Raw genomic sequence first — 288,358 nt, 5'->3', positions numbered from 1 at the left:
ATTATTAATATCAAAAGAAGTAGGATGCCTCTAATTTTTACCACAGAGTGTTGTCACCTGAAAAGGACCTTCTCCAGTCTTCCAGTCGTCTATGCTGCTGGCAGGAGTGGCAGTGTGGGATAACTTCCGTGTGCAGTAAACGTGAGTGGAAATGTTTCCCTGCTTAACATGCCATGTGCCATAAATCTCCACACGGGTAGCATAAGGCATGAGATCTCTGACGTTTCTCTCTTGTCTCCCTGTGCTGGAGAGGAGCCCTGACATTAATTCCAAGTTCACAGTTCCCCTGTGTGGCTGCAAAGGCTCTGCCTGTGCTGCAGCTGGAGAAGGGCAGTGCTGCTCGGCCACCAGCAGCCAGCCCTGGGGCAACTGCTGTGAGATGAGCAGGGCTGTGTGTCACTCCCAGGAACCCTCAGCACACTGTCCTAGCCTTCCACAGCTCACTCAAATGGGCTATTTCAAGTGCTATCACAGTTCCTACCTTTTGGTACCTCCCTTAGAGCAGTGGCTGTCGTCTTTTCTGATCCATGGGCTCTCTCAGGTGCTTTCCAAAGAAGCTCCTGCCTGTGAACTGCTTTTCTTGGTTATTCGAGCAGGTGTTTCAGGTCTAGGCCAATGATCTGCAGAGGTTTACAAATCCTGCATGGCTTTAGAGATACTGTAGAAAGTCTCATCCTTAGTTTCCCATGGATCTAGTCCATCAAACTCCAGCTGGGGATCAGCACTATTAACTTCTATTCAAACAGTAACCATGCAATGTTGTATGGGGAGAGGCAACAATTGATAAACCATCGCACAGCTCTGATACTGTTAATGCATCTAATCTATTGTTAATAAACCTGTGAGATGCTGACCAAATTTATTTAGCATTCACACCCATGGGAATCAGAAATTCCTTGCACCTCTCAGCACTTTGCACTGTCAGGACCTTCTAACATCAGGCTGTGGCTTTCTGTCTTTAAACTTCACTGAAACAGATATTCCGTGCTACATATTTTCAATTACTACAGAGGATTAAAAATCTAGGTCTGGTATGTGAGTCATGGAGTTCAAAGTAGGTCCAGGACTGAAATTTCTCTAACACTTAGGAGCATTTTGGCTCAATCTCGTCAGGCCTGAAATTCCATTACTTTACCCTCATGTGCAAATAATCACTGCAATAGTTTCAGTCATTGCTAACACAGATATTACCTGAATAAAATGGTTCATTTGTTTTAAAGACCTAAATCAACACTCAATCCATATATTTTAAAAACTATAAAAAATATTGAAGGACATGTTACATGGCGTGAAATCTGTTTTGGGGAGGTCGCTGCTCCAGAGGTTTTTGAAGTCACCAGAACCCTTTAACTGAGTTCTCCCTGTATGAATCATGCAGGCACCTCTCACTCCTCTCTCCCCCCTCACCTGTGCAGACAGCTCTGCCCTCTGCAGCAGGTGACAGAGCGATCCTGTGCACCCAAATGCTGACAGCATGGCAAGGAGGGCTCTTTCACTGGGGTGAAATAACCACAGAGATATAAATGGTGCTTTAAATCCCCCAATCCCTAAATCATATGTTTCCATCATGTGAACATATACAATAATCATCTTCATGGTGTGTGTGTGGGGGGGTTTAGTGTGAAGTCAGGAGTCTGGGAGCAGTTTTAATGAAGGTTCATCCGAGGTAAAGCAGTAAGCTAAAGGCCACATGTTGCTTTTATTGCGATTTTCCCCCTTGCTTGGTGCTTGGAGCCAACAGTTCCCTGGGAGCCCTTCGTGCCTGCACATAGGCACAGGCTGCACAGACACACACCAGGCAGGAGCGGCTTCCCTGCCTATTCCCTTTAATATTCTGTCTGTGCTGGCATGCTCTTGTCTTGCTTCATAAAACCTGTTGAAAGGCAGTCAATTCATTAATCTTTTGCCAAGAGACGTTAAATGCCAAACAGGGAAAGACGATAATGACTTGACAGTTCATAAGAAAGGGCCTGATCCTGCAAGGTGCTGGGAGTGGGAGCCAGTGAGGAGAAGAGGGGGCTTGGCATGCTGCAGGATGCATCCCTTGCACATTTGCTCTCTCCCTCTGCCCTGGTTTGGTACACATCTTTCAAAGGGAAGCCAGGAAGGTGCAAGGGTGTGATGGATGATGCTGTCCTGTGAGGAGATCTCTGCATCATGAGCAGTCTGACACGTCCCCCAGCAGCCTGCACTGGCAGGGTTAGCAGGGCTGATGCTTCAAAGTGCACAGGGGACATCTCAGTGTGCTGCTAACATGAAGGCGGCTCTTCTCTGCTCCTGAGGCTCACCAAGAGAGTCCTGGCAGTGGGGAATGCAAACCATCTGCAGTGAGCAATCACCTGCACTGCCTGGTCCAGCTTTAACCTGCCTGACCCAGGGCTGCAGGCAGTGCTGGGAGCAGTGCAGCTCAGCCTCTGCACCCCTGTCTCCCCTTCCATGAGTCTTCACTCTGCATCCAAGAGTCAACACGAGCACTGGGAAGGGAGCAGGAAGGAGAACTGCCAGCTCCAGGCAACTGGGCAGTCTGAGTCAGGCTGAAAAAGGCAATGGGTTTCACTGCAAGCACGTCAAAGCTTTTTTTAACTTTACTTTTAGGTCCTGAGGTTTTAGAGCTCAGATTTTTGTGCCTGTTTCAGGGTCGTGAGGGAGGTTATAAATGTTTAAAGAAACAAGGAGAAAAAGAGTTCTTCACAGGGTTTAATGACTCAAGGAGCTGGAGCTTTACTAATGAAACTGCAATTATCACTGGACTTGCATTAAGCTAATCTTGAGTGGGAATTGCTGAGGTCAACCACAGTTTCCAAAAGGTCCCACAGGTTCCAGGGCAGTCAGCGATGCTGAAGTGATGCACTGAAAATCAAGCACACTTGGCCTCCTTGGTGTACGGTAGAAGTGGATCAATACTGAATTAGAGGTGGATAAACTGCATTTAACTATATTTAACAATACCACTGATAGCACTTACACTTATTAGGTACCAATTACGCCTCAGTTTCACGGCAGCTCACCTCCCCCTCCTATCTGCAGCATGTGACTGCTCCAGCCAGAGTCTGCAGCAGAGCTGACAGAGTTCTGTCCCTCAGCTGATGAAATCAGAGCCTAGGTTTGCAGAAGTTTTTTCCCTGAGTCATTCATCAGTTTTAAATCCCCCCAAACAAAGTCAAGCTGGTGTGTACCATTCTTTCTGATTTAAAGTGCCCTTTTTAACTTAGTACTTAAGCATCCTCTCCAGTTTGAAGACAGAAGAAAAAGGTTCATAGAAAAACTGGTTTGGTGGCGTTGTTACCTGGTGTTGGTGACAGGCTTCAGAAGGAAAAATCAGTTCTCTGTGATGGGGTCTATGAACAGAGTTCCTTCACACTTCTGCAAGATGATTTCCTTGAACACACATGATGTACGAGGCACCCTATGGCCCATATTTCTGGGTATATTAAGACTGCCAGTCTCCACTGCAAACAAGATTGGTCTTCGCTGGTTTTGTGGATATGCCTCTAAACTGATTGAATTTTTTTAATTGGGTGTCCTTTCTATCCTCACTGAAGGCAGTCCAGTTTAGCTATCAAACTCCTCTGCTCTGAACACTCCTCAGTCAGAGGTTATCCACACACTGAGCCTTGCAAGCTCATTGCTGCTCGTGGCTTTCCATAAAGCGGGTCAGAACTGTCAGTAGGAGAGGATAACCCTAATTTCAAATGCTAATGTAATTATATTAATGATGAATTAGTAATGATACTGATGGAACCACCCTCTAGGATCTCCACTGCTTCCCACAGTTGGTGTGCTGGGTGGAAGAGGGTGGGTGATAGCATTGCTGAAGCTCATGGCGTGTCCTGGCTGTCTGCAGCTGCTTTTAGCACAGGAAAGGAAGGAAAGCGTGCCTATAGCAGCCTGTCCTCATTGGCCTCTAATCCATGCAAACCCTATTGAAATATAAGCCAGAGTGGACAGCAGCAGCCATGTCTGGGCTGTGTGGAAGGTGCCAGCAGCTCTGTGGCCGGAGCTGCAGTGGCTGCTCTGTGCAGGTGGAAGGTGAGATTTTCATGCAGCCCTGCCCAGCCTCCCCTCCCTGAACAAGCCATACCACCCCTGACGGGCGGCTGCTGGCCTGAGGAGGACTGGGGGTGGAGAGTGCCTGTCACTGCTGGGGGACTTCTGATCTTCAGTCCTTGGGCACATGATCCTTGCAAGTCTTTCCAAAGGCCTTGGAAAAGCAAAAGGAGAACAACTTGAACAGCTCAGAGAAAGAGGGGGAGAAGATGGGAGGCATCTTCTTTGGCTCTGCTTGCTCTCATTGGTAGAAGCAGGCAGGGGTTCAGTGCTCAGATGTCTCGAGATCATGATTCTTCTCAAAAAGTACTTGATTTACAGTATGTAACTCAGGAGACAGGGTCTGAGGGAGTGCCAAATGACCCAAAGGCAGGCCATCTCCTTGACTTGTACATGAAGAGCCTGTTCCTCCTCTGCAGGATGCTCTGCCAGCCCAGATCTCTTCCACTGTCTCCCCTTGCAGGAAAGGCTTTCCTTCCAGGTCTCAGTGCCCAGAAGCAGAAGAGAGGCTTTGTGGCAGGAGGCTGGTGGTGCTTCTGGAGCCCAGCTCTAAGAAAGGCAGAAAGAATCTCAGGTTGTAGAGGAGAGAACAGGCTTTTTGCTGTTCCTTTAATCTTGCTCCTGAACTTTAGTCACAGCTGGGGTCTGTCCCCACCATCCCCAGGGTTCAACCAGCCATGGGTGCACCTTCAGCCAAGGCTTTGGGCAAGCCAGTGGTTCCCCTCTGCCCCCATTGATCATGTTCTCATGGTCAAATCCATTGAAGCCGCAAAGCAGACAGGTTCCCTTGCCCAGGTCTGCACGGAGGCGCTGCCGGTGTCTTTTGCCTCGCATTATTGGCAAGCGTGGTGTGGGGAGGGTGGCTGTGGGGGATGCACTGGGCTGCTGCCAGGAGGGATGTAACAGCACAGAGCAGCCTGGGTTTCCTGGATACACCCTGTCTTGCAGCTATCTGCAGCTCCGGAGTGTTTGGATCAGCCTCTCCTGGAGCGCTGCGAGCGCAGAGCCTCAGCCCGGCCTCTTTCTGGCAGACTTGTTTATCTGGGTGTTACATTGCTGGAGGCCAAGGCTTAGTTTCTGTTGTACTTGTGCCAGGGTACACAACCCTGGCAGCTCTCGGCACATGGGAGGAGTGTCATTTTATCCCAAGTGTCCCTCAGGAATTGATAACTGTTTAACAGAACATCAGGGGGAGAGGATGGAGTGACTGGAGGAGTCGCAGCACAGGGAGGGGGAATGTACCACAAGAGCAGGAAGAAAAAGCTGGACTTAAAGTATATGAATAATAAACTTGGGTGCTTCCAATCTTTATTTTTATGATTTGGTGGTGGTGTGGTGGTTAGCTCCAAACTAGGATTAGTGAATCCCCTGTAGCCATTCTGCTTTGACTAGATCTGGCAAAGATTATATTAGAGAGAAAGGGAGTGGAGAGATGGAGGAAGAGAAAGCATCACTTATCAGCATGCTTATACAGATAGGAGCTAAAAGGTGTAACCTGATAAGACATCTTTCATTTCAGGCAATGCAAGCCCTGTACAGTCCCTCTGGGTCTCTTAAAGAGAGGCTCTTTGGAGCCTCCCAAAAGCACATTGAGCTATGGAAAGTGTCAGGAGCCTAATTATGCAGCAGGCTGAAGGAGCCAGGGCACCTGGCTGAAAACAAGGATAAGTTCTGTCCCTGGAGCAGCTCTGGAAGCTTTGCACAGCAGGATGAAAACCCCCAGGTCTCCTCTCGCCCTGCCCTGAGCCTGCACATCTGCGGTGCAGTGCAGGTAATTCTGAGCTTGGGCAGCCGCAGGAGGATGCAGGTCTCAGGACATTTCTAAGCGTTCTTCAGTGCAGAAGAGTCACACCAACTGTACAAGAGGCAGATCAGCTGTGACAGGATCGTTTGTAAAATTTAATGTGAAAATGATGGCCGTTTCATATCCCCCTGTACTGAAATCAGCCCACCCTGCCTTGGCTGATGGGGATGCAGGCTTTTGGAAGAGCACTATTTGTTGCATCGTGCAATTTTCAAATATGACCAAGCAGCAAGGCATAGAGTGAAAACAAGGAGATAAATATTTTTAAAGTTCAGTTTTGGTGATGGCAGTGAAAGGTGGAAAAAGTTCAGGGAAACCTACAGACTCCTCTGCACCCAGTTCACATCTGTTCACAATTCACTGCAACCTGCCAAACAATTAAAAACAACAACCTGTTTTATTAGCTGTCACATCCCATAAAATATTTCAGGGCCCTTCATCAGCAGCTGACATCCTGTCAATAATAGCTCTCTGGGTTAAAAAAAAAAATGTTCACAATGTTATTTCAGTGTCTGGCTCTCAGAGGTTTATCTCCAGTGCCCATCACAAGAGCATTCAAGCACTAAATGCAAGGTTAACAACTTTACAATTAAGGATGTGAAAGATATATAGATGCTGATTTTCATCCCACCCTGAGTTTGAGAAATTCAGGTCTGGGAGCCTGAATTGCACCATGGCTGGTCCTCCAAGAAGAGGTGCATGGGCTGAGCTTTGGGCAGGCAAATGGCTGGCCCTGACTAGGTACAGCTATGAGATAATTCCTGCATGATGAGTAGGAGACCTGGCTTTCCTCAACCTTGTAACAGTTTGTGGATCCAACCATGCATTTTATGAAGGTTTCATGGGAAAAATATGCTCATGATACTCAGATGCTGCCCCTGCCTTTGCTTGTGGCACTGCTGACACCACACTCATGAACTCGCTAGACACTGCACTGTCCTTGTTCTGCCCTGGCAGTCCCTCTCCTGCTGCCAGTGCTCCCCTCCAGGAACTGCAAAATGTTCAAGGCATCCAATCTGAAACAGATTGATCCCTTCAGCACAATCCTAAGTCTGCCAAGGCTGCCAAATTCTGCCTTTTTTACTTCCCACAGGAACAGGAGACTTCCCACAAAGTTTCCTTTATAAAATGTGCTTTCCAGAGTTTTAAAAAACTGCATTCACCTACATTTGAGAATATGATGTCCAGGGCCTAAAAAAAGGCAGTCAGTATGGAAATCAGCACTTTGAAAACATACCAGATCTGGTTTTTAGAACTGAAGACGTGAGTGGCCGTGTTCTGAAAATTATTTTGTACTTTTTCATGTAAGAGAAGGAGGTTTACATTTTTAAACGCAAAGCCAGATGCAATCTAAAACCAAATACTTTCCATGTTCTGCATACTACATGGCCAGAGTGACAAGCCCTGTCCCATGGAGTTCACAGTTTAAAGAGACCAAAGAGAGATGAAAGATCACGTCCAAGAACAAACAGGAACTTGGTGGCCCAGTCTGTGACTGCAGCCCAGGCCCTTTGATTCAGAACTGCTGGTCCATTCATTCCATCCATCTCTCCTGTCATGTTCTCTAATTTTCCACCCAGGCTGTATTTTTCGGGAGGTAACGTTACACTCAGTACTGTTGTTTCATTGCGCAGGTACTTCATATCTGACAAAAGATAATCTGTGATTAAATCAGCTGGGATCGAACAAAGCAAAATGAGGAGGAAATCAGATATCAAAATCCTGTTAAACACCTCCTAAGCACCAGAAGGTGATGGCTGCACCTCTCATCTCACAGGGCTTGCAGCGAGTCCATGGGCCACTGCAACTGCCCATGAGCCATGAATGGGACCTGTGGCAGCATATACATTTCAGGATGAAAACTGAGCTAATCTCAGTTTCATATACCTGTTTTCAGAGATATTTTCAGCATTGGTACAGCATGGTTACCTAGTGTGGGGAAATCTGTGGGTCACATTCTGCCTGGTGCTGCCAGCACACAGTCAGCACTGCCATCGGGTGTAGCTGCATGGGCATAACCAAAGGCAGATTTTAGATCTTAATGGCTTGTATTAGTTTTGTTCTAGATGGACTTTTGTCTAGGTTTTAAATTATATTATTCCTGGCGTTATCCCAAGTGAAATATGGTGTTTTGACCCTATTTTCTCCTCCCAGGGATCATGACTTGCTCTCAGCAAATGGCAGTTCCTTGGTCACTTCTCATCATGACTCGGTTTCTTCCAGAGAAGCTACTGGACTTCAGAAAGCAATTTCCATGCCAGGAATGCCAGGGCCTGTTTGACACAGCAGTGAGTGGCTTAATGCTCAGACCTCTGTGCCTTCATCCTGTTCCAAACCTCCTGCTATACCTGCAGATACAGCCATAGTCACCCTCAGGGTGGCACAGCACATGGCACACAGTGCTTTAATAGCAGGATGGAGGTGGAATGACACTGTTTTCCTCTCTGTAGCAGGAGTATCTAATTAAGAGCACAATTTTCTGCTGATGCACATTCAGGGGCTTGCAGTTGCATGCAGTTACTCACAGGCCTGGAAAGAGCCACAGTAACAGGCATGGTGAGAAAAAGACGGATGTAAACAAAAGAAATTCCCGGTAATGGGGTGGTTCTTCAGGAAAAAAAAAAGGTAATAAAAAAGAACAAAAAAAGAAAAATGCTTTGGCTGTAGGTGTTTGCAAAATCCTTCACTGAATGATCACAAACACAGATTCCTTGGTGTAACCTCACTGATCCTAGAGGAGCCCATGTGGTATTGACCCACCAGTCCTACAGGCAATTTCAAAAGAGCCTCAAGGAAGTTTCAACGGGATGTGAAAATTTTTCCTTTGGAAATCGCAGCGTGGATGGTACATCCTCTGTTGCCTGGTGCTCAGCCTCAGCATTTCTATTTAAAAAACATTCAGCAGTGGGAATAGCATGGGTAAACCTTGGGCAACTCTTTGAAACTCTAGGCCCTTGGTGATCTTAGCAGGTGAGCTGGGATAAATGGAGCAGCTCCGAGGGGCTTGAGGCACTCACTCTTTAGGCAGCACTCGGGGCTGCTGGGGCAGGGGTGGGAGGCAGGGAGTGTGCTTTGATATAATGATATAACGTCCCCTCTCAAACCTCAGGGAGCCCCGTCTCCTAATATTATTCTTTCTTCATTCTCAATTCAAACCAAAAGTGAAAACAGAAAGAAAACAACTCTCTTTTCTCTCCTCACTCGCCTCTTCCCCCCACTCCCCTCCTGCTGCTGCGCTGGCAATGGGAGGGAAGGGAAAAGGGGTGAGAGCCACTTAGATCAGTTTCATGCACAGGAGAAGCAAGACAGGAATTATTTTTCTTGTTAGCCTTTTTGTAAGAAGACAGACAACCCTTTCAGCCCAAATACAATATTGTAATTGCTCATATTCAACTGACAGAGGTTCCCAGATGAGCTCCACTGAGGCGTCATTTACTAATCTGTCATGTTCTATAGCACCCGGCACAGAGCGCTGTAAAAGTGTCTTCTTCTCTTTAAGTTATTTATATAGTTGGCTGAAAGCGCTTTGCTTGTACAAACTAGAAACTATTAGATTAGACCAGCGGAGACAGCCAGAGGCAATCTTTTTAACAAAGTGAGTGGGATTCAAAGTAGGGTTGGAAAGCAAATATTATTTCACTGGAAGTCTATTAGAGGTAGTTCCCTGGATAACAAATAAGTGCTTTGTTAGCTTAGCGTGAAGAAATGCACCGGTCAGGTTGGCAGCAGCTGGGTCTAATGGCAAACTGTGTGATAGCAGATGATAATTCTGTGATCAGTGCAACACGTAAGCCAGTTTTGCTCTCCCTTCCTTCACAGCCTGCCACATCCCTGGGTTTACTTGTTTAAAGTGCATGTCAGAACTTAGCAGCTGGGAATAACGCCGTTTGTTTTAAAACTTCTCATCGTGGCACACGCATGCACACACAGAAAGAAAAGGTATGGAAATCCAGCCTATCAGAAAGCAAATATTGTTCTCACCAGGGCAGGCTAAAAGGTTGTGCCTGTTGGAGTGCTTTAATAAAAGTGGAATCTCGGCTCAAACCAAGTTTTAGACATAGAGCTCATCACAACAAACAGAAAACCAGACTCTCCAAGTATTAGGTGAGATTGAAGCATATTCATAAAAATACGCAAAACAGGTCATAATCACTATTAGCTGCTAATTCTGGAAAGTTACCAGTTTCATTCAGCCCCTGAGACAGCTGCTTTCAGCAATGGATAATGTGATTTTTCTTTGGTAGAGCATAAAATGTCCCTGCGCTGTAAATCCATATCAGAGTGATTCCTAAAAGCAGAAACATGTCTGTATAACACCTTGGGATCTATTTCTCTCTATGAGAGGTGCTCCATACATGTAACATTAATATTTATTATTATTTAATAATAATAAATTTATTATTAATATTTATTATTAATAACCACTTGCCTCCTTGGAAATTCCTTGTTTGTAGCTTCCATTCTGAGGGTTCAAAAATCAAAAATTATCCAGTTTCCTGTGTAGAAGGTGGATAAAAGTCAGACAACCCAAGGGATGGCTAAAATGCTGATGGGTAGATGATGAATTTTTACAAAGCAAAAGCCTGGTTGTTCCTGACTGTGGTCTGGATTGCTAGAGACACCAGAGGGCTTCCCAAAAGATCATTGCTCACCTCCACTCCTTGTATCCACATACAAGACTGGCTCCAGGCTGGAAGCAACGGGAATGCTGGGCTACCCAAAAGAGTAGCAGAGAAACCATGGCCCAATGTCCTGCTCATCTGCACCCGGAAAAACTGGATTTCCTCCTGGGAAATGCATAACACAGACTGTTAAAGGGGATAGGAGGTTGTTGTCTGCTCCTGGATCAATTGGTCTTGGCAGTGGGCACTGCAGTGTGTCCCTTTTCTAGAGAACAGTAGGGCCACCCAGGGCTAGGCATGGTCTTTACCCAACAAATCCATTTTCAAAATCTGACCATCATCAGTAAGTCTATCCCAGGGGCTGATTCACCCCCAGGGTGAAGGTGAACCCCCTCCCTGCACCCTCTCTACCTCCATACAACCTTCCCCAACCCAGTGAGCTGCAGCAGCACTAATTAAAAAATCCTTGTTTGCTCCACAGCTTCCCTTTGGCTCCCTGTGGGCTCCCTATGTTGGATTCTTGGGACTGACAACACAAATCTGTGCTGGAAACATTTAAGTTGCCAACTCTGCAGTAGGAGAACAGGTAATGTGAATGTATTGAAGTTTAGGCTTCAAGTTCATGCAGGCAAGCTCTTTAACAGATAAATCTCCATTCAGCTTGTCTTAAAAAGCCAGATGAAAAATGTGCTTTTACCAACACCCTCCAGTGTCTCACTAAGGCTATTTGCTCACCGTCCAAAACTCCTGAAAGTTGATAATTAGCTGGACCCTGTCCCAAGGCAGCCACACTTACTCAGAGGAGTAAGTGCAGAACTTGCCCAGCCTGCTCCCGCTCCAGCACCGCTACATGCATTTTTTTTGGAGAATCATTTTACTTTCCTAGCTCTGCTTTAAAACTTCGAGGAAGTTTGCCCTTTTGCCCTCCTCCCCATATTCCAAAGCCAGAGGGGAAAAAGAGTTTGACAGAAGCTCTTGAAGAGGACATTTGCTTTTTGTGTTCTGGGGAAGAGGAGAGAAAGAGAAGGAGTGAGGGGCTTTGTAGAGGCAAGATGCAGTGGGAAGTCCAAGAGTTACCTACAAGCTGTGAGGGTGAAAACCACCATCCTCCCATTATTACTCCTAAATGAGTTAAAAACCTAGGGATTCCCAGGGACACACCTGGGTTTTACCTTGCCAAAGGAGTGGGAAGAAACAAGGTCCCCTCCCAAGCCCGAATCACTCCTACGCAGTGGCAGAGCCCCAGTTCCTGTGTCTGCCAAAGATCCCAAGTGTGCTTCCCTTCCCGTCACATTCACCTCTAATAGCACTGCTCCTCAGTAATGATGGGTTGGCCATTCTGTCGCTGGCAGCAGGCAGCCAAACTGCTCTTCCCTTTGATCATCCCTTTCCACTCTGCCCTCAGGGCCATATTTTCCTAGGGGAGAAGGGGGCGAGGGTGCAGCCATGTCACCAACTCCCTCTGGAACAAGTCAGGCGAGTCTTTTATCTGCAGGGAGGTTTCGTTCTACTTAGGAGGATTAAGGCTCCCCCAGTTTGACTCGCAGTTCTCGCCTGCTGATAAAAATGCCTTTCAGTGGTTCAGCACACCTGGCTCAATGCACTGATGGAGCTGCTTAATTGTATCCCTCCTAAAAGGATCCAATGGGTGCTGGCAAACCCATAGCAAATCGAAGTGACTTGGGAGAGCATGGGGACACACTGGTGAAAGTCCCTCTTCCTTTTCCTCCTCTATTCAGGGAGATTTTCTTCTCCACAAAGTGTCAAATTCCATCTTTTACTTCCGTAAGAAGGTGACAATGTCAGCAAAGTTCTTAACAGGCAATGAAAGATCAGGGGCCAGAGAAGGGAATTTGTTCTTAGACTTGTCTGCAGTGATAAGGAGTCACCGTGTGTGACTGGGTTTTTGCAATCGCTTTTGCTCCTACTTTGGCTCCTTTACAGGTTATCGGTGGATCTGTTCTACAGGAAGAGCTCCAGACAATGCAGGTGATCTGCAGGGACAAGGAAAGAAGGAAATGCCCAGGGGACAAACATGTGCCCTGGAAAGCTAAATACCTGCTGGACCAATCCTCAGCTGTATTTCCACAGCAGTAAATGTAGGTACATTTAGGCTGGTGGGATTTACTCCTCTACTTTTTTCAGTTCAGAGTACAGCAAAGGTTTCCTTTTTCTGACTATGCATCAGGGGGTCAACCCCCAACTCCCTGATCGGAGACCAGAATGGGAGTTCAAAGACATTTGTCCAGGCTGGCAAAAGAAATTTTGTCATGTTGAATGTTTTAAAAAATTTTCACTAGTTAGTTTGGTTTTGTTTCTTTATCAGCAGCTCTTTGCCTTCCTAGAGCTGGCTTTCTCTCTTTAGATCAGTCACAGGCAGGCTGTAATGGTCTTAATGCAGCTCTGATCTATACAAGCCAGCAGCCGAGTCCATGATATATTGCAATCTTTATTGCCCTGCTACTACCATTGTCTCAAGTGCTTCTCCAGATCGATGGTGAAATTCCTCTGCTTTAGTGGCCATAAGCTGGGAGGGCACTCACTCAGCAGATGTGTCATGAGCTGAACTGTCACAGGTCGGGCTTAGGGATGCTCAGCCTACAAAACATCACACGAATCCACTCTGCAAAACTCTCAGCAAGAGAAGAGTAGAACAAATTCCTGCTAATGTCACAACCCCCACATTCATGGATTACATCAGGAATTAGTTCTTCTAAGTGGATCTGGATCCACCCCCCATCTTCAGGTTGTCATAACTATAATCTGAAAAAATTATGGAACAAACAAAATTCAGATATACAGCGAGAGCTAGGTCTGTTTGGGACAATGAAGACTTCAGGGAGAAGCAGAGGATGTTTGCAGAAAAATGAGTGTAGGTGTTAGACTTCAGGATCTTTGTGTCAAGGCTCTGAGATTAGGGGTTCTGAAAAATCCCATTGTGCCATGTGGTGTGAGACTTTAAGCCTGAAACTCTGTTAAGTGCTCTTGCGTCTAACATCTCCTCCATACAAATACAACCCTCTCTAGCTGCTCCTCCCCAAATCCCAAATCTGAGTTCACTCATTTCCTTTCTTACCTAATTCTCACCTATGCAGGGAATTCTACTGCAGATCGGTTCCAGCCATTGCTTAGCTCCGTTGCACCATACCCTTAGTTCAGTCCCATTCCCTGCCTTCTCCCGCGTTACTTTACACCTCTTCCCAAGCTTGAAAACAGTTGCAATAGGAGCTTCTTTATCATCCTAAATTCATGGGGAAGAGAACAATTACTGGCATTATCTCCTCACCCCTAACCAGCATCGGCAGTGCAAGGATGCAAGTGGAGTGAGAACAGAAGACATTGATCCAATGTCCCTAGAGGAGAAGGAACACAGAGCATTAGCTGCCCTTCATTCCCTTCAGCCTCAGAAAAAATATCATCTAGGCTCTTGAGGGGATCCTTTTCCTGAAAAATGTAGTGAAACAGAATCTCAATTTTCCACTGAGAAAATTTAAACAGTAAAAAAAAGTCTGTAATTCCCAACAACTACAGCCATGGCTACACAAGAGTGGATGTATCGAGGCTCTATCAAGTTTTAGCATGGCCTGTGTATTGCTCATCCTTTAAAAATGTGTTTCTGCTCTGGAAACAATTCTGGCTCAGATTTCCAGCCTAGAAAACAGCATTCCAGAATCCAGGGAAGGCAGCAACTGCTCAGCAAAGAGATGCCAAAAGAGGTTTGGGCAGCCTAAGGTGTAAAAGGAGGGAATTAATAACTGCTAATATAAAATTATTAATTTAAAATGTCTTTTTTTTTTGAAGGAAAGAATTAAAATTTCAAAGGAAAAAACTGAGGGCACAAACACAAAACTAATGCAAGGAATTTGTTCAACAGAAATATGAGGATGTCAGGCCTATCAAGATGGGTCCCATGGAGGACCTGGGATAGAGACCCTTAAGAATGGTAAAAAAGTAATCTTGTCTTTATGTTATTTGCCTCTTTAAAGCCGTGCTCCTTGTGCACCATGGGGTACCAGGAGAAGCAGGCCTGAGAAAGGTCTGGAAAGATGCAGAAGGGACTGGTAGACTGGAAAAACAGTCTCCTGTAGGAACCAGTCTAAGTACCAGGGTATGTGAGAGACCACAGTGGATTGAATGACGTTGTGCGTGTTGGGAGAGCTTCAATTACTTAATTAAGGAAACGATGATACTGAGATCGGTTTGAAGAGAAAAGCTCTCTCCTTTGGATTCATTTCACTTTATATCTTTTTGGTGAAAGATGGAAATAAAAACGGAAGCAGACATGAAATTTAATAATATTATTGCTAGGAACTCAAATGGAAAAAATACTGGGGATGAATTAAAGCTGAGGCATAAAATGCTAAAAAAGGAAAGAGAAAAATGGTCAGGCAGAATGTAAATAATTCATTTTTTTCCAGCAGTGGAAGAGTATTAAAAAACAAGGTACGGTTATTACAGCAGGCAACTGGGAGTTGGGACTCCTGAATTTTATTTCTTTTCCTTAACATATGTTACTCCATAAGTCAGTCCTTCCATGCTCCAGTGTACCCAATACTTCTTCACATGACAGTGATGTAGTTGGACTTAATTTGCTGATGCCCTGTAGGTGTAAATTGTTATGAATTGGCAGAAATCACTTGAGATTTAAGGATGAAGTTATCTTTCCATTAGGAGCTTGGCTACCAAAACAAACTCTCCTATGAACTCCCCCAAACAAAATGCAGCTCCCACCGAAATTTCCCATTTCATCTTTCACTCCAGGTGGAATTTTCCCTTGCGAAGTGATACTTCTAATTGAATATCTCCTTCCAACTCCCCAGCGTGAGCGTAGCTTCTGGGTAAGGAGTGTGAATTGCCTCTCTCATGCTCATAAAGTTGAATCAAAGCTTCAGTTAAGTCAATTATTGTTATTCTTTCCCTTGCAGGCCTCAATATCATCTCACATCTGAAGACTGGGGGCAATCTCAGAGGTGCCGATGAGATGCTCTGTCTACTCAGCCCTTCCAAACAGTCCTGCTGCTGATTCCTGACATTTGGACAAAGAGGATTAGGGCTTTGCTGCTTTTCTGGGCAACTCTGGCACCTGCCAGAAGGTGCTGACGGTGGTCTACACACAATCCCTGCAGGTGTAGTAAGTGCCTCACCTTGGAGAAGGAAATGTTTCATCTAGATGAGCCCAGAAAGCTGCATATATTTAAAACATTGCATTTGCCATTGCTCTATGAATTGCTATCCTATGGGCATTTCATTTACCCTCTGGCAGGTTTAATTTTTAGGAGTGATGTCCTTTTCCAGCAGAGAATTTATGTCAATAAAACCTGTAAAAGCACACTCAGCTACATGTTGAAGTCAGTGCAACTAGATATGCAAGTAAAATACTCCAGAGCAAAGGCTTCCAGATTATTTATATCCCCTGTAGACTGATGTGGTACTGATGTTGCTCCTGCAGATCAGAGAAACCAGATGGGTATTTGGTTGTCTGTGATTGTGTAGATAATCAGTTACCAAAAACGACAGCACATTCACATAGAGAGAAGTGGTCTGTGGCTCCTCTGTTTTGACAAGCTCAGTTGCTGCATCTGGATTTGAATTGCTAAAATCAGCACAACTGTTATTGTTGAAAGCCACAGACCATGGTTTATGTCAATGACAGAGAAACCTCAGAAAGTTTGGAGGTTTCCCGTCAGCACCCAAAAGTTTGGGTATTTCTCCAGCTTTAGCCAAACAATTGAAATACTGCTGTTTGAAAAAGTTCAAGTGGTAAACTCTGGGGCACAAGTTGCTTCACAAGATTTCTGAACTGCGTGATTTCAGTCTGAGGTTGCAAGATCACCCCTTTGCTTGCTATCTCTTCGTTACCTCCATTAATTACTTTCATGAATATTATTGCATCATCTAATTCCATTATGTTAATGAGGGTGCACCGTGGCAGGTTCCATCCAATCCTACAAAGCTCTCAAGAAGGGCTTCCAATCTAGATGAATACAACATCTTAAAAGCAGGAAATGAAGTAACATCTCTTCAATCCCATAGGGAGATGACAGAACTTGTCTGAGATCATGACTGAGATTCGTGACAGAGCCAGGGACTGCAGCAGATCTTCTGAGATGCCAGCCAGCACATTATTGATAAAACTCTTCATTTCCTCTTTCTGCTAATGAAGAGGCATTGGTATGGATGCTGAGAGTCAGTTACCAGAAGAAATAATTATTTGAGAGATTCTAAAACTTCAAAACAAATCCTGTTTTAGTTTTGAACAATAGGCTAAGGTAATTTTCAGATTGGTATGAATGGGGTTGACTATGCCTGATCGAGAATAGCAAACATCAGCAAAGCACCAGCAATTAACCAAATTGTTAACAACTGCTCTGCTGGGGAGAGTCTGGGGCAACTGTGCAGGCAGGGGAAGAAGGTGGTTCACTGTAAATCTTACTGAACATTTCAGTGCTGAGTCTGATAAATGGTTTCTGAAGGGTTTTTGTGAAGGATCTGGGACTCTGAGGAGAGAGAACATTTCTCAGCCCAGATGCTTTGGGCCAGAGTATCCTACCTGCAGCACCAGATGTTGAAGCAGAAATACAGAGGGGAGGTGTGGTTCTAATAGAGAAATACAAAATCCAGCCCCACTGGCATGGTCTCTGAAAGCATTATTTTTCAATATTCAGCTGGGAATAAGGTACTTCAATTTCTGACTGTGTGAGAAAGAAAGAAGAGTCTCAGACACCCATTTTCAAACACTAAGTGTGGGAATCACAAGGTCTGTGCCTGCAGATCATTATCCAAATCTGCACTGAGGTCTTTAACTCCTGCATACAGAACATGGGTACTCTGAGTGCTCAGCTGAGCACCCTCCTGAAAATACATCCTAGATATCCCTGTGTGAACTGCTGGGTCAGTTTTGGGGAATTTGAAACAAACAAATATACTTTTTTATTTTTGTGGGTTAAAATATGCATCGTGTTAGTCCTTATAGACACAGACTCCAATGCTGGCACAAGCAATTTTTTTTATGCCCTCCTCTAAGCAAGCTCTTTCTTTTCAGTGACTCTGCTCTCAAACTGATGAAACTTAGCAATAACAGAAATCTGAATCTGTGGGTTTTAACAACTCTTGTCCCTTATATTTCCATATGAAACTTCTACTCTTGCACGAACTCTTTTATTTTCTAGTTTAAATAAGTCAAATTAATTTTAAAAAGATTCTGAAATAAAAATGGAGCTCGAATATCCTTATGGATAGCTCACAGGTACAGCAGCAGAAGTTTAATTCTGCAATTACAGATTATAATTTTTCCTTAGTAAGGATATAAACCACACACTCACATCTCTCTGTAGTGATCAGAGAAAACTCCAGGTACTTATTACATAAAAAAAAAAAAAAATCCACAAAAAACTCCACTTCTTTCTAATATTTCAATAGAAAGAGGACTACAAAGTAGTGTTTTTTTCCTGTATAAAATGAGGTTTTTTGTCAAGCACCAGTTTTATTGCAAATGTTGGAATCAAGTTCTACATATAGATATAATTGATAATTGCAGACAATTTATCTTGTTTCTTACAGCCCTTTTCTGCAGCCCCAAATACCTAGGAAAATCTCAGGACACTGCATTTGTTTTTCTCTTGACTTGATTAAATTTACTAATCTGGATTTAGAACAATTTAGGCACAATTTTCTCTACTTCAGTAATAATTATTAAAAGAAAAAATTGCCTTGCCTGATGGCTACGTGTGTGTACATAAATATATGATTGTAATTATAAAGAATTATTCATGTTTCTTTGTATTTGCTATATACTTTAACTTCAGGTAAGTGTTTATGGTCCATTAAAATGGAGCAATTCCAAAATTTCCTAAGCATGATGAGAGGTACCATAAATATGTGTACGCCATTGCCAATTACTACACGAATAACAATATCCTGAATGCCATATGCCTTCATTAAAAGGTGAGCTTGGGAATATTCTCAGTTTCTGCTTTCTCTGCGTTTCTTGAGCAGACTCCAGCCTCATGGTAGTCAGCAGCAGCAAGCAGTGGGGAGCTGCAGTTTTAATAACAAATTGTGACTGGTTGCTCCTGGCTGCAAAGCAGCTCCCAGTGCAGCTCAGGGCCCTTGAGGTTGTGAGAGAGAACTGAAGGATTCCATTTAATAGATGGCCTTTGGAGGCAGATGCATCAAAGCCTAAGCAGACCCTTTGCTGTGGGAGATACTACTCTCAGCTGAAACTGGGGACAGGATTCTCTCATTTGCTCAAACCTATCCATTTACAGCAGACAATATCTTCATTAACAGCTGAGAGTGGGAGGAGGGCAAGGAGGCAAAAAGAAAAAAGTCACTGTTAAAATTTTAAAGTGCATTATAACTATTTCTCAGAGTTGAACTTGCTGTAGAATCACAGAATAGTTTGGGTTGGGAGGTACCTCAAAGACCATTATCTCCCACCCCCTCCCATGGGCAGGGACACCTCCCACTATCCCAGGTGGCTCCAAGCCCTGTTCAACCTGGCCCTGGACACTTCCAGGGATGGGACAGCCACAGCTTCTGGGCACCCTGTGCCAGGGCCTGCCCACCCTCCCAGGGAACAATTTCTTCCTCAAATTTAATCTAAACCTATTCCCTTTCAGCCTGGAGCCATTCCTCCTTGTCCTATCACTACAGTTCCTGATGGAGACACAGCTTTGGCTCAATGACACCAGCACTCCCCAAGCCTTGAACAGCAGTTTTACTGCTAATCACATACACTTAGTTATTATGTCAATGTAAATTATCATCATACATTATTTATACAAGAAGAGATTTTCCAAAGTGCCAAGGACACCCAAGCACCCAACTCCCTTCAAAAGTCAGTGTGGGAATGAGGTTCATGGACCCATCTGTACCTCCAGTACCCACAAACCCTTCGATGCATCTGATGGGCTCGGTGTGTTTATTGAATTATCTGTAAGATTTATTTCTGAGGCATTTGCTTTGATTTTCAGATTCTGGGTCCCAGACAAACAAATTCTCTATTCAGTTCAACCAGGCACTCCAACATATTTTGTTTGCATTAGCCCTGCTCTGTTGCATTAGTAATGTCCCATCATATCATATTAGCAGTCTGCTTTGCTAATACAGGAGAAGTCATTCACACAGTACAAAGTCTACTTGTGTTAGCACTTGTTTTCCCTGTGTTTCATTATAGACAGAGCTCTGGGGGCAGCAGGGGAGGGGTAATTTCTTCAATACCTCATGTTAGGTCTAATGGGGTAATAGGAGGACATTTTGTTTCACTTAAATTTGGACAGGAAAAATCTAAGCACTTTGTTTTCTTCTTTTTGTCTTTCCAAACAGAAAGAGATTGTTAAATTGATTTTATTTAACTGAAAGGAGTTCCTCTGGCTGAGATTTTTGAATGTGGGCATTTCAACTCCTTTTGCTTTTGAAAAAAAAACCCAAACAAAAAACAAACAAAAAAAACCAAAACCAAAACAAAACAAAAAACAACAAAAGAAAACAAAAAAAAAAAAAAAGAAAAAGGAGAAACCATTTTTATAGGACACCAAAAGGTTTTTTCCTCTCCTTATTCCAACATCATTCCCACCCTGTTCACTGCTTAGTCCACATAACTATAACTAACTGCAATGAGAGGAAGACTCCTTGCTCCTTTGGAAATAAAGCCACCATTTTTTATATGTTTACAGAAAATTGAATCCAGCATAAATCAACACAGAGACTGAGCTTCAAACTGCTTTTTTGCACCAGTTCTCATGTGGGGTCTAAGGGTTCTCTTTTATTGTGTATGCCAGACAAGGTCCAGAACAAAACTGAGTTTATTTTCTACTTTGTTCCCTGAACCACTGGGTCGGTTGGACAGGTCTGTGAACCAAGGGTGAAAGCATTTTATTCCTATTGAGCTATTCTGCTACAGGACACCAAGTGGGAAAATAGTTATTTACCTATTACTCATGTTATATTAAGTTAATCAGTTTAATTAAGGCCAATCCGGCATCACTGAGCTCTTACATACACTAAAACCTGAGGTAGGAGGAAGGGAAAATGGGTTTATATGTTGTGACAAAAGGGAAAATAGTCTTATCTGGGGAACTGTGTCTCACCTGTTACTCAAACAGCAGGATGAGGACCCTTCCTCCTTGTCCATGACTACAAACAATATTCCTGCTTGCCCAGGGAACATTAACAAGCCTGGTACATGATGAAGTTTGATATCTCATGGTTTAGACACTTGTCATGTCTTCCAGAGCAAAGACTCCTGTGATACACAGTGTGGCTTTTTTTTTTGGTTTTTATGTTTTAACAGGCTAATGGGGTAGAGAGGAACACCAGGCCCACTGCTGTGGCACGTGTGACATGTGCTCTGTGCAAGCCTCTGCTCACAGAGAGACTTCTCCCTCGTTGCAGGGCAAAGACATCCCAAATGGATCCTGGCAGGATTTCACAACTGCAAACCTATCATAGGTGTGTGGCGATAAAAAGTGTTTGAGAAATGTTTCAGGAGTTATTAGAGCTCTTAGAACCCACTCTGTATCTCTCCTGACTCGTTTTAGTGCCTCAGGTGGCACATACAGCTGCTAATGATCAGTGTTATTTACTGCATGATACTGCCTGAAATAAAGTTGTGAATCAGGGCTTGACAGAATAACACAGAGCAGAAATGTGGCACTTCTCCAAGGCTGTCCAAAAGCATGAGCAGCTCAAGAGAGTCAAACACTGCATTCTGAGCTCTCTCAAAAATTTGGCCATAAAAATTGAACAAGATTGAAAAAAGGAACACCTTTAAAATCCTGGCCCTATGACCAGGTATGCACTAACTGGAGGGAAAAATTGGTAACAAAAGCATTTTACAAATGTTTTTTTCTGGAAAGGTTTTTAGGGTATTCACCAATTTGATGACTCATAAATTGTCAAGACTAGAAATGTACTAAAATGTTTTGAAGGAGTGATTTACCAGCTCTCTAATGGAACAAAACATTTAGGATGTGAGACTTTTCAAGTCCAGCTTGGATCTGGCACAGAAGTGAAAATTACCCAGCTCACACCAAGACAGAAGATTTCAGTGCATCCATCTTGCAAGAAAAAAATTGAGGCAATTAGTAAAAGCAATTTTGATATCTGGTGCTGTCTGTCCTACTGCCAGACTAGACAATCTTAGCTGAAAAAAATAGCTTTTCTGAAAAGTACAATTTTTCCCCAGAATAACTTCTTAAGAGCTACCTCTTACAGTGTTGCCTCTTTTTCACTCTTTCCACCCATGTATCCTGCAGAAGAATCTTCTTTTAATGCACAGTAGAGAAGATGTTTCATTTGCTATAAATTATCCCTCAAATATTTGGCTTTACATTCTCACACATGGTCTCAATTAATATTGACAGCTACAGCAGACCCCTTCCTTGAGACCTCCTGTTGGAAAATCTGTGGTAGTGGACTCTTGTATGGATCTCAGCACCCAGATAAGATATTGCACAGAGGGGTGGGAGGCAAAGGTTGCAATCTGTCCCTCACCTGTTTGGTTCTGCCTCCTGCTATTCTCCTCGAAGCTCCTGCCTCCTTGCATTTTCATATGATTTTTGAATTATTTTATCAAGGCGGAGTAAAAATAATTTAAAAATAAATCCCTGTCCCAAAATATAGATTATGAACTAGATAATTCTCTAACTTTGAAGCCAATAAGAAGGAAATCAATAGAATTATTAAAGTTAAAACTGGAATTAGTGAAATCAAAATCTCCATTGACTTCTAGGGAGTGAAATTTTACCCTCCAGAATATTATATAACCACCTAACCAAGCCATTTAGTGTCAGCCACGCAACAGCTCTCCAGATCTTGAAGTGTGATGAACACTAAGACATGAAGAATTCTGACAAAGTGATACTAAAATGTTTTAACATGTCAGCCTAATATCACTGACCTTGTGAAGGAGACACAAGCATGAGAAGGGGGCTGTGTGTGGTGTTGGAGAGGCTCTGGTTTGCACGGTGGCTCTATTTGCTGATGTCAGAGAGCCTTCAGTGTGATACAGCATTAATATTGTCTCATGTCAGGCAATGCAAATACAGAAAATTACAAGCAGAGTGAGCATGTACTGAAGACGAGCTCTGTGACATCCATTATGTAGAAACAAAATCATCTTACCTCATGAAAGATGGCAGCTTGGAGGGGTAAATTTAATGACTGGGATTCTGATCTCGTACTGGGTTAAACCAAAAGAGACTCCATGTCAGTTAATGGAAACACACTGCAGCTGAGCAAAAGAGGGTCAGGTTTACTGCTGCATCCAGCCTCGCTTCTGTAGGAGCTGTCAGCTACTAAACGTGGCTGTTCTTTAGTGTCTCATTTTTTACAGTCATCACGATTGTTATTAGAAAACCTCCAGCAATACCAAGTTGAGCTATAAATTAAAAATAGGCCAGCGGTACCTTTAAATGTGCCACGAGCTTTGTTTTTGGCACAGGAGCCTCTGAGCAGAGGCTTGCAGCTCAATTCAGACAGTTAGCAGGGTGCTGACAGCAACATGTTGGTACAAGACTGTACTTCTCTCTTTGGTTTTGTTTTAATTAAAGCCGCATTTATTTTTTAAAGCAGGTCATAAAGCTAACCTACTCTGACAACACTGAATTACATTATAAAATCGTTCCTTATAATAATTATAAATCTCTGCTAAAGCAAATTGAAATGAAATTAAAGTACCGGCATACGTTGCCTTTCTTCCTGATAGGAGGAATTCATCTGATCAAAATCACCGCCGACTGCTCAGAGTTTGCAGCGAGGACAGATCCAGAAAGGAATCAGCCTCCAGCTTCCTGCTGCTCTGAACCAGTTAAAGTGTCAGAGTTTAGCTCCAAAATATGCCCTCAGAACCCCTCACAAGTCACTTGGCTGTACCACACCACACGACACAACCACAACAGGTTTTATTGGTGCTTTTTCCACCAGCTTCAGATGAACCCTCTCCTTCCACACTTCCAGCAGAAATGGGAAATCTTGGTGTCACAAGTGTCACAATTTAATTTTAAGAGAGGCGGTTTAAAGAAGAAGGGAAAAAAATTATATATATGTATATATATATATTAAAAAAAATAAACCAGAAATTTTGAATGCAGCAGGCTGATTTCAGAAGGTTTATGGTCTGGGGTGACATTACTTATATGGCACGTATGGAAACTATGGGGTGGAATTTCCCTGAAAACAGTCCTTCCCACAAGATTTCTGGCACTTTGGATTCTCTACACAGCTCGAAATCCTGTGAGGACAATCTGTCTCATTGTACTTGAGTCCTCCTTGGTTGAGTTGGAAACCAGGGGCCAGATCCTTAATTTATGAAAACAGGAAGAATTCTGTTGAAAGAAATAGAGAAGAACCAAGGGATATTCTCAGTCCAAAATATAATAACGAGAAAGGTTTCTAAATCCTTCAGGACCTCAAAAAGTACAGACTGAATTCCTTCACAGAAGTGAGTGGGATGAGAAGAAGTGTATTTTCTTTGCCTCTCCTGATGGCCTGCCCAGAAAAACACATTTTTCTGTTAAGAAATTTGCAGTCAGGGGAAGCCCCTCGGTCTCCTGCAGTGAGGTACCTCTGTATTTTGGCCCTTCATTTCTCAGCACCCCTCAGAACTGGGAACCTGAATTAGCTGCCAACTTCAGAATGCACTGAGTCAAGAATTTCAGGATGAGAGGGAACACAGTGTCCTAGAGTTTGCAAGTAAGATGCATTTATGTGGGTCACATGCTGTAGGGAATCTCAAGGGATGTCACAGCATGAAAAGTCTGGAGAATGTGTCAAGGTGGCCAGGCACTGAGGTGATTCCAGAAGTGCACTGAGCACTAAAAGGAAAAAGTATTTTATAAGGTGGAGTTCAACTTCAGAGTACTTGAAGTGAAATAATCTCTACAGTGATTAGCAAGCATCAGTTCAGCCAGTGGGAAGTTGAGAATTGCACTTGCTCTAGGTGCATAGATGACGTGTAGGAAGATGGTGGTGGTGATGGCAGAGGCAAATGAGTCCCATGGAAGGTTTTCCAAGGCTTCCTCTGTGTGTCCCTCCACTCTACAGCACCTGAAGATTTTTTTCTGGTTGAAGCACGTTTGCAACTCCAGAAGTGTTACCTGTTAGTGGCAGCCCAGTAGCTTAATTTATTTTCCCCAGACTCTGGATTGGGACTGTGTCAAGCTGGCTCTGTGTAAGTTTCCAGAAAGAAACCTTAGCAACCTGCAAAGCATGCTGCTGGAATAACCTAGCAGGGAGGTTATGGGAGCATTCATTAATTGCTGCATTGCTTGGCAGGCTGGACTGGTTACCAGTTTGTTTCCAGTTGCAGTGAAATCCAAATTCCCAGTTTGGATCTCCCTAAATGAGGCCCAGCATGGTTTGGATGCTGCAGCTCCTTTCATCTCTGCAGATGCTGAGATCAACTGCAATCTTGCATCTGAGTGATCTGAACTCTGTGTGTGCAGGTGGGGTTGGCGTGTACCTTTGTGGAGGAAGGCATTTCCTAATCAGGACCTTCAGCTTAAGCAACACCTTGCTTTCCCTAATGATTTGGCAAAGTTAATCTGTATTGCCCTTCAAAGCATCCAGCAAGGCTGGCTATCCACTCAGATTCCTCCTGAGAAATCTGCCTTGGGAAGTGGAAGCCTCCAGCGAGGATAGGGATGGGTGAGAAGGAAATCATTCACATCTGATATGGGATGATGTTTTTTACTGATTTGCAAATGCTCCCAGGTGTCATGATAGAGAAGAGAGAAAAATATGCAGATACATCAAAATCACTTCCAGGATGTGGAGTAACTATTGCTACTTAGATTACAATTTCCCAAAAGTCTGATTTCTTCACAAGGGGTGTAGCAGGAAATCAGAGAGATACTAAGAAAAATAAGTCCTAAAATTGTGAGGGATAAGGAACTGTAGGTGATATCCAGGAACTCTGTGGTCTATGAGTGATCACAGGAGCTTTGGCTTCTAATTCCACTGACTTCCACTTTGCTGTGGTGTTTACCTGAGACAGCCCATGAGTGTCTAAACTGGCAGAACAGGCAGAAGAAGACTTCCAAAGTATTCCTGATATTGAGCAAGTCGCTTCACTGCCCTCTTTTTGCTGCTTTTTTCTATCATACTGTCCTTAAGCCTGAAATCTTCTTGCTTTCAAGATCTCTGTCTAAACCTTTCAGGGCAAGAGCAGTGTCTATTTGCTTGTCCATACAAGCGCAAGCACAGCAGGCCTGCAAGTGCTATTACAGAATACCTGGTAATAATGGGTAAAAGGATGAAGTCATCCTGAGCTCTTGTCCCATTTACTTACCACCTGTGGAAGTTTCTGTATTTCCATCTCTGAGAGCACAGCAGATTTCCTGGGTCCCTCTGGACCCCAATTTGGAAAGCTCTGCCTTTATCCCCCCACCTATGTTGGTTTTGATAAAACAGGCTCCTGCCAAAGCTATCAGAGGAATATTTCTCCTCTGTGTCCTGCAAGTGCCCAGGAAGCTGGGCATGACATTCAAAGCCAAGGACCGGAGCAGAGTTCAGCAGAGCAGATTTTAGTAACCTAGGTTACTCTCAAATCCAAAATCTGCAAAAATAACCCCAAAAATACGTCGAGTCTGGCTTACATGTGTGTCCAGAGTATCTATGTTTAACTTGACTACTCAGTGGTTTTGCGGCATTCATGAATACACAGAAGTGGTGTTTGTCCCAAAAGTCAGACAATGGTTATTTCCTGAGCAGTGATTATATATCTGCTGTTGCAACTGCTGAGAAGGGTGACTCTAAAGCACAGCAAAGAATGCTCTGTGAATCAGCACTGAAGGAAATCCCTTTACGAAAAAGAAGAGCTCCTTGGAGGGCTGCTGCAGTGTAGTGTGATCGGACAGGATTGAGATTTGGGTTTGCATTCATAAGCGCATGTGGTAAATTCTTAGCCATTGCAATAAAGAGGTACCTGAGGATGAAGATGGCTATTGATTATTCAAACTGGCTGGGCCTGGAGGACCACATTTCCATGAAGGTGTTCATGTCAATACACACATGCATTTGTCAGGCACCTGCTGTAGAAGGGGTTTCCACATCTCAGCACTCACATGTACACTTTCCACTATTGCACAGGCAGTTGAGGTGTCTATGTGAACAGGGCAACTTAGAAATTTCAACATCTAAACATCCTGAAGATCCATTAACCAAAGAATTCAACTTCACGAACCAGCTTCAAATAAGTACTTGCCCAACATGGTCTATTTTTTAAACATCTCAGTTTGTTTGAGAACCAAGAGGAGCTGAAACTCAGCAGCTGAAGCAAAGACAACCTGGTAACTCAGAATTAGGGATTCCTTTACAGCATGAGTGTATAAAAATGGTCCTTTCAAGGTTTTATCCTCATGTCAGAAATGTTTAGAAGATGACTCACTGCAATAGTTCATCTTCTTAACTCTCCAATGCAAACTTTTAGTGTATTGGATCTGAGAAGTTGCTGAGGTTAAAGGGTGCAGTAACACTGAGTGGGCCATAACCAGTAAGGTAACTGCTAGAAAAGCACAGATTCTTACTTTAGACCCAAACACTTGAGGAAGAAAATGGTGTTATTTTTACTATTTATTAACTCTTAAAGTACATATTAAAAGCTGTAATTTTATTCTATAGACTACACTGAGTACTTTATCCCATGGATTACTCATCTGATTTCTACATTTTTGGTCCCTGACAATGTGTGTATTTATATGATTGCTACCAATGAAACAATAATTCTAATGGCAGTACTGGCAATAAACACGTTCAGGAAGAATCCTTCAGTCTGAAGAGATTGCTTATTCACTTTCCTGATCTGCACTGCTTTACACATGTATACAGAAATATCCCTGCCTATATATACACACATATATATTAACACAAATCCAGCTACCAGCTCCATTTTCCAGTTACTTCCCACAATTATTTTATTTAGGAAGCTCTGATGAAACACTTTTGAAAACCCAGCTCCATTGCTTTTAGCATTTTAGCTGCAAAGCAATTATTCAGCCTGTCAGGGCAATCATCATAAATATTGCTGTCCACGGTTTTTCCACAAGCCAATAGTAACTGGTTGGGTCAGTTCAGCTCAATTCAATGACCTTCCAAGAAAGAGTTGCATTTGTATTCCATTCCCAAGCTACAGAGCAGCGTGCATGTTAAAATGGGCCATTCTTAAGGCTTTGACCTCCTTCCCATGATTTCTGAGTCATAACCACTGACACCAGCAAATCTGAGCTCTGCATCCCATATATTTGCAGGTGTATTCTCTTTTTTCTTGCAGAAGCTTGAAGCATGTGAGTTGCTTTATGATTTCAAGGATCTGTCTGGACAACAGGTACAGAAGCATGTGCCTCAACATCCAGACCCACCCATATTCATCCTGAATATTTTGCATGTATGACTTAAATATTCTGTAATTGACATACACCCACATCCCTCTGATCAGTAAACTGAGGCCCAGGACAGTGACACTGCAAGATCAGTCAGGGAGTTAGTGGTGAAAACCAGAATAAAACTCCAGAGTCAGCTGCTAACCACATAAGCTACCCCTGCTGCTGGCCTACAAAGTAAAAATAATGGTTTGGAGTCCTCGAGTTTTCATTATTAGCTTTTTGGATGAGTTTTGCCTAAGGGGAATGAGCTATTCTCTGCTGTTGTATGAGAGTGTTTCACTTCAGCTGAGTTATGTGTCACTTTATGGTAGGGTTGTCTTCATTTTTTTCTCTGCTGTGCTCAGGGAGACCATTGTGAACATCTTGTTTGACAAATTCTGCACCACCCACATAACCACTCTGAGGGAGACTTAGCAGAGTCAGACACTCAGCTGGGCCCACTTATCTTTGGTGGATCTCATGTCCTCGTTGCTAATTGGGATCTGCCAGGTCCCATGGCCAGAGCAGAGTGTGGGGTTTGGATCTCAGCGCTTGGTGATTTGCTTTGCTGTTTTGTCCTTGTGGCTTTGGGCAAGTCACTGAACGTGATTGAGAGCGTGTTCCTTTATGGGCATGTTAGTTCCTAACAAAAATTTCAGCCAATGCAAAAAGTATTTGCAGTATTTATGCCTTATTTATACAGGGAGGAGATATTACATTAAAACAAAGCAAGGTTTTACCCAAACACAAATATTTCTTTTTTTTTTAGTTTCCTGAAATCTGGAAAATAAATCATCCCTAAATCCAAACTGCAGCTTCTCCAAGAAAATGCAGAAAAGAAATTTCTATTTCAGCAGCTACTTTTTTCTTTTCTTTTCTTTTAGAAAAGGAGAAGAACTTTCATGGGAGTTTTCAAGCAGCAGTGAAAGCGCAGAGAAATGCCTGGTTTGTAACCTGCGCTGTCTTGGTCCAGCTGCTTCAGTCTCAAATGTCAACAAATAATGGTGACTTTCAAAAATCTGTAGGTTGTGTTTTAGATGATATTTAGTTAAGCGATATTTCTCCTGTACAGAATAGCCTTGATTACATTATCTAGCAGAATTAAACCAGATGGCAATGAAGTAATTATTTATCTTCCTCGTGAATTTTAATACATGGGGAAGTGAGGGCACAAGAAGCTTGGTTTAAACTTGGCATAATATGGTCACTGGGAGCTATGAAGTCTTTCCTCAATCAGCTCTGCTCCTGCACCTGATCCTGACCTGAAGGCATTGCTCCTGCTCTAACCTTCTCCTCCTGGAGCTAAATCATCTTATTTCTACTTCCTCTTCTCAGCATGTTCCTGATTTGCTTCCTTAGGCCTGGCACAGCATCATTACGCACCATCTAGTGAGCTGGCACTGCAGCACAGGGCAGGAAGCACAGGTACATCCCTCCATGGTGCAACAAGACCGGACTGACGAGGATGAGCCATGGCAAAGACAGAAAATTACAGACCAGCTCACTGCAGTCCATAGTTGAAGCGCTGCCAAATGGTGAGAAGTTTACCAGTGCTCCCTGCAGTGGGCAGAATATGGATGTGCTTCTGATGGAAATCCAGCCCATCCCCATTTTGGATGTTCAGTGTTTTCTTGATTGTTTCAACTGTTTTACAGTTGTTTCTCAGCTGATAACAGGCTTGCGTGACAGTTTTCCACTCTGAATTCAATGACCAAGAACTGCTGCTTGTGTTTGTACCATTTGTGGCCATACAGAGCAACTGTTCATCCCCACAAAGGGATTGCCAGGACCTGGGATGTGCCATCAATGCTGGAAGCTGCTCCTGGAGGCAGAGAGGGACAGTGTGGCAGGCCAAAACCAAGCTCTGAACCTTTCACAATTCAGCATACTTAGCAGCCTGCGTGGATGCTGAATTTCATTATCTCTTCAAATTGCTGCAGATTTGTTCAAAGGAGCCTTCCCTTGCTGGTAGGGCCACACGACAAGAACGAGCACGCTCGGGTCTGACAGTGACGTTCGCTCCCTTCGGAGCACCAGAAACCAGCCAAGCGGGGCTGTGTGCCAGGCTCTGAGATAGGCCAGCCCCAGTGCTCCTGCAGGCACCTGCCAACCATGAGCCATCCCCTTCTGCCCCCCCTCCAGGCGAAACTCTGATTCAGCATCTTAAACAAAACCGCAAAACCTGCTTGTCAGTCTGGGAGCTCTCCCGTCTCTCTCTTCCCTCCACCACAAGACTCTACTTGCAGCCGTGCTGCTGCCCAGGGGCTGGAGGCAGGAGCAGGGTATGTTCAGTAACAGCCTCACACTGGCTGCTGTTTGAGAAACTGCTGGGCTTTGGCTTGCTCAGGGAACGCAGTTGTTGCTCCCCAGGCTTGGCAAAGCTGTCTGGACTTGTACTCCCAAGGAGTGCTTTTCAGCAGGTCCTGGGTTCTGTCACCTGGACACAACTGCGCTGGGGGAGTTTGAAGCTTTTCAGAAGCAGAAGTCTGGTGGTTTGCTCCAACCCCGGCTTTTTTCTCTTGTGATTTAGTTATATTTTATTTTTTCTTGGTGGCTTGAAGTGTCAGTGAAGTAGAAACACAGTAAAAGGATAATCCTGAACAAGGTTATTGCTCCAAGCAGAGATGCTGGAGCCTTCCCAACACCAGGTTTGCTTTGGCCCCCAAAGCAGCCTCTCTTCAGGCAGGGAGGAGGGCTGAGGGACAATTTTTTAGCTGACTGGAGTTGGCCAGATTTCTTCTTCAACCTGATACAGCCTTTGCTGTCATTCTTCTACTTGCCTGAGTCATCCTAGTCCTCACTTGCAACCCCCTCTTTTGGAGTCCTTGTTTTTGTGTTTGATGAGGCTCACATATCAGAGACAGCTTTCTTTACTCCCTGGACCCTGTTGGATTTCTTTCTGCATTTTTACTTATTTCCTACAGCACAGAGTTGGAGTGCTAGCACAGCCTTCATCCTTATAATTCAGCTGCCCTTTTTATCCTCTTCTTCCTTGACAAGTCCTTTTATTTCCTATTGTAACCCAATCTTTTTTGTCCTGTTCTCTGTAGTTAGTCAAATAGATCCATCCAAACTATTAAAAGCAGCCTTTTCAGAGTAGAAGTATTCAAGTTTTTATCTGTTCCTGAAACACGAGTGCAGTCAGACAGACTTTTCAGTGAGAAGGGCAAATACAGTAGCTTTGGATATCAAAAGATAGGCAGAACGAACTGTCATCCTACCTAATAAAATGAAAAATCCTGGGAAACACTGTGTTTAGAAAGTGGAGATGATGAAACACCTCCCCTTCCCCTTGCTATCTAAACTAGCCCCAGAATAAGCATTGACCCACAGCCTGGAATTGGAGTCCTTTGCTTGTCTGGGTGGCTGAAGCAGTTGAAAAAAAAACCCTCCCAACATCCCTGATTTTGCAATTTGATCAGAACTGTGCCATTGCTGCCTCTCTCCCCCCATCATTAGGCTACATCTAAAGGCATGAATTTTGCACTTAAAGATTTGTAAACCTGATTTTTGCCCTGTAGTGAACACATTTTGATAAGGCCCCAAGATTATTCCTATAAATGAGGAGAAATGGCATATCTGGAAAGAGAAGTCATTAAAACTGGAAAGAGAAGTTGGTAGAGTAATGAGAAGGTAGTGGTTATATTTAGAAAGCTTTCCATTAGGTTGAATAGAAGGGATTAGTCCTCACAGTTCTAGACAATGTAAGGCTTGTAGAGGTCTGCAAGAACTAGACTGTGATTTTCAGAGGTTTGAAGGGCTGTGGAAGAAAAACTCCAGGCTTTGAACAGTCAGTGAAAGTGAGATTAATAGAAGAGAAAGCACTGTTACCCTGAGAAAGCAGAGCATAGAGATGAATAAAGCAACTCCAGTCTAACAAGCCAATTTGCATTAAATCTGGCCTCCTCTACAGATTTGGGATATGTCAATACCAGGACATGAAAATTTGATTCCCTCAATGGTTTGGGACAGTCACTAATTTTTAGACAACTGCTTCTGGATCTTTTCCTCAATAGCAGCTCCAAAGTGATCCTGGAGCTGGGTGGCTCCTTTCCTTTCCTGACCTTAATCTAAACAGATTAATGAGCCTGCATGTGGTAGAACTTGCTCCCCAGTGCTTGCAGATACGAAGAGGGAAAGGTAACAGGCCCATTTGTATCCAGCCTCTAGCTAGAAGCTCAAAGCTGGAAATCTGAGCTCGAAGCTACATCAGCCTCAAGATAGAAATTCTTGAGTTTTGAGCAGCCTTGTAAGTAGATGCCTCTCCTATCCTTCATACTTTACAGTTTTATACCAGCTGTCATATTCATGCTTAGCTGAATATAGAAATTGGGAATCCCCTTACATGTTATGTCTCTCCACACACAGAAACGGTGGTGGGTGACCACTGGAGTCCCCTTGGAGAGAGGCAGAGCTTCATCACTGCTCTATCATCTCAGGTGGACTGACAGAAGTCTTGGTAAGCTTTCCTGGAGAACTTGAATTTAAATTTAATGCTAAATTAAATGATAATTAAGTGTGTAATGCCCCCAAAGGTCTTGTTTCAGGCTCCTGGAAGATGTGGTCACCTGCTTCATGCTCTGATCAGCAACTTGCAAGGAAGGTGAGATACTTTTTCTCTTCAAACAAATGAAATTCTTTATTCGAGTTAACATTTATCCTTCTCAGGGCATCCTTGGGTATGGCCTCCCTTGCTTCTGCTTTAATCTCTCCCTCTAAACAGTCTCTGTCTCCAGAAGGAATTTTCTCTGTGTTGGTTTCTATCAAGGAGTTGTACCTTGTCTAGCAGTTTTCTAGTTCAGGTTCTGTATATTTTTTCTCATAATGAGTGCCATGGAGCTCCCACCATAGACAAAATGCAAAATAATTTATAAAGTTTCTGGTGCTTCAGTACTCAAAGCTGCGCCTAGAATCCTTGATTTGGCCAGGGACATGGGTGTTAAATCTCAGCCTAAAAATAATGCACTCAAGAGCTCAGCTGGAATATCCTTTCATGAGACCATCTGTCATAGCTGAGCTCGGAGCACTCTGGTACATTGCTGATCTGTCTCAGCGTGCTGTTGTTTTCGTCTCCCCACTGGTGAGGCACATTCTTCTCGTTCTCTTAATTTGTTTCTCTCGGAGCGTTTTTATTCAGCAGTTGTCACCAAGTCAGTGTGACACAGAGCAGGAGGGAGGAGAGGGACAAGTTGTGCCTGACCCACTCAGTGTCTGCACTGCTGGGGCTGCCCAGCGTGGCTGTGGCCCATTCCTGTGCCCATCCTGCTGCTGTTTCTGTACTCCCACTGCAGCCCCTGCTGTCTGCCTGCTTGGAGATGAATCAAATCATGACAATGCCTGTTGACAGTGGCTGAAATTTTGTTCCCTTTTCCATTGCTGGTGACTACTGGAGCCCTTCCAGCCCTGTTAGTGAGCAGTTTCATCCAGGGGGTTGCATTTTCCCAAAGCCCTGCTGATCCTTGAACAGCCCTCACTGCAGAACACTGCTGGTATGGAGCTACTTGGAATGGGTTGTACATAAACACACATTTCAGCACCCCTGCATTCACCATTCCATTCTTCCTTTCAAATCCTCCTGTCCTTCCCCCCCTCCCTTCTCTGCTCCCTGTATGTCTTGTTATACCTTGTTTCTACATGCCTAAGTCATGCTTTAAATAACAGCTGTCTGATTCTTTGCTTCTTCTCATATCCAGCTAATTATTTTCAATTTATTGATTTTCCACATGGAGATTAATGGGTTATTCAGCTCTCAAAGCCTATATCCACACAGCTGTGAGCTAATGCATGGGTAGGGGAAGGGGTAGAGGGGTATGTGTTTATGTGGCTGATCACCTTTCTGATGAACTTGTGTACCAAACCAAAGGGATTTTTCTCTTCCTTACTCATTATAAAAAGCTTCGAAATCTTACCAAAGAATAATCACATTTCACAGGGAGTAAAAAGTAATAAATAAAAACCTGACAAGTCTGCAGTAAGAAAATTGTTAACATGTGTTTTTCCTGTATCTTTAATTGCACTGGCTAATGTATTCTGGGTGTGAAAGAGCCAGGCACAGTGGCAAAGTACTACAGCCTAGATGTGGGGTGAGAAGCTTCCCCAGGACCCCTCCTCTGGTTCCACACCTCTGTCACAGCTATTTCTGCTTCTTTGTGTGGCTGCATCAGCCTGTGGGGTGCAAGCACACCCTTTTCTTGTTTTTTTCTAACCAAAATAATATCAGTGATCCAGTGTACAGCGCAGCAGCTGCACCACGCATTCAGGGTAGGCACAGGCAGCAATGAATTCACTGCTGATGGAAAAGTATCATGGAAGCTTAACCTCTGTGTATGGAGCAGTGACTCTGATCTTACTGGTTTATCTGACCAGCGAAAAGCCATGGAATTATGCTAATATAAGGCTGTGGATTTGAGCCTCATTTATAATTAATTAGTAATTTGAGGAGTGGGAAACTTTTAAAAAGGTTTTGTTAACTCCTCTATTGGCAGTTTTCACACCATTTTTATGTTGTCCAAGTCAGGTGCGAGTGTGACCAGGCTCAATTTGTAAGACAGTAATTGCCAAGGGACTTGGGGGAGAAGTGGCAATAAATGGCTAAGAAATGCAATCAGCAGTTAAAGAAAAATAAACAGAAACATTGGCAAAGTGATTATTATTTTTGCAAGTCTGGGCTCAATATTTCCTGCTTTCCTGAGCCTATCAAAATGGTAGCCCAGATTCTCTGCCTCATTAGGATCCCTGGCTTGTTGGGCCCTGAGCTGCACACTTATAGTTGATAGCTGAACGTTGCAGATTTCACTATTTTCAAGGCACATTCAGAACTCTTCAAAAATCAACCCACTTATGTATGGTTTGAGATGTTCAGCTTAAAAAAAAAAAAAAAATTGCCTCAGTGAAGTCCTTTTTAAACCTCTGACCTTGACTTTTATTCTTATTCCAGTAACACCGAGGCAAAAAATACTTCTGGACCTGACCTTCCTCTTGCCAAGGCTGGATGGATCAGTTGGGTTCTGGGAAAGGATTTCCTCCTTAATCTGCTACGGCTTTCTTGTGGCCACTGCTCTGAGAGGCCTATGTGTATTAAAAGTGGCATGTCCCTGTTAGAACCACTGGGGAGATTTGACTGGAATAAGCTAGAAACAGGGATAAGAATGCTGGTTTAAAGCCAAGATTTAGGAATGAGGGGCTTAAACACAGGAGATTTGAGGCAGAGCACGGAGTAGTTCGGACGAGGGAAACATGGCTGAAGAGCAAGACAGAGCTAGACACGGGTGCTGACTTTTATATTAACCAGTTCAAAAAGGGGATGGTGGCACAGCTGAAATGTGTCAAAATAATATTCATTTTTTCCCAGTTAATTCCCAACACAAATTAACCTCAGTCATTTTCCTCTTCCCTCCTTAGACACACTCTATTTGTCAAGCCATGTTGCCTTCCCAGCCATCTGGGATAAATTTAGCCTGCCCAAGAAAAAAGTGCAACATGGCAGCCCTTGGATGAAGGAGCAGGCAAATCTCTTGCTGACTGCAGCCTCTTGTAGGTCATTGCAGCACACGTGCGTCCCTCTCCTCTTATGACTTTTGTTGAAAATGGCTCAAGGTACAAAAAACTGAAGCTTCCTGTTGGGCTAGGAATGGATCAGTGTGGGTAAGGTAGCGTGGGCAGGAAGGCATGCGAGCATCTGGTTTGAATAGCTCCACACATGTAAGATCAGCCAACTTTCTCTAGGTTTCACGGGTTTTGGGTTTTTATCCCAGAGCAGTGGTGGACCCCACCCTTCCCTGCACCTCCCAGGAAGATTGTGGGGAGCTCATGGACAGGGGGTCAGCCCCTTCAATTGCAGGGGCTACTGATGTTAGAAATAAACCCGAAAAGTTCGGATGTGCTCCGGAAGGTCAAGTGTCTCCTGTGACACTCGGGAGGCAGGAGGACCTGGTGCCTTGATGTGCTTCTGATGGGAAAGCAACATGTGAGAAGACAGGCAACCGAGCAGCCTGCAGGATACACATTCCTAAATGTCACTTAGCCATACAACCTGCGAGGGCGGAAGCGTGGGCAGATGCAGAAATAATATTTTCATTGAAAATTCTCTACCTCTAAAATATTCCTGTCAGGTTCCTTCCAAGGAGGGCTGGAGCAAGGAAGGAGGGGGGCTGAGGTGGGGATGTGTGGCAGTGGATACAAGTTTGTGATTCCTCAAGCCTCTCCATTTTGAGAGCATTGACTCAATCCCCTTTCTTCTCCCCCTCCTTGAGAAAAGGATCATGCTAAATATTGCTGGAGCCGGAGGCAGTTTGGGAAGTGAAATAAACACCTGACTGTTAAATGCTAAATGTTTACTCAACCAAAAAATAAAAATAGTTCTGGTTTCCTCCACGACACTCTAGAAGTTACGTTCACCAGTGCACATGAGCTGGAGGTTTGCAAAGGGGGAGTCTTGGAGGTTGAAAACTCTTTGGAGTGGAGAAATTTGGAGGCAGTAAGACAGGACCTCCCTCTGTCCTGTGAGAGCTCTTCTGCCATGGAGAAAATGCTGCAGCTGTTTTGCCTGGTGCAACTTAAAAATAAACTCCCTCCTCCTTTCCTCGTATCATTTCATGGGTGCCATCCAAACCCTAGATGTCAAGTGCAAAGGGTCAGAGTCCAAGGGGTGGGCACAGACCCCTCTGTGGGATCTGATGAACAGGAGGGAGATGTGCCTTGATGCCTCAGAGGAAATCTCCAGGAGTTTGGAGCTGCAGTCACAGCAGCCTCTGGGTGCTCAGGAACTGCAAGTGCAAATGGTGCAAATGGCAAACCCTTCAGCTGGGCAGTGAGGATGTGCCTGCGTGTGGATCATCCCAAGACAGCAGAGCAAAAATTATGGTGCAGACAGTGACATTAGGAATTCTCACTGGAATGTTCTTTCCTGTAGCTCTCCCCATCGAGTTGCAGACATCACATTGCAACGGGTGCAAAATTATTCTGCTTACACTTCACCTCCAAAATCCGAGATGGAAAATGCTATGTATTACCAGAGATATTTATTGGGCTTGATTATATATGACACATGCATTTGCAATATGTTTCCTTCAGTCAGGTCATCCATAGATGGACTAGGAAATAGCATTTAACACGCATGAAATAGAGCAGATTCCTTCCCTGAACGATGACTACTTGCTGATTCCCAAAGCTTGCCAACTTGTAAAGTAGCCCAGAAGGGCTATATATGAACTAAGCCATCCTTCAGTAGCTACCGCACTGTCTTATGCAGACATTCCCTTTCAGGTAGCAAAATAGATTATGACAACTGGAGAAAAGGACACCCATTTCACACATATTCAGATGGGGGAGGAAAATAGGGCGATCAATGGGAGTCCAAACCAGCATCTCTATTCAAGCCAACACCAATTTCTTGCTGAAAGAAGTCCCCATCTTTCCCTTTCTTAACTGAGAGGAAGCAAATTCATGGGGTCCTAAATGATTTAGGACTCCCACATAAGTAAGCTGAATTGGAATTGCAAGACTCCCAAACTTGAATTTGGTCCTGAGAACAATTTCTTTGGAAGCCCAAAGAGCAAAACACCCAACCTGAGCTGAGGTAAAGGTGGATTAGCATGGAATTACTGTTGCTAAAATGAAATTTGCTACAGTTAACCAGAAAGTGTTAGGATAAAAAAAATTATAGAACAATTTGGGCAAAGAAAAACTAGAGCCACCTGTTTAAAGTTAGCCTTAACCTATTCCCTCTGCCTTCCCTTTTGCTTTCTCTCTCTTTCAAATTTTCCCAGTATCTCCTCTTTCCATAGAAGCAAATCTTCCCCAGGGAAAGTCAATTCTGAAGGCAATTTTCCAAAAACCATTTGGCAGAATTGGCCGGTGCTTCAACTGCAAACATGAAAAGGCATTTATTCCACTAACTCAAATGTAGTTTGGAAGAGACATTACTGAACTTGTTTTAGGAATATACTTTGACTGCATCAGTTTTATTGCTTCTTGTATAAATGTCAAAGTCAATTTGCCTTAAAGCAGAAAAAAAGTACATGGTAATGTATATATTACATACAAAAAATGGGGGGGGGGGGGGAAAGTGTTGTCTCCATGGTAAACTCAAGCCTATTCCATGTTAATTGTGCTCATCAGACGCACTCAGTACCTCATCAGTGGTGAGAAGAAGGAGTGGGTGTGATCCTGTTATTGAAGACTGTGTGTGTAGTATTGTTGTAAACTGGCCAGCTAATAAAAGATCCTGAATTTCTATTAATTCTTATATTTTGGTTGCTTAATTTTGTGACCTAAAACTTTCTTGTTCATCCCTTAAAAGGGTTGCTTTCTTGTTGTGAAAAGAACTTGTGCACCATCAGCAGCATTTAGGCTTGCACTGTTAGCACATCAGCTAACACACATCACATTTGAGATCCAGGACACCCAGCAGCAAAGGATTTTTTTCTTGGAAAGGGGGGAAGAAAAGAGCAAGTCTTCCAAATTCCTATTTCAATCAGCACTCATTGCCAAATTTTCTAGTGAGAAGCGAATTGGCTATTTCAGAACACTTTGTCTCAGCAAAACTATAGTTGGAATTTCTTGGGGGCTAAGGAAAAAAACACATCTTTAATCCAAGAATTGTCCCCCTGCTGAATTTCAAAGACTTGCTGCAGACAATGTGGGATACAGAGCTTCCAGGAGAAAAAGATTGGATTTTCTTTTATAGTAAACAAAAGGTATTAAGCCACCTAAATTATCTGCTTTCTGCCCTTCTATTGTACAACATGATTTGCAGTAATTTTCGGTATTAGAATGGGCTACATATTAGGTGCTGCCATTCTTAAAATATTACTGGGAACACATTGGATTTTGCAGTGTTTTCATTTGCATTTTAAGGTCTGATCCTGCAAAACCGTAACTTTCCTCACACGAGGAGCTGCAGTGGCATCAGCAGTGCTTCTTATCTACATAATGTCTCGCACAATTATTTTCAGGATCAGGACATAAGGCTGAAAATGCAATTACTTTGTGAGTTACAAAAAAGAAAATGCTCTTTGGAATGATAGGTGAGATTCTCTGCTGGAGTAAATGATAAAGGACCCATTGAATTCAACGGAGCTATCCTGATTCACACCCGCTGATATGGCCCATTAATTTTAGTGTATGAAAATGAATCTCTGCTCTAAAAACACCAATTAGTAATAAGCTTTGAGAAAGGAGAAAAAAAAATCAATTTAAATTCATTTTGTGTAATGCACATTTTCTGATGCTATTTTAGTTAAATTATTATTATGCATAATAATGGCAGGGCAATAGGTGCTGTCACCTTAGGAATTTGCAGCTGTGATGTGTAGTATAAAAGTTAGTGATAGGGAAATTTCAGAAAAGCCCATCAATTGAGTACAATTGTCGTCATTATGATTTGGATTAGGGTAGTGTGAACACATAAAAAGACATTGCACCAGCTCAAAATAATTTACAGTCTAACTAGAAAAATAGAGCAGAGAAGAAGGAGGGAAACTGAGGCTACAGAGCTTCCATGAGTGACTGAGCTTGGAGTCAACCTCCTGCCTCCTGCCTGATGGCCAGGTGTGCTATTCAGCACACCAGGCTGATCCTCAGGAAAGTTGTTTTTTTTTGAAGGGCATGTGCAAAAGTGAATATGTACTTTGGCACCAAGCCAGTTTCAGCATTCAAATTCCCTGGAGATAGGCATGCGAGCAGGATCCTGTGTGAACACCCAGCTCTGCAGGCATTGAAACACCAGTTGGTGCATGGGGTGATTTGCATGCTCATTTTGCTTCTATTCAGCACTCATCCCACATGCATTTGTGCAAAGAAGATCACACTCCTGCGCCGGAAAGTTAAGTGTTGTCTCTGTGTATTGCCATTCAGCGTTGGTTTTTTCATGAACAATAAAAGCCTTTTGGGATAAGTGGCTCTCAAAAGAGGATTCAAGACCGGTTTCCTCATATTCCAAGCAATCCTGCCATACTAATGAATCGTAGTCATAGCTGGATTACTCACTGTTACTCATAATATAAGAGTTGAAATTAAAGGGAAAAAAAAAAGTTTTGGTTCATGCAGTGGATTATTGAGGGGTGAAATTCACGTCTGAAAGTACCAGTTGGTTTAGAAAGTGGTTTAAATCCCAGAGGACAGACACAGCAGTGACCACTAGACATTATTTTTGCTAGCTGCAGATGAGTAGAAGTGGGGAGGATGTGCTGAGGGGATCAACACTCCCAGCTTGCCTTGTTCATACTGACTTTCCTCTGCCATGTGCAAGCCAGCACTGGGCACAGGACCATCATTTCACCCTGGTACAGCTGAATAAGGCCACAGGTTGGAGTTTGCCCCAGCCCCTGTGGTTATGACAGCCAAAGCCCACCACAGCATTCCAGGAAATTTAAAGCTGTAGATATTTCAATATTGAGGGGTATTTTTTGTAAGTAAGGCAATAAAAGCAAATCACACGAGTGTATCCACTCTGCCTTCTCATGGAGCTTTTCCAGGGGCTGCTTTGGAAACCTACTGCTCTGTGTCTGTGAGTGTATTGACTTAGCAGAGTTAAATCCATTTAGCACTCCTTGGGATGACGTTAAAGTCATATCACAACAACCAAGAGTTCAGGGTCCAAAGCACAGTTAGCTGCTTTGTACAACCTGGGGGTGCTCAGACCCTCCAGATATGAACCCTAAGATGTGGAAAATTGTTATTCTGATGCCATGAAGATTTTTGCCTTTTCTTTTATACCCCTGTTATACCTTTTTACAGCATCTGTATTCCTAGTGCTTTTTGCCTACATTCTTGGACTTGTTTGTTAAGCTAAGAGACTAAACATTTTAGAAGCTTTGTAGCTAGGGATCAGTGTGCCCCAGAGCCCAAGGTCCTCTCCAGAACATATTCTGTAAACCAAGATAGAACCATCCAGGGGAAGGTTCCTTGGGGAGGGGGGGCTCACTTGAGCCTCTCATTGGGGAATCTTTGATAGATATGCTAATTAGAAAAGCCTATAATGTTATACCCAATGTTGGGGGGGGACACACACACGGGAGGAGAGAGACACAGAGACACAGGGAGAGACTCGGTGGGGTACATCTTGATGCACATGACCTGGACATGTACACCTAAGGATCCTTAAGAATAAATACCAAGGTAAAATCCCTTTCCCCCTTCTAACCGTGTATGCCTCTTAAGACCAGGAAAAGGCATCAATTCCATCTAATCTTCAGCAGCTGCGAGATCAACAGCAGCAGTTCACAGAGCCAAGTCATCCTCAGAACAAGAACTGCCTTCCTCCTCTCCCACCAGCCCCTGTTAGTAGTTTCACCTTGTTCTGCAGTTATAAAGTTGTTTCTCAATGGCAGAGACAGAAAAAACACCCACCCTCAACATTTCTTCCTCTAAGAAACCTATTGACAGGCAGATCCTGTGGATTCCTCCTAGTACAGCTATCTTTGAACTGAGGACTTCTTAGTGAAGTTGGGAAGTTTCCTGGGGTTTTACTGTTTTTTTTCCTAATTGATTGTGGAATTTTTAAACAAGGTTGGTGCCTCTGATCTTTTTCTCAGCAGCTGCAGAATCTGTTTCTCCCCCCACAACTTGTTCCACAGAAACCAGGTATTGGAAAAATTAAAGGGGGAAGGACAGCAGCACCATTTGCAGAGCCAACTCAATTCAAACAAGGATCATCTCTATTGCTTTGTGAAGCAATCAAATATCCAAAAGGGCTTTGATGAAGTTCTGGGCTTATAATATTTGTGAATTAAGGATAACTGCAAAAGCTGACTCTAGGTTTTGATTTGAATATTGGACACTCCTACAGATCATTAATCCCCACTGTTTGCTTCAGGTGTCCACTGTGAAACAGCGATTTCTTGTTATTTCTTGTGTGCACACTTTATTTTTCTAAGCTTTCAACAAGAAAATGTCATTTGTAGCTTTCCAATTTTTTCAGTGTGTTTTCCATATGTTGTTCTATATGTTTTCATTATAAGGATGCTGACCTCACTTGCACAACACTGTCTGATTTCAGTGAAGTATCACTGGACCTGGCCCGGGATGTTTAATGTTGGTCTGTCTACAGTTACACACAGTGCAATTATGTTGCTGTGAGTATAAACTCTTTCCCAGGCTGGAAAACACAGTCAAGTGTGGCCATAAGAATGAGAGAAACCTGTAGGGATAAAACAACTGCCAGATGCAGAATGGGACATTTTTTTGAGTGATATTAAAGAAAGAGGGGTAAAAACATATGCACACGCATACAATTTAATTTTGGGATGTGCTATATTGTGTTTCTTGCTAGAACAAGCAAAAAAATCCAGATGAAAAGTTTGTCTTAAGAAACTGCCATCTTTCTCAAAATCAGCGAAGTGATGAAAATCTATGTAAAAGTGTAGCCTATGCAGGGTTCTAAACTCAGTTTGGCTGCCTTAGGACAGCCTGAGAAAGCAAGGATCAGCATCCAAGTACTTAGGTGGCTTTTTACTCCAATCCGTTTGAGGGACGTCTACACCAACCCAATCCCATTTATTTTACACTCAACCTTTCCAAATAATGTTGGAACCAGAAAGTTATTTATGTGACCTGCTTAATTGAAAGAGCATTTTCTGTCAGTGATCAAATAAACTATTATTGATCTTCAGCATTGGAGGCTACTCACACGGAGCATTCTGGTACGTATTTTTCATTAAGTCACTTTTCAGAAAAAAAAAAAAAAGATCAGAACGCAAGTGCAGCAAAAAAAAATATTCCTGTAGGGTACTGAGAGAAAAAAATCAAAGAGGTTTGAGACTGACTCCAGAGAAAAGAAACTGCAAAGCACAAAATAGCAACACCACCAATGGTTGCACAGAAATGTAAAGGCTCCAATACACACAACATCCTGCTCTGAACTCCCAATTCTTCACAAGAAAAACTATTTAAAATCACAGCAGAACATCTTGGCCCTTTGTTTGGGAAAAAAATGAGTCACAGAACTGCAGGATGGGTAAGGCTGGAAGGGAGTGCAGTGGTCATGTGGTCCAAACTCCCTGCTCAAGCAGGATCATCCTAGACTATAAGAATCCAGGCTTTGTGTTCATGCCTTGGTGCTTTTACTTAGCAGTACGCATGTAGGATGTAACAGTCTTCACACTCCAGCACTTGGAGCTTTTCCACCTTTTTGAATTTGAAAGTAGAGACTGAGACACAAGTGGTGGTTATTTACAAAGCTCCTTCTGATCCAAAGGTGGTGTATAGCTGAAGAAATCCCTAAATGGTTAATTACTAGATGCTGAAAAGTTATCATTCCACACAGTGGAATGAAGTTTAAGATATATTTCATTTGTGACTAATTCTGTGACAAAGCTGTTGCTTACATCATGTCTGAAGACAGGGAAATACTTGTCCTACTTTTACAGCTGAGACCAGAGGCTTCTGCTGTGTTTTACTTCTTACAATTTCTGATTGTGATTGGGAGAAAAAAAATGCTCAGAACTATGAAGGCATCAAGGTCAGAATTATCTTTCTCTCAAACTATAAAGGCGTTCACAGCAGTGGAGAGCTGCTGAGCTAATTATTTTACCCATCTTAGGCTGACTATTCACCAGGCTGTAGATAGGGTGTAATTTTGCCATTCTCAGGGGGTGGGGTGGGGAATGGGTGGGGTGTTCTATTTTTAAGCAGAGTCTTATTCAAACTTCATTTTTCAGCAGGATTTTTTCAGTCTCTCAGATCAACATACTTCGTATTCTTCTTACTCTGTTATTAAAAAAAAAAAGAGATCAAATCATGACTACACTCTCTGACTACAGCCATTTTACTGGTAGAATTACACAGCTCTAAAATACAAGGCTTATAATGGAAACACTAACACAGTCTTGACTCTGCTCTAATATAACTGAACTTCCTTTGGGGGTGAAGCTTTGCCTCAGGAACCTTAATTATCTGATGTGGTCAATTACTCCAAGATAATGATGATTTTATCAGGTATTACTGCTCAAATATTTTACGATAGACAGGCTATTTAATTGCATTTCTGACCTACCAAAATGCTTACAGATGACTCAATTAAACACTAAGAAGAAGTAGGGGGAAGGGAGGGAAGGAGGAACAACACTTAAAATACTTGCTTATAGTTAATTTGGAGAATTTTGTTCCCCTTGAAAATCCATCCATCCATCCATCCATCCATCCATCCATCCATCCATCCATCCATCCATCCAGGTTGCCCTGGCATTGCCTGGACAGGAGGCTTAGATAAACAAGCTCAATATTAAAGTACAAATAGGAAAGCATGTCCAGTCTCTCTCCTGATGAGGGATTAGGATTGGATCCTGAACAATCCCTGTGCTGGATTAGCAAAGGCATTTTAACCTCCCCAAGCACCCCAGGGCATGATGAAATACATTTTCCACCACATTCAGGTAAAACAGAGTTTGAAAGACAATGAGGAAATGTCTTTATTGCAGCAGTCTCTGAGGATAATCTCAGCTCCTGCAGATCCCTCAGCTGCCCAAGTGCAATTCACCCTGGAGTCGGCTGGTCCATTTTTCTCTCCCTTAGCCTGGCATTCCTGGTGCTGGGCTGGCATTTGCCTGGCAGGTTGAGGTCACCCTGAGGACTGCTTTAATTGGCATCTCTGCTCCAGTGGCCCTAATGGGCTGTTTCCCAGGCACAGAACTGCCCTGCCTTAAGAATGCTTTGGCTGCACAGCCTCAGTCTTGGGTCCAACCCGGCCCTGGATGCTCCTGTGCGGGTGGCTCAGACCAGGGAGCCCTCATGCCCTGAGCAGAGCAGGGAGCTCCTCCCAGTGCCCCCAGACAGGGAAAGAGGGGGATACTTCTCCTGCCAAGCAATCAATTTGTTGCTGGTGAAATGGGAACTGTGAGCAAGATTTTGAGGGTAGATTATTTTTCCCTGCTGCTTACAATAATGTTACTGTAAGATTTTCAGCAACTGTGTCAAGGACTCAGCCAAGATCCTGAGAACAATGGCCAGGCTGCCCTTCCTTTCATGGCTGCTGGAATTCTGCTGCATTTCTCCACAAAAGTCCATTTTTCTTTCCATTCTGGAAATAAAGTGTATTGTTGCACTATTGTTGGAAAAACTGGCAGCAAATCCTCCTGGGCAAGGAATGTGGTTACCCACTATTGCGTGAGGCTAACAGGAGGAGAGATGGCATTTTATGGGGTTTTACTCAGAAAACTTTTCATGAAAATATTATTACTATTTTATGGGATTTCTCAACAGAATTTTCATGGCCAGCATTTTGATCACTTTCTGTTATGTTTTCAGCCTCACTAATACTCTTTTCAGTCACATTCCAAAGCACAGCATCCACAAATATTCCCAAATAGATCCTAAATTGCCCAGGAAGGAAACAATTTTTCTTTCTGAAATTAGAGAAAAATATGATTCTGAAATGTCAAATTTTAGCAAACCCAACTGCTGCAGCAATTGGTTTGGATAAGTGAAAACAGTTCAGTTTGACTTTTAAAAATATTACTATCATTAGTTCTCATATCAAGATGAAAAGCCATATTGAAACTACTGTAATTCTTTCATTATGAAAAAGAGTGGCTACAGTCAAAGAAGCAGAAAAAGGCAGCAAGAATCTTAAGCATCGTGTAATCCACCATGATTTTGTTCAATATTATGTAAGTAATTACAATTTTTGGTGGGTGAAATGGTGCCTGTTGACATTCCCATCCCCTGCACTAACCCAGACCCCTCTGAGCTAAGTCACTTTCTTGCACCAGTTTCTGTAAAACCAACCTCCCCCCAGAACTTATTCCAAATACTGCAAATCAAATTTTTATGCCTGCAGTGCTTGAGCTCCTTTTTACAGTACATACATATTTCAGACTTACCACTTAATACAATTATAGTTCATTTAGCCAGCAATTACAGTAATAGGAAGACTGGCAACCACTGTCATTCAGACTGGAAAATCGATGTTGCACAGAGATACTTTTATTCATTCTATGGAGTGCCTCCTTCATTAGATGCACGAACTCTGGAATCACAGGGAAAGTTTCAGATCACTCTAGTTTTTATTATTTTTTTTAAACTTATCCATATACTATTGGATTTGTAGACTGAAATATAGTGAATGACATCCTGAGGCCCTCTACTACCTGATTTATTCTATGATTCTGTGAATTATTGGTCCTGTTCTTTCAGCAGATCCATTTTCTGTTGCATTTCACCTGACAGAGGACCTTTGACAATCCATTTCTTAGCAGAGGCTCAAAATATGATTGTCCATGGGCAGTGAAACAGATTCTTTGGAGTTTTTCTTAAACCTTTAGTACAATGTTTGCTTTTAGTCCAGATTCCATAAACTCATGTCCAGGAAGGCATTTAAATAGGTGTTTCAGTTAATCCTTAATTTAACAGAGTTCTGAAGAATCCATGTAAACATATGGCTACAGTTAAGCATATGTGCACTAGACAGGAATGAAGTGCTGAATTACAGATGTAGTGCTTCCAAGAGAAAGCTAAGACTATAACCATGTGTCCTGAGTTTTAAACCCTCTCTCAGTCACTTAACCGTGCTGCAGCAAACCTACTTTGGACTGATGGCTTAAATAGCTGTTATATTTGCATTTCATTATGTGAAGAATTAGGACTTGAAGAGGACAAAAAGGATCTGTAATTTTACCTGGAATACTCAGTCCCAAAAAGGGTGGCTAGCAATGGGAGGCTGCCTTCATTGTTCGAAAAGGAAAATCTTTAAATCACTGCCATTACTGCAAGGAGTTGTTTCAGCAAAGAAAATAATGGTATTTTTGCAGGTTGCCAAACTTTTGCTGTAGAAAACCTCTTGGCAGCAGATCCACTTGAGTGGATGAGCATTACTGAATTTCCTCGTTGATCTGTTTGTCCCTGCATGGTGCCATCTTTTGACGGTGTTACATTATAGCCCCTTGTTCTTATGATAAATTATTTTAATCCATCATCAAAGCACACTCTTGCTCTAATGATGGATTAGTGCTATGCATCATCAGGGCGAGGAGCGTTGATAATGCACCATACAAACCCCCACTGACAGTGGAAAAATCTGCCAAAAGAATTAGTTTGCACTGCACCAAACTGAGACCAGAGATGAAGACACCATTACATCCCACAGTGAAAATTCCATAACTGGGATAATGATTCCCAAAGGTGTAGGAGTGCTATGGGGGTTCAGTGTCCCTAAATGGTGCCAGAGCAACTCATCCTGATGCACAGAGTATGGGGAGACCTGAATTCTTTTAGGGGTGTATAGGAAGCTTATAGAATCATAGAAACTCAAGATGTTTTGTGTTGGAAGGGACCTTAAAGATTATCTATTTCCAACTAGATGCCATGGGCAGGGACACCTTCCACTGTCCCAGGTTGCTCCAAGCCCTGTCCAACCCGGCCTTGGACACTTCCAGGGATCACGGGCAGCCACAGCTTCTCTGGGCACCCTGTGCCAGGACCTTCCTGTCCTCACAGGGAAGCATTTCTTCCTAATATCTGATCTGACCCTACTCTTAGATGAAAGCTTGTTCTACCTCTACATGCCCTTATCCAAAATCCTTCCCTCCTTCTCTTGGAGACCCTTTAGGTACTGGAAGGTGCTATAAAGTCTCCCCAGAGCCTTTCCTTCTCCAGGCTGAATCTCCCCAGCTGTCTCAGCCTTTCCTTATAGGAGAGGTGCTCCAGACCATGGACCATCTTCATGGCTTCCTCTGGACTTGTTTCAACACCCTGCTTACATCCAGGGCTCCAGACAGCCTGAAACTCTGCTGCCTGCCTCACAGGTAGGTGCAAATCCTTGGTGCAGATAGCCCCCACTGAGCTCCTTACTTGTAAAGCCATACCTTGTGTAAGGGCTATGATGAGAAACATCAAGAAGACATTGAACATCAAAGAAAACACACAAGAAATTGAGCAGACTATCACTCACCTTCAGGTAAATCCATAATACAGAACATTAAACAATATTGGCATCATCAGAGGCTGGGCTCAACTCACCCTGTAATTTCAGCAATAAAAGTGAATGAGCCTATTGGCACCTGGGTTCTCCAGGGACTGCTCTGCACAGCACATCCAAAAGTGTCTGTAAGTGCCTGAAGATTGTTCTCAAACAGAATTTTCCACACTTTGAAAGTCAAACCACAGAACCCAAGAACGGGAGTTGAATTTGTGACCCCTGTACATGAGGCTGATACTTTTGAATCCAGCCATCTGCTTGTCTCTGTCTAAACTGTCACATTTGCTCTCCATTCCAGCTCAGCTATGTCAGCATTTTGCCTACCCAGTTTTTCTAAGGGAGGTGGAAGAAAGTCTATAAACAAGCAGTGACGGAGAAATCCGCTATGATTTGCCGGATTTGGGAACAGGATTAGTGTTTTAGAAGGAGTTTTGGCAGGGAAAGGCATGTCCTGATGAACAGGACTACTAAACAAGTAGTTCTGCATTAAAGCTAATGATTTGCTGTGGTTTTGGAGGAAGAAAGGCTTTCTTCTCATTAACTAACTTTGGCACATGAGCTAGCCAGCCCATGGAGGTTACTGAAACAGGGAATGGGGTACGTGTGAGAAGAGCAGCTGTTGGTATAAAACCCCTGTTCCCAAGCTGCTTGTCCCAAGCAGATATTGAGGATTTGGGACCACTGATGACATTGAGACATTTTCATCAGCTTTGCTGAGCATTTCCTCAACTTACTGAATCAGCACTGTGTGTTTATCCCATGTCACTTTTGGGTTGTGTGGAGAATGATCCCAGGCAAGTACCAGGATTGCAATCAATTATTCATGTAGTGCACTAATGGATAGTTGGTATAGGAACTAAACTTCCTGAAGTATATAATAATAACTATTATATTTTAGTGCATCCTCTGTAGAACAAGTCTGAGCACATCTCCTGTCTGGCATTTCATCTGTAGTTAGTTCCTCACTGCTGCCTTTGACCTGACACCTGGAGAGGATCCAGAGGGAGATTTGACCACGAAGGGGAGTATGACATGGAATCTTCTTGACTTCTGATTGAAGCCCCTGTGCCAGCCATCCCGGGAGTATGCCCCAATGGCTGTGATTTATTGCTGTGTTATCATGCCTGTCTGCCTCATTACAGACTATGAATTTTATCAGGCAGCTTGTCCTCCAGTGTCTGGTAACCAATTACTGTGGTCTGCAAAGAAGCCTAAGGTACTTTGCCAAACACTACTAATAAACTGGGAAAGAGCCTGAGCACAGCTTCAGGTTGCCTTAAGGAAATTCCAAGGAGCACTTTCCACTTTATTGTCTAGTTCACAGTATGAACTGGGAATTATCTCAAGGAGTCATTCTTCACACAGAACTAAACTCCCCTTTAAATATCATGCCACACTGGATTACTGCACATGGACTTGCCTGCCTCCAAAGACTGCTGAACTCAGTAGGAGTCTTTCAAATGACAGCAGTGAGAGCAGGACTCAACCCACAGTCTGAACCAGACAGCTCAGAAGAAAATGGAAAAAAAAAAAAAAAAAAAATCCTTTATTCCTTTTTCTGATACTGTGGCTAAAGCTGGAAGGAAAAATCACAATGGTCAAGTGCCTGCACTACAAGGGCAACATGAACCTGTTGCTTCACACTTGTGAAAAAAATTAAATCTTAATGAGTAAAATAATCAATAGTGCTTTTTTCAAGTCCTCTGCAAGAAAGTGAATGTCATATGAATCCCTAACATGTGCTTTGCTATACATATTTTAATATTTTCTTTTGAGGCTGGATTGCCCTTCCAAGGAGGAATGTGCTGACATCCATCCTGGAGAAGTGGCCACCAGCCACCCTCCCATGGACACAAAAATTCTCTTAGTCCTGTTTATTTCTCCAGCACTCTAAAGGGTTTCACCTGTGGTCTGGCTGCTTCAAATGGCTTGGTGTAAAAGGTGAGCAGATTGGGAGCCCTGCTCTCTGAGAAGGCTGCTGGGAGCTGCAGACTGCCCTGCTCACATCCCCATGGACACACACACACACACACACACACACACACACAGAGTTTCTCTCTCTCTCTCTCTAATTTTACTGCAGGGCAGTTTTCTAAAAAGTTTTTTTCTAGGTCGTAAAAGACCAATTCCATAAAGGAATGGCTTAGTGCTACAATGACATGATTTGTGGCTTCCAGGCTCCAAAGCTGTAATTTATTCAGACAATTAGCAGCAGCCCTGTATTCTTGACAAATTCTTCACTTGTGTGCAGCTACTACACAACAAGGTGCTTTTAAGAACTGTGCCTTATGGATTAAAAGACTCCCCCCTCCTTTTTTCCTCCTTATTTGACAAGTTCTTTTCACAGTCAATGGAAATTAATACAGCAGGTTAGAGAGGTGATATACAATAATCCAGCCAGCCAAGAAAGCATTGTCCAAAAAGAGCAAGTAGAGAGCCTACAGGAATGTTCAATACACAAAAGGGAATGCTCCAGCATTTGCCTTTTGGTGAAGTTATTTCACTCTGCCTCACGTAATCCTCCAGAGTTACTGTACCAGATGTCACCGTGCTGCTGTTAATAAGTGTAAATGGCATTTAAGTGTGGGTTAGCTGTCCAAAACCACACAGCTGAACGCCTGCCCCAGCACTCAGGTTGGCTTTACCTGGGCCCATAAAGCAGCCAGAGCATCAGCTGGCTGAGCTCAACGTGCCTGTGCAGAGCCCCCCACACTGCAATGCTGAGACTCACAGAGGGGCAGTATAAATCCATCCAGAGCCTTTCTCACACACAAGCCTGAAGTCAAACCAGAGTTATAAAATCCAGCCCCAGCTCTAAATCCTGCCCTCCTCCAGCACTGCTGAAGGCCAGCCTGGCTGGATGAAGGGGTTGGGTCAAGGTCCAAATCCCGTTCAAGCTGGGACCTTGTCTTTCAAGAGCAACAACCCCGCTGGAACCAGGGCTCTGCTTCCAGGCACAGCGTGCACTATATTTTTTTCTGACGGTCTGTTAAAGCTACCACATTACTGGCAGGATGAGCAGCCTCTCCTCCAGCTCATTCTGACACCAACCTCCTTCAGCAAAATGAGGACAAAACCAATCAAGTCATGGTGGACTTGGGCAGAAACTCTTTCTCCCTCATTTGCAGGGGAAAATCCTGAGCTGATACTTGGACTAGTTTTTGGGGTGATATTCTCTCGCTCATCTCACTCCAAAAAAGTTAGATGTGCAGTGAGACCTCTGCAGAGGGCTCTTCCCAGCCTGCCTTGTGCTGTGGCACAGATGGGAAATGACATTAATGATCTATACTACCAATTTCACATTATGCTATATAAATGCCAACAACTTGTTAAAAAATGAGGCTTTGGCCAGACTGAATTTGTTAGCATGAAATTTTGAGCAAAGCACAAGATGATAACAGATTTTTTTCACTGACTGTGGGCAGAGAAAAGGAGGTTTAACAGGCCAAGTATTCATAATAACTGATTCATCTGGAGCTCAGTTGCTGGTGTGAATGGGTACCTTAGAAATATTTGGAAGGTTACAGAGATGTCCATAAAATCTGTAAGACTTGGCCCACTCTTGCTTTTTCTGCGAGTTACAGAGCATTCAGTTCAGTAACAGCAGAGCTTCACTCCACAGCACAGGAAAATTCAAAGTATTTGGCCTCATGTGGCAACACAAAGTGTTTGTTCAGCGGAACTAACTTAAGCAAATTCCTCTTAATTAATAAACAGATGTATTTTCTTTCAACAAAAGAGAGATTGCTATTGAAATATAATGAAGATCTTTTTAAAGATCTTGTCTTGTTTAGGAATGGATTTTTTTTTCACTACACTAAAAGGGAAAAAGATACAATAGAACAATGATTGAGTCAATAGATCTGTTAATTGCAAATAATTTGTAGTAGTGAGTCAAGATACATTTTGGAAGATTGCATCAGTAAGTTAAAAGAATGAATGGTAAAAAGAGACACCTGTGGAAAGAAGAGCTCATTGATGCAGTAGGCTCTGGTGCTTGTCCTGCCTTTACCACCTGCCAGGGATGTGTGCTGTCCCTGGACCTGGATCTTGTGTAAGTGGCTGTAGTTACACCGATTTTAGGGGAGTTGTGCTGATTGATGCCTGCTGGTGATACAACACCTCGGTGTGTAACCCTCAGATGTTAACAAGGCTCACAAAGGAAAAACAAGCCATTTTCCTTGCAAAGTTAATTTGTAAAGCCACCAGGATACAGGATTTCGAAGTGTTTGTTATTTGTTTAGGAGCCCACCTAAACTGGCTTCCCTTTTCTTTTCTTTTTTATTTTATTTTCTTAAAGAACAAGTTTCCTCTCTCCTGTTTCATTGTCTCCTGTCTTAGCTACCACCCTATTTCGGGTTAATTTCCCTAAACAGAGACATAAATACCATATCAGATTTTCCCTTTCTTGGCTGCGAGTCAGGCCTGCTGTGCTGTGAGTGCTTGCTGGAGTTGCAGAACCTGTCTCTGCAACAGCAGCTGCACTTTGCATTTAGAAAAGGAGGCAGGAAAGACATACCTATTTTTTTTATTTTTTTCTTCTCCAACCCTTCATTAATCTTATAGCTTAATCAGGAGAAAAAAATTAAAAAAAAGGTAAACAAATCAAGAAACCAACCAAAGGGAGGGAGGGATGGGATGAACACTTCTCATTTCTTCTAGCTTACAACATGTCTTTATTCTCTCCAGTGAAAAAGCCACCAAAGAGCAGGAAGGTATGTTAGAGAGAAAAATCTTAAAAGACTGCTGTGACAGAAGTCTATAGAAGATCTATCCATTTTCAGCCCAGATTTCTGGTGGGACTACCAAGGAGTGGAGTACAGGGTTTTTTTTTTTTTCTTTTCAGCACTGGCAGGACCCTCTGGGCAGCATTTGCCAAGAAATAGGGAAAGGGGATCTTATTCAGGAATATTTTTGGCATGCATTACTAAAGCAGAGAACATTTCATCCGCCTCTGCTTACCCCCAAAAAGGCAGTAGAGCCCCTACAGTGAGGACTGTTTATTTTCTGCTCAGTTGGAAAGCAAAGGTCCTATTACCGTTACAGGGAGTTACAAGTATTCATCAAAGAAAGAAATGACCCATAAAGGCAGTTAAGTTAGTTTTATTCCTGCTGCATAAGTCAAGCAAGCTCTTTTCTATATATAAAATGATGGGGTTAGAAAAGGATATTCATCAGGCAGTCCACTGATTTGATTGGCTGCACTTCCCCTAGTAGTTTATAATTTGCAGTTATAAATAAAGATGGTTTTAATAATCAATTGGTATTTAAGTAACATACAATAACTGTCTTATTAAATCCCACTTTTTAGAATGAATAAGCAGTTAGACATTAAAGACATGGGTACCAAACAGCCACAGGATTTCAGACCATTTTCTTTTTTATATACAAGCCATAAATATCACTATGGAATTAGCTGGTTAGCCAAGGCCCTGGATGAAGCCAGGCAGATGACCCAACTCTCTGATGCTGCCTTTAAGTGATCATATACTTTTCTGGTACGATAACTTTTTAAACAATAACCACACGTTATTTTCTTTGGCCACCTCTTACAGTTCAAAAAGGGCGGCCTCAGACTCCAGAGCTGAAGTAAAGTAATGTGTCCTCAAACCAGAGCCCCAAAAGCATCTAATAGCAGGTTTGAGATGCCTTGGTCTCAGCTGGGTCTGCACTAATTTCCAGCAGTGAAGTTCATGCATTGCCTCAGGAGGGGGAAAAACTTTTCTTAATCACTAAAAAGAAGTCCTACATACACAAAAGTGGTTGCTTTGTCTTCTTTGATGAGGACACACATAAATACAATCACAATCTTTTCCCTTGATGTTGCTTTTATTTTAGATTTTAGAAGGAACTATTGTGTGCTGACTGGCCTCAAGTCCTGCTGTTCCGTCAAGGATTTGTCTGAAATGGGAATGCAGAGCCAGGAGCAGGGTAAAGCAAACCTACCCTGGTTTGGTGCGGGGGCACCTGGCCCTGGGTCAGCTGCAGCACCTGAGTCCAGCAGCGCTGGCTTTCTCTGAGGAAGGGAGGTCCCCCACAGGGCTTTATCCCTGAAGTACCACCTTTTTCCCTGGATCCCTGCTGGAGACAGACACCATCCTGCACAGGATATCCCTCAGGAAGCAGCTGCCACCATAGTGGTGGTGAAGTAATTTCTGTGTTTCAGGCTGTCTCAGCCACCCCAACTCCCAAACATTGTCATCTACCTCCAGCCCCTCAAATCCCTTCATGTGCCACAGGAACAGCATGAGGTGGGGTCTTGGCATGGGCTCTGCAGGGGCAAACGGGGGGAAAAATCCAGCATGTCTGAGAGGAACCTTTGTAGTTTGACGTCTTCTTGGTCAGAGAAAAGCACAGTCAGTGTTGCGAATTGGAACAGTACCCTACTCCCATTCCCAAAGTTCATTCTCTCTCCCTACATTCAGCAGAGGATGGTGCAGGTCTTTCAGGGCAGGCAGATGCCAGCACCTAAAAACCCCTGTTTCAAGGTGCACCTGAATCTGGTTGGGAAGAGATGCACTTTTTGGTGGTTGTGAAGGGGCAGGTGTGGATGCAATGGCAGTGGGTGCTGGGGGCAGATGTCCATGCAGGACAGGCCATCCCACGAGTGCTCCTGGCCCTAACCTGCAGTCAGCCCCTCACACCTCCTGCTTCAAGCAGCTCACCTGGCCCTTGCCCTCTTCTTCTTTCCTTTTTCGTTTTGTTTTGTTTTGGGGTTTTTGTTTTGTTTTATTTTGTTTTGGTGGTTTTTCTTTTCCTTTTAAGCCCCTGCCTGAGCTGAGATTAACTCCCTGGCACAGAGCCCTTCTGGAATTTATCATCACTTCACCATACAGTAAACCAAGGCTCTGGGGCTGTACCACTGGTGGTTCCATGCTGGACCATGCTCTGCCAGCTCCCACCCCAGACCATGCTCTGCCAGCCCTCCTGTCACCTGAGTCCCCAACAGCCCAGCCCAGCAAACCTGCACGGCTCCCAGCCACCACATCCTCCCTCCAGAGGACACAACCAGATCACAGATAAAGTTTACCAGCATTCTTGCTCCAATAACTTTTCCCATCACACTTTTTTTCCCCAGTTATTATTTTTTCAGCCCCCTCCCATCCCCTTACCCCCCCTCCTTATTTTATTTTAGGCGCCTCTGAGAGTTCAACTGTCGCCTGAGGCTTCAAACTAATTTTCTCTTCAGAAATGATTGCAGAAAGCCGCATGCATAATAAATCCCGTTATTGCTCTTGTTATTAAAATAGGTTGTTAGGGATGTGGACTTGGAGGCCTTTTTGTCTGATGACAGCAGTTCTTCTTAGCTCGGTGCTTATGGCTTATTGACTAAGGCTGCCAGGTTCAAAAAAAAAAAAGAATAAGAAACGAAAATCAAAAAGAGAAGGAGCTGCAGCTGCTGTTTAATAGTGAGAAAGTTGGGATGATTTGAGGCAGTTCTTTTAATCATGTCCATGGGCCCTGTTTGAAAGACAGTGAACTTCCAGCAGCTCCGAGGCTGTACCAAGGGCCCATAGACAGTGTCTGTGGTGAGCTCTTTTCTGGAGCAATGATTAATTAATATTTCTTTGACATGATTTATTTGAATGATTAATTAATATCCTGTGACAGCCAGGACTGCAAACCCTCACCATGCTGGCCTAGTGAGAACCAGAGCGTTTGCTGAAGAATCTGAAGGGATGAACAGGCTGAGGGACTGCAAGGGAAAATGAATACGACTGTTCTCCTTTTTCAGGTGAGGAGCTGACATGCAAGGCAGCAAAGTGACATGATCAAGGGCACCCAAAATCTCAGTATCAGGACTACTAATTGAAGAAACCCTTGTAAGTTCCTGCATGGCATGTTGACCATCAGCTTCCTCACCTTGTTCCAACAAACAACGCATTTATCCAGCAACCTGGAAGCTTTAGACCAGACTAGAGCCCCTTTAAAAAGAAAACTGGTTAAAGCAGCAAAACGCCAGTGAAAATATATTCTTAAAACAATAAAAGGTTTTCAAGCAGGTTTGATAAACGAAAGTACACTGCTCAATCATTAAATGGAAACATTTTCTGGTCACCACATGAAAATATGCTTCATAAATCACTGCTGCCCTGTGAAACAAAAATCTAATCATAGATGAGGCCGTGCACTTAGCAAGTTTCTTATGCATGGAAACTATGAACCAGAGTGTGTTCCTACCCAGGGAAACCAAACATGTCACATCCCTAGGGGAGCCTGTGCCAGGACTGGCAGGAGTCTCATAGGGAAACTTTTTGCTTGAGGCACGGGGGATGCACACACTGCCTGCACAGGAGCACGGCATTTCCAATGTACTTCCAGTGCAGACCTGGAAAACACAGTGCACTGCTCTGAGACCTGAAGAACAGTGCATTGCTCTGGGCTGTCTCCTCTGCAGGAGCCACTGGCATGGGGTGAACAGAGGGGACATATCCGACAGACAGTTTGGTGTCTGCCTGGCCTTCGCACCCAAAAGGAGGACGCTGCTTCACTGTCCGTGCTGACCCTGACATCTCCCCTTTAATGTATGTATAGATGATGTTATGCACAGTTTGGCAATTAATTATTATTTTATCATCAGAGAAATATGGGTGGTTTAAATAATTTTTTCGTGCCCAGGATCAGGATAGCTTTTATGCAGTAGCACCCCAAAGAGGAACCTCTGGACATCTTGCTGTCAAAAGTGTGATACCATGGTACTCCAGGCCTTGCTCCCAGTTTCAAGTAGTGGGAGATATCCATTCAATCAGTGACCTCACCCTCTGCAGCAGATGATTCCCCAGTCAGCACAGAGAGAAGCCCCAGGCACACTGTAGGTACCAGCTCACGTGTCCTTGGAACAGCCAGATCAGGTCCTTTGGCTCTGAGATACGGAACCACACTGCAAGCTCTAGGGAATGAGGATTTACCATCCCATTTCTGGTGCCAATGGGCAAAGATTTTGCTGGGGACTTCAGTGGAGCTGGGACTTGGCCTGCTCTTTTCAAGAACCATGTCACTGTTTAGGTTACTCTAAAAATAGGCGCTATAGACTAATAAGAAAACTGAATGTAACAGCACAGAGGAAGGAAAAAAGCTAAATCTAGGAAACACTGTTACCCAGAGGAGAAATATGGTCACTCAAAAGCTGTCAAGACTAGCTAAATTCAAAGACTCCTGTAGAAAATAGAGTCCATTAGAGAAAATACAGACGCAGTTGCATATTTAACAAATTGAGAGCCCCGGTTTGTAATTCTAGATCAATTAATTTAGGCTATCCATTTGAGTGTGGAAGCTGGCAGTAGATGTGAGTAAATGAAGTTGGACATTAATACTTGAAATGCCCTAATTGAAAACAACATGCTTGGCTTCATTGAGGAGCAAGAAAACCATGCAGAGCTTCCTCGCCCATGTTCCATTCCTAGGTGGATTTTAAAGAATGCAATTCATGCCCCAGCAATACAGAAGCAATTACAGAAATGGAAAATGACCAAGTCATTCTCAGGTATTCATAGAAAATTGGCATCTCCTGAATATTGAATTGTACTGGTCCCAGCTTTCTATAAATACAGAAGATCAATAATTATCAGGGAAATGCTTTGCTAACGTCTCAAAGCTGGCAGGACTGAAATAAGAAATGCCATTTACGTGCTACTGCCTGAAAGAGAGAAATAGTCTTTCCCGTTCTCTTGATGAATACTCCACTTGGCCTCGTGATGAGGAATAATTATGGGCTGCTCCATTTGCACACTCAGAAAAGGAGAGAATGAACAAATGTTGGCTACAGCTGACTCGTTCTCCACGATGAACATTACAGAGCTCCCAGCCTTGAGGGCCTGCAGGGCTGCTCCACCATACACCTTCATGGGGAGATGGTGTGCTAAGAACAGCTGCTCTTGAGAACTGCTTGGAGAGTCACTGAATAACAGAAATGTTTATTGCTAACCATCCAAAGGTCTTGGGGCACTTTTCAAAGCAGATAACATCACCAACCTTATTATATAGGGAAAGAACTCACTGAAGCTCTTAGGAACAGGGCAGGATGTGAATTAGTGTTGATGCCTCTGGACTCTCAGCTTCAGACTCCTGCCTGTTTACTTTCTTTGCTTCTTTCCTGCACCTTTGCCTCCTGGGAATACTGCAAAGGCAGCTGTGCAGTCCAAGGAGTGTAAGTTCCCCCTTCCCAAACACCAACATCTTTGAGTTTTCTTCACAGCAGCAGACTTTAGAGTTTGGGAAAATAAAGGCAGAAGGGAATAAATAAGCTAGAAAACATATCATCATCATTACAAACATAAAAAGCTACAAATCTGTCACACTGCAGAAACTCTCACTTCATTGTTACTGTGATTTATTGGGGAGCTAATTTTAAACAAGTTTTCTTTTCCAAAACCACAACACAAAAACAAACTGAATAAGCAAGCCAGAGGACAGAAGCTAGTTGCTACCGGACAATTTAAGCAATAATCTCATTTGCTTTGTAGTATAAAAAGCAATAAAGGGCTGTTTACTGAGTGAATAAACACTGAATGAATCACAAAAAGCTCTTTATTGCGATTATACTCCAAGGCAGAGGAGATTATTGTTATTACACAAGAAGGCACAATGTGAAAATTTAACTCAATGCGCCAGATTTTCAGACCGTTTCAGTGGTACAATTGTGTTCGGGGAGTACATTGTGTCTAATCTTAGCAGGCTGTTTTGACAATTCTGCATGCAAATCAGGTGGTGGGGTACAAATGCATTTAATTAACTATTTACAGCCAATTTATGCAAGCCTGGTGGCTGGACGCGTGTTTTGCACAAGCAATGGCATGTGAACTGGGTCGAGAATCAGTTGCCCTGTGTGATACATTCAGCCCTGCAGAGGACCCATGGATGTTCTGCAGTGAGGAGCCTCCGACACGTTCAGCCTCAAGGTGTCCGATGTGTCCTCCTCATGGGGCCAACCTGCACAGCTCCAACGTAAAATAAGTTTTAAGGAGGTGGACAAGGGCAGTATAAGCTGTAAGAGCTACACTGATGAATAGAACGTCTTTCTCTTCTTTTCTTATCATTTGTTCTTAATATGTTTTTCGTCTAGTCAGTAGTTCTGACTTGCAGTCCTGATAATGTGGCTGTGCTGAGAAAAGTTAAGTTAATCCATGCAGAGTCTTTTTTCCCCCTAATTTCCCCCTACTACATTCTCCTCCTACTGTAAGATCAGTAAAAATGGAAAGAACTCTGAAAATCTGACCTCTGTCAGAGACAAACTCTGGTGCAGTTGAGATGTGCAGTGCTCGGTGCTGCAGGAGCCATCAGCCTTTGAACATCTGTGTGCCGGGTGTGTGTTCACACTACAGGGACATTGCTCAACCTCTTGATGTGTCCCCATGTCTTCTGGTACACTAATCTCCTTTTAGCTGACACAATGGACATCATCTCCTTCAAATAATGGCCTTTGGGTGATGGGGTTCCCTAATTCTCCACTGGAGCCCTTTGTGTCCTCATCCTACAGAAGGATTTGGTGAGACATGATCTCTCACTGTTGCCTCCTATTCCAGTGGAACCTGCAGCCGTTGCAAAGGCATTGGCATCTGCACTGGGAAATGGCAGGAGATGCTCCCAATTACAGAAGATGCTCTCAATTAGAGAAGTTTTTCCTGCTGGGACTGTTCCAGATTGAAAACTTGTACAGCTCATGCACAGAGCTGGATTATTAACACTTGATCACCAGCTAGTTGTTGTTGAGTGAGAAAAGTGGGTTAAGCCCTGATAATGAGTTAAAGCTTTATTCTCCTTTTATATGTAGCTGGGAAACTGCTGGGAATCATCTCTGGTGTGGCCTGGCTGGCATGAGAACCAGTGAGGTAGATATTTGAATTCGCCTTTTTTCCCTCTTGGTTTCCATTTTTAAGGTGCTCTGGTGTTTAGGACTGGCTGTATCCACTTGTGGGCATGGAAGAAAACCTAAGTAATGCAGGGGCCTTCCTGTTATGTATTTATTAAAATAAAAGAGAAAAGGCCCATAGCAAAAATAATATACTTTGTTAGAGAGGAGACACAGTTAAAACATCAGGCTGCAACTCCCTTTAAAAATATGCTTAAAAAGGTCATTATGGATTTCTTGTTTGTTTTTAATTGCTCTTGGTTTTTGTTTCCTCCTCCTCCCTACCTCCCATTTGGAATGCTTCAGCCACACAAGAAGGGAATAGAAACAACTTAATGTGATATTGGCAATCAGTCTCATCAGACAATATTAATCAAATCCAACTATTTGGATGCAGCAGAAAAGCCTCATGATTTTTTCTGGAATTGTAGGTCTGCTCTGTATATTTGGTCTGATTTCTGAACTATCCAGTAAGCAAGGAATGAGCTAAACTCAGAAGAGCAAATTGGAGCAAATAGTTCAGATTTGCTCTGGTGTTTGTCCAGTTTAGAGGGCAATTAAATAGATCCCAGGAATTTGGTTTTTTAAAATTTTCTAATGATGCCACCCTTTGTGAAGTTCACATTGAACTAACAGCACACGGAGCAGGCACTGTAGAAACAGTCTTAGTGCTGATATTTGAAAAGATGGCCTTTTGGGTCTTTTTTAAGCCAAACCTCCCATGTGGAAAAGAGGCATCAATTGGGACCACTCAGGTAAAGAGGAGGCGTGTAGGAGGTTTTGTCATCAGCATTTCCTCACCTTGCCTATCTTATTACCAATATAAGTAAAAAGCAAAAGCTGTAATTACCAGCAAGATCAAATGATGGTTAAAGTAAAATAACAAAAGGAAAAAGAAAATATAGAGTATTATGGAAAGTGTACATGGAAAAATAACACCACAGACCTTAAAAATATCCATCGCCTGAGCTCAAAGCAATGGATTTATTTTTTAAATTGTTAAATAAACATGGGACAGGAATGGAGGGGGCTGTCATGGATGAGAATAAAAAGTATTTTGTTGCTGATAGTTCTAAATCTCCTTTGAAGGTTTATTTTGCAAAGGCCAAAGCTTTCAAGATCCTGAATTCAATTCCTTTGGGCTCCTGGCCTCTCTAAACACTTTCATGGACTACCAGTGCAGGGAGAGGAGCTCTGGCCCTGGAGAACAAAGCCTTCATGTTCAAGACACAATTTCTCTGAGTAAGATGTGGTTTTTGCTGTTCTGTTGAAACCACTTATACCTGGTTTACTTCAGCAGTGCTGGGCAGGATATGGTAAAAGACCTGGAGTGTTAGGACCAAGCATTCCAGATGTTCCTGCACACACATTCCCTGTTGCTGGAAACTCCCAGCAACAGCCCTGTGCCCTTTTTCATTGCCTTGACCACAATTCAACAGTCTAAACAAAACATTATTTTTGAAGTATACATATTTTTCTTCTTCCCTCCTCTGATTGCCATCACCCTTCTGGCTGTGTCCAAGTTAGCTTTAACTCTCCTTAGCTGTAGGGTTCCTGTGTTTTTAGCATTTTCTATGTTGGATAACTCCTGGAATATTTTTGCATCCCGACCAAGAGTTCTCTTCTGGCAAAAGTCCGGGATAAATGTTGGCCACCCGGTTTTCCAGTGGTGACAGGTGGGTGTGACAACCCTTCTGGGAAGGTCATCATAAGTAGGGCCTTGCTTGTCTGTGCTCCCACCAGGACATATGAACATGGATAAAGGTGATGAGCAGGGGAGGAAGGATTTGCATTTCTGAATAAAACCCTGTCAGGTTAAGTAGGGAAAAAGCTAACATTCCCAGTGGATCTGTCTAAGGTGTCGTGCTAGTACCTCCTGAGACAGGGGTCCAGAATATCAGACTTACAAATCCTCGAGCTGTTCAATATATCTCCTTTAGTAGATACAAACCAGTCTGTTTTGAAGACACAAGGAGAAGTACGACCTCCAAACCTAACTTAAGTTTTCTTCTAGATCAAGAAAAAATGATAAACCACGGAAAACAGATTCAAAATCCATTAAAAGACCCCACCCCTTGTCAGAGCCAGTGCAGCCTTCAAACTGCCTCTTCCCACCTCTTCCCCAGACCAGCAGAGAAGCTACTTCACCTTTCCAAGTGGTAACCCAAACTCTTTCAGCTACATAGACAGCAACCTCGTTGAGGAGTGACTATGGTTGGTAAGGCTGAAGATGTGACCCACAGGACAGTGATGGTTCTCCTGCCAAAAGGAGCAGCATGGAGGTGTAGACCTGTCCCTGGAGCTTCAATCCTCCAAGAAGCAATGACAACAGCTGGCACTGAAGCTGCCCAGGCTTACTCTGTTGTCCTCCTTCCTACTCAGCAGAACATGAGCAGATTGTTGCTGCCCATGTACATTTCAAGGTTTTTGTCTTTATAAGATTTTTTAAATCTTTTTCCCTGGCACCAACTTCTACATCATCTTAAATTCTGATTAATCTCAGGTAGCTGAAACTTGTTGAAGATACATTTAAATGGAGAAAGAGATGAGCTGAAATAGTGCCAATACTCCCTGCTCTTCACTTTTTCTGACTTGTCCACCTCTTCAGTGCACACCAGGCCCCCCAGGTTAGGGTTGTGTAACACCTGACATTTCCCTGTTGGTCTGTAGATGCTACACTAATACAAGCAATACCTGACAGTGTTTAAATGCTGACATCTGGAGTTCACTTGTTGAGAATTTTATAAGGAGAAAAAAAAAAGCTCACTTTATATGTAATTTTACATGTCACAGCTTTGTTTTTCATTTCCAAATATCATCCCATTCCCTCAATTAGTCGGCCTTCTGTTGCATGAAATGGCTGTCATCTTGTGAATGTTGTAATTGCCTTTTGCAAGATCAAAACCAGGTATAGGACAAAAAAAACCCCAAAGCCCAGCCACCTAATGGGGCAAATGCTGCAAATATAGCACACATACCTTTGTTTAACTTCAGAGGTGGTGGGAGTGGACTGGCTTGAAAGGAAGACCGTGCTCCTTAGCAGACTGTTATTGTAGAAAAATATTTAGGCCCTGCTTTGTGATTTAAAAAGTAAAATCCTCACATCTCTAGAGCTTTATCACAAGTGATTTCAAAGGCCTTCACAGCACAAGCAGAAACTCTTCTGCTCCATCCTGAACAGCAGCCAGCCCTGGGGTGAAGCGGCAGGGCTATTTAAAAGTGATTTACAACATGAGGTTAAGAGGAGCATTCGATGCAAACGAACTCACTGGATGATTTCTGATGGCCAGCATGCCATTAGCCTTCCTTACATCAAGCCAATATCTCAGGCTTCTGTGAAAACCACCATGATTTTCTTAATAAAAGAAAAATATAAAAGCTCAAAGGGCTTATCCACATGGAGCTGGGAGGGAGGAATTGAATTTTGTTCGTGAGGTGCTCTCCAGGTGAAATTTCACTTACAAAAGAAGGCAGTTTTAAAAAAATAACCTGTCTGGGTGGGACCTGGCAGAAGTACCTAGACAGGGGACTTTCCCTGCTACCCTGCACTAACTTGTTCCATTAATCCTTCTAATTTCTGTATTCATTTTTACACAGCTTAGCTTGTTTGCTGCATGCCAGTACAAATCATGTTTTGCTCCCTCTCCTCTCATCATGCTCCTCTGTCTGACAGGGCCTGGCTGCTGCTGCAGTAACTCATGTGCTCTGTCAGCTGGGCCACTGGGATGCAAATCTCTTCTTGTCCCCTTGGGGTGCCTTCGATACTTTATTAAGAGTTTGCATCCCTCTTTATCCACTGAAGTGATGGACTAACTGCATTTTCCTTCCTCTCCAGTGGTCTCAGAGGACAATAAATAAATAGATATTCCCTAAAAATGCCTAGTAAATAATGGCTGAAGGAGAATCAACTCATAATTTATCTAGGTTTCCTTAAAACTGGAATTTGTTTTTAAAAATGTGTGCTTCAAGTATCATTTCCCCCCTCTTTTTCCTGAAGCCATGTCATAAAACAAGTTAGTGATACATAACTGAGATTTGTTTGCGCTGAATATCCAGTGCAATTTCTCTGTCTGAAAATCCAGTGCATCCACACATTAGATTTTGCAGATGTAATCTCTAAACTATATTTTACTGGGGACATGATTTGGATGTGATAAGGCCTCCCTTCTGTGGGGGATCCTTGGAGCTGTGATTTATTTGAGGGCCAAGATCTAGCAATCACCTGAAGATTCACCAAAGCTTAAATTGCTTAAATTCACTCAAACCCATGCTCACTCCCTCAGGCTGGCTATGATATATTTGTGCTTAATCTGAAGTAAATGGCAGTGAAATCCTCAGAGAAACTTCTCATTATATGCAAAGCTAAACACATACTTTGCCGTTCTTCTGAAAACACAGAAAAACATTGTTCTGAAGGCACAGCAGCACCCTGAGTCACTGGGGCACACGTGCTGCAACACGGCTGGTCACCCACTGGTTTTCTCCAAAGCCCTCTCAGTATTTTGAGGATAAAGGTCAGATGCTGCTCTCTGAAAGAGCAGCTCCTCCATACTCTATGCTTCCCCTGCTTAAACACAGGGCCCCATGCACTATATATGGCACATCTTACAAACCCTTCATCAAGTACAGAATTATTCATTTCCTCATGGGCTTTTCAATAGGCTCATCAGGACAGCATCCAAATGCTTCTCAAATACCCACGGATGTTTCCTCAGAGCAGTATGATGAGGATGGGAAAAGATGAGGTCCTGAAGGAGGAAAACTAGGACAAGTCACTGAGGTCCTAGAGGATGAAGACTGGGATAAGTCACTGAGAGATTGATGTGTCCAAGGTGAAATAAGGGAGACACATTGTTCTCAGAGCTGAAGTTACTGGCACTTCTTAGCTCAAGGCCCTGCTCCAACACCTCCAGGCAGGTGAGGGCCCAGCACCCCAGAGACACAGGGCACTGCAAACCTCTTAGACCAGCCCAAAATGAGCTCCATGGCAGAGGCTGGTCCCAGAGTGCACCCCGCTGCCTCCTCTGGGAGAGTTACTTCCCCCTTGCTGCAGTTCACAGCTTTACTCCCTCAGTGCTTTGCAGACTAATCAAGGAGAGGAGCCTGGAGTCCCATGGCTTTGTGCTCCCAGCTGCTCTTGGTAATGCTTTTGGCTGCAGCCCACTCACTAGGCACTGATGGGATGTGGCTTTGGTCCAGTCTGCACTTCTCTACTGTTGGCTCTCTTTATTCTGATGGAAGGTAGTCTTTCCCAGACTTGACTGTAATTGTTCTCCATCCCCCAGATTCCCTAAAAGTATTCCTGGGTCCATATTCCTGAAAAAGCTGCTATTTCTATAAAAAGAGTCACTGTTTTCACCAAAACAGTTCACCGTGTTTGTCAGCCTCACCTTGCTTCACTCCCTCTCCATCCTTCAAGGCAGGAGGACTTAAGAATAAGAAAGGTTTGTTTAGCAAGTTAAACTCCAGGATGACTTTAAACAGAAGGCTATGAATAAACAGAAGACAAAGCACAGGCGTTTAGCATTGCAGTTGGATCACTCTCTAATTGCCTTTTCGTCTAGAATTCAGCAGGTCTTGCCCTGCACATCAGAGTGCACATGGCAACGTTTGGGAGATAAATGCAAATACTCAACTTGAAACCTGGTGTTTCATGATCCCCTGCCACATGCCCATGGGGTTGAAGGCCATCCCATTTCCTCACATCATGTTTTAAGCAAATGTTTCCTTCCCATCTGCAATCTTCTGGCTTTGTAGAGCTTGTTTTCAGCACCCCACCTCACAGACACCCAAAGTTACACACACCGTGTTCACAGTCCAATTAGACTCATTTAATTTCCTACAGAATTTCACGAGTACAGTGACCACAGATTGTGCTCCACACTACTCAAGGCTCCAGTGCTGTCCCCCATCAGGGACTCTTGTCCTAGCTTTCCCAGTTGCTAAGGAGGAGAAATGCCAGTAGTTCAGCGCTTCTTCCACACCTGCAGGCCACACATGGGCTGGATTCTGGCACTTCACAGCCTCATGACCTAAGTTCCTTTTGTAGATGGAGCCTGGAGCAGGAATATTTGCTGTGCATCTTTTCCATTTCCTCCAGAATCCCTTTTTGAGATTGCAACTGCACCTCCCCTACACCATCTCTTTCCTTTGTACATGAGCACACATCAGACACAACACCTTAAGACTCTTGATTAGCCTCTTCCTAATTACCCTTACCACAGCACCCATGCACCAGTAAAGTAGGAGCAACAATGGATGTAAATGTACTACACAGGGCTCAACTTTTACCCTCGTAACTCTTATCTCAATTTCTCCAGGCAGTATTCTCTTTGAAGAGTAAAATGCTCTCTTCTCAGTCTCACTTCTGATACTCTTATTCAGAACAGAGGAGTCTCACTTTTCTTTTAATTAACAGTAGTTTCCTCAATCACCTCCCCATCTTCATAATAAGATGTAAAGCTTCAGTTCTGGACAGGTTTAATGCAACCTCCCTAGGATCCCAAAAAGCCACAGTTCTTTTGAAAAAAAGTCAGGAGAACTTTAGACATTAAAGAACAAGTTTGACAACAGCTGGATGATTGAACCAATCCTGACGTGAGCCATGGAGAACTAGATGACATCTTAAAGCCTCTTCCACCCCATTGTATTATGAGTTTTATTTCATCCAAGATGATCAGAGAGCATATTTTCCATTGGCATTTCCCAGCTTTTGAGAATTTGCAATCTTAAGAATGTTCTTTTAAGGGGAGATTCTTGCACATATGGGCACCCTGGATGGATTAAAGAGAAGATAAAGTTGTTTGAACACTGGCCTGCAATCATTCCATCTGTGGCAGGTTTGTATGAGATGCTGTCAGCCGCTGCTTGGAACAGGGGGAGGAGGATCACACAGTCTCTGGACGCTGGGGAACCCCACGGGCCAGCAACTCCCCCCTGCTCCCCCTGTGCCTCGGCAGCGAGGCAGTTAACAAAGCAGTGTTGTTCATGTGAAAATACAAAGCAGCTGCTTAGTTCTACACTTGGCAGAAGACAGCAGCCCCCTCTGCACTCCTTGTCTTCTGCTGCTCTTGGATCATTGCAGACCTAACCAGCTGTTGCATTCCACATGCCAGTTACACCAGTCCGGGAAAGCAAGGGCAGGGATAGCTGTGTGGCTGTATGAAAAGGAATGAGAATAATACACTGCTGAACCAGAAAGGACAATATTTATATAATAAACATTTTCAGGAACATAATGATTCCTTTGTCATCAAAATTTTGGAATGGTTAATTGCACGCATGAAAAGTGCACCTAATCCACACGCTCAAAGGCAGTTAATGTGCTCCCAAAGTGGCTGTGCACTGCAGCTCTGGCCATCTGCACAGCCCTCCCTGCACTAGTCCTCACGAAATAGGGTGGGCAAATGCACAAACACTTCTGAAAATAAAGTTGCGTGTATGAAATGCCTCGTTTTTTATGTCTGTGAATATTCAACTTGGGTGATTTTGTTTCCAAGTTTAAAATTAACACTCCAAACCGAGCATTGGGGGTTTATTACAAAAAAGTTCACAGTAGTTCTGTGCTGGAGAGGGTGTTCAGGTGTGAACTGCAGTTTGGTCTTGTGATATAGTGGACACAGTCACAGGTATCAGCTGCAGACTGAGATTCTGAGTCAGAAGCTGTCTGTTCCTTCAGATGGGACTCGAGTTTACTGAGTTCTGTTTCTGACTCAAATTTAAAGCAAAAATCTATGTGAGTCAAAACAGGCTTAGTGTGAAAACTTTCCTGATACTGAGTCTCTAGGAGTCGATTTCTTAAGTTTAGTTTCTTGGATCTCCAGCTTGTAGCAATGTTTGCCAGTAGTGCAAGTCCTCAGTGGCCACCACATGGATTCCCAAGCTTTTTTTTTAAATGCAAACTAAAAATCTTTAAAACAGAGGAAATACAGCCAAATGTAAAACCGACATTAAATGGCATCCAAGCAAATGGTACTTGAGAGAGGAGGGAGAAATTTTTCTTACATTCAAGACTTCTTGAAATTTCTGAATCACTTCTCTCAACAGATTTTTGTTTTAAAGGGAATTATCTCAAACCTTTTCCTTTTGCCATAATAAATTTAAATTATACATACCATAATGATATCAGGTCAATAGAGATATCTAAAGATTTAGAATATTGATATTTCATAATTGGACTATTTCCTATCTAAAGAAAAACTATTCCAATTACAAATTATAAAGTCACTTTCAAATGAGAAACACAGCTTTCTTTATGAAAATGTTGAAAAGTCCTCGTTCAATAATTTCTTCCAGAATTCCTGAGTATTCATAAAAGCTGGCCTTTCTTAAAGAACTGGGTAGATTTCAATGAAGCAGCAATCACGTAATAAACCAAAGTCCTTGAGCAACAGCAAAATGCTTTATTAAAATAATGAAAAAAGCCTTTTATTTCCACTATAGCTCAGGAGGTGAGCTCAGTGAACATAATGAGGTACAGTGCATGGTTGTCTACTCTGGTTAATTTGTTATATCCTGCAATGTACAGAGGTTGGAAACTTGACTTGCCTTCCAAACAGCTTTCCTAGCACCTTCCTTCCCCATCCAACCCAGGACATAGAGTGACCTCGACAGAAAAATTCCGACAGGATACCTGCAGCTCTGCTGCTCCTGGCAGTAGGATTGACTGGGATGCTGGAGCTACTCCTGCGGGTGCCCCATTGGGGCAGGATTAGATAACTGCAATGAGTGCTGGGTGCTGAGTGATGCTCACCTGAGACCTGCTGTTTGTGGGATTCAGGATAATGGCTTACTAGGTCAGGCATCCCATCTCCAAAAGGACCCTTTTATCTTCATGGTGGAGTGAACTGTTATTGTTAGCTAGTGGTGTGTGGGATTTGTGTTCATGGCATTACTGAGTTAGCAATGCAGTGATAGTGCCAGGCTGTTCATTAATCACTTTCAGGTGCTTTTGGTATCGAGGTCTGCCTGTGACTGCAGAGATTTGGGTCTCTCCCTAACAAATTGTGCCGGGGAGATTTCAATTGGATATTAATGTTGTCAAGCACTGGAAAAGGCTGCTTAGGGCAGTCACCATCCCTTGAAGGATTTAAAAGATGTGTAGAAGTGGCACTTGGGAACATGGTTTAGTGGTGGCTTGGCAGTGCTGGGGGAAATGTTGGACTTGATGATCTTAAGAGTTCTTTTCCAACCTAAACGACTCTACTGTTCTGTGAATGGCCCTGCACTCACCAGCAGCGGTGAGTCACTTCAGCAGGAGCTCTTCTGAAGGTTATCCCTCCTGCATGTCTTTTCAATATTACCTTTTAAGGAAATGTTCTCATTTTTGAGTGCTACACATCAAGTCCTTAAACTTGGTTGTGCTTCCTGAAATAGAGGAAATAACCAAGAATCCCTGCTCAGTCAGGACAGATCTCTTTGAAACCCTTGCTTTACAGTTTGCATGAACACCAGGAGAGCACAGAATCCTCCACTGCTATTTTACAGTGCTGGTTTTTCTGTGTAAGTAACCTGCACTTTCACTGGGACTGGAACACAGCTCTCTTTTACCCAGGGCTAGTGGTTATTCCAGAATTTATTCCTCTTTGATACTAGAAACCTCCCCCTTTATTCCAAAAATTTGTTTCAAAGAACTGGCATTTTCTAACCCAAAGACTTTTAATGACAAAATTCCTGAACAGCTCTAATTGTACCCTATGGCTCAGTCTGAGGGATAATATTTTTACCCTCTGTGAACAGCCATCCAGCATCCCATTATGTGTCCCTAATCCTCAGGAGCCTGGAGGGAGGAGCATGGGTGAGAAGCACAGAAATTTGGGGGGCTGTTAGGTGAGTCCACACTGCTTCTTTGGCTACCCTGGGCAAGTGAAACCCTACACAAGGGATCAAAGCTGGGTGGAAAAATTTTACAAAACCAACTGCGTGCATAGTGGGAAAAAAAGACAGACAAAGGATGTCCCTACCTTACCTTCAGCCCCAGCTGAAGGGAGGTGGACATCAGCCTCCTGCTGAGGGCAGAAGCTCCTGGGGCTCAGGCTCCAAGTACTCCCCAACACTGGGGCCATGTGAGGGGCTGTGCATGGGCAGCGATTCCTTGGCACATCTCCAGCTCTCCCCTCAATTTTTAAAGCACATTGCCAAGCTTTGGAGCTAACATTCTAATGAGGATAATTATTATTATTACATGCCTATATATATGTATATATATATATATATATATAGCCCCCAGATCCCTGTGAGGTTTCTTCAGATTGTCCCAGAAAGAAAACATTTTCATTGTGTGGGCTGTGATTGGGAACACATGGACCCGCCGCACCCCACTCTGGTACTAATTACAAGGGGAGAAGAGCCCAGTGCAGAGGTTTCTTTAATTCCTTGGCTTTGGAGACTCAGCAATCGAATTACCTGAGGAGGCTGGAATGTCTCTGGGGTGCAATCAGTCATGCAGCATTTGGGTTAGGCCAGGGTGGGTAATATATACAGGCTGGCAGCACTGTACAGCCACCCAACTGGGGAAAGAGGAATTTCTCTTAATTAATGGCGTGATGTATGACACCTTAGCAGCAAAAACTCTTTAATAAACCCCGATGCCTCCTTTTACAGTTCACACAAGATGAAAGCTCGCTGGGGTACCTGTAGGGACGGGGCATTCAGAAATGCTGGCAGAGCAGCTTGTGGTGAGGGAGCTTTAATAGCTGCACATGGAGCTTTTGATTCCAGAGTCGATTTCAGGCAAAGATGCCTTGGAGCAAAGGAAGCAAGTTTCACTTTCAACCTTGCCCAAGGCTGCTACCCAGAGATGAAGATACCAGTGAAGAAGACTAAAATCTTAATTTAATTAACTATAATTCCCAGTAGGACAAGCTTGGGAGGTTTGGTTCAGAGCATGTTTACCTGAATCTGAGCTAAAGTACTGGCTTTCCAAACTCCAGTTCCAGTTTCTGTTTGGCACGGGACTGAGACACAGACTAGATGTAAAGCTCAGATTCACTCAGATTTGCCCAAAGTATGAGGGTACTCAGATTTTCAAAATACATGTTTACATTTAGAATAAATTTGGCCTTTTCCCACACTAAAAGCTGTTTATTTAAACCTCTCATTTTGGTCATGTCTTTTCCATCTTATATTTCTTAGACTGCTAGGTCAAAAAGTGAGTAAATAGGTCAAGGGTTTCATAGAAAATGGAATACAGAGGCGGTGTGGCTAGGACTTGGACTCCAGAGCTCTAAATTAAGCATATTAGCAAAACTGCTATGAATTACTATTTATTCTTATGCTCTTTGATGGTCTTTGCCTCCTTGAAGACCAGTTTTTGGTTTCAACCAAGAAAGGGTAGGAAATGAAAATGTCCCAGCTCTTGGCAACTGTTGACATCCCCCAGATGAGATCCTGGAAAAAAAACCTCAGAAAGAGAGAGATCGGGACCATAAAAACAAAATATGAAGAAAGAAGTAAAATCAGGGCCCACCAAATTCGCAGAAAACCCAGGCATGACCCCTACGGCTCAGAAAAGGGACTCAGACCCCAGGGTGCAGATGTGACAGGAAATTTCAAACTTGTGTAATCACAAAAACAATTTAAAAAAGCATTTCAGGACCCTTCTGTAAGAAACTTTCAATAACTTGTGTCACTACAGCTAAAAAAGGGTGACAGATGTGTTTGACCTGAGACCAGGACCAGGGTGTTGTGTGACACTGTAACTGTCCAACTCCATATCCATGAGATCTGTGCAGGGCAGGCTGCAAGGAAAGACCCTGCAGAGCAAACACAGGACATTGGCCTTATCTCTGCATCACACACCACACACCACAATCACTTTGCCTTTCTTCCATGGCTCTCTATAAAGGTGAGAAACAGGAAAACTCTCCAATGAGTGAAAAAATTGCATTCCCCAAAAAGGAAAAGAAAGAAGAAAGACCTTGCTCCAAACCTGCTGCTTCATTCTGCTACAAAACTTCTTTATTTTCCCTATTTTGTTTTTTTCTTTTTTGAGAAAGAGAGAGAGAGAACAATTTAGTGTGGCAAATAAAAGCCCAGCTAATTTTTAAATCAGCATGTAGCCAACTCAGCCACCCAGTAGCTCTGTCCTTGGGCAATATTATTGAAGCACACACAATCTATACTAAAGCGATCAGCTTCCTTCAGGCCTGCCAAGGGGATGCGTTAGGCGAGCCCAAAATATGACAGAAGGAAATTTATGTGCAACTTTTACACATAATATCTCATTATGACTCTCCCCAATCTTTCAATTTTAAAAATAAACGGCCTTTGTAATGATTTTACCAGGAGCATGTTGGAAAGGAGATTGAAAAAGAGAAAGGAAAGTGGCTTTGGCCACAATTATTTCTTTTGCTCTTCTTCTCTCGGGTTTTTCTTTAATTTTCTTGAAGATGTTTCCACTCAATTTAGGAAGAAATGGAATTTCCCCCTCCCTGCCATCACTCTTTTTCTCTTTTGCCCACGTTTTCAAAGAATGGAATGGCTGACATAATGAAGCCTATGTCAATAGCAAAGTCATTTTGACCAGTTGGTAAATAATGAAAGTTTCCACTTAACGTGCAAGCCAGCTCACCCAGGGGACGAGGCCTTGGTCCCCTCCCAGGCCAGCAAACTGTCATCCCTTGCATGGCACACACAGCTGAGAGCTCTGCCTTGCAGCAAGGAGAAACCAGAGTTCAGCTGAGCCCAGAGCCAGATGCTGCTTTGCCACAAAGAACATGCACTTTTGGACACTGGAGCGCTGATTGCACAACCATGTCAGCTGGTGCTTGCAGGATCAAGCCCAAAATGGAATGGAAAAAAGCTAGAAAAAATAAGTATGCACAAATAAGAGGGGGGAAAGCTCCAGTGATGATTGATCTGCCACACACAATTTCCAGAGCTGAGCTCCAGGACCGGGTTTGATAAAGAAAGGAAAATTCTGGTACTTCTCCCCTGAGATGCCAATCCTTGCATGACTTTCTACTGTTTCATTGTGGGCACCAGCAGGAATGATGCTGCTCATACTCCACACACCACAGCTTGAGAACCCAGGGGAGGAACATATACCTGAAGTGAGAATCAGTTACAAGCATTTTCGGGAACTACCTCCTCCGAGTGGGGGCAAGGAAAACAAACAAAGCCAAACTCTCACAGCTTCTGCTGGTAGCAGAGTAGGATGTTCTCAGAGTGGGAAGCAGAATCACTGCCAATGTACACTGACTGGTGGAGAGAGTTCCCACTGTGGGCTGATGGGCAAGGGACCATTGTCAGGCAGAGAGAACTGGAGCAAATGTAAAAATATCCTGATCTGTACAAAAAAAGCTTTCACTGCTACACAGTACTGTACTGTGTTTCCTTTGCATCCCAAGTATCTTCTGAGGAGACAACAGTCCTTATGTCTGTTGCTCTCTAGTTCATCTCTTCTCCTTTCTGAAGGCCACGTGCTGGGACAGGGTCCTGCTTTTAACCATATTTTCTTCATTCATTCATACATGGCTGCTTAATTTTGTATATGACTGCACACTGCTTGGTTCTCACTTCTGATGCACTTGTGAGACCAGCAGTAAAGTTATTGGCACCAAAGATCTGTAAATATCTTCCAGAGGACTCATTATTCTCTTCAACAAACCCACACCCCTCTGGTGTGTCCAGCACAGCCCATCAACATCTGCCCTCATGGAGTCCATGGGTGATCCCTTCCCTCAGGTGGCTTTCAGCCACATCTTTGCTCTCAGGGATGAACTATGAATTATTTGTGTAATTCTGGACAAACCACAAGAAATATTGGGGCTGGGAACTGAAGTAAATAAGAAGAATGTGTATATATATATTTAGTAAATGGTCATGACAAAAATAACATCAGAAAACACAGACAGTGGAAGGAAAGATACATATTTTGGCAAGAAAACTGTGTATTTTCATTGTATTTATGACGTATTAGTTGTACATTTGAAGACATCATTCAGTTTAAGCAGGAAAATTTCACTTTGTTTACTCTTTTCAAGACACAAAAAGAGGTCAAAAGGCTGATCCTCAGTAGCTTATTCATGTTACCTAGAACAAAACAACTGGAGGTGAGAACTGAACAAGGATCTCCCCAGGGTGAATCTACAGACTAATTCAGCTCTTTTAACCATCCCACCAAAGCCTGGAAAAAAATGTAATTCATAGAAGGAGTCTTCAAACAGAGGGATGAAACTGAACATACTGAATTTAGAAATATTTAAGGCAATTTACCAGTTGATGGTGGTCAGCAGGGGTGGGCTGTTATAGTAGTTTCACTGCAATATTTGTTTTGTGAGGGAATAGCTGCATGAACTTTGGTACCATTAGTATTAGTGGCATAAAATGCCATCAGATTAATAGGATTTAGGAGAGAGTGGCAGAAAACCATCAGTATGGGAGTTCCTGTGGGCATAATGCAGTCAATGAATTCTCTGGACCTCAGTTTTTCCCCACTATCAAACAGGTACAGTCCATCAGGTTGGTGAGAACTCATTTTTTCTCAGATGCTGCTTTGAATTTGGCATCTGCCATGGACACGCAGTGTATGTGAAGAATGGAAGAATCATAGAATGGTTTGGGTTGGAAGGGACCTTAAAGATCTTTTCACTCCAATCCCCCCTGGCAGGGACACCTTCCACTAGACCAGGGTGCTCCAAGCTCCATCCAGCCTGGCCTTGACACCTCCAGGGGTGGGGACCTCAGACTGAGCTCATTTTGAACACCCCTGGCACAGGCTGGACATGAAATATCTGGCAGTAAACAATCTGTACACTGAGCATCCAGAGGGGAATGCTGCAAGGCCACTGACTGCAGTAGAAATGTGGAATCATGGAGTGGTTTAAGCTGGAAAAGACCTTTAAGATCAGTGAGTCCACATGTTTGTGTTACACCATAATTGCTCAGCTTGTAAATCAAGCAGCACAACAATTAGCATGTGGCTGTTCTGCACACACCTTAACATCCCCCACTCCACTGAATCCTTTATATGGAAAAATTTGCCTCTTACTTTAAACAGATTTAAAGCAAATTTGCCTCAGATCGTTCCACGCTTGCCACATCTCTAGGTGTTACCTGGCAATGCTACTGCTCTCACTGAGCAATCGGAGGCTAAAACCCTTGAAGTGAAGGCACCTTTGTTCCACCACTGGATTCTTTGGAAGTACAAGGCATTGGAAACATCCCAAAACCATTTTTCCATTTGTAGAATGAAGAATCTTTTCTACTGAGTTGTTATAACTGGATCCACCACTACAGAAGTTGGGCGTACCTTTGCCATATTTTCTACATGGGGTATGAACATATATTTCTTTCCAAAAACATTTATTTCCAAAAGAACAGACTGACTAGAAAGCTCAGGATTTAAGAACATTAAAAATGACAAGAGGCTGGGAATGAGGAGAGCAGAGTACACTGCAGTGGGGCTATTTCAGCCTCATGTGCTCCTCAGGAGACCTCCTGTCCCAAGCCAATGTCACATTTTGCTCCCAGCAGGATGACCGCAGAGGAGAGGACCTGGTCTGGCCACTTGGTCACAGCTACCTAAGGCAGTCAAAAAGTTCAGTGACTGCCTGTGGTTTCAAATCCCAGAACCTGTAAAGCACAAATACAAGTTTCAAATGTGAGGCTGTGACCTCTCCACTCACCAATAAAACATGCCCAAAGTCATAATAAACAAAACATTACAATTCAGGGTGGCAAGGCATAAACCAGTCATATGTATTTTCTTTCTGGCCACTTAAGCAAATCTTAGCCTTTACCAAAAACTACCTCGGTGAACTAAGTTAGCAAAACAATCCTGATTACAACATAGGTTAAAAAAAATAAGTCAAATAAACTTAACCTAGAGTTTCTCATGGGATGTTTTATGTTCTTGTTGTTGCAGAGTGAAATATGGGCCAGGATAAACATGGAAGGGACACAAGTGTGATAATATAATGACACCTTTTACTAGCTCAAAGACGAAAAAAAGAATAACAGAACTCTAGATAAATCAAAGGCCTTTTTTCTTCACTTTCAAGATGCAGAAAGGAAAAACCACAGCTTGTATATTCCTGACAGTAATCATCTTGTCAGGAGCATGAACTCACGTTGTTCGTTTTTCACATCTCTGGATAGCCAGTGAGGGAGGGGGAAGGGGAGAAAAAGAGTGGCTTTGTAGGAATTGAAGGAACTGACATCTGGTTATACAAAGATACAAATTTCCAGGTCATACTTAACAGCATGAATAATAAACTGCAAAGAGTTGCTGGCTACTTTCAGAGTGACACTGTGGTAACCTTGTTAAGCTGTTTTCCCTGGGCTACCAATGGAGCCCCAGCCCATCGCAGCCAGGGCAGGAGCAGAGGCAGAATTTTAGGAAACACTTTTGCAGGAGATAAAGATGGGCACTCTTGTGTATCTGGGCCTTTTCACAGAGGGGACAAGATTCAGAGATGCTGGAAGGAAAAGAACTGAAACCAAACAAACCCAAAAAAACCCCAAACAAAACAAACAGCGCCCAAGAGGAGATAAACCCACGGATAAAAGAGATGTGTTGGCAGTCTGGGATCTGCTGGCTATTATCAGAGCTGGTGCAGTGAATTAATGATTTCTTTTCCATCCTCTTACATCTTTTTCAGCCCCTGCCATCATTTGTTATAGCATCCTTACTTTGTTACTCAGATTGACAAAAGGGGAATAAACTTTATCCTGCAGGTGTTTTCAGGAGAAAAGGTCTTTTCCCCAGGAACTGGATACTAGATTTAGTGAGTAATAGCTATTCTTCCCAACAGTTCAAGGCACTGTAGTAGCAGGCGCTTTTTGCCTGGGTATTTCAGATATGCCCACCTATGTCCTAAACAATACTGGTCTCCTGTGAACATATATTTTTCAATGTAGGAAGTATTTTAGAGCAGTAGGCTAGAAAGTCTATTAAAGGATCTATCACTTCCGTTGGCTTTAAAGGATTACGTTTTGACATCTTTGGTGCAGACAGACCAAGAAGCTTAAAATGTATTTACACACAAGGACCAGATTAAATCCATTTTACCCTTTCTAAGTAGATCTCAAACTTCCTTAGCAATAATGGCATTTTTTTTCAATTGACTAAAAAATAAAAAAAGGGATTAATAGGATTTAGGATGACTGGAAAGAAGAAGCAATCTCTAAAGGAAATTTCTGGATACAGGCAAGGCAGATGGAAAGAGGGGGCTTTCCTAACATTTTGCTTCTTGTTAATACCCTTCTACCTTCATTTAGTGCAAAACTACAAATCACTTATTTCCCTCAATGTTAGTATACAGCTATAAAATATAGTTATTATTACATATGTTTGTGGTTGCAGACATGCAAAGAGGGGAAGCATGAGGAATGCAGGGAGATATTTAGGAGGCAGCCAAAGAAAGGCTGAAAGGAACAGGAGAGAAATAATCAACTAATCAGCTCTATCAGGATGGGTTCAGCAAGTGTTTGAGAGGGGCAGGGAGAGAGACTGGTCCCATGCAGGGACTGCAGCAGCTGACAGAGAAGCCACAAGCCCTGGTTTGGGCTGCAGCACTGGCTTTTGACCCCGTGTCTCTGCTAAGCAGCATTTCATGGAACAAGACGTTGCATTTTAAATTTTTTGCTCCAACAGCATTACTCTGAAACACAGAGGCACAGTAGAAGAAGGAGAACAAAAATCTTTATTTATACCTGGAGCAGTTTCTGTGTTTTCCACAGAGGAAGGAACCTCTGGACAAAGTGGAAGGGCTGGGAATGTCCCCACGGCGCAGCCCTGGGAATGTGTACGACCGCACTGCAACCCAGCCGCAGACGGGCTCGGGCTCAGCCGCCCTGCCGAGCTCCAGCGCTCCAGGAAAAACCTTGATGAATTTTAAAAACGGCTGGAGAGAACATGTTCCACCTCCACAATTGCCTGAAGCCTGGACTGTACACAGGAGTTACCCCATTTCCAAGGACCGCAGGGAGGATAATTTTGCTGATGCTGGGCGTGCCCTGGCTGATTCAGTGATACCCAGACAGTACCAGGGAGAGTGCCTGGAGATTGGGAGATAGTGGCCACAGTGAGCTGTTACCTGCAAGCACTGCAGAGAGAAACAGAGTGTTGGCCCTCAGCTCACTCCCACCCAGTTGCTGCTCTAGCTCTGTAAAAACAACTAGGAGGGGGAACCAAATGGCAAAAATGCATGCCTTATATCCCTTAAAATTGCTTTTCTGCATTTATCCTGGTCTCTGGCCAACCAAACTATTATTTGCTGCAGTAGTAAAATGAATAAATATTAAATCTCTTTAGGGTTATTTTTATGGATTATACAGATTTTAGTTAACAATTACTCTGTCACTAAGGCTAACATGATTTAGATGTTCTCTTTTGTGGAAGGTTCAACAGATGCAAAAGAAAGAGAAATATATGAGTGATCTGTAGCATTATTTATTGTAACAGCTTTGGGTCATTCCACAGGTCACATATTTGCTTTATTGGATTAGCAGTGAACACATGTGTGCATCACACACAGAGAGCAAATTCTTGTCTCTTTTGGTCTGGCTTTTTGGCTAGGTGGCAAGAAAACACCATTTCTCCTTTACCATAGTGCAACACTGACAGAAAGCTTTACCCCAGCACCTGCCAGCCTCACCCCAAATCTCTGCCCAGCCCTCCTTCAGCCATGCACAGGTGTCCCCTTCTTGTTCCACCATGGTGCCATTAACCTGACCCACTCTTTCAGCCTCCCCTCCAAGCCATTCATGTCATGTGGAGTGGGCAACTTGCTACAAGTCACAATCCTGGTTTTGTGAAAATCAAAGACAAATCTCCCATTTCTGGAAGGAGCAGCTGCCCTAAATCTCCGTCACCGGTGCAACTCTTTAAGAGCACAGTAATTCTCCACCAAATTGAATCTTCCCTGACAATTGGCAGCACATCAGAGACAATTCACAGGCATATTTTTCCCCCTTTCCTAACAGGAAATAGGGCTTGTGTTACATTTACAGTGACCTGGAGCTCCGGGGGCAGACTAATATCTCACCTAAACAAACAGACAGTATTTCTTCCCCGATACAGGCAGATGGGCTGAAAGGGAAAGCTGACTTGGCTGTGGCCTTCCCAGCTCCCAGCAGCAGTGTGGGAGGCACCAACAACATGCAAACCTGTGAACACCAACACAGGGATCCCCGACACAGTGCAGGATAATGGCTCTGAAAGTTTGGAGCTGTAGGTCAGCTTTTGCACTTGGTCTTTGTTATTTTTTTTATGAAATGACCATTGTATCATCTCCTGTGGGCCTCAGGGGCCTGATGGTGTGAACTGGGGGGTTCATTGCTCAATCCATGGTAAGGCAGAGAGGACCCAAACAGCCCCCTCTGCTAAACCTCTCTACCTCCTTGCAGTCTGCAGCATTTCCCCAAGAGGTTCCCACTTGCCTTTGTGGGGACAGGGAGATAATTCTGGGCTTTATTTGTGGTGGATTTGAAAAAGCAAACTCCAAACTGTGTGAAGAGACTCTGGGGGACAGTAACTTACAACAGATGTCATGATTGTTCAATGTCTGACTGACAAGAGAGCCCTCAGAAATAATAAACGCCTACATGTGCTTGCAAGACAAATAGTATTCAGATACTATTTTTCTTGGATTTCCCTGCCCTGATATACTACTGTCTGCTTTGCCCTGAAGCGAGAGCCTGTTCATCCCTTGTAAAAATCAGAGAAACAAACCCAAACTGATGGGGAAATCTCCCGATTGCAAAACTCCACACCATAAGTGCATCACACCAAGCATGCACACAAAAAGCAGAAGTGAAAAGAAGTTTCAAACCCATTAACTCCAAATGCCAAAGGCAGCAGAAAATCCTGCATGTTTCAACAGCTCACCTATCCCAGAAATGAGATTCACCTCTCTGCTGCCCAAAACCCCACTCAGCTTAACAGGAGCTGCTGTTCTGGAATAAACAGGCTTTGCTTCAGATCCTCAGCTTCCGCCAGTGTGCACAGGATCAGGCCTCACGAAGTTCCCATGCCTTTAGATAACCAAGGAAAGCACAGTTTAGAGCTGAAGGCAACATGTCTCCCATATCTCAAATATTTTTTGCTTTCCAAAATACGATGAAGAGCTAAAAACTCTGCAGCTCCTCCCCTGCAGATCCATCCCCTGTGGAATGAGGGTGTCACAGCAAGGCGGAGGAACTCCCCAATAGTTCCGGGGGAGCACCCATGTGAAGGAGTCTCTGAGCAACACCTTCGTGGGCCTTGACCCATCCCACAGGATTCCTGTCTGAATCCAGTATAGGAAAAAATGCACTTCAGGCTGCTGAGAGCCAGACAAAGTCTGCCTTTCTAGACAAAACCAGAATAGTGGCAGGAGGAGTGAAATCTGAAGTGGGATAAATGTCTGTAGCAGAAAATATTCTCTCAGGGAGCAGCAGAGAGACAGTGTCAGGCGAAGGAGTGATGCTGCTGGAATGACTGGCTTTGGGCTGTTGTGTTGGCTTTTCAGTGAAACCACAAGTCTGTTCATGTCAGGCACAGGCCTCTCTCTCCCTGGTTATTTCCAGGAATCGGCCATCGGCAGTTGACAATTAGAAGAGCAGCGTGAGAGCTGTGGCTGGCCAGTCTCCACAGGTCTGAGGTTCTTGGTTCACTCTTTTTTGCAAGAGAAACAGCTGTTGACCTTCGGTTTTCTGTGTCACTCATGGCCACGGCGTTGGATGGAGGTATTTTAGGATGACCATGTCTGTTTACACCAACAGTTACAACATAACCCCTGCAAATCTCACTGTTAGGTGGACAAGCAATGTGCTAGCCAGCCATCACTCCTACTTGCGTGGATACTCTCTAATCATCCCCTTCTCCACTTCTGCTAGGCCAGGGCTGAATTTGGGAAAGCAACTGAATTTTAACTCCCTGAATCTATTTTGGGGCCCTCAAAACCTCCTGCTGAAGCTCCGTGAAACCCTATGCCAGCCTCAAACGAGTGAGAATTTTCTGTGACTGCATCCTGTGGTTTCAGCTGGTTTTGCAATTAAGTTTGTGTCCTAGTTTCGTTCTGAATTTCAGCTGATGCCATGCTCAACTCAGATAAATCAGAACCTTAAAATGAAACTCGACCCTGAGCCTCTTCTCTGAACTAACTGTTGCCCTAAACTTTCTTTTTTGTTGTTACTCTCTTGCCCACCCCACTTCCAGTCAGGTCAAACTCTCCCCTAGTCACTCCTCTTTCCTTTACAGCACAAGGTGTCTCTCAGGGCGTTTGGAGGTGGCTACTGGGCCTTTCCTTCCCAATGCACATTAATCAGTGGCATTGCTTTCAGTCTTCATGCACTGCTGGAAACACAAACGCAAGCAGCTCTGTTCTCCATGGATGATCATGTGCTGATGGGGTTTGAATGCTGGGCCCAGTATCCCCCAGAAACCCATCTGGTGTGCACACATTGGCAACTGCAGCCTGTGCATCAGGAGAGCTCAGCTGACATGACAGTGTTTGTGCAGCCTGAAAAGCACTTTCTTGTCTTGTTAATAGTCCAGAGCATGAAAAAGTAGAAAAGATAAACAAGCATTAAAATGAAGAAGAGTGGTCAAGTGGCTCACATCTTTCAAAGGCTCAAGGGCTTCATGCCTTTCCAGGAGCCTGAGGTTGAGAAGCTGAAATCTGGGATTTAATCTAAAGCTGAGAAATGAGAGGTCAGGGGGAGCAGGCCACTTGTATGCACCGAAGGTTTGGAGATGCAGTTGTGTGTGCTTTTGGTTTTGCAATCGAACGTGTTGCCTCCATCTGTGTAAACAAGGAGCAGAGAAAGTTAACATTACAGCGAAAATACAGGAGAGGGAAAGAGGGCTGAGCAGGTTTTGGCTGCACAGCAAAGAAACTCAATGGGATTTCAGCTTCAACTCAGTCATGTCCTCTTTCCAATACAAATGATGAAAAAAGGGGCAACTGCCCAACAAAAGGGGGAAAGGGGAAAGACCTTTTGCGGACTGTACCAGCCAGGCCAGCAACATGACCTGTGAGAACTCAGTTTGATTTTTATGTGGTGGGAAGTGTGCCTGGGACTCTAAATAATGCTGTGTTGTGTGGAATGTTACACAGAGTCCCAGCTAGATGGGGTCCTGAGTCGACACAGCTGGAGGGAAAACGCTGCAGGAGTCCCATGCAAATAAATAAACAGATATAAAAAATTCAGCGCCGTTTGGATATTTATAGAGTTTTTGTTATTAGGTACATGAAAATAATGCCCAGCAGCCAATAAAGTCCTTAGCTGTGCTACCTTTGTGTAACTAGTGATCTTTTAAGTATTACCTCTGTATAAATGCATACATTTTTTCTCAGCCTTATCCTGATCTGCCTTGCCCTGCCCAATATTCCCCAGCACTCCCTTTGTTCCCCAGAACTTTTTTAGAGGTTCTCTCACCTATACTTTCAGGTGCATCTTATCTGCCAGACAGGACACTGAATTTGTTCATTTTGCTAAAAAGCTCCCGCCAAAAAAAAGCATTTGCCTAAAGCTTGTCATGTATTAATTAAAAACTCTGCCTAAATAGGTAATCAGAAGTGTCACACAAAGAGTTAATAAATTTTTAATAAAGCAATTTTTAAAAGTCAGATCATCGAATCCTGTGAAATCTGTGAGTATCTCAGGATGTGGCTAGATTGCAGAGAAAAGGTGCCGCACTGCAAGGTTTGCATGCCAGGCACTGTGGTGCACATCCCTGTTGGATTCACTGCAGATCCTTTCTGGCCTGTGTTTCCTTAAGCAAAACTTGGTTTGAGGGAGTCAGGGGGAGCTCTGCTCCAGCAGCAACTTCCACTCAGGAGCTGCAGGGGCCGGGGCTCACATCTCACCCAGGGCTACTGGATCTGCTGCAGGCTGCCACGATGGAGTTTGGCCAACTGGAATAAAAGTAAAATATCATTCCACAGTATTTTTTTAAATCTGTATAAAGGAAATATTAATGATGGATAAACAGAAAATGTATTCAGTGACTAGAATAGAAAGATTGAAAAAACTTTAGGAGCTCTTACAAGCAGCTGGCATTGGCTCAGGCTGTGTATTCATCGAGATACGAGAAATCTTTGACAACAGAAAAGAAATCAAGTTGTGGAAAAGCTGGTAAGTTTCCTTTTCTTAGCTTTGAGTGTGGGCCTATATATGGTTTAATTTTTTTTTAAGCTATCAGATAATGACAGATGCACAAAGCTTTCCCTGTGACCCTCTCCCTCTCACATACACCCCCCAAGTCAGATCCAAACCGGATAGTGTGGGCAGAAAAATGGGAAGCAGATAGCATCTGGAGCTGTAAAACTAAACAGAAAAGAAAGGAAGAAGAAAAATCACACACCAAGTGTTCAAGTAAATGTCTCCTTCCCTCTTCCACCTTTTTTTTTTGTTTGTTTTTTGGTAACTTGATGGAAATTCAAATCTCAAAGCAGACCTTTGGGACAGAGAGCCAGGGCAGGAGAGGAGGAAGGAGATAACCAGCACTTTCCTAAGACCAAGTCTGCTGCCTTTTCACACAGGTAATTTGTTGAGAGGAGCTGGGCAATGTCTTCTCTGGGCAAACCTGCACTCCCTAAAATAAAGAGGAACACCTGATACCATCCATGGACTTTGATTCCACACTTAAGCGAGGTTCTTTACTATTCAATATCAACAGCACTTATTATTTTTCTGCTTCAAAATTGCTGGGCAGTGAGTCACAGAGTGAAAAAGAAAGTGATGTGATTTCTATGACTCATCTTGTACAGGCAGTAATACAAAAGGTGTAAACAATGTATTATTGCTGTCATTCCTGTTGGCATCTTATTAAGAGCATTATGGAATCCATTGGATTCCTCTATCACATCCCAGTACATCTTTGTCTGTAGAACATACATAAATTATGAAAGTACTTGAAACCAACTTAAGGTCTTTTTTCTCTTATCTTTTTTACGTGTATCAAACAAACAAACAAACAAAAAAAACCAAACAAAAAACCCAAGGCAGATTCAATGAAAACTCAGAAAAAACTCAGAAAACATTTGAAAAATCAGAAGTCAAAATGAGATTAAATATTTCACGCCACACAAATACACGAGATTTTTCCTGCCAGCCTAACTACGTGAGGAACCAGCCCTGTGCTCTACCCTTTTTATCCCTCTTAGCTGTGTAAACTACTTAAAACTGGAGGGCACATGTCACTTACACTGACATGCAAATCATTACTGCTTTGTCTGCCAGGAAATTTGTGTAAACCAATGCTGAGTTCAGGTTCATTATATTGACATTTTTACCAACAAGTAAATTGAAAGGTTACATTGTTGACATACCAGATGTTATGCAAACTGCTTTTCAACCCATGGTTTTCATACATCTCTATAAATAAATAAATTAGACACTTACAAATGGTGTGTGAATCAATATATGGTAAATCACCAATTTATATACACATAGCAAAAACTACTGTGTGTAAACCCCATATTTCACACAATGTCAAAACCCCCTTTTCCACCCAGTACTTTTCATTTTCCTGAAAATAGCTGTCATCTATGTAAATGTTTTCCCTCAAGACCAACTGTTCTTCATGGTAAGAACAGTACACGGAAACCTGGGTGCCTGAATTAGCACATGGTGTTATCAATGGGAGTTAAGAATCCAAGTGAGAGTTAGGCTACAACACTGCTTTAAGGATTTGAGTTTATGTAGTGAACAGAGTAGATTTGCATGTGATAATTTCAGGAACACTCCTTTTTTTAATATGGATTTGCTCCAGTTTGGATTTAGCCTTGGGATATTTTGACCCCCTCCTTCTGCATTTTTTTCTCCCTTGACTCAAATAACAAAAATGAGCAAAATGCTATTTGTCCAATGAGATACTCATGTGAGACTGTTCTCCCTTCTTGGTGATGCAAATGACCTTGGAAATCCAGCCTCTATGAAGTACATGAGGCTCAGAACAAAATCACAAGGGTTTATACTGTGATTTTAAAATGGTGCCTCACTCCCTTGGTTTCAGGACTAAAACCAAGAGGGCCTGACCCCAGCTTAGCTTACAGAGGACTTCAGGTACCTCAAGCTCCACTACTCCAGCAGAGAAAATGGTGTTTGGTCCTTGTTTTGTCTCCCACTGAGATCATTATTTCTCTAGAAGTCCCCTGCAGTACCTGTGATTTCTTGCCATGCCCAGTTTCCAATGTATGAATTTATCGTGGTGTAAATCAGGGCAAAACAGACTGATATCCTAAATCTCCAGCTGCAGAGAAACAAGTTTTATTGGAATGATGGTGCTGCCTTCTGCTAGTTGCCTCATCTCCTGATCAGAGCAATGTCATAACAAATCAGCTTTTCTGTAGGACCTTATATACATTCAACATACAGACAGAGAATGGTCTCAATACACTTCAAAAGACTCCTCCAAGCTGGAAGAAGCCTTGATCAATGCAGACCCTTCTCAACCAGCTGTGACACAGGACTGTATCTTTCCCACTTTATAATTCTTTGCTGAGTGCTCATACTGAAATTGTTTCATAACCACATGAATTTGGAGTTTTCATTTCGCCCTTGGAAGAAATGTAGAGCCTGGCACACTGACAAGTATAACAGTGTGTAAAAGCACAATTAACTTATGCTCCCACCCCATTTTTTTACATTTCTAAGGAAGCCCTGCGATTTCAGAGTGATTGTTTTCACTTCAGAGCCAGCAGCACACGCTCACTTCATCAGCAGTGCCGTGCAAAGCCAGCACGTTCGGCCACCGGCACGAGCCCCTGGCCCAGCGCTGGGCGAGAGAGCTCACAGCACATCCTGCTCCTTCCCCCAGCAACAGGCGTCCCTAACCAGGGAAATGGTAATTAGAAAGGCCACGTGGAGTTAAATACAGTGATAACACACTTAGGCACCATAATCCCTAGTTTTTTTCTTAGTACAACCAACTTTTTCATTTCAAAATGTGGATTTGTCTATACATAAACAAATAGCACCTTAGAGACTAAAGATCAAACAAAGTTTTTCAGTATGTTTAAGTCAGGTTATGCCCACGGATGCTGAAGCTATCTGCTTGCCAAGTATTTTGAGATCTTGAATTCTCATGTTGATGAAACAGACAGCTAAAAAGAAAATGGTTTCAGTCACTCCATGTTAAGATCCCAACACTACAAATGTTCATGAACTTTGGTATTTACCTGCTTTCCAAAGACAGCTTGGGAGAGCAGAGTAATTGTAAATGTTTGCAGAATATGGCCCCTTTTTTCTGACAATGACGAGCCCTGTGACTGAGACAGAGCAGCGTGTGAAAGTGGAGCTTATTAAGGCAAGAAACTTTCTAATTAGTTTGAGGCTGTTGAATGAGCAAGGCTGAAGATCCCTGTGCTGAACATGGGTGCTGTATCAAACCACTGCTTTGAATTCGGTTCCCTGATGACTTCAGCTTGCTGCCACTTGCTTCCCCAAGGTCTCAATGACACTATGTAGAGCATCTCACTAGCATTTCATCTTCTTCCTGATGAGTGTAGACTCCAAAAACTCTTTGTTGATCTCCCAATACACCTTAGTATTTGCCTATTTTCCTTTTAGTCACGGTGGTAGGGACCTGTCTTTGGCAGCTACATGTAGATATCTCACTAGTAGGTGGTGCTAACACAGATCAGAGAAGCTTTCAGATTTAACCACCCTCATATTTGCCTCAATAATCTCAAGCCAAAAAAAAACCCCAAACCAAACCTCCAAAGTTCATCTGTCTGAAATTCTCTTAGAGTTTGCTTTAGATATGCACCAGACTTGTCTCTTCTAAGGGAAAATACTTTAAAACCACTATCAAGCTGACTGTCACTTCAGAACCACCATCCCTTGGATCATGAACGGCGCGAGGCTCCAGCCAGGTCTCCCGTTTCCAGCAGCATTCGATAGCACTGCACATGCTTTGCCTTTAGCACCAATCCCATACAGACATTCTGCCAGACACAATCATCTCTAGCTAGCCTGGCAACTTGCAAACTCTCCCAGGCACATGGTCTGGAGAGCCTGGCTGTTACAAGAGGAACGTGCAGCTGCAGAGCAATGGATAAAATTGCACCTAAAAGCAGAACAAAACACCACCAGGCCCGAGCCTTTGCTAGCTCTCTTTCACAAGCCTGTGCCCAGATCTGTGCAGAGTTTTAAAACTCCATTTAAATACATGGATAAATCAATAAAAGTATTCTGCCACTCCCAAAAGTTGCAAGGGTCACAAATTAAGAGCAAAACACACGTATATTCACGGGAAAGGCAAAGAGGACTGGATAGTTTTATACTGTGATGCTTTGCTCTGTGGATTCTGATTATTTTTTAAAAACGGATTGTTCATTTTTAATGGAGATCTAATGAAACACCCTTAAGCCGTCCGGTGGTTTGCATCTATGGTTAGCAAGCCAAATACCAGCATGTTTTGTTTCACAAGTAGCATTAGAGATAAGAGAGGGTAAGATCGTGCCCTGGTTTTACTAGGCTGTAAGAGGCACTTAGGGGCCATACAGTCTCCTGCTTGGCTGCCTAAAGCCCACTCTGGTCATTAAATAATGTGAAAGGCTTATAATACCAGCTGGTGACTAATCTATTCCCTTTGTACAAATGTTTTACATTTGTCACTATAACCACTGCAGAGAGACAGCTCTGCTCTCCTGAAGGCTGAATCTTGCCCAGAATTCTTTTTATTTACTCAAAACTGCACCCTTACAAGTCACCACTTGCCAAATATTATCACATCATGATGAGAGCTTACAATCTGTAGTAGGTATAATCAAAAGACTGTAGTCACAGGATCTTTATGATATCAAGGTAACATAAAACATTCAGCAGTAAGAAGGAGTGGGAAAGGTGTTAAAGAAACTCTTTCTTTAAACTACTTGAAACCACACTTTCCAACAGAAGTTCTCCTCAGTCTGCAAATGGAAAAGAACCCCTCAGTTTTGTGTGCAGTGAAAAAAATAATAAAAACAAACCAGTAGAGCACTGGGAGTAGAGATGCACCACAGACGCACCACAGCTAAAGTTCTCTATTGTTCAAGTCACAACTGAGGTCTGTCAGACACTGACTCTGCTTTCCAGACACATGGGTTCATTTTTTCCCATATTTCATGGTTTTAACAGATCACATATGAATTGCACATGAGAAGCACATGCACCAAACATGTCTCTCTGTTGGTTCAGTGCCTCTTCCCTCTTATTAAAGAAATAATATTGCATTCTTGGACATCCCAGGACATCCATGGGTCATCCTAGGTGAATGGCAAATTATTTCACTGAATGACTTCTCCAAATGAGTTTGTGACTTACACAGTGAGGTACAGCCCAACAGTGAGTGTGAACCTGGACTTGACCCTGATATCCTGGAGAAGGACCAGCAGCCTTCATGTTCTAAAGAAATTTTAATTGCTCACCTTCCACTCTATGTGGTCGTTTATATCTTTTCTACTGGCCTACTTCCAAGTAAAGGTCCAACTATTAACCTTGCTTCCAGCACTTTAACTGCACTTCTCGGGAATATCAGCCACACACTGTCCCATCTAATTCAGAGAATACAGATTCCCTTTTTCCTCAGACCCTTTGCCTTCCTGGCAGCAGTATGGACACTTTCATATTATAACCCCTTAAAAAGTTAAAATTTCCAAGTAACAGATGATGACGCTTTTCTTCTACTTGTGAAGGTCAGCTTAGGACCAAAGAATAGTACAGCCCTTGTCTTGAGTGAAGCCATGTCCTGTCTTTGCTAGTATCTTAGTATATTCAGGAAGGGAGGAGAGACAAGATTGATGCCTAGAGCTGCTCGAAGTGTTAAAGCAAAGATTTCACCAAAATCTCATTTCTCATCAACCAAAATGTTCCTCAGCTCAGTGTAAGTTGCTGCAAAATCTAGATGTTTAAAATACCCCTCTCAAACTATAAAACATTTAAATGTTTAGTTTTCAAGTTTTCAGAAGGAAATATCTTCATTTTTCATTAATAGTTTTAAACACTGATTTTTTTTTTTTAATTTCAAGCTTAAATAAAATTGAATTAACAAAACCAATTAAATGAACAAAAATTAAATTCAATTTCCCATTTAACCCCGGAAGGAACTGACAGCTTTTCAGTTCACACACTTTTTAAAGACAGATTGTTTTGAATGCACTCAAAATTTTCTTCACAAAAAAGTTTTCTGCTTGTTTTCAGAACTGTCAGAACATAAAAAAACATGGCTGCACCAGTAAGTTCCATGACTGTGAAGGACACAGGCTCATGTATCCTCCAACAGCTGTATTCCATCTACTTCTCCTACTGCAGCTTTAGTTTCCTATTGGTTTGGCAACCCCGAAGGTCCAGAATATCTGTGGACAACATTAGGCACGAGTACATAGGTAGAATTTAGTCTGCCTGAAAACAGCAGTGAGTTCATGGACATTTTCCATCTCCTGCTGGTCTTCCGGGAATGGTGCCACTCTAACCTACCTCTTCCTCCTACCTCTGTGCAGGACTCTGTTCCAATAGTACACTTGGGCTCTGCAAATGCATAAATGTGCCACAGTGGTGCCAAGGAAGAAGCCAGGACTGGCATTAGGTGAAGGGAAGGAGAATCTTGCCAAGGGAAAAGAAACCTAGAAGTGATGAGTCCATTCTCAGAAAGAGAGCGCTGAGATGAGGTGGGATGGGATGCTCTGGTGACAAAAGGAGATGTGACTCACAGGAAAGTCACATGAAATATAAACGTGTTGCCCAATGCTCCCTGCTGTGTCCGGGGATGGCTAATTTCTCACAGAGGTATCACCAGGAGGAAACTCTGCTGGCTGTGTGTGGTCACCTCTTCCCTGAAATCCAGAATTAGAGACTGAAAGAGGAACTGAACAAGATTCTGTGAAATCTGTCCTTTTTCCCAAACCTTTCCTAATGTTGCACTCTTTGCATCAAGCTCAGCTATGGAGCTCTCTTTTGTGACTTACACTCAATATCTATTATCATCATCAATTGGTCCCAAATTGAGAACTCCTCTGGAATAAATCTGTTGGAAAAATAAATGCCAAATCACATTCTGTCCAAGAAGCTTAATATCTAAATGTAGGACAAGAGAGAGACAGAGACAAACAAACAAGAAATAAAAGAGATCTAAAAGAGAACAACTGTGATAAGCAGGAGTCCCAGCACATCGTGTTCCCTGGCATTGCCAGCTCCCTTTGTAGGCATCATGGCAGGGGAAAACTTTATTCTCTTGGTCCAAAAATAACATATATTTTAAAAGTCTTGTTATAAATCTGGTTTGATCAGACATGGGATCTCTGGAATGAGAATAAACACAGGCTATCTTACCAGACAAATAACTCATTGGATGTTTATCTTTGAGCTGTTTTTCCCAAACAGTTTTATAATCTACACACACACATATTTAATTGTATGCTTTACATGAAATGGCATTCATGCTGTGCCTTAGCCTCATCATGAAAATACATTTTCTGGATAATTGAGACATTTTTATAAAAAAAAGATTTTGTGACTTGTAGTGGACCTGATCTTGTAGCAGTTTCTGGCTTATGAGGTTATGGGGATCAGGCCTGTGCTGCACCTCCTGTGTTATGAAGCAAAGACCTTTCTCATATTAAAATAGGTTGAATTAAAGAAGTCAACAAAGAACCACAAATGACGCCATCAAAAATTATTTCTAAGATAATTCAGCCCAAACTAAAGTTGGTGGAAATACTCCAAATAACATCAGTAGAGGCAAGTCCTAAATATAGCACAGAAAATTTTATAAAACAGAAGTGTTGGCGTGTTTTATTTACACAGCAGAACTATAATTTTTAAATTCTTTGAAATATTCATATGCAAGGTCCAGTCAAAGTGAAGGCTCTGTCTCTACCTGAATCACTCCTAGAACTCGATGTGACTTGGTCTGTTCCCATACATAGGAAGCGCTGATACTCCAGACACAGGGGAAGAGGTAAATTTAATCTATTCAGTGCCTTTCTCATCCAAGGCAAGAGTGGAATTACAGGGGAGGAAATGAGGCGAGCCTCAGCTCAGCTTGCTGGCAAGAGCATCTCAGGCTGTGTGGGGTAGGAGACGGGAAAGCAAAGAGGCCTCCTGAGGTTAAACAGCCACCAACAAATTACTGACCTCCCTCAAACTGGAGGAAGCAGCGAAGAGAGGGATTTGAAGGGAGACTGAAATTCCTGCTCAAATTAGCAAAAGGATGATGCAGTTTAGATGTTACCTTTTCCACTGGGCAATACCTGTGGGCACAACACACAGCACCCTCAGGCACAGGGTGGAATTGCTGGGGCTGTCCTGTGCAGGGCCAGGACCTGCACATTGATGATCCTTGTGTATCCCTTCCAACTCAGGGTATTTTATGATTCTATAATTTATGATAACACGGTGCAGAGAAATCCAAAGACATCTCAAATTTTTTAACTTAGGTCTGCAGATAGATATAGATCTAAAAACCTTCACCTGGCACTGCAGTGAGCAGAGGCTATTTTCAAAAAGTACAGTGGCTCCCACCCACAATGGAACCTCCAGCACCAAAACCTTTATTGGAGATTTTAGTTTAATTCTCCATAACCTGTAGCTCAGGACACTAAACCATTTTCCTCTATGTAACCTATCCAAACCTGGCTCTGAATAGCAGTGAATTAAAGTGTTTACCATCAAATAATAAGAGTTTGGTGGCGGAAATAAGCTGCCAGTAGCATTGATGAGGCCTCAATCAGGCAGAATTTAGCAGGGCTACCAGCGTTGCCCAAGGCAGGCTGGAAAAAGGACTGTCTGACCACTGCTTCCCTGGGGACCTCCAGGGAAATGAGATGTATCTCATGAGCTTCTCAATCAGCAGAAATTGGAAGAAAAACAAATAAAACAGTTGGTGGTCTCAACTGTGTTTCTTGTGGGCAGTCACCCATGTTGCAAAAGCTTTGCTTGTGATGGGCACTAATTGCTCTCCCTTGTGAGAGATCTTAGTCAAGAAGTCAGAAGTGAAATTAGAACAGAGAGTAAAGGTCAGGGTGACAAAAGCATTTAGGTGCCTTGCCCCAAACAAGGAGCTTGAACATCCAGCAGAACCAATGGGAAGGCTGGTCCCTACGTAGGAAAAGCGACCTGGACTCACCTGATCCACATTTAATCAAATTTAGGTAATCACTAAGTTGCTGTTTCAAGTTTTTCTACAAAGGAGGAAGAAAGGCATCTCCAAAATCAGATCAGAGCTTCTATGGGACACACAGCTTCCCTGAAGGTGCCCATTTCAAACATCAATAGAAAGAAAGATCAGCCCTAAAACCTCAGGAAACTGCCCAATCTGAGGTGTCCTGAACCTTGGCCTGTGTATCTACACCACTCTGCAGACCAACCCTGATTGTAGGATCTCTCTCACCTCATCCTACTGCCTAAAATACAAGTGTTGAGTTTAAGCTGGTCTTCCTCATGCTCCCTGTTGGGAACCACTTCTCCATTGACCTAGATGGACCTTCCACCAAAATTTGAGGCTTTGAGCTTCTTCAAACTGAACTTGGTGTTTGCTCTCCTCTGCATGGTCTGTGAATGAACCTCAGAGCTGTTCCCAGGTTGGAGAGGAAGACCTTGAATTTTGGACTTGAGATCTTGATTTCTGAATCATCAGTGAGTTATCAGAAGGTGCCAGACTGAGAGAGGTACACAACCTCTCTGCCATGAAACTCATGGAGAAGTGTACAAAGCAGTGTGAAAAAGCAGTTCTGAAACTGCACATTTTCAAAGAAACTAGATGAAACAGGCAGTGATTCTCAAACCCAAATGTTAGTTCTCTAATCAGAAAGCAGGTCACTGTGTGTTTCTCATGAAGAATATATTTGTGGTAAACCATATAGATGCAGTTTCTAAATCAAATAGAGTATTTTCATTTCTAGTGAGCTCAGTACATACGTATGTCTTTTTCAGTTAAAAAAGTGTTTTTAATTGCATATCTAATCTTATTTTCAATAATTAACATATAACTTTGCTTATAGAATTGAGATTTTTAGAAAAAAAATTGTAGGAAATACAATTTCTTCATGTTTATCCTCTGAGGCCCATATGTATTTAAGAACAGATCCTAGATATTCTTCTCATTACAGAGATATCCTCAAAACTTAATTTTAAGGAGTTCCCAATCAGAATCTTGATCTTGAGGGATCATGGGGAGCTGGCAGAAGGTTCTCATGAAAGACACTGTGAAATGGTGCATACCTGATGGCAAGAAAGGGATATTTGGTGTGATGTGGACAAGCCCTTTGAGTCATCGCTGCAGCTTTTCCCCTCTGAATGTGAGGCATAATCCTAGGTTTTATTCTTCTGTGTGTCCCCTGCAGGAATAATGTAGAGTGGCAAATCTCCAGGCAAGCAAATTAAAAATTGGGCTATGTCACACAATGTCAGAGGCTACAAAGAAACAGAAAACAGAATCAAATTAAATATTAACAGTCAGATTAGATATGACAAAACTGGTAATAGGGAATTTTATTGAAATCAGTTTAATATTTCTAAGAAGATATCTCCTTGGTATCTGGTGGGGATGATTTTCTAATGTGATATTTCAATGCTCAGAAATGCCAAATGTTTAAAAAGTCACCGATGGTGGTGTTTCAGTGGAAAATGTTGACATTTTTTCACTTGAACATCACTGATTCTTGGGGAATATTTTATTCTACAAAAGCTTTCCAAGACTTAGCCAAGTCTACATGCTACTCTCGAAAGGAGAGTAGAAGGGGAAGGGAGACATTCTTAGAAGAGCAAACAGGGTTTAGGATAACAGGAGCGACTTGATGCTGAGTGGGAAGGTGAGTTTGTGCAGTAACTGCTCTGATCTGAAATGTAATGTCCAACCCCATCTCCTTTTTAACTTCAGCTCAGAGCGAGTGTCAGATCCCAATGTAAACTTTCCCATCTGTGTTATTCTATTTACTGAAAGGGAAAGGGATTAGTATGTGTACTTGTCACATCTTTTGACCTGTTGCACACTGAGACTCAAGGTAATGTTAAAGCAAACAGCATTCTTCTCCCTCTGCCAGGATAAGCAGGGCACAGGGGTGGCGTTTTGTGAGAAGAAAAGAAAGCCAGACCACGTAAAACAAAGTATGTACCCTGTGCAAAAATAAATCTTGGACGTTGAAGATTTCCAAAGGGTATACCTTAAACGGGGTGAGAGAGAGAGAGAGAGAAAATATTTGAGAGGAAAGTTCCCTTCCCTGCCAAGCACCAGATGGAGGGCCTTCCCACGGAAATAGCTGCAGAAGACAGATCGCTGACAGAAACCTCTGCCAAGAGAAGGGGGTCCCACTCACTGTGCTGGTAAAAGCTCAGTGGAAGAGAACAGAATCCTCTGCCTAAAACTCGTGCTCCAGAGCAGGGGGGTTGGAGAGTGGCACAGCACCCTTTAACAGCGTGGCCCACCCCACAAAGGAGCACAGGTTTTGGAAGGATTGTATGCTTTGGGGCTTCGTTCCTTCTTTCCATACAGATCCTGGTTTTGCCCTCACTGTGAGTTTGTAGAGCACATGTGCACACACACACAGATGTGCCTAATGGCAACAATAATCTGCTTTGCCTCTCCCTTCCTCTGCATTTTATTTCCACAAGGCCTTTGCCATGATTGGGACAAGATGAAGTGTTGGATGCTGACACTGATAGAGAATCCATTTGGGGATAGAGGGTTTAATGAAGCTGTGCACCAAAAATCTCTTTTTCAAACATTTCAGTTAACTTGGCACTAAATTATTCATAGAAGAAGAAACTGAGGGCTTTCTGCTCCTTCTGCTTTTTTCCTGGATGTCTCTGATTCCTTTGTAAAAGTCCATAGGAGTGCATGCACTTTGTGAAAGAAGAAAACAAACTCATCATGTCCAGGACAAACCAGTCAGTTCAGCAATGAGAAAAAAGGCAATTAAGTGTAGTGCTATCACAGAGAGCCAAAGGAATGGGACAGGATGACCTGGGCACAGTGTGTTATGAGAGAGGCTCTTCCAAGCAGGCCTAGCAGGTATGCCCTGCTACCTCAACATTTGAACGAGATTAAATTATATTACTGTTATGGCCAAGGCTTGAGCATCTGATATCAACAGAGTAGACAATTAATACGAAATATTAGCCACAACTGAGGCCCAGTTCCACTTTTGGATGGTTTTCCCTGCTTACAGTGCAAGAACAACATCAACAAATTAAATTGAGTCCAGCAGTAGACTATCAAGATAGCAAAACACATGAGGAAGAGATGAGGGAGGTGAATATTTTCAGCCTGAAAAACCTAAGTTAAAAAAGGGACTTTAACTGGTGTGTTCTACTACTGATAGACAGCTACACAGGAGATTGAGTCCAACTTTTCTCAGATACAGTGAAAGGATAAAAGGCACCGATCACAAGTTGCAACAAGACAAATTCCTACTTCATTAAAAAATAAATTGAAAGGAGGACAGTTAAGTTCTGGAATAGGTTGCATAAAAAGATGGTAAAACACCTAACCTGGCAGATTTTTATAACTTGACAGAACATGGCCCTGAGAAACCTTAGCTACCTTTGAAGTTGGCCCTCTTTTAAGCAGGGGCAAGATGATCTACAAATGCCAGTTTCAATGTGAACTAGTCCATGATTCTGAGAGTACCAATTATAATTTTTGCATTGATACAGACAATCACCTTCTGAAATCCCCATCTCCTACCTCAACCCTAATGTCCTCCTCTAAATGAAAACTTTTTCTTTTCACTCCTACAAACCAGAAAAGCTTTTCTGGAAATAGAGAATGCACCACCTGCCCTTTGTGCCTTCATGGCAGGGTTTTTAATTCTCTGTGAGCATCAACATCATCACCATCTATGACAAAGAGGTCACCAGAAAACAGTGCAACAATATTAGCAAAAAATTCCCTTGAAACACAGAGCATTTCCTCTCACTGGCAGAGCCATAACAGTAGGAGTCTATAGAGAAGACAACTAAGGGTGACATGCAACTTTCCTGCAGTGACAATTAGGGGTATCAAAATGAATTTCTTAGGGAGAGACAAAGAAGAATTTCCTGATTTTCCCTGGATCATTTTAAAAGGAAATATTTAGCAAAACATTAGGCAAAGCTGGGTTAAAGCTATAGAGAAACTCAAGGGAGATGGCGCATGGAGTGCAGGGAGTAACACTGAGCTTGTCCTGTGTTGTGGGGTACCAAATGAGAACCCAGACACTACTGCTGGGATCCGTCACCGTGGCTAATGGTGTTCCCAGAGCAGGTATTAGCGCCTCTCTAGAAAGACTACTGAACCAAAGTCTGTGGCAGGCTGTTATAATAAATGCAACCATTTCAGTGCTGTGATTGGAAATGTTTACAGGATGATATTTTGTCAAGACAAAGAAGGCATTTTTGGGAGGCCATGTGGCCTGGGTCATTGGTTTGCTGAAAGATAGAAAGCGGTAAGAGCCCTGACACTTAGACTTAGTCTTATCCCTTTTCATGACTGGAAGGACCCAGGCTGTGTTATCCCAAATTTCCTCATGCAGCAGCATTACCTCCTCATTTTCTTCTCAGTTCCTGAATCATCTTTATGGACTTGTCTCAGAGCAGTACATAAACTGCCCCATCCACAGGCTAAGGCTCCATATGCTGTGCAAGCACAGGATGCAACCTTGACACCACTTCCATGGTGCCATCCTTCCAGAAGAGACATATACAGTGGTATTTGTACAAATTTATAGCCTGATACCTCTAAAATGACATTTTCTAAGTTCATTGTAAATGCACTGGCTGACAGAATAATTCCAAACACGGTCTTGACAATATCTGTGCAGAAGTTCCTGGATTTATCTATCTCTGATATTAGGTATTAAGAGGTCTAATTACCCAAAGCTGGATATGAACGTGCCTGGGTTCTAGGCTTGATATTCACACAAACAGACTGTCCTTTTTAATCAAGTAAATGGCTTTTTTATAGCTGTGTCTAATAAAGTACATGTAAATATGCATGCACATAAATACAGAAACACACACACATGTTTTTGTACTCCAGATAAAGAGGAGCAGGGATACTCCAGATAAAGAGGAGCAGGGAAAAACACATCAGGGCCCTGTTTCACATCACAAATTTCCAGTCTCCTGAAACAGACAGACAATACATGTTTTCTCCAGGATTATTCAATCTGTGTACCAAGTCAGTGGCTTTAAAAAGACACCCAAAAGTTCAACAGAACTTACTAGGACTGCTCAGCAGATTTCCAGTCTAGTTCTGTACTGGACAAATGAGCTGCCTAACACACTTTAAACCTTAGATAAATTTCTGCTGATTTTTTTTTTTTAATTCTGTCTGAAAAGAATATTAGTTCAAGGACCAAGTATTTGTAGCCCATTTAGTGGTGTTCTGACACCAAAATGCCGATATTTCCACTACCAGGGCTGAAAGGCTGAAGGATGCACACACCTGAGTGCACACAGATAGGCACACACCCCCCCCAACCCTGCCCTGCTCTGCCTGCAAGAGACACCTGATGATTTGTCCTTATTTAGTAGGAGCAAAGTAAAAGGAAAACATGGTGTGGGACATTTTAATGCTTTAAGCATTTCTATTTACTCATTTAAATAATGTTGCAGTTTCATAAATCAGGATTGTTCAATACCTTCTTTTTCATTGTCTATTTAATTTAACCACAGTTTATGTCTTCAAATTCTCACTAACAATTCTTATCATCTGCTTTAGGTCATAGCTGGTGGGGTCTGAGGTCTGTACAGAATGGTGACATTTCTGATAAGAATATCTTCAATTTTTTATTCTTTAGAACAGGTGAACAAAAGGATCACCAAAGCATTGCGCAAAACTGTTATAAAGATAGAGACCTTTCTTTACAGGGAGGAATTCAGATCAAGTCTCTCTCTAAAACAGTAAGTAATAGTGAATGGCACTTGTAGGATCACATAGGTTAAAAAAAGAAGTTTTTTTCGCCTAAGTTGTGAAGGGTAGCAAACTGCAAATCATCCACTGGCTTCAGTGGAGCTGGGGTTTTACACTGAGTGTTCTGCAGAGCAATATATCCTCTGATTGCCTGAGTGAGAGCAGTACAGGTCTAGTTTGCACTTGATCTTCCCTAATTTTGCTCATCACCCCCCAGCCTTTGGGTACCACTGAACTCAGTGTAGACCCTGTTCTGTCACCATCCTCCCTGCAATCAGTGCTGCCCACACAGTTGATACAAATGTTAAATTAAAAGTCATTGTGACAGTGAAAAATAATTTCAGATTTGTCTGTCTACCTTACATGGACACGGGTGTGAATAACACAGAACAAAAGTAGAGTTCATTCAGCATCAGTCTGAGTTTTGAACCATGGTACACCATGATCTAGAAGCAAACAAATTGCTATCACTTTGCTTATTCCTTCCCATTAACAAAGTCCATCTACACCAACACAGAATCCACAGAGAAGTCTTTAAAAGGAAAAAAAAAATCAAGCTAAATCAACTCTCAAATTCCCATATAAACTGAGTTTAAGAGTGGAAAATTTCTTTTACCTATTCTTTGGGTGGTACAAAAATCTAAAATTCCTATAGCCCTGCTTCCCTGGGCCAAGTCAAACAAGGATATTGTCCTTTTAATATCTTAAAGGCTCTGTTTTCTTGTAATGCCAAATGCAATATTTTTTTGAAAACACTACACCAGAAGTTTCCCAGCTGAGAAAACAGGCTGGTGAAAAATGGTTTCAGAAAACGAAATAAACCATGCAAAAGCTGTTCAGGGTGTGTGTATGAAATGAACATCTGGATTTGGCTTGTTAAACTGCCTCTTTTTTTTACCTCTCCCCCCCTTTTCTTTTTCTCACAGCTGTTCGAAAGAGTCCTAAGGGCAAAGAGACAGGTCAATGGACTGGGTTACACCTTTTTTTCCTTTCCTTTTTTTTTTTTCCAAACCTCTTTGCACCTACGCAAGGAATCCAGGCCACATGTGTGTTTAATAAGTAGGCACAAACACAAGAGAGAAAAAAAAAAAAAATCTCAATTCCTGTTGGTTCTTAGGAGAGACACTGAAGGAAAAATAAACTCCGGATTTCAAATTTTCTCTCTCAAAAAAAGAAACCTTATGGTTCCAATAAAATATTTCTTTAAAAACCCAATAGATGGTTTTTGGTTTTTTTTTTTTTTTTAATCATGGCTTTGCAGAGGATATCTTTTTCTCTGTTCCTTTAGAGAGGAATAACAATGGGTTAATTCCTCACCTGCTGGAGCAAGAGGAAATTATGAAATGCCAATGGCCTGGGTTCACCAAACTGAGTCTTCTTACGGCACATAGGAAAACAGATACATACATTTATATTGAGTGGGTTCTTACTGAATTTAAGGCTGCAACTTCCCCAGTCCAGAAATGAAACAGAGAACAAAAGGAACTGGGAAATGATCTGGAGGTGAGATTTTCTGAGCAGCTAAGGACTCGCCTCTTACTCCTGCCAGGATGTCCCTGACACTGCTACAGCCATGGCCAAGAGCAGAGCATCTTCCAGCTGTGACAGGGCTGTAGGAAGCTCCCTCACCTGGCGCTGTTAGACAAGGTCTAAGAGTTCTGTTAGGTCTGACCTTAGCCTTGGGTCCAATGTCTTTACCACACATCTCAGCCACCAGCCACGGCTGCTAAGATCCCTCCAGTCTGCTGACAATGACCTGCATGTAAATACCCCATTCCTTTGGGACAGCCACAAGGCACTGAACCCTCATGGAGACACCCATGGAACGAGGCCACCCAACCTGAGCAGTCACTGACAGCAAACCCACCCTCTTTATCTGAGGGTCTATTTTCTGCCCAGCTATTAACAATTTCTGTGCTCCCTGTGCACATTTCCACACATAGCATAGAATGATAACATAGTTGGAAGGGACGCATCACAATCATCAAGTCCAACTCCTGGCCCTGCACAGGACACCCCAAAATTCCCACCCTGTGCCTGAGAGTGTTGTCCAAATACTTCTTGAACTCAGACAGGCTTGGTGCTGAGCAACTGCCCTGGGGAGCCTGTTCCAGTGTTCACCCTCTGTAACAATTTCTTTCCTGATCCCCAACCTAAACCTCCTCTGACTCAGCTTTTCAGCTTAGACAGAAGTATTGCACTTGTGGGTTGATCTATATAAATACCCACCTTGGGCTGCTCAGAGGCTTTGCACACACAGATGGAAGAGTTTGTGACCCTTGTAGAAAACCTGAACCATGAATATTTACTCCACTTCCTTTTACTGTTGCTCCTCTGAATTCTGCTTGGGGTTAGTTGCAATATTGCAGTCCAGTAAGTACAAAAATAAGTCTCCAGATCCTTGAGTTCGTTTGAGGAATCTTACTTTGGATAGAAAATTGATGCTGAAAATTAAATACCTGAGTAAAAACCCTTTGCAAAACACGAGTGCTGGTGCCAGGAAAGAAGCTGTATTGCTTAACATTAATGCTATAACTGAGACAAGGCAGTGATATTTCCTGGAAAAAGCCTTTGCACAGTAGCCTACATTGAAAAGCTGGTGCTTGGCAATAGGGGCTGCCTGTCCAGAGCAGATGAAACACACAGTGACAGTGTTGAGCTTTGGGCAGCTCTTCCACGGAGGAGAGGACAGTGCCTTTAGTTGGTGTAATGACCCTGGATTTGAACTACGTAAATACTACCAAAAAAAGTGAACAACAAACAAACAGTACATAGAAAAGATCCCACTCCAGCCCCAGCACTGGCTTGCTTGTCAATCCCAGGCCTGCATGGGATCCATGACAAGAAGACAAATCTAAATCTGAAATAGAAACATGCCAGTGGGACTTTTTACAAAGGTATGCACAGACAGGACAAGGGGGAATGGCTTCAGACTGAAAGGGAGTAGGTTTAGATTAGATATAAGGAAAAAATTCTTCCCTGGGAGGGTGGTGAGGCCCTGGCACAGGTTACCCGGAGAACCTGTGGATGCCCCATCCCTCGAAGTGTCCAAGGCCAGGCTGGATGGGACTTGGAGCAACCTGGGATAGTGGAAGGTGTCCCTGCCCATGGCAAGGATGGAACAAGATGAGTTTTAAAGTCTCTTTCAACCCAAACTATTCTGTGATTCTATGATGGTTCTATGATTCATACATTAAGCTGCTCCAATGATTGTTCTAGGCCACAATGTTTGGTCAGTAAGGAACTAATTTGCCCATATTTTCCAAGTTCATATCTGCTTCAGTAGGGCTCAAAGACAGAAATACCTCAAAATCCAGCCGAAAGTATAGTGAATTCCCCTTCTTTTCTCTCCTACCTTATTTTTTTTTTTATAAAAGACCGTGAGAAGAGCATGGCAGTGAATATTATTTATGGAGCACCTAATAAAAATGCTGTGGGGAAATAATTACTGGAAACATCTGACTGTGTGACTGTAAATGCCTGGGCCCCAGCATGCTGATTTAATGGACCACTGCTCTAGTCTGTTATGCCTTGTGCTACTGACTGCAAGCCCCCTGCCCTCCTATTAAACCCCTCACATCGCTGCTAGATCAGGACTGGATTCTGCAAGGTTTGTGGCAATTTTCCAGAGAGGGATAATGTGAGCAGGGGTGACTGTGTGTTCACAGGGAGGCCTGGAGCCAGCCCTGGGAGAGAAAAAAGTGCTTCGTGAAGAAATCACAGTGAAAACCTGGAGTTTGTGGTTCTGGGACTGAATAATTTTTCATAATCCAGACACCAGGTGCTTTAGGTATTTCTGAAAGTCACTGGTTAGATGTTAACTCTTCCCCTTTTTCTTTTTTTCCAATCCATTTATCATTCACAAGCCACCAAACGTTTTCATTTTTGGCAGGTTTTTTTCTCTTCAACATCCCTTTATGACCTCCTGAACCCAGTGGTACAAAGCCATGCAGCCTCCCTTCACAAAGGGCACTTCTTACTCAGAAATCCTGGCATCCTCTCCACTGTTTCACAGATAGATGCAAAAATGTTAAAATTCACAAAACACCTTGTAAGTGACATGAAAAACACAAGGATTTGAAGTTCCTGCTTTCATTTGCAGAAACAGTCCTGAAGAAAGACCGGAGGGCTATCATTTAACTGCTACTGCTGACTTGCTAAATGAAGAGGAGAAAGTAAAAGGCAGCTCACTGCCACATTGACAGCAAGAATAAAATCACATCCACTCCTTCTGAACCCAGCAGTTAGCACGTTTTTTCATTTTTTGTTTTTTTTTTTCTTTTTTTTTTCTTTTCTTTTTTCTTTTTTATTGATGGTTTTAATGTACTATTTAAGTTGGAGCTAAAACAGACCATGGAACATTAAATCACTACCAAATGCAAATTTACCTCTATATCTGAACTCCATTTTCTCCTACATTTACAAAGCAAAATTCTACCATTTGAACTGTAAGCTCCTATTGCATTTAATGGGAGGCAGCAAACTCCAGACATTACTTGGAATATACATGCACTTATCTTGTTGTTACAGGTCTCCCTCGCAGAACTAAAAGAGAGCTTTAGTACCAGACAGTATCTCTCCGGGGTCATACCCAATGAATAGTGTTTTTTGAAAGGATTATTTCAAAGGAACGCTGAAAAAGAATCTAATGACTTGCAAGCTACAGGATTGCAGCATGGGAGGAAGTAGATAATGGAACATGACAGCAATGCATTTTTCATAAACCCAGTGATTTCTATCATAACGAGAAGCCCATCTATAATTCGGAGAGCTCCCCCGCAGAAGGAGACCTGTGCCATTGCAGAAAGTGCACTGGAGTACGAAATGAAACAATAATGATGATGATGTTACTGATGAGTCCCATAGCTCTGTCTTCCCGTCTGTCTCACTGAGGTTCAGGCAAGAGGAGCCATTCCAATCCCCCTCTGCCTCGGCATCACTAACCAGAGAAGCTCAGAGCACACGTCAGAGACCTCGTGATAGATGCGAAGCCCCAGAGAAGAGGCTGCTCTTTATCTGCTGAAAGTTAAGGCCTGCATCTGCTCTCAATTAGCAGGCAATTAGGGGAGTTGAAAACAAACCTGTTTACATTGGCTATGAAGTCTAAAATAATTTGTGAGATGTCAGGGCAGGATATGAAGATGTTAATGATCTAGTTTCTGTACTTTGTTGTGTGCACTGTAGTATCGCATCTTCCTTCCGTGGCTCCGCGTACAGCGCTGGATTGATTGACTTCTGGGAGGGAGAGAAACCCCCAGAGGCTGCTTTGGATGGGAGGAGAAGTTGTGCTTACAAATAATGTATATGGGAGACCTCAGGACAAGGGATTCTTTAAAAAAAAAAAAAGGGGTGGATGTTCATTGTGAAATAATGCCATGTCATGGATTACAGCCTTCAGAGGGTTCAACCACAATTCCCATAGTAAAGGCCCAGCCTGTAACCTCCTGTGAGCGTCAGAAACACTGAAAAAATCCGAAAAAGGCTGTTTGCAACTCTTTGCTGGACTTATTCCTCCAGCTCTCCCCTCACAAAAACCCACCCAGGCAGGTGATCATGGCACGGGGACGCTCTTTGCCCACTGAGACATCTAAGGACAACTGTGATCTCTGAACTTCAACCTCACATCTGAGATAGGGTCCTGCTTATTTCTGTATCATTTCCTCACAAATATCTATTTACACCATTAACTCTTCCAGAAGAAAGTTTTCACCACTGACCTCTCATTTCAGCAACATCACCAGGGGGAGGTTGCTTAATGTTCAGCTTCTTGGCTTCACTTGGGTCATTTCTGGGCAGCCACATGAAAAAAGGTTTGCACCAACATTTATTCTCCTTGGGCAGAAAATGAAAAGCAGCATCAGCGTCCTTTGTTTCTGAAATCACAGAATTCGTTTCCATCAGCACAATACGGTACAAGAAGAGTGGAATTGATGAGGAAAGTGCAGAAACACCTGCCTGGAATGTGCATTTTGTACCTCATTTAATACAATCAGTACATTCTTACTGGCTGCCCACATTAATTCTGTCAAACTTGCAGCGGGGCTTATTGCCATATTGACCTTATATGACACAGTCATCACATCTATCTTTGAGCCACACAAAAAAAAAAAAAAAAAAAATTCTAGTAAATAATCCACTCCAAGTTGACAAAATTAAATTTTTACTGTTCCCACTAATGAACTCTGTTACCGTAATTATTTATGTCATGTAAACAGAGCTCTGAATTCACCCTGCCCTCAACAATTCAAAAAGCCAGAGAACAATAAGTGCACCACAGGTGCCACTGTGCCCTCTTGTGTTCTCCTTTGGGCCATCTCCTCTCTTGTCCTCTTGGCCTTTTTCACCACATGCTACGGATCCAGCTCTAATAAGAGCCAGGTGCCCAAGCCCCCAGGCTACAAAATAGCTTTAATTACAGTATTAATAGAATTCTGCTAAATCAGAAAAAAAATCCCAAATAGGTCAGTATTTGTGGTTATATTTTTCAATGTCCTGGTGCTTGTTTTCTTTGCAATTTTATGTTTCTTACTGGCATTTATAATGCCTAAGAGACATTCCAGAGGCCAAAATAGAGGTGATCTGATCTTCACATGATATTCCTAACTTTCCACAGAAAGAAATAACAGGAGGAGATCAGATCTACATTATACCAGCCCCAGAGGTACACCCTTGAGTCTTGACCTCCTTAGATGAAAAGCAGAAGAGCTCAGTATTATTAGTATTTATTGTTATTATCTTAATTGTTACTATTATTAAGCAGCCCATGAAATATATTAATAAAAATAACACAAACATAGACATTTGAAACACAAATCCAAGCACAAAGAAAAGACACCTCCTATTTACCAAATATTAAACTAAATTCCTTTAATATTTTCCATTAATAACTCCTTCAGATGCATACTGCATGAGTCAGTAAATACTAAAGGTTAGGATGAATGTGGACAGTATGGGAATGCCAGCTGAGCTCCTCCTTGGTGGATACTTATTATTGAAAAAATTTTAAGAAAGGGGCTCTGTTAGGAGAAAAAATATTATATTAAAGTAGATTCTGTAGTTAACATTCAGATCAAGCCACTTCAGTTCAAAAGCTGAAAAAAATCAAACTGTTGCTGGTCCATTTGCTGGTGGAGAGAGCCTGCAGCGGAAGGAGAGGGAGCCACAGGCTGACAGCTCTGTTCCATGAAGGCTTGGAAAGACACTTCTGTTCTGCAGGGTGCTGGAAAGAAAACTCTTCCAGAACTTTCACAGCAGGAGAATCATGGCCACGGGCATCACAGCTCTCCTGACTGTGCTCCCCTCATGCAGCCTCGCCATGGGGTGCCAGTGATGCCTTGAAGTGGCTACCTGAAAACAGAGGCTACACAAGGTTAAGAGAATAAAAGCAGGTATTTATTTGAAGGGCCTTCAAAGGTACACCTTGGGCAGTCAAGAGGCTACACCCAAGATGGACCCCAGGTCACAGGGTTTTCACACTTTTATAAGTTTGGTCCATTTGCATACCAAGCGTAATTCTCCAATTATAATTTCAGACAATGATATAATTACCCCAAATTTGTTCCCCCTGTCCAGAGGCTCAGTTTACCTATTTCAGGGCCTGGGACAACAAGGTGTCCTTGAGTTCAGGCCCAGAGAGGGTTTGTTACGTAACAAATAGATACAGATATGTATATCTAACCAGCATGAGAGAACAGTAGCTAACAGTCTGTATGAAGTTTCAGAGCTACACACTAGGCAGTACAGGATATGAAAAACATAAACGCTAAAACCTAAGGCATCACCAAGAAGGGATCTCTCCTCCAAGGCTTCTTCATGCCAGACAAGCCAACCAACATCCCAACATCCACTTGCCAAATCCTGTCCCTTCTGCTGCTTCACCCCCCCTCACCACCAGCAAAACCTGGTCAGGCACCCAACCCATTCTAAGCACCCTGGGATAGGGGAAGGTGTCCCTGCCATGGAAAGAGAGGGTCTTTAAGATCCCTTCCAACCCAAAGCCTTCCATGATTCTGTGATTCAGCTGGTGACCATGCAACGAGCTCAACACTTTCACTCCCAGCTCTATCAACTCCTCACTACCAGGAGTAGTAAAACATATTTTTGTCAGTAAACTACAGCGCTGTGACTCAGCCCCTGACGCACAGGGTGCAGTCACCGTGTGTACAGTAACACGGTGCCATATTTAGAGTTTCTGACCATAACCACACTTGCAAAAACTCCATTAGATCAGCAGCCAGTTTCCCGGACTCCCACTCCATGTTTCTGACTTCAGGAATTCAGATTATTTGTCTTGTACCAAATAAAGTTGCTTAGGAGATAAAACAGTAAGAAGGAAAAACAGAGGGGCCTGACAATTAGCTTTAATCTCTTCTGTCTTGAATAGATAATGCTTATAGAGGAAAACAGCAGATAGTAAAGACAAAAAGAAAATAGCAGCAAATTGAAATCTAACATGAAAATAAACCTTTTCCCTTGATTTTTATTTTTAAACTTGGAATGCTATCCTTAGCAGCACGCAAGTAATTTGCAGAAGTGTTGTCCAGTCCTCATTAACTATATTTGTCTTCATTAAAGCTGCCTGCAAATATCAGCATAGGCAGAGAAGACCCACAGAGGAAGGTGTTTGAGCTGCCTTCTGCACTCAGCTCTCAGGAGGGAATGCTGCAGCTGGCTTAGTTCAAGATATTTTTTTTTCCATAAAGAGCAGGTTTGCTGTAGTGTAAAGACTCTCTTATGTAGTTTCCTTTCGTTGTTTTTTTTTTTGGGGGGGGGGGTGGGGTTTGTTTGGTCTTTTGTTTTGTTCGTTTTTTGTTTTTTGTTTTTTTTTTTTAAATAACTTTAGATATTGCTTGTAGGATGAAGAAAGTCAAGAGACTCAATCACACAGGATGTTTTGGGATTAGAGAGGATCAGAAGCTCATGCTTTCATTGCAAGAGAGGGTGTTTAACAGTGAGACCAGATGAGATCAAAGATACCTGTCCTGGGAAAAGAAAGGCAGATAAACATCGTCAGCTAGAGAAGGTGACGAGTGCTGGGACAGGGGATCCGGGACATATCAGATAACTCTGACCTAGGTCCCAAAACATCTCCTGCCTGCAAGGAAAGGGAGGCCTATACAGGTGTATTTATTATTTTGTCTATGCTTGTTTCTTTCCCATGCTATTTCAGAGAGAATCACCTGCACACAGCTGCTCCCAGGGAATTGCAGGGATAACACCTGCAGGATTGGGAGTCTAAGAAGAAAAGCACAGACATCAAGTCCAAAAGGTCACAATCCTGTGGTTTTAGGGCAGCTGCACCACAGAGCTTCACTGCCTCGAGTAATCTGCCAGAGAGAGTGTCCCTTGCAGATGAGACCTGGCACAGAGGCCAGGGGAAGTCTGGAGTCTGGGAGAGCTGCCGTGGAGAGCAGCAGCTGAAGCCTTTGCAGTGTCCACTCATTTGTCCATTGTCGTTGGCAGAGGGCACAGCACGGGCACAGCACTGGCACACCCCGGTCAGTGCAGTACTGAGTGACCTCTGCATAGCAGAAACCAAGTCAATCCACTCTGGAGGCAAAACTGGGTTGGAAAACTGCTCAGCATATTCTTTTCTTTATTTTTTAGTCATTCTTTTAATGAATATACACAGTTTCTATGAGGATGGGGTTTTGTTTTGTTTTTGTTTTGTTGTTTTTTTCATTTTTATAAAAATAATCATGGAATGGTTTGGGTTGGAAGGGATCTTAAAGATTATCTAGTTCCAACCCCATGCCATGGGCAAGGATGTCACCCTGTAGATCAGGTTGCTCCAAGCCCCATCCAGACTGGCCTTGGACACTTCCAGGGATGGGGCAGCCACAGCTGCCCTGGGCAACCTGTGCCAGGGCCTCACCACCCTCACAGGGAAGAATGGCTTCCTAACGAACAATCTAAATCTCCCCTTTGTAGTTTAAATGATTGCCCCTTGAAAACAAAAGATAACAGTAAAAAGGGTCAAAAAAGGCAATTGGCTTTTGCCCTGTTTGGTTTAGTTTAAGTGCTGGGTTTTGAAGAACCCTCTTCTATCAACAGCACTAATAGATCCTACTGACCTGATTCCTTTGGGTCCATTTCCGGGGCAGGGGAACAGTTGTGTCCAGTTATCCAACTGGGACTGAAACAGGAAAAAAATCAGAACTGTGACAATTAAGACACCTGGCAACATTGTGATTTTACAGCAGACCCCAGAAATCCTTTAGGTGGGCTCCCTCTCCTTCCCACCCTCTTCACTACAAAAAGCCCAGAACTCCTCTGGGTCACCCGGCAGCTCTCTGGAGGCTGGCAGCTCCAGGAGAGGGGGCTGGCTGGCTCTGGCCTCTCTGTTTGTTTTCTGGGAAGTCAGGCTTGGTCAAGTGGAATGAATCTTGTGTTCATTTTAAGAAAGTTTATATTTGACTCTGGTAGGGCTGGGGAGGAGGTGAATGATAGGAAGAGGAGGGAAGGACCAGAGACCTTGTGGGGCTGCCCCCACAACACCACAAGCAGCCGCATGGCCAAGGCAGCAAGAAGATGAAGCAAAACACCAAAATCAAACATTCCTGTTGTTGTTTTTTCTTTCTTCAAAGCTGAGAGATGACTCTGAAGCTAAATCCAGCTCCTTCTCCACAACTGACCTTGTAGCTCATGAAAAAATGTAAACTAAATCCCCTACTTTTAAAAATCATCTTCTAGACTGTGGAAAAAAACACTTCCTAACATTGCAGCACAACCTGCCGCATCCTGCAGTAACAATCTCTATTTGCTACCCACACCTTGTGGAACTCTAAGTCTCATCTGCCACTGCTGCCTGCAAGACAAAGCAAGGGGATGCTTTTTTCATGCAGTTCTTGGAGCCATTCTGCTGGGACAAGGCACAGAGTGGAAGTGGAGAAAGCAGCTGAACTAGCCTGGACTTTCACACCAGTTTTGCACAGTTGTATGAAGCACTTCTAATGTTTTTTAGGCTGTATCCTCAAAGCAGGATAACAGAAAGAATTGATGCAAATCCGCGGCTTTGCATCTTTTGCAGGGCATCATTCTCTGCCCGGGAACTGTGTGGAAGGAGTGTCAGCAATCCTGCCTTGGCTGCTCGCAGAGGAAGCAGTAAATGGAGATGCTCTGTGCAGACTCCGCATTCCCCATGCGGTGTAAACCAAAACCAGTTCCTGCAATTCTCTGCAATAATATAGAAGGTTTGCTGGCTGCTTCTCCCATCCGTCTCCTGTGGGTAGAGACAGACTCCTGGCCTCTGAGGAAATCGAGAATGACATCCTTCTAGATTTATAATCACAGGGATTTATAAAATACAGTGTTGTTGTTAGGTGCCTTGGAGTGAAAGGGGAAAATAAATAAATAAACTACATGGGCGTTGCCACTGGCAAAAAAAAAAATCTGATCTCAATCAACCAACCACATTTACTACTCTGCATCCATGGCCAGGCTCACTTCATAAACCACCCCTGTCAGCCCTTCATTCTTTCCAATACTTCTTAGGAGCATCCATCTTCTTCAACACAACATCCCTGATTTCAAAAGCCAGACACAAATTAATTCCGGGAATCCTACGGCGGGGAGACATTAAAACCCATTTAGAGGTTTCTGTGGAAGCCTCTCTCCATGCCTATTTCAGGCAGCTCAGCCCCGGCGTGGCTCACTGGAGCCAGCCTGGAGGAGCAGGAGGTCACAGGTCTGTGGCGGATTTCAGGATATTCCAGCCTGGGATGAGGCAGCCACCAAGGGGATGTCTCTGTGGAAGGCTGGGAGGAGGACACTGGGCAGATCTCTGTTGTAGGAACTAAATTAAATATTTCTTTTATTTTCTTTTTAACTCCTTCATTCTAAGTCAAGGCATTAAATCTCATAGGGTTCTTTTCCAGAGACCAGCTGCCTTCAAGATTTCCATTACAGCTCTCCATGGCTGGGAGAAGAAAAGTGGAATAAAAAGGAGGGGCAGTTGAGCCTGTGTTCAGAAGAAATGTGCCTAACACACCTCCTGGGGTCTGAAGAAAGAAAGAGGCTTCCTATAGATTTGGAGGGTTAAATTACCCCTCAGGGTTAGGCGCTAAGAAGCAGCTCTCCTTCCAATGTGTAAATATTTATTATTGTTAAGTATCTCACTGGTTCTCTTTTTGAGTGGCTATGTTAAGGTGTGCAAATGGCTGGGAGGACAAGGACAGGGACCTGTCCCCTGACTCACCTGGCCTGCAGTCGGGAGGGTCCACAGGTCACACATCAGCTGCACCACAGTCGCCGGGTTGCACTTTAGCAGCTGGCACAGAGCATTACACCACATTTTCTTCTCTCTAGCTCATAAAAATCATGCATTTTGTCAATAACCCCACCTATTTTTATATTAACTTTATGGGGACTTTTTTTTTCCGGGTATTGTCAAACCTTGCTTCAGACAATCCATGGGTAAAATAAACATTTCCTGAAGATACATTTCCTTCCTTTGTGCTTCAGAAGAGGAAGAACACCTTGTCCTAAGCGGATATGGTGAAAGGTTTGGGTTGTTTCAGGGAATTGACCATCATTTGGAGCTAAGCTCACGCCTTCATTTGTGACTTACCTGCTATTTTTAAGAGCAGAGAAGAGCACTCAGTGTCATGTCCACCTTTTAGGGTTGGTGCGGCCAATACTCAACAATGGCCTCCAAACTCCCTGGATCCACACCCACATCTGCAGTGGATGTTGCTGAACACTCCCCATCTTCAGCAAGGACCAACCCAAAACGTCAGCCCAGCTGATTGCCCCAGCATTGGGCTGTGTTTGAACCAGCCACTGATGCTATGATTATATTGGTTTATGTCCCTTCAGGAACTACAAGCTGAAGCCAAAGTGTCAATTGGTACTCAGGGAAAATAGCTGGTGATGAAAAGGATGAGTTGCTGTGTAACAGTTGACATCCTCCTCAAACCAACAGCCAGCATTTGGGATGAAGGTGGCAAAACTCTCCAGATATTCAGGTGTTGTGATAAACAAGAAACAAAGCCTATTCCAGCCATCTGGAGGAGCCAGCCCAACCACAAAGACACAAAGGAAAACCTGAAAAAGGAAATAAAAACTTATATTCAGAGGGGACTAGTTCTTACCAGTATTTCTCCCCCCAATTATTTATATGATATTGTAGTGTATATGGTATTTGCAGAGACAGAACAAAAGGGAATAATTTTTAAACCAAAAGAGAGTAGGTTTAGATTAGCTATTAGGAAGAAATTCATCCCTGCGAGGGTGGGGAGGCCCTGACACAGGTTTCCCAGAGCAGCTGTGGCTGCCCCATCCCTGGAAGTGTCCAAGTCCAGTCTGGATGGGGCTTGGAGCACCCTGGTCTAGTGGAAGGTGTCCCTGCCCCAGGGGAGTGGAATGAGATGGTTTTTAAGGTCCCTTCCAGCCCAAACTTTTCTGTGGTTCTGTGATATTTCTGCATTGTGGGAGTCAGCAAAGTGAGATTGCAAAGCCAGTGCAACAAACTGATATTTTCAGGCCAGACAACAATAGAATAGATTTTTTTTTATGGGTAGAGATGGACAAAAGAGTATTATTTAGAACCCCTGGAGGCCCAGGATTCAGACAGCTCATTTTAGTAGATTTTAGAGCCCCATTAATGTTTTCCTTTGTGTTAGTCAAAGGACAAGACTTGCTCTTGCCTATAATAGAGACCTATAGCTTGCCTTTGGCAAGCCCACTTCAGCTGGTTACATCTCAGTTTCCAAACTACACCAGGAGAACAAAGAGAGCTATCTGCCTCCTTACACACCTGGGGCTAAATGCTTTTCGACCATAACAGACAGGAACTGGTATTAGAAATCTGCCTTACAGACCATGTCTATAAATGCTTGAGAAGACAGGCTCACAAGCAACAACTCAGGGAACAGAAACTAAATGCAAAGGTATAGAAACAAAATTCTTTGAAAGATCTATAAAGAAAAAAACACAACAGACACATTAATTATTTAGCAAAACTCAGATGTCCATTAATGGCCACTTAGATGGTGTTTTGGCAGGATATCCTATTTACTGTACCGCTCTTGTATGCCTGTAGCTGCCCATTTTGCTTTGGTGTGTTTGTGAGTCATTTCTGCTCCTGTACACGGGGTGAGGCTCTGCAGCTCCCCAGCTTGTTATGGGCACTCCCTATTACCATACCAGCCCCAAAGCCAGCACCCAAAAAGCCTTCCATGGACCACTGAACAACAAAATCAAGCCATCAGCCCTGGGAAGAAAGGAACTGTGGCAGGTATTATTTTTCTTCAGCTGTAAATCAGTGAAGCCTCGTTTTACTGAAATGCAGGATCAGATCTTTGTCTCTGCCACCCAGCAAAGCTTTGTAAGGGGACAGAGATCAGGATCTGGCCAAGGAACACAGAAAGCTTGGAGAAGTCATATTCCGTGCTCTTGGGTGCCGCCTGCAGGCTTTGGAACTTCAGGTTTCAGACCCACATTGAATGTAGGCACTTGTGGAATAAAAAGGGGACTTATTACATTAAAATTCTAGAAAAATCAAGGCTTGAAAAGATGAGCTTTTTTTGAATCAGTTCTCAGTAAGCAGAAGATGAGGTGGACATTTTTTTCTCACAATGAGTCTTCACGATGATTTAAACTCCCAAAATAAAATTTAATTAACAAGCCAGAGGGCCATAAACTCAAGGAGATCAGCCTGGGAGGAAACACATCCAGGAATATCCCCAGATGTTGCTCTCTCTAACACAACATTCTGCTTTGACAAGGCCTCACAGACTGTCAGCCACACAAGTGCCTTTGAGGATACTCATTCCAGCCTCAAAAGGTAGACCACATACAGAGACTTACAGAGTTGCTGCTATTTTCAAGCTCTTTTTTCCCTTTTTTTTTTTTTTTATTCATTTTTGTAATGCTTCATGCTCCTGGACTACAGAAGTCCAGAGGCTCTGGCCTCAGTGCCCACAGACAACCTCATCAAAGTTGTGATAACAGAGTAGGATGGGAATGTGCTACCTGGTCACACAGATTGGAGCTACCTGCCCATGGCCAAGGGCTCTCCTGGAGGTCTGGCATCATTAGTGCCTTCCTTCACCCCTTTGTTCTCTGGCTTTTTCACGAGACCTCGGAACGGTTTCCCAAAAGGCTCAGCATTTGTTCTGGCAGCTCTCCATATTTTGCTTCCTCACAGTCCTCTGGGTCTGAGGCTGCCGCTGCCTCCCCTCCTGCTCCCGGTCCCACCACTTCCTCCCCACGTCCCGTGCCTGAGGTAGGACTCAGCTCATAATGACCCAGTTAAAAAAACACAGGTTATTTGTTTACGGAGCACATTGCACTCTCAGAGTGCAAAACAGCTCAGAGGGGATGTGGGGGCCCCTCCTTGGGTAAGTAAAAGTAATTTCTGATACTCAGCTCACTTGGGCTGTGTTGGGGATGTGGGATTTGCCCTGGGACTGTGTGTGCAGGGGCTGTAGGGAATGGCAGCACCTCCTGCTCCCCAGGAGAGCCACAGGGGATCCATCAGGGGCATAGGAGGGTGTGGGGAGGGTGACCGAGTCCCTTGTATGACCCTTTGTCTGTTCTGAAACAGGTGATGAATAGAAGGTACAACAGAACGGGAAGGAGTCAAAACAATTTCAACAGGGGAAAAATTGATTTACCTTTTCTGATGATCTCAGACCCAGCCAGTGTTGGATGTTTTGACCTGTGACATTGATGGCCATCAAAATGTAGCTTTCAAATTCCTGTGTTCTTATTAAAAAAAGAAGGTTGCTCTACCCACCTTCTCCTATCAATATATACCCATTTCTATAAAGAAGAGTAGGCTTTTTCAAAATGGATCTGTAATGGTTTTCATGGTTTTTTGCCAGCTTGGTTCAAACTGCAAATACTGATTTGATTTTAAAATTTATAGAATCATACTAAAGTTGGAAAGTTACTAGTTTACTGGTTGTTTGAGTTTTTCTTCAAACTTTATAACTGGGGGTTAAATGTCTTGTATAAATATAAAAGAAGAATGAAAAGAATAAAAAGAGAGAATAGGAAAAACCAACAAGAAATACAGAAATGGTAAGTCTGTAAAAAGACTGTATTAATTTTAAATCTTTTTTTTCCCCAGAAAAATGAAACCTTTTACTACTCTAAGAATTTTTCATGGAAATTGCTGCATTGTCCACCCGACTACACTCAACTTAAAAAAAATTGTACTTCCAGAACACATTTTAACCATCACTCATAAAATACGGTCTTTCCTCATTTTCAGTGCTTCCTCTCATATGTCAAGTCTCTGCCAGAAGTTCAAGGCCCTTCTCACTGAAGAAGAAAAAAGGCAATGAGACAGAAGCGAGAGGGAGTGCGAGCGAGATTGAAAAAGGAGGAGACAGGAACAGCCCTGACACAGCAGAACTGGGAACAGTTCAGTGTCCTGCTGAAAATCTCCAGAGCGAGCCACGGAAATCCATCAGTGCCCCGAGTGCCTGGCCAGTTGGGGCTGATGGGGCACACGGAACACCAGCTGGGCAGGGAGCCAGCTGGCGGCACAGCAGAGCTCACAGGGATGCTGTGCCCAGCACTGGGAACGTGCAGGAAACAAAACCAGCAGCAGGCACTGCACGGGTGCAGCCCTGAGAGGTCCAGCTGCACTTATGGATTGACACTGGGCTGGGCAGGGGGAAAGGGGGAAGAGATGTCCAGCTGGCAATTGCCAATTAGATGTTGGATTTTAATAGGGGTCTGAGTGATATGTTGTTTCTGGTTTAGGCTGAAACTTTTCTCTTACTGCCTCTTCCTCTAGAAAGGAAAACACCAGCCAAACCCTCTAAAATATTGCCATTCTTCCTATTAGGAGACTTTTCTTCTGAAGGAGGAAGACCTAGATCTAGAAGGGTTTAGGGAAAGCATTATGATTTCTTTTCTCCTCTTATAGAAATCCAGAAACTTGAGTATTAACATCCATGTGAGAATGTGTGGGAGCAAAGAACGTGGATTAAAGGTCTATCTTTAAGGAGAATTTTTTATCCACAGGATCCCAGTGAACTCTCCACCACCACTAGCACTAATTTTACTGGAGACCTACGAGCCCACCGTGAGTAAAGAATAGGCAAGACACCAAAAAACAAGGTCCAAGGGACCAAACAATGTCAAGAACTCCAGTGGAGGGGATCTCTGTGGGTAAGCACAGTCTACCTGGGCTGGCTCCAGCAGCATTCCAACCAGTGCCAAGCCCTGTAGCTGTATCAGCACAGCCCACACCTGTTCCTTCAGTGTCAAAAATCTCCCTTTTACCTCAGCTTGTTATGGATCTGGTCAAGCCTGGTCTTCTGTTACTTTTGAAATCAGCAAGAAAAATCTAGTGTGGGAGAGGATCAAATCTATTTCCCTGTCTCCAGCTTCTACTAAATGCCTGACTATCCTCGTGCAATGCAACCTGAAGGCCTCCACTCTGACCACAGTCCTATTCCTTCAGCCACTTGGCTTATTCTCTGGTGTTTGTATCCTGGAGTCCCAGCAGCAGCAAAAACAGCTGCCAACATCCTGGGAATATCTGCCTTGGAATCTCAACTACTGTGTGAAGCTGCTGCTCTCCAGTTTGAGATTTGTGTTTGCAAAGGAAATCTGTCCAACAACAACATCGAGAGAGGAAAAAAGGAGGAAAAAGGGCTTTATATAACAGAATTAACAGAGCTGTTGCAATAGTAACGTGAAGTTAACAGGCAACTTTTCCTCCTCCTTCTCTGCTCCCACCCCAATCTCCTCCTCTAACAGCAGTTTCATTTGTTTTTGTTTCCAGGCTTCTTTTACTGGCCACTCACACAGCCCCGCTCCCTTTGTCTAATTTGGATCTCGAACTTATATGCAACAGATTCTTGCTGTAACTGTAAATCTTTTTATGGCCCTTCTGCCTCTGAACTGTAAAAGCAATGCCACTGTAAGCTGCCTAAATGGGTCATAAATCCACTTAGTGCACCGAATGAGAAAAAAAAAAAAAAAGATTTTAAGGGAAAGAAGGAAAAAAAAAGGCAAACTAAGGTGGCTGGAGGGACACAGGGGAAAAAAACCAAGAATGTACTTGCTATATGGAACCAAAATAACAGGAGTCAAAGGGAAAATATGGACACTGAGGTGGGGGGAAGGATGAAATAATGTATCTTGGTGGTAAAAACAAACGGCTGCTGCAGGGCTGTGCAGTTCATTAACACCCAGCGATTTACGGGACGACATTGGTTGCCCTCTCCACTCCTGTTGGCACCGCTGGGATCTGGGAGCACCAGGAGAGTCTGTGAGCCTGCTAGCAGCTAATAGACTCTTTTTCCACTGGGTGGTCCAGGGACTGGTATCTGGGTCTAATTCCAGCTCTTTTGCACTGCCTGACTTCCAGGTTTAGTCGTGGCTCTGTGTCTTAGTTTATTCCATCCTGTAAATGGGAGATAAAGATATTCCCCTTGTTTGCAAACTGTTTTGAGAGCTGCTTAAATGCCACCAAGGAAGGGGCAGAACCAATTCCTCTGGCAGCCAATAGCAACAGTTTAATTTGTTTCTGTAGAAGCAGAGCTAGCCCAAAATGGGCCACTTTTGTCTACGTAATTTATTGCATTTATCACCATGGTATCTGAGCTCTAAGAGTATTATCCAAATTCCACTGAATTCACCGAATGTCTTTCCACTGCTTTCAATAAGTTTTGGATTTGACCCCAAAGTCACTAAAAAAACCCAAACCTGAGGAATATGTCAAAAGAATGTAAGTGGGTGTGAGTTGAAATTGAGGAGTTTGGAGACGGGAATATGCAGAACAGTAGCTATTTAAAGACCAAGTTCGCTACTGAGTGTTCCCTTTTAATAGGGTTATATAAATACATTCCTGTCTCAATACATGTGGAAAAACAGGCAGTGAGGTGAGACTCTATTGCTTTATTTCTTATGGGAAATATTGTGCATAGCTGAACTACCTCTTCCCCTTTCCTCACCCACCACCCACAGTCCCTGGAAGCCTTCAGCAGCTGTGTATGGTGTGAAGAGGCACATCCGGCAGCACTGAGAGAGTTAAAAAGTTCACAGCTCTGCCCTTAAAATAAAGCCCCTGTTTTCACTGCATTCTCACTTTGCCTTACAGACTTGATCTGAATTTTGTCACTCAACGTGTCAGAATGGGAGGGGAGACTGGTTATGCCTTTTTTTATTATTGTTATTATTTTACTGGTCTGCTTCTTTGCAAGGAAAAGAGGAGGGGGAAAAATGTTCTTGCTTGGCTTTCTGTGAAGACCAAATGAATTTCAGTACAGCTCCCCCCCCAGAAAGTCACCGCCCAGGTGGGCACCAATGGGGATTTCAATTCCCATTCTCAGGACAAAAAGCCAGTGATAAAAGAGAACTGAGAGGTGAAGCCTCTCTTTTTCCCCAGTACCATGTGTGCGGTGCACTGGCCGATAGCTCAGGTCAGGAGATGCTGATACTATAACTTAAAAGAATACTATTAAAATGATGGAAATCTTTGCCTATGAAAGGTGGGGACTGCACCTGGATAGTAATCACATTTCAAAGGAAATCCATCTGGTATTTTATTGCTTATTTTCTCCATGCACTTTGTGTAGAACAATATAAGGGCTGGAATATTTCATATCAGGAGACTTCCAAAAAGCTGTTTGCTTGGTCAGGCCAATCAGCTACACAGATTTCTGCAATATTATCTCAGTTAAGGGCAACAATTGGAATATACTTTCTTTTTTAAAAACCTTCCTAAAAACACTGGCACAGCTCCTTGGAGCAGGCAAACTCCATCAAACTCTGTGGTGCTCATATACAGAAAAGTATGGAAGTCTTCAGTGTCTGGCAAGTCTTACAACTACAGCTGAAGTCAAGGGAATCTAATTTTTGCCATCACCAGAGCGAGAGCAATCTGCTGCACTGAGGACTGAATCCTGCCTGCATGTATGGGCTGGGCAGTGGGACACAGATGTCACAGGGTGCAGCACAGGACAGTTAGGAGGCAATCCTTTGGCCAGGTGAGAACCAGCTCCAAGAAAAGACTGCTCATGTTTTAATAACACCAAGCTAGAGCTGGACTGGGCCTGCTTGCAAACTGTGTCTGCTTGCAAACAACCATGCCTATATATTACAAAGAGCACATTTTCAAAGAAAATCTATATAAAGTCTTTAAAGACCCTGAGAATGCAGCAACAGTCTTAAAATAAAATCGCATACAGGCAGAGCGACCTGATGACAAGACAACCTCTCCTTCACTGCCAGCTCAAGTGATTTTGTTAATTCCTGTGAATACATCACAGGTCTCAAGATGACTGATGCTTTCATTACCACCTTGGCCTCAGCCATTAGATGATTGTTATGAACCTCAACTTTCATTTTCAAAGTTTTAGCTGTCACCATTCAAATGAATGACGAAAACAAATTTTAGAGGGGAAAAATGTAAGGTAAACCCTACAGAAAAGCAGAAGACAATTTAAAAATATTATTATATTAATTATTTCTTCTATGTCTTGAACTTTTAATGATGATGATGTTTGATGGCTAGAATAAAGGTTACTGGCTAGCTGACAACAGCAATGTTACTGTAAATGAAACCCATGCAACAAAATTTGGCTATAACCCACACTTGCTTTAAATTTGTGCAACTTCTAGTACAGAACTAGGAAACAGTCACAGATTTAATTTACTTTTCACTTCTGATGCTCTCTGCATATTGTGGGGGATATGGTTTTGGCAAGGAGTTTGCATTTATTAGCACATATAAATATACCAAGAATGTTTAGTCTTGCTGTTAAAGCTCAGATCTAGAAGACAGGAATATGTCAGAAGCTGAGTGTCATTTTTAAAAGCAAGCTTCAAACCCATGTATTTCTCTTGAAATACTTTACAAGTAAACCAAACGCACCCAAAAGAGTTCAGAAGGCAGAAATTAGACATAACGTGAAATATTCTTCTTAAAAAACTATTTCATTATTTCTAAGATCTGGAAAACTGATTCATGATTTCTAAATATTTGGAATTGCAAATACTGCTGTTAACTGCTTGTCATTGTTTCACATAACAACACCCGGGTGCAAGGACAGATTTCTGTCTCCCTAACTAAATAGTGGAGAGAAGATTTATTGAAATATTGTGCAGAGCCATATTTCGGCAGCCCAAGTTCAATAACAGATGCTGGCAATGGGTCTCCCTGCCCATTCCTGTGTTGACATCCCTGCAGGCATCACAAGACCGAGCATCCCAGGGCACTGCAACATGTTTTGGAAGATTCAGGTGAGATATTTTGCTATGAACCATCCTGCGTGACCCTGGCATAGATAAGCCCAGGTCCCTTGGGAGAAGGGTAACATCACACTGGAGAGAACAACATGGCAAGAGATATTAAAGATATTCTTATTTCTGAAGTGTTCAAAAAGCTGTTTAGAAGTGTTATAGTTCAGAGAAGCCCTTTTATTCTTCCTTAAGCAGGTTAAAAAACAAAAGAGATTTGGATGAAGATTTGTGCCTAGATCTGAACTGCCTCTTTACTTCTGCTTGCTTTTTTTTTACTCCTTTTGCCAATGTTTAGGATGAGAACAATTTATTTTGGAGTCAGCCTCAAATTTCTTGTTCATTTCAGTTTATTTTGGATCAGATTCCTAAATTCATTTACATCCACACACAACCTACCCACACTACTGAAGGGAAGAAGCTTCCTCCCAGCTTGAGGAGAACCTGCTGCCGACAAACTCCTTCTCCTCTGGACCATAACCTTTGACTCCTCCTGTGGGGGAGAAGGGAGAAATGCAATCAGCTACAGAATTCCAGTACGTCCCTCTGGGGTGTCAGACATCCAATTTCCAAGCAACCATTGAAAAGTCCATATGGAATTTCATTTTTAATATGAAGCAACAAGGAACAGGAAAACCCAGCAGCGAACACAAGCCGTGTGTTACTCCTGCCTGCGGGCTTGGGACAGGCTCTGAGCCTTTCCAGGTGCTCTCCTCTGCACAGAGCATGAGCTGTGGGGAGCTTCAGCACGCTTGGGGTGCTCTTACACTTTGTTTTTATTATTTTAACTAAGAAACTAGCTGCTTGGTCCATTTGAGGAGGGTATGGCTTTGAGACAGATGTGGAAATAATCTGAAAACATGAGGGTCAGGCAGTGGAACACTTCCAAGATTATATGAAACATTAAGCAAGTGAATGGAGAACATTTATTTTCCCATCTCACATCCCACCTTAACGTTGGATTTTTCAGGCTTATCTTCACATCTGCATTATAACTGAATACTAATTGTGTTTTCTTCTGTGTTTTTTCCTGTAGATCAAAAAAGTTCCAATCTAGAGCCTCCCCTTTCATACCAAAGAGTTGTTTTTTTCACCTCTGGCATCAGCTGAGCAGCCAGGAGCTGGCTGCAATGCCAGAGACACTGATGGACTGCGGGGACACGCTGCAGCCCATGGACCTCTGGAAATGAAGATGAAATGAGGCTCCGTTGTGTGCAGCACATTGATAAGATTTTGGCCCCCATTTCAGTGTGACCCAGTAGGTTTAAATTGCTTCATTTCTCAGCCAGCCAAGAGCAAATGGGTGGTAGATGTGATATGGCTGTTCACTGGAAATCACCCTTGATTGATTTACCTTCTCCTCCTCCGCAGTGTATGGGCTCAGTATGTGGCTAGGACACATAAATTACAGAGAAAAAACCTTTCATGGTTGTGTATAGTCTATATATGTTGTCACCCCATCAGAGGAGAAGCTTTTATGAAGTATTAGCTCTAAGTGTATACAGAATAGAAATGATAATTTTTATTTGCTTGTCAGAAGGTAAGTCACATTTCAAAGTACTATTTGTGCATTAAAATCAAATAGAACCAGGTAGCTTTGATCTTTTTTTTAGTTAAAGAAACAACCAGAAAATGCTGCTGCTGGTTATCAAACCAAGAGAGTTTTTAGGAGAATTTTTGTTTTTTTGAAAAGAAATAAGAGCTGTGAAATTAAAAAAAAATCAGTTTTCATTAACAAGATTTCAACAGTTTGGGATTTGCTTTTGCCTTTTTTGAAAGAAGATACAAAGATGTTTCATTTGAAAGCGTTTGCAGAAAAAAAAAAAATTTTACCAGCACTGTTACATTGTTATTTCTGGGGGCTGAGTAACAAGAGATTGGAGAACTCCTCCTAAGAATCATTTGGGTGATTTATAAACTTCACTGTGATTGGAACATGGCCCTCATTTCAGGCTGTAATACCCACAGTGCCACCCCCTAGTATTGAGAACAATCACTTGAACCCAGATTAAAAAGAATTGGGATTAACATCAGCGAATAAAGACAAGGGGTGGGTCTGTCTCTGGTTTGTGCAGCATGTGAGAGCACAAACTGACTGCAGACTGCATTTCCCCACGGACACAGCACTGACATTTGTACAGACACACAACAGCAGGAGCTGGGCACAGAGCAGGGTCTCTGCTCCAGCCTGGCTGGGATGCACCGGAGAGCCGGGCCTTGGCTGGGAGAGGCAGCTGGGAGAAGAGAAAGGGGGGAAAGGGTCTTGCAGGCCTGTGCTTAATATTCATTAAATTGGGGTTTAGATCAGGTAAATTTGGACAAACACACAAGGTGAGATTTTTAGATTCTTTATCTGAGTATTGAAGCTTTTAGGACACTCGTAGTCCACCCATCTCTAAGTAACGTCTCAAAGTGATTTTCCATCCTATGCTCAAAACTTCAAAACTACCCCAAGTGGGAAGACTTCTTTTTGTCCATACCAAAGTCAGCTCCCACTGAAGGCAATAATTTCCCCCCCTCTCTCCCCAAGGTCAGTATAGATTTACAAGATTCAGCTCTATTTTAACATTTTAATGTCCCTTCAGTTCTGAAATCTGCCGTGCTTCTCTGGTTACTGTAGGATAAATAGTGCGTAACTGCTGACTGCAGGAACCCTGGAGAAAGTTACCACCACAACATTTGATAATTAATAGTTACTAGCAAAATTCCACTGTTCATATCAATTTGGTGAAAGAAGAAAGGAAATTGATATATTTTGAACCATAAAATATTACTCCTCCAATGCAATACGAACTCTCGCAGCATAAAGACCATCCCTGCAAACCACTGCCAGAGATCCCTGCCAGTCTCCCAGGATCCCAACCAACTCCTCCCCATTTTCCCCAACCAAAGCTCTGCACTGAGCAAAGCACACCTGCCATTAATCTCAGAGCATTACCAGCTCTCAGCACAAACTGGTAGTGCTGTGGCTGGGGGATGATGTATGGGGATGTCACCAGCTCCCTCTCCTCCAAAACATGCCCCCTTCCCCTCCTGCAGGCATTTTTTATGGGCTCCAGTGACTCAGGCGTTCCAGCTCTCCCAGCCATCCCGCTGGGTGACAGGAGGCCAGGGGCAGCTGTCCCCTGTGGCCGGTGGGGACGGGAGGCTGCAGGAGGGAGGCAGGAGCTGGGCGTAATTAACGGGACAATTGAATGGGTTATGCCTCTCTGATTTCAATTAACCTCTGAACTTTGCCGTGACAAGATCTCATGGTTACCAACTAACTTCGGCAAAAAACAGATGTGATAACTGGTTAATCCAAGATCTCAGGGTATCGTCGGGGTTTGACGGGGCTCTTCTCAGATCACTTAATGCTCACCAAAAGAAAAAGGAGCAACTGTGGGTCTGATTATTGTATCGGAGCCAGAGTCCGATTTGTTCCCATTTCAAATCAACCTCAGGATTCAATAATGGTAGGAAAATTAAGTCAAGAAACCCAGAGAAATATATTACTGGCATTAAGGATGCAGGCATTCAAAGCGGGCAAAACAGATTAATGTATACAGACAGATAAATAAGAAAAAATATCTTTGTTCAAGAAAGACTGAGATAAGCACAGAGCTGACATCAAGGAACAAACCAATCTGGCTATGTTAGGAATAGAGCTTCCTATTATTTACTCATGTATTTTAGAGAGCACTTTTTAGTTTTAAAATCAGCACAGAGTTTTAGAGTTTCAATACAAGAGGTTCTTTTAAAATCCTCTATGAACTACAAAGATTTCTAGCTTACAACAAACCTACAACTAAGAATTAATATCAATCAAAGGAATGTAAATTTTTAAATTAAACATATTTTGCATTGTTCTGCCTTTTAAATTCAGACACTAGAGAGAAAAATCGTGGTTTTGCTGGCCTTTCTTTTCAGTATAATTTTGTCACTTAAATTGTTGACCCTCTTTGCTTATTGGAATAGATTTAATTGTGCTATCACGAGTAGGGCCGACATGGCCAGAGAATAAACTGTTATCACTTTGCCTATTGGCTTAAATTAATTTGCTCTTAATATTTAAGCAGTTATAAATGAAAAATTAATTTATGATAGTAGAGCCTGCATTTTCATGTAGTTGCAGTTACAGCACCAGGTATGAGAGACACAGAAAGGTGTTGAAGCAAAACCAAAGGTTACAGTGAAAAAAAGGTTATAAACTCCAGAAACCATGACCAGACTTATAACATCTCAAACAGATGTGTTATCCCATAAGCAATTCCAAGCAAATTTGAAAAAAAAAATCAGTGTTGATGACTGGATAATAAACCTCAAATACATTAATAAAAATATTAATTTAAAAAGAAAAACAATGCAGAAATATTTAAAAGGTATTAAAAAAATCCACTGACTGAACAGTACAGACTATTGTCAACCTCTACTAAGACTTTGTTATGCAGTTCTTCGTAGCTTAAATACCACAATTCATCAAATTAATTGCAAGCCTGCAAATTTCTTATTCATAACAGTAAATAACAACATCTATTAAGTAACTTCTTGCAATGAAAATCTCACTGCCTAGGCTGATATTATGATGTGTTTTTATCCTAATGGATTTAAAGCACCTACAGTAAACAAGAGCCAAAAGTCAAAGCTTTTTTAAAGCAAAATATGCCATTCTTAATATGTAAGAAATGCCTTTCAGACACTTGAAGATGCCCATGTCACAGCAGACTTCAGTTCCTTACACATTATCAGCCCTATCTAATAAAGGCTCATGTCCCAGTGAAAGAAGCATTTGGCTCTTCTCACCTAATCAATAACATTCAGGAAAAGTCCCTTCTTCCAGCAGCAGCATAAATTACCAGATATATGCAAATAGACTTGACAATGTTAATTGCCAGGGCTGATTGGTGATTAATTTTTTGATTATGATCAATCATTCCACACGAATTTTAATAAGACATTCCAGGCAATCTGCAAATTGGTAATAATTAGGGATCCCAACCAGTAACGCATCCACAGCCAACTAAAACACATCCCTGTGATTGAGCCTGTTCTGTGAACAACAGGCTCCAGTCTGGAAGAAGAGAAAAGGGAAAGATCAAAAGCTCCAAAGCCTGCTGGGACCACGGTGTCACCTCTAACAAGAAGTTCCTTTTTTGCCAGTTTTAGGCAAGATGGGGTTTGGCATCCTCTAGCACAACTGGCCACCTTCTTCATGTCCCTCAGATGGTCACAAATTAAATCAGAGTTTCAGTTCCATGACAATGCCTTGGAAACGTCACCTCAATTCACAGTCTTCCAGATGGGAAAATAAACACAAGATCCCAAAAAAAAACCAACCAAAAATATTTCTCAGAGCAATCCTGCCAGACCTGCAGGGAACATGCCTAAAGGCAGCACGCAATTAGATTTTCAGGCCCTGCAAATTAAAAAAGGGCCAAACAGAAGGTTCATACAATATCTTTTCTTTCTAGTGCGCAGCAGGCAGCAGTACTAACTTTTTAGCAACAAGAGAAATGTTTTCCCTGTGTGACACTTGTTTGTGTACTTTATGGTGAAAGTTCAGACATTGCTGTAAATACAACAGCTCAAAATGCAATATGATTAATAATATTTCCTTTTAGAAGGAATTCTCTGGCAAACATAAATATCCTCATACAACACTTTAAACCCAAACACTATTGCTGTGTACAAACCAGAAAGTGCAAGTGACTGGAAGAGGGCATGAAGTTTTTTAAACTTTCAGAGCAAGTGTTTGACTTTGCTCTGCATTCTACTTGGACAGACAGACCTTGATACCTGCGAAGAGAAGCTGAAAAGGCATCGCCTGCTGTCAAAAATGAGTGAAATGCAAGTGAGGGGTATAGAGCAGAGTAAATTAAGGGCACATTGTATCTCAGCACTGCCCTGTCATGTTCAACTAATACTCAAAGCTTTTGAAATTTCTGTCTCCATGGCCTGATTCTGATTTGCACAAAATACCCCTCTTTATGTGTCAAGAATGTGTAAAGGAGTTTGAATATAAATGAAAATAAATCCCTGAGGTCTACAATTCTTTCAGTTCTTTCCCTGCTGCCAAATGGACCATTTTATGATGAGGTCCCAGGTATTTGCTCTTTTATTTGAAGAGCTTGCAGTTAGTACAGTGTAAGTAGCTCAGCTTTTGCTTTTATTAAAAGGACAGACTAGGATTAGCCCCAAATTTTATGTTAAATTTTCTGACACAAGTTAATTTTCAACTGAATGTTATTTTGCACAGGAAATATCTTCTTCCTGAATAAGTCATCTTTTCATCAAGACACTGAAACATGGTTTTTACAAAGTGCAGTTTTAAGTGAAGCTTTTAAACAAATTGGGAAATATTTTCTTTTTCTCCCAACAGTTCAATAGGACTGCCAAGCAGTAAAGAAGTGCGTGCTTGCTGTCTTTCCTACATAGCAAACAAGAAATGCTTTCAAGCAACACATATTCCTGTGGGTTTTAACTATAAAATGGTTTTTATCGAGGCGTTTTGAAAATCTTCTCTCCATCCTTGCCTTAATCTTCTAATTCCCAGCCAGTTCCAAGAATTTTAGACACTTATAGAGGGAATTTAGTGGCCACAGCAAGCACAGAGAAACACGAAGAGTAAACATGAGCATGTACCAAAGGAATTTACCTTAGACAAACCCAGCCCAATTCTTTTCCAGTTGTTCCAGTTCAAGAACAACTCCTCTATAGTCAGGGGAACAATTCTACTGTTAAACTGATGTGTTTGATAAACATATTAGGTCCTTATTTTTTAAATTAATATTCCATTAATCTTTCATTTTTTTAAATTCTGCATATTTTCTTAAACCAAATAAATTAACAAATGTTTAAGTTCTCTTTTCAGCTGAGGTTCCTCACAGTTCCCTTTATAAATCTCGTTCAGGAAAACTGAAATGCTGACACGTTCCTTGGATTTGGTCTGTCATTCCCCTCTAGCTCCTCGCACTTGTACAATTCACAAGGTCATGAGTACAAAATGTGCTTGCTAACTTACACAAGAATAAAGCTGTCAGATGGGCTGAGGGCTCCTTGTGTACCAGTTTAGTGAAATATGATTATCCAAGCTGTAAAATGGATAAACCTATTAAATTAATAAATCTGCTGCCCTGAAGACTACGACTGATGTCGTTGCTTACCTACAAGGCACCCTTTCTTAAATTAATACTTGATAAAGGAGTAAATCTTTTAAAGACACACACTAAAGCGTTGCATTGAAGAGTTATCTTTTGTGTTAGAAACTGTAAGTACTTTTTACTGCAATGGATGTAAGTGAGAGGAAATGAATTCCAGGGGAAAAAAAAAAGGAGTCTTAGAAAATGTTATTACCCAGCTAACACTGTGGGCTGCTTCTTATCTGTACACAACTAATCACAGCCCTGTTTCTTTTTTTATTCTAATGTGTGAGTGGATTTTAGTGCTCATGAAAGTGAAGGATAATTAGTAGGGTAGTGGATAAAGTGGAAGGGCACTGCCTTATCAAAGGCAGATTGGGTCAGCTATACATGGGCAAAAGAAATCACGATTTTCTTCTTTCAGCTGCTTTGATTTATTACTCTCAAGGTCCAACAATGAAGTTTCACATCAGGGGAGAGAGAAAGAAAAAGAGTTTCAAAGGGTTCATCCTTCTTGACTTCTTAGAAAGCCTTTAGCATATTGTGTTTGTTAGGGCCCAAGATCACTGTTCTTTATTAATAGTCTATTACACAGACAACCTTGCAGAAACAAAAAAAACACTCTACAAGGCACCGACCAAATTTAGGCCAAGACAAAATATCTGTTGCTGAGATTTTACAGTCCAAAATAAAAACCCTAAAAAGTGGAAGGGAAATGAGCACAGACATACAAAAGGAGCTGCTTTAAGATCACATGGCAACCAACCAGCAAAAATATGGAACAGAAAACAGATTCCCTGATCCACCCCAGGACCCACTGATAAACTTATACTGCAATAATGTTAAAAATGAGACAAAAATAAAATCTCACTGCATCCAAAGGCATCCAACATTGTGCTCAAAACTCAAAAGTGAATTTGTAAAAGGAAACAGGAAATGAAAACTAAAGAGGGTTGACATGATTACGGGGTGTTAATAAGAAAAGACATAAGCCAGGGGCCTTGATGTACAACTAGACAACAAGAGGTTACGTTTGGAGTCAGGGCTATGCTAATTTGCAAACTTGGGTCCATTTCATTAAGTGAGCTGAGAGACAGGCTGTCTCAGTCCAGCAGAGAGGGATCTCATTATCCATGTAGGGAGCAAGAGATAAGAATCTTTTAATAATTGCTGGGAAGTTTTTTTTATGATGATATGGAATGCCAATTTATGCCTCTCCACTCAATGTGGATAAAAACCAGCCTCCTTCACAGTTCAAACCAGCCCCCCTCTGGCTGTGGCCATTAGGACAGGGAGGGAAAACAGAGACTAATGTGCTTGCCCAGGAGACCAATGCTGCAAAACTCCATTAAATGCATTTCATATTGGGAACATGTTTGTTTACGATGGTTGGAATACTTTGCCAAGGCTTTTTACTTAATTTTTAATGGGCACAGCTGTAGGATTTAGGGCCAAATCCAAACCCCAGTGCAGCCAACGGGCAGGACTGCTACTGACAACTAGCCTTTGGATCAAACCCTTTACTCACTCCTTCTTAAGGAATGGCGCTGAATTGACACGTTTGGAAAAACTTGGAGAGCTTATATTACTTTGGCAAAAGCATTGTTTGCAGTGCTTTCCCTTTGGTCCCTCTCTCCATAACACAGCCACGGCAGCCATGAGAAAGGAGATTTCTTGCAGGTAGAGGTTTGTACAACTACTGCCTTCCCTGCTAGAAGTATTGTGCCTACTTCAGGCTAAGCAGAGCACAGATTTTGTGACAGGGACAAGTTTAGCCTACGAGAGACTGACTTTGAGAGGCTTGTGCCTTTCACATGACGGTACCAAATACAGTTCTGACCACCTCTAGAAGCATTTGCATGAAAAAGAAGGGGTAAAGTTAGACAAAGTCTCACACTTATGTTTTACTACATAATATCTGCTAAAATCTGAGATACAGACACAACAACTTAGCAAAATCACACTAACAGCATTAATCTTTTAAGAGTAGGCTTTTCCCTCTGCACAAACTTACACTGCAAGGAAAGGAGGAAGCAGAACTATTTCCACAAATCTGTTCCTTTGGTTGAAGTCCCTGGGTTGGACTGTACATTAGTGTTGGAAAACACTGTCCAGGGAACTCTGAAGCCGTGCTTATCTCTAAAGCTGGCTGCATGATTTGTTTTTATGCACTGGGTCAACCTAAGGACTACGTACAACTTATCTGTCTCTGCAGCAGGAACTAAATTATAAGGCTCTCTTCAGCTGACCTTGCCTCTTTTCCCAGTTTCTGGCTGTTCATGAACCATCTTTAATTTCCCATATGCCCATTTGCTATTGGAAGTCATTTGGTCAATATCTTTGTGAAAGGCACTCGCAGATTTCCCTTTGCAGGCAAGACTGGAGACGGATTGGGAAAATGGAAACTGATTTTTTTGGATAAAAATTTCATGTTTTGGGTCCTCAATTTGATGGGAACAGCATAAGAATCAGCTATGTGGGCACAGTTACTCACCCAGGATGGCAACAGTGCCTCCAGTGAGCATTTAATGGCATTTATATTTGAGGAAAAAAAGAGAAGAAAGTGCTGATTTAAGTGTGCTCACAAGGACAAGGTTAGTCAAGGGAAACCCAGAAGTCTGGAAAGAGGAGCAGAGGGCAGGAGTGGCACCAAAGGGCACACATTTCTCCCTGGAGACTGTGTGGCTGCCCAGGGACAGCTCTCATCACATGCCAAGCCAACAGAAAGTGTCCCATCCCAGACCTGAGACTGAAGGTGCTGCAGTACATCCCATTCTTTACTCACAGCTGGAAGAAAAGAGCTTGAGGTTTACACAGAGCACCTTCTCGCAGCCTCACTGCAGAGGGGCCTGAGACAAACTGGTTTGAAGCAGCTGGTGTTCAGTCCTCTAAACTAACAGTGCCCACCACCACTATCCCACCCCTCAGGGCTATGAAGAAATATGGGCAAAGGCTGCAGTAGATCATGCCCAGCCAATATTAAATGGCTCTAATGAAGTTTACATTACACCAGTCATCTTAAATGCCCAGGTAAACACCCACTGAGACACGCCACTGAAAGTCTTGGTCACTGGGCAGTATAAGCATGGCTGGAAGCACCAGCCTTGTGCCTGCAAAACACCTTGAGTTCTTGATATCCTAAGACTTATCCTGTAAGTCTCATCACTGTCCTATAAAGTGATGTTTGCAGTCCCCTCTTCTAGTATTTTTTAACACAATGGAAAAGCCTCTATAGTAACCATGTTGTGCGAGCCTTCCTTTCTGTGCACTTAAACCAGAGCTGAAGTATCCAAATAACATAGTTTCAGACTTTGAGAACATTTCAGTAAATACTAATCAAGCCACTAGGCAAATTCTATCACTTTTTCAGCTTTGGGTTCCCCACATCTATGCAATTGCTGTACTGTATCATACTTCACCCCAGGCAGCAGTGAAATGATGTACATCACCCTTCACTTTTAAAAGCTTCTATCTCCCAGTCATCCTTGCTAAGGATATTCCAAGCCTTACTTTGCTATCAAAGACCTCATCATGGTAAAACATATGGTGATCTTTCCAAGTGGATAAATGATTTCCACTAGGGGCTTGTGTGAGACTACTGAATTCAGTTTTGCTTTTGAATTAAGTCACCAAATTTCAGCCCAGATATTTAAAAAAGAAAACCTAAAATTCATAATGAGACACTCCTGAGGCTTAACGCTGGTTCCTCTGGTCTCTTCTGTCTACTGCCCACAGGTTCCTGTTTTTGAGTTAGAAGCATATATCCCAGTTACCTTGGCCTGAGTTTATTTGCAGGGTATGGAGATAAAAGTCCAGCTGTAATATAATTGGAATTAAGTGGGGTAATAGGCTCCAGATTTTTAAAAACATATTAAAAGGAGATCTCTCTTTCTCTCTGCTTATTTCTCATAATTACAATATGAATTTAAGGCACTATAAAATTAATAGAACCCTGACTGGTGACTGAAGTCTCCTACACAGGCAGACAGACAGCCTGTCCCTGCCCGTGCCCTCCAGCTGTGACTGTAACCCTACACATGATAACAACGGCTTTACCTCTAGGCAATCTCATTTATTGACCCTTTAAGAGGGATGTTAAAAGACCAATTGAAACTAATAATGTGTAATGCTTTCCGTGAGCTCAAACCTTGACCATACACAGAAGATTTTAAATTACTCACCTCATTACATGCCACAGAAAAGCTGTGGGAAAATCACCCTCTACTACTGATGAGATATGTACACACACATAGGGAGATTTGCAAGCTGGAAGTGCAGATATGGTAAAGTCACCTTTAGCCTATGATGGCTATGGTTTGATTTCATGTTTTAGGGAGGTTTTGGTAAACTTGAATAATAAAACTATTTTTCTTGTCCCATTTCCTTGCAAGGTATTTTTGGCCTGATGCTGGTGTCCGAGCAGGTCAGGGCAGAGTGGGCCATAGTCTGCAGATGTCACAGCCACTGTTCCATGGCCCTGGGGCTCTGAAAAGGATGCACTGTGCATCTAGGTCCACTTAGGAAAAAAAAAAATCTTGTTTTCTGTGCTCTCATTTCACAAATAGGTGTAGTCATATCTGGAAGGCAGTGGCTGTGTGTTATGAATGCAAGAGGGAGGAGATGGAAAGGGAGGCTCTTGTTAGCAGCTCCTGCAGATGAGCTATTGTGCCCAGCCACATACCTGTAACATGTACAAGTAAACCAGATCTGTGCACACAGGCATATTCACTCAAGTGTAGGATATGATATAATTATAGCCAATTAAATCATTTTCTCTAAGATGCTTTTTAGAAATCAAGCTGTTACTTACTCATCAGGCTGTCAGTAAACACCACTCTCTCACATACAACATGTTTAACTTCTGCTCAGGTTACATTACTTGAACACAATCTTCACGGTAATTAATGACACCTCTATCAGTTCCCAGCTTTTCCGGACCTCTGCAAACAAGCAAAAATAATAATTGAGGGAATTTTCCTTTACCCATTTGATTATGGGAAGGCTTGGCTAGTTTGTTTGCTTTTTACTTACTATTTCTATATTCAATACAACTTCTACAGGTGGGGAGGGAATCACTCTGACCCCAGTCCTGGGAATGCTCAGTCATGCCAGCACCTTCAGGTTAGGGAACAGATCACAAAAAAAATTGAGAAGTTCAGCTTTACAGAGTTCAAGGCTTGCTTTGCCAGGTGTGCATTTGAAACTGATTCCCGTTCACTTCACAAATATATATATGTTCATTTTGGGTCACAAACATACTTATTTTTGCCAGTACATATATATACTTATCTGTCCTGTAAACACATACAAGTGAGCCCTGGGCCTGCAGCCCAGCTGATTGCAGTTCTGGGCGTTATGTTAGTTCTGGCTCAGTTTTCTGAAGTTATGTCTACACTTTTCCCTTGCATCAGGCAGTTCTTTCAGAGGCACTTTCTGTTGCAGTTATAGATGAATAATGACGTATTGCCTGGCCCGGAAATGTCAAGTGGACTGGTGAGAAGTGCATTTTGTGATGTTCCTGGCAACAGCATCACTAAAATCCAGTGTGCAAAGCTGACAGGCTGTCTTAGCCTCTCTACAACCTGGGCTTGTCCTCAGCATCTACCAGCCAGGCCCACCTTAATTCATCACAATCCGCTTCTGTCTCTATCCTAAAAAAGACATGGAGCTTAAACAATGTTATTTAACCTCCCGTGCCCTCTCCCCATATTTCTACCAGCGCCAAACACCCGTAAACTCATTCCAAAAAGCCACACATTACCCAACCAATGCTGCCTAAGGAAAGCATTCAGGAGTGTTTATGGGGCAGCTGAAGTGTAATGATTTAGTAGATGTTTATAAATGTTTATACTGTACAGATTAACATTCCCCAGGGGGCCTGTAATGAAGAGAGTGCTCCAACTGGAATCAAACCAGCCAGCCTGGGCTGAATGAGCATGAATGAATCCTGCTGGCCTACCCTCACGAGCTGTTTACTCAGTTTGAACGGATTTCCTCCATCCATGCTCCTTATTTTGGGAGAGGCAGTACAGGAATCTGGTCTCAGAAGAAGCACAGTTTGGAAACCTGTTAGAAAATCCAGCCTGTCACTTGGATCATAGGAATTACTCACAAACTGCACTATACAAAAGAACAAAGAGCCCAACCCTTGGGCTGTGGAAGTGGAGGCTGAAACTCCTGTTGGCTTCAAAGGGAGCTGGGTCTCGCTCTCAGAACCCAGTTTTCAAACATCATTTCCAAGTGAAAATCATATTGAAACAGCCAAGCCCTGCTACTGGGACTTGGCACTTACAATTTGTTTCACGTTAAGCCACTATGGTAAAAAAACATGACTTGAGGTAGTGAGATGTGCTGGAGGCTCCCAGCAATGGCTGATGAAACACTGAGCTACTGTGGTGGGCAGCTTCTCCAAGTGCCTCCCTGAAGGTGACGGACATCTTTTATTCAGAGTAAATGAAGGAACAACTTCAGTTTGTTGGCTGATGGCCCAAAGAGTAAAAATATCTGTTTCTGGTCCTGGCTGCATGAAATGCGTTTTAAATTGCAGTGAGTTTAACAACATGAACACCAAACTCAAAAATTAAGGCTGGGAACTGGTGGATGAAGCTGGGCCTGCCTTGATGCCTCAGAAGCAATAAGCAAGCAGGTTTTAAATGATCCTAACAGCAGTGATGACTGGGAGAAGTACAAGAGGAAGATAATTTCTTTTGGGGCATGGTGCCAAGTGGAAAAAAGTCAGCCTTTGAAATCACTAGTAAAGAAACAAACCCCTCTGGATTTCTGCTGTGGTCAGGAGAGTAAGATTTTTGTACATGACACATATTCAGAGAGTGAAACATCTCAAGGGGGCCAGGGAAGGGTGGGAAGAAAATAGAAAGGATGATGACATGGCCATAGTCAGCATGGGCCAAAAAGAGTGGCCAGAAACACCAAGCAGAGTGAACTGTATCTTCAAGAAATCTATATCTTCTGCTGCCAATGGATTTCTGCAGAGGGCCTTCTTCCAGCTGTGCTTTTTTTTTTTTTTTTTTTTTTTTCTGCTGTGATAAGATTTCTCACTTCTCCAAAAATTACTCTACCTCTGGCTCTGACAATGACATGCCTGCATTGGACAAACAGAAGCACCATGCACTTCAGGTGTTCTCAAAGTAAAATACCAAATATTCCTCGCAAACTCTTAAACCACAGCACTAGAGGCTGAAAATGTGTACTGTGATTCTGGAGCCTATCCAATAGGTCAGAGAGATGGAGAGGGCTCAAGACATAAAAGCATTACTTTCAGTGGCTCTCTGAGATGTTTTTAAAGGTGCAAAAATAAGTTTGCTTTGAATCTTGGATGGAGACAGTGGACGAAGGTAATTTTGTTTGCAGTGGTTTATTTGCCCATCTCACGAAGCTGTCTGAGCTCGTTACAGTGTTTGGCAAACACTCCTGGTACAAGTTCTGTGCTGTAACCCCACTTGGGTCTTTAGAGCAGTGGAAAAGACAGATATTTGAAATCTTCTGGAGCACTGTAACCATCAGGTAATTAGCTGTAGCAGGCTTACAGCGTAGGAAAGGCTCACGAGAGCTCTGAAATGAAAGCGAAAAATGCCTCCTGGAACTAATTTTAGAGTGGCTTGAAGTGTTTAATACTGCAAATTATTGCCAGTGAGGAAACATCAAGGTACTGCTGGATCTTAATAGCAGCAAAGCAGCAGGAATGGTTCACCCTAAGCTGCCTCCTGCTGATGGCTAAGCAATCAGACACACTGTACACCCCTCACAAGGTGCAGAGGCAGCTATGTTTTGTTCCCAGTGACTTACAAAGTGGCCTGGAATTGTTCCTCTCTTCTTTGTGTCTGGGAAGGAGCCTTTATCAGCAATGCCAATTCAGGCCTACTTTGCAAACAGCAGAGAATAAGGAAGAGGAGACCAAACGCTGGGGTACAGACAGCATCTACCACTGCATCATGCTGGATCCCTCTTCCATGGGGATCTCCATCCTTCAGAAAGCAGGGAAGGGTTTGTAGAGGGGCACAAGAAGGCAGAGCACTTTACTCCTTCATACCTAGGACCTGTCTCATTTGGAAAGATGTCTTTCTGATTCCTTGCTCTGCTCATGAGTCCTCATTAATGAAGCTGAGGAGATTGGATTTATTCTTTCATCCCTCCAGGAGTCAGTTTCTCCCGTGTGGAGAAAATAAATGTCAACCTTGTGAGGACTGCTTTTAGCGATAAGAAATACCAGATATGAGACCAGAAAAAGATTTCTTAGGGTCTTAAGCCCTATTTGCCCTCATACAGATCTTCAGCTCTGCAAACCCATTCTATATTTTTACCAGACATCTTCTGAGGGAAAAAAGGAAACTCCATGTCTCCTCCCAAAGGGAAGGTACTCAAGAATCCTTTTGCTATGATGGTTAAAAACCCCTTCATTTACCTTCCAGACAGAATTTATCCATAGCCAATTAATACCCTTCTGTTATTCTGCCAAAATATTCTTGGATCTTTAATAAGTACTCTGTCTAGCTCTGTGGAAGCTCTGCAATTGATTGCTACAGAACTTAGGAGTTCCCTTTTCCACAAGCCATAGGAAGAAGTATTAATAACAGAATGTGCTGTAATTCCCCATGCAAATTTTGCAGGAGCCCATCCAGGTGTGTGCAAGAATCCAAGCATTAATCTCAAAACTATTTCCACTACCAGCCTTCCCAGCTGTAAAGCTTTTCTCATCATTTAAAAACAAAGGAGAGGTAACAAGCTACACTTTAACATTTGCTTGAAAATTCTTTCCCAAACAGGAGAGCTGCAGTGTCTTTCCAAAACCCACCAGGCACCAGGAAACATTTCCTTTGCAGAGACCAGAATGAAGATCCTGCATATTTCATTGAACAACAAGCATTTTTGAACTCAGATTTTGTATCTTTTTAGGCACAGGTATCCTTTTGCACATGCACCCATTAGATCTGCAAACCCAAGTGATCGAAACGTCAGAACTAAGGTTAACCATAAACCCCTATTCATCTGCATTATGAGTCACTCTTTAAATATAGAATTATGCCTTGTTTTCCAGATTCTACCTCAGGATGGACAGTGTTCACTTAATGAGCAGATATTCAATATTTTGTTTCAGTGTCATTATTCAGCATGTGGCTTGAGGCCTCATTTACCACATACTACTCCAAACCTGCTTGCAAGACACAATTGCTAATTTTCTTGTGTGTTTTTCTAGGGCTCTTATCAGTATGGCATATGAGTGCTTCACAACCCTCATTTCTCCTAACAACACCCTCTAAGACGAGAGGATATTATTATTCTTGTTTAACAGATGGGAAACTGAAACACAAAGAGATTCAGGTCAAAACATTCTGCTAGAGATGGGTCCCCAAACTGAGATGTCTGGGAATTGATTTCTCAGAATGTTTAACGTTGTACAGCTTCATATGTCAGGAGAAATAGCACAGGCAGTGTACTCTGCAAATGGAAACGCAGGAAGCAAAATAAAATTAATAGCCAGTTGGGAAGAATTTAGTTCAAATTGACTTCTCTGAGACTGGATGAAAGTTTTGCAGGATTCAGATGCTTGAACCATGAGATCTCACATTTTCTTTTCAATTCTCTGCCTTTTACTAAGCTCTCCCTGCTTCCACAGCAAATACAGGCAAAGTCCGTCAGGCATCAGCCTCCTGCTCTCCCCAGCTCTGACTCATGTCCTGAGCTGCTCCACCTTCTGAAGTGAATTAGACCAGGGTGCACTGCTGAATATAGCACATGGTCAAGTAATTAAAGACTAGACCAAGCACAGGTACAAAGGGAAGCCAAATAAACACTTTGCAGGAAACCCTAATTTCATGATTTCCCGATACCCATTTCTAAATAATAAGCTTTTCAAGGAGAACAGTCCCCCTTATACATAGGTATATATATATAAAATATAAATTTTATATACGAATGCAATTTTAAACTAAAATATGAATGTATTTTATGTATGATAAATATAATATATAGGATAAAAATGTTATTATATATGTGTAATAATATAAACTCATGTATAATTATACTCTTGTTCCTGATTCAAAATCAGTCAAAATTTGCCAAAGACTGCAAAAGGTACCTGGCATGGTATATTATGCCCAAACGATTATAAAGTTTTCAATTTAAAATTAAAGGTGAACAAAAATCTTCCCAATAGGTTTCAGTTCAGCCTTCTGACTGTGTCTTTCAGGAAATCAGGATACATGTGCCTGGGTAAATCAGAACCACTTGTATTTTATAACATTCCCTGCTGAAGGAGTATGTAGAAGCAGAGCTCCAAATTTCCAGTATTCAGGAAATTCAGTTATTTCATAATTTCATTTCATTCTGAATCGAGAGAACACCTATGCCTCCCTTGCCTCAAACTTCCAAATTCCCTTAAAATTTTATTTGTGTTGGGTTGAAACTGTTCTAAGTAAATCAACCAGAGCTGATACCAGCACTGGAAATTTTAATGTGAGTATTTGGAGCTTGACAGAATTACAAGGAAATAAAGTAGCCTGGAAAGTTTCAAGCAATCCTAGTTACAGGTACGCCACCAGCTATTTCTAAAATACCACTGCAGTAGCATCTACATTTTGCAATAAAAAACTTATTAAGTGTGCTATGTGTTATTTTCAATACAGTGATACTCAGGAATGCATCCTCATTTTCCAGGTACTTTTACTGTCTCTCCCACTTAGAGCAGAGTGAGGAGTGGAGCTCTGCTCTTTCCTCACGCACAGGTCTGTCTCATTTCATACACTCATGAAAGAAGAGCCGAATTTGAACTTTTTTAACCTAAAGGACTGACCACCAACTTGTGTAAGAAGGAGCAGCAGCTCTGAGCTTCCCATACAGACGCAGTGACTGCAGCAGGCAGAACCAGCCCGCCTCAGCTCCCAGCACAGAACACACACTTGTGGGCAGATCAAGGGGGCTTTTAAGAGATGAAACCAGGGTTTGCATTAATTAAATGCCATAGAAAGTTAGACAACCTGGCAGTTTTGCTGATTAATATTTTGTTCATTGTTTTCTTATCAAGGGGACAGGCAATTTGACTCAGTCACCTTTTGAAGGATACGCTGGGGCTTGTGTGAATCTGGGCTTCTCCCAGTTCTCAAAGGAACAGTCATGAGAACTGTTTAATCAAAAAAACCCCTATGTCAGGATCTTCTATTTTGAAGGGAGGTGAGAAATCAGAATTCAGCACTCAGCTCAGAAGGGCTCTTTCCGTAATGCTCGGGGAGTGGAAACCGCTCAGCGTGGCAGCTGCCAGCAGCCAGCAAGGAATTCCCCTGTCATGAGGGCCATGACTCACACGTGCCCCTGCTGCTCCTCTCCCTCAGATGTAGGGGCCATACTTGTGGTCTGGGATGTGTCAGGAGAAAGGACCTGGCAGAGCTCTCCTCTGTTACACAACCTCGCTGTCCCTGCCCAGAGAGGCACGGTCCACCCAGGGCAGGGAGCTGCTGCAGGTGGCATGGGCTACAAAATCCTTTTGCAGCTGATATTTCCTTTCTCCCCTCATTTTCCTTAATCCTCTGCTCTTCTGGAATAACCAGAGTAACCCAGTCAGCTCCTGAGCAATCACAATGCTGTTATAAAAGTCATCCCATAAAAAAAGGATTTTTAGCATGGGTTTCAGCGGTGTAAAATGAGGCTCCACACAGAGCAGAGCTGACACAGGTACGGAGGTCCCTCATCAGTTTTGCTCAATAAATTCACAGCAGAGCTGCTGCCACAGCAGCATGAGCAGTTTGCAACATTTGTATTTGTGCTCTGGCTATTTATTACTGTGTTTTTCACAAGCCCTTTTAATGCCTCCAGGAGTAATTTATGGGGACAGAATAGCACGAAAAGAGCAGATCCCACTTAGTTAAATCTCTGGATGATGAAAATCACATGAGAAGAGCAGGTTTCACATTGTTTCCTCTCCATAAATGGCTTTCTGAGGCAGTAAAAGCCATGTAAAAGCAAATATAAACACTGTACAAACACCAAGATATTCAGGTTTGTTTGGACTTATCCAAACACTGCCCAGAGATTTTCAGGTTTATTCAGGTTTGGGCTCTGTTTTGTTAACTCATTCCATGAAACACTGCAGGCTGTAGTTATTCTTAATATAACCAACTAGATATATGCACTAAAATTTCTTTTAACTAATTTTACTGCACAAGAGGATTACTTTAACAAAAAAAATTCTTATATATAAAGTATAAATCTTGTTACTTTTCAGATTGATAAGTAATGTGTGTGACTGTGGTGATTCTTTTTTCCTTTTTTTTTTGTTCTTCATTTGGCAGTTCTCACAGCTTCTGCTCCAGCACATGAACCAGACTGATCTGGACACCCAGGATGATCCAAGTTTCCAGCAACTGACATGTTGGTTATTAATTTTATAAAATAAGCAAATTAGTGAAGCTTGACTAACAAACTTTTTGATCCAGTGAACACTCATTTGTGCAGTCACATTAGGAATCATAACCTTTTAGTGCTAAGAGTAATAGCAGGGACATGCAGAGGTCACCAAGTTCCCTTCCTAGGGCTGGGGGTATAATTTTGGAGGTATCTGTCACACACAAAAGTTTGAAATGACATGAAATTTCTAAAATAAGTAGCACTTGCCTGTAAAAGGCAAATTAAAAAGGTTTCTTTGCCCTGTCTTTTTTCATTAATTAACATTCTGACTCCCTAATGAAGTTTCCAGATAAAGTCATACAATCGCAGAATGGTTTGGGGTGGAAGAGACCTTAAAGATCCTCTTATTTCAACCCCTGCCATGGGCAGAGACGCCTTTCACTATCCCACTTTGCTCCAAGCCCTGTCCAACCTGGCCTTGGACACTTCCAGGGATCCAGGAGCAGCCACAGCTTCTCTGGGCACCCTGTGCCAGGGCCTCCCCACCCTCACAGGGAGGAATTTTTTCCTAATATCCAATCTAAACTTACTCTTTCAGTTTAAAGCCATCCCCTCTTGTCACAGGATACAATGTTTTCTAATTCAGCTCTACTATATTTCATGTTTTGCCTCATGAGACCAAATTTATTACACTGAGGGATGTAATTTAATAGTATATTTTAAACAACCACGAGTTTACCTGCTTGGCTGCTCATTTTTCACAAAGTCATTACAGGAAGCATTTAAAAGTCAGAAAACTGCCTCAAAATTTGTTTGAGTAATCCAGGCTTCATGATTCTGCAAGAGAGAATGGAAAGTTAACTTGAGAGGTTTCCTCTGCTGCTTGTCACACCAAAATGCCATACAGGCAGGCAGATCCTTTACCACACTGTTTTCCTACAGGTTCATGGAGAGAAATCTCAACCTAGACCTTCATCCAGCAAAAAAACCTGCACTCAGTCTCACTTTCCTTCACTATTGCCTCTGTATAATCAGAGGAAATAATCCACATTGCACACAAAGCAGCCATCATTTTTCAAGTGTTTGCAACATCCCAGCCCTCCCAGACCCGAGCTGTGCAAAGCCTCAGGATTATTCATAATTTCACCAGCCTGATTCAGCAGAAATAACATGGAACCATTTCGAGTCACATTTAAAGCTGTTTATGGGTATGGGGAAAAGTTGTGTCCCCTGAACAAAATGTTGCTTTCTCTCAGCTTCATTGCTGGGTTAAAGGAGAATTAAACTGTTCTGGAACTTGCTTGGAAGAGAGGGAGCAGGGGGATAGAGAAGGACAATTTATCTCTAAATTACATTGCTATTCAGAGTAAACCACAGAGAGCTGTAATGGGACAAGTAATTTTTTTACATAGTATAATTAATTAGAACCCATAAACCCCAATTAAACAGCACTTTTGAGACTATCAAGTGGTGCATGTTTGAAACTGCAAATATGACAGTATAAGTACGTTTTTATAGCTGGGCACACTCCTCAGGATTATTTTCAGTGCTCTACTAAAATGGGAAATGGCACCAGTTAGGCCCCTGCTAATAAATCGCTTGGAAACAGGCGATATTAATAATCTTTATGGGGGTAGGATGGAAGCCAGATGGGGCAGGGAGGGAAGTGTGAAAGTGGCATAATATATTGGCCTGGAAAACATAATCCAGGCCAAAGCAGAAATGTAATCTTGGTGTGCATCAGAGAGGGCTGGGAATATAAAAGGGGAGGTGATGTCTGAAAGGGGACTCGCCCTGGGAGATCAGGAGGACGGCTTCTGAGGTAAGGAAAGGAACACCCTACAAGGTGAGCATCTGCATGGGCAAGGAAGCAGAGGAAAGAGATGCTCCAGGGGATTTAACAGCCCCTGGCAAGGAGGGGCCTCTGTCCCTTGGCCTGTAAATGGGCAATGGCGCTGGGAGCTCCCCGGGTGTCCCTCCCTGGAGGAGCCGTGCGTGCAGGCGATGGGACGCGTGTGCGCGGGCTCCGTGCACAAGCAGTGTGAGGAAAAGCTCCCTCTGCCCTTGTTTATTTACACGAGGCCCCGGTTGTGTTTGACTTGGCAGGCGGGAGCCCCGCGCCCTGTGCCAAGCGCTAATTCCCGGCCGCCCCGCAGGCCCTGGCGCGCACCTGACAGTCATTAGCGCCCGGGCCCATTTTGTTCTCACATTTCGGGCACTGACCCGCAGCCACGCACGGCTCCGGCAGACACTCCATCACCTCCCTGTCAGCAGCTCCAGCCCGGCAGCCCCTGCCCTGCCAGCGAGCACGGAGCTAATGAGGGCTGGGGAGAAGCCTTCACCTTCAGAGAGACGCCCCTCTTCGCACGCAGAGCGGCGGCCGCTCCACAGAGGCCTTCTTGCTCCTTAAATTATGACTTTGTTTGGGTTTGGAATATTTTATCCTTCAGAAAATAGCGTGATAAGTAAACAACTGGTGACAGCTGAGCCTTGGTGACAGAACCAGACATTAAATTCTAGCATTCCCGTTCAGCTGTACAATGCTCCTCATGCTAGCTACTCCCCAAAAGGGGCATCTCTATCTTATCAGTCACTCAGAAAATTCCTCCAGTCACCTATCAGCATAAGAAGAACATTTAACCTAGAAATGCAGAAAAACACACTTTCAGATGAAGGAGAAATGGAGGGAACAGCTTGGCTGGATAGAAAGCGTTGCGGCAAGGACTCGCAACATCCATGAGGAGATATGGGAGGAGTATCAAGGAGATAAGAGCTTTCTGCAGAAATGCTTTGCACTACATGTTATGCTCTGCGGAGGTCTGCAGAGTGCTGCCACATTCTTTATATACATGGGGAGGCTATTCAGCCCTTAGTTTTTAAGAATCCATTTACTAAATTGGAGAATCTTATAAATATTTGCGTTTCTTAAGTCTTATGCCAATTTATGTGCATTGAGACCCTTAAGCTTTCTCACCAACATAAATTATTCTAAGATCTGACTTCTTGCCAGCTCCAAATACTGTCGTTTTAGTTTGACAGACACATATCTTTTCTTTTTATCCACTTCGTGCACAATTTTCTCCATTTAATATCAATAGGGACAGAGACTCTAACAAGTCAGCAGTCAGTCCTAGGTTGCAGACAAGTTTTGGACTAAGTTCTTATGAACTTAAAAGGAAGGAATAAGAGACTTAAACTGCTGGAGAGCTCCAGATTTCCATGAGAGAGAACAGCATTATAATTTTTTTCTATGTCAGTCTCAAGGCAATGCACTTTTCAGTGATCCCTTACTAAAATTTATTTTTAAAAAAAGCAAAAATTCCAAACCAGCAGAGACTCATTTTGGATTTGTCTTAGAGGCTTTTTTCCAAATTTCTCTGGAGCCTGCATTGTTGAACGTGTGGTAATTTAGCACAAGACCTTATAGTCAGATCTACAGTTGTAGATCTAATAAAATGCTTATGCCATGTTTTCAGACATTGCAAAAGCAGTATTTTATCTGAAATATACTAAGTAGATGCTGATATTGACATTTTTTCCTGAGTCTGTAGAGTTTACACACAGCTTCTCTACAAGCCTTGTACCTCAGGTCTCACTTCTGTCCTCCTTAAACTGTTGGGCTTTTTGGAGGATAATTTCCCATTTGAAAGTTAAGGCACTGGTAGACAGGATATAAATGCACAGAAATGAAAATGGACCTGAGCATGTAAAAGCTGGGATGATTTAATGTAAAATATATAAGGTGCTTGCTCCAACAGCACAAAATACAGGTTTTCTTCCTAATAGAGGTTTTATTTTTCTTAGTCCAAAAAATACAAAGGTGTTCTGCACTGTACAAGGCATAGTGAGATGAAGAACCCACTCTTCAATTTAAGCAACAGACATGGCAAGAATAATCTCTCTGGACACTGCAGAACTGGACATTTAGTAGAGATTCATGCAGACACAAACAGGGTCACCACCTAGTGAAGGAAGGACAGAAAAATTGCCTTAATCTTAAATCCCGGTTTAGTTATTTCAAGGAAAAAAAGCACATTTTAAGGAAATTGGAAAGCTGTGACTGCAGCAGACTCATGGTCTAGTTAGTTAGGGGATAGAGGCATGAAGAATATCAGCAACCATCAACAGGATGGCAAATGCCATTTGAATAGACATGTGTCATTCCTGTACCGCAGCCAAGGGAAACTACAAACACTATTAAAAGTATAAAGAGGCTTTAATTTACATTCCTGCTAAGGCATCTTTCTGTTGCCAGAATATTGCTAGTGGGCTTAGTATAAATGAGAATCTGGCCTTAATATTCTCAAACAGAAAAGTGAAATACACAGACATATTGACTTGGATTAGTATGCTCTGTTCTGTTAACCCAAGGTATCTGCATGGACCAAAACTGGCAGAAAGAATATGAATCTGAACCTCAAGTGCCTAGCAGCTTCAGTGAGCACAAATGATCTAAAGAGCCACTTCCTATGGCAGCAAAATCAGGCCTGTAGAATCATAAAGGTTGGAAAAGACCTCCAAGATCATGGAGTGCAACCATTAACCCAGCACTGCCAGGTCCACCACTAAATCATGTCCCGGAGTATGGATCTAAACATTTTCTGCACACTTTAATATTGCTTATTTACTTTATTTTTAGCATCACATCCCCCAGCCACACAGCACACAACTCAAAACACTGTCTACTTCATTTTACCCCTGCCGTGGCAGCAATCTTGGTGCTAAAGTCAGAATTCCAACACCCACCTAAACACAAGCCACCCAGGAAGATCCAATACTTGATAACAAACTTCAGACTTCTAACGAAAAAGACAAAAAGCCTTGAATACCAGCAGTGCCTGGAGAGGAAGTTGTGTCCTTTGCTGGAGAGAGGCACAGCAATAAACAAAGGACAGCAATCCCTGCCAACGTGACCAGGGGCAATACACACCAGCCAGGAGCTGGAGGAACTTCCTCCTATCACCAGAAGCATCTCTACACCCTGCCCATTAGCCCATTTTCAGCTGTGGCCCATTCCAGATGTTCCAGAGGAAGAGGGAAGAACAAACCAACCCAGAGGCCAAGTTAGGCATGAAAAGAGGGATGAAAAAGACAAAACACCATCTCATGCTGTGAGGAAGCCCTCCGGCAAAGGGATGAGGTGTGTTTCAGGCTCTAAAAAGACCTTTTCACCAAAAATAAAAAATCATCATATGAAAAACACAGGAGGGAGAAAGGTAACTCCAAACACATGTAAGCAAACTGGCAGGGGGGTTGGAACTAGATGATCTTTAAGGTCCATTCCAACCAAAGCCTTTCTATGATTCAATGAAAATGGGCAAAATTCTAAGGTGTTTGAAATCAATGGCAAATCCCTCAAAATTTATTTGTGCCAAGATTTTGAGATGAACACATTTAAGTAGATTCCTACATTTATTTCTAAATAAGAGATGTGTAGCTCTTGAAATGTCTTCTTGGGATGTGCTAATTTTGATAGGAAAATGAAAGGTGCTAATTTGTCCCTGTCGCCATATAATATTAAACAGTTCAATGTGGGCTGATTTTGGAAACAGCACATGGCAGACACACTTAAAAAAATAATTCAAAAGGTACTGAAAGAATAATCTTTTCCAAATCTGTCAACAAGATTCTATCCACTGAACCTGGCAAGAAATCTAGCTTATTTTGGTAAAACAATCATTTTTGCTCCCCCAAACATTGTAAAATAAGAGGGGTCATGGAAAGAAAAGTGGGAACATTAAAAAGACCCTTGATAAATATTCAAGGCTGTGGTGCTGTTATCGTGGGGTATTTCCAAGGACCTGCACACAGGTTTTAAAAGTTCAAGTAAATGAGGAGGGCAGGAGGGAGCTCAGACTGCAAGGGCTGAGGCACTGCAAATTCAATTCACTGCGTGGTTTTGCTGTGAATGCTTTTCCAGCTCTCACACCATTACATAGGATGTAGCATCATAATGATGTCAACTCTTGGACCAAAGAACAAGCTGATTTAAGTTTTATGAGGGGAAGGATGAATACTTTCAAAGGAATGGTGAATCGAATAATACAGAACTGGTAGGATCACAGTTCAGGGAACTCATGGTTATGCTTTGAACTATTTTTAGCGAGGTACTGCAAGTTCAGGGATAGTTAGATGGAAAAGGCCTGCACAGCTCAAGTGAAGCACAGCCTCTCAAAGCATTGACAATTTGCTACCAATTTTGCAGGTAGAGAATCAAAACCTCTCTTCCCTTTCCCTGAGGGTGACTGCTGCAGCAAGGCTGCTCTGTGTGTGTGTCACTGAGCATCAGAGGCTGTGCAAAGCCGTCCCTCCCTGTGCCCCACCCTGGCACAAAGGACAAGCACTCACCTTGCATTCGAATCAGCACACGCCCCTCTCTGCTTTCTTCAGGATTCTCCAAGGCACAGGGTAGCAGGAGGGTGCAACAAAAGGATCCAGGCTCCCTCCATCCCTGCCTTGCCTAGAGCAGGAGCAGTCCCTCCTTGTCACTCTCCATCCCTCTCCCGAAGGTGCTGTGACTTTGTCCTGCCCACCCAAGGAGGGACTGCATCCACACGGTTTTAGCCCCAGCATTTTCAATCTGTAGGGAAACACAACCCCCCTGAAATTCAGATACAAAAGAAAGCACAGGTATGGTGGTTTTCAATCAAAGCCACTGCTGTTCCTGCAGTAAGAGCAGGTCAATAAAGACCTTCCCCCAACTCCCTTTGGAAAGTCACTGCAGATGACTTCTGCCAGCTCTTGCTATGTTTTTGCCTCCTTTAAATGCATACTTGAGAATATCCAGTAAGTGCAGATCACCAGGAACACACAAGGAATGGGTTGCTTTATAAGCTTTACTACAATTATGGATAATGTTGGAAATATATACTGTATATTTCCTGTATGGTGGGACTGCTACGAGCACAGAAAATCCACATTGAAGGGGATTTCTATGCAAGCTATGCAGCAGATGAAGATTGTATTGCAAGCTTGAATTACTGATTCAAGCTGCTTCTTTTCCTCTCCCCACCCACTTCTCTAATAGCTTTTAAACTTAAATAGCCATATAAGTTAAAATGTTCTTTTATAGGGTGAAATAAACAGATTTTATGGTTCAGAAACTGCAAGTTTAGAGATCAACACTTTACCACTAATTCATGCAGGTTCAAGCTAAGGAAATGGCTCATTTTCCTCTCTACAGTGTCTGATGCTTTTTTTTTTTCCTCCAAAAAATCCAAGATGCAATTTAAATTAGATGTTATGAAAACTCTGGATGCAGACAATGCTTTCTCTTAACAAAGTACATCTAGGTTGCTGCATTCCAGGTCCCAGATCCCATGAAATCAGAGGAAAATTACTGCTGAAAACCTCAGATTGGCTGGAAATTGGTACAAAACTTTAGAATTTATTGTACATATTATTGATTGGGCCTTAAAGCAAAAAAACAGAAAACATCCAACAAAATAATAATAATAATAATAATAATAATAATAATAATATCACAAGAAAGCTTTCATGTGCCACTCTGGAAATCTAAAAATGTCTTATGATTGCAAATGTGATTTATACTTAAACTCCTTTTTAACTCTCAAAATGCTGCAAAGAATATTTAGCCCCAGTCCATTCCAGTGGAATAGTAGCAAATACCAGGTCCAGCTGTCCCAGGAAAGCAGAGGAGAAGCGGGACTGACAAGCCCCATACCTTCCACAGCTCATTTCCATTACTAGAATTATCCATTGGAATTCATGGGTAACCCTGGCATTCCAGTGAGCCAGGGGAATAACCATGACCCAGAGATGTGAATTCCAGATGCATGCAGAAATAATTGGAGGGTACAAAACCCCAGGAAGATACAGCTTGGAAAGTTTGGTATGATCTGAATGCACAGAAAGTTATTTTCAAACTGAGAGAGCAAGAAGTGATTCTACTGAGCAGTGGGAGACTCTGCCCTAAAGAGTCTAAAGAAAAATTGTGGTGCCCTGATAATTTTATGAGAAAAATTACAGTGATTATGTTTCATTTGTCTATCTATCTGTTTATTCAACCCTCATCACTATGATTTTTGAGTGTCTCATATATCCAGTAACAACAAGGGCGTATTTTCCTTCCCATTTATCAGCTACATTAACCAGCATTTAAGTGGTTAAAATGGAGGTTTTGTTTCCAAGCAAAGATAATCCTGTTCCTGAGGACACCAGTAATGGTGGTATATGACAACATAATCAGCAGCACAAGGATATAAACAACTCCCAATTATCCCAAACCAAAATTTTTGAACATCTTGTTACATTTTTTCCTAAGGCCTTAAAATTACTGAGTTGTTATGGTTGGATGCTTTGTGGTGAATAAATCTAGAATAATTCCCTGGAAAGAGTGAATTGCACCGAAATTCTGTTAGTGCAAAAGACCACAGTACCAAGCTTGCCCTGGCTTTCCCATCCATGGGGAAAAAACCAGACCATGTTCTCATTGTGTGGGGACAGGAGATAAAGGGGGAGGAGCAGTGGTGATGTGATTTCTAGGAAGTGGGAAGCAGCTGCATGGAAAACAGAGAGTGCAATAAGAACGCCACAAACAGTGGGATTTCTTGCATTTTTGCTTCTGTCAAAAGGCCAAATTCCCTGTGCCTCCAGGTGAGTAACAAAACAACAACTGTGAAAAAACCCCACTGCACATGAACACAACCTGAATGGAATTTGAGAGGATCCATTGGTGCCGTTTCCCACACGAGGTGCTCGGAGGCACCCATCATGTCTCAGAGCTCTCACACAGATAGGAACACGAGATTCTGTGCTAGAAACAGAGATGTCACAGGACACGGCATCCAGATCTGAAGACAGATCAAAGTAACCACACTGACAGCCAAATCCAAGCTTGGGCTTTGAATATACCTCTAAAACATGGATGTTTTTGGAGCTAGAATTTGGGTTCTGTCATCCATCTAATCTTGAAATGGGTGGATCAAAGATGTTCCGTCTGAGGCTTAGCAAAGTGCTAACAGATACTTTTGAATAGAAATGGTTCAGTGAAATGCTCCAAGCGAGAAATAAATTTGTTGGTGGGCAAGTTGTGAAGCGAAGGAGAAGTGAAACTGGCTGAGGAAATTGCTGCATACCTGTTGATTTCTTTGATATGTTACCTTGTGAGGTTGGATTTATGTGCAACAGAAGTGAAGGAGAGGCACAACGTGGTTGAGGAATTGGACCAGAAAGTTGGTAGCAATGCCAGAAAAGACTGGAAATTAAGAAGGATGCCCAGTGGTTTGAGAGCTGGCTTGGAAACCAGCAGCAATCATATGTTTGGTTCTTCAGACCAAATTTCCTGTATGACCTTGGCCAAGTCATCTAATACCTCAGCTTCCAACGACTCAAATGGAGCTCATAAACCTTGTTAAAAAATAAGAAAACTTGTGGGGATGAAGGACCATGTCTCACCCATTGCAGCCTCACAGCTTGAGGTGGCCTGATAGAATCATTAAACAAAAGAGACTGGATGGCTTCCTGAATTATTCAAAATAGAAATACAAATATAAAATTATAGAAAAGAACTGCCTGCAGAATGTTTCAAGCTGTAGGGACCAGCCTGGTTATAGATCTTCCAACATTTCCATGCTCCAAGGAAGCCACACTCCTGTTCAAGCTATAGGAAAAACACACACAAAAAACATTGCACAACTCTAGCTGGCACTGGCATTTGCTCTGTAGATGGCACAAGTGCTAACCTTATTTTCTACAATGTTTATGCCAATGTAAAGTGGAAATAACTATAGGAATTAATCCTGACATACATATGTGAGACATCTGGCCACATCAACACTATCATTTATTCCAGCATGCATTTTCCTGCCCACCATTTTTCAGCCTACCTTAGTCAACTGCAGTAACATTTTTGGCCAGTACAAATTTTTGACCTGATGTCTGTGTAGATCTGAAAGGAATTTCCCCTTCAACACGCATGATCTTCCATTAAGCAAAGCCAGTTCCATGATTCCTGGAAGAATTAAGCAGTACAAATACCCTGTAACTCTGGATCCTTGCAGTTAATGCTTTGGTCTCCTTTTAAGGGATAAGAAGTTAATTCTTTCACACCTAGTGCTGGTGGGTCATTTGGGGACAGTCTTATCACTCCGTGAGGAAAGGTACATGCCTAAATAATTCAAAATCTCAGATGCTGCTTATTCTTCTGCTCTAACTGACCAAGTGTTGCGCAAATTTTAGAGTGAAAAATATGCATTCAGCCTTGCAAATGGACTTACAGCCTAGATGGGTTGCTGTGTTCTGGAAAAAACAAAGGATAAGTATTTACTAATCATGGAAAGCTTTCTCCTGCTGTTACACACATTCATTTCATCAATAGTGACAATTAGAGAGGGACAAGCATTTCTACTACTGTGTCATCCCAGCTTGGCCCACAGCACTTTCTGAAGAAGGATTTTTCTTGAGGCACAGTTATCTTTAATGGAACAACACTCTTGGGCAACTGTTAGTATAGAGTATAGAAGGGAAGCAACCAATTAAATACCTACAAAATTAGAAGCTGAATTTCTACTGAAAACCAAGTGTATATTTGCATTAAAGGCCAATCTTGATAAAGATATTTGGGCAATAGAAACAATGAAAGTAATCAAATTGATCAGTAAAATCAGAACACTGACAATAATGAGCAGCAGAGACATAAAAAAATTAAAACTGAGTTAACAACAAGATATGGATTTTAAAATAATTAGAAGTTGAAACTTTTCCTCCTCCTAATTATTCCTTCAAGCTGTGATTTTCAAACTTCCATTCAGCTGCTACTTAAGCCTGATACCTCTGAAAACTCACGGCTGCCTGGTATACCTGTGTTAAAAGTCCCCAGAAGCCTACATGGTGCTTCACTTACAGTACACAACTGCTCTGCTTGGAGAGGGCAAAGCTGTTGCCTTCCTGCTGGAAATGTCAAAGTAAATTGTGAAAAACAAGGGTTATGTCCTAAACCTTGCTCACTCGTTGTTTTACACTTTTCCATCTTGGGAAGGCAGCTCCCATTGATACATATAAGTGGGAGAAAACGCTCCGGTCTAAAACTTGCAGTTTCCTGCCTCCTGCAGAACGGTCACTCAGCAAAGATATCCAGGTCCATGCATGTCTCACATGTGTGAACATGGTATTTTCCTTTTCCAAGCAATGTCCAGCTGAAAACCACAGAAACCTCTTTAGCCACAGAGACATAAAGATGCATCAGAGAACATTCTCACAAATTACATGCATCTTTATGCACAAGCAAAGACAAAGTTAGCTGCCTCTCCCTGTAGTGTAAAAATTCCTGTACAGATTACACACCTTATTAATTCTAGACCAGTGAAATTTCCTCCTAGTTTATAACAAAGTGTTACATTATTAGTCAGGCTTCCCAGCAACTTTTGATAAAAATGGTGTTTTTATTGCTGTATAAAAAATACAAGGCGAGTTAAATGTTCAGTATTTTCTTATAAAATATTTAAGTTTATAAACTGTTGCAAACAGGCTGGTGTTTATATAATATTCACAGACATCTGTAATGCCTCTCATGAAAGCTAATGTATAAGCTCTTAGCTACTGCAAAAGGGTTTTAAAGATGCTCTGCCCATCTTAAAGTGTAATTCTACATAGTCTGAAGAGCTACTTTGATAACAGTTTGTTTTGAGCTTAATGTTTATTCCTCCCACTGCTGTCTAGGCTGAAATTTGCTTACTTTATGATTGAGGGCCCCAGTGCATTTAAAATTTAAATACCTGACTAGGACACACTTACTCAGCAGAAAGCACACACAGGCCTAATTTCAGGTACATGCTTACATCCTTTATGTCTCAGGACTCAAATCATACGCCCACATTATTTAACAGACAGAAAAGCAGTTGGGAATACAGGCATTTCTGAGGCAGAAGAATGAATCTCCCAAAGGAAAGAAGCTCTAATGACCTCTTTCCCAACTATTGCCCAAGTATCTACCACTGCTAAGAAACAACTGCTGCTTCAGGTTCTGAGTTGTTGTAATTCTTGTTGTGTGTTCCTGTAGATATTTTATTTTTGTTGCTAAAATAAATAAAACTACTGAGACTACAAGCACACAACTGCTCCTACATCCAACAAAATGCCAAGCAGAAGTGGGATTCTTCTCCCCCCATCAATAGACTGCCAGGTGTCATATTTGCACCTTGTGACATTTTGATGTCAAACACCAGGAAGAGTCAAGAATATTTATAATTTTGAGTGCCTTGTTTAAAACTGAACAATGTCAGAGAGACTCTCCTTGGATTTCTCCTTCAGTTCATTTAGAGGCAGCAGAGCTGATGCAAGAAGACTGTAAGTCTCAACCACACAACCTGATGCCAACAGCTGACCAGCAGAGTCTGAAGAGACTCGTGGCATTCCTCTCAAACCTATTTCCACTACACATCAAGTGTAAACTTGGATCAAATGCGGTTCTGAGCCCAAAGGCTCACAGTGAGGATCTCAGGTTACCCTCATCTGGCTCCACTCAACGTCTTCAGAGCAGTCCTGCCCAGCAATCACTTTATGGCTTCTGCAGATGGAGCATTTGCAGCATTTCATATTTGAAAAGGCCAAGTGGTTGGTGATCAGTACCAAACCACCAGCTCCACTGAATGACAGCCTTTCTGCTCCCTCACACAAGTCACAGACTAGAAAACAGCAATGCAAGCCCACAGCAATGTTTACTATTAAGGAGCAATTTCCATATCTACCTCTTTCTTCCCACAACTACATTTTATAAGTTCCAACTCAGCTGATTGGCAGGTGATGGTCAGAGCTGTGATCTCGTATCAGGGACAAGCATTTCTCACACATGCTTTGGGCCAGGTGAAGACAACCACAGGCTGGATGGAACTCTAGGTCTGAGGAGCAAGAACAAGCTGCAGAAATGGACCAGATGAACTGTAAGCAGGTACAAGAATCTGAAATGGGGATCACATGGGTGCCACACAAGCAGACCTCATGAAAGAAACAGCTCTGAAATTCTGTGTGAGCTATGAGTTCCAGGTGTGGGACCTGATGGAGAAAGGTTGACAGTAGCTCACTGTGTACTGGATAAATAAGGTGCACACTGACCATCTCCCCTGGTCCTTTCCTCATCCTTACCCTGTCTGTGCTGGGACTTTGACCATCTAAAAGTAATCACTGATTAATATGGTGGGAGACAGTCAAGTGCTACAAGTTTTAAAACTCACCTATCCCAGTCAAAAGACTGAGTAAAGGAACACAAAACATACTGGGCATACTCATAAATAAATACAGGTTGTGAAAGTAAAGGAGCAAGGGCAGCTGTAGGATACACTGGGAGAATATCTTTCCCCGCTACAGCAGACAGATGATCCCAGTCTCAGAGTTTTTTCTATTTATTTATGATGACTGATACATAGTTTGTACTTGATTTTAAGGAAAGTTACAAGGAGGAGTAACTTAATGTACTGTTTTCCAGGAAACGTGTGGCAGAGCTGGTATTCATCAATGTGGAGCACACATGACAGGCTGTCTAATGGGAGAGGAAAACCTGCACTCGACACCAAGTGCACCCAGAGAGGATTTAAAAGAGAAACTAGATGTTCTTATATCCCACTCTGTTACTCAATCAGTGCCCAAAAGTAACTCTAGCCTGCTTTTTCTTCTTTACATCACCTTTCTTTCAAAGGTGTGAGGAAGCATTTAGCACCTTCTGTTGTCTGCATCCCATGCTCATAGATAATCTGGGAATTTTCTGTTTTAACCACATTATGTATAATAGCCAAAAATGTAGGGGACTGGAGCTGTCCTCAGTGTATTTCCCCACAGCTTTTCGCCTGTGAAGATTTTTATGTTGTTCCTCTATGCAATTTACAGGGTCTGTGATCATGGAGGGGAAGTTCCATAGTACTAAAAGGCCTAAAGCAACCCCAGGACAAGAGCTCTTATCCTGTGAGAAAAATTTCAGAATCCTTAAGGGTTTATTTTTCATAGTTTCTACCCCTTTGTTAGGTGTAAGCAAATTATTTTTCCCCATCACTGGACAGATCTGCCGCCTTATGGGTCTGTGTCCTCAAGAAGATTCATCCTCTACAGTAAATGCAGAAACACCTAATTCCTCCCTAAGCTCTTGCAGAGTGACAGACGGAGCCAGTGCAGCAGGTCATATTTCTGCTAAACTCACACAAGTAATATTTCCTTCACAGATCCAGCCCTTCTGGAGCTCCTTCTCCACCCACATCTAAATAGCCTCCTTTAGAGCTTTGCAAGCCAGGACTGAGCAAACTGACAGGTCCCCTCTGCTACCATTTATACACTGCAGCATCATCTCTGGTATCTACACACGGTGGCCAGAAAGGCACCCACTCTTTTGGTAGGTTCACAGAGCAACAAAGAACAGAAACACCTGCACAGACAAAGAGCTGTTCTCAAAGATCCTCTGTGCAATGCTGGTGGCACTGAACATGACCTTCAAAAATTCATTGGGTAGTATATTAACTCTCCTCAAAGCATGAATTTATAGAAGAAGGGAAAAAACCCCAAAAAACATCAAGACTGAAGAGCTTTCCTTTTCAGGACAAAAGTGTCCTGGTAAATTAAAAAAAAAAAAATTTTAAAATAAATTTAAGTCATTATAAGCCAGGAATAGCCTGAAAATATTCCCATCCATGTCCTTTCTTAGTTAATGAGGGGCATTAGTTAACACTGCCAATAACAGACTGTTGTGGTAACTCATCACTACCACTACAACCCAGCTGTAATCAGACAGAAAGGTACCAAGGGTTGGCCAGTGCAATCATTACCAGACTGAGATTATTCAAAGAAAGAAAAAAAAGAGCAAGAGTTGTTTTTTTTTAAAAAAAGGAACCTTTGTTTATTTGATTAACTCTTCGCCATCTATTTTAATTCTTCCCTCTTCTTCATGTAGTCATTTTCCACTCATCTCTCCCAGCTCCCCTGCTTGCTTTGCTTAGCAATGCACTTCTTGCAAGCACATGAAAACTATTCCAATGGTACCAATCATGCATATTCTCAAAAGGCAGGCTTACCCTAAAAAGCACTCAGAGTCAGAACAAGATGCAAGACAAGTGGATCCAGCAAATGAATAGGAGGCATCACAGTGAGACAATTATGATGAATATAAATAAGCTGGCGAAAAGAAATATCATTTCACTGAAACATGCAATTTTGCTGAACCCAAAATCATTCTTGGAGACAAATCTGTCTTCAGAGAGCTTTCAGGATGAGGATTTTTGAGGTTGCGTCAGCTGTGATCAAAGAGAGCAACATCCCAGATATTTATACTGAGTCTGTCCTCATCCTGCAATGGCAAATCTTGAATGTGAGAATTGCCATTATCTGACCATCTCACGGTGCAAAGTTCACAAGAGCCATTTTTGGGAAGGAGAATGTTTTTAAAGCCAGTTAGTCCACACCCTCTCTTGCTTTTGTTTAGAAGTCACTGTGCAGCACTAGGTAGAAATACCTGAGCCGATCCAGCATGAAGCAGCTGGAGTACAGAGAGCAGCACAGACACGCTCAGCTGCCCAGAGCCATGAGGTGGAGATCCCCACCACCGGAGACTGCAGTGGGGGCAGCTCGGACAGGTACCTCCATACAGAACTGTACAGCCTCCTCTGGACATCCACAGCCTCCTCTGGACACTGCACACACCTCTCTGCTTTAGCCTGAACAGTCAAAGCTGTGACAGCTCATGGAACACTGCACATTTCTCACATGGTGCAGTAAGTCAGACAAATCCAACCACCCAAACACTGCCAGTAACTCTGGTTGGTAATGATCTACAGGATGAAAACCATCCAGCAAAATACAGCAGTTTTGAGGGGTTTATTGTGGGTTATTTCTTTTTCTCTTACTTTTTTGCCTATTTGGGAATTACTAATTGTTCCAAACTGATATTATTAATTGGCTCACAGCTCCACATACATTGTCAAACTGCTGGTCAGCTGGCGGGCACACTGTGCTTTCCCAGCAGATTTCTTTCACAGCTGGATTTGCCATCTGAAAGGTCCTTCCCATTTCCAGCTCTGCAATCCTTCCAGGCAGAAGGGAGAAGAGGAACAGACAGATGCCTTTCCACAGAGATGTAACAACCCTAGCAGGTTCTCAGCATGTCAATAACAATCTAATCAGGCTGCATTATACTGAGGGGAAAATGAGGTCTCTGACTTTGCCAGAACACTTCACACATCCGCCTGCTCTTACAAACACATACAACACACTCCAGTTTCCAGATGCAGATAAGGATAACCACAGCGTGGAAAACAATCCAAGAACTAGTCTAGCCAACTCCTAGCTGGACCTCAGCCTCTTTCCACCTCCTCTCCTTGCTCTGGAATAACAATCGCTGCCTGTAAATTTAATGAAATTTCACAGACAACTGCTCTGTGTTGATGTCGAAGACAGTGTCCTGCTGCTCTGAGCATACACAGGAAAGCTGTCCCACCTTCCCTCTCCCCCTGTCCTGGTGTAATCACAGGGAAAACTGCAAACCTAGCTATGCCCAGGAAGTAGGAATTTATACTGCAAAAGTCCTGATGGCACCCTGAGAAGGAACAGCTGCAAGGACCTCTCCTCCCTATATGCACAACCAATTGTACAGAAATGTCCTGCAGCTCACCAAAAAATAGTGCACCACGATTTTCTGTGCAGTCCAATTCCTACCAGAGCTCCCTCCCTGGGCAGGGCTGATTAAAGCTGACCTAACCCTGACTGTAAAACTGAGCGTCTGGTCCTCAGATGACCATCATTAGCCTGAATTAGTCACTGACTTGTGAATCAGAGAGCAATGAACCACCACAGAAGCAGAGCTGCATGCTGGCTGCTTCTCCTGTGTGCTCCGAGGCAAGGACTCATACCCAGTAGCAATCTGTTTCTGTGAAAAAAAAAAAAAAAAATTACAAAACAGCAAAATAGGATTCTGAGTCAAGACTCACTGCCTGCAGGAAGGAGGAGGATATATTTTTTTTTTCTTTCCTGGCTGATTACCTAAAGAAAAAAAATTACTAGCTCCAGTGAATGAAAAAGAACCTTTCAGTCCAAAGTCCTCAGTCAGGCCATCCAAATTCCCGGTTGCCTTGATCTCTTTTCCAGCCAATGAGCTCCTCTTATGCTCTGACTGATGGTGTTGTATATTTAAAAATGTGTTTATTCTGACAATTTTCTCCTCTTTTATGTAAGAGGACAGGCAAGCAACTCATCCCCCAAACCTCAAGGAAAGAGCACAAACCTTGGCTGCAAAACTATTTGGCTCCCTGAAGACTGTTGATTCTTGGACAAACTGTTATTCCATCCCCAAAAGATGTACTTACCCTGAAAAAGAAAATGCATACACAAACATACAACTGAGTATTAAGAGCTTTGGTAGATCTGTGACTCTGGCCCTATGACTAAAGTGTCAGCTGCTTCTGCAGAAATGGACATGGTAGTGGAAAAAAAAAAATCCCAAACCAAAAAACAAAGGAAGGGTGAACACTGAACTGCCCACAGCTGGACTGAGCTGAACTTCCATGGCTAAGCCACTAACACTGGGTTCTCCTCAGTGCCTCAGTGTCAGTGAGGTTATGGAAACCAGAGAGGCAAACAAATGGGACTTTCTAAACAGATCAAGGGCTAAAGGAAGGGGAAAAAGGGGTGTGGGGGAGAAAAGTCAGAGAACATCCGTTCTGTGGAGGGCTGTGTGTTTCTCAGGGTACCCAGGAGAAGGGGAGATATGCCTATACAAGAGAGGTCAGCGGGTATCAGATCACATCACCCCTTTCCTCTTTCCCTTGGCTGCCTCTTAACACTCCCTTTTGAGTGCATTTCCCTTTGGTTGTGGGAAAAGCATATTCCACCAGCCCTCTTAAAAAGCATGTTGCAGTGGCGCTGCCTGAAATAGAAACTAGATTTTTGTCTTCAAGACCCCTGCCTCAGCCTCTATTGCTAAGGCCTGGCCTTAATCTGAGCAGAAAAGACAGGACTGGAAATGTGTGTACAACCCCACTGTACACCAAGAGAGCACATGAATTAGTCCAAACAGAGCTGGTGGGGATCTTTAGTCCCTTTTACTCCCTTTTCCTAATGAGCTCACCCCTGGTTTTTACAGGAATGCCTGCACAAATACATCTCCAGTTCTGCATAAGCTTCTGCATGCTGAGGGGTCAGCAGCCCTGAAAATGATGACCAGACAGCCACATGATGAATGGAGCACAGGGACCAGATCAAAATAGACTTTCAAATTAAGTCCAATTTCAATAAATCCCTCTATTTTTATTACTATTGGCTATCTTAAACTGCATTTAGTGTCTACCATTTGTCTTCTTTTTGCACAAACTTTTTGTAGTTAGAAGAGATTGCCTTTAACAAAATCAAAAAGAAGCACATGAGCTCGTTGTCTACCAGGTTATACCCTCCCGCTCCATGGCCTCATTCCCAAGGGTTTTGCTATTTAAAGTCACTCCTGATATCCAGACCCTGATCTCCTGGGTTGTCACCCAGGTGTTGCCTGGGGGAGAAAAGGGGCTGAAGGTTTCACTGAGGGCTGGCCAGAAGAGGGGACATGACCTCCATGGAGGTAGCAGCCAGCCATGAGAGCCATGGGAAGCACCAGCCAGGCTGAGTGAGTCCCTGCCCAGTCCCTGCCTCCAGCTGAGCTGCTGGAGGAGCCCTTGGCCAAGCTCACACCGAGTAACCTGCCCACAGAGCAGGACCCAAGTGCTCTCCACCATGCCCAGTTCCAGGCTGCTAATAAGAATGGAAATAGATAAGAAATTCATGCCTTGTTATCTTCAGATGGCATCAATTTTGGAATGCAGCCAGCCAGCCATCCTGGACCAGAAGCTTCCTCACAAAAAATTTCCTGCAAAACCTCCTACCTGTGGCAGTCCTGCATTTCCCACCCACATGGTTTATCCTGAATCTTTCCAGATGGGACATGTGGCACTTAGGGACATGGTTTAATGGTGTAATTGGCAGTGCTAGATTAACAGTTGGGCTCTATGATTTTAGAGTTCTTTTCCAACCTAACCAGCTCTGTGATTCAGACAGTGCTGGAAGAGCTCGTGACCTCCGGGGCACTGTGTCAGGGCTGCACAGATCCCATTGATCTCCTCCCTTTTAACTTGGCGGAAAGCTCCAGTTTTCAAAAACGATTCTCTTTAACCTCTGTGAGGAAGGAGAGATCTCAGGGATTTGAGTGCTCATCATCTTAACACTGCATTAGCGGGCAAAGGAGCTTGTTTGGGATTCTGCTCAGGGAAGGGCGGCTCGGAAGAGCGGGCCAGGGAATGTCAAAAGAGGATCAACACTGAAGAGGGTGGTTGTGTTTTTCAACGAGCTCTGCTGCTAAACATGCCAGAGGGACGGAGCTAGGAGGGAGGGCAAGGGTGTATGATGACATGGAGGAAGGGAGAGAAAGCCTTAGCCAGCAAGACAAGCATCCTGAGTCACAATGCTGGGGAGGTGAGGCTGCTTTGCCAAGGAAAGGCTGACAGAGGAAGTCAGATGCCTGGAGTAATTCCACAATGTTGTAAAAAAAAAAAAATGAAAGTAAATAAATAAATATAGAAAGGGTTGGTGCAATTCTAGCCACAACCAGCATGCAAAATCCCACTGATGTGAACACCAGCTACCCACAGCTCCGACTGCCAGAGCTGCCCCTGTTTGTGTGTACGACTGAGGGGGTGAGCACAGTCCATGGATGAGCTGCAACCCCAGGCTCGTGCAGAGCATCTCCTGATTAATCAGCCAGGCACATGAGGCAGAGAGCTCCATCCACAGCTCCCATGGCCACAACCAGCATCCCTCCACACAAGCGTCGAGAGGAGCCGTGTGCTCGGTCCCAGCCCCAAACCCCAGACTGGGAGGCAGCTGAGTCCTGTGCCTGCCTCAGCCCCGCCTTGCTCGGGCTTGGAAGCACCACGGCTGTGAACATGGCCAAGATGAACAGTTTTAGATGAGAGAGGAGCTTGTTTTGCTGACTCATAGATGCGATTTTCATAAAGATGCAGGGAATTTGTTGAACTCTGGTTTCACTTTGCTTAGGTCTCCACAGCTTCTTTCTATGGCTATAATCCTCTTCTTATTTACTTTTAATTTCTGCTGTAAAACCTCCTACATTTCACTGAGCTTTTAATTAGAAATGCAACAATGAAAATCTGATTTTTTTTTAATATATACCAAAAGCACTACACTACACACCAAGGCCTTTGAAAACACGCCAGAGTTTCTCTGCCAGCAAACCTCAGCCATTTTTTTTTCATCTGACAACGTGTAAAGTGAATAAAAAATCCTGAAAAATAAAAATAATGTTTTTTCCATCATTACTAAGGCATTAATAAAGCACAACATTTCATAGTCCTCTGAGAACTGGGGTAAAGTTGGGACCGACAACAGGAGGAAACCATATTTCCATTTCATCTTGTAAATATTTTTCTTGCAGTGCTTTGCTTCAACACTGAGGGTCTAAGGACCAAGGCACAACAGTGTGTGTAGGCAGAAATAAGATCTTTCATTAGATGAACCGGAATAGCTGGGAAAATTAGATAAGTTTCCAGGTGCTTCCTAGCCAGTCTCTCTCACACAGCCACTAAGATAAATCTATTGAAACCCTTTGAGCTGGAGGGCTCTGAGGGCTCCACTTAGGTTTGCTTTCAGTCCTTGTTTCCAGAAGCACAAGTGCTTTTTACAGCTTACCTGACTGAAGGGGAAGGATTAGATCTCTTCAGTTTCAGAGAAGGGTCTGCCCACTCCTTAAACCAGCCAGAATCACTCCAATTCTTTAGGCTCCTTTGTTTTCAATGGTCAAAAGAGTGATTTAGAATATAAACACACAAACCCCATAAAAAAGCAGAGATAAAACCAATTCCCTAATATGAAATATCATATCCACTCTTCTTAGCCCCTTCTCTAAGTTCAATTCTCACCAAAATCCACACCAGATAATGTCTGGTTGCTCCCAGAACAGTGATCTTGTGGTGTAGCTGCTGGAGAGCAGAGTAGATGCCACTCTATTTCACACCCCTGTGACCAAGCCACCAGCTCCATCCCAACTCCATAAACTTCACAGAGAGAGAGAGGGAGGAGGAGGTTAAAACGCCCAGCAGTTTGCCATTCCCAGGCAGAACAGATCTGCCATTCTGAGAACTCAGCAGACATGGATGGAAATCATTGATGGAAAAAAGGGACACCAGAGAATGCAGAGATCACTCTGGGTGATCTGAGTCTCAGCTTCGCAGTGTGAGGGGCTTCTGTGCATATGCACTGAAGGAAAATGGCTCTCAGTGCTGCTGAAAATGATCTTAACCTTTGAAAATAAAAGCAATCATTGTGAAAGAGGTGACAAGGTTGTTCTGGATACTCTAATTGAAAAGTGCTGCCATTTTCCTGCCTCCTCTGGATATGGCACTGCAGTTAATCAGAATTCAATGATAAATAGTGCTGGGAAGGAGAAGGGGTTTTATTTGCTCTAAGCAGAGGACAATCAGCAGAAAATCCATGAGGGGCTGTGAGGCAGACATCAACCTAACCTGGCACACAGACACATCACAGGATTTCAGCATCAGCAGGAGCAGCAACCACCTTGTTCAGAGCTGCTGAAGCCGTGCTCACAGCTCAGCAGCCTGCAGAGCTCTTTCACACCCCACCAGCAGACCTCAGCAATGGGGCTGAACTCAGATCCTCTAGCAACAGGCAGTGCAGAAAGCCCAAAGGATGACTGAACATGAAGTCTTTCTTTGGAAGAACAATGGAAAAATCATCCAGCCAGGATCTGAATGAGTAACTGGTCCTGACACCTGAACTACCAGCAATCCCAAGGGCTGCTTTAAAAAGAGTAACAAAATCACAAGATTTGTCAGCAGATTTTCATTATGAGGAAGCTGAGGTCAACCATATTTCTAAATTAATTTTCTAGTACATCTTGGTTAGACTTTAGGTAGTAGTCCTTCCTTCACCCTCCCTCCCCCCTCCCCCCCCTTTAAATAAGTACAATTTAATAGAGTTGCATAAAAATGAGTAATACATTAGTTTCATTTAGACCCAATATGAAATGAGTCATTTCTTTCCAGCACATGACCAGGCTGTTATGTCTCTCCTAAGCACACCACAGAAAGATAAAGATGTTACATTTTGCCCATAAACAGACACAGTAAATCATCTGATTCTTTGAAGTGACAATGAGTTCACTGCCTGAAAAGGTCTATTTGAAGTGCACCTTTCCCTGTCATACCCACATCCCCACAGCTGTGTCAGACCCTGGGAAAGGGGCACATACTTTGTTCCCAGACAAACTATGTCTATCTCCTCTGGCTGACAAGGCAGGGGGGGTGGAAAGTCTCTCTGACAATGTGGCCCCAAAGGGAATAAACATGGTACCTTTATTTATAGATCCAAGGCTTGATAACCTGACCACTACATGCTCCATCCCCTTCAGGCTTTAAAAAACCAGTATTTGTTCTTGCCCTGTTTTGGGCTTTTCTGCTCCTCTCATCTTTCCAGCTCTCTGCCTCTCAGACACACTCCCTTTAGGAAGGTGGTGGGTTCTGACTGGGACTATGAAGTGCAACGTTTGTGGAGATAACACGATGGCATCAAAACTGTTTTTCTGTCTTCCCCAAGCTCAGCTTTGCCTTTTGGCTTTATCCCTTATGTTTGAACTAGAGGGAACTGCACAGACCAGGGATTCCTTATCTTGTAAATTAGGCTCAGTATAAGAAAACCTGGCCAACTAAGCCAAGACAGCTGTTCTCTCTTAAAACAGAGAAATTTATATTTAAAACTAAAAATGCAGCAGAAACAAACTCCCAGCACAGGGTAGAGCAAAAGAGGGTATTTGGCATCCATGAGGCAGGATGTGCTCTGCAGTGCTCCCAGAAACTCAGCAGCATTTGAGAGCCAGTCCCATCACAGGAGCATCACGCCCGCTTGCTTGCATACCCCAAATCATTGTCTCACACACTGGCAGGAGGGATCAACCCTACCTTGGCTGTGTAGTGGCAACAACATTCCTGCAAAATCTGTCAGGTTACACTGAAATTAGGGTGGATTCACTGAATTATTATTTTTCTTTGCTAAATTCACCTCTGACCAGTCCTTTGGTCACTCTATGGTAAACATAAGCACTAACCAAAGGCAGGATTAATGGTAAAAACCAAAACAGTTATTAACCTATCTACTTAAACACAGCCTGACAGAAACAGGTCATTGCATCCAAAAATCCCACCTTAAGGAGGAGCTCCCACATCCCTCCCAAGTCTTTTACATCTTCTCTGGCCTCCTTCACATCTGAATTCACAGAGCATGTTTTAAACGTACTGGTGGGTGCTCCCCAGTGTCATTCTCATTGACAGCCCCAATCACTGTCAGTAAATGTACCCTGGCAAGTATCCCTGATAGAGTCTAACCCAACCTTGCCCTTCACTGCCCTCCAGAAACCAGCCCATAACTTACTGACTACAGAATACATCTTTTTCCTTCCCAAGGAAATCTCTTTACTGCACCAACTGACATACAAGGAAGAGACAAAACACCTTTCCTGCTCCCAAACCTGTTCTCAAGGTCAGGAATGGGAGTAGGAGATTTTTCATTCCCACTGGAGTATTAGTTTGTTCCTTGGCTTTGTAGGACTGACTACAGCATTTGCTGTAGTTCCAAATCCATGTGCAACTTTCAGATCTCCTAAAGCAGTAACTGATGACCAATTAACGCATTTCCTATGTGGGGATGTTCACCCTGCTCACAAATATCCAACAGTGCTGACAGTATCAAGCAAAGTATTCCCTTCGTTTATGTACAGACCAGTTTTGGTGTCAGCAAGGACAATTCAGTGTCCCACTATGCACAGAGACTTAAAAGGTTTTTCCACCCTTAATCAAAAAGAAATTAGGAAAAAAAGAGAGAAAACCCAAAATTCTTATTGTCACTTTAAGTAAGAGGCAGACACAAGATGATCTCGTTTCACATGTTTTGATTTGGTAATAGTAAGAAATCATTGGTTTACACAAGACAACTGTATTCCTCTGGATTTATACAAATGTGGCCAAGACCACAGTGCTGGTAAAAATTCACCAAAGCTGCTCTCTTGCCTTCACATCTGCCATGCAGATCCCATGACACTTCTGCAAACTCAGCTCCCACCCACTTAGCACAATCCATGAAGCTACAAATGGATGACTTGAAGCTCCTTTTCAGATCCCAAATCCAGGAACTTCTCTTGTATTGCTCAAAGTTTGACACAGCAGTAGTGAAATCACTTTTTTTAAAAATCTTTTTATATGAACTGTGTATCACCATCTCTTCACTTCACAGTTTGAGCCAGTTTTAATCCATTGCCTTCCACCACCTCAGTCCTGAGGGTGCACTGAGGTCATGTTTCCCATATTTTCTTTGAAATCATGAAACCTATAGGGAAAGGGGGGGTGGTGGTGAGTAGAGTGTATTTTAAGACCTTCTGTAACTCAAGACCTGGAGCTATAGGAAAGGACTATGCATTGCAGCACTGATGATCAAATCATGAGTTGGCAACACTGGGCTTTCATTCAACTGAACCACAAATGCAATTGAAACAGTGACTTGCTTTTCTCCTTTTGTTTCAGATCTGCTCGGCATCTTTGCTGACACAAAATGACCAAGGTCATTTCTGCTCTGAATCAACATCAAAAAAGGGAAAGGAAGAAAAGTGAAAATATCACTCTCCAAATCTTCATCCCACAGCATATTCCAGAGGGCACAACTTGATCATAACTCTCTCACTCTCCCGTGACCTCTTGCAAAATAATCCCCCCTCACATGCAAGTCATAAAGCAAAGCAGTTCCTTTTACAGTGAAAGTGCACACTGGCTGTGATGGCAAGATAAAAGTCATCCAACAACACACACAATTCCAGCTTATCTTGAGAAAAGTGATAGCTCAGCCACAAATGGTGAGGGCTGTGCAGTGAAGGCAACTTGCCCGAGGTTACAGGGGATCCACATTATGGAGAATTTAGCCTCTCCACCTCTGGGCTGATTCAGCACACAAGTGAGGCAGGCAAAAGGTCTGCTGCCCTTAAATTGTGGATACTGAGTATCCACACAACCAAACTGCACATTAGCACTCATCCAAAGGGGCTACCTTCCCCTTCCCAAACCTCAGGAAGCACTTGAAGGACATGGCTGCACTGTACAACTGCCCCCATACCAGCAGCCAGATGATGTCTCACACCATCACCAACACAAGCCCTAAAGCAGGGTGACTCTTACTAGTTCAGGTTTGAGGCTGCTTCCTACTGAAGCGTGTGCAGGAGGGAAGCCAACCTGTTTGGGACTGTGCTTCCTCCTCTATTTTCAGTCACATGGACACAGCACATGGATGTATGAAGTACACCGTCCAGGGCCATAGCCTCACTGGGAGGAGTGGAAAGCCCCAGTCCTAGGAAGTGCAGGTGCAACATCATTTCCAGCCATGATCCTCTTTATCCCAGGCTCTGCTCCTGGGGAAGCAGACCCTTCACCACCCAGCTTTCCCTCAAGACGATCCCACCTATTTCACTGCACAGCAGAGAGGCAAACACGAAGCTCCAGATCACCAAGGACATTTCAGGTTCCTTTATGTATCAGCAGCAAAACCTGAGCCAAGCCTGGAGACAGCTTTAGGCTGTGGTGTGTATCCAGGGGAGAAAGCATTTCTTGACACTCTACCAAGGACCTCTGCTTGCTCTCAGACTCGCACTGATCACAGCTAAGGAGTGAGAGAGGAAGAGCGTGTTATATTTTTTTCCTTTAGACAACGCTCCAAAAATTCTTGTGTTTGACAATGAAAAACGCAAATGATGTGGGTGTTTAAACTGATCACCTTGGCAGTGACTTAAAAAGAAATGACACAGAGCCAGGAAACCCCAGATTTAGAGAGCTGCAGCCTTGTTTCCTTGTAGCATTGAAGGAGAAAAGCTGCCTGTACACACATGTTTTTCCAGCCCCCAAATTTGTTATCTGTCCTGGCTTTACATCAGAAAGTATTTCTCCAAGACACCTCCAGGTAAGCAGGAATAAAACCACAACCCCTTTTTGTGCAAGCCAGAAGTCATGAAGACAGATAAAGCCATGGGCCTGTCTTTTTGTCTGCTCTTGGGCACAAACATTTAGGTCACTGAGTAGGAGAAACAGTGGGCCAGTCTCTGCTCAGGAACCCCAGAATCCATTTCCAAACAGCAAATTAGACCTGAATAAAGAGTTGGCAAGTGGGACAGGCCTGCTCTGCTGCCATAGCTCACCCTCCACATGGTCTTCATCCCTTCACTTCCATCATTAGCTGGTTTACTGCATAATCATGCCTTTTTACGAAAGCGCAATGCCTTCTCCTGATAACATCACCCTTGGGAAGCCAAAGCACTCCAAACGCAATGGCTGGCATGAAACAAGGAGAGTTATTGTTACGCTTCTTACCCCTACTTAAGCTCGATTTGGGCATAGATTAGAGGTGCAGAACAGACAGACAACTGAAAGCTGAGAAAATACTGAAGTTTCTTGTCCAAGGGAGAAGAGGGGGAGGGAAACAGGCTGGAGGTGGCTGTTCCATAGCCAGCCTCCGCTAATCGAAGCGAGCCATCCTCATCAATATCACTTTGCTTTGGCAGCTCTTCAGGAGGAAAAAAAAAAGAAGGAAAAAAATATCCCACTCCCCCTCTGCAACATGTTTAATTGCTATGTGTATCACACACCAAAGAGGAAATCCAGGGGGGTAGCAGCAACATGATGAGCTGCACCACCTTTATTGCTTTCAAGAGAAAATTCTTGCAGTTGGGGAGCAGGAAGGGGGAAGGCACATCCCCCTCTGACCCACAGGGCACATTCTTTGCCACTCCATCTGCCACCCCCAGCTGCTAAATCCTCCGTCACCAGCACAAGGTGATCTCGGAGCAAAGGCACTACTAACACATGAAAGGAAACAACTTTGGCTGGTTGCCTCCTTACAAGCCCCTCTCTCCCCACCCCCTCCCTGCACTTCCTCTCTGACATGTTTAAAGCATCTGAACGTCGAGGTACGAAGATATCACAGAGCAAGTTTCCCTTTCCTATCCTGCTCAGATGGCTCCTGTCAGCAGCTCCCTTCAGCCCTACACTCAGCCCTCTGTTTTCCATGAGGATTTCCTTCCCTCCTGCTCTGGAGCCACCGCTCTGGAGCTCACATTATTTGATTTCTTGGAGCCTACAGTCTGGAGCCAGAAAGGTTTGTCTGCTTCCCTGGGTTTAGCTAATAAATTGGGATCAGGGGGTCACACAGCAGGGGACTTGGAAGCCTGAGAGCCTCTGACACCATTTTTATTAGTTTTTACTATACATACCATTTCAGGAGCCGGGATGCCATCCCAGTGGGGCCCTACCCATTGCTTAGTAACTAAGATTTTGTAATCTAAGTTTTGACAAGGTCATTTTTTACCTTGGGAGAGTGTGGGGGAGGAAGAACCCCCACATACATTAATTACACAAACACTGTGGGGACAATGCAAATAGGAACCCATTTCCCTTTTGCATCAGGGCCAAGAATGAAAAATCTTTTTACTACAAGGCTATTACAAACCAAACAGGCCAGGATATTTTAAAAGACACACTGATACAGTCCTGTCCTCTGCCTGAGGAGTGGATGAGTGCATTTCAGCCTTTCTGCTGTCTATCCCTAAAAAAACCCCCATGCCATCAGCCAAAGTGAACAAATCTGGAGGTAGCCAAACAAACCTGGAGCTAGCCACAGAGCCCTGATGCTCAAGTTGTATTAAATGCCCCCATGCCTCTGCTGGCAGCATAGGGATGACCCTGATCAAGCTAAAATTAAGCAGCAAAACTTACACCAGCATCAGCATACCCATGCTGGTGATCACCTGGTATTTAGCTAATCACCACACAGGGTATAAACAACCTTTTGGCAAGCTCTTGTCCCAAAGACAGAGGTGCGAAAAGCCCAAACACAGTGGTCCTTCTGATCAACCAGAGACAGTTTTTTTTCCTAATACAAAGTTTCTTAGGCTAAAAAGCAGGATGTTTAGAAAGCATGAGAAACAGGGAAATATAGTCACTGACAGCATGTCAGTGCTGGGACAATTCCATGAGAGCAGGTACAGGCCAAAGCCAAGGCTCAGGAGCGCGGTGGTGACACTGCCATTGCTGCAGGGAAATGGTGCCCGTGTGGGGAATGAGCTGCCAACCACCCTGACCTGCTGAAACAAGGCAAAAGAAGCATTTTGGCTCAAAGACACACAAGATGATTTAGGGAAGGAGCCAGTCTGCCTTCCCTTGTGCACTTAGTGCTGCTCTCTTCCACTGCAGCTTTGCTGAGTTCGATAACCCCAAGAATTTTTTTTTTTTTTTTTTTCATCTGCTGTGATAAATTCACTGTGGAAAGAGGAAAACAGTCCTTTGGTCACTTCTACCTTTCCCTTACACCCCCTCCCCTGATCCAGAGCTGCGTGAGGTGCATGCCTCTGATGTGGTTAAAGTAGGACTGAGGTTGGTAAGGCTTTGAGGTCCCTCGGTATGAATCTTGCTGGCTGTCACCTCATCGGGCTCCAGCACAGGCTTTGAGGTTAAGTCCCAGTGTTTGTATTTTGGGCCTTTGTTGTGGTTCCTTGATATGCTCATGATGGCCTTGGCTCTGCCACCACACAGGCAAATGCAAAATTCACAAAGTGGTGACTCAGTTGTTTCATCCACTGGCAGCAGAAGCAGCAGCTGGCAGAGGCTCAAAACTGATCAGAGAACAGGGCAGCAAGTGTCTCCAAGATGGATTTCAGACAAACAAGGAAAAATGAAAAACCTGAAAAAGCATGGGGAGAAAAAGCCTGCCATTAAAGAGGCAGAAAAACAGCTGGAATGCCAACTATAGGCTGAAGAGATCAAAAGTAAATCAGCGCTGTGACAGACAAGGAGATGTGCTGTGCCTCAGAACGGGAACACTCAAAATACGGTAAGTGTTGATACTCAAAATCTGGCCCATACAGATTGTTCCACTGGTTCAACTCAGCCTGTATGTCAAAAGAACTTGCTTTTTGCTGCCAGCACTGGAAGCTCAAAGCAGAGCCTACAGATCAAGCTGTTTTCTTCCTGCTTGAGGCAACAGCCCTAAAAATAAAATGACCCTGGAGGACTCAAAGCTGGCTTGCTCGTTTGGCTGATAGTGTATGAAGTAGGATAGCAAGGCTTGTGCTTGTTCTTCTGCAGTTACATGGGCTCTGTGGGTTTTCAAGTAACAAAATACATCCCCAGATGTGAAGGGGAACTTCACCATGACCTGGTTTTACATCATGGTAACACCTTCATGCCTGGAAGAGAAAAGAATGATCCTCATAATACCTCCTCTGCTGTCTGAACACACAGTACCACAGGCAGTGGCTCAGTGCACACACACAGAAATGTGAGTAACATCAGTGAGCAATCCCTGCACCAGGCCACACGTCTGAGCTAAAGCTGTGAACCTGCCAATAAAAGCAAGACATCATGAGCTATGATGCACATAAAAAGGATCTTTCTATATTAACTGTGTTTCAGGCTGAACACATAGGAAAGTATCACATTTGGGCTTGTATGATAAGGGACTCTACAATCAAATACCAAATTTTTAGAAGACAAAAAGAAGGTCTTGTGCTTAAACACAGCACTAGAGTCACATCTGTATCCTGTCCTTGGTATGACCCATGGTCATCCTGTGAGACCTCAGGCAAGTCTTGTCTTAGCTATGTAGCAGTTATGAAATCATTACAGCGTGTAGTGATTTTTCTTTTCTTTTAATTTTTTTTTTTTTTAAACAGTGCACAACCATTTACATTCAGGGAGTTTTACAACTCATTTCTGTCTGTTTGATCTCCAGCCCCAACTTTTCTGGCAAAATAGCAATTAGAGCACAAGTGCTGAGCTGGCTCTTTGTTGCTGCCCGTGCCCTATCAGACTCCAAAACCGATTGTGACTCAGTCACCTAAGCTGCATTCTGTTTATTCATGTGTAAACTGGGAATCATTATAATTGCTTTCTAAGCATTAATTGATTATTCTTCATAGCACTACTATAGAATTCCTAGAACAGAGATGAAGAAAACCAACACGAGGAACAGACAGCAGCAAAATTGCAAACTGCCAATAGTTTTTTGTTTACTTCTTTTCTCTTCTTCTGAGCATGGCGCTGTGGGAAATTTGTTCCAGTCATGTCCTGACTTCAATGTGCTGTGCTCTGAGACTTCAGTCCCTCCATCTCATCTTTTCTCTGTTCAAAAACCCGGCTCTATCTCAGAAGTGAAATTTTGCATTCTTAGGGAGCTTCATGATTCCCATGAAGACAGTGAAGGTATGTCCCATTTATATAATTGCCTGTGTTTATCCTTCCCTGTCATTAGGCAGGGATAGTCAGATGGATATCAGAGAACTCAAGAATCTCTAGGAGCAGTTACCTTCCTCTACAGCTTCTCTACGCATTTCTGTATCTCCAGTCACTGCTCCCATGTCCATAACCACATTTTCTCCATCTGGCTGAAGCCCTTCTATAGCTCTGCACATCTCCCAGCTTGTTAAAAAGCAAGAGGCGGGAAAGAAACTGTGACCAACGTGCTGATCTGCATATGGAGAAATGAATTCCCTTTCTTCCTGGGGATGAACTGCCTTGAGTGGAGGATGGATAAAGCAACAACTAAATTTCCAGAGCAGGTAAAGAACTGAGTCAGAGGAGCAGTAGGTGTGTTATTTGGGCAGATTAACTTCACATTCTTTATAATTTCCAGAAACAAAACAACTGAAATAAAACACAAATCCAACTCAAAACTCAGGTCTAGTTCTCCCTCAGGGAAAAAAAAGAAAAAGCCAAACAACAGTAAAAATACAAGCCTAAACCAGCCATATTTGGAATTCACCTACATGGAAAGAGGCAGCTGGGTAATGCAAACAGTCTCCTTTTCCCTAATGGAGTATATGCTCAGCTCATAAAAAATACTACTTTACAGAGTCATAGTTTTAGTTTTCTTTTTTATGGTGTTAGGCTAAAATTATTTTATTATTGTAGTTATTTAGTCACAGGTCAGTTAGTCACACAACAGCAACTACTGTCACAGAAGATTAACTGGAAATATGGTCTGCACATTTTACTCCTAAAAAATTAGTTTCCTCTCAGGTAATAATATAGAAATGTATTGAAAGCAAAAAGGAACATTCAAACAAGCTAGTAAAGATTCAGGCAGACATTCTCAGATATCTATGAGACACTCAGAGAATTGTCCCACCTGAAGCCCAGAAGTTTCTCATTGAGGAGGAGAAAGTTATTTAGGAAAAATACACAAGTGAAAAATCAGGCTTTTCTGTTAGCAGACAGCTAGCTGAACACTCACTTTTCTCCTTGGAGAAGGTTTTAATGGAAAAACTGACTGATTTGGCAGAGACCGTTCCAAGGCAGTGATACTGAGTCACAAGGCAAAGCTGTAGCTACCATGCAGCCTGATCCAATGGCCCTGAAGTCAAGAGGAAGGCTCTGGACCAGGCCCATACAAATTAAATAACATTTGCAGCATGGCTCTTATTAGCTCAGACCCACTGGAAGAGTTGGCAATGAAAAGCTGCTGCTGCTGCTGCTTTCAGAACAACTCTTCCCTCACTATTAGCAATATCATTTCTGTCCGAGGATGTTCTGCAAATTGTGACAGGCATCAAACTGAGGAGTGTTCTTTGGACTTTGTTGTTCAAAGAGAAGAGGGAAAAACAGTTTCACAGCTGTAGGTTGAGCATGAAAAATGTGGCAGGTGACAGAAAGAGGGTCACCACGCTGTGGGAGTGTCTCTGTTTGACAGTGTATGGCTTGGTTTTCTGTTATATCGTGTGAATTTAGTGCTGGCAAAACAGGGAAAAAATGCTAGTTATTTAAATCCTGGGATGAGGAGCAGCAGCAGCTACCACTTAATAGGAAAAAAACCATTTTCCTTCAGATGAAGAAGGGAACAAAATCTATATAAAAGATAAGCAGTAACAGAAATCAGACCTGGGAGCATAAAAAAGGGATACTAAAAAAAAAGAAGCTCCAGAAGGGACAGTGAACAAGCCTAATTGAGCTCCTGACACAAAGCACATCCCTTGAAGTCAGACATCCTTTTCAATCAGGGATAAGGACCAAAAAAATGACAAAAAATGACAATAGTCTGTCAGTTCTGGAGAACAGAAAAGAGACAGAGACAGGATTCTACGTTACAGGACAAAAACAGAGCCCTTGACCTCCATCCCTCAGCTCTCAGTTTGGATGCAGGAGGGGAATAGCAGAGGTGGAAACAGCTCCTGGTGCTGCAATGCTCAGGTCTCACTCAGAAGGAGCTCAGGGAGCTGAGGAGAGCACCCAACCACTGTCCACAAACTGCTGCATCAGTAAACCCTGCCCTTGGTGGATTTCCATTGGAGACTATGGTCAGGAAGGCACTGAATGCAAAGAGGGGGTGAGAAGAAGAAATTATTAAATTAACTATACAACAATGCCAAAAGCCTGGGTAATAAACAAGAGGAAATAGAATTAGTTGTTTATGAGCACTAATTTGACCTAGCTGCTATTACTGAACCTTGTAGAAATATTTGCATGACTGAATGTTTAAATCAATGTTTATAATCTACTTAGATAAGGCCTAGATCTTAGAAGAAAATGAGGAGTGGAAAAGATACATTTACCTATAACCAAGTCACTGACAATTAAAGAAAAAAATAAAAGGTGTCCTGAATGTTTCCTGCTTGGTGACCTGGATAAAGCAGCAAGATGGCTTATTAGCTGTCATTCCCTCCCATCCTGCTGGAAACCAGGGTGACTAATACAAAAACTGGTTATTTGTGAGGTGCAGAATGAAAAGAAAATCTAACCTCAAGGTCTCCCTCATGAGAGGTCGTTTCTAAACCCTTTTAGAATGCTAAATATCCCTGCTGTAAATGTGTCAAGGTGGCAGAGAAGTCACCAGGCTGGGGAAAAGCTCTACAAACACAGTCTTGGCAACAATGCAACAACCATAAGTACAATTAATTATGAGTCAATCACTCTTGTTACAGGCAGCAATACCAAACTATCTAAACTAGTAATGATATAAACTTGGTGCCCTGAAAAGCTCTCAGCTGTCTGACACCGTTATGGGCAACTCAGTGAAAACATCTCACTGACCAAACGTGACTGGGACTTGTTTATGAACAACCTGCCAAAAGCTGCAGATGCCACAACCCAATAGCCAAGAGGAGAGATGGCACTGGTCAAATAACTGATCTACACTGACAAATTGCAGAAATCTAATAAGCCTTCCAAAGGCACTATAATTCTCTGAGGCCAGTTAATAACTTTTGGCTGGTCCCAATGGTGTCCCAAATCTCTGTTGATATAAAACAACCAAGTTTTTCATTTGGCTTAGGCCATACCCATTATTTGCTGCTGTATCTTGCTCATCTCCGAAGTACACTCTGGATGTAAGGGTCTAACAAGCCAAGGGGATGATACCATTGGTGTTAAAAGATCCTCCAGGAAACAAAACTCAAGTCCTTGTGTAATGCTACAGACAGTGCTCTCTGCTGAAAATCCTGGAGAGCAGGAACTGGGAAGCATCATCCACTGACCTTCTACCACGCATGGAATGCCGTGACCTTGGCCTCATTTTTAACCTCTTCCGTGCCATGCCTTGATGCCAGCCCTGCAGGGTTATGCCAGTTGAAGCTTCAGTGATTATTTGAAAGTGACAGATGGGAGTGTCAAAGCAAACAGCATCTGTCCAAAGGGCCCCAGTAGGTGATGCTTCACAGAGTACCTCCTGAACATCTGCAGTAATTAAATGCTTAAGCTGAACAAGATTTAATTTTGCGGGCTGTGTTGAATCAGATATAGTTCACTGCACAGGGGCTCTTGATCTGCTCTGCGCACCTAGAAAATAGTTTTGCTTCTCCCTAAGCCCTCTTCACCTTGAACTTCAGAATTATAGCAGCTTGTTTGTTCAAAATAACAGACATTTAGTGAGTAGATACACAATTTGGCATCCAACAAAGTTGTTTCCCATGTCTAAAAGGAGACTACGATCAGAAATAATATGAAAAAAATGAGAAGCAGGAGAAGCCAGAAACTTATCCGAGTGGGAGACATTGGAGTTTGATATCCCAGTGCAGGGATGAAGTTCATTCCCTTCCCCTCCCATCAAAGGGAGGCAAAGCTTTGCAAGTCAGTATCAAAGACACAACAGAGACCATTTCATTTGCTCCCATTTACACACACCTGAGGTATCCACCATTCACTCCTTCCTACCTCTGGCATTCCCAGCAGCTTGAATTGACATGTCTTGCAGTCCAACTGTCTCATTTTAAAAGTACAAGGAACATCTCATTTAGGAGAAGGAGTGATGAAGCTGTTGATTTAAAGGAGAACCTGTACCCAGTAAAAGCCAAAAAAAGCAGTTATAGAGTCAAGTCAAGCACCCAGGAAGCAGACGGGTCTGTGGAGAGGAGACACCACTTAAAAAAGATGATGGCTGTCAGACTGATATATCAAGCCTAGCTGTAATATCTTGGGCCTCACTGTAGCCACAGTTCCCTGGCTACAGAAAAAACACATTGATATGTCCTTTCCAAGACAGAAAGGGGCAAGGAAACGAAACCCCTTTGTACTGCATGGCAGGGAAACGTTATTACAGAAGGACACTTTTCTCAGAGTCCCAAATATCTGGCAACTAAACAGGGAACAACTGTTCTAAACAGGGAACAACTCATAAGATAAATGTTCAGCCTTCAGCACTTACTCCTCAGAGTGCAAGGTTCTCATATGGAGGTTACCACATAATACTGAATTAGGGTAAGGTATTACCTTGCATTCCTGATAGGGGTTTTATGTAGGTGTTCACATTCATTGCTGAACTCTCCATAGTTTATATTATTTTCTTCTATCTATCTAATCTAGTGTGGCTTTTTCTCAGGCACCTGTCACTTTGGGATCCTCTTTCTAGGAGCAGTAGTACATTCCCTGCACACTGGGCAGCTGCACCAGTTACCTGCCAGCACTGGTTTGCTCTATCTCATTCTGCTGGGGAACCTTAAAAAGATGCTCTGTTGATTTAATCCTTTGCCAAAAGCTAAGGCTGTTGGCCTGGGAATCTCACATTTTACGAAATTCAGTCTTGCTCCCTCTTCTTACTCAATGCATTTCCTTCCCCAGCTATGGAGCAAAAGTCTGCAGGTCACACCAGAAGAGGAAAATTCATTATTTTTTATTTGTCAAATTTGAGGGTGAGTAGGAAATTAACTGAAATGACCGAAATGCTGATCTCATTCGGAATCATGAATTATATTTAATTCTCTGCTGGTGTTTGTTCTTTGCTCACTAAGCCTAAACTGTTCACACATTTGGTGGTGCAACTTCAGAACCATAAATCATGGAATCATAGAACGGCTTGGATTGGAAGGAACCTTAAATATCATCCAGTTTCAGCCCCCCTGCCGTGGGCAGGGACACCTTCCACTAGACCAAGTTGCTCAGAGCTCCATCCAGCCTGGCCTTGAGCACTTCATCATTGTCATCAAGGGTTGCAACTGGAGAATGGGCAGAACATGAACTAATGTTTGGAGTCCAGGCTGGTATGTGCTAACCAGTCACATTGGGATATAATCATCTAGTAATGCCCTTGTGATGCAAAAGTGGGATGATGCTTCAAAACACCCAGCAAGTGTTCTCTCCTAGATCTGACTCATTGGGACCCACAATGTCATGGCCAGCTCAAGTTTGTCTTAACTGTGAAATTAAAAGCTTTTTATTTTGGACATGGTTTGCATAATTCTGTACTTCAAAAGATTATCAAGAGAGACTTCTCCATGTGACAAACCCCAGATCCACTTTATGGAAGGCCTAAACCCTCTCATCAAATCCTGCACCAAATACCACTTTGGACACTCAGAAAACCTCCAGAAGAAAGGAAAGAGATAAAAGAAAAAGGCTGTGAGAAGGAAGGGAAACTCACAACAGGCCTAATATGTGACTGGGGGATGGGGAAAGAGAAGACAAAATAAAGGCCATGTCAAATGACTCTGCTTTCCCCTCTATTTCATTTAGAGAAAAGATTGGGTTACTACAGTTCAACAGGACTCAGTTTGCTTATTGCTTTGGGCATTAAGAACTTAATGCAAAAGTAATGAAGTTAAACCTGTGGCATAGATAATGGTCATTAGCAGCCTTCTTTCCCTGTTGTAAACCTGACCCTTGTTAACTCCCATTTTATCTTTCTATGCAGATGATTCTGAATGGGGCAGGAAGTATTTTCTATTCTGGCCAGTTTGGGAAAAGCATCAGCTAGTGGGTATGCACTGATATTTCCAAAACTGGAGCCCCTTTCCCACACGTTACAGCCCAGGTTGTATTACAAACTAAAGGGAAACAGTGGGAAAAAAAGATCAGACTAGGAGCCCTGGACAGAAAAAGCTCAACTTGTAGTAAGGCTGAGACTTCCAGAAGTCAGTTGGGATCAAAATCTCCTAAGAGAAGGATGTTAGAGAAAAGACAAAGACTTAAAAGTTTTAGCAAGAAACAAAGCCAGTTTACTGCTTAACCCCTTTAATTTCTGTCCTCCACCTCCCAGATAATGGAGCTCATTCCCTGCTCATTAATTAAGCTCTTTTAGAGTTTATTGACTGAGGGCAAGATCGCCACTTCAAACAGATCCTTGAGAGCTGCTGAGTGTTTCTGTGCCACTGGTCTGACAAAGGGAGTCCTGTTACCCAGCTCTGTCAAGGAACATCTTCTCTTGATGAGACTCAAATATTCTTTTAGCTGGGACCCAAAAGGAGCATCATTTTAGCCAAAACAAACCCATTGTTAATGACTGCATGGGGAAAACTCTGTCTCATACCCCAGGTCTGAAAAGATGCTCTAGTTCATCTGCTTTTAGAAGCAAAATGATGATTACTTTTTTATATGTTTGCCTAATAATGGTCAGGCTTTTTTTCCCTGGGAATTATGGGGTGCATGAAGAAACTGAATTTACAAATTGAAGTGACTATGCCATTGTCTAACTACAAATAAAGAAGGGCTGTATAGCAACGCTGACCTTAATGACAAATTAATCAATATTGAGGTTTCATTGCCAAGTGAATCCGAATGTACCCAAAAGGCACCAGTCGAGCCCTGAAGCAAATTGCAAAATTGCATTACCTTCAAAGGATCATCTGGCCCTCAAAGTGAAAATGCTTCATAATAATATCAGTCATCACAAGAGTTACACCTATATTTGAGTAACAGGGAGTGGATTAGTCACCACTTGGTGAGCAAACAAAAAATGAATTTCTGAGTTATAGTCCCAGAGAATTATCTGTTTTCCTGTAAATTCACTAGGAGAGAGGAAAACCACAGACAGAATTACCCCAAGCTGAGATTTTAGTATTTCATGCTGAAATGGGGTCTGTACAGGACATTGCTGAATAGACAGATAAAATAGTCAAATTTTAAGGTGTAGAAGCCAATATGACTGCTTGAATCATCTCCCAATCTCCTGTTCAGCTTCTCATCCACTGTATTTACACAGACATATGTGATTTTGTTGCCAGCTGGTGATTTGGCAATAAAATGAAATCTGAGCCTAATGTGCCTAGAAGATTTGTTTGTAAAAAAATAAACCCAAGATAAAAAAAACCAAACTAAGTAGTACTTGTTTATAGAAACATTACGGTACCTTTGATCCTTTCTTCTGTTCTGCTTCAATATGCTTGAGTAAAAAGAAAATACGCTGTAAATTTCAGAGAACAGCATGGGGGCTCCTATGTTTGTGTTGCAAAGACAGACTGAAGCCTTTAATCAAGACAAACTCCTGTAGGGCAAATTTCCCAACGCAGCATTAGTGTGGTGGTGTTGCTAGGTGGATCCCCATCCAACCACTCTGCAGCCCTTGGAGCTGGGCTGACCCACTTCTGTGGCAGGGCAGCCCTGCAGAATCACTTGGGGAGGAGAGGAGGCAGGGAGGCAAGAAGGTGACACACAAGGAATAAAGACACAAGCTAATAAACACATAAATACCTGGAATAATAATGCAGGACGCTTGAGGCTGAAGGCATTGAACGAGAAGTAGCAAAGCAGAGGTACAAATATTTTATAGAATCCATCAGAAGAATGTTTCCCACACCCACGACCCTTAATAAAAACTCTTAAGTCCCTTGTCCTTTTCCATACATCCATACGTCAGACAATTATGTACACATTGCTCTTAAAATGTGATCTTTATTGTATCTCACATCAAAGCCTATCTGCACATGGACAGATTCTCATGCAATAAGCACAGGGGGAGGAACATGTCTTATAGAAGTCTGAGGTTAGAACACCTAAAAATACTGAATACTTTTGTATATGAAATTTTTGTAATAATTGCACTTAAAAATTAGATGTGCAAATGTACCCTCAAGGTCTAGCAGGACACCACCTTCCTAATCTAGATTTTTTCATTGGTTTACTGTTTTCAAAACAAAACCAAGGGCCTTTCAAATGACTGTCTGAAGTGCATAAGGTTTGTATTACTACGCTGTGCTACAAACTGAAGTACACTGAGAATTACCGTACAGCATTCAAATAAAAAAAATATTAAAAATACAAGAGCATTTCCTTTAAAAATCCTGTTTTCAAGCAGTGTAATATATTCCTTTCTGACCAAAATCTTGTCCCTTTTCTCAGAACAGCTGTGAATATACCCAGTGGACTCTGAATTCTCTGTGATCAAATAAATAGCTACAGTTAGAATCTCCTAGCAAAAACAAATCAGAAAGAACTTTAAAATGGCCAAGGGAAAGCATCATTTGCCTCTGCAAGGATCCTGTGCATCACTGACAAAAGCAAATTAATTTTTAAATAGAAGCTAAAAATCATTACCCAAGCCTTGAATTATGGAAAGCGAGCAGCTGTGCTGTAACCCAGCACCCCTGTACCCAGGAGCCCTGGAGGGACACGTGGGGGGATGCACGCTCTTGAAGCTACTGCAGTAGGAAAGGGATTAATTTAGCTGCCTCCTCACTTCAACATGTTGGAGATAGTGTCAGGAAATCCCACAGAGGCACCTGGTGTATCTCTATGGGTGATTTTGAAGTCATCTCCACTGTTCCACATTTCTGCTAAGGCAAGCCTGTGAGTGCACATGGTGCTCCATGGAGACGTGGACTGATTTATGCCCTCTCAGTTAAGGGGCCACAGTGCAGGAGAGGCTGATTGCCATCAGTTTAGAGGGAACAGGAACCTCAGCCTTCTCCAGCTTTGTAAGGACAAGTGAAGGCCATATGCAGCTCCCTAGAGCCATCCAAAGAGAGCAGGAGCTGAAAGGTAACTTCCCCATCCATGTGGAGCTGGGAACTTCCCTCAGCCAAATGTCCAGGCTCCCTGTGCTGCAGGGATTTGTGCAGCCTTCTCTATCTCTGAAACACGAGCAAGTTATTGTTGGCATACAAAGCAGCTGGCAAGGTGTCATCCCATGATTCAGCAAATCAAGAAGAAGGATAGAATAATGAATCATTGTGCAAAAAGGTTGTGCAACAGGGACTGAAACAGGCCATATAAAAGCACTGTTGCATTGGAATGGAAATGGCTTTTTCATGGAAGATACTCATCTGCCAAAAAAAACTTATAACTAATGGTTTATGAGCAAAAGATCCAGAGGCAGATAGAGGCACCAGGGCCTACTGTGACACAGACTCATGAGGAGATACTTTGATTTGCCAGGATAATTTGCTTACAGTTGTAACATCTGGTACAGAAGGTTTTGAAAGAGGTTCATGAATTGGAGAGAGGAGAAAAGAGTCCTGCCTCTGATTTAAACTGCACTGTGAATTGGAGATAATCCACTGGAGTCAGTGGAGATAACCTGGCACAAAACCATCCTCAATGCAAGCAGAACCAGAGCCAGAGAGCATCAATGTGCAGAGTTTTATTGTCTTTCTTTATCCAGCCCATGGGAAAGTTGGTGATACATCAGGTTGCCTCTGCTGTTTCCATGAACAAATGTCTTTTCACCCCTATGGCACTGTTCAGCAGCCCCCATTCCCATTAATTGCCCCCTGAGTGTTCTGATAAGGTCAGACACTGGCATAGTTGAGGATGCCAACACTGCACCCCATGCCTTTTGTCTGGTACTGCCTCTCCATCTCCCTTTGGAAATGGTTCCCCAGCTTGCTAACTGGTTATGTTGAGCTGGTCTCCAGCAGAACAATAACCTCACACCTTTCTTCCCAGCCTTTCTTCCCTGTTGGCAAAAATCAAGTGTCATTCCTAGATGAAAGGCTCCAAAAGACTCTTCTAAGATTTAAAAAAACCACCTAGCCTTTATAAACCCAACTCAGTGGGGGCTTTTTTGTTGAAAGAGGTGACATCCTCAGAAAAGAAAGCTCTTATCTCAGGATTTTTTTTAGCTTACCTTAGATTCACGGACTACTACTAAGAAATCTGGCAAACATGTCCAAGAAAAGCAAATTCACATATCCCATGTGGTTGTTCATTTGAGTGGCACTTCTAAAGGGAGGCAGCACTGCCTGTGAGTAAAAATTTGGAAAAATTGAAAGGGCTTTCTCTGTAGCTAGTGATTGTGAACTGATGCCGTACAGCCACCAGCAGAATGCTCTGTCCTGGTCTTGATGACCAGCCCTTCCCACACACTGGCAGCTGTGCCAGATCCAGACTGGGACCAGCAAATCTTTTTGCTGAACAGCTGCTGGGCTGTCTCACACTGACCCTGGCCACATTACCCATGATCAGCCAAAGAGAAAAAGCCACATTAACATTCAAATCATTAACAGCATCCCTCTGTATCCTTCAGGCTCCCAGTCCCCATCCTCTCCTTCTTCCAATTTAGATAATTGGTTTCAGTGCCCTGTTTAACTGCTGTTTTCCCTACCTGGGCTCCCTCTTTGCTGTTGTTTCCTTCCGGCTTCTTTGTCCAAAGACCTGTTTTGTCACCACTTTTCATACTCTTATTTTCCTTTTATATCTCCTGACTGCCTCAGATGTTATTAATTCTGTTAATAAAGATGGGAGACACAGGCGGCGAGGGAGATAATAATAGAAATAATATAAATAGATCAAACTTTCACCCTACACACTTCAAATTATGGGAACCTAAAAGCATGGCAGTAGTTAAGGGCCTCAGCCACTTGTATTGGCAAACCCGTCTTTCATAAGCATGCAATTTAGATTTAATAATATGCTTAATGAATGGTAATTAAAAACAAATTGCAATTAAAACACTATTTAATGAGGTTTAACAGTGATGTGATAGATATGTATCTATCACCAAGTTCAACTTCAATAAATATTTTCTTAATAACAAACTGGCATTTAATTAGTATGGGAAAAATGTTGCTGTTAAATCTAAATTAAATTAAAATATACTTAGGGCACTTACCCACTTAATAGTATGTGTTAATGAAAAATATTTAAAAGGCTTTTTCTTTCTTTTTTCTTTTTAAGGGTAATGGTTACAAGAATTAAATCAAAGGAATTTAACTGATTGCAGCATGTGAAGGCATGATCCAGCCCTACACACAAACACTTTGTTGATTTAAGAGTTTCCTAATGCACAGGAACTATACTAGGACACAGGGAAACGAACAAACACCCTGGCTACAATTTGAGTCTCAGACTATGATTTAACAAATGTGACATTTTACAAAGTCACACTCAAAATTCCCACTGCACCTTCCCACTAACCTTGCCATGCCATTTTATGATCACATTATCATAAATATCTGAGCACCTGCCAAAAATTTTTAAATAGAAATAAAGTGTGTTTTCTTTCTTGCTGCAGATAAAAAGTTTAAATATTTCATAGATCGTTATTTGTTTAGTGGGAGAGGGCAGGAGAAGAAGTTTAGTACTTTGAGCTTAGCATATGTCAACTATTTTGTTTAAAACTGAGGTTTGTGAAATCTTTATTTCTCATAAAAAGTATTTAAGTAGCTTAAACCCTGATCCTATCTGTCTCCTGTGCTCCCAAGACTCCTTATAGTGGCTGATACTTTAATTGCTCCGGCACTCATTATGACTTGGACTAAATTCAAATAGAACATTTTATAGGGAAAAAGAGCTTTTAGGAGAACACAACATTTTTTTGAAGAAACATGGATCCTTAATACATTCAGTATTTTTGATCAACTGATTGGAACCAGGAACAACTGTGGAAACACAAAATAAAATCTGAAGTAGTATTTTATGATTCTTTTTTTAAGCTATTCTTTACTGAGCATTTCAGGACAGAAACTGGGGAAGACCCCAAACCAAAATGTTTTCCCCACAGATACAACCAGGACTCCTTCTGTGTCTTCACAGAACTACCACAAGGGGTCTGGCTCACGAGAAGGACACAACAGTAGAGCAGAGTTAAAATATCAATACAAACGGTTCCCTAAGGCAAAAAAAATGACTTTCAATCTTCCACTTTGCAGATATTTTATACATAATGACGCTGCTTTGTAGCAACAGATGGTGCATATTACAGGTGTGTTTCCTATTACCACTGACACCGGTCAATGCACCTATTTGCAGACAGAAGCAGGCACAATATTAAAAATAATTTAAATAAAAGAAGGAAAATGCATTGGGACAATATTTGCCGTGAGTTCACGATAACTTCCTGTTCTTCTTTTCAAGTGGAAAAAGCTTACAGGAACTAGATATTAGAGATACAATTTTAGCCCTTAGCTCTGTTCCTCTTGAAGACGACATCAAGAACAGGAGATGATAATCATAAACCTGGTCTCTCTGGACAGCTTCCCACTTAATCCCACCAGCAGCTGCTTGGCTCAAGCCTCTTCTTTTTCCTTACATATCACAAACAGACTAGAATGAGGAGCACCAGTATTAAATTTCAATTATTTTCTGTTGGACTGAGAGCATCAATCTTGGTTTCAAGTGATTGGTCCAATGCTGCACAGTATTATTTTAAAAAGTGAAAGAACCAGCCAAAGAAAATAAGGAACAGATAAGCAATGTGAGAACGAGTTACTAAATATAGAATATCATAGTATGCCACACATAAACAGAGAGAAATAATGTACATACCCAGCCAACCCATGATTGGTCCTGAAAGCTTGGAAATATTAGTGCAGAATGTGAAGGATGTTTTCCTGGCATGTTCCAGCTTCAGATATGATGCAGATACCACTTAGCATTAAACAGTGCTCCTATGATTCCAGTTTTCAAGCATCTGACAATTCCCTGCTAAATGTGACATCCTGGATGAAACAAATGACTTGATTAAGGACTTATTAACATTGAAACAGAACTGACTTCATGAATGATGACAGGTCCTACAGTTCGTGTCACACTGCATCAGAGCTGAAGGCAAAGATACTGTCCTTCCTTCACAAAAATGCAACTATTTAGTTAGGGAAATACCTATTTCACAGCAGTAGGCACAGAGGGAGCCTGGTTCCAGCAGGCAGGACAAATTCACATCCAGATTCCAGTCCAGTGTCTCCTAGCACACAGTGGTGGCTGTTGCACACCTTACCGCAGTCCTACTTGGATGGAACAAAAAACATTTAAATTGAATAAAAATCTGGGCACCCTACAAAATTAATAGTTCACAGAATCACAGAATTGTTAGGGTTGGAAGGGTCCTCTGGAGATCAGCCAGCCCAACCCCTGTGCCAAGGCAGGCTCACCTGGAGCAGGTTACTCAGGAATGTGTGTCCAGGTGGGTTAAACTGTTGTGCTTGGAAGAAGAAAATCTTCCTCCACTTTCTCCTTTCTCAGAAGGCAGAAATCCCCAACAGGGACACTGAAGAAATGATTTATGATATGGACTATTCTATAATAGTGGGAATTCCTCTAATACACCAAGTTTTGATGGCCAAGTGTCCTGCTACAATAGAACCCACAGCTCAGTGTCACCTGTCCCCAGACATTCCACGACAGGTCCCAGTCAGACAAACTGAGGGATTGGCCTCTGAAAAGTCTGAGGGAAATCCATGAGGTTTTGGCTATGTTGCAGCAACTATGACAGCTCAGATGACACTGGAAGTCAATCAGATTTGTCTTCCTAATCACTTGATGGCTTTCAAACATTCCACTTGAGACACAAGGAAAGGAAAAGGAGATGGGAAGCCCAGACTCAGAAGCTCTGAGCACTAATTCGTTTAGGGTTGGCAGGGCTGTGACAAATGTGCCGATCACTGCCAGCCAGGAGAGCTGCTGCTTGTCCCAAGGGGAGAGCCAGCTACCATTGCTGATGCCACCAGATATCTAGTCAGGAACTACCTCTCCTCCCTCAAGTATTTCCCACCAAAAATGGCAGCAAGATGCTGATAAAGATGGTGCTTTAACACCCTCAGCTTGTGGCCAGCAGTCTGGCATCTCTGGTGATGCTCAGCTCAGGCTGAGACAAACAGGAGGCCCATGCCAAGATGCTTTGCAGTCAGTGGCCTGGTGCCAGAGTGTCATTTTTCACAGAAGGGACACAATACCAGGCAATCTGGCTGAGAATGAATAAAAATGTCATCTGTGCTCACTCCATTTCAAGGGCTCATGCAGTATTGTTCTCCTCATGTGCAATAAAATTCCAATTGATCCAGGAGACAGATCAAAAGATGCTTCTCGAGGACCTATTGGTCAGTCTTCCAACCTTGACAAGGAACTCACATCAAACCATTACATTTTATAGCAGTGATTAAAAAGGGTTCATTTTTTTTCATGAGCTGGGGCTGGTTTATTTTTTGCCTACTGGAAATTTGTCTCTTCTTTCACCCAGCAAAAAAGCACAAGACTGAGACAATGAGACTGCATGGAAAAGAAATACGCTTAGCAGAAATAGCAAACCACCAGATTTGCACATTGCTGGAGATACAAAAGGAAAGATGATTGAGAAAAGGCTGCAAAGCCAAAAAAGCACTGACAAGATTTATCTGCCATCTGCGAGAAGGAAAGGAGCAAACAGAAATAAACACACACGTGAGAAGGCAAAAGGAATGAACAGGGGTTTATTATTGTGGGGGACGTTTCAGTGACTGAACTTGAAAGACTTTGCTGAAACAGAAACATGGTTTTCGAAAGAGTTTGTGTAACTTCTGTCCTCAGTGGCTGCGTATGGAGAGTGAAACAGCCTCAACTCGGGCCCTATCCCAGGAAAAGCAAGCAAGAGCTACCCAAGGAGCACAAAGCTCATGGCTAGTTTTGATGTGCTTCCCTAGAGAGAGGTCTCCATATTTTTTTGGACCTTTGCACATCATCTGCACACGCTGGAAGGATAAAGTTGGGATAGTCAATTGTGAAAGATAAAGAAGATCCTTTATTTTTTATCTGGTTAGACTGAATTCACCAGTTCTTGAGAGTTGTTCAGCCTCCTCGTCTCCTAAGGACAGCCATGGATATCGGAGGTATTGAGTAACACACAGAAAATCCCTGACAAATGGGCTGTGCCAGCTGGTGCTAATGGGAAACAGTAGCAGGGAGCTGGGAAAAGGGTAAAGCTCCCTTTGCCATCTCAGTGCATTCCTGCCAACAGCTCCTGATACGATCTGATTCTAAACACACCCCTCAAGACTAGATTTTCATGCTTGGAGAGAGATGAGGAACAGCTGACAAGTCTCTGTGAGCCATCATAATGAAGAAACTGTAAAGTAACAGATACAGCAAAACAGAACCTGGCAGCAGAGGAGAGCATGCACTCCTCACCCATTCCTGAGCAGGAAACAGAAGTGATGGATATTTAAAATATGGAACTTTTCTTGTTTTCCCATGAGAGGGTTCTCCATCCTCACTAGTGGTTGAACATGAGTAATAAAAATTTGTGTCTCAAAAAAAAAATAATTAAAAAAAACCCCACAAAAACCAGAGAATCCCAAAGAAGAGCTTTGTGTTTTCAAATCTGAACAATGACCCAAAGTATCTACGCTCCAGAAGCCAACCCTGAACATGACTTGATAACCCCTGACTTCAAAAAAATCATCAGTAGAGATTGTCCCACCTGCCACAGCCATTAGGATTCTCATCCTAGTCCATGTGGATGGAGCTGCAGGGAAGATAACCCAGCCGTAACTGTATTCAGTATCAGCTTGCTCTGTGACCTGAAGATTTACCCGGCTGCAGCCTGGGAGAGGGGCAGCACAACAGCAGAGCTGGATTCAGCTCCAAGGTGCTGCACTGCACAAACTGTACATGTGATACATCACTTAAACAGGGGCTGCAGGAAAAAGTTACCATAAAGTTTCCATTCCAAAATACTAAAATCTTACATTTACTTATTAAATTTCAGTTGGGGCCCCGGGCAATTGAACAGAACACCAGTCTAGCTACTGCGTTTTGCTTTACTTACTGCTACTGACATGCAGCCATAACTCACAGCGAGAAATCCCAAAGCCTAGGAGACTCTAATTTTGGCTAACCATCCCTTCCACCTCTGGCTGCTGGGGTAAAGCTGAAGGCACGTTTCAGGTTTGATTTTTACTTAGCATTGTTTTCCCTTTCTTTTCTTTTCAGAGCATTATGGGAGTGTGGAACAAAAGAAGAATGGCACATCCTCTGTTTAAGAGCCCCTGATTCAAAGCCCAGTTGGGACAATGACAGGATTCTCATGTATTTTGTAGGCGTTTAAGAATAACCCAAGGAGCCCAGTTGGAAAGCCACTACTCTCAGGGGCCTGCTGGGGATCTCTGCTCCCTCCTGCCCACTGCTGCTCTCAAATGGCTGCAAATACAGATGGGTGGAAGGACCAAGCCCAGAGAAATCCCCCAGCAGCCTAAAGCTCAGACTGGCAGCACCTCTGAGTTGTGCAACACCAGGAGCTGGGTGCTGCTTTAGGGGGTCGGAGGTGATAAAACCTGTTGCAGTCATGGTTCCTACTCTTTCACAATCATTTTAATGGTAAAGACTTTGAAGCCCTGACCCTTTCTCATGTGGTGTATCTGTAATGCTCAGCACAGCAAGGAAGGATGAATTTTCTGTGAAGTTCTGTAGAAATCTGATTCCATAAGCTAGACTTCAGGGGCTCAAGGAATTACACTAAGTGCTCAAAACCTGTCGAGTCTCAGAACATCTCGAAATTGGCTTGAAAATCCTGAAAAATTATTAAGAAATACAGATTTTTTTATGTGCTTTTCAATTTTGGAGCCCAGAACATAATAACCACGTCATGTTTTAAGCTCTTCCACCACACCATGAAGACTAGAAATGTGTGGGTTTGCACCTCTCTAGAGAAGCAATGTGCTGGGGTATATTTTTAGTATAATAAAAGTGAGAGTTCAAAGAAATAGCACAATTAAAACTGCTCAGGCTTTAGGAAAACCCCCTGCATTTCTGAAAAGGTTCACAGTAAGATTCACAGTAATGCCACCAGGCTTGGCACCTCCATACTCCTCTTCCAAGGCCAAGTGTCCACTCACAGCTGTGAACCTCCTTCCCTCGGGTAGCACAAGAGAAAAGGGGGTTAAACCGGGGGAAGGAGAGACCAACAACCTTGTAAAATATGCAGTAAACAATCAGGGCAGTCAGACCACTCAGCTGTTGTTGCAACCCCCTGAATTATGCTGGATAATTAATATATTAGCAATTCTTCAGTATTTGCTAATCCCAAAGGTTTATTCCAGGGTCAAACCCAGGAACAGCCCGACTCAAACAAACAACAGGAGCGGCACATGCTGGAATTAAGCAGCAATAGAGCAAAGAGCTGCAACATGTGCTCAGCTCTGCTGCAGGGATGCATGCACGCTTAGAAAGTTAAGCTTGGGGTTAAATATTTTATTGGATTGAGACCAGATGAATTCTGTAGTTAGGTTATTGTTATCATTACTACAATCATCATTACTACTGAGCAGGGAACAGTCCATCTTAAAGCTGCCTAATCTTTTTCAAAATAATCTTTTCAAGCAATTTATCCAGAATATAGAGAGGTATTTACACTTCTCAAGCTAGTGATTCAAAAGGACAGGATCAGTGACTATCCAATTTGTTATGACAAAGCTGAGCAGGTCTAATAACTCCTCTGGTTTTGATAATCTACAGCACCTTAAAAACTTGAAATGATGGAGCAGAACGTGCAACAGGTAAACACTGGCAGGAATATTTGGATACGCAGCGCAGAAGAAGGAGGGGAGTTTAGACATTCCTATCTTGTTTGTTTTCAAACACAATGTTCCTGCTGTAAAGAGATGGTTAAGAGCAGATGTTAACATTCAAAACCCTTTTTCTTATTTAAAGTACTAATACTGAATAATATTACACCTGATGAGAGGATAGTGCTCCTCTAGAGAGATTTATCCCTTACTTTTTAAAAAGTAATGGGCATTTCAGTTGTTCAGGAACTGTGACTGTAACACATCTGTATTTTTATTTAATTACCCTTTTCCTAAATGAGGTTACAGCATGGCATGTGCTGTCTTTCAAACCAGACACCTGTAGTCAGAATTAGAAACTTCACAACTACCTCCCCTTAAGTTCCCAGGGGTTGGGGAGGTGGTGGGGAATTGTTCAGCTCAGACAGGGGGAAAGCTGGCAACCTCATCAGCAGCATTATCAAGGCCTCTGCAGATCTGAATAGCTTTCCTGTCTGCATATTTTTATATGTATGCATATGTATTTATTTATTCATTTTATTTTAAGGCTAGTTCCAACAGGAAGAAGGTAATAGAACAGTGAGAATTTCCTGTGACAGTATAACCAGAAGAAAAAAAAAAAGCAAAGCCCATTAAATAAAATAAACCTAGACAAAGCCTTATGTGAAACTGAAAAAAGGCTGAGATGCCCCAAGTGCAACGTGGGTCAACTGTCCTTCCTACGGCTCAGTGCTGGAAAAATGCCCAGCTTTTGTAAAAGGTCCCAAAGCCACGGGAGAAGGCTCAAGATGTTCACTGGCCTTGGGCTAAGCACTTGGCTGCTGCAGAGGCAGTGACCTTTGTTCCCGACACAGGGCTGGATTATTAATTTTTTTTTTTTGGTTTTCACCAGAGTTCTTCCTTCTCACAGGAAGAAGAACTGCTTGGCAGTTGGGATTTGCAGCCTGATATTTTGGCATCTGATTTTTTTCTTTTTTTTCCACAGGCAAAACTCTTATGCGGAAAATGGATTTAAGCCCATTGTTTGTTCTGGTTTCACGTGGCTGGCAGTTTCAGGAGATTCGGAGCGGGAATGCAGCTGCAGAGGGTGCTGCAAAGCCCCACCTGTGTGTATTTGTTCCTGTGCCACACAGCCCAGGGCACTGGGCACTCCACATAGAAGGTCAGGCTTCTCCAAGGAACATCCAACAAGAAAAATGGGTGGAATTGATGTCGACCAATGACATTCCCCTGTCTTGTCTCACAAACAAACCCCAACCCACTTTCTGAAAATCCCCAGCAATGATTTCTGAACGGAGTGGACAGAAGACCCAGAAGTGGAATTGCAGAATGCTGGTCCTACCACTTACCACCTTGCTTTTTAAGCCTTTCCCTCCATTTCAGTGGTTGATGGAGCAATGAAACGGGCCAGTGGAAGAGGTGTGGAGTAGGGATGGGAATGCTCTCCACCACATTTTTTCCGAAGAGAGTAAAACCCACCAACTTCCTCCAGGACCAGTGCTTGCTCAGTGCTGCAGGGGCAACAACAAACACGGTGCTATTAATACTTGCTCTTTAAATTATTATTATTTCATATTACCGCAGCACCTGTGGATTCCCTTTGTGGGGCAGTAACCCACAGTGACAGACACCATGCAAAGCCAGCACAAACAGAGGGTTCTGAACCAGAGGGCCTTCACACCGAGCCAAAACCCAGCAACTGATGTTGCAGACCAGGGGAGTCCATGGAAACCAACTCTGCTCACACAGAGAGCTCAGCACACCAACAGCCCCACTGCTCTGAAGGGTTTACAGCAATCTAAGAAAAAGAGGTTTTGAAGAGAAACTGGGAAGAGCGTGGTGCAGCTGCCTGAACGGCACAGGGAAACGCGAGGGTGCTTTCTGATTTTAACAGCTGGGGAACACAGGGTGGCACAATGGGTTGATCAGAGGCTGAAACTGGCACCTTAACCACAAAACAAAAATAATGTATTGGGTAGAAAAAGGTCCCCTTTTGGGGGGGAAAAAACCAAATAGACTATGTTTGATATGACCAAGTGCAGACACTTGCAAGAGAGATGAAGCAAGAGGGGTAGGCAAGGCAAGTGATTATTTTGAAGCATAAAGAACATGCATGAACAGGGTGAGATTGGCATTTGCCAGGGCCAGAATTAGCAATGTTGTAACAGTGATTGGGGAGCACGGTAATGACAGCCTGGGCAAGCATGTGAGCCAGGAGAGGGGACAGAAATGGCAAAATATTAGAGAGACGACAAAGAAACAAGTGGCCAGAGTTCGACGCTGCCTGGAGGCATGAACCTAGAGACAGGAGTGAAAGATAACATCCATGGGTCTGAGTGACAGGCAGGATCATAATACTGTCCATGTTGCCTGAGAGATCTAGGCGGAAAAGTCTTGTCTGAGGCATGTAGAGTGTTAGCTGATAGCTGTTTTTCTTCAAGGGGACATTGTTGGGGGACAGGAACACCACAGAAGTGGGACTCTCATGGTGTAAGCAGGTGGTCTCTGTGGCACCAGCACAGGAGCAGAAACTGAATTCAGGTTTTCAGGGAAAATTACCAAGAGATATGTAGCATAAAATTAAGGGACAATGACCAAAAGTGAATCCCTTTAAGCCCCAAAGAAACATTAGGACCTGTTCTGAACTCTGCTCTCCTTACATAGTAATAAACTGCTCCCTCCTGGGAAAGCCCATATCTAGTGCTTGGAAAAGTACTTCCAGGAAAGCAGTTGTGTTCTCCCCAGCCTCTATGCCCTTCCTTTTCAGATGAAATTAAGCAATGGAAAACAGGACAACTTCTCCAGCAAACATGATTTTACAGCACAAGCCTCATCACTCATCCTTCTGCAGTTATTATAATAAGAGTATTTTTGTTATTTTAAATGGGGAAAACAAACAAAGGAATCCATTCCGCAATACATGCCCCTCTCCCTCACCCACAGAAACACTCCTAAAACACAAGGTTTGGAGCTTGTGGCTTGAGAACTCCCTTTCATGTCAGTACCCACAGTGTAGCCTTGGCAGGGCAAAGTGCCTGAACCAGTGCCCACTCGGCTGTCACCCCAAATTTCCTCCTCCTGCCCTTTTCCTAAACATTGCCTCACCCTCAAAAAGTCCCCCACGGAGAAACAAGCCCAAATTCAATGTTGGCTTTACATAAATTAAAAAGAGTATTTGTCTGATCCCTCAGCCACCATCAATCAGCTCTTTCTGAGGCTGCAGGAGTCTCACTGATGTACAAGAAGCAATTCTGAGGTTGGTGCTGGAGGCGGATGTTGCAGGTGCCAAAACAGACATGGTGTGGTACCTGCAATTACCAGCTACCTGGTGCTCCAACTCTTGCAACGTTTTGGCAACAGACACCGTGTCCAGTTCCACTTCAAAGCTGCCTCTGTGCTTTCAGAATCACGGTTAAGTGCTCTCTTTAATTACTATGTGTTTGCAGTATGTTTTCATCATCATCATTAAAGGATTGAACACAACCTACTGAGATGCAGAAGTGTAAACATAAGCAATAATTATTCCAACCTCTTTGCTGGTTTCAGGTAATGATCACGTTATATATTTAAAGCTACTCCTTGGTTTATATGGTCTGTTTTAGGATCATGTTATCCTGGGTGTTTCTAGTTAAGGCCAACGAAAGGTTAAGGTCTGTAGGGGAGGGGGAAGCCTGTTTTAAAATTATTTTAAAGGCTTTTAGCTATTTAAAGTCAATGCCTGTGACTTGTTAAGAATCAGCAAAGATGAAGACATCTGCCTTATGCTATTCCAGAGTAAACAGCTCTGCTGCAGAACTAGAAGACAAAGTTGGAATTTGAGTTTAATTTATGGTAGACACGACACTGGAATTTCTCAGTGTGGAAACGGTGATGTTAGTTTTAATCAAACTAGCACGGGTTAGAAGCACTCCAACACAGCAGCCCAACGCTCACAGATGTGTTAATATTTGCCCTAGTTTTCAAAAAAACAAGTGGGAGAGGAAGGGAAGAGCTTGTCATTAAGGCATGGCTTTGAAAGGGCCTCTAAGGCCATCAGTCAGTCCCCCCTGACCAAGCCTCCCACACAATAACTGCATCCTTTGCTCTCCTCCTCAACCCCATCCCCCATAAGCAAAGTAGAGGAGGTACAGCTTTTCCCATTTAATTTTGATCACTTTTGATCACTTTTGATCACTGCTGATCACTTTTTTGGCCACTCAGCTGACAAGGCCAGGCTGTGCAAAGACAAATAATCCATGCTCAGAGCTCACCTTCAGCTCACCTGCCTGCCATCACAGCCACGTGCAGTCACCCCAAACATCCGCGTTTCCTTCTTCTGGGACTGTCCCAAATTCTACCATTTCAAATCTGACTCATTTGTCCTTCAGCAGCCTCCCAAATCCTTAAAACAAGGCTTGAGGGATTAAACACATGAAAAGGCAGCCAAGTGCTTTCTGATGGACGATAAATATGCGTATACATCACTTAATGCACAGCAAGGATGAATTTGAGACAGATTAGCTGCTTTTCCTTTAAAAGTTACGTAAAAGACCTCACATTTGCCATGGATGCAAGCAGGAATGTCTGACTGTGTGTCTAACCCTAAGCTACAATCTTTCCTGAGCAAAACTGCTTGAATTGTTTTCAACAGGAGGCATGTTTTGTTTGGGGTTTTGTTGTTTGACTACTATCTTGTTTGTGTTTTAAAAAATATTTTTCCTTGATTTCCAGTGAAATACCAGGCATGGAAAATAATTGTTGACGTGGTTTTAAAACCTTGTGACTTGTTTCTTGAATTTATTTTTCTTGGTAAAATATAAAGGAACTGTCTGGCCACTGGAAAGTTTGAAATAAACATAATATTTACAAAATACCTTCTGAAAAAATTTTGATGACGTTTCACCAGACCCATTCCAGTTTATCCTTGGCTCTTAAGTGGAATTCCTGGTTGACCTCATGACACAATTTTCTGTGCCACCATTCCCTATTTGTCGACATAATAGGAGTTCTAGTCTCCAAATAAGTGATTCTTCATCAGAAAAGTGACAGTTCATCAGATTGAAGGTTTCTGCAGAAATATATCAGCTTTGAATAATTACAGCATTTGTGGGAAATATTTCTCCAGTTCAAGATGGAGATTCCAGTGAAAAAAACAAACAAAAACCACTCAATCAACTTTATCACAATAGTGATAATAAAAACCCCCAAAACAGGTTATTTCAGAGGATAGTAAGGCTTTCTTTTTCACGAGCTCTCTGGCAGAAATATGATGCCAAGATTTGACCAGGCTTGCAAAGGTGGATTTTCATTGAAAGCGCACCAACACCACCCACCAGCCGTGCCCAAAACATCCAAAATGTAAATGAAAATCATTAGGCATGGACTGCAAGCAGGCTGACTCCCCCTTCCGTGGGTGCAGTCCAAGGCATGTCCCACACTGCTGCACAAAGCTGGCAGCAGCACAGAGAGCTCCATCCACCCCACTGCCCATCGGCCATCTGTGCCCACAGGTGGGGACGGGAAGAAAGGCAGGCTCCACCCTGTTCCCAAAGGATGGGTTCAACCTTTTCCCCCAAGTGAAAAGAGCTCAGCCAGGCTCACAGTCTTCAATTCATAAGTGTTCATCTATGAAATCGGATTCCCACCCCTCTCCACTAAGAATCTGCTATTTCAACGAAGCACAAGATGTCAGGATTTTTGCCAACATGAGCACAGCTGTCAAAATCTCATCCTTGGAAAGAATCCCAGATAGACACATGTTTTACCCCAGCCAAAATGGTCAAACTTTGCAGAGAAACATTCAGAGAGGAAAAAGGTTCCATATTGTCACTGCGATAGCTTGGGATTGCTCACAGCCAGACAACTGGGATGTTGTGTTTTAATAGCTGAACCATTAAAAGCAACAGGCATCTTGCTATTGACAGCAATAAGAACAGATTCAGTGCCTTTGGCACATGATTATCAAAAGCAGCATTGCAGGAAAGGAAATAAGCTTGTTTGAATTTGGGAGACAACAAATAAAGGGGAAAATATGCTTGCAATTTTCTATTTCTCTAGCATGTTTTTCTAAATAACTTCAGTACTTTTGTCTGGTGTTTCCAAAAGAAGTCTGAGCACTGCTGGGTTTATGTTGTCCTTGGACTCATGGCCTTTCAAGCCCACCTGGAAATCCAAGCCTAAGAGACTTGGCTGGAACGTTTTCTGTCCAGCCTGAACAGAGCAAGATTCCCAACCCCCTGAGCAGGGGAACATCAACCTATTTCTTCTGATGTGAGATGTGAGGAGAACAAATGACTTTGCCCAGCTCACGGGTAGGGGCACTGGCCAAGCTAGCAGGGGCCCAGCAATGCCCTGATTCTTCCTGCAGACGGGACCTGCACGTGTTGCTTTCCTTAGCATGGCCCAAGCTGCGTGCAAGCAGCCCACAGGCAAGAGGTGAATTCCTACAGCTGAAAGGGTGGGGAGGTGCCATCAGGAACAGCAACCATTATCCTCTTTACTGGAAAACGTGTATCTGAATGGCCAAATTTACTAGCTGTTCAAGAACTTTATGAGATTTATGAGGCTCAAGAAAAAATTTACTAGAAAGACATAAAACTTCAGTGGTTTGAAATGGAAATGTTTGAAAAGGACTTGGGATCAGCTGGTTTCAATTGCAGGCCTGTCAGAAACAGGGAGGGCTTCACTTCAGGGCTGAGGACCTCAAATCTCTCCCGACCTGACCCCTCCCAAGACAGCTGGAGATTAAAGCTGACTGGAGAGCCAATGCTCCATCATAGGAAGGAGCTGTGGTACCCCAGATAAAAGAAAGACACAGATAATAGAAATGATGAGGAGCACATGGCAGAGACACTCAAGTCTTCTTGTGCAAACCAGCCCAGTCCTGCAGGGTCAGTCCTGAGCTCAAGCTAATGGTACCTGGCGAGTCTAAACTGCCTCCTGATCCTGCTCCACCCCACCTCGGTGCTCCTCATCCTTGGAAAGCTAAACCTGAGCCATCTTTCTTCATTCACACCCTGCTGGGAGCAGCACAGCCTGATCTCCTACCATGCAGAGCTCCAGGGACCATGGCCAGGGACACCAGCATGGCTTGGCACTTTATCCCCAGCGCTCTCGTTCCCAGGGAAACCCCTCCTGGTTCTGACAGAGCACCTTGTCCCATACAGCCTCTGCCTTCACGAGGCAATCCCAAACTCTAAACTCCCTTAAGGAACCTTATCTCCACACTGAATTTGACCCAGTGCAAAACAGAAACTGAATTCCCCTCCAAGCATAACAGACAGGACAACAAAACATTTGGAAAATGTTGGGTTTACCATATCAGAAGCCCAAAATCACATTACACACATCGCTTAATGAGGGTAATAAGCTTTAACTTAACAGTCTCTGAACTGTGCTCATCATCCATTTAGAGCAATCCTCCCTCCAGTGCCCTGTAGGGCACACTGGGATCGGTTGGCCAACATTTCACACCTTTGCATTTGCCAGCATTTGTTTCTGGCTCCAAAACAAACACAAAACACGCTGAAGATTTCCAAAGGGTATCCAGGGGGGGCAGAGAGTCAGTGCAGATGCTGCTGATGAGCTTATTGCACCCCCCCCCCCTCCATCTTGTAGGATGCTTAATTACAACGGGCTTCTGTGGGATTCGCACCTAACAGCTCACAACTGTTCTGCTGAAAGGTGCATGGGGTTCCTTCTGCCTCTCTCCTCCCCCTGATTTACCAGAGAATATTTCCCTTCCTGCTTCCTCTTGCTTTATCTGACGTCCCACAGACCAGGCGTGCAGCTGCCTGGCTCCCCTGGCTGGCAGATACTCACTGGAAATGGCCAGGCACTTCCCAGTTCATGATCCTCATCACTGGGACTGCCTCCAGTCCTGTGTAATTCAACATACCAAATGCTATATTCTAATGCATAGTTCTTTTCTGCAAAACCCAGAGACCACAAGGACAGTACTGCTGTTGGTAAAGGATTTCCCTAGCAGATCAGCTCACCTGCCTGAGCTCCTGCCTCCCAACAGGCTCATGCTCAGCAGTGACACATCACAAAATGCACCCGTCTGTACTCAGTGTTGCTGTCAGACGAGGCAGAGTTTCACATAATTCTGCTCAGGCTCATTTCTGTCTCGAAAAGTGATTTTTGGCTCATTTTCTCTAGCTTGCAAATTACTTAGAGTGCTTACTTCTGTACTGGTGTTTAGAAAATCTTCTTGCTCCATTTCAGACATCCAACTTCACAGCTTGTCCTGATAGCATCTCCCAGGAGGAAAGTCTGCAAATTCACCTTGCTCTGTAAAAAAACAAATTTACCTTTTAGAATGAGCATCAGCTTTATCTTTGTATGATCTCTTACCAAACAAGCATGGTTATGAGCCTTTTCTAGCCCTGAAACCAATTTACTCAGGTAGTTTCACTGGGCAATTAGGTTTTGAAACACACAAACAAACTTCACAGTCTACTTACAGCAGTATTTAGGAGCATCTCACAGGCTGAGCCAAAGCTTTTTTCATCAAGATTTCTATAGAACTGGGCAAACATATCTCCTCAAAAACATATTGCTTCAAAATCTGTAAGATTGGACAAGGAAATGCAGATTTGTGCCTAGCTCAGACTACAGTGAGTTATGTTTTCTACCATCAGCAGCATCAATGCAAGCTATTATCTGGAAGGAAAGTCAACTCTGGCTCTTACCTCCAGCTCAATGCAGGACGTGAAGCATTTGCTGTTCACTGTCCAGAGCTGTAGCTCAGTGCACATCAGGCTGTTGTTGGGGTCCTGCTGTAGTTTCTCCAAAAAGGTAAATGACTTAGGGGTGCTTGCCAAGGAATTCTCTCCCCCCAGGACTCCCATTCCCTTTTCCCTGTGATTTCAAAAGGCAAGTTTGCTGTTACTAACACAGTATTACAATGGCTAATGCATCTGCAATGCACTGAACTGTGAACTGCTTCTCATCACACAAATCCCAAAATCAATCAAGGTTCACTGCCTTATGTCCATAAGTGGCCATCCCATGGTCAGAGAAGGTTATTCCCAACTTTTTTTTCATTTCCTCAGTAATATGAAAACAGGTTTTAATTTTCTTTCCTCTCCACATTTCACTATATTCATATTTCTTAGATAAACTCTTTACATGAACATATTTCAGCCAGCAGGTTGCTTTCAAACTCTCCACATTGATTATTGACTGAAGCACCAGACATGATCCGTGACAGGTCCTGCACAACTGCTCACCTGAAACATGCAGAGCTGCTCCTGTCCTGGCTTACAAGAGAAGTAACTACACTTGAAAGGAGGGTTTCAATAATGCACAGGCAGCTACTGACTAGAGCAAATTAATTTATCTTCTTTTCCGTTAATTTCCATAAAAAGTAAACTAATGCTGATATGAATGAAGTGAGAAAGGGATGTGACTATAGAAGTTTTTGTCCTTAATCTCATTAATATTTCCCAATGAAAACAGTCACACTATTTTCATGGTGGTACTATCCAGCCTAACAAAAGAGTGCAATGTGAATTTCTGGTTTTTACTCAAATATGCTTTTATTTATATTGTTTCAACATTAAAAAATTAGAATGCATTATAAAGCATGTATGCATATTTAGGCTTACCCAACTATAAACTATCAATAACTTCTTTATTTTTCAAATACTGCATTCATGAACAGTGATGTATTCAGCTCCATGAAAGACATTGCACTTCACATTTTTAAAAAGTTAATGCACTTCTATAATCAAATTTAGCCCTTTTTAACTGTTCTGTATTTACCTGTGTATTTTTCAGAGCATTAACTACATGCCCATACTTTAAGCAATTGGTTAATGAGCAATGTTGTTAGGAAGGAATTGCAATTTTCCATAAACATGAGAAATTATGAATACCATAATAAGAAATAAAAAGAGACAGACCAACTTTGAGCCCTTTCTTAGTATTTGGTAACACACAGTGTTGTTAACATTTTCTCCAGTATTATTCTTTCTCCCTTTATCTCCATCTCAGAAGGATTTGCAGCTCGGGTCACTGTAATATATCGCACTCTAACACATTGTGCCTGAAATTTCCAGTAAGGCACACAGCTCCTCTTGGCTTTCCACAGGCATCAACTACTAAGTCTTTCAGGCCTGTCTTTAAATCTCAGCCTTTAATACTGCAGGATATCACAGCACAGATATAGATTTACTACTGTAGGTCCCTTTAACCAACCGAAAATAAAGCATGACAATATGGCATTGCCACTTTGGGGGATAGGCTGCTACAAAGGAGATCTATGAGCCCTTGAAATTGATTGTTTGAAGAACAGTGGGACATACACAGAGGGAGAAAAAATAAGAGGGGAAGAGAAAGAGGGACTGATTTGTAGATGTAGACAGATCCCTCTTCAGATATCATTCAGGGGATATCTGGTTTTACTGGTCAGATATAGTTTGTCTAATCTGACTTCAAAATCATTGTTCACCCCTTAAAATACCTTGGTTGTATGAGACAAGATATGAGTCTTTAAGAGGCTGGCAGGGTGAAGAGAGGAAGAGAAGGAGGGAGACAGAAAGTCAACAGATCAATAAAAGCACTTTAGGATAATGGCTCTACCTTGAGCAGACCAGGTCTGGATTCCAGGCCAGCCCCAGCACTGCCAGGAAATGTGGGTTTGCTTGGGTGAAATGTTGAATTCACAGCATTGTGGCAGAAGGTGAGGTTCTGGTTCTGCCCCATCCTGTTCCAGGGGTGCATTCCCCTTCCTGCTCACCCTTGATCTCATGTGGTGTCCTGAGCGTGGTCAGCAAGAGCAGAATCAGGGAGCCTGTGGCTTTGCAGCTTTTTGGAAAGAAAGACAGTAAATGAAAGCATTAGGCCAGAGTGCAGTGAAAAGGTGGGGCACAGAGGTGTAGGAACGTTGTTTCCCCTTTCCCATCTCTTGGGATTTTTCTCGTGAGCAGTTACACGGAGACAACAAACAGCCTGAGCTGCATCAGAGATGATGTTCCAGGAGTCAGCTCCAATATACTGCATCTGGGCACCACCTCCAAGAGACTTCCCAACTCAATGGAATTTTATTACAGTAAGGGCCCCATCTACTGCCAAAAATTTGCAGTGAATCAAACCACATATTAAAATATCTTTTCCTTCATTGAAAGACTTTGATTAAATAACTCCCAACCATTCCACTGCACTTTCCATCTCTCACTGTCATCCCCACAAATGAAGGATCATCCATGAGCAGCAGCCAGCTTCACCACATCCGAGCGCACTCGTGATGCAAAAGTCAGAAAAGGCTGCCCATGGACCAGGAAAAACAAAAAGTCCTGCAAATCTTATCTTCTTACTATACAACCTGAACTTAAAAACCTTCCATACAGCACAAAGGTTTGGCTTGCTCAGGAGTTTGTAACAACACATGTGAAACCTGTAATCTTATGACTGTGGCACAGAATAAAGTGTTGGAAGCAGAAGAACTGAGACCTGAGTAGAAGACAAAATACTTAATTCAAATGGAACAGAATATTTATACTAACAGAGGTGGTGAAGTATGGGGGGGCAGGTCATGCTCAAGGTTTAATTTACACAGTTTAAGCTACTCTTGGGCTGGTGGAGTATTTTAGGAGCTATCAATATTTTTCAGGGGAACTTTTTCCCCCATTAGCACAATAAAAATAGTCACACAAGTGGACAGCCCTATAGGCTGATACCTAGAATTTCTGCTAGGTGCCAGCACTTTTGTAGGAAGGACCTTAATTCACTGCAAGGTGCAAGAGCCTGGCAGGAAGCGTGTGGTGAATTCCTGCTGCAGAATTGCCCATGCAGCCGCCCCCACACTGCCCTCCCTAAAAGAAAGCAGCAGCTCTGTTTCTCAAGACCATGTAAGGGGAGCACAACAAAATGAAGAGAAACTGTAATAAGACAAACATCAAAGATTGTTTCTCTTTAATTACCCTTTCTCAGTATCTTTGCTCATCAGCTGGAACTCCCTGTTGCTTTTTTAAAGCAAACAAAACAGTGAGGGTTTTAATACTGACCCACCTCACTTCTTTGGTCTGACTAATTGCTAAAACTGGCCATAAATTGTCCATTTTGTGTCACTCTGAATAGCCTCATTTATTCTGGACAGCACACATCTGTTTTTGTGTGCACACACGCACACGTGCACACTTACACAAACACACCCCTCTGTCCCGCGGCAGGGCTGCCCGGGGCTGGGGACGGCCAGTGTACAATTTCAGCCCCATATTGAGTTTTGGCTGGTGTTGAGGTCCCTGAGGCTGAAGAGAAATAAAGCTCTCAGAAGGGAAATGGCATGTAAACACGGCTCTTACGTTCCTCTGCATGGAAAACGTTCCCTTCAGACGAGGCTGGCGAAGGAATCCCATGAGGAAGGTTGGGAGCAAGCTGCTTGCAACAAGGTGGAGGGAAATTGTACAGAATGCATCTGCGCTTTCTCCTCTCAGAGCAAACAGAGCCAGATTCCCACCAGCCTGGACAGCCAGCAAGAGGAGAGCACAGCCAGCCCGGGGAATGAAAGGTTCTGAGCCAGGCAGTGGCTGTTCAGACCCTTGGTTCATGTTTCTGACATGAAAAAATCTCACTTTGTACATATGTCAACATACCGTAAGACTTAATGAAGAAAAGTTCTAACTAGCCAATCTAGCTTCTTTTTTTCCCCCTCTCATAAAACTGAGTAACATGTAAGTAATACTTTCATCATGGTTACTCCAACTGCTTTAGATGTCAATAAATAGGCTATTTCATTTTAATCAGTCCTTTCTCTCATATGCACAGGTCCCAACTTGTAGCTCACTTAACACCTAAGGTATTTTTTTTAAATCAAACTCCATTATTTTTCATCAACACATTGATGACAGACATGGAGGAAGGGGAGGAATTCCTCTCTGTGTGTAACACACACATTTCTGATGAACAGCAAAGTGATGGCCTTGGCTCCTGGGCTCAGTGTAATCCTGAGAAGCCTAAGCCCTTTCCTGGGGCAGTGGTGTCTGCCCAGGGCAATTCGGAGCCTTTTCCCCACCTCCACCTTCTCCTCTTCTTCAGTGCTCCTGCAGGAGGCAGAGCAAATGGCTCAGAAAACAAGAAGGGATCTACATGCAAGTGCAAAAAATTCATTGGGAAAGTGTTCAGACATCTTCACACAAACATCCATTAACACAAAAAGGAGAATTTCTCAAGAATTCTGACAGCACAAAACATTTGAGAGGTTTTACGGGGTTTTGTCTTTAGTTTTCAAGAGGATTTTTTTTCTTTATTCCTAGTGGGAAAGCTTGTGCCTTTAATTCTATAACTATAAACTAAATAATATATCAGGGTTTTTTTTTTCTGTCAGGCATGGCAATGGTGCTGAATGTATGCAAAGTTTCCACTAAAGGTTTTTGTAACTTAATTTTCCTCCAGAGATTAGAGGAAGCCAGATATTCTGTTTCTTGCTGGAACTTGGCTGGTAGCCACGCTGCGCTCCCTTTCCTTGTCATCCATCCCCAGCCCCCGGCACTGTTAATCAGATGGCTGTATCTTCCCTATATTTCTCCTGTCAAGCTATTAAGGGGATACGGAAGACAGAAAGAGGAGAATCAGCTGAGATATAAACCAGTCCGGGTCCCAGAGTGCTTCTCCCCCTTCTCAAGGTTGAGCTTGCTGTGTTACTGCACACCCTCCTGTCAGAGTGAAGGAGAAGCGTGCTTTCCTGCCCCCGGAGAAAATGGCTGAAGTTTATTTCCCAAATGAAGAGGGACTGCAGAAATTCCTCTGCACAGAGCCATCATAGCCCTGTAAAAACACAAAACTGTGGCACAGAGAGGGAACAAAATGACAGAGGCTAGAGGCTGAGGATGTTCCCCTTTGGCCATGCCATGCCCCTGCCCGCTTGGGGGAAGAGCAGCCTTGACTGAGGCTTTATGGATGTGATAGCAGAGAGTTATCACAGCTCCCTGGGTTTTGGCAGCTTCCTCAGCTAGGGAATTCCTGGCACGTGCTCAGCGGTGAGTGGAGGTGGTTGGCTGGAGAAAAAGCTTTGTAAGGTTCACAAAGAACCCCCAGATCCAAGTCAGATTTAGGGCTGAAAACGCTGATTTTATCGCGTTGCTCCTCCCTCCTCTGCCTTTGAAGCAGAACAGAAATGCTCAGTCCAGCACACCCCATCTCTGTGGAGAGCTTTGCCTCCCACTGAATGATCCATGGGGACCCCCTATCTTCCCTGGTAGACAAAATGAACTCCCCACTCTGGATATCTTAGGACTTTGAAAATAGTTGGATCCCAGCATTTTTGGCTGGGTCTACCTCCCATCCTTGTGCATATCAATAATGAGAAAAAACCCCTAACATGGCTCCCACACGTCAGGAACAACAACTGTTGCATGATTTTGGCCTAGGCTCTTTCTTTGTAACCAACCAGGTAAAAAATAGTCAGGAATACCATGAAAATACTCTATTTTTCTAGTAATTTGAGAGAATGTGACTGCATCAGAGACCAGGCCTTGTACTCCAGCAACACATTGCACAGAGATTGATTTTATTTCAGGCAAGTCCACTTTGCTGTCCAGTTCTCTGATTTTAAGAATTACTTAGGTTTTTAAGAGACACTCAGTGAGGTGGAGGCTCACCTGAACTGTTTTGGAAAATGCAATTTAGATGTAAAATAAGATTTACTTGGCTAATCCCTAAGTTCCTTTGAAAACAGAATGTTCATGTCTAGATAAACATCTCTGGATAAGCATGATGGCACAATGGGTCACTGGACATACTTTTTTCTAAATCTATGTTTAACAAAGAGGAAAATCACATTGACTTACCAATTGCCAAGTTTCTTATTCAGGCAAAACATTTACTCATTTCACAAAGACTCTCAGATTAAGAAATGAGATGACAACTTCTGAGTGCACGTGTTTACTCTAGCCATCCTCTTGCTGGCTATGTTTGAGCTTATTTCTTGGTTTTGGACATACTAAGAAAATCAGTCCCTTCTCTTTGGATTTTTTGTTTTGTTTTGTATCTAGAAAGTGAAAACACAGACACTTCTATAAGCAACAGGGCTAGAGAATATTTAACAGATATGCAGCTTGTGTTTCTAGATAAATGTCTGCAAGAAGTCCACACAAAAGGAGATGAGAAGGAGCACAGGGTGTGTGTGCCTGAAACAGCAGCACACCTCCACACCAGACATGTGAGGAGGAAAGGTGGCACTGAGTTCTTTTCACATGCCTCTACATTCCAGAGCAGCTCAGCTTTCCTGTTCAAACTCACCTGCTTGAACATCCTCCCCAGCCAGGCTGCCCTTGCTGCAACCTTTTGTCTTTCACTCGCCTTTCCTTCCTTTATCTCTGTTCTATAACCATTATCTCCATCAGCATAACTCCTTAAGTTACACCTAGACATCATTTGGCCAATGAATGCATTTCACACAACATTAGTTATATTGTACTGTGGATAATTTTTGTGATATTGCTGTGCCTCTCCTTGGTACGTTGTTACAGTTTAATTTGTACATATTCTGCTGCTGATGTAGCGTCAACTCAGCTGTAACCAGAGAGAGCATGATGGGTTTGTATTATTGCAACAAATTTTCCCTTAAAAAAAAAAAAAAAGAAAAGAAGAGAAAGAGGGAAAGAGAAAGAGAGATAGAGAAAAAAAAAAAAAGGAAAAGGGAAGGAAAAAAGGAAGGCTTTTTCTTAAGAGTATGTCTGTCTGCTTTCTAGGATTAGTAAACTGTAGACAGGCTGCCCTGCAGGATCAGTGGAGAGCCAGATGCCAACTCTGCCCAGCAAAAAAAGGATTTAGATTCAGGGTTACATCTCAGCCCCATTACATAAATAAGTATCTGCTGCAAATTTGTGTTTTGAACCAATTTTCCACAAAGTTCAGGGTAAGGGCTTCATATCTGCAGGAATTCTTCAGACCCTGTCCAGCTACTCATCTTTCCCAGATGAGCTAATACCAGCTATCTGCTTCCCTTACAAATGGTGATGCCCATTCTGTGGTTGGAGTTTAATGTTACAGATCAATTTTCAGCTCCCGGCATCAGTTTTACATTTAGACATGCAGGGCAGCTCTGCTGAAGCCTCTCAACTGTTCTGGGTATTCAACAGCCCATATCAGCAAAGCTCTGACCACACTGTTTTCAGTGTATCTGCTCAGTGAGAGTGTTTCCCATATGGAAATGTTTTGTCAAAATAAGGGATTGCTTGGAAAGACACTGGGCTAACCCTGCTGAATATCTGCTTTTCTTTTTCTTAGTTCTCCAGTGTGGAACGTCACTGCTGGTATTTTGGACAGTGACCATAAGGTCATAAGACTGAGAGACTGAGACTCCCTCAGCTCTTTGTTTACCTCTGGAAGACAAAACAATTGATAATTTCACCTAATAAACAAGAGTTTTGTTTAATTCTTTAAAAACGCTGATTTATTTTTGAAGCAGCTAAGTGCATCCCACATGCTTGAGGGTTGCCTGACAGAATATGTTCTCTTGAGCAATGCCATCTCACTCTTATTACAGCAAATCATAGTATAAGCCTTTTTTCACACAACTAGAGCACATCCCAGGGACACCTGCATATACAGGTGGCTTCTCCAGGCAATTCTGACATCTGGGAGGCCAAGCCAGGGACCCTCCTGCTGCCTACAGAGTCTTGTGTAGGTCCCCTGCTTTATTTCAAGTGGAACCCAAGAAATGAGGTAAGACAGTAGAAGAGTGAAGGTATTGCCCTCAATGTCTGTGACATTCTCCCACACAAGAACAAACCCATGCCAAAATGAGGGTGTTAAAATGCCCATAAGCACTTGGCCCACATAGAAGTCCTTATCATGCTTTTCCCCTGTGAATCAATCCTTTCAATTAAGGTAGCTGGGGGATATGATGTTTTTATTTGCAATTACAGCTTTAAATTAGGATCAATAGAAGCAGCTACAGCCCTACCATGCCAACAGTCTTGAATGGTTCATAGGTTTTCAGAGAAAACATTTCTAAAATAAACTCATCCATTTTCTATTAAAAATATAATAAAAAGTGATCGGAAGAAGACTTAGTACAAGAGAAAGACTTGAGGAATCTTACTTGGCTTTTGTTTAGTTTTCAGACATCAAGCCAGCAAGACCTTCTTCCCTAGGGTTCTTTCCCTGTGGACTTTCCATGGTCACGTCTGGAATAATGCAGGTGAGCACCAGACCAGGTCAAAGTTGACTCATTCAGAAGAGAAGAAGAAAATACACATCTATTCAGCTATCATCCCCTATTTCTAATTCCTTTAATGTAAAATTGTGCTTGATAAGAAGCTTCTGCTATAGAAAACTTTTGCTTGAGATATTTTGATAGACTCTTCCAAGTAAGGACTCTGTGTAGCAAAACAAGCAATGCTTTCACCTTGCACAAACTGCGATTATAGAAAACAAAAAAGAGTTTACTAAATTGAAATTTTAACACTTTTCTACAGAATTGCAGCTGGTTACCTTAATTTTAAGAAACCAGTCCAAAAAAGGCATAAGCTTGTATCAAATGAGAGCTTTTCTAAGAATGAGATTGCAACAAAAGAACCTATTTTTCATGAGCTTCAAATTTCACAGTATATTTCATGGTTGTTGTACAAGTTGGAGTAATATCTGCTGTGATTTATAGAGGAGCAGCGCTGTAAGAAGCCTCCCTTCTAATTATAACTGGTTATGAGGTACATCACTCATACCAGCCTGAAATTTAGTTCCATCTTGAACATGAGCTTTTTTTTTCCTGTTTATTGTCACAAACTGGCCACAGAAATGCTGATAAAGACATTACAGAAAATGTTATTAACTTAATCCCTTCCCAGTTGAGGTTCCTTCTTTTAATACAAACTTCTTTCGAGTCTTTGTTTACACGTTGCAATGTGTCAGGCAGCAAGCATTACGTCTCTTACAGAAAGTTGTGCAATGAAAGCCTTTCCTGTTCCATGGGCTCCATTAGGCAGAACGGCTGACTTTGACAGAATGTGCAAAAGAACCTATAAATCCAGTGATTCCCTCCACTTTTACAGGCAGTCTGTGCAAGGGCTTCACACGTAGAGTAGATGTTTCATTTGAATGCAAAACATGCTAAAATTTGTACTGAAAAGCACTTAGGCTTTAAAAACATGCCATAATTCTAAGAAGAAAAATGCCTGACGTTTTCTTTTGGCTGATTTCAAATTCATATATATTTTAAATGATCTATAGAGCCTAAGCTGTGCATTTTATCCAACAGAATGATAACCATTCCCATTCCCCTCCATCTAATCCACGGATGGTCTTGATTTATTGGCCAGTCGTGCATAGTGCACTGTCCCTCAGTATCAGAAACTTGTACTGTAATTTTAATTTTTGTTGCTGCTGCTGCTGCTATCTGGATGCAGGGCTTGCCATGAAGGTAGCATGGGCTTACCCTGCAAACATAATTGATGCTATCGAAGATAATGATTTAGGATATCATCCATCTCCAGCACAGCTTGCCATTACATGACTTGTTCTTGCAGGTATCTGATTTGTATCATAGACGAGCTGGCTTGATTGCTGTTTTGCCATAGAGTAATAGTTCCCTGGTTTCCACTGACATGCTGAGTCTCCCTTGATCACTCAGGTGATCAGTCAACACATGAGTTAATTATGGGTGAAGGGGTGTCTGAAGCCCAAAGATCAAAAGATACGCACCAGGTCTTCTCCAAGTCATTATTCACCTTCTTAAGCATCAGGCAGTCAGTTCGGATTCCTGCCTCCTGCACTGTCCTTAAATAAAGTGATATAACAGTAGGAAAGCTGAATTAGAGCCTCTGTAAGAGACAAAATGAAACATTTGATTTCTCCAAAAGAAGAGAAAAAGAAATCCATGTGGGCAAGACTGCCTACATGGGGGAAGTCAGGGGTGCTCACGTTTACTTATCATTTAAAAAAAACCCAAACAAACATGTAAGTAATCAATGGTAGGTGTTTAGAGGTGGAAAAGCCAATGTTTTGCCAAAAGGTCCTCACCAGCTTCCCCAGTGAATTTTCTCAGGTTTTAACTGGCATTTCAAGGAAATTATCTCAGATATTGAATCACATATTTACATCCATGCACAAAGAATAGAATTTATTGGCATAAATTAGGAGCTACTGGACAAAATCATTAGAAGCCCTCCTAAAATGTAAAGGAAAAGCAGTTCTCAAAACTTTGTCTATTTCAACCACCCTCAAAACTCAAATGCATGCATTAATATTGCCAGAAGCTAATTACAATTACTGTGCTGGATCACCTCTGTGAGGTTCGCTCCTTTGGGCCATGCCCTGCATTGCTGTGGGGAATGGGCAGCGCAGCACCACGATCTCCCTCCTGCTTTAAGACCCCAAGAGCCATATGCAACTTGTTGGACAAGCCTGTTGAGCAGATGAGACCTACAGCAGCAAAGAGCTCGTGGTGTTGTGCTGCAGCCACAGGGTTACTTGTGGGGGTAGAAAGAACAATCTCCCCAGCAGTAATTACTTGAACTCACCTGGGTACCAGCTCAACACCTGCACCACTGAGCTACACCTGTATTTGTCCACCAAGACCGGTTTCGCCACCTCTGTGGTTTTCATGTTGCTCTATTAAAGGGAAGGCAACTGAGCAGTATGCCTCAAAGGTTTATTTCCTAAAAAAAAAATCATTATTCCTCCACCTGAAGTCACCCTGCCTTTATTTGGGAGGCAAAAGGAACTAAATCACTGAGTTGCAAATTTGAAGAGATACTTCGTAAGGTCAAACACTCAAAGGACTTCAGTGCAAGTGTAACTCAGTGCACACCACTCCACATATGCTTTCTTCCATATGCAAATAGATGCTATGGATGCACAGCCCACTTGCACGTATCTGCACATGCCAAAGGGATTTACACATGTTAATACTTGGAAAGCAAAGTGAGAATGTATATAAAATGGCATGCACAAAGTGCATTCATCCATGTGCATATCCCTCTGGAGGCAGCACTACTTGGATGTGTTTCTAAGTGGAAGAACAGTTAAAAATTGATATGTCACCCTCTCTCCAAAACCTAATGATTACAGTCTGTTAATTACACCGCATCTGCTGGAACTTTCAGCAAATAAATTGTGGACCTGATCTATTATTTATAATACCAACAGAAATTGCAAATAATGTTTTAAAGTCTCCCATATGCAGAGTGGTAGCAGAAGCAAACGATGCCACGTTGTCCCTATCCTGTCACTTCCCCATGTAGGTACCATATATTGTGACAAAGCAGCTATAATAACCTTTTCTAAATTTTACTTTCTGCAGATGGAGAGAAAGCAGTGAGAGAATATAAAGACTCACATAAAGGAAAAGAACACTTTAAAAATGTTCAGAATATCATGTACAATTAGAACCAGAGTAGCTCTGCAACACTGCAGGCCACGTCTTGCTACTGCTTTGAGCCAAGATTCCCACAGCCTGGGATTCCTCGTTGCCTTTGAATGCCCAACAAGTAGGCCTTTGGCAGGGTCTGCTGGGGAGAGAGTTATCTTAGCACCATCATGCCTTGCATTTAGGCTTTAATTGTGGCATCTCTTTTCCTGGTGTGAAATCCATATGGATTCGCCAAATCCCCCTGCTTTTTCAGGCACTTGAACACTGGTACAAATATAGAGTGGCTGATGTGCTCTGCCTTGCACAGAGCTCTGAACCACAGCCACACTTCCCACCACCTCCTGTTCTCTACGAGCAATACCTGGCGTTAGCACCGCTGTGGTTTCTCCAATAGAACAATGCAGCCTTGAAGCAAATAATTGATTTTTTTTCCTCCCCAACAGCTGGCCCAGGAAACAATGTGAAGTTTGAAAGTCAGGTTGGATCCTCTCTTCCTTGGCTTCCTCAAACCAGTAACAACAACTCCCCAGAGCAAATGGCAATTGTCTGGTGTAAAGTGGAGCAGAATTGCCACCTTCTGCTGTGGAACAGAAACAAGAGCTTTGCACTCATTATTATTACTATGAGACCTGAGCATTAGTTAGCTGGCCTTGTTATACAACTCTAGCCAGCCCACTTATCCACCAGAAAGCAAATAACCACTCAGGCTGAAGTTTATGAAACTTCTGGGCTTCACAAATGTGTTTCGTGGATTTCTGGCAGTTGTCTGAACGTTCACAAATAATGTGATGCCAGTAATCACAGCAAGTCAAAGCTTGACACTTCTATTCATAAATCAGGAGATGTTTTATTTTTACTGCTTGAACATTTCTGTTCCCAAGCACGATTGGATTTGAACCATCAAGCTGGAGGTGAAAGGACCTTTATTTAATGTATTTGTTTAGGTTTATATGAAATATAAAAAAGTGTCTATGCAGGGCTCTAGTCACCTTTCCCATATATTAAAAAAACCAGGCCAACTCACACAGACAAAAATAAACTTAGTAACTTTCAAAAGGAAAGAAGGCACAAAAAAAGCCTCTTGGGCAGAGACCTCAAATCTTTCTATATAAACCAAACACTTTTGCGGACACTATTTCTCTCATCTCCAGAGCCTGGGACATGAAGAGATGTGTCCCTCAGGTCAGCAGAATTGGGACTCTCCCAGGTCAGGGTGGAAAGAGAGCATTCAGTCCTGCTGCTGCTGAGCAGATCTATCCAGTATTTTCTCCCTTAAACCAAGAGGACTTCAGCCAAAACGCCTCTGTGGCTTGCAGCTGCAGCAGTATCACTAGGGAGACAGAGCAATCCATTAAGCAAAGAGAATCCAAGATCCAAGACTCGATGCCAAGAATCTATTTCAGCCTCCCCTGCAAGCCCACAGACACAGGGCAGGTCCTGCAGCACCACTGGTGAGTGCTGGGGCTGGAAACTCCCACTCATCGCTCCATGGACACGGACAGCATCCACATCCCACCCTGCCCAATGCTCCCCTCCATGCACTGCACCTGCCCCCAGGGCCCCCTGGCACGGGGATTTCTCCACTCACACATTGTGAAGTAGTTTCATTCAACCAATTCCTCCTTCCACAGTCAGAAAATTAAGTAAAGTTGTTACTCAGAGAGTAGAATGCAGAAGAGAAAACCAGCCTAAGTACTTTGAAGTCTAAATTAAAACAAATCCATTAGGATTTTCTTCCACAAGGCAGATGGTCCCTGCAAGCCAGGTTGTGTCCTTCTGCTGCTGGCACCAGCCAAGAGCACCATCCACTGTCCCACTGAACATCCTCTTTCCTTTCAGTCTCCTTTTAGAGTGGGGAGAGGTACACGTGGGGAGGCAGGGACAGAGGAGGGAGACATATCCTTGTAAAATTGGCTTTTCTCCTCATATGGTCAGAATGCACAAATCTTTTAGTGACAGCTTGGTCTCTTCAGAGACAATCCCAATTCTCCTGGAGAAACATCCCTTCCAAAGTAAACACAGAAGTGACAGAGGATCAGCTCTTTACTCTTTTGAATGCTGCAGAAAGGAAGCACCCAAAAGGCTGCAAGCAGTTGTCACTCTGACACGCTGTAGGTGATATTTTTCAACACATCTATGCAAAACCAAAACACCATGTCCATGCTTTTTCACTTGAAGCTGGCAACTTTCGGAAAGGTTTCTATTCAAAACATTGAGCTGAGGTTCCTCTTGGACAAGAATTGCCAGCAGGAGACAAGTTGAAGGAAGACCAAACCTGTCCCTTCCATCCACCCTGCCTCTCAGCAAGGGCTGCATCCCATCAGCAGCTGCGGGAGGTGTGGGGATGCTGCATGCAGGAAAAAGAACTCCTTCCCTGAGGTTCTGCTCTAGCCAGAGTAGATTTGGATAAGGATCAGGATCCACTGCAATGAGGCATGTAGAGCACAGTCAAACTTCCTCCCCTCCAAGCATCCAAAAAGCAACCTGACCAGATTTTCTCCTGGACAACTCAGCATGTGAACGGGCCAGTTAATCAAAACCACCTCCCAACTGCAATGACATCCTGCTGCCTTCTGACACTTGCCACTTCCATAACACCATTTACAGCTCCATTGTTGTAACAGGAAGCCCTGAGGAGGAACTGGCTCCTACAACATGTTGCCATCACGTTTTAGCCAAGGCTGAATGTAGGTGCAAATCTCTCTACAAAATACAGCAGAGATCTATTAAAGGCATAATTTCCCTGGCACCAAAATGTTATTCTTTTAGCAGGTCTGCTTCTTCCCTGGGATTCTGATGAAGTGTGCTCTGCTGTACTACGAAATACACCATGTTTGGGTGTGATACACAGAAAACATCTTTGTTTAACACAGCTTATCTTTTATCATGTCACTTTTCTCTTGGATTTCTTTTCTGTGCACTGGAAACACATTATTGTGACAGTTACACTCCTTTACTGGGAGGCTTTGTTATGTCACCTGCAGTGTCAGAGGCAGGACCAGATTCTCCCCAAAACACAGGCTGGGCAGTTTGATACAACAGAAAGGAATATAGAACAAATAAAGAACCAGGAAAAGCAATACAACACTCCTGTCCAAGTGGGCTACAGGGGCATTTTCCAGCCTGAAACACAGGTCTGCAAAAAAACAAATAAAAACCCCAAATAACAAAAACAAGGAAAAAAAACCCCAAAAAACCAAAAACTAAACTGCTATTTCCTCTATGATGCTCATTCTTCCCTTTCTCCACACTTACCAGAGTTAGCATGAGAGCTCAAGAAATCCAGGAATACCACCAGCACATCCACTTTGCTAGGAAGAGGCAATGTGGTAACAAAGCACAAACTAACCCCGCCAATCTGGAGTACGTTCCTCTCACAACTGTCACTCTTGTAATTTCTTCCAGATCCTTCAGAAACTGCAAAGAGGAACACATGGTAAATAAAACTGCTTGGCAGAGAAGGATTCGTTTTGCTGCTTCATTGTGACCTTCTGCAAACACCTGGCAGGATGAAGTCCCACGAGATACTTGCTCTGATAGCTCCCCACTGCTGCACTCAGTGTGGTGAACTGGTTCAGCAAAGCTCTACCAAGAGCTGGGTGGTACAGAGAGATTTCTCTCTTTTGGCAGGAGCAAACTGTCAGAGCAGCTCAGCCACTTCACACAACCTGCCCCGTGGCTGCCTTCATTGGAACAGGCAATGTCCCCAATCCCCAAGCCTTTATGCATCCTTGTTTCCATCAGCAATGCTCCCTGAGCAGCTCAGCATCTGGGCATGTCCCCACTTGAGCTGGGCTGCACACCCAGCTCAGCCCAGCTCTGCTTGCACTCCACAAAGCAGGCATTCATCTCCCTCAAAGCCTTGCAGGAGCTGCAGGTGAGTGCCAAGCACTCCCAGGTGGGGTGTGCTCCTCCCAGAGCCCACTGCTGGGTCTCCTCTCAGGCCAAACCACACCACAGAAATGCCACTGATGCTTCACTGAACTACTCGGCAGCTCCTGCACTCCTGCAGAAATTCCACTTCGCAACCAGACAGCTTCAAATTAACACTTCCCATATCCTAGAAAGGTGCTGCAATTCTCTGGATGCCTGCTCTTCTCCTCTCCTCCTGTCAAAACCTCACTGCTTCACAGGAAGGGTTCAAATTTCATTGGGTGAATGGGCAGAGAAAACACCATGATTTTCTTCCATCTCATTATGATGATGCTCACTCAGGGATTCCTGCTATTGCCCTATTTTCTGTAAATAATACAATGTGAAAGATGGGAGCCATTCTTAAGACAGATCATGTCACAACTTATGTACCTTTCTGCTTTGAGCAAAGGCAGATTACCCTGAACTTCTTTGGCAACACCACAAACCTCTAAAAGGAAGGATGGACTGAAGTTCCTTTTAGAACAGCCTAGGAAAGTCAGAATTTCTTTTTTCCTGGATTTTACCTCCAAGTCCCTTGTACTCAAATTGAGAGACCTGAGTAGCTGATTGAGGTCCCAAATTCTGGATGAGGTTAAGGGGTTGTAGTGCCAAAGTCACTGTTCACCCTTGACTCTTTTGGTATCTGCTGGAGTTTTCTGAGCCTAGTGGCTTAAACCAGTCATGTGTTTTCCCCAGAGGGATATTCAGCAGGGAACCAGCATCTGACAAGCAAATTCACCTAGTCCAGAGGCCAAGCCAACACTCTGATAGCAAAAAGATTGGGTTCAAATCCAAATTTGGGGCCCCAATTCATTCAACAGTGGCTGAATTTGTGACTTCCCCCTGTACCTCACTCCCTCCTAAGCAGAGTACACAGTGGATCATACTTTCAGGATTGCTTTATGGAAAAGTTATATTAAGGGTAATTCAGGTGCTTCTGGTAAAGACCAGGCCAGCAGCTGAGGCAGGAGGCAGGTGTGTTACAAACTTCCTTCCCACAGCCCTCAGCACAAGGGACTTTCCATGTCTGCTGTTGGATTTCAGATTCATTAAAGCCAAGGCAGGAAGACATGGCTCATATGCACACAGTGCTTTTCCTGCTGATCAATAAGCTTCCTTCCTGCCTGATAACTAAACCACTTATAATATTAACAGTGTTATTTAAGACCTGTGGAAACTCAGTCTGATTCAAGCAAACCAGAAATATCTTGACCTAGATACTGGGAACAAAACAATTTTGAGTAAACTTCGGGACTACCCTTTCTTCTATCATTGCACTTGACATTTTATTGGGGAATTGGAGCAAAACTATTTTACCCCAAATGTTCTTACACCAGCATACTTATTCAGGGAGAAAAATCTTTCTGACACTTTCCCCCTCTCAATTTAGATTAAAAGGGGTGCGTTTTAGAGTCCATTAATAAGGGACATGGACTGCCCTTTCAACAACTGCAGTTATATATTATATCAGAATATCAGAAAGAATAAATGAGACTCAACTCTGTGTTCTTCCGAGGATAAAAGGACCATGAGGAAACAAAGAACATAAACAGTATTTTCACCATGTTAAATGTGTGCAAGCTCAAGAAAGTGACCTGCACTGTAAGAGAGGGTCACTGATGCAGAATGGTTCAATAAATGTTTTCAGAAGCACCATCAGGCTGTTGCTTCTTTGGGCTTTAAGTAATGCTGGGCACATTTTGCAGCACCTTTGCAAAGCAAGGCCTTGCTTTCCTCAAGGTCCGTACCAAAATTCATAGGTTTCCCCAAGAAGGCACACCTGCACAGCTTGTCTAACATACCCAACTGCAAAGCTCAGGGCTGACTTGAGTATCCAACCTTCTGCCCAGAGCAGGAGCCTCACCTGGACTTCAGAGTCTAATCTAGCTTATTTCTGCTTATTCCTCTTATCCATGCAAATTTTGGTGCTTACCTCTACATGTTCCCGTAGATGGAGCATTTTAAGTGTTTACCTGCCTGGAAGACAGTCTGCTTAACAGAAGGTAGCAAAGGAAAAGAAGGACTTTCAGAAAAGATCAAATACATCATAAGCTTGGCAGACACTGTAGCCCTGAAACAGCAGTTTGAAACTTGCACCATAACAAATCTTCTCCTATACATTATCTCACAGGAAACAACACATGATAAATTCTTAGCACAATGTGATTCCCCTCCTTCCTCCTCCTCCCCACTTCAGAAAGATTTAACATCTAATTCAGCTTTTGACGAGCTGCTTCATCACTGCGGGAATGCTGTTGATCTCTGTCGGAACCCTGCGGCCTTGGACAGAACAAACTGAAAGGGGAAAAAAAAATTTTGGCCGTCTGTAATGATAAATAAATACATTACAGGATACAACTCTGGGGAATGGAGGCTGACACTGACTGAGCACCATGACCTCCACACAACTGCCAAGTCTCCACTGCTTAACAAAAGTCAACTTTTGTTTGCCTTCTCCCCCCTCAATGACAATTTCTTAAAGAGCAAATGCAGGATGGAAAAGGGAAAAAAAAAATAAATAAAACCAATAAAAGATAGAGAGCTCCAAATCTGCCTCATCTGCTGCCCAGAAGCACTTCGGTTTTGACAGAACAGTATTTTATTTCTTTGGTCTCCTGGAAATTGGGGGAAACCAGTCCATGCTGCATCAGCAGCAGCAGGACAAGGAAGCTGCGCCACAGGGAATGCTCAAATCCCTTTAAAAATTTTTTTGCATTAGGATGTGCCTGCCTTCAGGCTAGTTCTTGGCTCCAATTTGATTTTCTGTCTACTTAAGTCCCACTCACAAAATCAAATATGTATTGCAGCTGTTGGGTCTTCACATTGATAGCAACAATAATTAAGTAGAGAGGAAGCAATTGGTCACCCCATCAGATAAGCCACCTCCTCATCTCTGGAAGCCTCACCCACTTGCATCAACCTGTTTCCTAGACTCTCCTTTTCCCCATCTCTCCAATCTCTTTCCCACTTCTCTCCAATCACACAGAAAGGTGATACCTGCTGCCACCTCTCCTCATTTTACAGATGCACAGAGTGATAAATAATGTGACAAAGTCAGTCAAGTCAAAAACCAGGTATGGACTGGAAGCATTAACTCTTGTGTCTGCATTGTGCTTACCATAAGGTATTACTCCCCTAACTCCGTGTGCTTCATGGGAACCACAGAGGACTCAGCCTGATCATACAAGTCCACAGTCAAGTCCCCAAGACCCTTCAACACCTTAAAGCAAAATACAGCACACAAAACCCCTCACTAACTCTGACAAAGCTCATTCCAGCCCAGAAAGAGAAGAGCTTCCCCAGCCTGGTGTTAATCAGCCCCACTGGTTCGCTGAGTGATTCATCCCCGGCACAAAGCCGATGTAGCTGCACCACTCCTGGAGCCCACGCCAGCATTGCTTCCCAGAGCTTCGCTGCACCCTGCAGAGGCTCCAGCTCATTCCAAGCAGTCTCAGGGATACAAGGCACAGCTTGTTCCAAGCGTTTCTCCTGCTCCCTTCACTCCCCTAAGAGATGTCTCCTGCCAGCTCGCCCCGTCTCACTGCCACCAACACCGGGCTCTATCTTCACAGCTCTGGGCTTGCAGATCGTTTAACTCAGCTATTCACCAAAGCACCTATTTAATCCACTCTGCTCACAGTTGCTACTACTAAAATACTTTGTGTTTTCAAATGTCCTGTGACTACGTATGCTTTGTAATATCCTTCTTATTTCCCCCATCACCTGTCCTTTGTATACACAGCAAAGAGGATAAGGGAAAGATGATTACACTCGTCCAAACACTGGAAGACTCATGATTCAATCCCTTTATCTTTTGTCTCTGGTTGACATTTTTAATTTCTCAATCTATCTTGTTTCATTCTCTTTAGGTTTAGAGGATTGGAATGGTTCACTTTCAGTTAAGGGTAGGATCTTTCTAACATGTCTTCTTACATTTGAATACTCTCCTGAACATTTTCCATTGCTTTGAAATTCCCTCTGAGAGTAACCGGAGAAAAGTAGTTTTCTTCAGCTTCATCAATTCCCTAAGACTGTTCTGCCAGGGAATACTTACTTCACATTAATTATATCTTTGACTGTCCCTGTAGTTGTTTCCTGCAAGTGTAAATTGAGTGCATTACAGTCTCTGTTAGCAAAGGGCTGCTCGATGCACTGTGGGGGCTGCACTTACACACAGATTTCCATAAAATCAGGCAGGAGTTCTAAGTGGTGCACAAGCATTCCCCAAACCACCACTGAACTCATGTCTTGACCTGCCCATCAGGACAAGATTGACACTTTCTAGGAGAGAGCGCATGAGGAGAAAAAAATATCAGAAATAAATATGAAATCCATTTTCAAAGCCATACATCCCAAACCTTTCACTTGAGTCAAATACAGGAAAACCCAAAAAGCAGGACAAAACAGAAACCAGCCCAAATGCAGAGAAGCTCTGCCTCTGATGCAGGTACAACAGAAGCATGGGCCCCTCTATCTCAGTCAACAGTTTTGAATGTGAATTCCTCCCTTCAGAACCCAAAGAGGCCTTTGCTGTACTCAGCAACTCATCCACCACAGGCAGCAGCAGAGGGGATCTACTGTGACCTGTGTCTGTAGCTGAGGGGAAATGCAAAGCTTCTGCAGAAATCAAAGTGGGTGGAAATCAGCTGTGGACATCTGGGTGGACATTATCTGCCAGTGCAGTCCTCTCTGCTGGCCTGCTTCTCCCTTGCTGCTGCAGATCTCCTACGTGTGCACGCTCTGCCTGTGTGTTTAAACAAAAAGGCTGATAAGGAGTACTTGTCTGTCAGCAATATCTGAAGCCCACGGCTCTTTGAGAGCATTTGGGTTTACTTGGCGGGTCATGCTGACTCCTTGTGAGCTGTTTATCATGACTAAAAACTCCAGAGATTGGCACTATGCCAGTGTCTTCCCTTCTCTTCCCTCCCCCCACCCCTTTCTCCCCTCCTGGGTATTGATGCTACATCAAAACAAACCTCCAGTTCACATAGCAACAGAACATTTTTATATAACCCCTGCATGGGAACACTGCACAGGCCGTTGGACAATCACTTGCAAGCACGTTAGGTAATTCCAGGATATTTTGCTGGTTTTTGTCAAAAACACCCCTGACTAAATGAACTATAAAATGGGAAGAGGATCTTTTGCACGTGGGCCAGATTTGAAACACAACTTGGCACCACGGACATCAGGGGATTAGGGCACCTATTGGTTCCATATTCTAAATTTTGCCATTTTCTATCTCACTTGGAATCAAACTGGGGAGTCCAAAGCATTTAAGCCAGTTTGTGCATAATGTAATTGAAAGCAAAACAATGCTGAAGGGATCTGCTGAGTCCAGGCTTTAATATGACAAAGACTGAAATTTAGATTTTGGTAGACACTGAAAACTCCCATTGCTATCCAAAGCAGGGATATCTGTGCAGACTGTGTACTTACACAGCTATAAACCAGCCAGGTCATCTTAACTTCACTTCTCTCATCCTGTAACAAAAGGTTACTCATTTCAATAAGGACATAATAAATATGTAACTTCAAATCTTTTCACAGCATGCCCATCTCATCTTTACATTGGGTTAATCCCATCTTTCAGGGCTTCCACTACTTGGCTGCAAGGATCACAAACGGGGAGAAACTGAGGACTTTTACTGCTTACCACTGATCCATAACAAGAATAGGACACCAAGAAGGGCAAATCAGGACCTACAGTAACACTAGAGCCACTATTTACTCTCTGGTAATATCTTACCTGTGTACATTGAGTTCAGCTCATCACAAGATCTTGGATTAAGGACAGAACTTTCCTCCAAGCCCTACTGATAGCAATCACTGAAGATTTTTACCTCCACTACCAGCATCCCAGGATTTCCTGGGAATTTCAGCAAGTTACTTGCAGTTCCCAGGCTTTAGGACACTGCTGATGACTTCGACTTCTCCTGCTCTTTTTCTCTAGTGTAATACAAGCCTTTTGATCTTTTTCATTAGGTCTTAAGTAAGTCACTGGAAACATTTTGTGGTGAGTAGGTGGTATGGGAAATATATTCTCTGGACCTTTCCAGACTAAACATCTACAGCCTGATTGCTTCAGTTGTAGTGTAATGCACCGGCCCAGTGCTCCTGCACCATTTGCAAAAGATAATAGTTAAGGTGTATCTATCTATCTAGGTTATTATATAGTGCACATCATTAAAGGATAATTCACACAGCAGCTAAAATACAGGTAATATATGACAAAAATTATGGACTAACTTTTGTAGCTCTAGAGAAACTCTTCTATGTACCATTTTCATGACTACAATGATAGAAGTGGCAGGATGTCTTAATTAAGACATTCTTTCCCCCATTATCTCTTAATTCCTTTGGATATTCCCATCTTCATGTTGACCATTTAACTGTCTGCAACAAAATAGGATGGACTAGAACCAAATCCTTTTTATAGGGGTTCCACTCCAACATATTTACTGTCCTCCTTCACAGCCACCCAGATGTATCACCAAAACTCTCAGGGCCAGGACACTGCAGCAAATACCTGGAGAGCAGCAGCAGGCTGGGGGAACAGAACATTTCCCAGCACAGCCATCAAAGCCTCCCTCACTGCTACCACAGCCCCTGCTGGCATTACTTGAGTAAAACCTCTGAGTGAACAAAGCTTAGATTAAAAATATATTTAAGAAAGTATCATAAAACTATGACTTTTCAACAAAATTACTACTACTACTACTACAAAAAAAGGATGGACCTGAGAGTTTACAGCACTTAAAGTTAAAAGTTATTATAAAAAATACTTAGGTGCTACTTCACTGTACCCCTTCTCCTCTCCATGTCAGGGAAGATGAGCAGGTCACTCGAGCAGCAGCCCAGAGGTTCTCCCCTCGTGTAAAGCCCATACACAACATGCTGGGCTCACATGAAGAAAATTCTTTAGCCACATGTCTCCCAGCCTCAAACTGGCTCCAAAAAATCATCTGAAAGCCTCTAATTTTGCTAGCCCAGGAACACTCATGACTTCATATGGGCTTCACCTTTCCCTTACTCTAATGCCTTTCAGGTTCAGCAAAGCAGAGCCATAAAGGATTGTTAGGAAGTGTTAATGGGCTGCAGTGGCTCTGGAATCCAGCACTGGCTGGCAAATTATCACACCCCATTGTCACTTCATCAGTTGGCAGCCTGGGACAACACTGGTGCCTCGGTGCTCGGGGTTGCTCACATTGGTGAAGAGGCCAGGAGAGCACCCAAGGCAACTGCCCACCCTCAGTATCCGTCCTCAATATGCTGTGTAATCTTTGGATTTCAAGAGAGGATCTGCTTTTTTCTCCCAGCAACTTGCTCAGCAGTAAACTCATCAACTTAGTCAAACTTGCCTCCACACATATCTTGTCTCAAGCTTTCAAGAAATTCCTGTGCTTTCGTTTCTGGCAACAAACTTGGGAAGCCTTCTGGGGGAACACTCAATTCCTTGCTTTGTAGAGCTAAAGCAGAATACAACCAGCATATCTAAAAGGCTGACCACATCATCTATTTCAGGTACATAACACGAGAGCAATGCAGAGAGAAACACATCTAGGAGGAAATTCAAGGCCCTAAGACAGGTTCTGTGAATCAGCACGAACAGCTCTCTAAAATGTAAAAATAAGGGAAACCAAATGTATGCAGCCAACTTGGTGAAGCTCCATTGGCAACCAATTATGCCCCGAGCCTTATTTTCAGAAGTGTGTGCATGTAATGGTGTGTGCAAAAATGAACAATCAGTAGTGTCCTTCATTTATATGACTTGCCATGATTGCATCCTGCAGCCATGGTAACTGTGCCCCCACCTGAGGGGCTGCAGGAACAGCTATGCAGATTGGCTTGTGGGTTCCCATCCCAGCTGCTGAGAACACCTCGTTTTAAGGAACCTCAAACCCCAAAGTCATGTTTGACAGAAGAGCCTCCATAGCAGAGAAGGGGTTCGTGTGTGTTACGTGGATATAAATGCACACACATGAGGGCATTCATATGTGAACAGAACAACGTGATTGACTTCTTCTGTTACATTAGTGGTGACAGGAAGGAAGAAGCATCAGCTAAATCCTTTGCACGTGCTGCTGCTGCTCACAGGGTCAGTGAGGACACCGAGACCGCTGTGCCTCTGCCCCCGACGTGTGGATCTGTGAGCAGATACTCATTGGGACAAAGGGCTGACTCAAGATATGCTCCAGACAAGGGGGCAAGCAAGGCAGTGCCTGACTTCACTGGGGAACTCAGGGAGTGCTGGCAAGGCCAAACAATCAGGTGTACAACTCTTCTACACAGCACGAGCATCCCCTCAGGGCTCTGGTCCAATTAAACAAGGCTGAAGAAGGCCTTTGGAGAGTAAAGAAACCTCTTACTTCATCTTATGTTAAAACAAGCATAAAAACCATGCAGAAAACAGATGTTTGTCTCTTTTTTTAGAAAAATCCTGCTCACATTCCCAACAAGGAAGAATGGTTGCCCAGTCTCAGCCAGTGCAGTTTTTGGAACACCAAATCTCTATTGAGAGAAGCCCAAAGGTATGACAGGGAAGTGAAATTGCCAACTGATGCAGACACAGCTGAGTTGACCTTTTCTTTTCTTTTTCCTCTGGACCAGGCCAGGAAAAAAGCCAGAAGGAACAAGAAAAATATTTATTGAGTCTACAAGTGTTCACTTTCTCCATGCAATGGAAACCCTTTATGTCATAGGCACTGAAGAGAGGAGAGAAAGCCCTGCAAGGCTGCTTTAAGCCACAGCATTGCTGTTCTGGCGTCAACAGTTTTGAGGAAGAATCTGCACACTGGGGGAGTCCAAAGAGGCACTGGGTGGGTGCCAGGAGCATCAGAAGTGGTGAAAATGGATTGAAAAGTGCTGCTGCCTCCCTCATAGCATAGATTTTGAAGTCTGCTCTGCCCAAGAGTTTCTGTCCTGTGCCCTGCAAACACACACACTTGGCTGGCCTTGACACTGCCCAGGTCACTCAGCTCCTCCTGGGTTTTGTTTACTGCCTGGTGGTTTTGAGTACAGCGCATGGCATCTCCTCTGAAAGAAGTCCTAACAAGAAAAATAAAGCTTGTTTATCCAGTTTAACCACTGGATAAAGCCTAAACACATTGGATAAAGCATTCTACAGCCTCTACATTCATTATCAATTAATTATTGAAAGGGTACCTGTTGAGTGTTTTTAATATGCATAAAAGTAAAGACAATTCCAGTTGCCATGCAACTGACTGAGGATCATGTAAACATAAATGCAGTAGTTTCATTTTCATGAATAATCTTATGTATCTGGAGAGGAGGGCTCAGCAGAGCCACCACAGACCAGAGCAGAGGAGAAGCATTAAGGGTGCAGGGGAATTAACCACTTGGTATCTGTGAGCCTCTCTCTTAGGAATTAATTTGATTATCAGTGTAACAAAAAAGGCCAGGACCTTGTATCCACGGACTGAAGTACAATTGTTTGGCCCCTGGAATTGCATCCTGCAAGATTGACATGGAATATTTATATACGATGCAATCAAGAGAGGTCTTATTGACAATCAGCCATAGCTCAGCATGCAGCCTGATAAGACTTGTAATTATACAGATGAAAAAAGAAATGACAGAAGAGGTATGTGATGATTCCAGCTGATCTCTACTGCTCCACACAGACACCATCAATCTCTGCTTAGTTTGGTTTAAAGTACAGATGGTTCCACTAAGCATCAGAGATTCCAGTACCTATCCAGAATAAGATTGCAAACTTTCTCTCTCAAGAAATTTGCTAAAGAGATGAACTTTAGGAAAATAAAAATCTTTCTGAATTCAGACAAAATGTGGTTATTATTGTTATAAATAAGGAAATGGTTTAAAAGTTGTTTTATAAAATAGAATGAAAAGATATGTTTTTATTTCAGAAAAACTACTTTTAAAGTTGACAAAAATATTTCTTTTTTTACTTTCTCTTTACATTATTCTTTCAGTTTCCCTTGGAACAAACTTTGCTTTTTGGCATGGTTACAATGAAAAAAAAAAAAAGAAAAAAATTATTTGCCGAGTGCGTAGACTGAACAACATAAAACCAGCAGAAACATCTCCCACATTTAGAAGCAGCAAGTAAACACATAGTTTCAACTCTATTCAATTTCTTTCTCCAAAACCCTTTCTCCTGTAGTCTAAACAATCTGATTTAGCTGTTAGCAAGCCCAAGTCCTCAGGTTGCTTATTTTCCCTGCTCTACTCTTGCAGAGGCTGCAGGGCGCCTTATTCCCATGAAGACCTGCACCCTCCAGGTGATGCAAATGTTATTCTCTTTACCTGTTCCACAAAGTTTTTTCTTCCATCTCTCTTTTCCCTTTGCTGCTGACAGACCTGCCAGGGAGCAGACTCTCTTAGGTTGTAATTAAAGTCACAGGAGTGAGACCTTGAACCCCATTTGTGTAAGTGATTGATAGGTTTCGCTGATACATATTTTTTTTTTTAGGATTTTGTTTGTTGCTGGTTTTTTATACCTGCATACAATTTATAAGAGTAGGCAGCATGGTCTTAAACACAGCTCATACTACTCCTTAATGCACTCAAAAGAAATGTTTGGCATTTAACTTTATAATAAAAGGTATCAATTAGGAACTGTCAATGTTTTCAGTAGTGATATCTAATTACTGTAACTTGCTATAGGCTATCTTGTTAAATTCTAGTTGAATGACTAAGTATTCCTGACAAGTTTAATGCATTATTAAAGGTGTAATTACTTGGTTATTGCTCATGTAATTCTGAGTTAATTACATGACATCTAAATTCATCATTTTTATGTTTATTGAACTTTGGTAAATTCACTTTTAGCTATTGCTTGGTATTTACACCACAACTCTCTTCCACTCATTTTGAACTTAAAGGAGGTCCAGGAAGGGGAAAGGATCTACAGTCACAACAAGTCTAATTTTCTTATCAGTTTTCCATTTTCCTATGCTTTCCTTGCCTGCTGCCATTTAACCACATTGTGATTTGCTCAGTTTTCAACAGAAGAAAATTACGCTACAAGTTTTCAGATGAAGTGAAATGCTGATCCTACTGAAATCGGTGGCAAAGCTCTCAGCCTGAGTAGTGACAGGAGTTTACCCTTGTGAACACTTGTTCTGGGAGCAGAGAATGAACTGTCCCAAGTGCAATGGGACACAGGATTTCCTTGGAGTTGGCATCAGCAGTCAGATGCCAAAGAGGCGTCTCCAAGAGTCAGTCATTGTAATTTCCACTCACAACATGCAGGAGAAACGTATAAATAAACAATGTACTTGAAATTCCCTTCTACTGCTATGCTTCCCCCCTGTACAATGCCTTATTTCCCACCCTGGATTTGCAAACACAGCCTCTTGTGCATCCCCCAGTTCGTACCACAGCCCTTTGCTCCCCAGGCTCCTCACTGTGTTGACCCACAGCAGGTGGAAAAGTAAATGCTGTCCATGCCACCAAATAAAAACCTTGACAAGCTCAAGTGCCATCATTATACAGTCAGTGAATCCGAGGTTATAAATCTTGCTTCATTCCCGTTTGGAAGAAAGCTCTTCAATTAAGCAGAAATTGATTTTCTAATGATTTTTTTTTTTTTTCCTGCTCATGATTGGTAGAATGTTTGAAACTGTTCCAGCCCAACAACATACAGACAGAACAATTAAACGTGTTGTAGCTGACAGCAGGACTGATTTTTAAGTCAGTGAATTCAATTTAGCCCTTTGATTTTTTGGCAAGACGTGCACCTTGCAACACTTATGAAGAAAGAAAATATTATCCTAGCTAACCTTTGCAATTCTCAAGCCAGTCAGAAAGCAAGGAGGAAATGCGATGGGGCTTGGGAAGCTGTTCTGATCTTATGGAATCCCTCACTACTCTGCAGTGCGTGTAACACTGAAATTAGTGCAGTTTCCAATTAAATAAATTACTTAAGTAGTTTGTGATGACTGAGACATTAGTGAAGGCTTGAATAAGTTATTTGGCAGATCAGATGCCACATTATCTTTGTTGATAATGATACTTAGGAAATTAGGGACCCACAATCACAGTTTTCAAGGCATATCTGAATTTTAGTGTTGATGGAAAAGACTCAAAATTGATCGATTCAAAGCCCACTAAGCTTACTTGGAGTTTTTCCATTAATTTCAAAGCTTTCCACACCAAAATTTAAGGCATAGCCCTTCTATAAAATAATACTTTCTGTGCACAGAGAACAATCAGAATAGGATTAAAATCCTATTAGATGTGAATTAAGCTAATAATTTAAACCTTACTCTACAATGATACGCTGACAGGCACTGGTTTACCTTCCAAACTCTCCAGATGTAGTTCTGATCCTACTAATTTTTTTAATAAGGTAGAATTAAAATTGAGATCCTTCCATCTACAGGACAATACTGAATGCAATTATCTATGTTGTGTTAATAATTAGTGGAGCTCACCTTGACCCACCACCTCTGGAGGGATTTAAAAGTCATGTGGATGTGGTCCTACCTGGGGCCATGGTTTAGTGGTGGGCTTGGCAGTGCTGGGTTGGACTTGGTGATATTCAAGGTCTTTTCCAACCTAAACAATTCTATGATTTCATGACACAGCTGTGACAGGGATGATACAAGCACAGGACAAAAAGACAAACTGCTCCCTGAGAAGTTGAAATGTCACTGTCAAAGCAACAGACAGGAGACTCAGAAAAATTGAGAATGCAAAGAAGCTCAGAGGCAACACTATTTGTCAAGGAAGACAAGAGGCAGTATCTCACTAGCAATTTAATCCTTGTTGTAACTTTGTGGGCAACTCAGACTTGAACAAAACCACTGGAGCACAGGCCAGAGCCGAGCCAGCCTGCACCACAAGTCACAGTCATTTCAAAGCTGGACCATAGTATGTCTCCAGTTTAATCCAGTTTAATCTTTTTCATCTGTAGATGATATTGGCCAGGAGAATCTAAATCTTGCTAGAACGAGTCAGTAAAAGTAGGTGCCACGTTTCCTTGAAGCAATCAAAGTAAATCCCATTTTCTATCAGTCTAATAAGGAAAGTTTGGAGATTTTCAGCTTGCATTTCCTAGTATGTTAATTTCATCTTTGCCCACATATTATTCTGCTTGATCTGACCTGAATCTGACTTATTGCATTTCCCAAACTACTTTTCACTCAGCGGTTAATTAAAAGATTTGGTCCCTGACACACTGCTTACAGCCCTTATTGGCACCCATTAGCCCAGCTAGACTAATTCTCCTGAAAAGCAAACCTCCTTATATTCCCAGGGTCAAAAGTTCACAGACAATTCCCTAAATCTTTAACATTCACTATTAGTTCATTATTTGAACCTACTCTGCTGTAAGAGGCTGTATTCAAATGTAGGCATAAAAAGTCATTCAAAAAAGACAGTTTCTCACACAAATTCATCACTTGCCAGTTCAGTCCGTCTCTGTCTGTACAATATTAGGACTGTACAGTGCAAGAAATATGAAACTAATGTTTTTCAGCTTTCCTATGAGCACTTTTTTGTCTGATATACAACCAACAAAGAAAGTGCATGTTCTAATTTACACTAAGCAATTAGCACACGTATCATGCCTCAAAATAACCCCAGCAGTTCTTTTTCCTGCGCACACATCCAGAGCATGGCATTGTCTTTCAGGCACACACAGGACCATAATCCATACATGGACACCAACACACACTGAAAGCAGCAGCACCTCTATTCTGACAGTCCCACTTAAATGAAGGGAGTCAAAATTCAGGAGCAGATCTCAGCTGAGGCTGTAAAGAAACACCCACTCGTGTTCGCACACGCACAACCCCATTCTCTCACACATACATTTGTGCACGCTTACAGACACAGTGAACTTCACCCCATTTTAGAGATAAAAGATAAACCAGAATATTGAGATTTGGATCTAGGTGGTGGAGTCCCCAAAGCCCTGAATCTCTGAGAATCTGGCTCCAGGGTTTTGGTTTGAGCCCACATTTGCTGTACTGAGGTGAAACTAGAAACAAAGTCAGTAGGGCAGGTGTGTGGGAAGGGAAAAAGGCAGAGTTTAATTATTAAAGCTATGTGGCTGTGCAAGCATCCTACTTAAGAGGAGTTGTCATTAAACTCAACCTTTCCCCCTTGAACCTGGTGTCTGGAATAGCTCAGACACCAATGGTGACCTTATGTATTTCTTTTAATTATTCTGAAGTAACCTCCTCCAGCTCACTAGGAGCCCTCAGCTACTTCAAGCAAAGACATTCTAATGATTTCGATTAAATCTTGGCCTCTCCCCAGCAGAGCACAAATTAAAAGCATTACTAGGAGGATACAAGCTTCAGCTCTTGGAAGTGTTATATAAAGAATGGGGAAAGCTGCCAAGAGCTTGTTGTCATTTCATATAGAGTGGGGGATGATTAACCCCTTGCTGGAATTTCATACCCTGGCAAGATCACACGTCTCACTCCTGGGGGGTTTGCTCCTCGTGACCATCCCCCACATTACACTTTACACCCTTTTCAACTTGTTATTTGGATAATATATTCTTCCAATGAAGCACTGTCATATTTAGGCTCCGCAATGAGCTGTTATACTGACGGAATTTGGAGAAAAGAGCTCTAACTGGGCTCTACAAATCCCTTTCCAGAAGTGTTTTACCCTGTCCAATCCATGGCTGCACTTCCACACAGAATTATCATGGGTAAACCATGATGCATGCCTAAAATAAATGCACAAAAATCTTAAACAATTATCTCAACCACAAGAAGTGGGAACTAGGCATATTTGGTTTAGATCCCGGTGTCGTTATAAGCAACAGACTTGTACGTTCAGCCTCTCCTCACTTTCTTTCCCATTTCCTATCTTGTTAAAATGCAAATAATGAATCTAAATGATTGAAAAGTACTTTCAGGTATTTGGATAAAAAAGTTAAAAGGTAGATGCGAGACCAAACTGCTCCTAGAAAGGAGTAATTGTCACATAAGTCATCAAAAGCTGATTTACCCAGGCTCCTATATGCAAAAACAACATAAGCCTACAAATCCTGAACCTTCTCCTTCACATGTGACCACCCACACTCAGCAAATGAAAAAAGCCATGAAATAGTAACCAGCCATCCAATAGTAACCATCCATCTAACAATCCATCCATTCCACCCACTTTGCACAGCACTGTTTGACTACCTGGATGGCAGGCAGCAGCTGTTCTGCCCTCTGAGATGCTAAACCCTCCCCAATATTCAGACATGCCACAGGCTCTCATGTGCAATGTAAATCAGAGGGTCAAAATTCATTCGTTTCCAGTAAAAATGTAAAATCAGTGCGAGAAAATATTCCTATGTTCAAGCTTTTGGTCTAGTATTAGAAAATCAGAGAACTAAAGCATCCCAGCAAAACCTTGTAGGATCAATCTAGAGAATATATTTTGAAAGGTGAGTGAGATAAGACACTGCTCTGGGAGGTGTCGTGGGGGAGCTGACACAGCCTTGAGATGTCTCACCCTCCAGATTTATACAAATGAAATCAAGGAAGCACTAAACCAGCAGGGGATTATTATTTCTAGAGATAACTACAGACAGTTTCATTTTAAAAACAATCAGCATCATCATCACTGTATTTTCCATTTATTGAAACACAGGAATGTGAGGGAATATCCAGCTCCTTCCAGAAGTCAGAGCAACTTCCTTCCTAAAGAAAAATTTCTATAAAAAGAATCAACTCACTTCATTTGTTCCTTTTTTTTTTTTAATGCTGTGCTGAGCCTGTGTTTGCCCCCTGCCTGCATCTTGCCAGCCCTAGTGCTCACTGATATTCCTATTTCTACCCAACAGTAGAATACATTGGCTGCACCTTGGTGTTGTCCAGAGGAGCCCATGAAGATGCTCCAAGGGCTGGAATGCCACAGCTATGGAGACAGAGAGTTGGGGATGTTCAGCCTGGAGAACAGAAGGCTTCAGGGAGACCTTAGAGCACTTTCCAGTGCCTGAATAAGCTTAAAGAGAGATGGAGAGGGACTTTGGACAAGGGGCTGGAGTGACAGGACAAGAGGGAATGGCTTTAAACTGACAGTCTCAGATCAGATATTAGAAAGGAATCCTTCCCTGTGAGGGTGCTGAGGCCCTGGCACAGGGTACCCAGAGAAGTTGTGGCTGCCCCTGGAGCCCTGGAAGTGTCCAGGGCCAGGCTGGACAGGGCTTGGAGCACCCTGGGACAGTGGAAAGTGTCCCTGCCATGGCAGGGGTTTGGAATGAGATAACCCCTATGGTCCCTTCCAAACCAAACCAGTCTATGATTCCATGATCTTAATTTAAAGGATAAGGATGTAATTGCCCAGATTATGTAGAAGAGTTTAAACCTACATTAATGCCACGAAACCAGATTTCGCTCAGCTGAGTGGTGTGAATTTTTCTTTGCTTCCTTTCTTTCTTTCCTTCGCTACCAAAGACCTTCTCAGTGTCCTTCCTCTCTCTTCCTTTAACACCCATTTGTTATTTGGCATTGAAAAGAGAGGGGAAAATCCAAAATTCAAATCACAACTTCAGTTTTGCAGTGAGAACATGCAGATTGCCAACGTTTTACATGAACACACTTTGTATTTTTCAACTGGCACTACTTTAAAATTGTTTGAAAAAGTTCCACTTTCTCTCAATAAAAGCTCTGAAGCCACTTCAGAAACAGAAGTACAGGGCTGAAGGTAAGAAGAGGAGAGGGTAGAAAGATTATTAACCATATGTAATAATCACTGCACAAAAAAAGTGCTTAAATATGTCTTTTTCTTTGATCCCTCATTTTTACCCTCCTGTTGCAATGCACCAATGCTGTTCTGCTGAGCAACTCAAGTTGAATATTCCTTAATATAATAAGAAATCCCCAATCAATTATCATGTCAAATCAGGAAATAATTCCCTACACTACATCAAAAAGACCCACTCCTACCTTTTGCCAGTCACTGGATTGAAATAAAGAGGTAGCTGCACACAAAGCAAGCTGTCACGTCAAACAATACATCCTTCACTCATTTGAGATATAAACACATTAAAATGTGGCAGGAGGAAAAGAGTCAGTCGAACCTGTTTAATGGAATTGGCTAATTGGATAAATTACACTTTGATAATGATGATAATCATTGAGGAGACATCTTGTCCCATAGTTCTGCTGTTCTGTACTTTGCTTGCTACTTCCCCTTCTCACTTGATTCCTTGTGCTAGAAAATGCAGTGTAAAACACCTAAAGGACCCAGCTCTGCTTGACTGAAGGTTTCATCCACACCCCTTTATGTAACCCAGGGTTTTGGAGTTGTAAGAAACTCAGTAAATTGGGATTGTAGTCACAATAAGCAAACACAGTCCTCAGAATCACGTTCCAGAAGATGATGGGAAACTGAAAAATTACTTGCTCTGAATACATATCACTTTTCACACACACAAAATTCCTTCTATGAATTCATATTGCTGGAAAACATGTAGGCTGGAATAAATAATATTAACCAGCCTGCCATTAGCATATGGCAGGCACACACTTTGAGAAAACTTTGACACTAAGCAAACATTTAATAATTAGTGTTAACTATCCATTAATAGAATTGATATATACATTTAATAATCAGTGTAATTATCCATTTATAGAATTTAAATATTTGGTTCTAAAATAATAATTAAAAAAAAACCAGGCATTTTTACTAAATAATCTGTCTTCCTGATACAAGCCAAGTAGAAATTTAACAAATACATGATTAAAAAATTACATATCTTTCACCATTGTGCTAATTCACTCTCATTAACACTGCACAGAAATCAATGCAGCATGAATGGGGTTGACTTCCAACTCAGACAAGTTTCTTGAGCCCAAAGTTTGAAGAGCAAGAACATTTGGAGGCATGAAACCCTCACTTCCACGCTCCATTCCCCAGGGGTGCAGTCAGCACGGGCAACACCCACCTTCCCCTGCCCAGCATCCCCCTTGCCCCAGCAGCAGCAGCCTGCACTGGTACACTGCCAGGCCAAGTTTAAAATAACAAAATTCCATCTATTTATTTGCTTTTTACAGCAAAAGTCCAAGCAGAACAGCCATCAAGGGAAACTTAAAATCAAACTGCAGCTTAGGGTCTGGATGCAAGGAAAAATGCTGACCTGGTTGGAAATGAAGAGATACCACCGACTTTCTGCTCATATTCTTCATGCCCCAACCATCCTAAACGACTCTCAATCACAGCCCCATTCAGAACCAGACATGTCCAAATTGTACACAGAGTAAAACATTACAAGGAACAATGTGAATCCTGTTATAGGTCATTGGATTTTTTGTGATTATTAAGATAAACTCTGAGAGACAAAAGCTTAACAAGTCTGCAGAAAAGAGAAAAGGCCCTGTGATAATTGATTTAAGATGAAAATTGATCAAGTAGTTTTTATAAGGCATAAAAAGATGGTATTTTCAAAGAGTAATAAAAATTACAAATATTCATTTCTTATATCCCCTTAAGACACATGAGGAGCAGCCAGCCAAGATCTCCTTATCAGATGATTGGCACCATCCAACAGAAGCAGGCTTCATTTGCAATTTGATTTGTACAGCACAGGGTTGAAATGAAGGCCAGTGAATTTCTGAATTACTACATTATATGCATCCAGCCTGGAACTCCTTTTATCGAAATGTATTTTGTGGTCTAAAGTATCTTTTAGTCACACAATAGTTGACTAAAAAGTGAATGGTTTTAATGATGTTTACTGCTATTACTTGAAGGTATAGGAAAGGGGGAGTTGGTTCACTGGCTAATTAAACCAATTTTATTTTTCCTGTCATTTTGGAAACGTGTAGAAGTTCATGCTTGGCAAGGTTCATGGTCTGGCAGTTCTGCAAGATGCAATCTTTTAAAATCAGGACTTGGGAGCACAGAATTTAATGTTTAGAGGGAGCTCTGTTGTTTGGCTCCTGAGAATTCCTCAGGATGCAATGAACATCTTGCCTTTCCTCTTGCAGCATCAAAGCATCTTACACCACTGTGTAACAGCAGATGACCAAGATGAGTAACTTACACGTAACACCGTGGTGTGAGGCGACCAGTATCTGTGAAAAAGCAGTTGAATAAATAAAGCCCACATGAAAAACATAATGGTGCTCTAAAGTGATTTGCCTTCCTTTCCCTTCTCATGCACAGGTGATTTGCTACTGCAGTGTCCAAGCAACACCACTTAGAATAAACTGTCAGACCAAATCTGCTGTTCCTTCCTTCCTTCGGCCAGAGGAGTCTTCACTCCTGTTCCAGCCACACATCAGCTGCAGGCTGAAGTGAAGCCTGTTCCTGTTTTCTCAGTTATTCCCCAAACAGCATCTCTCAAAAGACTCTTTCTTTGCTCTTGGGTATTTTTTTTTCCCATCTTCAAACAGGTAAAACAAATTAGTGACCAGGCAAGTCATACTTTGAAATGCCTAGAGGTGAAAGGAGGAAACAGGCAAAGGAGGAGTAGGAAAAGAGAAGGATTCAACTCCATAAAATAAACCCTTCTAAATGGTTTGGGATTTCACTTCCATTCAAAGGGTTGTGCACATGCAAGGAATTCCTGGGGCGATTTTCCTTCAGGTTCCCAGTGGACAAGTAATATTTCAAGGAAAGACAGGTTGCCTTGCTGGTATCCTCAGCCTCTCTCCCATCCCCTCCTGACAGGAGGTGTTTGCAGGGTGCTTTAGAGAAACACAAACACTAATCCAAAAAGCAGTTGGGGAGCGGGAGTGGAAAATTCCTAAATTCTTAACCATGCAACATGCAGTGTATCAACAGCTTTTGTGAGAGCTTTTGAAAACATCAACAGGCCATGCAGCTCCCAGCACTTTGCAAAACAAATGTACTCTGATATTAAGGCCGCAGAGGTGACTTTGTCAACCAGCAGAAAATATGACAACAGCAAAGCAGGCAATGTGGGGGAAGTTGTTTGGAATTTTTATTATTGTCAACTATGGAGATGAAAACACAGACAGAATTCGGCATCTACTCCCACAGGAAAATTGCATTCAGCCCGGAAGTCTACTTGAAAAGAAAAACAACAAATAACAGAAAATGAGCAGGAAAAAACAAAGGCTTTCAAGCCAATTTCTCCATTCCCTATTTGGTGTAAGTCTGTGAGAAGGAAAGAAAAAGTTAAGTTTAAGGCATCTTTTCACCTTCTGTCCTCACCCCCAGATCAGATAAGACCAGTTTAGCAGCTTGAGCTAATCCTACCTGTGTGTGGTTTAACCCAGACCCCAAAAAGGGAGGTCCCACTTCCCTGTAAGTTGTGAGGTGCCCTGAATGAATTGCAGAACCCCTTCAATCAGCACTTCAGGGAGCAAAACCAGTACGAAAATAAGCTTAATAAAGTATTTTCCTGCCCGAATTACCTCCACTCAGGATTGCAGTGGAGGAAGTGGGAGCTTCCCAAAGGAAGGGCAGGAGAGGGGATGGAGGGGGGCTGTTCCTGGGGATGCCAACAAGCTGCTGTGTCTCCTGGGCTGCAGTGCCAGGGGTACCCTATTCCCTGTGACAGTGACACTTCCTGGGGATGCCAGAGGTCAGTGTATCCCTGCCATGCCCCTCTCACACCCTGTCCCTGGAGATGATCACCATCACACAGGAATACACACACTGTCAAACACCAGCCTGCTTAACAGCTGATTTATGACTCCAAAAGTGTCACAAAATACTGCAGGTATAATTTGAGGGTTGATTCTGAGCACCACCACTACCCACACTTACCTTCCCTCCCACCCACAGTTGTTAGTGCAAGTATTTTTAAGGAATCACTATGAAATGATGCCATATATAAATAAACTCCATAAAATGAAAAGAAGTGAGTGGAAAAGTGGAATGCACATATTAGACAAGATCACCTCAGAGATCTAACTCAAGCATCAGATCTGCAAATAACTGTCAGCCCAACCAGGGTGAGGAAAGAGAATTATCAAGATGTCACTGAGAATGAGGCCCATGGGGGACACAACCTCCTTAAACCATCTTCTCTACAAGCACCAGAACAGCTGCACTGGAGCAACCTTAGAGCAGTCCAAGATGGGCTTTTTACACCTCCCAAAACCCTTCAGTGTCCATGCCATTCAGAGGACTTTTAAGCCAACCTTCTCCTAAAACACATTCTCCTCAGTGTTTAAACTGCAGGTCAGCCCAGGAACAAAACCAAGTGGAAACTCTTTGCACACATATTGTTTTAAAGTGGGTGGGAAGAAACCTAAAAGGAATTTCAGTTCTTTGGGGCTAATAATGTTCAAAGACAAGAGCAGCTTTTTGTATCAGGCTTCCATCTGGGCTGTACCCAGGATTCCCATCTCAAAGTCAATGAACCTTGCAATGTTTTATCTTATAGCCCTCAAAGGCAGTAGCACATTGAGTATAATCCATTTTTTAAACGCACAAAACAAAGGAATATATTTTCCATATGTTTGTCACATGTTTCATTCAAGCCCCATTGCCAACTCTTAGCACAGCTGATGTGCAGTGGATTTGTAGGGCCTGACCTTGAAAGAGTTTTAGTCTTAGCTGTGCATTTCTGTTTAATTTGTGCACAGCCACTGCAATTGTTTGTATGCACTGAGCAACTATGCCTGAAAACATCTATTTCTCAAATAGGTAACTGCAATCCCATCATATAGGATAAGCTGTACAGCGCAGCTATGAAAGTTTGTTAATTCTTTTTTATTCTTTTTAAAGAACATATGTACACAGAGTAAGGACTACAGAAACTACCTACAGGGTAAAGCAATATGTTACAGATTCACCACTTGTGTATAGCAGCAATGTGGGTTTTATCACTACAGTGTTTGAACTTTCTCCTATTAAACAGTTCCTTCTCCAAATATAAGAGAAATAAATCTTATTAGTTTACATGGATTTATCTAGTGTGTGGAAACCAAATAATGTTTTCACTTTTAGATTACTGAGTTTTGTTAAACTATGTTCTGACTGCAAGTATCTTTTCTAGAACTGAAGCTTGAATTTTTTTACATAAATTATTTAGCTGATAGCATATTCAAACAAAAAGTAGAATGCTCTTCAATACAATTTTTTTTTCATTTTTCTCTAGCACAATTCCACAAAATTATTTCTTTTTCCTTCAGCCTAAGAAGAGAAACTGAAATTCATCTTAGGTAAAAGGGAAAGCAGAGACACTGTACGCTTGATTTTCATAGTTACCTTCCCAATAAGAAACAGCCTTGGGGTGAATGCCATTTCTAAGGTGCCTATACTGCACAAACAGAACAGAAAAACCCCCCAGCCAGCAGGGACCCATGTACAAAATTCTTCATTCTCAGTCTGTAAAAAAAAATAGAGCAGAACCAGTAGAGAAATTCAATTACACTCTTGTGAGTAAGGAATAGAGCAGATTAATCCATTGCAATCTCCTCTGCACCAGGCTCCAGACCTCAGTTCTGGTTCTGCTACCATTGCTGCTGCAAGGTCTCGAGCAAGTCACATCAGCTGCCATTTTCCCAAACCTGTTCCAGTTTGGGGTTTGATTTTCTGTTTGGATTGGAGGCTTTCCAAGTCAGGAACTGGATGTCATGACTAAACCAGTTTACCACTACCAAGGGTCAGCTCTCCACTATGGCCCCAGTTCCACTGCCTTCATATCTGGTTACAGAGAGGCCAGATCCCCTTCTACCTTTTCAAATAATTACCTTTAACATGTGATGAGTGGGCACAGCCCAAATCATTTAATGATCCTGAAGATGGTTTAATGATCCTGAAAGACCCATGGAGACCTGAGAGCACAAAATTATCTTGAGCAGCCAAAGCAGCAAGTCCCTGGGCTTTTCTCCCTCTATGACGAGGAGCAGGGAGTAAGTTTCTGACCATACACATTCACATATCTTCAGAACTAGGAAAACTTCAGTTTGGGTTACTTGGGGAAAAATTACCTCTGTACAGCAAAAAAATTAAGCCCAAGCCCCCCATGTTCAGCCAAAGCCTGCTCACTCACACACAGCTGAGCTGGTTCCTCAGTCTGCCCAGGGTCAAAGGCAGTCATGCAGCAAACTCCTGCCTGGAGTCGGTGTTTTCAAGCCTGTGTCCCTTCACTACAGCCAAGAAAAACGTCCTCCCACAATTCTCTGAAGAATCCTTCCATTCACATCATCTTTCCTGTTACTTCCTCCATGTTCTTACTTTGGGTATAAATGCCCTACGTAATAGAAGAGTGTACACTTCCTACCCTCCTAAAATTCTCTCACTGATGGAAGTGGATTTGTTCTGCCCCAATCAAACCAGAATACTCTGAGAACTAGGGAAGGATGAGTTGTTTCAGACCCTGCTCCAAAGGGTTAAGAACTTTAAAGGCCCTACAGGCAACTGCTGCTGAAGCACATCCTGTCTCTACTGCTGCACTTCTGGTAAAGTACCTGACTATAAAACAGCTCCCTTGTTAATCAGGTATTTTCTGTTTCATTTGCAAATGCTTCCAGCTGCTGTGGATGCCAGTGGCAGTACTACAGCTGCATACACAATCCTCCACTGCACCTCTGCACACCAATTTTTGCAACAAATCCTCATTACCCAGCACGAAGGTGGACACTCCACCTTGTACTACAAGGTCCCTGTGCAAGTTATTAATGATTAAAAGCAATTTCCTACCTTTATGTTCACATCTCCATTGCCCATGCACTTTGAAAAACAGAATCTAATACAAATGACATGGCTTTCAAAAGTTTCTGCTCTACCCCTGGGCAAAAAACAATAAACACCTTGATGGAGCTTTTATCAATCAATTTTCATTTAGTTTCTTTCTATTAAAAAGTCTTAAGATGCTATACTGAACACAGGGAGCAACAGCAATGTACTTCAAGGTAAAACAACAGTATTACTCAAAACAATGTGAATGGTATGTTCTGCAATTTGTGGAGTTGATCCCATTGATCAACTTTATTGCAAATCACAGCCTATCATGGGATTAATTTGTTTTTTCAAATATAAAGCAGAGGACATTACCTTGAAAGGATTTTATTCTGTATTAAATCGGTGAAGTAGCAAATACTATTTGATATACATTTACCAAATAAGAGCAGCTATACATATCAGGCAGCCCACAATGTCACAAAATTATGGCTTCATTTCCTGAGGGAGTAGCTATGAAGGTGCAGGCTTCCTAGTCCTAATAAAATTCTAATTATTATATAAATAGTCGGACTCTGAATTAATTTAAAAGCTTGACCTCATCTGAGCCAGGGGTGTAAATCCAGAGAAGTTCCTATGAAGTTCCTCTGATTTTACATCAATCTGTTTGAAATCAGAAACTTGGCCCAAAATGCTAAAAAGCACAGAACAGCTGCCTATTGATGTCTGCATAGATTTGAAAGCTTGATGCAACGGCGTTAGCATATTGATTTGTTACCCCCTAGGAATTTGCGAGAAAAGAAATAAAAATTCAGTGTTTGATCCCAAATCTGAGCGAACTTCAGGGCTTGCTTACAGTTTGGTACAGAAAAACAAAGCAAGGGAGATAAGAATGTACAGATTTCAGCTCGTACCAGTCAGTTACAAATGGGCTGCACTGACCACAAAGAAGACAAGAGGCTCTTTTAAGTTAAAAGAAGAAAAGAAACACGGGTTGGAAATTATTTTCTTAGAGTGAAACATCTTGCAATGAAATGATTGAATACTGAGGAATCCAATTACTATTGTTGTGGGGAAAGAAGCCTTTACAAATGGTCTGTTTAAACAGAAAAGCAATCTTATTAAAGATTTCTTCATCAAACCTAAGGTCTCATTGGAATTACAGATCACTTAGGAACCAGTGTGACAGGCATCTAACATGGGGCTGGACCCAGCTTCTACTCAAGAAAACTGAAAAAGTCCCAGTGATCTCAAAAAGCAGGGCCTGAGACAACCTAATCTGGTAAAAAAAAAATTTAAAAGCTTGGATTTACAATTAGTCCAGCTGCTGGTGTTGGGAATCCATTGATTGTAACTGAGGATGAACTCAGAACTGGAACAATTCAAGGGAAAACACTTTGCCTATCTCCCATTATTTGAGTAAAAGCAGGTTCTTTTCTATCCAAACTCCAGGGATCTTTCAAAACTGATTTGTGTGTTCTGAATTTCAACGGGTCACTCAAAATCCTGGCCATACTTTGGGCTAATCATCCAGAACTGAGGGGGCTGAATTCCCATGTCCCAGAGCTGGCAGTGGGCTATTCTAAGATTCTGCACTGAAAATTATGCTATGATGCCAGAACAACTTGGAATCTCAATATTTTACCTTCACAGCACTTCAAGGAGCAGAATATTAGACTTCACCCTAGGTTTCAAAATTACACAGTCAAAAATTCAGGGGCTGGAAACTGCTCCTGATTTTTTTTTTTTTAACAGAAGATGCAGTGAAAGGATTGCCTGACATAAAACTGTTTCTGCTTCTATGAGCCCAGATAAGTCAGTTCCACAAATGTGTGAGGCACTATCACTTGCCAGACACAAATATCAGCCACCAAGATGAGGAAGTTTCCATCTTGCTTCTCCTCTCTGCCCTGTCCCTGGTCATGGGTCCCTCCCATTCCTTTTCTCTCCATGGGCATTCACCACCCCCAGCCATAACCTGGTGCAACTCTTTTCCATCCCATGGTCATACTTTACCTATAACACAGTAGCAAGTAGAAGCCTCCTGTGCTGAGGACTGCAAAATGGAGAGAACAAGCAGATAATCTGCTTCCCCAACAGATCACACCCTCATAGTCCCCTTTTGCATCTCAACATATGTTAAACTGTCCATTCAAGATTTCAAATTTCCTTTTTTTCGCTTTAGCCATTTACTCCTCCATCCCTACTTTATCACCCCAGTAAATTGCTGATAATTATTTATTTAAATAGAAATTAAAACACGTGAAAGCACTTAACATCACGTCCTTAAAACCAAACCAGTTTGCCCTGCACCTGAACAAGCATGAAACTGGTACTGTGTAATAACCACAACCATGTAATTTCAAAGCTTTCTCTCATCACATACCCTGATTCTGTGTTGGGAGGAGCACTTAAACTCAATCAATGCCCATGGGAAGCAGACCAGCTGCTCTTTGCTGCTGTGAACAGAGTGATCAAAATATTTTCCTGCTCAGTATTTAAATCTTGGCTACTTAAGTCTACCCAACAGGACATGGAGTGCCAGCTCTGAGCCTGACCCACTATTTCCAGGCATGGCTCTGCAGTATTCCCTGAGGTTTGCAACTCAAACAGCTCATTCTGGGAGCCCTTTATGTGCAGATAGAGGCTGTGGTGAGCAATTCTGTGAGGTTCAAGAGCAGGTTAAGCTGTGTATATAGACAGAGTGAAATCCTCATCTTCAATTGGGAAGTTAAGCATTTCCTCAAAAAATATCATAAATAACAGTGACAGAAATTGTGTGCCAGCTCCTCATTTTGGTACTGACACAGGTGTGGAACTGTGCTTGCACCTGAGTTTTCTGTGAACTAGTTAACATTTCCATTGGACTTTTCATAAAAATAAAATAAAATAAAATCATCAGACAACTCTTCTAGCATAACTGCACTTTCCAGCACAGCTTCCAAAGCTGGAAACATGGGTCAACACTGGAAATATTTCACATGGCACCTAACCAGTGTGGAAACAAATGCCAAGCATGATCTAGTGTCATCCAGATTAGCTCCTGCTGGTGCTTGGATTCAAATTAATGGGTTACCCTCCCAGCAAATGTCACAGGAAAACCTTGCCAGGAAACAGCTTACAAAAAAAAAAAAAAAAATCCTACTTCATCTTGAATGAGGGATTCCATTTCACTGAACGTTCCTTCCCATAGCCTCCATCTGAGCACAGCTTGGGAAATACTTTTGGGAAATGAGATCAAACAGCATGAACACCAACTTACACAAGGAACCAACAAGGCAACTGAGAACCCAAAAGTATCAAGAAAACTCCTGCCCTTTGAGCTTATTCCTGCTCTTTAATATTTCTGATTACTTTCAAAATAGTGAAAGCTATTACCTTTCAGAAAGGACAAATTTACCACCAAGCACCTTTGATTGCCTTTGCCTTTGTTCCTGTTCTACAGGAGGTTTAAACTCTGACAAACATCTAGGATGGGAGGATACTTCCCACAGTGTCTAAAAATTGAGACAACTTCCTGAAAATCTTACTGACCAGAGGGAAAGGACTGTCAGTTTTTCCTCACTGTACCTTACCTACAAAGTTTCCACCTTCAAACAGACAAAATTTCCATTTTAATTACCTTTGATTACCTTAAGGTAGGTAAGTTTCCTCTTTTGGATCCAAAAGGTAAACAGGTAGGGAATTGGTCTTTTCCCTGTGATATTCCTCCCCCAGTTTAACTCCTTGGCCTGGCATCTTTCTCTCACAGATGCCAAAGTACACCAAAAACGGGGCAAGGATGTGCAGGTGGGGATAAGGATGGAAGGACTGACTCCTTTGATGGGAGCTGGGGATCAGAATATCATGAATGGCACCCTGAGCTAACCCACCTTGTTCTCCTACAGCCCAAACTCCCCAGCTGTATTTGAAGTAATTCTGAAGAAGTGATAACCTCAGCACAGCCATTTGTAGAGCTTTCCAAAGGTGCCACAGCAAGAAGTAATACTTGTCTAGTATAATTTCATGCAAATGATGGAGCTCCTTTCCCCACCACAAAATAGGGGAACTTAAATTTATTGAGTTAATTTCTTTTATTGGGAAGCCTATCTGATGACATGTTCTGGGTTTCCTCTATCGACAGGAAAACTAGAAACTCCCGTTCTCTTTTTGAGTGAGATTTCCTGCAAAATGAGATTACAGCAAAAGGAAAGTTATTAAATAATGCAGTACTCAATTAAATGCTATGAGCTGTAACAGTGGACCTTGACTAAACACATTTGGATTACTTTAATAGAGCTCGGATTCTATGAAATCAAATGTACTGTTAATCAACCATAATAGAAAATTTTCAAAGACTTTTGGATGAAATGCAGAACCCTTCTAGCTACTCTGAGATACTATTTCTCTGAACCAGCACTGGGAATTCAAGCAGGTGGGTGCTGTAACCCTTCTGCCAGATTCTTCTCAGCGAAACCAGGAAAGAAGTAAGTTTGGGTCAATTTTATTTGCCTCCCTGTGGCGAAATTCTGTGCTCAGTGTTATGAAACAACACCTGTGAAATGCCGCAGAGACCAGTGAGGCAGTGGTGACCAATGGACATTCTCCAGATAAATTATTGTAACTTCTCCAGGTGACACCAGAAGTTGTACTCAGAGCTGCCTGCACTAGTGCTGGGCATTCAAGGCTACCCAGCTGCATCAGCATCAATTCAGAGACCTGACAGTAACCTTGGGAAGGGTTGAGCTCACCCCTTTTCTCACTAAGCTGGAGCTGGGAGAAAACCTGTGCACAACCTTCTGAACAAAAAAAATAGGAGACTCCTTCCTGCAAGGTGGAAATGTTACGTTTACTTAATATTAAATATCAAATATTACTTACATTCACTTAATATTAAATGTAACCTAAAATTAATTTGTTTCAGGAATCAAAATTCCTTGGCTCTTAATGTATTTAGACTGGGGAGAAAATAGTTAAAGAACAGTTTACTTATTATCTTTTCTGCTGTTTGTTTACTCCTGTATGCCAGATGGCTTGGACCGTGAAAACAGATCCACGAGATGACACATAATCCTGCAAATATTCGGTGCCAGGACCTCCAATGGAGCTTGCTAGAAGTCCCATGCACATGGTGCCTGAATGACTATTTCATTTCTGTTTATAATCAGCTTCACTTTCTCATTCTCACAAATTAACAAAGTATTGCCACATTCAGGCTGCAGATAAAGAATGTACATCCCACACGTAGCTGTTCTATAAATTGTCTTAAATAGGATCAGAAAATACTGTTTGTGTTATGGCTCTCCACAGCCCACTTTGCCTACCAAGTCTCTAGATTTTTTTCCTTTTTAATACTTTTAAAGTTGTTTCTAGAGGTGACTTCCCCTTCCTGGTTCATCTGATCTTCTGCTGTGAATTAACAATGATGTTGAACCTTTGGCATCGCACTGATTTCCATTGCATAGAATCATTTAGGGTGGAGAAGACCTGCTGTCAGTTTACACAGGAAAGATGGGAGCAGCACATCGCCCAGGATTGCCAGACAAACACTTAGCACCAGCGAGAAATGAGTGTCCTTCTCTCCCTGACCACGGGGCCCTTTCCACCTTCAGGGATCACCTCACCAGGGCTTTCCTGCAGCTCTCAGGGGAGCCACACACAGCCTCTGCCTCAGTCTGAGTTATTGCTTTGCTCCTGCCTTCCCTGTTTCACCTCACCCTTCCCAGAGCAGCACCTGGGCAGGTACCTCCTGCATGTCCTCGTTAGGGTCTGAGGACCCCACCTGCAGTGAAAGACCCACCTGCAGCAGAAGCAGCTGAGCTGGAACAGCATCTCTAACCAAACACAAGTGTGTGAGGTGCTGAGAAACTCAAAGGTTACCACATCCTCATGCACAGGTTCACCAGCTTCCCCTCCAGATGGGGCGAGGCCTCCCAGACAAACACCTGCAGCACTTCTCCATGCCCCTGCTCTCCTGGATCTGCCTCAGTAAAGCTTTGAGAGTCTTAAGCAACTTCACAAACAGCCTAAACAACTGTAAATAAATTCATGCTCCCTCAAAACGCTAAAGAAAAGGGGGTTCTCAAAGGGATAAGGTACAATTAAACACCCACAGCTCAGTGGTCTTTAAAGCCACAGTGTTATTAAATCAATCCTGTCTGTGGCAAATTAAAAAATACAGAAGTCTTCTTCGAAGCTGCCTTCCAGGATTTCTCTGTGGGGGAATCCCTCTTCTTGTCTGCCCACCCATCATTGATACTAAACTGATTCCAAAAGTGTCAAACAGTGTCAGGACCAGGTGCATGTTCAGTGCTGTATAGGCAGAGGCAGGCATCACCTCTCTGCCCACGGGAATATGGCCTTCTTTATTTCCTGAAAAGTACTGAATTATCAGCTGAGGATGTTTGGTAACACCAAAAAAAGAGTGCATATGTATTATTATGGTGCAAGGCTACACTCGGATTTCCTTGCCACTACTGTGAAGATCTACAGCTATGAAAAGCAGAAGAAAATAACAGGACAGGGAAAAAAAAAAAAACAAAAAACCAACTAGAAGGCAAGAAGAAGATGCTGAGAGTAATTCTGTGGTATTTTGTAGGTGTAAATCTGTAAATCACACCTAGTAATATATTAAGTTTTAAAATTATATGCCAGCTGCATCTGTCCAAATGTATCAACGCCTAATGAAGTCAAGACAACTAGAGTAAAACAACACCATTTTGTAAGGTAAAACTTTTCCTTTCCATTACTTTATCTGCATTTAACCTCCTAGAGGCTTCAGCCCAGCACAAGCCCACAGAATTAAATTCATTATTATTCATTATTCAAACACCATCCCTTTGTTTCCTGGAATAGCTTTGTAGCCTGGAGTCAAATGAGCTAAAGTAAAATTATGTGACTTGGCATTGAAAATATATTACCTCAGCTGCCAGAACGGATTTAGCAGAATATGTGCGCAGTTCGTCACTTCTTCCACAACTGCCTTCGTGCACACAAAGGGGTATGACAGCCCCTGAGTTATGAGAGGCCGCTCTAGGGGCTGTGATGGATTAGATTGTTTCATGCACTGACTTAAGATCTCATTTCCTGCAACATTCACAAGTGCTTTCTCCACGGCTGAATAGAAACCTGTTCTGTCCTATGTATATTGCCTTCCCTTGTTAGCCAGGGGAAGCTATAGATGTGGGGAATTCACACTAGAAGAGCTCCCACTTGCTCAGGGATTCAGGCAAAGTCTCCAAGCAGGCTGAGACATTTAAGAAGTGACAAGCTGGTTCTGCCCGTGCTTTTTATTGAGTCCTAATCGATTTACTCTAGAATAAGGGGAACAGTGAGCTGCTTGCAGTGAGAACAGAGTGGGAAGAAAATTCTAATCACAGCTCTGACAGGTCTCACTTTGCAAATCTTAAACTACAAAACCCCAGCTATTAACAGGGGGACGACAGGATGAACTCTTCATCTGGGGCTTTCTGCACATTGCTAATCCACTCTTACCAGATGCTACAGTCTGACAAGGTGTAAGTGTAATTTTAGGCACAGTACTACTAAATCAAAAGTGCCCAGACACAATACTAACTCAGCTGGGCATCTGTATGGCATAGAATCATAGAATCATGGAATGGTTTGGGTTGGAAAAGACCTTAAAGATAATCTAATTCCAGACCAAACTGTGGGCAGAGACATCAAGGCCAGGTTGCCCAGTGTGCTGTGGTCTCACTGTGCAGGTCCAAAATCATACACTCCCTCCTGGAGCCTGCAAGCTGGGAAGAAAACAGCCCCAGGGTGGCTTCCACCCTGCAGTCTGGCGAACTTGTCAGAGACACCAGCACTCCCACTGCAGATCCCACTCAGATCTGCACCCTGGGTGATGGGGCAGTGCATGACCCTGTTCCCAGCCAGAGCTGAGCCACACTCCAGAGAGCCACATGTGAAACACAGCTAACAGCTGCCCTCAGCCCACCACTGAGATTAATTTCACCCATTAAAGCATTAACAATTGAAACTGTACTAACCTGACAAATACTGCCACTAATATTTTTTTAAGTCCTAGAAACTCACCAACTACATCAAAATAAATACAGACGGGAAAGTGTAACCACTCAGAAGTTCTTGCATCATGCAGTGACAACCAACCAAAGACCACAAGCACAGGCTAACACATAATCACAGGCTAATCAGCTGGATTTTTCCCCTGTTCCCTCTGCTTGAGCTATATCATAATAGAATCTATGAACTGCAAGGTACATGGTAATTAATCTTTGAACTACTTGTTAACTTAAAGCATGAGTGGAATATTAAGTCAAATGTGTTTGCAATCACTGTCTTTAATAAAGGTGTGTGGAAAAATTACCAACAGAATGGAGAAAGAAAAAAAAAAAAAGACCCAAAACAAAGCACAGAGCATCATCCTCGCCCAGCCTAAATAGGGGGTAAAGGGGGCTAAATAAAGTCAGTAGTAAAAACAGTCTCTTGAGAAGTTCTAGGCTTAATTTAACCTAGCACATTGTTAGCTGGAGGTGCCCTCGGGTAATACAATTACAAGAAGGCCACCAAAATAGGCTTTCCCTCTGGAGAGTTCACTGCCTGTTCACTGCAAACCTGGCACGTGAAGGAAGGAATTTTTTAAAAGTGTCTTCTTCCTCCAGCCTCTGAGTTAGATGAGGAAAGGAGGAAGGGAGAACACAAACACACACACACACTTCTCTCTCCTTCATGCATTTTTTAGTGCAAAGATGGCAACAACAATATTAACAAAAATTAATGTAGGCAGGCGTGGGGAAAATATAATACACTGGGAAAGAGATGCTCAGGGAAGCCAGGCTAGTTTATAAAGAGGAATCTGGAAGGCTGAGCAAAAAGAGACCTTGATAACTATTTTTATGGAACATTAAAAGTTTGAGGACTTGTTTTTTCCCCCAGTTCTGAGCAATGCTGGAGACCAGAATGCCAAGCTAATGTTTACTATCATCAATATGTCTTTCATATGTTGCTAGTCCATCACTGCACTGTACATGTGCCACAAAACAGATTCTGAAACATGTTTGTAATTTGCATTAACAAGAGCTCCATTCTATACATATTCAATAGCCCAAAAGATACCACATAATCCAGGCTAATTTTATCCCACCTGTTTCCCACCCTCTCTCTCTGCCTTTCCACCACATTTTTAAACTGTTTAGCTCAGGGCTAATTGGATTCAATGGAAAGTTTTCTATACAGTTCAATGAAGAGTAGGTTCAACCATAAGACAAAAGTTAATCAGCTTAGTTCTAGTTAGCATGCACTTAATACTGAACACATGTGCAACAGATTTGCTGAAAAGATAGATTTAAGCATGGGCTTTCAGGCCTCTTCAAACTACAGCCTAAAAAAAATAAAATCCTAAAATACTGCACAACTACCAAAATATTCAACTGTTTCAACAGGCTATTTGACACATTCTTGCTAATTCTGAACAGAACATTATGAAGCTATTTGGTTTTACACTTAAATGTCCATCAGTATACAGTTATGGTACAGAAGCATGACAAAGGGAGATTATCCAAATCATTTTTGCACATCTTGGTAGCAGAATATAAAGGGTTGGGACTATCAGATCAAATTTGTGGAACAACCAGATATTCTGTAGGATCTGTTACTGAAATGGCTCATTTATTGGTCACAACCAAAAGTCAGAGACTTGGGTGCACAAATGCAGAAATACTGCATTTACACACAAGTAGAAGCAGAGTACCAATAAGGATTGACAGGGTTGGCTGGCTCTTTTTCCAGCAAGTGTTTCCACATCCCTGTTCTAATCGTTCCCCTAATTTTTCTTAGTTCTCTTTCTTTCTATTGAGTCTGAAAAAAGTATGCCACCAGTCACCAAATATATGAACGTAAGGTGGAGCTTTGCTCTGTGACACCACTGCTTTGGACTTTACTTGAGGTGAAGAGACTGCTCGGGGTGATGACCTGGGGACACAGGGCTATTACAGGACACACAGTGCAAAGTGCCAATACAAATTGTTTCCGCTGTAAGAGGATAACATTTGGGGGGTTGGGGGGGGGGGGGGGTTTGTTCTCTTCTTTCAGGGAAATGATGAGCTGAGGTAAAACCTCCTCATTTTTCAGACAATTTTATATATATATATATAGTGTGTATTATAAAAACATTGGTATATTGCCATGAATATGTTATTTATAATATCCTATATTACTATAATTATATTACTATAGTATCTTATTAAATGCAAAGAGATATGCCTAGTTGCAATGTAGTTATTAGATGTTCAATTTCAATTGATTGTCAAGAACATAGTCATTAAGATTAAACATCTGTTTAATAGGTATATCTTATTACATAGTTGTACTTAAGTCCACAGGCAAAATCTGATTTAACATGAGACATAGTTTAAATAAACTAATTATGCAAGCATGATCTAAAACCAAGCTAAACATGGACCTTTGAAAATGACACATGAATTTAATCAAAGCCAGAGCCTCAAAGTGAGCAGAACTTAACCACTGGCCTGACTCATGCATGTGTTTTGATTTCACAGCTGAAACCAGTAAAGCCAGCACCCTCTGGGGGCTTCCTGACTCAACAATGCCTCCCCCACCCACAGATTACAAAGCAGCAAGTTGTCTCTTTGGTTCGAATTACAGGAAACATCGCTGTGCTCTGTTTGGGAAAGTGCAAGCCATCACCTCTCCAACAGTAGTGGAGTCTCTGGAGGTTTGGTCTGAAGGCTCAAGGTTGGCTCAGTCAAGGGGCTTGCCCAAACACAAACAGGTGCTCCCATAAAGCCCTCTCACTCCATCAGCCCCCCACCCCAAGATCCCACCCAACAGGAGGTACCAGACCCATCACAGACCCCCGTCCCGTGCAGGTTTATCATTTGTCCAAATTACCAACTTAATGCTCCCAACTGCATGAAAAAATGTGGGTGTAAGAGGGTGGGCAAACCTGGCTTTCTGCAAAGGCATGGCAAGGAAGATGCAGTCTGGCTGATCAACAAACTAAATCCTGCCCCTACAGCCCAAAACCAAGGTCCAGCAACATAACATACAGAAATTCCTTACCCAAGTGAGGAAAGCCCAGTCTGGTTTATTTTCTGCTAAATTTAGGACTTAAGGGGAATAAATCACATATTTGGATCCAAGAAGACTAAAAAGTGTTTCCATAAACTCAAAGCAGGTCTCAGACAAACCTCACTAATATTTTTTCCTGTTTTATTAACGGCCACACCATCAGAAGGCTCGGCTCTGAGTCTCCAGGGAAATAATCCTACGTGCCTTATTGACAGTGGGAGACTGGCTGAGCTTTTTGATACATCCATACCTCAGTTCTTTCAATCCTTGATGATTTTCTCAAGAACTCTAGCTTATTGCCACAGGAGAAATAGAGCTAGTCAGGAAACCAGATATCAATTATTTAAGTTTCGGAATTTTTTCCATCTGGATTCAGAAATCAGCTTCATGTCATGGAAGTGAAATTCAACTTTAATATTGAAATATGTCATTTCCAGAATGAATTACGATCTCTCAGATGTCCAAATACCTTCCTAGAGGACTACAGCAAGTCAAACAGCCTCGGTTGCTACAGCCCAAGCCTGACAAAATTTTTGTTGGCTTCAGCATCACCCATCCCTGCCAAGCAAGGGTGAAATAGCATCTCAGTAATTTTGCCATTACCACTCCATGTTGAAAAGTGTCACATTCATTTTCAAATCTGTCGCAGCCATTTGGCAATTAATGACCTCCGAGATCCAAAGGCCTGTGAAAACCGCAGGTCGCTGGCAATAGGTTAAAACACGGATATCATGAATGGTTTGGGTTGGAAAAGACCTCAAAGATCAACTAATTCCAACCCCCTGCCACAGGCAGGGATACCTTCCACTAGACCAGGTTGCTCTGAACTCCATCCAACCTGGCCTTGAACACTTCCAGGGATGGAGAATACACAACCTGTGCCAGTTCCTTTCTACCCTTATAGTAAAGAATTTCTTCTTAATATGTAATCGAAACCTGCCCTCCCTTCCCCTTCAGGCCTTCTCCCCTTTTCCTATCACTCCATGCCCTTGTGGAAATTCCCTCTCCCCAGAGGAAGACAGGTGAGGATCTGGGAGCCCAGAAACACCATTCCCCCAGCCCCAGTTCCCTACACCAGGGTGATATTCCCAAATTCACTTGTTCCTCTTCAGCCCACCAGAACTGGCCAGGCTCAGGGCTGAGGTGACTATGGACAACTCTGACTATTGGATTGGCAACTCTTTGCTTCAGCTTCACAAACAACTGAAACAAAATCTGACGGGACCTCAGAAAAACAAACTTTCTACCAAAACTTGTGTGTTTCCCATGGGAAGTCCTCCAAATTTAATAGTTTCTATAAAATCCTAATGTGTATCAAGTCAGTGAGTTCTAATGGATGAAACGAAGAGTTTCCATGAATTTTTTTTTATGTTTGACTTCAATTTTTTCCCAAAACAGCTTCATCTTTTTCAAGAATGTACGTCTAGTGCTATAGCAATGCCGAAAACCTCAAAAACAAATGCGGGTGCACCCCCTTGATACGTAGGCCAGAAAAATGTCAGATTTTTTGTTCTCATGGTTTTTAATTGCGTAGAGATGGCAGTGCTGGCAATTGATGCTATGGAATGCTACTTCTTTTCCCACATCTCAGTAATTGTTCTAATGACCTCCTTGCAACATATTGGTGGAAATGTCAGATTTCATGACAGATATAAAATTCGTGTGATTGCCAGTAAAGCAGTATAAAGACTCCAAAAAATATCCCACAAATATTTCCCCACATTTTTTCATACAGCCATGTCAGGACTACCCACAAGCTTTTGTATTCGTTGCATGAATTGAATGCCCACATCCCATCAGAAGACAGAGATTTTCAAGGGCTTCCAAAAGTCAATGGATACTTTCGTATAGCTTTATGAAACAAATATTTAGCTCCCATTTGCCAAACCTGTGACTTTTAGAGTGTAACATATATTAAACACTGAAAGAAAACGTATTATCTGAACTAATAATATAAATAATACCTGTGTCTCCAAAAATGTTTCCAGTGTTATCTACCCAAACCATTAAACTCATTAAAGATACCTTCTTACTGCATTCTGAGCTGCTACACCAACAGGGTGAGTACAAATAGCATAATAAAATATCCAAACTCCACCTCGTGATGTTCCCTCAGCTGTGCAGGAGGGATATCTATGTATTTCTTAGCTGCGAGTGACATAAGCTATTCTTAACAGGTACACTGCAGAGATCAATTCCTAAATTAAAACTACCTCAGGCTCAAGCTTGACATTGTGGATGAAATCACATTTTCTAGCTGGTTTAGGGTTTTGTTCTATTTTGATTCTCCTCATTAGATACAATGTCCTGAAATAAAGAGCCAATAATTCTCCTCAAACTGGTTCCGAAGTCTTTTTATCCAAGACTCCATCTCTTCTTTAAAATAAATTTTAAAAAATACAAATTAAATTACCCTCCACGTCACAAGTTCACTGTTTCCTGCTGTAGAAAAGCCTGTGTTTCCAGTGTCATTCCACTTCAGTGCCACGGGTGTCGTGAAGTACCCGTTGCACTTCTCTGTAGCAGCTCCAGCTCCAAGGAGCTTTAGGCACAACTGTACAAAACACCCCAACTCAGTGCATCTTCTGGCTACTTACAGGAACAAGCAGTGAGTTTTGGCAACACCTTGGATAAATAAAGATGTTATATCCAAGGGCTGAATCATTAATTTAATCTAATCAATAATTTAAATTGGTGCTTCATTCATCACTCTCTTTGGAAGCTTTCAGAGATGGTAGAACCATGCAAGCTCTCCACAGGAGTAACTGAAAACTACACTGAAAATAAGTGCAATGCCCAGGCAGACATTCAAGAACAGGTTTAACCCAAGGTGCTGCACTGGTTCCACTCAGACAGCCCCTGCCCTGCCCCTGGAAAGCACTGCCAAAGCCAATTGAATTTATAGAAATCTCTGAGAATTCTAATCTAATATCAGGAAAAATCCAAACCAAACAAACCCAAAAACTCCCACACCAGTATAGTTTTTCCAACATTTTGAAAACATTATTTTACCTCTTTCCAGTATAAATGGAATTAGCAGCAAAGTCCAAATCTGAAAGTGTTTGAAAGCTCGTCCCAGTCCTGGGCCATTTCTTATCTGCTTCTTTCATGCTCTGGGCCAATGGCTATAATATGCCAGCATTATTTTCCCAAATTTGAAGAGCCTCTGACCTTCAGGAGAGCTTTCCATACCTGCATCTGGATCTGATTGCTGAGAACCTGGCTCACCTCTGTTAAAGATGCACTAAGGTCTTGGATTCACGTCCTGCATTCCTCTGCAACCCAGAGAGTCTGCCATGATTAATGTGCTCTGAATGAAAACCATAAGAACCAAAAATGATTTGCAACTGATTCATTAAAATAGCATTCATCATGATAATTGATTGGTTAATTAATTATGGCCGTAATGCAGATGTCATCTGTGTTTCCATCGGAATTCTTTAGTAGTTTCCGAATTCATTCATTATAGCCTGGCGAGTTCACAGTTCTACAGCTTCTCATGGGGGAGACTTGCAGAGAAAGTGAATCCAAAGAACTCTGCTCTCTAAGACAGTATCTTCTAGTGTTGTGAGAGAACGGCTTTAGCAACACCACCTTAACCTTCTCTCATGACTAATACTGGATCAGGGTGATCCAGCCCTGTCCAGTTGGGCAGCTCAGGAGCCACAAACTCCTCTTACCCTACACCTACCCTGTCCACACAAACAACACTTGCAGAGTACCTTTTGAGATACAGCTATTAAGCAGGGTGACAGCAACCACACCGCTGCAACACACAGGAAGGATTAGAACAGAACAGGAACTGTAAAGAAATATTCTTATGAAAAATGCTAAGGGATCTTTCTGGCAACGTACATCGAACACGAGCAGGTTTTGGGGCTCTCATTTGAAAGAGGTGTGCACAGGCAAAATGCACAGCCAATTTACACAGACTTTTCAAGTTTCAAAGTGCTTGTTGTCCAGATGTCCACTAGCCTGGTAGACAAGAGATGTTTGTCAGCTACTTGGAATCTCTAGCATGGTTATTCTCTAGCATAGATTTAGAAAGCTGGACTCAGCACAGTGCAGATTTGATGTCTGAACTCACCTGAAAGTGTTACAGTTCAGACAGGCCAAAGGCAAGGATTTTCTTCCAGCTATGATCTGATATAGCAGATTTTGAGTTACGGGGATTCATTTCTTGACTCTGCCATAGGCTTTTCTGCATGGCCATGAGCAAAACCTTCTTTCCTCTGGTGCTCCAGTTTTCATCTCTCAGACAGAAATGATGGCAACTCTCTCTCCAATGCTATGGAGAAGATGCACTCACCATACTAATAACTAGGAAGTGCTTAGATATTACAGCTTCAGGGGACACAGACATACCCCGAGAAGTAATCCACAAAGAGCAGCACAGAATGAAGAACTTGCTGAGGCTGTGTTCTCCCTATTTCTTCCTGCTAACCTCTTTTTAATTTTTTTCCAATCTCCTGGTGCCATAAGCTCTACTGGAGTACTTGCACCCTGGTGCTAGACAGGTGATCCCTTAGGCTGAGTCTTTAGCTATGGAAAAGCAACGTCAGCCCATTGACTTCAAATACACCCACGGCTATTTTCACCCCTGAAGATCCAGCTCACCACATTCTCCTCCTGATCAGGACTGATAGACATTTCCTCCAGCTCTGAAAAGAGATGTTCCTGCACAGGAGAACCGTGCAAGGGCAGGGTGGAGAGAGGACCATTGTATGGACCCTCACTGGGGACGCTCCTGGCACAGCATCACCTGCTCTCAGCCAAGCAAAGCACTGGCCGGTATTTGAGGAGCACCATGGCCATAAACTCAAAGGTCTATGTACGACCTGCTGCAACTGATGGAGCTGCTGTTGTCTGACTTCAGTTTTAAAAGGGAAGAAATCAGTAGAAATACATGTGTGCTTTCCCCTTTCTTTTCCCTCCCCCTGAATCTCTGTTCTTGGTGGGATAAAAACCAAGTCAGGAGCAAGAAAAGCTCTTTCTGTACCGGTAGCCTAAAAGCACGGGAGGCCTGTTAGAGCTTTCCAGTGCCAGATGAGAGGTGGGGGGGTCTCTGTGATTTACCATTCCCCATCTCTTCCTTTGTTCTATCTCCACCTCAACTGTCAGCTGTTTTGCAAAGGGGCTGGCAGTCAGGGGGAGAGAAGAGAGGCTGGTGTGTGTGTGTGTGTGTGTGTGTGTGTGTGTGTGCGTATCCAGTTCAGGCTGGTTCCTGGCTCAGGGAAGCATTTTATTGGATTTGTTACTCTTTGATGCTGATTAAGCCCATGGGGTAGAAAAAAGCAAAAGAGCAGGGGAGTTTGGGGGGAGGGGAGGGATGCAGTTTCCCTGTGGCTGCGATGTTTTTAATTTATTATTAACCATCTCTCATGTGCTATCTGACAGCTCTGTTGAATTCTGGATGCAAAGGAAAGCAGTGCCTGCATTTACAGTTTTCTGGGGTGTACATCTCCAGTCTCCCCAAATCAAAGTCCAGGCTGCTCACAGAGTTATCTTTGTAGATGCTAATTTTAAACAAATAGGTTAGTAGGAAATTAGTTTCCTAGGAGTTGGAAGGCTGAGCCATTTCAAGGCCAGGATTGCACAATGGAGAGCTCAGAGGCAGCCCAGGAGTGCAGGGTGAGATGCAGAGGAGTGGAGCATGCATAAGGAATTCTGCAAGGCGACTCCAGAACAGCCCAGACTGTGCTTCCAGCTTCTTCTTCAGGTTTTTTGAACATGCCCCACAGAAATGGCTGGATATCCCCAGTTTCTGGGCTCTCCTCTCATGTCATAGGCATTTCAGTCTCTGGCCACAACACAACTATGGGCACCGTTCTGCTTTAAGTCTTTAGTTAAGTAGTGATAGGTTTACCCTTTCAGATGGCCTTCCAAGAGGATATTAGCTCCAGGCAGACAAATGCTGGTGCCCTGACCCTACACCTGGAAACCCACAAAAGCTGCACATTTCCCCAGCTCTGACACATAAATGCCAGAAGTCAGAGCCAGCTAGATTTTTTACACAAAAAGCAGAGACTGGAGATTGGAAGTCTTGTTCTCTGTTGTCTTACACAGTCATGTACAGAGCACAGTTGCAAAGCTCTAAACACACCACCAGAGCACCAGCGTGCTCATTAGGTGCATGTTGCATCGTCACAAATGGCTGTGCCAGCTGTGATGCTGGAGAACCCAACCTATAGCTTCAATTTTCAAAGCCACCAGTTGGTGACCACAGCAGGTAGGGATCACTCCTGACTGGGGCTTCTACACCGCCAGTGAGAACTGGCAAATTTTTCCTGAATCTCTTTGAAGAGGCTTGGAAAGAGAAGGCCAGAACCTCATTCATTGGTTACTAGATTGTTGGGGTCCCTCCCCCGCCGTGTAGCCCTGGGAGAGGGGCCCTGAGGGCACAGACACGGGGCTTCCCTGTCCCTGCTCAGCCTCGTTCCCATGGGTTGGTTTGTGTTCCCTGCGCGGGCAGAAGGACCCTTGGTCCCGTGACTGGAACAGTTCCTCAGCAGAGCTCCGGCCATGCGGCTGGAGAAATAAACATCTCTGAAACATCTAGCAAGAATCTGTCTGTCCATATATATTTCCTTTCCACGGGACTCCTGGTTTGATATATGCGTGTTGCAGGATCCCCACTGCAACACTAGATAAGCACATGTTGTCCTTGATGCTGATTATATTTTATGCTGTGCTAGTTACCAGCACTCCAAGGCAGGATCCCTGTAGAAATGGACTTTTTAGGTTTGTGAAAAATCATGGCTGATATAAAATAATATTTAGTATGAGAGAAAGCCAGGGAGATGGGTTTTCCTACTGCAATACACAGAGCTGCAGGCTGGGATGTGAGCAAACTACAAGGTCAATGTCTTCAAACATCTTGCCATACACAAGTCCAAAACAGTAATTCAAGCCAATGACCACCACAAGTGGCATAAAGAGGTTCTGCTGCAACACAGCCCTCTCTCTATCCTTGGGCTAACCCATGTTTCTTCTTCCATTAGACTACCACCAGCATATTTGTGAATTCCTGGTTGATGAGGACCAGGGTTGGTGCAAGGACAGGAGGTTCCAGACATGCAGGATGCTCTGCTCCTGCTCTTAAACACTGCCATCTCCTGGGGCAGGGGAGGCAGCACAGCCCCTCCTCTTCATCAGTGCGTTGTTAATTATAAACTAGAGTTTGCATCACCTCTATGGGCATCAGCAGCTCCAGCATTCAGGAGGGCCTCAAGTCAGTCAGACAGAGCCAGCCACTAAAACAGAGAGCATCTGGAAAGGACACTCCCACTGTGTCTATCAACAAGATCTATCTACCACTATGTTTGCTGAAGGGATATTTTTCAAGGCCATCTGAAACGTGCTGCCATACAATTTCATGCAGTTTTAGGGAAGTGTGAGTATTTAGTGCACGGTGCAAATGGGTGCAAGAGGAAGCTCCTTAAAGTTCGCACATCAGGGAAAAACAGAAAAATAATTTTCACTTGACCCCAGGCTCCTCCATGAGTATTACTCCCAAACCGTCTATATCTGTGTTGGTAAAACCCTTCACACCATATTTTATCTTATTGCTAAAAATAAATCACTTGTAAATTGTTTTATAAATTATGTATAAGAAGAGGCCTCAGTCTAAGATGTGCTACCAGTGTATTCTACGTGATAAAAAAAAAAATCTAAAAGGATCTCCAAGGGTGGGAGGGGGAAGGGAAGGGAGCACTTTTATAAATAATATATTCAGTGGTCAAAGAAAGTTATCACCTTTTATGAAGTGTTTGGGATTCATTATGCATAAAAAGTGCAGCTCTGCTTCTACTGTGCATGATATCAAGATGTGATTATTAAGCATTACAGCCACCAACTAAGTGATTATTGGTGTCATCATTTGTTTATCTAACCAAAACCTAGACTGCCACCTCTCATCAGTGGAAACAAACAGCTGATGTTTTTGACTAGTGCCAAAGGAACGCTGTCGATTATTCCCAGAGAGATGATGTCCCCATCATTGTGGGTTTCATTTGGTATTCATTGTAATAGCGCTGATCCTAATGAATTCATTTGGTATTCATGTGGATGTCACATGTATTTCCAGAGATGTTCTGCTGTAATTTAGCATGGGTTAATGGACACCTCTGTTAAAGTGTTATTGAAAGTTTGACATTCAAATAACCCAGTTTAAAAATCAGACAAACCTAGATATTAAAGCTGAAGGGAGGATGGGGGGAGGGGACTGGAGTAAGAGGCAAGACTGAAATGCCACGCTGAGATAGTAACCCTTATCTGCCTGCTGGCAAGGGAACACTGTCCTATCCCTTCCTCTTTCCTTCCTCTCCTAGCTAACCAAAAGCAGAGCTTTAACCATTTTCAGCGACTTTGTGACTGGGCCTCTTTTCATGCCTGACCCAGATCTCCTGTCAGGGTTAACCTGGCTGGTTCCTTGCCTGCCAAACACGGCACGAGGGGAGGGAAGAGCCTTTGGGCTGGGTTTGACAACACTTCTGCTTTCCTTGAGAGACTAGGCACAGAGGCTTGGACCCTGCAGCTCCAAATGCATCACTAGGATCCAGGGCTGAGGTTGAAACGAGTAGAAGTGCTTTTATTCCCCACATTTCGAAATACTGAAGCTGATTTTTCTGCTTTGCAAATTCAGAGAACAGATGATAAGGACAGCTGGATTAGCCCAGAAACTGGTAGCAAGTACAGTGTCTTGTGAACTAAACATGCTAAGGAACAGTGCAATTCCCCGGGCATTTTCAAGGAGCTCAAACCACTTATCTCTACATTGCCAAAAATCTTGAGATGCCACAGAGAATCACATTACAAAGAAATAATGCCTGGAGAGTCTTAAAAAAATGATAATTTTCTTTTCTTCTAACACTTTATTCCATGGGATTTTGACAATGAAGAAGCCAACCCTTCCAGGTAGAGTCCCTCGAGTGCTTTTAAGGACTCATCAAACACTGAATTTATAATATTCCTATTCAGGATATGCCAACAATGGAATGTATGATGAGAGACTGGTGATGTAAAAGTTTTCTCACACTCATTTGGGACGATCTGAACAGATACTAAGAATTTGACCAAAGGGAAAGTTTGAATTGGTGAGTAATGTGACAAGCCCAGAGGTGATAAAATCTCAGTACCACACCACACCACCACATTATAACCACACATGCAACCCATATACAGTAATTGTTTATATTAGACACAGAGCCAGTATACTGCATGCTTGGGGAACATAATCATCACTTACACTGATATTTCCCCAGCCATGAAATAAATTGTAATCCACTGAATAAATTGATTTTTTTTCCTGCATTGTAGTAACACCAACTTGGCTCCACCCCTGCCAACGCAGCCCCTTGTTTCCACGACAAGTCGTGCATTTGGAATACTAGAAACCAAAGTACAATATCCATCCTGCAAAATACGTGAGCCTGAGGTAAACCCAGAGGTTTGAAATGCCACTTGTTGCTCAGCCTTCTGGCTTTTGTTGAGTGCTTCCATTATACAACATTCACAGCAATGCAAACTTCATCCTGTCATGGATTTTATATGTTCCTGCCTGCAGATTAAATTGCCAGCTATAACACAGCATGCGCTGTTTGTGGCCATTTTCCTAAATGATACTTTGGGAACAAAATACACAGATGCCTAATGTAAACTAACCTACTCCCATTTTCCTTGCAAAGTCTGAAATTCAACCCTGTGCAGAGGTTCTCCACAAGCCTATTTATTAAATCCCACTGAAATGCCCCAAACTGGAGTTAATTAGTATTTAAGTGGTATATAACTTTATGAAGGTCCATTAAACAGCTTTGACCTTTATTATCTCTGTGATTTTATTTGCACATTTGTGCTTGTTTTTGTGATAAAATACCTTGTTGTGTTTTCCACCACATGCAATCAATATCTCTTTGAGAACATCAGGGCTGAAATCCTGACTCTAACAAGAATTCCCATTGACCACAGGAAGGGGGAGGGTTTTGCCTGGTCAGGTCAGGTACCTGCCACTACCTACTGAAGCTCTCAGACATCGAGGGGACGAGGTCTGGTTGGTTGAGATTTGCACAGCCAATAAACTCCCTCTGCAAAAAAGAACTTCTGTCTCAAAAAGAAAAGGAAAGCAAGGTTAAGAGGTATGTTCTGAGAAAAGAATGAAGCTTTTCTTAGCAAAGCTAAGGTTTGCATGAATTGCAGATAACTTGCTTTGTGGCCAGCCCCAGACTGCCAAAGTTTCCCCAGGAAAAAATAAGGACTGTCAGAAACTTCATTAACTTCCACTCTTAATTGCAAAGGATACATCGCACATTAGGTAAGACCTTAGTATTTGGGAACTTAATGCTAAATGCTTGGCCTTTACCCCATTTCTGCTATATCTTGCTTTGTAAGAAGGAACTGTACAGCTTGATGTAGCAATAAATAATTTTCATAAGTTTTATTGCAATGCTATGTGCCACTAATGGACAATTTGGTACTACTCTCAAGCAAGGGCAGCAGGCTGAATCACAAAGCAGCTGTTAGTATTTCATTAGAAGCAAAAGTCCCTTCCCTACTCCGTTTCAAACACCAGTCAGTTTTCTTTGATCATTTCTCATCTGCCACCAAACGATGGGGAGACCCAGCTCTTCCTATCCAATAGTAATGGTCTTGCAATCTCCAGCCCTTACAAGAGGCTGTGTAATTGGGCATTGCTCTGCTGAGGTGTTTTAATGCAGCCATGGCTCCTGACCTCCAGCCAGCAGGAGGAAAGAAAAGTCCTTGCCCAAATTCATCTGGAGTGGCTGCACACTGGCTGAACCTCTCTCATCTGCATTTTCCCTTGAGATTAATGAGCAACAGGGAAGGTCCCTAAACTTAAATGAGCTGGAATAAAATGCTGAAATAAGCCTTGCCTATTAGAGATGGTGTTGGAAAGAGGTTTTCAGGGAAAGTCTTTCTCTGGGAGCAATCATCACAAGGGAGGCAGATGTTCAGCTCTGTGGTTCAGGAGCACAGTTGAGATCTAGTGGATGCAGGTTCCACATCCATCCTTGCTTCCTGCTTGGCACATGCCCTCTTTATCCCTGTACCTCTGTGCTGTGGACTCTCATAGACATTAACTGTACTGTAATACTTCAAAATGCCAAAATTGGGCATCCCAACTTTTTGCGGAGCCTGAGGTAGCTGCAAAGACCTCAGGATGATGAAAACAAACCCAACAAAAACATACACCCTATTTTCTATTGCCTTCAGATAATGAAGGCTTGAGGGTACAATCAAATCAACTTTTTCAGTGTAAATCTGAAGTGAAAAAATTTTCTGTAGTTACAGATTTCAATTAGTAAAATCTAATTTCTGATTCCAAAAAGAGAGGGTGGGGAAAACCCACAAACAAATAATTTAAAATTTCTGCATAAAAGATTTCCAATTTCCCCCATGAAATCAGAAGCATCAAATGAATGAAAAGATGACTGTGGGAAAAAGGAGTGAAGAGGCTTATTAGGAATGTATTTGGTTTAGATACAGCTCATGAGAATATTGCTATTAGAACTAAACATATCCAGTTCCAAGTAAAGAAGTAAAGTAAAGAAGTTCAGCCCCACTGTTGTTTTGGAAGACACCACATGTTGGGGGTCTCTGTTGAACTCTAGGTTGTAAGTTTGCAGGAAAACTACAATTCATGCTCAAAATGCAATTGCAGAAACACAGAACAACAGAAAGTGCACAACCAGTGTTCTCTAAAATGATTTATCACTCATGCAAGTGCCTAAACTGTGTTTTAGAGCTAAATCTACACTCCCGTTACAGGATTTACTTTTTTAAATGCAAATAGCCAAAAATCAATCGAAGGAATACTGGCAGATTTTCTAAATTAACCGGTTGTAAGGCACCATGTCATCATTCCACATCACACTGCACCAAGTTACCTTGTGCAAGGCATCCCGAGGGTGTTCAGAGAGAGGGAGAGATTTATTGATACAAACACAGCCCTAATCAGTCCCCCCTGTCTGTGCTATATTTAGCACAAATGCAAAACCAGCAGAGATGGAGAGCAGATGCAAACTGAGATCAATGGAAACACAGTGACCTAGGACATGTCAGGCTGCTCTGAGATGCAGTGAGCCACACTGAGCACCTGCATGTGCCACCTTCCTGGGGGATTTGACATGCTTCCAGACATACTGAGGATATTGGATTGAAGGGCTGCTTTTAAGGGATGGCTCAAAATCATAGAAATCAGCTCATCTGGGCAGCCCCTCATCACACCATCACCAGACAGCAAAGTATTTTTTGTAGCAAGAAGAGATCTGCCATGGTCAAAATTTGTTCTCTCACAGGCACTACAGGAGCAGAGCAGCCCTTCCTTCCCCCCCTCATCTGAAGAGAAGAGCCTCAGCACCACCCTCAGTTTTTCCTCCTTTTTCTTATCAGGGGTTTCACATCAGCCAAAGGCTTTTCTTACTGGGCAAAGTTTAAAACACAGCAATAAACTACACTGACCAACAACACTCCCCCAACACCCTGTTCCAAGTCAAGAATATATTTCAAGCTCTTAAAAATCCATACGCCCAGCTTTATTATGAGATAACGCAGTGACAGTACTGGGAACACGATATGGTAACTGAAAAAGGCATTTGTTTTGCAAAAATTAGATTTACAAGATGCACTGTCGGATGGGCTACTTGCACTTTCTGCTCTGGGGGCCTGCAGGGCTGTGTCCCACCCAGAGCATCCCACCTGAGCTGCTCCTGCAGGAAGGCAGGGCTGCAGAGGATGTGGTACAGCTGATTTAGGGAAGCAGCTGCAGGTCTGTAAGCTGAAGGGAGCTGATCTGTGCCTACTTAAAAACAGATTATTGAGCTATAGTCCACAAACCATAACGAGAATTGGAACAAGTCAACTGCCACGCTTCTCTCAGTGTAGCTTTTTTAGCCATGAAATACAAGAACTAGGCCATCTGAATTCACGTTCATGTATTTAAAAAGTTTGGAGCAGTTTGGCCCCCAGCTTGTTTGATGCATGTTTTTGGCAGCAGACCTCTTCCATCCCATTCATTTTAAATTTAGACCATGCATGTTGACCTTGTTTGACACCTTTGAAATAATTATATAAATAAGTAAGCCTGTCTTTCTATGTCTCACATGCAAGAACATTCATTATTTTTGGTTCCCTTTGGGCCAGATCCAAAGGTCTTCAAATCAACAGGAACTTTTCATTTATGTCCAAGGGCTTTGGATCAAGCCTTTAATTATAATGGCATTGCCCCTTTAAGATGCAGGACCCTCTCATTTCCCCTGCAGGTTTCTGCTAGCAACTCTAGGATCCAACACAAGGCTCTCGTAACACCTGATTAAATATTAATCCAGAGGTGGGAGCCTCACTCTTTTATGATCCTTTCCCTAGAAGCTCCTATTAGTAAATCACAGTCCAGCACAAGAGGAAATGTGGCCATTCCATTATCCTCTGCTCACGAAGGGGCATTAATTCTTAATAAACTGACCTGATTATAATAATACTCGAAGGATGCAAAATAAGGAATAGACAGGTTTACATCCATGTCTAAGATTAAACACATGTATGGTGCTGAGAGAAGAGGTGGGGAGGGAAGGGCAGAGAAAGGAGGGAGGGAGAGATGTAAACCGTAGCTTGAATTCTCAACACAAGCGACTGCAGTGGCAGTGGGCTGGTAAGTTTTTCTGTGCCTCATTCACAATATTTGCTTCTAAAAGAAAAGAAAGATAAAATTAAGCTTTTGCCTTTTGAATCTGGAGCAGGGCAGCCCTCCTCCCAAGAAGTGGATACTATCAGATACAGCATTTCAGACTTCAAGGGAAGCAGTTTTCAAAGATTTGAGATAAAGCCCTGTATTATCCTCTCAAATGCTGGGTAACATGCACAACTCTCTTAAAATACAAGGATCAAGTTCAAAAAGAGAGATGAGACTACTTCAATATTCTTACACCAGCCTTCCAACACTTTTGCTGGTTTGCAGGCAGTGATCCTGAGCAAGGAACACGCTGCAGGCCACACGCTGGTTTGTTCTTGCTGTCAGCCTGGGCTGCTGTGATAGCAGCCTCTTTTAAGTGCAATTTCCCATGGCTGCCAGCAATGCTGGAAGGTCTCTGGGGCAAGCCACTGCAACAAGTTATGACATAGGAATCACTGTATCCTCTCCTGAGGTCTTGCAAAAGCCTATCTAAATACTACTAAGCACCAGGGATTTGCATGAACTGTGCCACATCCCACAAGTCCCTTCACATTCCTGCCAAGCTCAATGAAAACTTGTAAGACTCCACAAACACCTTTGTAAGATGCTGCTGAAATACAGGAGTCACATCAGCACTTGTCAGCTGGTCCACATGGACTATGAGAGCTTAAAGCACTCCTGGAAGAGCAGCCCAGAGCACACTGGGGGCTGCCACTGCCAGTCAGAGTGTTAAGGCAGTTCACCTGCCTCCAGCACCCCTGCTGCCTGCCTTCCCTTACATTTAAGGAAGGGAACTGGCTAAGCAGTCTGCTCTGGCATTGTGGCACTATTCATGGCATTCTGTAGCTGGTGAAAGAGGTGGCTGGGTAAAGAAAATGGCTTTATAACCATGCCTGTAATATAGACGTGCTTGAAGGCATGGAAAGAGGAAATGTGAATCCAAGCTTTCCCCATCCAGTGCCAGATCCCAGCCAGTCCTCCTCTCGTGGTGGCCTTCTCTCCAAATTATTTCAATATGCAACAAGTTTGGGCTTGAACATAGTCTCATGCTTGAAAAATGATATATAGGCAGGGCCATCAATGAGAATAGCCCTCAGATGTTATCATAGAAGAGAGCCATTCCTCTGACATGAGTGGTAGTGATGGTCCTGGCTGATTAGAGCAGTTAAAACTTTATAGCACACCGTAGAGAGAGGCTGTTACAGCCTCCAAGGATGGACATGCAGCTTCTCACATGCAATTTCCACATTCAGCTGCTCCCAAGAGCATTATTATCTTTTTACTGTAGTGACCAAACCATGCAATTCCTCAAATCCTTTCCAAATGTTAATGAAATCAAATAAACCATCATACACTTCAGGGAATTGTACAGAAATAGCAAGCATTTAAGAGGAACCAAACACTGGCAAACCTCTCCGGAATCAACTCTTTAAATATGGGAAAGGCAGGATCCACTTTTTATATGGGGAAAGCCTGAGGCTGTTTTAAATTTTGAAAGAAATTTTGATAGGTATGTAAGAGAGATCAATTATAATGCAAAGGTATTTGAAGCCTTTGATGCCTAGTCATTATCTAGTTGTACCAGACCTAAATTCAGAGTTTAAGCCAGAGGTTTTCAATGTTTCCACTGAAGCTTAAGCAACGGCTGTGGTTTAACTGGGCAGGCAGTGGAACACCCCACAGCTGCTCACTCCCAGTGGGAGGGAGGAGAAAATCAAAAAAAATAAGGTGGGGTGAGATAAAGACAGTTGAATAGGACAAGAAAGGAAGGAAAAATAATAATGATGATAAAAGATTATACAAAAGAAATGCTGCACTGTGCAATTGCTCACCGCTCCCTGACCAGTGCCTGGCCAGTCCCTGAGCAGTGGCCACTGCCCCCTGGCCACCTCCCCCTGTTTGTAGATTGAACATGAAGTCCTATAGCCTGGGACAGCCCTTTGGCCAGCTGGGGTCAGTTATCCCAACAGTGTCCCCTCCCAGCTTGTGTCCCCATCCTCGTGTTGGCAGGGCAGCACAAGAAGCTGGAAAGTTCTTGACATTGTACAAGCACAACTCAGCAACAGATAAACGTCAACCCCTTTCTCATCCCCAATCCAAACCCCAGCACTATACCAGCTGCTAGGAAGAAAATGAACTACCCCAGCCAAAGCCAGGACAGCAACATCACTGGCACACAAGTGAAAATATAAATAAAGTCTCTTGGTCACCAAAGGCACTAAAGTGAGAAACCTAAAAAGCCCTAGAATAAAATTGAGTATACTACTTAATTTCAAGGAATCTGGAATGCTGAAAAATTCCTAACATTTAAATAATACCATTATCAAATGATGGCTTTAAAACCTGTGATTTTATTTTTTTCTACTATTTGCATTTGCAACTGGAATAACTAACATGCAGGATCCTTTCCTATTCTTGTTGCGGATCTCTAGAAAATATACTCCCATTTGAGTCAAAGAACAAGTGAAGGAACAAAGAAAGTAGCTGGAACAAGATTGTAGTTGATATATAAATTCAGAGCCTCATTTAACAGCCACCTGAGCAGTGGTACCACCCATAAATCCACTGCCTGTTTCTCAGGATGCTCAGTTGACACCAGAGTTGAGCCATTTCAGAGCTTCAGCTGCTCTGTGGAGCAGTGGCAGCAGTGTGACCGTAACAGATCTGTTTGAGCCCTCTGGGGATTGGTGCCAAAGGCATCGGCTCCCTACATTTTAGCTGAACTGGGTTTAAACTACCACGCTGCAGTCCTTTTCCAGTGCTGCACAGACTTATCCATCTGCTTTCTCGAGGGAAGATACACAGCCAACACACACAAAACACAAAGACCAGAATAACCATGGGCCTTGAACAATCACCAAGAAAAAACGGCTGATTTTTTTTCTATTTTTTTATTCCTTCCACCAACTCACCATCTGTAACTCTTGCTGACCAAAACAATGCAATTTTGAGGTACTAAGGGACCCACTGCTCAGCAGCACAGAAAATGATGCTATGAGCTACCTGAGCAAGACCCAAAACCCAGTAAAGTCACCACAGTTTAGCTCTGGAGGCATCTTCTCATTCATTTCAGTGGACTCTGTGACAGAGCCCATGAAAGCACCATGGAGGTCTCTACAACCCACCCTACTCTTGGTGTACAAAAAGCAGTTTGATTGTGTCCACTGCCCTATTCTGGGTAGTTTTGCATAACTTAAGTTGTCCCTTTAAAAGATCACATCTATTACACCACCAGCACCAAGACTATTGCTAAATTCCACACCTGTGGTCTGACAGATTAAAATAGAGGCTACTGCTGTTCTGCAGTGAGCTTCCCTGTTCCTTATCTCACAGTCTATTCAAGGTCTCATAAATAGCATTGGAAGGATGCCAGTGAAATTACAAATATGAATAAACACAGATTTTGCTCCACCCCAGAAAGATAATTGTTCTATCACCAGCACTCCACACTTACAGAGAGGGAAACCTGGGAACACACCACACCTGGGTTCAGTGGAGGACTAGTGCCCTCTTTTGATGTCAGTTTTACCCAAAGACTAATTAGGATTTTGTTTTATTGCTGTACCCACCAGACATTTTTCATTTCCCCATATGCTGCACTTGGAATAACAATAATTAACACCTGAGTTTGTTTTACCTGACAGGACCAGGAAAATTGTTAAACATTTGAGATAAAACAACACTAAAGTATTTGTAAATCAGCTTCAAAGCCATTAAGGCATGGCAGCTCTGACAGGTGCAGAGCCTTCACTGCTGCAAATGGCTTTGTCTGCAACACCACAGAATCCATGGGGAGCTTTGACTTCACTTCCAAGGGGCTGAGTCAGGCCACCAGGGATGAATGGCAATTGCTTGGTATCATGTATGGACAACACCTGACCTCTGGAAGGAAGTAAAAGAGTAAATGGAGCCAAGATATTCATGTTCTGCACATGCCTGAGAAGTCACACGAGCTCTCAAGCTAAGCCTTGAACATCTTCCAATGCACTTCACATAAACCCCAAGCACCTGAATTATTTTCTACTGTTTAGATGTACTGGGAACCCAATTCAACTTCCAGTTGAAGAATCTTTCTATAACCAGCATTAATATGGTTGCCTGTTACGCCCTTAGTGAGGGCTCAGATGTTCACTCTGCCTTGTCATGCAGAATCTCCTTGATTAACTTAAAACCACACCTTCTGCTATACTTTGGTGGCTGTGAAATATTTAGACATACAGATGGATGAACTAAAAAGATTACGATGTATTACAAATTTATGTTTTCCTGTAGTCTGAAGGATATTCTCAACAGACTTTTCAGTTAGTGACTTCAGAAAAAACCAATAATTTTGTACGAAAAGCTACTGAAAAAAAACCCAACTAAACAAACAAAAAGCCCTTAAAAAGGAAGCCATTCTTAAACCACAACAACCCCACATCTCTGTTCTCTGGCAGTGAACAGAGCTGGACAGGTTCTACTAAGATTTCTTCTGCTAACACAGTTTCATACCAATTTTACTGGTCTCAAAATCTTATGGATAATGGATTGGTAGAGCAGAAGGTACCAGGACCTGCCATATTATTATGGTTACTTGTGCTAAAACTAACCACTAACTCAGCACCATCCTGAAAACATTAAAAGACAATGTCAAGTGACATGACAGAAGTCAAAATGAAATTAAAATTGGAGATTTTAATTCAAGCTTTAGCTGTACAAATATGAATTATGTAAATATATGGGCCTTTTCCTGGCCTTCTGTATAGCAGGATGCAGTGTATCCCACTCAGTAGCCTGCAGACTATTTAGTAAATATATCAAATAAATTGCCTATGATCATGTATTTGCTTGATTCCAGCCATATTCATACATCACGGACTTGCTTTGTTCACCAACCTTTTACTGCGGAAAACAAGAAGAAATGCTTTTAAAAGGGAATGAGAAGAGTTAATCAAAGCCATAGCATTCTCTGTTTCTTTCCTGATCACGTAGACAGTGACCAAAAATAGAGCGAGCGCGTTAGCATCACTCATGTCTTCTTGCTAATTGGCGTGTTTTAGATGCAGATGTTCTTCACTTCCAGAAGCTGATTTTTTTTTTTTTTTTTGAGGAGTACAAAATATGCTGGTTTGGCACTTCTGAACCCAGTGAAACTTTGAGTTGCTATACTGAAATAAGTATCAAACACCAGTAAGGAGCAGCGGGTTTGTTTTGCATCATCCCTTGTTGTGAGGATCTCAACTCTCCCAAATTCTAAGCACCGGTGTGTGAGATACCAGACACTAAGACAAGCACGTTGGAAACCTGTCTGCTGATAACACAAATAAGCAAACCAAGATTCCTCTTCCACTCTGTGAAAACTGGTGCTTTAAAACTGATAATCAGAAGTGCATTGGATCCAACAGCCACAACATGCTCACACCATATGACATGGGACAGCTGTGGCAGATTTTGAAAGACCAGGTTTGTTTTCATGAGGCACCCCCATGATCAGACACTTATCTCACCTCTCTGAAACTTTAATCTGTGGAGTTGCAATGCTTCCAGTATTTCCAGCCAGAGCTGGCAGAGTTTAAGTCAGGTGTTTTAGCATGCTATATACAAACACCAATGAATCCAATGGAAACCTGTGAACATTTTGTTCTAGCAAGAGATGAACTGAGAGCCAAACAAGCCACACTTTCATCCAATTCAGTTTTCACGTCAGCCTGAAATTTACAGACATCGCTGCAATATAATAATATTGTAATAGAGAATAAACCCCTTTCTTCTCTGCTAGATATTTTATGAACTAACACTTACGCTCACACTTCTGCCTGTCAGTAGCATGCTCAAAGTGACTCAAAACAGACCTCTAAAGTGTGGACACAGCTACTTAAATATGTAAATGAATTGGCTTTCCACATCTAGACAGAATTTGTGCTTGTAGGTCAGTTATTCAGTGCAAGTAGGTACAAGGCAAACAAATGCCCATTTGCAGGTGAAAGTGATCACTGATCATTTTTGAAGTCTGGCTCAGTTAAAAGACTGAGAAGCCACTGCTTCCTGCTTCAGCTGCACCCTGTAAAGCTAAACCACTGTTACACAATGTAAAGGGTAATGCTATGTGCAAGTGTGGACAGTTACTGAGGTAAAAATAGGAGAGGGCTTTTAAAATTGAAGAAGAACATCAGAAGTCTTTCAGATTTGTTCTAAGATGAAAGAAAAAGAGTTGAAGAGCAATAAGCAAGTTAATATTTCATTAGAAAGCTAATACCAAGATGTATGCATTCTGAAGTTCATAAGAAACATTAATTACAATTGCTACTGGCAATGGATCATTCAGAAAAACATACATATGGTTCATATGGAATACAAATACAGCTTCTAGTCTTCAGATTGACATAGAGAGAAGACTTTAATCATATGACTTTAATCATATGAACCTCCTGATTTCAATGCTTTTAAACCGAAAGGGAGAGCTGGATGCTTAGGTAACCAACTGCCTGCAGAAAACACTCAATACATTTATGCACCCACCAAATTAGACATGGAAATTATATCCAAATTGCACAAAAAGCTGTAATCCAGATTCAGATCTCCTCTTTGGAAATGCCAGCGAGGATTTCACTTTCCAAAGCATCTCACAGCTCCCATTCAGTTCAATTGTAATCAGTTATGCTCAGGACTTTGCAAAACAACGTGATCGCCACTGAAAATGCTTTCAAAACTCTGTCCTTTGTACTACATTTATTCTATATGTTGAATTATATGCCATAATGTGGCTCTGTCAGGCATTCAGAGCACAGCTGTGATGAGCAAGAGCCCATGATTAATTCTGTCCTTGCTCTTCATAAACTATTTGCCTTGTCTAATTAGAAAAAAACACAATAGAAGTTACAAACATTTTCACCATTTCCAATTGGCCGTCAAAAATACAAGAGAAGCCAAGTCGCCTTTCACGAGCCGTGATGAATAATGTATAGAAAGACAAAGTCTCAAAGTTTACCCCATTTTGTGTTACATTGTTCCTATTGCCTTCCTCCACACCATTTCTGTTTTTCAAAAACTGTTCTGAAAGCCACTGCAGCACCGCTACATAGACCTACAGAAACCACTTTTTAGCTTTTTTCCTAATTTTTCGAGCTATTTTTTTCCCTGTCACAAGCATCAGCTCAGCCCCCAAACTCCAGTTTTGCATAATTCATGGCAAAAAACAACATAAGCAAATTGTCTCAAAACCTGTACTCCCTTAAATGCAAAACAAACACAACATGCAAATGTAGCAATGCCTTTAGAAGTGCAAGCAATCACCAGAATTCATGCAGGGGTAACTTTGCCACTTTTGGAATAACCAGGAACACCTGGATACAGCAAGCTTTGGCTAGGAGCAAACCTGGCCACTTCGTATTCCTGAGGTGCATTTGACCACCCTTAGCATGCCCAGGCTCTCTGAGGAATCCCAGTAACTTCCTCCAGTATCTGATGCCAGAGATAATGTGCATATCTTTCAGTGTCCACATCTTTATCACCAGCCATAGTGACAAAACTGGAATAAAACAAATATATTTTCAATTATATGCAGTTTGCCAGATACCACCTAAAGAAACCAGAGGGAAAAGCATTAAATCTGTAAGTCCTGAGACATACTCAGCTTTCTGTAAGTATTTTGTAATGTATATAGAAACTGGAGACATGATTCTTTGTCATTAGGCTGCCTGAACATGGAAATCTTTGTCTGCTGTAGAGAGGAGACCAAAATGTTCCCAGAATTTAAGCTGGTTGGACCTGGGGCATTTGTTCAGCTCCTGAAGGAAGTCAGGACAAGCTGCCAAGTCTGGATCCTGACCCGCACTTTCAAAACAAACAAACAAAAACGTTCAGGATGTTTCAAATAATGTGTATCCTTTGTTAAGGGAGAACAAGGGACACTTGAAGAAGTCTGATTTCACTTTCACAGCTCGGGCAGCTTCTGGGACCGCGAAGGCTCAGCTGATGTACCACTCACAGCAGCAGCACAGGTTTCTACCTCTGAGCCTTGCGGAGCTCTTCCGAGTGGATGGTGCCAGTCATTCGGGCTTGCAGGCTGGCGGAGCGCACGTTTGGAGGCAGAGCTGTCACGGATTAGACAAGCAGAGAGCTTTGCAGTGACTTTCTGCGGAGCACGAGGTAAAACGTGCGGTGGAGCCGCTCACTTCCATCAGAGAGCGGCAGCCATCTGCTGGCAGGCAGCCGGCAGGAGGGCAGGCACCAGGGCTTTCCCAAACCCGAGCATTCCCAAGCACATGAAAGAGCCACCTCAGTGCTCCCAGGAGCAGCCCGCTCCGCTTTATTTAGATGAAATCCTTGAAACAGACACCAGAGATAAACGTAACTAGGAAAACGCATACTTAAAAAGTAGAAAAATATCGTAGACCTCATCAAACGGCCCTGGAGAAGGGGATCTGAAGTCACAAGTCATTTTTTTGGAATTCTCAATCTTATCTAAAGAAAGCAAGATTGCCGTGTCTTTAATCTACAGACAAAAAGGAGCCAGCTGTACATCTGAAAATCAGCTGCGTATTGATCCCGCTGCTGTTAATATTCATGAAGGTGTATCGTAAGACTGGAGATTTTAACACAGTGCCCCCGGACTCTAAATCAATTCCCATTGATTTCAATTGGCTTCTCCCATCCATGGATCGACCTTACCCCTCCCTTGGAAACATGCTCTCAAGGTCCTTTGAAACACGCTTGCTGTATAATGAACTCTGAAGGATTGCGTGTGCTTATTGGTATGTTCTTCCCTTCTCCACCCGTGGAGCTTTTGAGGGGGAGGATACCACTATCTGATTTTATGTGAACATTTAAAAGTTTGAACCTACGCCCCACAGGGCTCCCATCAGTTCCTAGAAGCCAGAATAAACTCCTCCTCTTCATTTAGATTTGCCTGCAAAGTTCAAGGCTAATGCGGTCATCTAACAGAACTGCATTTCTTGACACTGCCTGCTTCTAGGAGAAATACACACTGAGGTGTTTCTGGTTTGTTTTTCAGGCTTTTGGGTACTACAGCTAACATGGGTTTACAGGAGTGGCAGATCTCAGAGGAGAGGGTTGAAGGGAGAATTTAATCTGCTCCTCTCTCTGAAAATGCTGGGCCCTTGAGCCTGACCTTGCTCCCTGCTGAACTTTCTAGCACCTGACATTTGAGTCTGTTCAGGGTGAGTTATGAGGAGTTAAGGAACCTCAGCAAATAAGCAGATACACACCAAAACTGCTGCCTGCATTAGGAGTTTATCTCTAATGTGATCATTATTTCACTTCAACACACAAAGCAGGGGTTGGCTATCCCTGCTTCCAGTTTTATCTCAGGGGAAAAATGAAAGAAAACATATTTTAAAATCAGACATTTTTCTATCAAAACAGTTTTCTGAGCTTTTACTTCCTTAACTGATAGAAAGAAAAGTACAAATAGTAAAAGTATTCAACTATATTGGAAGGTTTCGGTGATATTTCAACAACAGTCCCTGTGTGAGCACGGGGCTGTCCCTCAGCTTCATTTACCAGACTGATTTTGTATTACCACTCTGGGCAACATCACAGCCAAGAGGACAACCCTGTATATCCAACTGGTTAAAAATTCAGTTGGAAACATGCAAGATTTTCTTCCTGCATACAACCATCCTCCCTTCCCTGATAAAAATTAGCTGTGTCTTCATCTTATTTGTTGCACATACAGAATTTGAGAATGATGCATTTAGCAGCTATTCAAAAGAAAGATTTTTGGTTGAGAGTAGTGTGATGACCAAACAGCTTTTAAGAATTTGAATATATGGCTTTGCCATATATGTTGAAGTCTAAATATCTGAACTTAATGTAATATTGGTTTCTAACCACCCTCAAAACTCTTTCATAACTGATTGAGTTACACTTTGTCAGTTCCAATCAAACAGCACGATTTTACTTGCATCTTTGAAACAAAATGAATCAATAACATGGAGGTTTGCAGTGGAAGAGTGACATCTGAGACTCTCCAAATTTTACAGCTTCAGGCAGGGCTGCCATCCAACCCAAACCAGCAAAACACGTCACCATCATTCCAACATCATATCTACAATGAGGCTGAATAGCGTGGAAATTTAGAATAGCCAACACTAATCAGGGTTGTAAAAATAAACACACAAAGGAAAAACTTGTTTTTCTTGTACAATTAATTTTCCTTCCCAGTCTTGGCACTCCACACCAAGGCAATGCAGATGCTGACCCTTTCACGAAGGTTTGCTGTCAACCTCACTTGCTTTCTGCAGTGATATTCCACTTATCATTTTTCAAAACTCCCATGTCCCTTGAGAAAAGAGACCTCAGCCTGAGGCCTGCTCTCTCTGCCTGAGAGCACAAAGTCCCACTAATGCTGGGCCAGGGTAAGGGAAAGGCAGGCTCCAAATCATCGAGAGCCGTGACTGAAGAGGACAAGCTACAAACTCAGTGACAGCTGTGTGGGGAAAAGCAGCAACACGAGGGGGTTGACTTGATTTTTTAACTCCACTAAGCTTCAGGGAGTGGCTGTAAGTTTGGAGAAAATATTTGGGTCAGTCCTTAGCACATCAGTCAGATCTCTCTGCAGCACGGACTGGGGAATATGACACACATCCCAACATCAATGCTTGGTGAGAACTTCTCACCCGGGCCAAAGGTGTTGGTGCTACAACCCTGGTAACCCCAGCACAGAGAGAGAATTCATCTCTGTAACCCCAGATCTCCCTCCACAGCTTCTCAAGACCACCGTGCAAGATGCTGCCCTTGCCCCTGCTCCATTTCACTTTTCCTCAGTGCAGGGCATACTCCCACTGCCTCCTCCCTCCCTCCTTCCCCCCCCAGCGTTTTCCCTCTCTGCAGGCTCCTTCCTGTCTCCCAGTGGATTCTCCTATCGCCTTCACCATCAGAGGAGGCCGGACATCGCTCTGCTGAATGGGAGGAAGGCTCTGTAATTAACGGAGCCCTTTGCTGTTTACACAAACACTCAGAATACACAGACAGCTGAAAGGTCAGCTCCAGCCACGGAGGGCAAATTAAACAGAATACGAAGTGATTATTGCAGAGAGCCTTTTAACTAATGAGGTGCTGCTCCTTTGGAAAAATAGTCCAGTTTTTCCTAGGAAACTATTGATATTCTGAATTTAAAAAAAAAGCTTTAAATGTATTTAAGAAACCAACCTACAAGCAACACACGAACCAACAGAGCACAGCTGGTTTCTGAGCAGGACTCATCTTGGATAGAAGAGGACAAGTTAGAGGATTATTTGCACACTTTGAGTGAACTTCCATCAGTTATGGATTGTTTTGTTATCTCCAAACTCTTACTGAATTTCTTTTTATTAAGAGGTTCATTTTATGAAAAATGTTATGCTTAGGGCTATTGTGAAAATAAACTTATAATCTTTATTTATAGGTAGGTGAAATTAAAAAAAATATTTGGAAAATTATACCTAGACAACCAAGAATCAGGAGAAGTGCACCTGGTATGTTTTGTTGTCAAATTACCATAAGGCTTATCTCAAAATAGCCCAAACATTCATCACAGGATCTCAAAAAGCATTGTTTCAGAATATTTACAAAACCAGAAATTTAACAGAGATTTGTTCTGTATAAAATAACAAATTAGAGTTTAATTGCCATTAACTAGAATCTGGAAAAACCATCTGTTCTTACTTACACATCAACCACAGCAAGCCACATTCATGTCATCCATCTTCAGAACACTGAAGCATATACTCCAGCTTTAAGGAGTTATTTAAGCACCCTTCAAGACTACAGGGTATAAGCACATACAAAAACTTGCTTCAAGTCAGGCCCTCACCAAATGATTGCTGACATCTATGACTCAAAAGAGCTGCAACAACATTAACAGCTCACAGCCTGCACTTGTGTCTACAGCAGAGTCCAGACATGATCAACCTGAAGCTCAGAGTGTTACTGAAATTCACTGAGTCAGAGTCTCAACAGAAGAGGGGGATTGAAAACCAATTAAAAAACAATAAAAGGCATTAATTGGAATATAGTTAAAAATTAATAAAACACCTTGAGGCTCTCATGCTGTGTTTCTGTGAAACAGCCAAACTCACTGGCGGAAAAGCTCATAGAAAATAAATCATTAAGTTTATTCGGCTGAATGTTATGTAATGTTTTAAAAGTTGTTGTGAAAATACTTCTTTTAAAAGGAAAGGCATCAGAAAACCTATGTTTCTCTGTGTTTCATATAGAGACACAAAGTAGAACAGAATCTTGCCTACCTACCCACTTAATATGTTATAATTAGAGATGAGGAGGCAGTGTGAACATCTAAGCTAGGTTTGATGGAGGATATTAGTTAGAGCTTATGATAGAGCTCTGCGTAGACAGACAAGTAGAATTTAGAAGCCTGAAAATGCCAAAGGAAAAATATTTACTTGCCAATTTCCCTCAGATCAGGTGTTCCAATGTCCCTTTGCAGGTGGCATTTTAAAGAAAACTCTTTGCAAAGTCAGGCTATACCCAAGCATTGCAAACCTTTATAGTTTTTATTCTTCTCTTCAATCTGCAGGTATAAAGACACAGGTGGCAATGCCACCCCTCCCACCTCATTTTCTGCTGACACGAAACAGAAAACAACCTTCCTGTTGGAGAGCCCTCCCTGTTGCTTTGTCTGGTCCAGGTGGGACATGCAGAAGGAAGATTCCTGCCTTTGACAGATGTTCCTGGGCTTTGCAGCCCTGCCACCGTGCCATGACGGATTTTAAATTTTGATAATCCCTTTTTAGCCCTTTCAGACTAAGGCCATAACATGCCACAGCTCAAACAAAACCGGGCCCTGTCGGCCCATGTTCATACAAATAGCCCAAACCAAGATGATTTATTTACAACAGTTAATACAATTGGTAGTAACGACTTTATAGGCAACCTCTAAGTGCAGGCAAGATGAAAAATTTACTAAATTGGAGTATAAAAATTCATAAGAAAATGTACAGAATCAATATTTCATGGGACTTGCTTTACCTTGCCTTACACAAATCTACTCCAGAGCTCACATTAAAATTTAAACCAGCTTCGTGCGACAAGTTCAAATGCTGGGGCTGTTTCATATTAGTTTAACTTCGGAGGGAATTTTTTTTGTTTTGTTTGTTTCATAAATTGGAAAAAAGCACTTAGGGAGCTGCACAGTTTGAGTGCTTGTGTGCTGCTTTTTCTATTTTCCTCCTTTTAAGAATAAACTAATTGCTGACATGAATAGGGAGGACAATGCTCAAAGAAAAGAGACTCTGAAAATACCTTTGTATTCTCTTTAATACAGCATAGGAGATTAAATCCCTTTGCATTCTCTTTAATACAATGTACAGAGACACTGCTTAGAAACAATACCTGCAGAATACTCCTAAGAGCCCCTGATCTGGGAAGAAAGCACAAAAAGCCAGAAGCCAGCTCTGCTGTAGGAACAGAAAGCTGTGGGCATGGCTGTAGGATACAGCTCCACACAGCCCAGGAGACTCAGCCACTCTTCAAAAACCCAGTGCCAGCCATGACACTTCATCCTGCTGGAAACTGAGGCTGCTCTGGGGTGCTAAATTATTGCAGGAGGAGTGTCCCTTCTGGCTTTACAAAGTTAATTTTTTCACATTCACTTCATCAGATGGAGCAAGGCCTCAGAAGAGTGAAAGGTCTTTCACTGCCATAGGCCCAGAACCCAACAGCATCATTACTGTGGAATCTGTGCAGCCCAGGTTTCATTCCAGGGGTTACTCGCAGGCTTGGGGAAGTCCTGTCCTTTGCCTCACCCCCCCTGAGCCTGTTTGCACAGTTTTGCAGTTTTATGCACCTCTTACCTCGACAAAACCCAGCTTGTCCTTAAGAATAAGATTTCTTTCTCTTCAAGCTTGACAGAAAGGATTGATTAAAAATCACCTCCTTGATGTTTGCATACGGTTCTCAAATAGTGGAAAGAAAGGATAGAGCCCAAATATAAATGGGGGAGAAATCACCTCCAAGCATTTTGTTTGCACCTGCATACTCATATGTATTCTGTTGTGGTTCGGGCAAATAATAATAAAAAAAAAATTAAAAAGTCACAGATGTTTTTGGAGGACACCAATTACACTTGGAAAAATATACCTGTGCTACTGTACTCTGAAATTCCACAATAAGATTTTCATCAGTTTGAAAATGTGGAGCCAGATTTTCAATTTAGCTGTGCGATCGCATGTGAAATGGGGTTAATTACATCAGCAACTAATTGGAAGAAATAGAAGTATTTGCAAAATTTAGGAGGAAAAAAAAAGTTAAAAACTTATTCATATATATGACCTTTAAAGGGCAATCTCAACTTTTTCTTGTTGACATTATCCTACCGGACCAAAAAACAAAAAGAAAAAAAATATTGTATTCTATCAGATATGTTACTTAAAAATTACAGTGTTATTAAAAATAATTCTTTCACTGGCACAAACAACTGTCCTAAGAAAATTTAATGTTCACTTTCTCAAGTTAACAGCAGACTTCAGCATGCTAGCGAATAGTAGTCATCATTTATTACTTATTATATTGTAATTCATTAAGGTTGTAAGAAATATTTAGATACTTAATTGGCATTTAACAAGATAACTGTAGAGAGTAAATGAGACATTAAATCTTTTTCTAAAATGCCCATTAGGTTTGGGTTGGAAATTAATTGATCTAATTCACTTGCTGTAAACCACTGTGGTCTGTGCCAGTTTAGAACTTTGAGATATTAACGACCCACAAAGCCAGAGCTGGTGGATGTCCTCACACAGAGGATAATACTCTGGTCACCTGTATTTATGATCCCAGTGAACAGACCGATAGGAAGCATTTATCTCAAATGGCTGCTGTTCATCCTCTGGCTCTCCATCACAGCCAGGATTCTCCTGGGCACCATCCACACTGTCAGAAGGGCTCTCTGAAGGCTGCAGAGCTGCATTTGCCAGCCCAATTTACAGCTTCCAGTTCTGTTTACACCTGATCTCATCCCGCAGCCCTAAAAGAAACTTGTAAACTTAGGGAATTTCTACTCTGAGAAGCCCCCACTTGACCTTCATACATTCTCAAATTTCTCCAAATGCATTTTTTTTCATAAAACTTCACATTTTCAGAGTCCATTTCCTCTTCAGCAAATATTTGTTGTCCCTTAAATGAGTATATACAGCAGGTAAGAAAACCTACAACAGCCTTTGTTACAACTCGCTGTTAACTTCTGCTTCTCCCCACTCTGAAGCAATGTGATAAATCCCCAGGAGAGCCCTAACTCTTCTCCTGAAGTCTCCATTAGTATTTCACATCTGTACATGGAGACACTCACATCAATCACAACACTACGTGGGAGCCGTGTTCCTTGTTAATAAAGTGCCTTGAGGTCCATCAGCTTCTGCCTAATAGGTATTAAATAATTTTTACATTCTCAGCAACTGTTTCGAGGCAATTTATTGCTCATTTTTAGGAATAAAACAATCTCAGTATTTATCCACTATTAAATATCTATTTTGATCCTCAGAAAATGTCGAGCATGGTTTGATTAATTCCCAAGAAGCGGGGAAAGCACACGGGGCTCTAATGCTGTCATAACACCACAAGCAACATAAGACTTGCACACAACTTACATTTGGTTTCCAAAGACTATTTCCAGACTGAGGCCAGTGACTATCATAAGAGAAAACCCCAAATCTTTGCCTTAGTCTACATTTTTATAAGACCTAAAAATAATGTTTAAAAGACCTATGATTATCTCCTTATGACCAGAATGTAAGGTTTTTTTCACAGCTCTAGAAACACTGGCAAGCCTTGGGAAAAAAGCTAAATTCACCGAGACAGTCAATTACTTCCAGTGCTGGAGTTATTACTGACATCAACTCATACCTACAATGCACAATTTTGCTAAGAATCCAGACACTGGGAAATACAGGGACACAAAATTTCCAACCAACACCACTGTGCCATGGACACAATCACAACAGCAGAACTCACTTTGGGTCAGATGTGGCTCTTTAGGTTTCTTACTGCAACAGGAGATGTTGGAATACGAGGCCAGGAAGGACAAGATTTTGCTCGCTCTGCTAGAGGAAGTTTGCCAGTACATCTACCAGTAGACCCAACACTGACAAAACCTTTGAGAGCTGACAAGGCCACGGGTACGTACTTCTGTCAAGGACTATTTACAATTTATGAAGGTCAGCTCTTCCTCTGGCGTAAAAAACTCTGCTCCAATGACAGCAGCAGAGACCCACTGGCACACACCAGGGGAGGAAGTGGCTCCTTCCATTCCAGGAGTCACACTGCTGACACTACACAAGCACAGAAACTCAAACACAAGGAAATTCAAGCACAGGCAACTGCTCTCCCTTTACTAGCAGGGCAATTGTGTGTCTTTCATGTTCCTTATTTTTCTCCGGGGAAACATTAAAGAGCTACTGCTGAATTTTTAAGGTGGCTCATTAGTATCTGGTGGCACCAGCGCAGCACCAAGGGCCAGCTGTGATGGATTTCTCCAGTTTGGAGAAAAGCAGGAGGATGTGCTGCTGCTGCCTCACCTCAAGTCCGGGGTGCAGTTTTGGCCACCACAGTATAAGAGACATACATTTATTAAAGAGTGCCCAAAGGAGGAACACTAAGATGTGAAGAGTCTAGAAAAGAAGCCATACAAGGAGCAGCTGAGGCCAGAGCAGGCTGAGGTCAGGGTCTGCAGCTCCTCCCAAGGCTCAGCTTTGATCTCTGCCCTCTGTGACAGGGACAGGACCCCAGGGAATGACATGATGCTGTACCAGGGGAGGGTTTGGTTGGATGTTAAAAAAATGTTCTGCGCCCCAGAGGGTGTTGGGGCACTGAACAGGGCCCCAGGGCAGTGGGCACAGCTCCAAGGCTGCCAGAGCTCCAGCAACATTGGGCAACACCCTCAGAGACAGGGTGAGGTTTTTGCTGTTGTCCTGTGGAGAGCCAGGTCCTGGACTCGATGATCCTTGTGGGTCCCTTCCAGCTCAGCGTATTTTAAGGTTCTGTGCTTGGGACCTTCCAGCATATTTCCTGAAAAACGTTACACAGCTTGGAACTTCCATGAAGCTACAGTGGCTATTCACATGGAACATCCACAATGGCTATTTCCATAGAAAATATATCCTAAAAACCCATACCACCCCAAGGAAAACTGGGGAGAGCCAACAGCATTACCTGCATCCCCTCCCCCAGTTCCAAAGTTATCATTTCTGAAGAAGACTTGCATTTAGCTGAGTCGTGCAGGTTTTTCCACCTGCCAAGTCCTGTGTGTGCCCCTCTTTTCAAATGCCGTGCCCTTTGCCTCCCAGGCCATTTGAGGGTTAATTTTGCCATCTCAAGATCTTTCCAAGTTGCCAGTCAAGCTCATCATCAATTTGACAGAGATGTCTTTTGGGGAATCTGGGTTGTTTTTTTCTGGGAGCACTGTCCATTTGACAGACAGGAGGCTGTGCTGCAGCAGCCCCATCAGAACCCTTAGCTATGTCTGCTGCTGAAATCTCTGAATTAAACATTTAAACATTTAGAGCTGCAATTAAATCTAAAAAAAAAAAAAAAAAAAAAAAAAGCAGCAAACATGTTTACAGAACTTCATAGCTAATTTATAAACTTTTCTATTCAAGCTCCCATTTTGCTTAACTACTTTAATTTGTAGAAGAAACACTTCTCTGATTGTGCAGGGTGGTGGATCAGAATTTGCCCAGGGACAGGTAGTGAAAAATGCAAAAGGCTGAGCTGACATCACTAAGGTAATTTTTGACATGTATCTGGTTTTAAACAGCTGCTCAGAAAATTAGGGACATGTATTTTTTAAAAGTTTGTCACTGTGTGTGTCTGTCACTAGTGTGCTCTTTCACAAGTGTTTATCCTTTCTTGCAACCAGAAAGTCAGATTGAAACGTTCAGAGGAGAGTTTGTAATGTATTTCCTACTTCACACAGACACAGTGATAAAACCATACCCCTCTCCACACTCATGTTTTAATTTCTTTCTCATGCTGTATGCACAGAACATACTTTACAGCTCAAGTGGCAAATAAATCCTCACTACACACCTATGCACATGTGCATAGGATTTTCAGAGATGCCAAAAATAAACACCCACAATTGTTTTACAGCAAGTGCTCACTCTCTGCTGGAGTCCATGCAGTTCAGGGCTGAACACCACTCAGTGTGAGTTTTGCTGAGAATAATGGCTTCAGTTCACTGTGGTTCATGGAAAGTCTGTTTACTTTTATCTGAGCTTGCAACCCTCGAATTTCAGAGTCTGAAAGAACTTCAGTCAAAAACCAGCATCAAGTCCTGTTGAGCCCATGTACAGGCTGTGAGTTGAAACACAGGTTGACATAAATTTTTAGTGCAGGTTTTCCACCAAAAATTAGACCAATGTTTAACTTTACGCACAGATAAAGAGCTCAAGAATTATCCAAGCTTTGGGTTTTCAGAACAGCAGCCTCTGTGTTTGCTGGCACACGCTCACACTTTCAAAACAACATTCTGCAATACAGACTGAGATTCCAAGAAGCATCAATGAGATTATCAGAGATCTTGGGATGCATGGGAACACCAACTATAACTTAAGGAATGGATTTGCAGCAGGACTGAGCTACAACAAACACAAACCCCTTCAGCCCCCCCCCACCAAAAATAAAAAGTAAAGCATATTCCTGTACCGGTTTTGCCCTTTTTCTTACTGCCTTTAAACTATGCAGCATCATTGGAGTCACGTTGGCTCTCCAAAGTTTCTCCAGGTGAACAAGTCCCTTGTCTGCAGTTTTTGGCTACTGGAAATTTCAGTCAGGATTGAACAGCTCAGCCCCACCTGGAGGCACAACTGGGGAATCAGCAATAGCAACCAGGAATCACAGAGAAAATTAAAAGCTTCACCTTTCTTTGTCAGGCAGAGACAAAGAGATATTTCCACATACTTTTACATTTGTCTGTACTTCAGAAAGTTGCCCCTGGTGTTCAGGCATTTCACACATCACTGTTCCCCCCCCCTCCACAGCCTGGCTGTTCGAATTTCTTTTTCAGGACCTTGTGGATTCAGAGTCTCTCCTGGCAACTCAGCGAGCACAGTCTGACAAGAAAACTGAAGTACTTTCCCAGCAGCTCTTATCAGGAAACAATGTGTCAAACAAGATGAAACTAGCTCTCCATTCTGGGAAGATTTACTGCAATTCCCCCAATGCTCACAGAGGCAATGTTAACACTAACCAGCTACGAGGCCCCGCGGTGTAAATACGGGCTGCTCTCCCAAGGAACAGCTCCTAGAAAAGCCTGGGCGGGCTTCTCCACCCTGCACACTGATAAACATCCCCACACGGGTCTATGCACTCTGTTCCTCCAAATGTGCCTGGGGAAAAGGGACTCAAATGAAGCTTTCCCTGGGGGCATCCCTGTCTTGCCTCTCCCCTGCCCTGCTCCAAGCCGGCAGCACTGCGCGTGGCTTGGATTCTCCTACATGATGGAGCAGAGGCCAACAGGAGAGTTCGGGATATTCACACAGGGAACTGCCAAGGTGGGCTGGATAAAGGGGTGGCCACTCCATAAGCGACCACAGAAGTAGAGGGGAGGATGGGGACAGAGTTAGTTTTCTGGGATCCTGGAGCATCACCAGCACAAAGGGAGGCAAATGGAAAAAATATGTAGATGCTCACCTGGCACCACGTCTATTACACTATTTATGACTGGTGTTCTTCCTGCTTGGAAGCAGGGATGTGAGTGATTATTGACTCCTTTAAAAATAGATGTCTGTTGCTAAATAAATAAAATAAATGCAAGTGTGTTCTGTTCTATGAGATGTCCCCAGATTTGGGTTTGCTTTTTTAATCCCATTTTCAACAGTAAAGCACAGGGGAAAACAAAATTTAGGGGTTAAATGAAGGCTGGTAAACAAAACAGAAACACCTAATCTTGCATGCATCTTGCTTCTGAACCTTTCTTCTGAGATTTATTTTTTTGTTTGAACACTATGGTCTTTCCAAATCCAAGATCCCTTGTTTACACCAGCCAGAAGAATGCTAAATCATGACCACCCTCATTATGTCATTAGGACCCAAAACACAGAATTGGGATAGTTTAGGATCCCGAGTCTCCAGGGAAAATTAACTAAAGCTATAAATTAAGAACTCTGTTCATGCCAGTAACTTCAACTTCCAAAGCAAGCAGCAAAACACAGCCCCAAAATATTTTTGCTAAGTGCTTGTCTGTACTAGACTGTGAGGCTGCAGGAATTGTGGGTTGATAACACTGGAATTTATGAGGGACTGGATGGTTTCTGGATTTGTTAGGAAGCCAGGAAACATGGACGCATAACACGTATCTGACTGAGGCTGTTGGCCAGAACACAGGAGGCAGCAACATGGAACCCACCAAGCAAATACTCACAATTCCCAAGGTAAAAACGATCTGTTGCCACATTTGTATGTGCTGCCAGGCTCCTTGTGGCACCCAGGCACGGTAAAAGATCAAATCTTTGAGAATATGGCCCAGATTGTTGAGCCTAAGAAAGTGAGGTCAGAATTGGGCCCGTGATGCTGCTTGCAGAATTCTTGTGCCATTCCCACTAAAACTATCACCTTCCCTCATACTGTCAGCCTTCTTCCAAACACATCTGACAGCTTCTTCCACGGTTTGTAAAATGACACCTGCTGAAACTTAAGCTATTTGTGCAGATAAGAGAGCGTTTGTGTTTTCCATGTTGACAGAGTAATTTGTTTTGCTGTTTGGGATAGGTTCTACTAAGCATAAATATTTATGTCTGCGTGGATGTCAAATACTTTAATTAGGAAGTACACCTAGAACTGGGCTGGATTTAATTGAATCTTTGAGCCACCTAGACATTTTCAAGGCTTCAACCATTTGTCATATAAATATATTGGATTAGACCTCTACTGGGATAAGTTTTCTTTAGGAAAAAGATCTCTTGTCATTATCTGGGGTATTCTACAAAATGCAATAGCTGTGAACACTGCAGGGAGAGCTACCTTCAGCTAAAAGAAGCCATAAGATGTATGGAAGAGAAGTAAAAAATCAGAAATATGGATAGTGAGCTTCTCCAAGTCTCCCTTCTTCCATGCCTCACTTCTGAGCCAAGCTGTGCTGCCCACGCTCAATGGCAGGACCCAGCCAGGTCAAGAAGCCACTTCAGTTACTGGAAACATCACAAGAACTCATTTTATTGACAAAGAGCTAAATTAGTGCAGAGGTGCTGCACTGCAGAGCCTTCCAGTACTATATTAAAGCTAATCTGGATATTACTGCCAATGGCTCCCAATTTAGTTTGCTTGGGCACTGCTGGAAGCAAGTGTGAAGAGCAAACTAAACACCAGCAGTACCCAGCTTCTGCAGTTCCATGCTTTTTCCTAAATTCCCAGCAAAGAACTTAACACTCTGCTCCTCATTACTTCCCCTCTGCTTCTATTTTATCCACCTCCCTAAATCAGCCTTTCATCCCAAGTCCTCCCTTACAACACTTTTTAAAATTTAAGCCACACATGTATCACCTACATACCTCACAAACCCTGGGCCGCACCTCTTCCCGCTCCATACAAACCAGACATGGCAAGCTGGGGTTTCTTTAGGCACCCACACAGAGTTCCAAAAGAGAAACTGGAGGCAGGAGATGCTCCTTCACACAGGAACAAACTGTTGCCCCATAACTGCCCGCAGAGAAGCCCTTACCTTGGAGCAGTCTCCACATGCTAAGAGATGCTGCTGTATCACTGCCAGAGCATGGAAGGGAAAGGCACCCAAGAATCACAGCATTTCGGAAATGTTTTTAAATCCAGAAGACACCTAAGAGGCAAGGAGGTAGCACCCTCACTTCAGCTGTGGAGGAGTCAGCCCCAAGCTTCTGCTCTGAAGGAGTTCAGGAGGGGATGTGAGCCCCAGCCCCATCAGCAGGTGAGGACACTAATCCAGGCTGCACTTGGCCCAGCTGTGTTACACAGGTGCAGATACCACAGACCAGGACCTAGCAATGAGCAATTCCAGAGAAACAGCCTGTGGTATCATTCCTCAATGATAGTGGGTTTTTATTGTGCATAAAATTCACTATGACCCTCTAGTCAGGTTCCCTGGTGGGAGCACTGGGTGCTGCTCAGCTGTGGTTTCAAAACACAAAAAGCTGTCACAGGAGGAGCCTCAGAGGAGCTTAATTCAATTTCCACCTTAGCCACAGATTTTTATGTGTTTGTGGGCAATTCTATTCCACCCCCTTGCCTCAACTTCTCATTCTTCCCTCAGGAGATACTGGGTAAATTCACCACTGCCAGCAAAGCGTGGATGAGATGTTATTCAGGTACTTGAGCCTGAATAACACCCACTCAAATCATGGTACTGAGTTGACAGACTCGTTGATTTTTAAGGTCTTTTCCAGCCTTAACAATTCTATGATCTTTCTCCATTAAAAAAAAAAGACATAAAGAAAAGTCTCTGCAAAGCACTACATTGTGAGCCCTGTATACAATTAAAGAACAGTAACTCTTACAATGGCTGCCCATCTCTGCAGATGACAAATTTTAGGATTTAGAAGTGTCATATATCAAAAATAAGATTCTTCTTCTGAAGTCCAGCCCTGGAAGGCTGTGAGCACACAGCTCTGCTGGGGATTTCACAAGAGCCAAGAAGTTAGACAATTACTTCATTTTGAGATGGCTTTGTGTTTGGGACACATAATCTCTGAAAATTACATAAAACTGTATTAAACACGCTTCACACACTGTACTGAATATCCATCAAATGATAACAGCTGTCATCATGCTGCCCTGGTCTGAATTTGAACCTCAAAGCTCTCAGTGAAATAGTGTTTATCAAAGCTGTATCTACAGAATACTCCAGACACAGAAAGCTATCACAGTGTAATCATGGTCGGTAAAACAGTTGATGACTTCAGTATGCTTTTGCTACTCCTTAAATAATCCGCAATCCCTCTCAGGAGCATTCAAATCCATCCTTTGGAAAATAAAGTAAGATACAGTACTAATAAAAAGTTTGAGCACTGTGCTCAGCTCAGCTGTGCTTCTATTGACCGTCACACATTCAAAAAACATTAGAGAAGGCTGGTCCTCCAGAGACGCCACCACGACGGCAAGAGAAAGCCTTGGCAATTATGTAAAGGCACCATGCTCCTGTTTTATTTAGCAGAGAGAGGTTTTTTTTTTTACTCTTACAGCCCTTTTGTGCTCCCAGATGTTTTAATTACTGAGGAAAGGGAGCGGATGATTCTGGCCATATGTCTCCATTCCGCATAAATAAATATTGTCGCCAGCCCAGCGAAGTTTCGCGGGGCTGCCGATGATCCCACTGACACTAAAGCTGTCGGGCCTGATAAGCATCTTCAATCCTTCAGTGAGCATGATAATTCCAGGAACACTGAGACTGATATCCCATGAAAATATTCAATCTAGGAACAATTAGGCTCATATTGCTGCAAAATGGTACCTCTAGGAATTTGGGTGCTCGCTTGGTTGGAGCCTGGAGCAGAAGCTCTAAGCAGAGATGCTGGTGGGAACAAGCAAGGAGGAGAGAACAGGTGAAACGGGCTCTTCAGAGCAACAATTGCTCTGTGAAGTCTCTGTGGGCCATGTTTGCCTCTCTGGCCCATTCACAGAATCTTGGGGCGCAACAATAAATAAAGGGATTTAGTTACAACTGCTTTATGACTTTTGTTGATGAATGCATGCAACATCAATTGTTTTTATTGCAGCATGTTTTGAAACAAACAATGGTCAGGCTCTAGTGGTGTTAGACAGCACGAAAACACAGTTGCAAACCTTCCCTTCGCAGCTTTCAGCCTAAATAAACAGTCTAATATATTCCCCAGAAAACAATACACAACCACAGTGACTGCGGGTGGTGGCAAACAAGTTGTGAAAGTTGTTAAGCAGAAGGGAGTCATTTCAGAGGAAAGAAATTAGCTAAATGAACTGACAAGGAAGAGGGAGGCAGGACAGGGCAGCCAGAGACAATGCCAGGCTGTGAATATCCCTCATTTTTGCTACCTGAACACAGCACCAAGCGAGGGGTGGATGGGCCTTATGGAAGGCACTGGAGGACAGTAAGTGAGGGTGCTTTTTGGTCAAATGAGAAATTTTTTCAAAAGCTGAAATTCCAAGGTAACATATTAAGGTATTAGCAATGACCTATTGATTGATTCCACAATGAAGCTAATAGGTCATCATCAAGACCTTCTTTTGTAGTAAAAATACTTTTTTTGAAAGTAAAAATACTTTTTAAAAAAATTATTATTTTCCAAAGAACCTCAACTCATATCCTTCAAGCTTGTGAGCCACAGCAATCATTTCCATGAACCAAGAATCACTGTTGAGCTCTGTTGACACCACTTTTATTAGGAAACTTGCAAAGCCAAAGAAAAGTGCAGGAGGACTCATCATCCCACCAAAATGAGATCCAGTGCTGAGGACTCCCAGGAATGGCAGAATAAGAGCACATATGCTGCCACACCTGCCCTTTGTGGGCAGACAGGACAACCACCCTCTTCAAAATTGGTCAGGATTAAAGGGTCCTAATAAGCCTCCAGCCCCTCTTACAGGTGCATATTTGACAAAGAGCCCAGCTGTAGGTAATGGGTGTTTATTGTTGCCTCCTGGCTTAACTCTGCACCCATGGATTCACAGGTGAATCCTGATTTTCATTGGCAGTACAGAATCAAAAATTCTGTTTGATGTCACGTGCAAAAAACTCCCCCAGGACTGAGACCTGAATAGAGAAATTAAGAAATACTGGGCAAAGAAGAAGGGAAAAACCTGCAGCTCATCCACTCAACAATTCTGTATTTGTTCTCTAGGTCATGACACCAGAGAGTAACCAGCTTTAAAGAGTACTTACATATGGTACACACCTCAGCAGAAGCTCTGTCCAAAAAAGTCTGTGTGGACAGAAGACAGGAAACATTAATTTGTTCATTTCAGTGAAACTTTTTCCACCTACTCTCATTTTCAGAGCCGGCTCCCTCCAAGATATCACTCCAAGTAAATCAAGCAGGGATAGGAGCAGCAGCCAGGCTGTACACAGAGTTTTGAGGAGCACGCCAGTGCTGTCTCCCATTAGCAGAACACACGCGGTGTTCTCAGAGCCAGTTATATGTCAGTGGAAACACCTGGGGATAAACCAAGATTCAGGAGGTCGTTGTTGAAAATGAAAAGACATTGAAAGAGCCTAAAACATTGGGCTCACTTAAATCACCTTTGAAGTAGTACATTCTCTCACCTCCCTTGGACTGAACCAAAGCTATGAGACACAGAAAAAATCTGAGTGCTCCTCTTACACAAGAAAAGGAGGCATTCTTGAGAGATTAAAGGATATTTTGAATCATGATTAAGACCATAATAAAGGAGAAATTCATGGCTAGGCAAGCAGTGTGTCCAATCTTTGAAAAAGGGAGGGTTTTATCAACAAGGCAAAACCTGAAATGCATCTACAACTGAGCTTTACCATCTTGCACCATAACTACCTGTGTGTGCACATAGAAATATGGAATCAGAAGGACGAAACAGTTTTATGCCTAACACCCTAAATGTCAAATGGCTGAGTGTGAACTTAGGAGCTGTATTAGATATTACTGACTTAAATTCTACCCTTCATATTCTGTTTGAGGTAAACAGACAGAAAACAAAAATCATTTGTGAGCTTGTCTCCAGCTACATGGCTCTATTTTAAAAACATAAATGTTTTCAGCCACCTCTCAACCAGTCAAGGAGATTTTCCTTAGTCTAAAACACAAGAATGTAAATTTTGTTTTGTGCTTCCCGATATTGTGAATGGGAGCAGAATGAGCAGCACTGAAACACTGCAAAGAAAGCTGCTCCCAAGACATTTCTGACACAGCCAGAATAGAAATCTCCAGCTGGGATTTCCAGTTCACTTTTTGCCAAAAGAAGAGACTGAGATAAGCATCTGATTTTAAAGCTCATCCAAAAAATAGCATATGGAAAAAGAATTATTTTCCGCTGAGCTAAAGCACAGGATGAAAAGTCTGGAAATCTGAATTTTAATCTTCCTGACAGTAATTTTGTATCAAAAGTAAAACTACTGACATTAATCACTATAGAAGATTTAAGATTAGCTTAAGCAAGGTCAGAATCAGCATGTAGGTTCTGGGCCCAGCAGCATTACAGACTCCCACCGTGATCTTGGGCAAAATCCATGTAGCAATGGAGTGATTCCATGGAGTGATTTTAGGAGCCTTGAATTTTAGATGACTACATTAAGCAACTCAAAGCAAGCAACCACAAAAATGATGTACTTAAAGTGCTCTGAAAATCCTGAGCTTAGCTTTTCTATGATTTAGATGTCTTGCCTTTTAAAAAATTATCATTGTTACAATGAGGGCCAGTTTAATAACAGTGACATCCTTCTTCAATTCTTTACTTAAAGCAAATTACTTTAAGATTCTCAGAAGGCAATGAAGAAGCTTAAAATTATATTTAATTTACCAGTATTTCTTCAGATGTATCAATTATCAGTAATGTAAATGAGAAAGAGACACAGAGAATGTATCATTTCTCTCAAAGAAAAAGAAAGCACACCATAAGGAAAAAAAGTCATTTTCCTTTCCTATTCATGTCCCTAGTCATGACAAATGTGTCTCAGTTCAGCTCTGACTGCTCAGAGTGCATTTTAACACACTTATAGAGATTATATATTAATATACATATTTATGCATACAATACCCATCTTGCTACAAATTGCTGGTACTTGCAGATTTGTCACAGTTGGAGATTGGTTGCATCTGCACAAAACTTAAAAATTTACATTTTAGAGTGACCAGTTCATTCCTATGACTTATTTCCAATATGTTTTCACTTGGTTTTTTGTTTTGTTAGGGGTTTTTTTTGTCAAGTTATAAATGGGGAAAAACAAAGTCTAAACCTCTGTTCACCACTAAAGACTTGCTATGAGCTTGATAAAAATACATTTCAAACACCTTCAGCCATTAGTACTTGTGCATGTATGATAAAACATGTGAGGATGGATGATGCCTTCTCTAGGAGCAGAACTTATTCCCATCCTGTCACGTTATGCCTCTTGCAGCTTGTGTTTCACCCAGCTCAGAATTTGTACATGAGGAAATTTTCAAATCTAAAAACTACCATCAAAGGTACCTCAGTAACATCCACTCCATGGGATGCAGAGAACAAAGGAGCAAATGACTGTTGGCACAGGGGGATTTTTACTCCTACAGCAACGGCAGACAGAGCTCATCAAACCACAACCACCACGTTAGTAATACAATAAAATCCTGGCCAAGCTTAAAAATCTCAAGGGAATTCACATGTAACTTACCCCAAGAGACTTTTAAGCATATTGGAGGCACGAGGAAGATTTTTCACATAGACTACAGAAAAGTAAAATTAAAAGCTGTTAGATGCTATGAGGAGAAACATCTGATGGACTCTGAGGACAATATTCCCACCTTCCCAGCAGCGTAAAGGGGGTTTTGTTTGGTTTGGGGGGGATTTTTCTTTCTAAACAGCCTCCTCTTGCCAAGATTTTGTTTCATAAATTGAACTACATCTCACGGGAGTATCAAGCATAATACAAACAAAGTAACTGTGCTTTTGATGAGCAAACAACTTCAAAGAGCACTCTCATGTTTATCTTGAACACAGGGTTCCCACCAGGGCCCAGATGAATGAGGTTCAGTTTCCAGCAGGACATCTCCCTGCCAGAGCTCAGCCACAAGCATTTATGAGGGGTGGGGGGAAATTTTATCATCAAATCAATTTTAGAGTCATCATTTTTTTCTGTGTTGCAAGTGTGTTCCAGGATGCCACTGGGAGCAGTGGGTATGGCTCTCTGTTAACCAAACAATAGCTGCCTTCAGGAGGAAGTCCCTCAGGAAATTGCCCTTAAGACTTGCAGTGTGCTGTGCCTTAACACCTGCCAGGCTTCACAGACCCCTGCCTTGCCCAGAGCTACATGAAGTGATTCAAACATAGGTCTGCACTCTCAACATGAGGGGTGAGATTTGAAACCAAAGCTCATTAATACAGAATAAAATGAACAATATTTTGTATTTCCATCAGCCTGAAATCTACTTGTCACACCACCAGTAAATGAAATCTCAGCAAAGCACAGAAAGATAGCATTTATATGTGTCCAGAAGAAGGAAATGTGGATTGTGAAATAAGAAAACACCAGGTTTGGAGCAACCTGGTCTAGTGGAAAGTGTCCCTGCCCCTGGCAGGGGATTGGGATGAGGTGATTTTTAAGGTCCCTTCCTACCCAAAGTATTCCATGATTCTATGAAGAAAATGCTGTCTATCTAAGCAAACTACTCTCTTAGCTTTGTACTATGACCCATCATTTCTAGGGTAACAACAGGTTTCAGAAAGTTAATACAAAAAAGCCATTCATGGAATTTTCTCTTACTGTAAACTCACAGGCTTGGACTGCCTGGCTCATATTATTAACTATTTCATTGCATAAAGGAGGGACAGAAGAAAAAGTGGGAAGTTCTCATCCTGTTATTCTAGAGCAAAAACTGCAGATGTGCAAAGTCATTCCATCAGTGCCATGCTGGGAAAGGTAGTGGTGTCAGTCTGTGGTACCAAGGACAGGTAAACCATGTTCAAATGGATCTTCTCACGGTGTTTGCTGTGCTTCAGTCTCAAAACAATTCTCTCTCTCTGAAGAGGCAGATGCAATCATCTTATGAGTTCATGAGGAAGCTGAAATTTTGTGAGAAGCTGATGGCAAAGAGCTGTTTTAATTATTCTCCAACTCGCTGACTCCACCTTAATCAGAATATATTAAATAAAATGTATGGATGCTGGAGACTGGAATGCTGCAGTTCATAACTACAATTAACCACTATTAATTAATATCTGAAAGATAAATGAGCCATGGGATCCATTTATTCTTGGGTTGGGAGTATTTAAATTCACAGTAGGATGCCAGCCCATTTTTTACAGCAGTGAATTAAGGGAAGTGTGAATCAAAGCTCACTGCTGTAAGATGCAGGAGACATTTTCAGATCTGTTTGGTTCTCATTCTTTAAATGGGGAAAGAGGAGACAGATGCAGATGCACTGAAATTTCACCAGGAGAACAAAGATGAAACGATAGCGATCCCATGCAGAGAGACGGAGCCTGGGTCTCAGAACTTCCCATCCTCTTACCCAGTTCCAGCTGTGCAGGGTGGACAAGAAAGACCAAGCACAGACATTGGTTTGCTCTGCCCTTACCCCAGCCCAGGTGCCAAAACGGTCCTGGCCAATACCAGAGTTTGCTCGGAGTGAGAGCAACACATCCAAGCAAACATTCACGATGTTCTTTCTCCTTCACATCGAGGACATACCCTCCCTCCCATGGATCCTTAAAATTCAGTCAAGACTTGTTTTGCCCTCTATTGTCTACTTAAGCTTGGAAAATCCCATCCAAGGCTCGCCATAAAACATACAGGTACTTTCCTTGTCTTCTCCAGGAGAGCCAAAATGTGAAGTTTCTCAGAATATGTTGCAAGATAATGATGTTCTTTCCAGAACTGTAAGGAAAGTTGGCACTCAAGCCTCAGTAGAGCTATGGTTGCCATCATTATCAGCAATTGATTTGACAGCAGCCTGAGGCTTGCACAGGTTAGGAAGGCAGAGCCCAACTCCCCGTGTTGGAAATGCTGAGTGAGGTTGTCACATTCCCCAGCTGCTCATGACAGAAAGGGAAGGCTGCCCAGAGAATTATCCTGTGATGATCTAAAGGTTTGGTTTCTATCCTGTGACTCAAGAAGTAAGTCAGACCCTATATTTATGTGATAATCCAAGTGTTAAAGTAGAGGAATGACTGAACCTTAGAAGGACTGAAATTCAGATTCTTTCCTATATTTCCCATCTT

General features: G+C 42.6%; 2 long non-coding RNA genes across 9 annotated transcripts; one reads left to right on the top strand and one right to left on the bottom strand.

Annotated features, from left to right (window-relative positions):
• The first annotated feature begins 31,925 nt into the window (after window positions 1-31,925).
• On the top strand, window positions 31,926-38,082 carry LOC116452663. Its single transcript, XR_004243562.1, has 4 exons — window positions 31,926-32,085; window positions 32,205-32,295; window positions 32,372-32,439; window positions 34,774-38,082. It is a non-coding gene; the product is annotated as an uncharacterized LOC116452663 (long non-coding RNA).
• Window positions 38,083-77,971: 39,889 nt separating this feature from the next.
• LOC116452392 lies at window positions 77,972-210,219 on the bottom strand. Of its 8 annotated transcripts, XR_004243482.1 has the most exons (27): window positions 209,842-210,215; window positions 209,596-209,757; window positions 206,702-206,920; window positions 204,672-204,746; window positions 203,074-203,158; window positions 200,816-201,015; window positions 196,611-196,835; window positions 194,717-194,885; window positions 194,489-194,592; window positions 194,209-194,315; window positions 187,394-187,555; window positions 181,662-181,777; window positions 181,393-181,514; window positions 181,057-181,229; window positions 155,298-155,380; window positions 154,840-154,943; window positions 144,434-144,665; window positions 138,825-138,922; window positions 130,760-130,843; window positions 130,539-130,668; window positions 119,010-119,103; window positions 113,021-113,064; window positions 109,600-110,447; window positions 107,477-107,538; window positions 103,121-104,763; window positions 92,732-92,923; window positions 77,972-82,443 (listed from the first exon to the last, which is right to left on the bottom strand). It is a non-coding gene; the product is annotated as an uncharacterized LOC116452392 (long non-coding RNA). The 8 variants fall into 8 exon arrangements; XR_004243478.1 differs by lacking the exon at window positions 181,662-181,777 and having other exon boundaries at window positions 103,121-110,447; window positions 181,393-181,517; window positions 209,842-210,219; XR_004243479.1 differs by lacking the exon at window positions 181,662-181,777 and having other exon boundaries at window positions 103,121-110,447; window positions 209,842-210,219.
• Window positions 210,220-288,358: the final 78,139 nt, after the last annotated feature.

This window comes from Corvus moneduloides, chromosome 17 (genome assembly GCF_009650955.1).
Source record: "Corvus moneduloides isolate bCorMon1 chromosome 17, bCorMon1.pri, whole genome shotgun sequence".
Classification (NCBI taxonomy): domain Eukaryota; kingdom Metazoa; phylum Chordata; class Aves; order Passeriformes; family Corvidae; genus Corvus; species Corvus moneduloides.
The sequence above is the reverse complement of the archived record's forward strand: the minus strand, read 5'-3'. Positions and strand labels throughout refer to the sequence as shown.